Source organism: Tenrec ecaudatus, chromosome 12 (genome assembly GCF_050624435.1).
Source record: "Tenrec ecaudatus isolate mTenEca1 chromosome 12, mTenEca1.hap1, whole genome shotgun sequence".
Lineage (NCBI taxonomy): Eukaryota > Metazoa > Chordata > Mammalia > Afrosoricida > Tenrecidae > Tenrec > Tenrec ecaudatus.
In genome coordinates this window covers 75,642,348-75,893,870 of record NC_134541.1, presented here as the reverse complement: position 1 = coordinate 75,893,870, position 251,523 = coordinate 75,642,348, and the positions used below count along the sequence as shown (strand labels likewise).

Sequence of the window (251,523 nt, the reverse complement as noted above, 5' to 3'; positions counted from 1 at the left end):
CATACATATACATACATCAATTGTATAAAGCACATCCATACATTCCCTGCCCCAATCATTCTCAAGGCATTTGCTCTCCACTTAAGCCCCTTGCATCAGGTCCTCTTTTTTTCCCCTCCTCCCTCCCCATTCCCCCCTCCCTCATATGCCCTTGGTAATTTATACATCGTTATTTTGTCATATCTTGCCCTATCCAGAGTCTCCCTTCCCCCCTTCTCTGCTGTCCCTCTCCCAAGGAAGAGGTCACATGTGGATCCTTGTAATCAGTTCCCCCTTTCCAACCCACTCACCCTCCACTCTCCCAGCATCGTCCCTCACACCCTTGGTCCTGAAGGTATCATCCACCCTGGATTCCCTGTACCTCCAACCCTCATATGCACCAGTGTACAGCCTCTGTCCTATCCAGCCCTGCAAGGTAGAATTCGGATCATGGTAGTTGGGGGGAGGAAGCATCCAGGATCTGGGGGAAAGCTGTGTTGTGAAGACGAATTTTTAATACTGCATTATTTAAAAGTGACTCCAGGAATAAATTTAAAACACCATTTATATGAAGCTTCTATCAGATCTAGAAACTTCTACTTTTCCTCCAAAGACAACTCAGTTTTTTTTAATTGGGGTGTGTGTGGGGTGTGTGTGGGGTGTGGGGTGTGTGTGGGGTCAAGACAACTCAGTTTTTTGTCAAAATTTAGATACTGGTAAAATAAGTAAGTCAAGAGTTCAGATTTCTGACTTAGATGAAGATTTGTTTATTTAAAGTGCCTGTTTAAAATGTTTTCTCAGCTTGGTTTAAAATAATACAAGTTTCAAGCACCTCAAACCCAACAAGCTCTGTAAGGAAATGAAATTGGAATTGAAAAATGTTAAGATAGACCTTGTAACTGATAGAAGCTTAGGAAAAAGGGGTTGTTTCCTAAAGACCTACTAACCAACAAAGAATAGCTGGCCATACCATAAATAAAAAGGGATCCATCCTTAAATAAAAAACAAACCAGGCGCACATTAGAAGGCTATGGGAAGAACCCAATGTAAAGGACACAAAGCTTGGGTATGGGCACTAAGAGCCAGTCACGCAAAATGTCACATGCACACGTGAGTGTATCCACCAAAAATCCACTGATATACAACCATGCCCTCCAAGTAGATGTGAGAGGGGGGGGTATAAAGGAAGGCTCTCCATGCTTTCTAGAGAGTGTCCCATTTTTAGTTCATAATGCAGTCTTCTATGCTTTCTGGAGATGATCCAGTCTTTTCTGTGGGAGTGTATTATCCAAAGCTTTACTTTAATTCTTAAGTGTTTACTTTGATATGCAATTGTGCTTCTACTTAGTGAATTCATTCTATACAGAGAAGCAAGAACCAAGTAAAACCATCCCCAAACCAAAATAACTTCCAACCAGGTTGCAGCAAACACTTGAAATTAGCCAAGTCTCAGTCTTGATTTATTGACTCCCCCCAAATTAGACTTCAAGTATTTACAGAAATGTGGCCACTTCAACAGGACATGGGAATACAAGGGAAACTGTCACAAAAGCATGAATTGGTGGCTGATAGCACATTACAGTTGCAGACAGGACCATGGAAATGAAAAAGGCGGCATAGTTGGGATACCTACACTTTCTAAATAGAAAAACCTACAATATTTGTTTTTGACCCTCTGACCAAAGCAGGCAAGGGATAACTCTTAAACATGCAGTACCTAATACCTCCAAATCCATGAAGGGAATATTCAGGAAAGTCCCTAGTTGCTAGGCTGCCCTCCCTGGACTGGCTACTTTGAAATATATTTGTCTGAAGGAGAAGCTATTCATGTTGCTGGTTAATAGAAGTCAATGGAAGCTGTATTTGGAGACACAAAAATGAATTCAGGGCTTTTATGTAAACTAATTTTCTATAAACCCGATTTTCAGAATTTAAGCTCTAATACAGTGTATAAAGAATAATGTCCTAGAAATTAGTAAGCTGAAAGAGGCTGGTATTGGTAATTTTCTGTGAGAAAATCATATGATTTAGTATGCTGGTACTAACAAAAGACGAATGGCATTGCATTCATTTTCAAGAAGGACATTTCAAGATCTATGTTCTTTTTCTTTTAAAAATCATTTTATTGGGAGAGCTTGCAGGTCTTTTAACATTCCACACATCAACTGTATCAAGCACATTTGTCCATATGTTGCCATCATCATTTCCAAAACATTTTATACTTGAGCCCTTAGTATAAGCTCTTTTTCCCCCTCCCACCCGTGTGTATCCTTAATCAATTATATATTGTTATTTTGTATCTTACACTGTCCATTTACTCCCTTCACCCACATTTCTGTTATTTGGTTGAGGTGGGGGGAACCATATGTCCATTCTTGTGATGGGGTCCCCTCTCTTATACTTCCCTCTTCCTGGCCACCCCCCTACGCTCATGATATCACTACTCCTATTACAGTTCCTGAAAGGTTTCCTGAATTCCATGTGTCAAGAGCTGTTATCTACTAATGTGTGTTCTCTGGTTTAGCCAGATCTGTAAGGTAGAACTGGGTCATGGTAGTGGGGGAGAAGAACTAGAAGAATGATGTGTGATTCGTCATTGCTATACTATGTCTTGGTTGAATCATCCCTTCCTTATACCACTGCAGATGGGTCTCTACTCCAACCCTCCTCTTTCACATCGATATAGTTGTTTGTTTTGGATCTTTTGATAACTTATGCCTGATCCCTTGGATACCTCGTGGTCACACCGGCTGGTGTGCTTCTTTCATGTGGCTTATTTGCTTTCCTGCTAGATGGCCATTTGTTTGACTTCAATCCTTTAAGACCCTAGATCAGCGGTTCTGAACCTGTGGGTTGCAACTCCTCTGGGGATCGAATGACCCTTTCACAGGGGTCACTTGATTCATAACAGTAGCAAATTTACAGTTATGAAGTAGCAGCGAAAATAATTTTATGGTTGTGGGGTCATCACCACATGAGGAACTGTATTAAAGGGTTGTGGCATGAGGAAGCTTGAGAACCATTGCCCTAGATGCTATATCTTTTGATAGCTGGGCACCATCTGCTCTCTTCACCACATTTTCTTATGCACCAGTTTTTGTCTTCAGTGATCGTGTTAGGAAGGTGAGTATCAAAGAGTGCCAGATTATCAGAACAAATTGTTTTTGTGTTTGGGGAGGCTGTGAGTAAAGGCCCAAAGTCCGTCTGATATCAAGATATATCTTGAAGTACAATTCTGTCAATGATAGGATCATATCTATCTGTCTTCAAGGACAACCAGTCAATACAACTATTATTCACATTTATGTGCCAACCACTAAAGCTAATGACGGAGAAGGAATTTTTCCAAGATCTTCAGTCTAAAATTTGTCAAACATTCAAACAAGATGCATTGATAATTATTGGTGATTGGAATTCAAAAATTGGAAACAAGAAGGAACAGTAGTTCAAAAATATTGTCTTGGTGATATAAAAGACACTGGAGATATTGCATGATAGAATTTTGCTAGACAAAAAACCTGATTCATAGCAAATACCTTTTTCAACAACACAAATACCAACTATATATATGGTCTCTTCAGAGAGAATACATAGAAATTCAATTGACTACATATATGGGAAGAGATGTTGGTGAAGTTCACTATCAGCTGCTAAAATTGGCCATTTGCTGACTATGGAACAGATCATCTATGGTTATGTATAAGTTCAAGTGAAGCTGAAGAATATGAAAACGAATCCATAAAAGCCAAAATACAGTCTTAAGAATTTTTATTGTTGTTGTTAGGTGCCATAAAGTTAGTTCTAACTCACGGCTACCCTATGTACAACAGAACAAGACACTGCCCAGTCCTGTGCTATCATCATAATTGTTCTTATGTCCGTCAATGCAGTCCATCGATGAAGCAACTATGTCAATGCATCTTGTCCAAAGTCTTCCTCTTTTTCGCTGCCCTGCTACTTTATCAAGCATTAGTCCTTATCCAAGATCTGGTCTCTCTTGACAACATGCCAACCGACATGACATTGATGATATCCCAATTGAATTTTGAGAACATCTCAAGAACAAATTTGCTGCATTGTACACTGATGGCACAAGGCCTGATGAGCAGTGGGATAACATAATTCATGGAGAAAGCAAAAGGTCATTAAAAAGACAGAAAAGAAGGAAAATATCAAAGTGGATGTCATAAGAGACTTTGACTTGCTCTTAATCTTAGAGTAGCTGAGGAAAATAGAAGAAATGATGAAGTCAAAAAGCTGAATAAGAAATGCCAAAGGGCAGCTCTAGAAGACAAAATATTATAATGAAATGTACAAAAACGGAGTGTCAGAAAACCAAAAAGGAAGGATGCATTCATCATATCTTAAACTGAAAAAACTCAAGAAAAAAAATTTAAGCCCCGAGTTGCAATATAGAAAATTTCTATGGGCAAAATATTAAATGATGCAGAAATAATCCAAAAAAGATGGAAGGAGTACACAGAGTCACTGTACCCAAAAGAACTGATCCTCAATTCACCATTTCAAAAGGTAGTATATAAGCAAAAACCAATGGTGCTGACAAAGTTCAAGCTGCACTGAAAGCATTAGACAAAAACCAAGCTACAAGAATTAATGGAATACCTATAGAAATGGTGCAACAAGCTCGTGAAGCACTAGAAGCTATGACAGGAAATTTGGAAGACAACCATGTGGCCATCTGATTGGAAGAGATCCATATTTGTACATATTCCAAAGAAAGGTGACCCAACAGAATGCTCAAATTATAGAAAAATATCATTATGTGACAGACAAAACTATGTTGAAGATCATCCAAAACCTGTTGCAGAAGTACATTGACAGGGAACTGCCAGAGGTTGACGTTAAATGGATCTTTGTTGAAGGCTGAGAATACCAGAAAGATGTTTACTTGTGACTTATTGACTATGCAAAGGCATTTGCTTGTGTGGATCATAACAAATTATGTTTAGCCTTGAGAAGAATGGGGATTCCAGCAGACTTAATTTTTCTCCTGTGGCACTTGTAAATGGATGAAGAGGCAGGTGTGTGAACAGACAAAGGAATAATACATGGTATAAAATCAGGAAAGGCATGCCTCAGGAGTGTATCTTGTTACAAAACCATACTTACTCAATCTATATGTTGAGAAAATTATCAGAGAAACTAGATTATATGAAGATTTCAGTACAAGATTGAAGGAAGGCTTATTAACAACCTGAGATATGTAGATGACACAGCCTTGCTTGCTGAAAGTGTGGAGAACTTGAAGCACTTGCTTATGAAGATCAAAGATCACACCCTTTATTATGGATCACAACTCAATGTAAAGAAGACCCAAATCCTCACAACTGAGTCATGATAAATGGGAAAAAAGATATAAGTTGTCAAGTATTTCGTCTTGCTCATGAAGCAGTGTTAGAGAGATCAAGCAACCCATTGCATTGGGTATATCTGCACAAGACCTCCTTTAGAAATCAAGGGAGTTTACTTTGAGGGCTACGTAAGTGCACCTGACCAAAGTCATGCTATTTTCATTTGTTTCATATGCATGTCAAATTTTGATATTGAATAGGGAAGATTGAAGAAGAATCAATGCATAATCAACTCCCATAATCTTAAGTATTGTCTGCGATTTCCCTGTGGCTATTTCAACAGATTATGAAACTAAGCATAGAACTAGAAAGCAATAGGAGGGGTGGTTGGTGTTAAAGAGTAAGGACAAGAAAGTTGCAGGTGGGAGCATATTTGAACGCTGCCATGTGGAATTAAGGCTTGGGCTCATGTGGAGGTGAATTCTTTTCCCTTCTATAGCTGGAGGAAGATGTGGCTTCCACTCTATTTTTCCGTGAATAAATAAATATTGGCTGAATCCATGGATGTGAATTCCTTCCATCTTTCTATTAAATTCAAAACCAAATTCACTGCCATCGAGTGGATGCTGACTCATAGTGACCATAAAGGACAGAACAGAACTTCTCCTATGACTTTTCTAGACTGTAACTCTTTATGGGAGTAAAAACACCTGTGTTCTGAGGAAAGGGGGTGGTCTCAAACTGATGGACTCGTGGGCTTCTTCGACAGGAACTGGAAAATAACCTTTCTTATTTCCAGAGTGATTTATGAGTTTTATGGAAAGTCATGGAAGAAAAGCTTAGGTGAGTGCTGACATAACCATTCCTAGTTGTGCAATTGACTTAAAACTTTTCAAGACTTTCTTCATTTATCTGAAAAAAAAAAGAGTGGATTACGAAGATGAAATAATGCTTGTGCAACACTTTGAAGTGCATAAAGTACTTTATGCATGCTAACCATTTGAAGCCTTTAGCAAGAGATTTGAGATGTGGGAGCTCAAAGCCGAGAATGAAAAGGTGCTTACAACTTGAAACTATACAAGTACAGGATCAAGATCCTTGCCCCTGAACAGGAACCGAGGATAGGAATACTAACAGAAACAAAACATAATGAGGAAGATGCTAAGCACTTGGAAAAGAAGGTGGTTGTGTCATAGTGGTCCAGATTTAAGGTCCACAAGAATTACCAACAACAAGGGACTTCCAGGAAGATGGCGACGGAGTAACACATACCAGAGGGACTCCACAGAATTCAGCTCAGGAGAGTTGCTTAGAGAGAAATTCAACACTGCTGGAACGCAGGAGGAGCATCATAAAGATAAGTAGGCACAGACCCACAGGGTTTTCAGGGGCTGGGGACTTTTGGCTTACCTGAGTGGAGGTCAGCTGGGGCTTGACCTTGGCCCCGCCACTGTCTCTGCCAGAGCTGGGACCATTTGGAGCCCGTAGAGTGGCTTGGTCTCAACACAACCACAGTTTGCCAGCAACCGCCCAGGTTAGGGACTGGGCCGTTACAGCTCCACAGGCAGGGATCGGGGTTCAGCTACATTGTTGATCTTGTTTCCATCTCATCTCTGTTCTCCCCCTCCGGCTTGGAGGGCTGTGCAGGGACTTTTTCTTAATACAGTCACAGCTTGCTGCTGCCACCTTGCAGCAGGGACTAATCCCTTGCAGTTCCACTGGTGGGGATTGAACTCAGCTACATTGTTGTGTTTGTTTCCATTTCTTCACTATACTCCCCTCCCCCCGCACCCCACAGGCTCAACGGGCTTGCTTTTTAATTTATTTTCTCCTCTTTGTCTCTTTCTTGGTCTCTCACACACTACTGCTAACCTCCAGACCACTCCCCTTAGCCTAGGGTATTTATACCTGTGCCATACCCAGCTAGGTGTGATCTAACCTGTGTACCTAGCCCGAGGCTAAGGAAAGCCCTGCTGACCTCCACCAGGGAATACGCTACTCAACATCTTACAGGGGAATTCCTGCCTATGTGCCTGGGGTCCTAAGGGAGCTCGGCCAACACTTCTCAACATTCCAAACTGCTGCAGGAACCTCTAACCAACATCCACAACACCAAAGCAGGCAACCCACCAGTCTTCTGGTGCACTCTTCTGAGAGGGAAGTCACAGGAGGATAAAATGGTAGGTTAATTCCATAGTGAAATAAGCTGTAGGCAGTTCAAAGAAGCATTCCTACAAGTCTCCCAGAGAGAGCCAGTGATCTTCAACTCCCAGGAAAATGGCACCTAGCTCATCTAAAACAATGCAATGAAAACAGCCATCAGTCCCAATGACCTCAAGGAAAAAATGGGAGAAACAAAAGGCAATGGCAGAAGATGTCCTGAACATAATGACATGCATAGAAGAAGCAGGCATTGAGCTGCCACAGAAAGAAATTTTCAGAATGCTACTTGGAGTCATACAGGATATGAGGGAAACAATACAGAAAAAGGATGAAATGATAGAGGAGATAATAGCCATAGACTAAAGGGAAATACAGGAGCTTAGGGAGGAGATAACAAAAACCAGTAGCAGAAACACGGACCTCGAAAATCGACTGGAGGAATCAGAGAACCGCATCAATGACTTGGAGGACAGCCAAGTACACTTTAACAAACGTGAACAAAAATCTAATAAGATCATCGGAGAAGCTGAAGAAAACTTAAGAGCTATATCTGATACTATGAAGAGGAATACCATTAAAATTATTGGCTTACTGGAGGAAGACACAACAAAGAAGTCATCTGCAACAATAGTAAGAGAATTCTTGGAGGAAAACTTCCCCAGCTTAATGAATGAAAACCAGGTAACCATTTCAGAATGCTGAAACAACCCCAACTAGACTAGATCCCAAGAAGAAGTCACCAAGTCACATAATAGTTAAATTATACAACTTTGAGGAAAAGGAGAAAATCATGAGAGCAGCTAGGGAAAAACAATCAATCACATATAAAGGTACCCAAATAAGAATATGCTCAGACCTATTAGCAGAAACTATGAAAAAGAGGAGTGGAGTAACATATTCCAAAAATCGAAGGAAAAACAATGCAAATCCAAGAATATTCTACCCAGCCAAATTATCGATCAAGAACAATGGAGAAGTAAGAGTCTTCCCAGACAAGGAAAAATTCAAAGAATACATTAGAAGAAACCCATCCCTAAAAAAGTTCCTTGCCAACCCAGTATGGGCAGAAGAACAACACTCACCAAGCATTAATAAGAGACCACCAAATAGAACAACCTCACCCAGAGGGGAAAAAAAGAGAAAATAGAGCTCAAGATAGCATTGACTTAAAGATCGAAAGAATTCAAAGGCTGCTGAGGTAAGCTTAAAAAAAAAAGGCAAAAGGGGCATAGGGAAAACGCTATGATATACAAACATTCCTGGGGTCAGGACCAGGTAATATGGCAGGGACCAGACCAAATACAGGGATACACATGGTAGACAACTGAAAAGGAGGTGGGGAAAAGAAAAAATAATAATAAAAAAGAAAAGGGTAGCGGGGGCACAGGGCACTAACCCACCCAAGGGGAGGGTATTGTTTGTGTCTCCACAGGGAAACAGGGACCAGACTTCAACCCAGTGCTCCGAGATGTGAATGCAACATACTGGCATGGAGTAGGGAACCAGTGGAGAGGTCTGAGGTGCTGGCCCCAACCCCAACTACTAAGTGGATACCTGCCCCTCCCCACCAGAAGTATTTATTTCAAAGGACGGCACTGAATCTACAGCTCCAGTAGAGGGACATATCTGATCAGAGCACACGGGAGCAGAAGAAGGGTGGGAGGAGAGAATGGAGTACATCATGGCCCACCAGGCTGTGAGGTTGATGTTCCCAATTAGAGCAGCCAGTTGACAGAGAGAGCCACATGGCTGGCCCCACTGTGAGACATGATGCCCCCCACTGACCCATAGCCCTGTAGGGGAACCAGAGACACAGTGTGGGAATTGCACCCGATTGGATGCCACCATACCGAGGCAAAACATCAAGGGGGTGCAAGAGAACAGCAAAGGAATGGAGTGGTGAGGTCCCCAGGGAATGCTAAAGGTGGACTTTCAGACCAGGGTGTGGTGTCCCAACAGACTGGACTGGAAAACACTCCTAAAAGTCAACAAACAATCCTTGAACTAACTACAAGTTTTCTTTCTTGTGTTTTGTTTTGTTTGTTATTAGTTTGTTGTTATTGTTTTGCTGTATATTGTTGCTTGGTTTTGCTCTGTATTGTTTTTGTGCATGTTACTATCTCCGCAGGTCTGTCTAAATAAGATAGGCTGAATGAACTATTGGAAGAGAAAACAACAGGACCGACAGTTCTGCGGGGACACGGGGGAGTGGAGGGTGTGGGGGAAAAGTAGTGATGTTAATAAACCCAGGGACAAGGGAACAACAAGTTATTCAAATCAGTGGTGAGGAGGGTGTGGGAGGCCTGGTTGGGCATGATCAAGGGTAATGCAACCAGGAGGAATTGCTTAAACCCAGGTGGGGACTGAGCATGATAGTGGGACAGGAGGGAAGTCAAAGGAAATAGAGGAAAGAGCTAGGAGGCAAAGGGTATTCATAGAGGTCTAGATAAAGACATTTACATATGCAAGTATATTTATATATGAGGATGGGGACCTAGATCTATATGCATATATTTAATAGGATTAGTATTAAGGTAGCAGAAGGACATTAGGCCTCCACTCATGTACTCCCTCAATGAAAGAATACTTCTATTAAATTGGCATTCTATGATGATCACCTTTCCGACACAACCGCTGAAGACAAAGAGGGTAAACCACCAAATGTGGTGAAGAAAGCTGATGGTGCCCAGCTATCAAAAGATATAGCATCTGGGGTCTTAAAGGCTTGAAGATAAACAAATGACCATTTAGCTCAGAAGCAACAAAGCCCACGTGGAAGAAGCACACCAGCCTCTGTGATCACGAGGTGCCGAAGAGATCAGTTATCAGGCATCAAAGAACAAAAAATCATATCATTGTGTGCTCACCTCCCTGATATGACCGCTGAAGCAAATGTGGTGAAGAAAGCTGATGTGCCCGGCTATCAAAAGATACAGTGAATGGGGTCTTAAAGGCTTGAAGGTAAACAAGTGGCCATCTAGCTCAGAAGCAACGAAGCCCACATGGAAGAAGCACACCAGCCTGTGCGATCACAAGGTGTTGAAGGGATCAGGTATCAGGCATCATCAAAACAAAAAATCATATCATAGTGTATGAGGGTGTGAATGCGGAGTGGAGACCCAAAGCCTATTTGTAGGCCACTGGATATCCCCTTACAGAAGGGTCTTGGGGAGAGGAGCCAGTCTGGGTGCAATGTAGCCACGATGAAAAATACAACTTTCCTCTAGTTCCTAAATGCGTCCTCCCTTTCCCCCTTCCCCCCTTCCCCACTGTCATGATCTGAATCCTACCTTGCAAGTCTGGCTAGACCAGAGGATGTACACTGGTACAGATGGGAACTGGAAACACAGGGAATCTGGGCGGATGATGCCCTCTGGACCAGTGGTGTGAGTGGCGATACTGGGACGGATTAGGGAGGGTGGGTTGGAAAGGGGGAACCAATTACAAGGATCTACATGTGACCTCCTCCCTGGGGGACATACAACAGAAAAGTGGGGGAAGGGAGACGTGGGACAGAGCAAGATATGACAAAATAATATTTATAAATTATCGAGGGTTCATGAGGGTGGGGGAGAGTGGGGAGGGAGGGGAAAAATGAGGACATGATGCTGGGGCTTAAGTGGAGAACAAATGTATATCTTCCTTTGTTTCTGATGTCCTTTTCTCCTTCCTTCTTTCCTAACCCTTTGAACGTTGTCCTTGGGTATATGATACTTCTTTGATCAAAAGTAGTTGATTATTCTAAGATGTGCATACTAATGTAATTTAATTTTTCTCTTTATAGATCTATTGTTTGGCTGAAAATTGAGCCATTCGGATGAGTTCATTTTAACACCAGAAGGGTGACTAAGAGCTATAGGCTCAGGGCTCAAAACCATACTGTATCCGACCATTAAACTTGATATCCTTCTCAAGTGAATTTTTTGTTTTGTTTCATATTTTTCTGCCAATGTATCGAGGAACTTCTAATGTGACTGTTTCTGGAGCAGATGGTGGTTGTAGTCAGGCACCATATAATTCTCATGGTCTCCGGATCATGGAGACTGATTTTTGTGTGTTCCATTAGTCCCTGGGCTAATTATTTCTAAATGTCTTCTGTTTTAATCACTTTTACTTCCTCCAGTCAGGAAGAGACCAATATTTGCACCTTACATGGCCCCTCATGAGCTTTTAAGAGTCCATTTGCTGTTAACCAAATTTGATGTAAAATATTGTCCTGTGAACTATGTTATGCCACATGAACTTGATGTTCCTTGAGACCTTAGTTGTGATCCGTAGTCTCAGAGGTATTTGATTATGTCTAAGAAGTTTTCATAACTTTGCCATCTATATATTCCACCACATTCATGGATATGCTTCCAGCAAAGGGAAATACACACATATAAATATTCTTTGTCAAGCCTATAGATATATATTTTATATTCCCACTGTATCACACCTGTTGTACTGGGCAAGATCAATCCACAACACTAATTAATAAATACAGTCTTTATTAACAGCTGGTTTGAGAGGGGGCAATCACCCTGAAAAACACTCTTGACTCAGGAAAAAGAAAGTACAGGATTTACAGGCTGTCTTAGGAGAAGGATATTTAAGAACTTACCACTCTTATCAGGCTGGCAGGGTATGCGGAGGGCCCAGGAGAAACAGCACAGCTGCAGGTAATAGTTCAGGGTCTAATAGGATAGCTTACATCTCTTGCTCATTGGGCAGGCAGAGTCCAGAGACATCTTGAGAGAGTCAAGGTCTGTCAGGAGAGCAGGGAGGGAAAGGAGACCTAGCTGCTAGCAGGGGGTTAAAAGTCATTTAAAACAAAATGGAGTTGTTCATGCTAAGTTGGGTTACTACAACGCCCATTCAGCCTGTATATCTATCCGTACATCTATTTATGTTGTTGTTAGGTACCATTGAGTCAGTTCTGACCCATAGTAAACCTATGTACAATGGTTGTTCATATTTACAAGTTCACCAGCAGCATATGAGCATACCAATCTCCCTACATCCTCTCCAGCATTTGTTGTTCTCGTTTTTAAAATCCAGCTATTTTCGTAGTTGTAAGATAGCATCTCTTCATTTGTTGTAAGGTAGTCAAGAGGCACCAGAAACTGAATCAACTGGATTTTTTGCAAAAAGGCTTTATTAGGGAAAAAACTGCCGGTAGATTTTAAGGGTGCCAGAGGGCTTACTACTATACCGCCAAGGATATAGTTTTCCCATAACTCCTGATAGCCATCTGTCGTCCCAGGGGTCTGCAATATTGAGGCAATATGTTCTGTGTCCATTTCCTATGAACATGCCTGTCCTGTCTAGGCTGAGTTATGCATTCCAATCCACTGCTAGGTGCATTTTGCAGGAGGAGGACGGGCATCCACCATAAGTGTCCGGCCACTGATGGCAGTATTTTTCTGTTTGATCAAAAAGAAAACACAAGCCCAGCGCGAATGACCCCAAAGTTATTGATTTTAGGGTGCCCAGGGAAAAATTTAGAGAGACCTGTGACTGGCACCCTTCAATGGCACAGTACCCTTTCCCTGCTATATGTGTTTTTTCAACACTGTCATCCTGATAGGTTTCGTGGACCACAAATTTCAACACAAAAGAATTTACATGGGACTTTGAAGGGGGCTCTGAAACTGCGTCTATGGAAACCAACATCTGAATAGAAAGAAACAGGAACAAATGACGACATAGCTGAATTCCAAACAAACCTTTTCTCCTGTGTTCCAGTCGGCCAGATCGGTTGCCGCAAGACCTACTCCCAGAACACATAACAAAGAGGTGAAGGAAACGAACAAGAGAAAACATGCCGAAAGCATCTAGGGGGAGATTTTTTTTTTTAGGCGCAGTGAAGTCTGACCGATGGTGTTAGAAGTCCACGTATCCTCAGTGGACTTGGGTTCCAAAGGCGCTCGCTTGACCCGGGTAAGATGATACCACTCTGTCAGTCCTACCAGTTTAACTGCCGATGGGGTGGTATTACGGTGTATGGTCCTTCCCGCCGTGGCTGGAGTCCAGGGCCAGGCACAGGATGTGCTTTTACCAGAACCTGATCCCCCGGAGTAGGTTGAGTTGGGCATTCTGAAGAGGTGCTTGGGGAGGTGTTTTCCACTTCTGGAAGTGTTGGTCAGCGTAGGATCTAAGTAGGTTGCGAAGCAAGGATAAAGTGGGTAAGTAGGCAGAAAGCGGAGTTTCACTTTGTGGAAAGGAATAGTTTAGGATAAATGTGTGGCCGTATAGTATTTTGAAAGGACTGAGGCCCGTGGGCTCCCTGGAGGAAGCTCGAAGACGGGTTAGGGCCACAGGAAGGAGGTCTGGCCAGGAGAGGCGGACTTCCAAGGATAATTTAGTTAGCTGGGACTTTATAAGTCCGTTAGCACGCTTCACCTTTCCTGATGACTGTGGGCGGTGGGGAGTGTGTAGTCTCCAGCCCACTCCCAGGGCAACTGAGACCTGTTGAGTTACCTGTGAAATGAAGGCTGGACCATTGTCAGACTGGATAGAGTGTGGAAGGCCAAACCTTGGAATTATAGATTCCAGGAGAGTTTGAGCAACAACATCTGCTGTTTCCTGGCTGGTTGGGTACACTTCGATCCACCCTGAGAAGGTGTCTACCAGAGTTAACAAATAGTTAAGGTGTTTATGCTTAGGCATGTGTGTAAAATCGATTGTCCAATCCTCACCAGGGAGATGCTCACGGAATTGGTGGAGGGTTTTTGGAGGCTGAATGTTGCTCTGGGAGTTAGCGGTGGCACAGACTGTGCAGGTTGAGTGTACCTGGTCAATAGCCATGCAGAGGCCTACTGGGTCTATAAGAGGTTGCAAGAAATGGGACAAAGCTTTGGGACCTATATGCAGGGTGTTATGAACTTCCCTGAGGGAGGAATGTTTTGGGGCCTGTGGTAAAATAAGTCTGGTATTTAGATACATCCACTGGGCAGAGGCTTTAATAGTCCTTTTATAATGTGACTGCACTTTGGATTCCGAATACACGGCTACCATTTATTTAGTGGAGGAAGCGAGAGGCTGAGTGCCGTGGCTATGGTGACAGGCTCTGTGTGAAATATGTGTTGGTAGGCAGCGACATCTGCTCGGGTGTTACCCAGTAAGATGGGATCTTTAGCGGTTTGATGACTTTTGCAGTGGATGATGGCCACTTTAGAGGACAAGGGCAGGGCTTTTAGGAGTTGTTTAATGTGAGCACCATTTATTATTGGGGGACCACGAGTGGAAAGGAGCCCACGCTCTTCCCAAATGGCTGAGTAGGAGTGAGCTATTAAGTATGCATATTTAGAATCCGTGTATATATTAACGGTGCGCCCCTGTGTTAATTGTAGGGCTTGTGTGAGTGCCACCAGCTCGGTCTTTTGGGATGTTGTTCCGGGGGTAGAGGGGTGGCTTCAACTACCCCAGTTGAGAAGACAACAGCATAAGCTGCCCGCTTGACTCCCTGATCATCCATTCTGGAACTGCCGTCCACAAGAAGGGTTAACTGGGGATTGGGGAGAGGTTGAGACTGGATGTCCTGGACTGGGTAGAAGTAGCTGTCAATGATTTTGGAGCACCGACGCAAGGTGGATGCAGGGTAATGAAAATAGAACAAAGTGGCTGGGTGAAGGCGTGGACATGTTTGAAGAGTAATGTGAGGGTTGTCAAGAAATAGCAAATGGAACATTTATATGTGAGAAGCTCCCAACAAAGACAAGGCACTGTGACTTAATAGGTCTGATAGCTGGTGGGGAGATGAAACAACCAGGGGCTGGGAATGGGTGAGTTTAAGAGCTTGCTTGGTAAGGTCTGCTGCTGCTGCCAGTGCACGCAGGCAGGGTTGCCAGCCTCTTACCATAACATCCAGCTGTTTGGACAGGTAGGCTAGGACCCTAGGTGCTGGGCCATGCTGTTGACAGAGCACCTCCACAGCCACATCCTGCCGCTTGTCAGTAAAGAGTTGGAGGGCCATGTTAGCTGAGGGAAAGGCAAGAATAGGGGTGGAAAGTAATGGGGTATGGAGTTTGGTAAACCCCTGAAGGACGATTACAGGATTGGTTAGGGGCCCTTGAGGAGTTTCTTTGGTGCTTCATACAAGGGTTTGGCGATGAGAGTGAAATTAGGAATCCAAAGATGGAAAAACCCTGCGAAGCCTAAGAAAGTCAGAATCTGGTGTGCATTTTATGCAAGGAATAAGTCCTTTATGGCTTGAGTACGGCAGGTGGTTAAAGATCAGCCTTTGGGTGAGAGCGAAATACCCAGGTAAGTGACAGTTTGGGTAGACAGCTGAGCCTTAGAGCGGGACACCTGATACCCCTTAGCTCCTAGGAAGTTTAACAGTGCACTGGTTACTGCCTGGCAGTGAGACAGCAATGGGCTGCAAACTAACAGATCGTCTACATACTGCAGTATGGTACTCGGCTGAGGGTAAAACTGAGATGTCAGCGGCTAACGCCTGGCTGAAGAGGGTAGGTGAGTCTCAGAACCCCTGAGGGAGGACTTGCCAGGTCAGTTGTTGAGCTGTCTGCGTTTGCGAGTCAGACCAAGTGAATGCAAAAAGGAAGCAGGAATCAGGGTGTCGTGGAATAGAGAAAATAGCATCCTTCAGGTCCAAGACAGTAAAGTATGTAGTCTTTGGTGGTACATTGCTTAGTAAGGTGTAGGGGTTGGGGACCACTGGGTGGATAGGTACTACTGCAGCGTTAATAAGGTAGAGATCCTGAACGAGCCTTTATTGGCCATTGGGTTTCTGAACCGGGAGAATAGTATTGCATGGGGAATTTATAGGGACCAAAATATTGTGTGTTAACAAACGGCTGATGATAGGCTGAAGCCCAAACATGGCCTCTTTAGACAAGGGAAACTATGGGCGGGCCAGAAAACGGTCAGGTTTTTAAAGGCAGATTCTAATGGGTTATGATGGAGGGCTATTACAGGTGTAGATACATCCCATACTTGAGTGTTTACTTCGGATAGGAAAGCTGGCAGAGAGGTAGGAGCGGCTGGCTCTAAGGTGGCTATAGCAGCAAAAAGGAGATGGGCAGTGTGCGCCTGCTGACGTATTAAGGAAATGGAGGCTTTAAGGCGTTGTAAGATGCCACGCCCGAGCAACAGGACGGGATATGAGGGGATTATTAGGAATGAATGGGAGAAAGGGTATTGATTTAAGATACAAGGCAAGAGAGGGATTTATTTGGGATTGAGGAGGTACCATCAATCCCCACCACAGTGACTGTGGAAGGGAGACTACGACCGGCATATGAGGGAAGGACTGAGTAGGTAGCCCCAGTGTCCAATAAAAAAGAGGTGGACTTATGCACTACCTGGATGGTGACCCTGGGCTCAGCTAGGGTTATTGGGGTATCCGAGTGCAGGTATCTTCAGTCTTCTTCAGCAAGCCCCAGCAGTTCACCATCTTGGAAGGACTGTGCTGTGGCTCGGGCTGACTCTGGCTGTTGCGGAACTCGGGGGAAGCCTGCAAGCGGACAGTCAGACTTTCAATGCCCTGCTTGATGGCACATCGGGCACAGCTTGGTGGGGGGGTCAGAGGTTTGGCCATTGGCGGGCCCAATGTCCATCCTTACTGCACTTAAAACAAGCCCCTGGCTGGGCTGCATCCTGTTTTGTTTGAGGATCCTTAGGCCCCTCCCCTGGTGGCCTCAGAGGAGCTACCAGAGCCTGGGTCTGCAGCGCCACCTTGTGGTGTAACCTGGACTGTTGGGCTGATTCAGCCACTTCCTCCCGGGCGTTAAAGACATTAAAGGCCATTTTTACTAGATCCTACAGTGGGGTTTGTGGCCCGTCCTCCGCCTTCTTTAATTTTTTTCCTTATATCTGGGGCTGACTGAGAGATAAAATGAGAGGCTAAAACCACCGCTCCAGCAGGGGTTTGGGGGTCTAGCTTGGTATATTGGGTGAGGGCTTCCTAGGGGTGCTTTAGAAAAAGGGCAGGATTTTCATCCTTAGACTGCGTAACCTTTTTAAGCTTTTCAAAGTTGACTGCCTTATTAGATGCTGTTTCCATCCCCTGAACTAGGCACGTTATTAATAAATCCCCGCGGTTGCTACCCCCTGCTCCTGGCTGATAATTCCATCCCGGGTCCTCAGCAGGAACGGCCATTTGGCCTACCGGTACAATATTATCCATCAAGTGGGTTTGATCCCGTACTGTCTGGCCATGGGATCAACTCGTTCCCTTTCATAGGTGTTAAGGTGGAAGCCAGGATAACATATATATCGTGCCAGGTAAGATCATATGCCTGAGCCAAATAACGAAACTCCTTGATATAACTGCTAGAATTGGCAGAGAAGGAGTCCAGGTGCTTTTCAATTTGGGGCAGATCCTGGAGGGAAAAAGGCATGTGGACCCGAACCACCCATTCAGCTCCTGCCACTTCCCTAAGGGGCAAGAGGTGGGAGCGGGTATGCGCTCATACCGGAGAGGAAATGTGAGCGACAGAGGGTGGTGAGTCGGGTGGGGCCGGGGAAGAGGGTTGTGATGGCTGAGCAACCCAACCGCAGAGGGGGGTGATAGTGGCTATAGAGGAAGTGGGGGTTGGGCATAAGGCAGCAGAGATTGGGAGGAAGAAGGATTATGGTGTGAGAGAGGAAGGAGCCGAGGGGGAAGTCCAAGGGTGTGCGGTTCCTCAGTAAATGCCGAATCTGGGGAGGGCAGGGTATAGAGAGTCTGGAGAGGGTTCAGGTTTTTTTCTGCCCCACTTCTTTCGGTAGATTTAGCTAAAAGGACCTGTGAGGGAGAACACGGGTACACAAGAACGGACGAGTGTGGAGGTTTCAAAAACCCTGAATACAGAACTTCAGACCATTTTTTGGAATGGTGGCAAATGTTGTCTAAGTCTGTTAGAACACTGAAATCAAAAGTACCCTCAGAGGGCCACCTGGATTAGTTATCTAAAGGATACTGAGGCCATTCAGTGGTACAGAGGAAAACAAGCTGTTTTTTTTGTGGAGGCTCTGTGAGAAACCCAATTTGGAAAAATTTTGGAGGAGGCAACCCAAAGAGGTTTTAGGATCAGTCTTGAACTCGGTATTGCCCATGGTGCCTCGATACTTTGGAGAGTTATCTCCCAAGACAAGGCGTCCCCATGTTAGAGGAGAACTCTAGGATTAATGGAGGCAGTTCCCCTTAAGTGAGACGTCTCCCAGGTTATGACGTGTCCATCAACAGGAGCGGAAAGCCGTCCCTGGTAGGCTGCAACATAGGACAGGAAGGGCTCAGATGGATAAGTGATGGGGCAGGACTTACCTGAGTCCGACACTGATTGTGCCATACTCAATCGCTGAGGTTTGGTTGTAGAAGAGTCCCATGAGGGGAGGGGCTGGCCCCTGGCCACCGAGGGGGCTCTTTTTCCTGGGTTTTGGCACCAATGTAAGGTAGTCGAAAGGCACCAGAAAACGAATCAGCCCGATTTTTAGCAAACAGGCTTTATTAGGGAAAAAACCCTGCCTGGGCCAGGTCCCACAGTCTGCAATGTCCTGGCTGAGGGAGTCGCGCCCCGGGTTATAGGAGCAACCTTTTTATTGCCGTGAGACATGTGGCTAGGCTGGCTCTGGGCCCGTATCTAGTAAGGTGGTTAGGGAATGGAAGGTACAGGCATGTCTGGGTTCCTGGCTAGGCAGAGGTGTCTTCCAGGGATTGGTGGAGCAGGCATGCCTGAGTCCCTGGCCAGACAAAGGTGCCTGTCCAGGATTGGTGGGAGCAAGCACATCCGAGCCCCCCAAGTCAGATAAGGGAGGCTGCTGGTGATTGGTGGATGCAGGCATGTCCATGCCCCTAGTTAGGAAAGGGAGCACTTACTAATTCCTGGTAGAGTGCAAATGTGGCTGAATGCAAGGTCTGGAGAGAATTGTATCAGCCAACTCTGATCAGCTCCACATGGGGTGGGGGTTTACCAATTTGGACAGACATCATTGTTTTTATTTGCATCACGAGCACTTCATCATGAGTGTGTTAGCTGTACAAATATTATCCTTGATCAATGTCTATTCGCATCCTTTAGTCACCTTTTAATTAGATTTTTTTTTCTTATTGAGGTGTTGCAGAATTCTATAGATTTTAGTAATTAGTACCATGTGTATTATTAAGTTTTTTCTCAATTAGTGGGCATTTATTTAACTCTTTTGATCAAGTCTTTTAATGTGCAGTTTTATTTTTAATAGGTCTATTATCTATTTTTGTCTTCTACTGTGTGTGCTTCCTTTACTATATTGGGTGGTCTGTGTATGTCCTGCAATATGGCCCTGGTTTGTCTCAATTTTCTCCTTGATGATCCTGATATCTCTGAACTTTACATTTAGGTCTTAATACACTTTTTAGGTCTTGAGTACACTTTTGTCTATGGGGCAAGGTATAGGGCCTGCATAATTCTTTCGCAGATGGAGACCCAGTGTTTCCATTACCATTTGTTAAAAAGTGTCCTTTTTCCATTTAAAGAGTTTGGTCCTTGGTCAACAATCAGTTGTCTAGCTGATTGCTTTTACTTCTAGGTTTTCTATCCTGTTCCACCTATCTCTATCTGTTATCATACCAGCCCATGCTGTTCTAGCTACTGTGGTATGTAGTAGGTTTTGAGGTCAGCTAGTGCAAGACTTTCAACTTTGTTCTTCTTCTTGAGAAATTATTTGCTTATCCTAGGTTTCTTCCTTCTGCATATGAAGTTTGTAATTAATCTTTGTTTCTTTAAAGAATGATATTAGAATTTATATTGGAACTGCATTGTATTTATAGATTGTTTGATTGTTTTAGGTAGTATTGACTTTTTCCACAATATTATGTCTTCCTAATCATAAATATGGGCTATTCTTCCATTTAGGTATTATTTCTTATAATAACATTCTGTACAAATCTTTTGTTTCTTTGGCTAGGTTTCTTCCTAGGTATTTCCTCTTTTGTGTGGCTACTGTTAAGTGGTATTGTTTTCTTGATGTATTTTTCAGCCCTCTCATTGCTGGTATATAGGAATCTGCTTGTTGATTTTGTGTCCTGCTACATTACCAAATCCCTCAATTGTATCCAACAGTCTTTTTGTGTAGTCTTTGGGGTTCTCTGTATTGTGGGAAAAGAAAGATTTCTTCCAAGTTGGCTCCCCCAAAAATGTTAGACTTAGGACACTACTTGCAGCTAATGGTAAATGATTGTCAATTTACCTCCCTGAAGGCAATCAGTTGCCAGACTACTGTCTGGTCCCACCACAGGTAGGCCCTCCACCCTGCTGTTAAGGACAATGGGCTACTTCTCCCTAAAGGCTTGGGGCAATTAGTCTGGTCCCTGAGATTAGGTTTACATCCTACTGATAATGATTTCTATAGTGAGCCACAGAACAGGTCAAACTGGCTCAGTGACATCCAAAGTTAGGCTGCTATCCTGAATCTAGGATCTGCCCATCTTGTCCCATGTATACCCCCAATCCCTCCTCTTCCTATTGCATGGATACCCCTAGACCACCCCCCTCCCATTACTGTATTACCTATAGCACAACCCTTTCCTGTGACGTATGTCTTCACCTGTAATTAGGGGCTTGCACGTCCGCAGAAATATAAAGGTCTCTCTCTCTCTCTCTCCATGTGGACCACCAAGTGAGACTGAGGTGAGCATGCTACCATGAAATGTTTCATGCTACCATGAAATGTTATTTCAATCTCTCTTCTAGCTCTCATGTTCTTTATGACTACTATAATCTTTACTTATTATCACTGTACAATTGTGCCTACCGGACCCATGATGTGTTAGGAGCTGGTTCCCTCACACTGCATAAAATGATGTCATCTGTAAATGTGAGAGTTTACTTCTTTGCCCATTAATATTCCCCTGATTTCTTTGTTTTCTAATGTTCTTGGCTAGGATTTCCAGGAAAATGTTGAATAATAGTGGTTATAAGGGGAACCTTTGTCTAGTTCCTGTTTTTAGAAAAAATGTTTTCAGTTTCCCCCCACGAAGTGTGATATTTGCCATTGTTTTTCCATGGCTTTTATTATGTTGAGGAATATCCTTTCAATTCCTATCTTATTGAGTGCCCTTATTAGAAATAGGTGTTGGATATTGTCAAATGCTTTTTCTGCATCTGTTTGGTTGGCAGTTGTCTGATGACTCCTGGGATTGATAAGCAATATGACACGAGGTCAATGAACCAGAAGTGGGATCCAAATCCAGCAAAAGTGACAAGCTTTTCCATAGAATCTCCTTAAAAGGAGCAGCTGACACCCCCTAGGATCACATCAAGGCTGTGATCTAATCAAGGGGCTGCACATCCCCACAATTGCTAGCAATTGATTATGTTATGTTGGATATCATAATGGATTTGATTACAATGTATCAGACCAGCATAGAAGATCACTGCCAAATTACTGAGGGCACTGGCCCAGTCAAGTTGACAGAAAACTTAACTATCACAATCTACCACTTATCAACTTGTCAATTGTACATCTCCATAGACCTTACATAATCTCTAAACAAAGACAATAATAAAGTCATACTTGTGCTTAATATGATACAGTAACACAGCACAACTCCAAATGTGCTAATTCCATTTATATATTATATTTTATAAGAGAATTAAAATAAGAAATATGTCTATACACACAGTGAAGTAACACTCCTGATTACAATCACTGTTTCTGTAACTAGTCATGTGGCAGTAGCTGCATCTACAACTACTTTTTCCCACCACCCATTCTATATTCTTTGTCCTTAGCAAGTACCTTGGCTGGTTGTGGTTCTTTGCATGGCAGGTGACCCAAGCCTACCTTCCTGAGGAGTCTGGGCCATTAGTGGTCATATCAGGATTGAATTGCTTTAGTGTACCATGTATTTTCAGCATAGGATATTATAGTATTAAGAGATGACCCAAGAAATATCCTGGATTAAAGACATATTTTTTTTATCTCCATTATATGATACTAAACCCAATTCCCCCTGTCAATCATGATCAATCACACCAGTCAATATGGTAACACGCATCTTTTCTTATTGTTAGAAATACATAAAACCCAACAATGGCCAGGGAACATTCTTCCAATTTAATGAAGTTTTTTTGTTTTGTTTTGGTGACTGGTGGATGTTATTCTAAATTTAACCTTTTCCGCTTAGAAGAAACTAAGAAATGTCGGTTACATCTGACAGCAGGTTTTACTCTAATTAGAGGAAATCAGCTGTGGAAGAGGGGTGGGAAAGTGATAGGAATTAGCCGGCCTGCTTCTCCTCTCTAGGATGCTAGCACCTGAGGCTCAGTGTCAGATCCTTTTTGTCATATTTAATAATGGTGGGGAAGAATATATCACTGCCTAACCACAGACTTTTGAGATGCCTGCTGAAACATTGGAGGGGGAAACAGAATTATCCTTAGATAATTGTAAGCAGAAGAAAATTGTTTTCCTTTGTAATACTGCCTGGTTCCTATATTGACTCAGAGATTCTGAAGCACAGCCAGTCACTGGATCTCTGAGCTACAATGCCATCTTTCAATTAGATCTATTTGATCAAAAAGAGGACAAATGGAGTGAAGTCCCTTATGTACAAGATTTCTTGCTCCTTAGGAACATAGAGAACACTTGCTGCACAAGTCTCCGACAGTTGACTCCCCTGAGAAACACCTTTTCCCCAGATTCCCCTCCCCCTAGGAGACATAGTGCCAAAGCTGTCACCAAGGCTGTTACTAAGGAGCAGGTGGGAAACAAAGGGCCCTGGAGGAGCGAGATGAAGACATTTAGTTCCCTCTCTTTTTGTGAGCAGTATGTTTGACAGAAATAAAAATTCTAGTGAAATTCCAGCTAAGAGGAGGTTGATTAGAAATTACATGCAAACCTGTTTCATAGAAGAAATGAAACATTAAACCTGTGAACTATTCCAAATTAGCTGAAATGGTCCAAAGAGACTCCCAAAGAGTGGAGTCTAGCAGTTTTCTGAATCTGCCTAGTAGAGGCATTTCAAAAATTTACCAGTAAAGATCCAGAGACACATGGCAGTGAAGTTGTTCTAAATACCCATTTTACTGATTAGTCTACTGCAGACATTCACAGGAAACTCCAATGCAGAGCTATGGACTCCAAATGACCCAAATGAACTCCTAATGGCAGCAACCTTAGTGTACAATAACCAGGATTTAGAGGCAGAAAAGAAAGAACATCGAAAAGCTAAAATTATTGGTGCTGCTATTGAGATCAATGTCAGTTCTAAGTGTCTGCAGTGTGATTGCTCAACCCATTCCACATGGGGGTAGTCTGTTACAACTGGGAGGAGCATGGCCATATAAAATGTGAGTTTCATTAGATCCTCTTATACTCATTGTTATTAATTACCCCCCCCCCCAACATCCCCTAAAATACCCTTAAGAAACCAATAATCCAGGTCCTGTTTCTACAGATTCACCTATCCTGGATTTCATATACAGAAAGACATTTAAAACCAAACAAACACAACTAACAAGAATGACAAAGTACAACAGATAAAAACTTCAACTGACAAGAAAGCAGAAAATCTTAGAAATGAGAACAAATTTAAATGGATCACAAGGGAGATCAAATACTAGGGTACTAAATTTTAATCTAACTGTGCCTGCAACAATCCATATTTTCTAAAACACATTTTAAACCTGGAAAAAATGCAGCAAGCCTCACTAGACTATGACCAGAATGTCAAGAGAACTGAAGCGGTTAATGAGAGACCTACAGAAGCGTTATCTACCCCCACGGCAGTGAAAGTGCACAAAATTAAATTGTGAGTGCATTTATCCCAAGTAAAGTGAATTCAAACTCCGGACTATGTCAACACTAGATTGACAGGTATACTTGCTCCAGTGTAAGCCTACCTACAGTTTAACACTCTTAAAAAAGCAAAAACCTGAGCATAAAAGCTGAGTGGATTTAATCCCTGTAGCTGCAGAGGAGACATTGGCCCCCCCTCTTTCCCTTCCCAGGAGCTGTTTTAACCCTTGTGCTTTTGTGAGCCAGAGAAAGATATGAAAACAACTCCTGAGACAGCTTAACACTTGTTGATGCCTAGTTAAAAGTTATAAAAGTTTCACATGCAGTGATTGCTTAGCTTGTACTGATGAAAGAATTTAGATGAATACAGTAAGTTGTAGAAAGTCAGAGTAGGTTGCAGGTAGTAAAAACAGAAGTTGGATAGGGAGGAAATAAGTAGTACTGTCTTAAAATAGGATGTCTGGTTGTGCCAGAAGGTGAAGGAAGATAAACTTGAAGGTGTATACTAAGTTGTTCGGAGGGAAGCTGTCAAGAAAGAAGGAGTGAATGTGTTCATTTTAAGAGAATGAGTATGGTATAAGAAATATGAAGGTCTGGAGGTATTGGTCCTTACTAACTGCCCTAAATGGTCTTTTCTTGAAATTGACCAAGAGGAATTGGGCTGCTAACTGCAAGATCAGCAGTTTGAAACAGCCAGATGCACCTCAGGAGAAAAATAGGGATTTCTACTCCCATAAAGAGTATGGTCCTGGAAACTCAAGGGCCAGTTCTACCTGGTCGGAGATGATAACTACTAGTTGGCAACAAGATGATGGAAATGAGTTTTTTTCAGTTGATTCATAAAAACCTTGAAGTTGTTCTATCAGAAACAGTGAAGCCAATCCATCTGGACTCTTAAGATGAATCTGAATGCTAGTGAGTGTGGTAGCAGAAAGAATAAACATTGAGACCTTCAGGTACTCCAGTGGGCAACTCAAATCTGCTCCTATACCAAGGTGACCTCTGCCCCATGTCAGTGTCACCCTTTCTCTTTTCTATATATATTTGGCATCTTGGGATGAACTTACTAAAGTCTTTCCCTTTCACAGTTCACTGACATCTTTGTAAGGCAGTTGTATATAATAAAGTCTCTGCTCTTTAGCTTGGTGGAAACAGGCCGCATCAAGCCATACAATTCTAGTTTCATTTCCTGAGCTGACTCTTAGTCTTTTTAAGAGTCTGCTTTTGAAAATCCTGTCACTAATTTTTGGCCCATGCCTATTTAATACCCTAGTAACGTTTCTATTTTCCAGGCTACAGTGGTTCTATAAAAAGATGATTAGTAGCAAGTGTCAGCCAACTACTTTATGAAGGGTATAGCCACCTTCCACAAAGAAGACTGGTTCTTTCCCCCCCAGCGGGCGAGAGAGAACTACAAAGAACAGGGTCAGGAGAGCGGACTCGTAGGGCCATGGCGCCCTCTATCAGCTGGAAGTAGTGTTGACCTTATACCATTTCACAAGAACTGGAGTCCTGCTCTCTTCAAGGGGAAATGTTAGGGGCAGAACCCGGGCTTCTGCTCTGCCTGCTACGGGAATGAACAAAGGACCCGTGAGAACAAGTTATGAACAAAGGATCCTGTGGAAACAGGCTTGGTAAACATCTTAACCGTTAATCTCGGCCTTGGTGAGTATCCTGACACAGCACTGTACTTGTAGATAATTCTGAAACATGTTGACCCAGAGCCACGGCCCAAGATAAATGGGAAAGAAATGATGAATGAGATCCAAGGACAAAATGAGTAACTAGAAAGTTGCTTGATAAACTGCAGAGCGGCAACCTTAGTAAGGTGTCCTCACTTTGAGAGAAGCGCTCATTTCGTTTCTTCTGCTATGATCCTACGTTTTACTAAAACGGTGGCTTAACTTGTTACTGTGTGCATATGTGAAAGCGTGACTAATTCCTGGACCAGTATAGACACCACATACTGGAGCTTGCCAGTTCAGCCATGGATGACAGCCTGCCATTGAACTGTACAGTCAGAAGGCAAAAGTAAACAAAATGCTGTATATTTAGGGAAACCAAACTGTTATTATTAAACTCCAGCTACTCTTCCATTTATGCCCGTTGGGTAAGGAAGCGTTTGGTTTTCCTATTATTATTACTATTATCTTTATTCTGCGAAGGAGTCCTGGGGGCGTGGTGGTTACCTGTTGGGCTGCTAACCACAAGGTCAACGATTCTACACCACGAGCTGCTGGTCTCAGAAACCCCCCGGGGCAGTTCCACACCCTGTTCCGTAGGGTCACTCTGAGTTAACATCAACTCGATAGCAGTTTTTTTATAAATTAACGTGCGAGTTCAACAATGGCGTCATACATTCGCTTCTTGTTCCAAAATATTAATATCTGCGTCTCTGGCCAAGGCGCCCTAAAGCACAAAGCCCCACCTACGGGAGGCAGGCTCCACGGTCTCCGGCCAGAGTCCAGGAGCGGCTGCCGTCGCAACGCCCCGCCCACACGAGACCACGTGAGGCGGACGTCACGTGACGGGCAGGTCGGCCCCGCCAGCGCAGGGGTGTCAACAGCCCGGGGCGCCGAGCCGCGGCCTGCTGCGTCCTGGGGTCCGGAATGCTGGCGGCGGGCTGCGGCCGCGGAGCTGTGTGCTCGGAGCCCACCTGAGGTAACTCGGCGACTCCCGCGGGGCCGCCCCGGTCCGGGGATGCTGCGCGCGGCCGCCCACGCCGGCGGGGCTCTGGGTCCTGGGAAGGGGTGTGACGCCCGTCGCGGCCCGCGACAGGTGTGTGGCGTGGCGGCCCCTGCAGCCCCGCGCCGAGCCGGAGGGCGCCGGGGACGGGCCGTGCGTACGGTCGGCGCGCGCCTGCTCGGGCAGCGTCCGGAGCGCGGGGCTGGCCCTGCGTGCGCGCGCAGCCCGGGCCCACAGTCCGGCCCGCCGAGCGGCTGTTACATCGAACGTGCGGCGTCCTCCGCCCTCGGCCCGAGTTTCCAGATCGCTGCAATGAAGGCTTACACTGTGCGATCTGTGCGAACCTTCCGGGCCTGGCGGTCTGTCAACCCGAGAAAATCGTACGTCTTACTGGACGCTGCCAAAGGGAAAAGTATTTCAACTGCTGAGTTTTTGTTGATTTAAAATTCTGATTTCATGGGAAGCGATTTGTAGTTCTGGTAACCAGGGTGACATTTTTAGTAGGAAATTTATTAGAGAAAGCAATGGTTGCTTATATGATTCATTATTCAGTTATGATCTTTTAATGTAACGGAACCATTGTTCTTTAAGCTAAAGCTTGTTTGGAAGCCTTGAGTGTGTAAAATATAAAAGTGATAAAAGGTAAAATGAAATCGTTATCTGCCTCTCCTCGCGCCACTCCCAGAACCGCCCAGAAGATCACAGGTGAAGAAATGTTTTGCGTATTAGTGTGACAGAATAGGGAAGATTAATCTTGTGCATATGTAGAGTTTCCTGTTATTTCCCCCTTTTAATTTGTGCAATTGTATGTCATGCACAATTAATATATCCTTCACTTATACATGAAAAGGCCTCCAAGTTTCACATAAAAACTTTCTTTTTCTGTCTTTTGCTTGTCTCATAGCCCCAGGAGGAAGAATATTTGTAAAAACGCGGTCACCTCTCTTCCAGCTTCATTTCTGAAGAGGAATGAAAAAAACTCTGGAAGGCATAATTGAGGCCCTGAAACATAAAAGCTGAGAGAGAGCATGACTTAAAATCATTAGGTTCATGGACTGTTGTGATCATACTGGTTTATTAGATCTTGAAACACAAAAACAACGGTGTTTTGAATTTTAGGAGAATTATGTTTAGGAGAAAAGGAGACCCTGATATACATATAAACAAAAATGGTAATCACACCCAAACTCACTACCCTTGAATCGGTTCAGACTCAAAGCCACCCCATAAGACAGGGTAGAAGTGCTGCTGTCAGTTTATGAGACTAACTCTTTTCAGAAGTAGAAAGCCTCATCTTTCTCCCACCTTACAACTGACAAGTTATAAGGACTTTTTTTTAACTTGAAAGAAATGCATAATGACGTTTGTTGTGTGGGAAAACTAGATTTCATAAAGGATTTCTTTTCTTTTTAAATCATTTTATTGGGGGCTCATACAACTGTTATCATAGTCCATCCATCCATCCATCCATCCATCCATCCATCCATCCATCCATCCATCCATCCATCCATCCATCCATCCATTGTGTCAAATAGATTTGTATATTTGTTGCCATCATCATTCTCAAAACATTTTCTCTCTACTTGAGTCCTTGGTATCAGCCTCTCATTTTTCCCCACTCCCCTCCCCACCTTCCCTCCCTCATGAACCCTTGATAATTTATAAATTATTATTTTATTTTTAACACTGACTGATCCCTCCCTTCACCCTCATTTCTGTTGTCCATCCCCCAGGGAAAGGGTTATATGTAGATAATTGTGATCTGTTCCCCCCTCCCTTCCCCTTCTGGTCTCGCTACTCTCAGTATTGGTCCTGAGGGGTTTATCTGTCCTGGATTCCCTGTGTTTCCAGCTCTTATTTGTACCAGTGTATATCCTCTGGTCTAGCCAGATTTGTAGGGTAGAATTGGGCTCATGACAGTGGGGTGGGGGGTGGGGGAAATGGAGGAGGAAGCATTAAAGAAGAAGAGGAAAGTTGTATGTTTCATCGTTTGCTATACTGCACTCTGGCTTGTCTCTGGGCAGCAACCCTTCTGGAAGGGGATGTCCAGTTGCCTACAGATGGGCTTTGGGTCTCCACTCCGCCCTCTGCCTCATTCACAATGATAGGATGTTTTTGTTCTGGGATCTATTTCCCTAACATCATATATATATTTACATATGTACATGCCTGCATATAGACCTCTATAAATGCCCTTTGCCTCCTAGTTCTTTCCTCTATTTCCTTTGACTTTCCTCTTGTCCCACTATCATGTTCAGCTTTCATTTGGGTTTCAGTAATTCCTCTTGGTTACATTGCCCTTGACTTGATAAAGGATTTATGGGAATTTTAATTTAGTGCTAAGGGAAAATCATACACTTTTAATGTGCCCATTTGGTTGTGCTTCTATGAGATGACATTATTAGAAGTCGAAGGGACTTTGAGTGGAGCCGAAGATGACCTACTCGGCTATGTTTTCTTTTTTTAAAGCAAACTCAATTCCTTGATTTTGGCTTGTGCTTAGGTAAGTCACTTTACTTTCTTAGGTGTTTTTTTTTTTTTTAACAAAGTGAAGAAATTTGATTAATTACATGTAGGGCTTCCAGGTAAAATATAGCGTGTTCAGTTTGATTTGAATTTCAGGTAAACAATGAGTAACAGTTTGTAAAATATTGCATGGGGCATACATATATCTGAAATTCGTATTTAGTGGGGTATACTGGACCAATAGGTTAATATCAACATGGAGAAAAGATTGAAGTTGTCAAGGATTTCGTCTTGCTTGGATCCAGAATCGGTGCTCATGGAAGCAGTAGTCGAGGGATCAAAGGATGCATTGCATTGGGTAACTCTGCTGCACGAGACTTACTGTAATGTGTTTCAAAGCAAGGATGATACTTTGTGCACCTGACCTAAGCCATATATTCTCAGTCACTCATACACATGTGAAAGTTGGACATTGAATTGGGAAGACTGGAGAAGAATCGATGCATTTGAATTATGGTGTTGGTAAAGAATATTGAAAGTACCATGGGTTGCCACAAGGACAAATGAATCAGTCTCAGAAGAAGGACAGCCAGAATGCGGCGTAGAGGCAAGGATGGGATAGTGAGACCGTTGCTCATGTCCTTTGGACATGTTGTCGGCAGAGACCAGTCCCGGGAGAAGGACATCATGCATGTTAAAGTAAAGGGGCTGCTAAGAAGAAGAAAGCCCCCGACAGTTGACACTGTGCCTACAATGGGCTCAGTCTTCAGAACAGTTGTGAGGATGGTCCGGACCGGCAGTGGTAGTACGTAGGGTTGCTACTGAACATACTTGATGGCACCTGTACATCAAACAGTTTTTTTTAAAAAGCATTTTATTAGGGACTCATACAACTCTTATCACAATCCATACATACATCAATTGTGTAAAGCACATCTGTACATTCATTGCCCTCATCATTTTCAAAGCATTTGCTCTCCATTTAAGCCCTTTGCATCAGGTCCTATTTTTCTCCCCTACCTTCCCATTGCCCCCACCACATCAAACAGTTTTTATTCTTTAAATTAGCTCTAGGGGGAAAAAAAGTAGCTTAAAGCATAGTTGGGAATGAAAAACTCACCAGTTCCGAGCCTTTGAAACTGTGATAATCTTCAAGAAATAGACACTACTGATAATATGCATGTATGGACTCCTTTTCCATGCAGCAGTGTCAGCTCCGCCATAAAAGCATAATATTTACGTTTTAGACATAGAGTGTGTAAATATCTGAAAAGAAAATACTGCCAACATTTCTGTAAGTCATCTAAATTTTAATGTTGAAATGGTATATACTATTTTTTTTCTGGAAAAGAGACTTTACAGCCCTACTTGTTTCTAGTTATATCAAAACATTTTTAAATCTGAAAACTATTATAATGGTAATCTTTTCAGGAAATTTTTGTCTTCCCATTCTTCCATTGCAAATATGGAAATTAATCTCTTTGAAAACTATAAAAGCAAACTCACCACCATTGAGTTGTTTCTGATTCATAGTGAACCTATAGGAAAGCGAACTGCCCTTGTAGAATTCTGAGAGTAGATGAGCTTCATCTTTCTCCCTGGAAGCTGCTGCTGGTTTCCAACTCCTGGGATATGCACTGAAAGTGTTTTATACTTTAACTGACTACTGTCAACTTTTTGTTATGTTGAAGAGTTTCAGTGTTGAAATGCTTTTTCAAAGGACCTAATTTTTAATTGCTCAGTTTTTGCCTGTGCATTTTCTTTACACAGCTCATTCTAAATGCCTGAGTTTTCTAATTGGCTCGGTAATCAACAGCAGCTCAAAAAACTGGGTTGGTGTGTGGCGTCTGTTTTAGGTCTCCAGGTGCTTATCTCTGATACGGGGTAAGCCATGTGCAGTCCAGTGATACAGTGTGATGGAGGCCTTGAATGCCGGGGAGATTGACAGGAGGTTGAGTGGCTATTGAGTTGGTAAATAAAATGGCAAAATTTCCTGGTAGATACGGTATTTAGTCCAGGTTATGGAAATGAAGGTGGGTCATAAAGACAGAGACTTATGTAGAAATAAGTAGGAAAAAGGAGGGAATCATCTTGGTGCTGAAAAGTATATACATTTTTGGGTTAAAATATTTGGCGATGTTTAGTTTTGGGGTCATTTTTATTATTCATTTATCTGTATTGTGTGTATATATAGGAATTTTACTGCTTCATTTTCTTTGCATTAAGGAGATCCTTAAGTGTCAGTGTAGCTTTTAAAAGAAAGCTTTATGGAATATATCACACAGAAAAATGTGTAATTTGCTTATGTAAAACTCTAAAGATCGACTATTGTAGGATGGTGGTATTTTCTTCTGTTGTGCAGAGAGTTGCTGTGGGTTGGAATCAACTTGATGTCACCTAACAGCAACACCAAAGGGAGAGTATTACCAACACTACTGATTATCTCTGTGTCCCTTTCTTACGGACTTCTTTCTTTCACCCTGTCTCATTTCTTTGCCTTTTTTGTGTAATTTTACATGTATATATTACCAAGACACAATTATGTGTGTGCATATTTTGACTATTATATAAATGGCATTATACCATGTGGATATTTTTTGTGTGGCTTTCTTCATGTATAATTATGTTACTAATTTTTACCCATGTAACCTATAGCTGCAGAACACTCATTTACTGTGCTGAGTAATATTCCATTATGTAAATATATGTATATATACTTAAAAGCTTATTGCTATCTAGTTGATTCTGACTCATAGAGACTCTGTAGAACAGGGTCAAACTGCTCCTGTGGGTTTCTGGGACTATAACTTTTTTTTAAAACATTTTATTAGGGGCTCATACAACTCTTATCACAATCCATACATACATCAATTGTGTAAAGCACATCTGTACATTCATTGCCCTCATCATTTTCAAAGCATTTACTCTCCACTTAAACCCTTGGCATCAGGTCCTCTTCCCCCCCCCTCCCTCATGAGCCCTTGATAATTTATAAATTATTGTTTTGTCATATCTTGCCCTGTCCGACGTCTCCCTTCACTCCCTTTTCTGTTGGCTATCTCCCAGGGAGGAGGTCACATGTAGATCCTTGTAATCGGTTCCCTCTTTCCAACCCATTCTCCCTCTACTCTCCCAGTATCACCACTCACACTGCTGGTCCTGAAGGTATCATCCAGCCTGGATTCCCTGTGCCTCCAGCTCCTATCTGTACCAGTGTACATCCTCTGGTCTAGCCAGACTTGCAAGGCAGAATTCAGATCATGATTGGGGGTGGGAGCGGGGAGGAAGCATTTAGGAACTAGAGGAAAGCTGTGTTCTTCATCGGTGCTACATCGCACCCTGACGGACTAATCTCCCCTAGACCCCTCTGCAAGGGGATCTCCAGTGGCGGACAAATGGGCTTTGGATCTCCACTCTGCACTTCCCCCTTCATTCACTATGGTAAGATTTTTTTTTCTGATGATGCCTTATATCTGATCCCTTCAACATCTCGTGATTGCACAGGTTGGTGTGCTTCTTCCATGTGGGCTTTGTTGCTTCTGAGCTAGATGGCCGCTTGTTTATCTTCAAGCCTTTAAGACCCCAGATGCTATATCTTTTGATAGCCGGGCACCATCAGCTTTCTTCACCACAGTTGCTTATTCACCCGCTTTGTCTTCAGCGGTTGTGTCGGGAGGGTGAGCATCATAGAGTGCCAGTTTAATAGAAGAAAGTATTCTTGCATTGAGGGAGCCCTTCAGTGGAGGCTGGGACTGTAGCTCTATGGTCATAGAAAGCCTCATCTTTCTCTTGCTGACTGGCTGATGGGTTTCAAACTTGTGACTTTGTAGTTAGCAGCCCAGTGCATAACCACTACAATATATATATTTTACAAAACAGTTTTATCACCTTCATAGTACTCTCCATTACACTTAATACATTTGTCAAATCTGCAATTCCATTCTTGGAAACATTTTTAAACTCATATGTTTGAATGGCTGACAGCACCTCCCTCATTTGTTTTTTTTTGTTACCTCCTGTAAGTCCGCAAATCTTTGTCCTTTCATGTCCTTCTTCATTCAAAGAAATAAAAAGAAGTCATATCGAGTGAGATTAGGTGAATAAGTTACGCATAGGGCAAGTCAGGTATGCTGGTTTTTTATTTTTTTACCCCAAACTGGTGCACTGAGGTGGCTGCATGAACAGCTGCATTGTCATGGTGGAAAAACCAGTCCCCTGTCTGCCACAAATCAGGCCTTTTCTGTCACACACTCTTCAGAACCTCTAAATAGAAAGCTTGATTACCAGTCTGACCCGGTGGAACGACCATTAAGAAAGCATCCCAACCCAGTGCTGTCTAAGGCCATAAGTCCGACATTAACCCCTATGTCAAACACCGTTCTACAAAGTCCTCCTCAATCCCACAAAACACACGCAATGACTCTGACTGCAGGAGGAAAGCTGAATCACTGAGCCTGTAAGCATCTCAACACTGGCAGGGGTCTCCACACGGGTGCTCTAGCACCCAGGGCTGCATCAGGGCAGGTCCATGTAGCTTCTCCTCAGGGATGTCTTGCAAGAAGTGAGTTTTGCCAGCTGAGGCAGAGAACTAGCTAAGTCTAGTACACTGGTCTGACCATCAGAGAATAAGAGACAAGAAAGGCGAGGCTTGCCAAGCCGTTGATCTCTCCGCCCTTCAATTAAACTGCTCTTCAGTTAATCCCACATGTGTTCATCGGCCAGGTTGGCACAATAAACCTTAACTACCACACTCCCCCACTATATCCTCCCGGAACCCTTATTCCTTTTTTTTTTCCTTTTCCTATAATAGTTTTTTTTTTGCTATATTATACTTAATCTGATATATTCATTCACATACAATTCTGTTGTTCAATCCCATTGAGTGGAGTTATACAATCATCAATGCTATTAGCTCCCCACTCCCCCCTCCCCTCCTTGCCCCGTACCCTCAGGAACCCAATACTCCTGTTACTGTTTCTGATGGGTTATCTATCTTGACTTTCATGTACTGGACAATCTTATATATACAAATGAACATACACAAATATAATGTTATTAATGAGATATAACAAAAATAAAACCATAATAGTAAGTGGAGGAAATATTAAAGAACCAGAGGATAGTTTTGTGGTTCATCAGTGCCATATCGCACCTTGGATTTACCATCCATTCTGGATGGCCCTTTTGAGTGGGACAGTCCAGTTATCTTACCAGGTGAGTTTTGTGTCTCCACTACATCCATGCCCATTCACATTGATTTGGTTGCTTGTTTTTGAACTTCTGATACCTCTCCTTCTCAACACCTGATGATCACACAGGCTGGTGTGCTGCTTCCACGTGGGCTTTGTTGCTTCTATGCTAGATGGCTGCTTGTTTAACTACAAGAGGCTTTCAATCTTTATGGGAGGAGACAACCTCATAATTCTCCCCAGGAGCACTTGGTGGATTTGAACCAATATTATCCACCATACCTTCAGGGTTCCTTTATAAAATATTAGTCAGTCACAAAATGGAATGTAGTACTGAAACATAATTACAACACAGATGACTCTCGAAAACATTATGCTTAGTGGTAAAAGCCAGTGAGAAAGGTCACATGTTGCAGGCTATCACTTTATATGAAATGGACAAAATACATCAGACTATAAAGAAAAATGTAGATCTGTGATTTCCTAGAACTAGGGTCTCAGGAGTCCTCGTCAGAAGACTCTGGACCAATCTAACAATGTTTGTATCCCAGTCACAGTCCTGTTCCTACTTCTGTAGTCTCAACTGTAACTCATTTATTAATCTCCTACCAATCATAAATTTGACAGTTTCCTTTCTTCATGCCTTGTTTATCTGGAGTCCCAGCTTGATTTCTTGAATGCTGTTTTAGCTCTGTGCTGATGATCTCCGATGACCTCCCATATCTGAATGATGTGTCTGTCTTTTTTAAGACTTAAATATCCTCTTTAAATGTAAGGCTTCCTGGTGGCATAGTGGTTACACATTGGACCAAGAACTGCAAGATCAGCAGTTGGAAATCACCAGCCCCTCCGTGGGAGAAAAACGGGGCTTTCTACACCCAGGAAGAGTTACAGTCTTGGAAACTCACAGGCCAGTTCAGTCCTGTCATATAGGGTTGCTACAAGGCAGAATCGACTTGATGGTCATGAGAGTTTAAAAAACAAAACAAAACAAAAAGCCAAGAGCAATGGTTTTAGGGCTTCTTCCAGTCTCGGTCAGAGACTTGGGCTTGGTTATTTTTAGGATTTTGAGTTTTGTTCCAATTTTTTTTCTCCCATTCTATGAAGAACCCTTTTTTACAATCCCTTCTTGGACACTCAACAGTGGTCGTCAGGCACCATCTGGTTCTTCTGGTCTTGGTTGTGGATGTTGAGGTTCTTGTGGTTAATTAGTCCTTTAGATAGTTGTCCATGTGTGTGTTCTTTTGTCCAGAAGGGGAGACCACTGGCATCAAGCTTTTGGGACCTTAGTTGCTACTCAGCAATGTAGAAAATTGCCTTTGTGGACTATGTTAGGCTATTTGACATTGACATTGACATTGTTGACTATGGTCCTAAGTCTCCAGACCCGATGACTCATTCTTTCAAGGTTTGATTATAGCTGATAAATTTTATAAACCTTTGCCCCCTGTTTACTGTGTTATATACATGGATATTTTTAGAGCATGTACAAATATATATGAAGAAATATCATCTGCCAAACCAAAATATGGTCAAGAGTATAGTCCCTTTTGCCTACTCATCTGTTCATCTTGCCCGTGTACCTATTTTATAATGTGCTTGTAAATTATGTTTGTGCATATGTACTTATAAATTGTGTTTGTGCATATAGTCACTTGTAATTTAATATTTTATTACTGGTAAAACAGGATAGTATATGTCGTAGTGTTTTCTTTTGTTGCCTGTAACTCTTGTGCTTATGTCTATCTTCTTTCAGTAATTTTTTTCACATCACCCTTTATTTTATGTTCCTTTGCCTTCACCCAAATTAAAATGTGTCTATTACATAGTTAGTGACTTTCTCTCCTATGTCTGCTAACAGTAAAAGCATTTTAAAAATTATTTGTAAACCTTCCTGATTTTTATAATACTGGAGTATACAACATTTGCCCTTTTGGAATTGACTTATTTTATTAATCTCATGTCCACCAGGGTCATCCATGTTAAGAGATTTGCATGGATTCCTCCTTATTCTTAAATTTGCATAACATACCATTGTGTGTATGTACCAGTGTGATTATCCATTGTTATTGTGAATAATGCTGAAATGAACATGGATGTCTGTGTCCCTACTCATATTTCTTTAGGATATGTTTCTAGTAGTGGATTGCTAGATTAAATGAATTTTCTGTTTCCAATCTTAAAAGAAACTCATACCATTATCTGAGTGGTTTCACCATATAATGATCCACCAGAAAAATATGAGAGTTAGAATCATTAACATTTCTTCATGTGTTTGCTGACTGTGAGATCTCTGTACATGTTCTCTACCCATTTTTTAATTGGATTGCTTGCCTTTTTATTGTTGAGGTGCTGAATTTCTATACAGTTTTGAGATTAGTAACTTGTTGGATATGTAAATTCAAAATATATTTACTCTCAGTCTGTAGGTTACCTTTTCAGCCTTTTTGGAGCATCTTTTAATGTGCATAAGAATTTAACTTTTAGAAGGTTGCATTAGTCTGTTTTTTTTTTTTTGCAGTCTGTAGTTTGGGTTATATTTGATAGTTTATGCCATTGCATTTCACCCTGTTTTTTCTTTGATGATATTTATAGTTTTAAGTTTAAATTTAGATACTTTAATCTATCTTGAGTTAATTTTTGTATATGGTGTGAGGTATGGATTTTGCTCAACTTTTCTGTAAATAGAAATCCAGTTTTGCTAGTGCCTTTCTTCAAGAGACTATATTTCCACCCATTTGATGGATTTTGTTTTTTGTCAAAGATCAGCTGTCCGTAGGTGGATGGATCTACTGTTGAGTCATCAGTTCTTTTCCACTGATCCACGTGCATATCATTGTTCCAGCACAAAACTTGTTTTGACTGCCATAGCTGTATTTTGAAATCAGGTCATATGACCTATTTTATTATACTATTATTCTTCAGTAGTAAATTGCTTAATCAAAATATTTTTCTCTATATATAAACTTAGCAATTTGTTTTTCCATTTTCATAAAGAATATTGATAGAATTTGGATTGGGTTTACATTATAGAAAACTTTGAATCATATTGACATTTTTACAATGTTAGGTCTTCTTACCCATGAGCATGATATATACTTCATTTATATAGGTTTCTCTTAGTTTCTTGTAGTATTGTTTTTTAGTTTTCTTGTATAAATATTTTATGTTTTTAGTTAGGCTTATTCCTGAGTGTTTTAATATCCTATGCAAGTCAAATTTTCCTGAAGATAATGCAATAACAGTTGGTGCAGTATAGACAGGGAGCAGCCAGAAACTCAATGTAGATTCGGAAGAACACATAGCATGAGGGATATCATTGCTGACATCAGAAGGATCTTGGTTGAAAACAGAATGCCAGAAAGATGTTTTTATTGACTAAGCAAAAGCATTTGCCTGTGTGATCATGGCAAATTATGGACAACATTGAGAAAGATAGTAATTCATACTAACCTGTATTTGTGTGAGGCACAAGCCTCCACAATCGAATGAGTCCAGGGGGTGGTTATGCAATTGGGTAAAATTAAAGAGACATCAGATAATAAAAGGAATGCAGTTATTCACCTCTGGGATGGCCATGATCTCAGTAGCCAGGCCTGCGCAGAGAGAGCAAATATAGCTAATGACGGCTTATATACAACCAGGGGACTTGCAAGCCCCCCTGGTTACATCATAATGGGAAGGGGTTGTACTTTATCAGTTGGAGGGGGCCAGGCTAGGGGTGTACGTGCAGTCGCAAGGGGTGGCATTAAGGGTACACATGTAACAAGAGGGGTGGACCCTAGAATCAAGATGGCAGACTAACCATGGCCCTCCTTGAGTTGGCTTTACCTGGTCTCTGGGCTCTCCTTCAGGGAAACAATCCACTTTCCTTATCAGCAGGGAGTGGGCCCTGCTTACGTGGGTGGTGGCTAGGGGAGTGGGAACAGACTATAGAATCTGATTGCTCTAGATGGCTGATACCCTCAGGGAGATAACCTCTAAGCAGCTGACGTTGATCTCCAAGTGTACATTGATCTCCAAGTGTACAGTCATTTACCAAGTGTTGCAAGCAGTGTCTTAGGTTTGGTATATATTTGGGGGGACAAGCTGGGGAAAAACCCTCTGCATCCCACAAATATAGATCCTGAAGCAGGTCAAACATAAGGGGATACTGTGTGGTTTAAAATCAGGAAAGGTGTGTTAGGATTGTATCCTTTCACCACACTTATATTATTATTGTTAGGTACCATCAAGTTGGTTCTGACTTATAGTGACCTTATGCACAACAGACTGAAACTGTCCAGTACCATCCTCAGTGCCTAGGCTTGAGCCCATTGTTGCAGTCACTGTGTCAGTCCATCTCATTTAGAACCTTCCTTTTTTTTGGCTGCCCCTCTACTTTAGCAAGCGTGATGTCCTTCTCCAGGGACTAGTTTCTCTTGACTATATGACCAAAGCATTTAAGACAAAGTCTCACCATCCTTGCCTCTAAGCCAGACTTCTCCACAGCAGACCTGTTTGTCCTTTTGGCAGGCCATTGTCCTTTCAATATTCTTTACTAGCACTACAATTCAAACACATTCTTCTTTGCTCTTCTTTATTCAGGGTCCAACTTTCACATATATGTGAGGCAATTGAAAATCACATGGATTGAAAAAAAAATCACATGGATTGATTGGGTCAGGCACAACTTAAGTCTTCAAAGTAACATCTTTGCTTTTCAGCACTTTGAAGAAGTCTTGTGCAGCAAATTTACCCAGGACAGTGCATCTTTGATCTCTTGACCACTACTTCCATGAGTTTTGATTGTAGAGTCAAATAAGATGAAATCATTGACATCTTCAAACTTTTCTCCATTTATCACGATGTTACCTATTGGTCCAGTTTTGAGGATTTTGGTCTTCTCTTCATTGAGTGGCAATCCCTACCAAAGGTTGGCATCCTTGATCAGCAAGTGCTTCAAGTTCTCACTTTCAGGAAGCAAGCTTGTGTCATCCATCTGCAAGGACCAGGTTGTTAGTAACCCTTCCTCCAGTCCTGATGCTGCATGATCTTAGCTGTCCTTATGGGAATGAAATGGGATCTCATTTGGTTTTGATTTGCACCTCTCTGATGGCTAATGAGATTGAGCATTTTTTATGCTTTTGTTGGACATTTGAGTATCCTGTTTTATAAAATGTCCATTCAAATCTTGCCCATTTATGATTGATTTGTTTGTCTTTTGTTAAGTTGTCAAAAGTATATATTTATATTTGTTACTTGCATTCTTATTGGATATATGTTTTTTGAGTAATGCTATTGGCTTGTGCTTTCCCTTTTTTTGTGTGGTATTTTAATGAACAAAATTAAAAGAAAAATTTGTGGTTCATGGTTGGTTACCCTTTGAGATGCTGAGAAGTTAGCAGGTAGCTAAACTGCCCGCTTCTCTGTGAGAGAAAGATGAGGTTTTCTGCTCCTGTACAGAGTTACAGGTCAAAGGGATAAACCTGATAGTCAAATAGTTAAAACATTGTCAGTTGATCCCTCCTTTGATGCATGCTGGACCTGATCTGGTTTTCAACATTTTCTGTATTTTTGTTTTGTTTTGTTAGTTCATATTAGGGTTTATCTCAGAGGTTTTATGTCATTGGAGGTCACCCTCTTGAAGTTGTTACATGTTTTTCTGTTTTGGTGTATGAAACCCAGGATTGATGAACCTATAGGGACAGCAAGTAGAATTAGGGATTCGGGGGTGGGAGTACAGTGGTAGTGGGGGTGGGGCTGGTAAAAGGGAGATGATATCAAGGAGTCCAGGAAGGTAAAGAAATGTTTGGAAACTGATTATGGTAGCAATTGTACAATACAGCTTGATATGATATATATATATATATATAAACAAACTTCCAATTAATAAATAAAAAAATGAGTTATAGTTTTAGAAACCCACAGGGAGGGAAAGTTCTACCCTGTCTTACAGGATTGCTGTTAGTCAAACTCAACTGGCACGATGGCGATGAGAGTGATTTTTGGCATTTAGCATTATATTAGATGACCCATTGTTAAAAACTAGATGTGCAAGTCTTTCCTTTACTTGTTTTTTAAATTATGAATTTCACAGCTTTAGTTGTTAGTAGACTTTTAATTTATGTTGTTAAGCAGTGTTTCATTGCTACTTTTACACCCGGAGAACTGAATCCTTCTAGGTCCTGAAGGAAAATGAACTCATTTTTATTTAAAATGTGATTTTCTTTACCTAAACAGATTAATTATTATTCATGTATTTTCTTTTTCTGCAAAATGTGTTAAGATCTTTTATCTGCTTGAGTGCCTTCTTTTCTGTTTTGTGACTTTGTGTTTATATCTTTTAAAATTAACTTTCACTTTAAGATCATGTAATTTCTCATGTAATTTTAAGAAATAATAAAACTAGATCTTGTACCTTTCCCTCTTAATCTCTCAATGGGAACATCTTGTAAAATTATAGTATAGTATGGGTAGTAGAGTTTGGAACCCTCATAGGGCTGCGATCCAGATGGTTAGCAGTCTGAAACTACCAGCAGCCTCATGGAAGAAAGATTGGGCTCTGACCTCCTGTAAACAGTTACATTTTTGGAAACCCACAGGTGTTTCCTTTCAGCTTTGACTAGATGGCAGAGGGTTTACATTGGGTTTGTTTTTTTTATATGGGTAATATAAATAGTTAATGCTGTTGGCTGCTAACTGTGGCTGGATGTTCAAGTACAAGGTGCTATGGTAGAAAGATCTTGTGATCTGTTTCTGAAAAATAAGCCATTGAAATAGAAGCACAGAGTTCTACTTTGGCACATCTCTGCCATTTTTCTTTTTCACTACCAGTGTATTGACATTGGCAGCAGCCAAGACACAGACATGCCCCCACGTTTCCCATTTCAATTCTTACTCATTGAGTCACAGTTACTCTAAAGGACAGGGTAGAAGAACTCTGGGTTTCTGAGACTGTCTTTTATTGCTGGAGTAGAATCTCTCCTCTTTCTCCTGCAGAGAAGCTGGTGGTTTTGAACTAGTAACCTTGTGGTTAGTAGCCCAACATGTACCACTATGCCACCCCCTAAACTCCTATTCTTTCTCCCATTTATAATTTTATCTTTTTATAGATATTATATAAATGGAATCATACAGTATGAAACACTTTAGGATTGGCTTTTAAAAATTGTTTTCACTCAGCATAATTTTGTGAAGATTCATCTGGATTGTTTCTATTGGTGAGTAGCAGTCATGGTATGAATGTCTTAAATTCCCCGGTTGCCTTAAGAAAACAATGAAAAAATGAGTGGATTTAAGGAACAACAGGAAGTCCCGCTGGTGTAATGGAGTACAGTTGTGCTGTTAATTGCAAGGCCAAGCAGTTCAATCTCACCAGCTACTCCATGGGAGAAAAATGAGTATTTCTTTACCTGTAAAGATTTACAGCCCAGAAACCCGCAGAGGCAGTTCTACTCTGCTCCATAGGCATTCTAATCTGCACTCTGAATAAGCATCGACTTGATGGCAGTGAATTTGAGTTTAAGAGACATAAATGTTCTCATTTTTTGTAGGCTAGAAGTCCATATCAGGGTTAGGAAGATTAAATGCACAAGGGTGCAACAGCAGAGTGTGGTGAAGAAAGCAGATGGTGCCCGGCTATCAATTGGAACAGTGTTTGCAGTCTTCAAGGCTCGTGTTCAGAGAGCCATCTCAGTGAAGCGTCAGCTAGGTCCACACAGAAGAAGACGCCTACGTAATCCAAAGATGACAGTAATAAAATCTGAATATGATGTAGGGAGGGTATAAGAGTTTAAATTGTGAACATCCAATTTGTAGAAGGTTATGGAGGACAGTGGGAGCCCAAAATCCATCTGCAGGCTATCTAGTCAGATTAAGCCTCTGGCAGATCACCTTTAGCCACAAGCAAGGGACTCGAACAGCTTTACTGTCAGACAGAGATTATTTTAAACTTGATCATGGTGGATCAGTTGCCCTCCCTCTGGACCAATCGTGAGTTTGCACTAAGCTGAAGTATTTCTCACCTGTTCCAGGACAGACATTTCTTCTCTGCCCTTTTAAATATTGATGGTGGTCTTTTCTTTATTATGCTTTATTTGTATTTTTATCATTCTATTATTATTTTCTTCATTCCGTTTTGTTTTTGTTTCTCATTGTTTCTGATGGGTTTCCCAGTCTTTGAAGCACAGAAGGTGTGGATGCACAGACAGCTGATGCGATGGTTTAATGGAGGGGAGAGGTGGGGTAGGGAAGGTGAGTGGATTTGGGGAGCAACCAATGAATGCAGGAGGGGGAAGAGAACACAAGAACTGATTGTGATAATGTAGATGCAACTCTTTCAAAATTGATTAAACCATGGAAGTGTGTGGTATGTGAGTATTATATCAAGAACACTACTTAAAACAATAAAACCAAACTTGACCAATGGCTACCATGGGTGAAGGAGAAAGAGCTATTGTAAGAGGGCATCGAGTTTATGTTAATAGTGGTGGAATAATTTGGAAAAGGATGATAATGATTGTATAAGAAGAATATAATCAGTGGCACTGAATTATACATATAGAAGTTGTCAAATTGGAGAATGTTTTGTATATTTTTGTCACCATTAGAAAAAATAATTACATGAATAACAATGAGTACAAGGAAGAATATGTTCTAGAATAGAATGTGGTGATATTTGTACGCCTCTTGTTATGATTGAATTATTGAGTTGTTTGATATGTGGATGAAGTGCTAATAAAACTGAGGAAAAAATGACTACCTTTTTTCATTCCCACCTGGAATGAACAACATTTGACATTGCACCTATTTCAAAGTATATTTAATGCATATATGCAACATTAAAGTCAAAATACCTAAACTAATACTTGGGGGTACATGTAGCACAGTTAACGGTTGTTGATATCTGCCTTACTATTCTTTGTAATTGAGAGTGCAGTAGTTTTTAATATAACATGCCCACGTAAATAACACATATACACATATAATGTGCTTTGTGTGTACAGGAAGCTAATGTGTGAGGGAATCGCCCATTTTGAAAAAACTGTAAAATGTATTCATTATTTGTGTAATAATAGGGTACGTGTAAGCCTGTTTTTCACAAAAGTGGTTCTTTTTTTACTTGTCAAAGCAGAAAACGTTCTATTGTAAGATGTAAGAAAAGTACTATCAGTTTTATTGTTGGCACAACATTTTGCTACACAGCTTAATAAAGCTCGAGTGTGTTGGACTTGACAGTGAGTTAACTGTCACCTTAAGCTCTTAATCCTACCTGCTTGACTTCTGGGAAGTGTTTTTACTTTCTCTGCCTCATTTAACTAGCTTTTTAATTTGGATAAGATGTGAGCTACATGATTTCTAACAGTCCTTCTAATTCTGCCTTTCTGGTGTTTGGACCCTAAGTGAATAATAATTGTACAAGCTACATGGCTCAGGAGAGACTGCTTCACACACTCCAAAAAGAAAAGACTTGAGGTGGAGAGGACAGTTAATCTCATATAAACTCAATTAAGCACATCAGATTTATTTACATTTACTTGCCCTTTAATGTTATATAAATTTATCCTTACTTTGAAGTCATTGAATAGATTCTTCATCCTGCTGCAGGTGCAGCTTTTAAATTATTGAAAAGGCTTGGAGCTTATTTTGACTTACCTACAAATTTGACTTAAAGATGACATTGGACTTAACACACTTTGGAGCTAATCTCTTTGGCAACCCTTGGACTGCCTGATTACAGAGTGTGGAGCCCTGCTGGCAAAGTGGTTAAGCATTTGGCTGCTAACCAAAAGGTCAGAGGCTTGAACCCACCTGCCCTCCATAGGAGATAGGTGTGGCAGTCTGTTCTCATGAAGATTACAACTTTGGAAACTTTTTGGGGACAGTTCTACTCTGTCCTGTAGGGTGGCTATAAGTCAGAATTGACTTGACCATAATGGGCTTGAGTTTGCAGTTTATATAAAGGGCCTTCTAATACTTTGTGGAATTTTTCTTTGTCTTGTAGTTCTCTTTTTCCAATAACTTTTGGAAGTACATTCACATAGAGAATAACGATCTGTTTCACGATTCTAAGTTAGGGTAAAATTATCACTGGTTGAGGGAAGGGCAGCACTCTTGGCTCAGTGTAACAGACATATTTCTAAAAGCTCCTAAGTACTGGGTATTCATTAACCTTGAAAGGACAAAGGTCAGAGATAGACTGGATAGTTATATGCTTCAGTCAATTTGAAGTCAGCTAGGTATGGTGCTGGATGACTTCCTTAGGCTTTTGGCCTTCAAAGTTAGAAATCACGGCACAAGAAAGGTGTTAAAATAATTGAGAAAAAACATTGTGGTATGACAGTAGTCACTGATTTAACGGAATTATAATAATTTTTAATCTTTTTTCTTTTACTTCAAATTCAGTACTGTTTGCTGTCCATTTTGATTGTGTTACTCTTCTGGGGTCTTGTGCAATTTTGATGATTCATCTGGAAAAAGTATATTGTTTTCTTTGTGAGTGATCGTTGAATGCTTCCTGCTTTTAAACTAAGAACTATGAGTTTGAATTCTTAGGCTCTGTCAAGACAGTTAAATTTGAATATGTGAGTGCGTTTCCAATGTCTGGAGATGTTTACTAGCCTGGGCAATTTTGATAATATTATCTTTTTAATAATTTCTGCTGTGAAACAATCTTGGAGAAATATATGTGCGGGAGTAAGTCCTTGAAGAAAAATATACTCTTATTTAATTTGTATGGTGTTTCCAATTCTTGAGCTAGAATTTTGGTTGTTAAAGGTATAGTTCTCTCACCCAGCCTTAACATCTGGTTTTGTGCATGTGTTTACATTTCCAAAACTGCCTCAGATTTTCTTTAATTTCTGTGTATTCTGTCCTAATTGGGTTAGACTCCACTGTCCTGGTGGATAAAGCATTTTATGGCAGGTGTCTCCGCCCCAGCACTATTGACATTGGAGCCTTGTGGTGTGGAATGCAACTGAAGAAGGTTCTGTTCACTCTAAAATGTTGAGCAGGTCCCTGGTTCTGATAATCAAAAATATTTCTAGAAGTGTCCCAGGAGGCAAAATTGCACCAGATAAGAACCCAGAGGGCAATCCGCCAAAACCGTGGTTGTCTCACTTTTGTCTGGCTTCTTCAGGTTGCCTAGCCTCACTCATAGCCGCACTTCTCCAGGTTCTCTGAGTAATTAATTATACTGAGGGTTGCCAAAGGAGGTGGAATCAGTGAGGAAGACAGAAGAGCTAGACTCAGGCACGGGCCTGAGTAGTGAGTGGCTTGCTTCTATAACAGATGGGTTTGTATTGAGGGCAGCTAATTATTCAAAAGCTCTCTGGGGCTTAGTGAGTTAAACGCTGGACTGCTTATTGCAAAGTCAGTAGTCCAAACCTGTCAGCTGCTTCTCAAGAGAAAAATGAGGCTTTCTTCTGTCAACATTTACAGTGTCAGAAACCTCAAAGAGCTGTTCTACTCTGTCCTGTAGCGTCACTCTGAGTCAGAATCAACTTGATAGCAGTGAGTTTAATTGGTTGTTTTTAATAATTCAAACAAATGTTTGTGGACAGAAAGTGAGCTGATGACAGCGCTGGTTTTCCTACTGATCAAATGTATGTGTTTTCACATTGTTGTAGCCACCTTGAGATTCTGGGGTTACCCAAACTCCAGGGATGCTTTCTTTCTAATGTTTTATTTGCAAGGAGAAGAAAAAAGGACTCCCTTCATGATAGACTTTCGTTTTAGTCAATTTAGATTTTATTTTTGAGGTGACTTTAATAATTAGATGGAATCTCATGATTTTTTTAAATGCAAGAGCTGTTAGTGAGTATGAAGATGCAGATGCTTACTGAATGCAACTGGGTACAGTTCCATGGCTCAGGAAACTCCAAGAGCTGAGGAATAGAGGCAGCAAGGACACTGAATATAAAAAAGGAACTGTGTTATATAGGTGTTGTTACTGCTCATAGAGAAATGAGATTGGACCAAATGTTCACATTCTTTGTTTATATTTGCTTTCAGTCACAATTAGTTTTGTTCTGAGCTTTATGAATTTTTTAAGTGGAAAAATGAACCCACTTTTGTAAACTTTATTGATTAACATTATATAAAATTTCCATTTTTAATAACTTCTGGCTTTTACTATGGGCATATCAATTTATTTTTCTGTTGTTTCACATATAGATTATTTTCAGAACTTTGCCACTATAGGTATTCATTGAATATCTTTGAGTATACATTTTATGTACTTACTTTGGATTATTTCCATAGCATATAGTGAATTAAATAGTGTAGATATTTATAAGCCTTTTGATTCATATTGCTGAATGTTTTCTTGAGAGGTTTTAATAACGTTGAATGGCCATTTAAAAAATCATTTTATTGGGGGCTCTTACAACATTCCATATTTGTACATATTTTGCCATCATCATTTCCAAAGCATTTTCTACTTGATACTTGAGCCCTTGATATAAGCTCCTTTTTTTTCTTCTCTTTCCCCCACCCTCCCACCTTCATGAATCCTTGGTCAATTATATATTGTTACTATTTTGTATCTTAACACTGTCAATTGTCTCCCTTTACCCACATTTTTTGGCGGCTATATATCCAATTTTGTGATAGGTTCCTTCTTTCTCCCGCTTCCCCATCCCTGACCATCCCCCTACCCTCATGATAGCACTATTCCCATTACTGTTCCTGAGGAATTTATCTGCCCTGAATTCCATGTGTCCAGAGCTCTTACCTGTACCAATGTGTGTTCTCTGTCTAGCCTGATTTGTAAGGTAGACGTGGGTCCTGGTAGTGGGTGGGGTGGGTGGGTAAGCATTCAGGAACTAGAGGAATGATGTGTGATTTTTTTGTTGCTATACTACACCTTGTTGAATCATCCCTTGTTGAATATCTAATTGTCTGCAGATGGGATTTGCATCTCTACTCCAACCCCCGTTTTTTACATTGATAGAGTTGTTTGTTTTGGATCTTTTGATACCTGATGCAATGGACACCTCATGATCACACAATCTGGTGTGGTTCTTCCATGTGGGCTTATTTGCTTCCCTGCTAAATGGTCGCTTGTTTAACTTCAAGTCTCTAAGACCCCAGATGCTATATCTTTTGATAGCTAGGCACCATCTGCTCTCTTCACCACATATGCTTATGCACCCATTTGTCTTCAGCGATTTTGTCTGGAAGGTGAGTATTAAAGAATGCCAGGTAATCAGAACAAAGTGTTCTTATGTTAAGGGATGCCTTGAGTAGAGGTCCAAAGTCTCTGCTATACTTAACATATAAATATATATCCATTGACCTCTATTGCTTTCATTATAATTTAATATATTTACATATATACATGCCGATAGTAATACCTCCAAATAGCTTTTGCCTCCTATTTCTTTCCTCTATTTCCTTTCACCTTCCTCCTATCCCACTATCATGCTCACCTGCTATTGGGATCTCAGTATTTCCTCTCAATTACATTGCTCTTGATTAAACTCCACCTGGACCTTCTTGCCATCATTTTTTATTTTTAATCATTTTATTGGGGGCTCATACAGCTCTTATCACAATCCATACATATATCCATTGTGTCAAGCACATTTGTACACTCATTGCCCTGATCATTCTCAAAACATTTGCTCTCCACTCTTAAGCCCTTGGCATTAGCTCCTCATTTTTTCCCTCCCTCTCTGCTCCCCCCCTCCCTTATGAACCCTTAATAACTTATAAATTACTATTTTAGCATATCTTACACTGTCCGATGTCTCCCTTCACCCACTTTTCTGTTGTCCATTCCCAGGGAGAAGGTTAAATGTAGATCCTTGTAATTGGTTCCCCCTTTCCACCCCATCCTCCCTCCACCCTGCCGGTATCACCACTCTCACCACTGGTGCTGAGGGGATCATCTGTCCTGGATTCCCTGTGTTTCCAGTTCGTATCTGTACCAGTGTACATCCTCTGGTCTAGCGAGATTAGAATTGGGATCATGATAGTGTACCCAAGTTAGAATTGTACCCAAGTTAGAATTGGGATCATGATAGTGCAGGGAGGAAGCATTTAGAGACTAGAGGAAAGTTGTATGTTTCATCATTGCTGCACTGCACCCTGCCGGACTCATCTCCTCCCTGCGACCCTTCTGTAAGGGGATGTCCAATTGCCTACAGATGGGCTTTGAGTTCCCACCCCGCACTCCTCATTCACAATGATTTGATTTTTTGTTCTTTGACGCCTGACAACTGATCCCTTCAACACCTTGTGCTCACACAGGCTGGTGTGCTTTTTCCATGTGGGCTTTGTTGCTTCTGAGCTAAATGGCACCGCTTGCTTACCTTCAAGCCTTGAAGAACCCAGACACTATATCTTTTGATAGCCAGGCACCATCAGCTTTCTTCATCACATTTGCTATGCACCTGCTTTGTCTTCAGTGATCTTTTTGGGTAGGTGAGCATCATGGAATGCCAGTTAAATAGAACAAAGTGTTCTTGCATTGAGGGAGTGCTGAGTGGAGGCCTAATGTCCATCTGCTACCTTAATACTAAACCTATAAATATATGCATATAGATCTATTTCCCCATCATATATGAATACATTTACATATGTGCATGCCTTTATTTAGACCTTTATAAATGCCTTTTGCCTCCTAGCTCTTTCCTCTATTTCCTTTTACTTTTCTCTTGTCCCACTATCATGTTCCGCCTTCATTTGGCTTTCAGAATTCCTCTCTGTTACATTACCCTTGATCATGCCCTACCAGGCCTGCTACACCCTCCTCACTACCGATTTGGATCACTTGTTCCCTTGTCCCTGGGTTTGTTAACACCACTTCCTTTCCTCCCACCTCTCCCTCTCCCATTGCCCCCCCACCATTTATTTTCTCCTCCAGATTGTTAATCCAGCCTATTTTATTTAGACAGACCTGCGGGGGTAATAACATGCACAAAAACAAGACAGAGCAAGACAAAGCAATAAAAGAAAACAAAACAACAACAAAAAGCCAATGACAAAAATTAAAAAAAAAACAACCCAAAACCTAACTAAAAAGAAAAGCCTTTAGTTAGTTCAAGGACTGTTTGTGGGCCTTTAGGAGTGTTTTCTGGTCACGTCTGATGGGATGCCAAGTCCTGGCCCCAAGTCAATTTTTGGTATTCCCTGGGGACTACATGTGGCTTATAGATGACACAACATTGCTTCCTGAAAGTGTGGAAGACCTGAAGTACTTGCTGAAAAAGATCAAGGATTGCAACCTTCAGTGTGGATTACAACTCAATGTCAAAATCCGCACAACTGGATCAGTAAGTAGCAACATGATAAACGGAGAAAGGTTTGAAGTTGTCAAGCATTTTGTCTTGCTTACTTCACAGTCAATGCTCATGGAAGTGGCAGTCAAGAGATCAAAAGATGCTTTGCATTAGGTAAATATGCTGCACAATACCTTTTTCAAGTGTTGAAAAGAAAGGATGTTACTTTGAGGACTAAGGTGTACTGACCAAGTTATGGTATTTTCAATCACCTCATATTCAAGTGAAAGCTAGACATTGAATAAGGAAGACCAAAGAAGAATCTGGTGGCAATACTGAAAATACCATGGACTGATAAAAAGGCAGTCTGTCTTGGAAGAAATATGGCCAGAGTGTCCCTTAGGGATAAGGATGGTAAGAATTCTTCTCACGTACTTTGAACGTGTTGTCAGGAGAGACCAGACCCTGGAGGAGAACATCGTGTTTGGTAAAGGGGAGAGGCAGCGGGTAAAAAAGAGCATGTCCATCAATTAGATGGATTGCCACAATGGCTGGAACAACAGGCTCAGTCATAGAAACGATTGTGAGGATGGCACAGGACCAACCGGTGTTTCCTTCTGTAGTGTAAAAGGTCACTATGGGTCTGAATCGACTCGATGGCACGTACCAACATCATCCTTAGATGCCTTATGCACTGGTGTATATATATATATATACTTTTTTTTCTTCTTTTGAAATGTAGGTTCTTTCAGGAATTTTTTTCTGATAATAAACCAGTCTTGACTCCATTAAATATTTGGTTTGTTATTAATTTCCCTCTTCAGTAATTTTTTCAGCATTTTAGAAAAGTCGCTCACAGCTCTTGCATGCGCCCTCACTGCTTCCCCGCAGCTTGAAATGAACCAATAAATTCATCACACTCATTTTCGCTTGCTGCATCTGCAGCTCTTACAGTCAAGGCTAATTGATAAGCATATTATGCTGACTTTTATCACTTAATCAAATTCGTGACCTTTCCATTTCAATCATTAAACCACTTAAATGCTTGGTCATAATTGTAATTTTCATAAGGGCAGAGATTTTCACATGCTCCTTCATTCTCATTTTACCATTATTCCAATGATTGACTGACTGTAGTCTAGTGACTTTCCAATGACCAGTAGCATTTTGTCTGTTCTGATCACTTTACTATGACTACCTTATTTTCAAATATGATCATTTTCCTTTTCTTTGCTTCATGGCCAGCACTTACATCTGATTTACACTTTGGAGGCTTGGTTACAAGGGTAAATAAGAGGAAAATGTAGGCCAAACACAAAGTACACATTCAAAACAGTGTTAACAGCAACATGACCCAAGTTCTCCCACTTTTAGGTGATGAATTGCTAAAAGCTATGCAGTGTTTTCAAGTGTGTCACAAAGTTTCAAGTGAACTAGAACAAATATATATATACATATAGACATAATAAATTTGGTGGGGAAATGTAAATAACTGCTAAATCTTAACAGAAACAATGTGGTCATCCTATGTACTATTCCTTTATTTTTTCTGGAAATTTGAAATTATATAAAGTTACACATAAAGCAAAATACATAAAAAGAAAAGTATTTGTGACAAACATGAAACATAATTTGTCTACACTGGTGACTACCCTTAATATCTTTAAAAAGCTGTATAAGGAATTTTTTAATATTAAAAATAACACATTGATGACTAATGGGGAAGGACATATATAACCAATTCATCAAAGAAGCTAATGAAACAAAATCTAAAAAATAACAACAACAACAAAGATAAACGTAGTGATTTAAACAAGACAAAGACAACAGTGAGAAGATATGGGGATATAGCAAAGTGTGGTAAATAAATCATATGGTGCCTAGCTATCAGAAAGAACAGTGTCTGGGTTCTTTAAGGTTTATCATAAAATGAGCAGCCATATAAATGAGGTGTCAGCTAATTCCACACAAAAGAAGCACACCAAGGATTGTAAATAACAAATTCCAAAGCCAGAGGAGAACTGGATTTGAGCTGAATTTTTGAGCACCCAGTTTGCAGAAGGCAATGGATGACAATTAAAGCCCCAAATCCATTTGCAGGGTCCCCACGTGGATTAAGCCTCTGATGAATTCCCTCTGCCCATTGACCAGGGTTGTGATAGCCTTGCTATCTTATACAGTGCATTGAGAAGTAATTAAGATAGTTAGGTCAAAATTTAACATCTTATAATTTGTTCTCCTTTTTAAGCCATTTAAAGTTTGTTCTGGCTTTTCTTATTCTCTCTTTTCAATTGAGGTTTTTCTGTTGTTTTTTTTTTACTATTGTTTTGTGGTTTTTATGTGTATGGAGTTTTTTGTATGTTTTTCTTTTTTCTTTTTGTATGTTTTTCTTTAAATGAAATCAAGTATAGATAAATATATAAGAACAGTAACTGGATTAATAATTTTTTATGGTTATTACAATGGAACCCTGGTGATATAGTGGTTATATATTGGGCTGTGATCCACATGGTCAACAGTTCAAAACCACCAGCAGCTCCCAGGGAGAAAGACTGGGCCTTTCCATGCCCATAAACACAGTTAGTCTTGGACATCCACAAGGGATCATTATAAGTCAGCATTGACTCAATGCCTGTGCATTTGGTTTGGGGTTTCATGGGTATTACAAGGGAAGTTGGAGAGAAAAAGCTGATATAAAAGAATGAATGTAATGTTCTAAAATTGATTGTGGTGATGGTTGCACAACTCTGTTTAATATGTTTAAACCATTGGATTGTATGTGTAAAGTACTGTCAATAAAATTATTGATTTTAAAAAAAATAGACAACAGTGAGATATTTGCCACCTGAATCTGATCATTTTATTGGGGGCTCTTATAGCCTGTATAACAATTCATACATCAATCTTATCAAGCATATTTGTACGTATGTTGCCATCGTTATTTTCTAAACATTACTTTCTATTGAAAGTAAATAGCATCAGCTCTTTTTTCCCCTCCTTCCCCCAGGTGAACCCTTGATACATTATAAATTATTATTATTTTCATATCTTACACTGACTACTGCATCCCTTCCCCCTCAGTTTCTATTCTTCGTCCCCTTGGGGGGGGTGTGGTTATGTGTCCATCATTTCGATTGGTTCCCCCTTCCTCCTCTTCCTTCCCCACCTCCCCCCTACCCTCCTGGTATTGCTACTCCCATGCCTGTTTTGGATTCAGTGTGTCATGAGCTCTTATCTGTATCTGTGCGCATGCTCCGGTTTAGCCCTCAGTGAAAGGCAGGATTGGGGTCATGATAGTGGGGGGTGAGAAAACCTCAGGAAACATGAGGAATATTGTTTCAGCAGTGCTATACTGAGCCGTTGTTGACTCATCCCTTCCCAGTGACCCTTCTGTGAGGGAATGTCCCATTGTCTATAGCTGAGTTTTGGATCTCTGCTCCGACCCCCCTCATTCAAACAACAACAAAAAATGGTTTTATTTGTTTGTCTTGGGTCTTCTGATAAGGCTTGAATTTTGTCTGCAGTTATTTTAGTTTCAGTTTCAGACTACTTCCCGCACAAACTGCCCAGCCTTGTACGTCTTCACAGTTGTTTTCATGCTTGAGGCCGCTGTTGCAGCCACTGTGTCAATTCATCTGGTAGAGGGTCTTTCTCTTTTTTTCTGACCTTCCACTTTACCAACCATGATGTTATTTTCCAGAGACTCGTTTCTCCTGATTACATGTCAACAATAGGTGAGACACAGTCTCACCATTCTTGCTTCCATCTCACAATCCTCTGTCAGCACTTCTTCCAAAACAGATTAAGTTTTTCTGTTGGCAGTTCATGATACTTTCACAAGATGCTTCCCCAGCACCATAATTCAAATGCATCCTTTTTTCTAGTCTTCCTCCCCCATTGCTCTATTTTCCAATGCATATGTTCTCATAAAAATATGGCTTGTGAAAAAAATGAGGAGCTGATACCAACGGCTCAAGTAGAAAGCAGATATTTTGAGAATGATGATGACAGCAAATGTACAAATGTGCTTGACACAATGGATGAATGTATGGATTGCGATAAGAGTTGTATGAGCCCTCAATAAAATGATTAAATTAAAAAAATATGGTTTGTGCTAAGTGCACTGTCATTCTCTAAGTGACATCCTTGTTCTCAAATACTTTTAAGAAAGTCGTATTCAGCAGATTTGCCCAGATTTTCTTGATTGCTGCTTCCATGAGCATTGACTGTGGGTCCATGCAAGATGTAGGTTCAAGCTTTCACAATTGCCCTCTTCTCTCCATTTATGCTATCCATTGCCCAGTTGTGAGGATTTTTGTTTTCTTTAAGTTGTAATTTATAGTGAATGTTGTTTGTAGTTCTTGATCTTTATCAGCAAGTACATCAAGTCCTCTCCCCTTTCAGCGAGTAAAATTCTGTCTCCTGTATATAAGAAGTTGTTAATAAGCCATCCTCCAACCCATATGTTTTGTTTTTCATAAAGTCTTGCTTTCTGAATTACTTGCTCAGCATACAGATTGAATAAATATGGTGAAAGGATACTACTCTGACACCTTTTAAAAATTTTAGACTTAAAATTTTTTTTTAAACCTCATTGTATTCCTTGTTCTGCTCCAACAACCACCTCTTAATCCATGTGTAGGTTTTACTTGAGCATAATGAAGTATTCTAGAAATCTCATTCTTCTCAGTGTAAGCAATAATTTATTATGATCTATTCAGTCAAATGCCTTTGGTTAATAAAACACAAGTAAACACCTTTCTGGAATGCTCTGTTTTCAGTCAAGATCCATGTGACATCAGCAGGGATGCCCCTGTTCTACATCCTCTTCTGAATCCAGCCTGAATTTCTGGTAGCTCCCTGTCAATGTATTGCTGCAACCGTTGTTGAATGATCTTCTGCAAAATTTTACTTCTGTGTAACATCAATGATATTGTTCTATAATTTGCACATTGTTTTGTGTGACCTTTGTTTGGAATGGGTACAAATATGGATCTGTTCTGCCATTGGTATACTGTCAATTCCTGGAGCCTTGTTTATGGCGAATGCCTTTAGTGCAGCTTGGATTTCTTCCATCAGTAATATTGGTGTTGATCACATGCCACCTCTTGAAAAGGTTGAATATTGATGAATTATTGTAGGTAGTGTGACTCTATATTCTTTCCATCTTCTTTCGTTGCTTCCTGCATCATTCAATATTTTGCTTACAGAACCTTTCAATATTGGAACTTAAGGCTTGAACTTTTTCTTTGTGACTTTCAATTTAAGATATGCTGAGTATTGCTTCCTTTTTGGTTTTTATGCTTTTTCATGTTTCATTATAATACTTTGTTTTGTTGTTTTGAGCTGCCCTTTGAAAATTTATGTTCAATTCACTGACTTCATCATTTCTTCTATTTGCCTTAGCTACTCTATGATTAAGAACACATTTCTGAGTGTCTTCTTAAACCAACTTTGTAGTTCCTGTCTTTGTAATGACCTTGTTTTCTTCATGTTTGATGATCTTGATATAACTTATAGCTTGTCATATCTTCTGTCATTATTGTTCACTGAATCAAGTCTGTTCTCGAGATATTCTTGAAATTCAGGTGGGATAGATTCAAAGTAGTATTTTAGTTTTCTCAAACTTGTTGTAATTTTCTTTAATTTTAACCTGAACTTACATATGAGCAATTGATGGTCTGTTTCACAGTTCGTCCCTGGCTTCGTTTTGATTGCTGGTGTTGAGCTTCTGCATTGCCTCTTCCACCAGATGTAATCAAGTTTATTTTTGTGTATGTTTCATGTGATAAGGCCCATGTGTATAGTCACCTTATATCTTGTGGAAAAACAGTATTTGCAATGAAGGCATAATTGGTCTTGTGGGGATTCCATCATAAAATCTCCAGCCTTCCTTCTATCTCTAAATTGTACTTTTCAATTATTTTTTCATCCTCTTTGTTTCCAATTTTTGTATTCCAATACCCTATAATTATCAATGCATATTGATTGCATATTTGATCAATTTTGGACGAATGTAGTTGGTAGATTCTTCAAACTCTTCATCACTAGTTTAGTGGTTGGTATATAGAATTTAATCATAGTTGTGTTAACTAGGTTTTCTCGTGTATATATAGCTATTCTGTTATAGGCAGCATTGTGCTTCTAGATAGACATTGAAATACTCTTTCCCCTAATAAAACCATTTTATTGGGAGCTATTACTTATTATTCCGTAGTTCAGTCATATCAAACAGTGTTGTACAGTTGCTACTACAATCAGTTTCAAAACATTCTCATCCTTCTTGAACTTCTTGATATCAGCTCTCTTCTTCCCCAGGAACCTGTATGCTCCTTCTTGTCCCTATATGCTCATCATTCCTGGGTTTCATATACTGAAAACCAGAAAAACATATAACAAAAGTTCAAGAGGGCTAGCCCCAATGACAAAATACATCAGAGATAAATCCCACTATGAGAAACAAAACAAAAAAACAGATGTGGCCCACTGTGTATCAGAGAGGGGTTTAAGTGATAAGATTTTAACTATTCAAGTCACTTTTATCATTTGGATCTATAGTCATCTCTCCAATATGCTGTTTGGTAACTGGTTTCTTCCCATCCCTCTATTATGAGTAGAGGGAAATCACTGGAGGCTTATTACCTGTGTAAACCTCACAAATGTTTCATGGCCTTCCACTGACATCCATGGCCTTTTGTCAACCAGAATTCCATAATTTAGGCTCTGATACTTTTCCCTTCTTCGGTTTCAGATTAAATGATTTACAATCCTTTGGTCATTGATGTTGATATGGACTTAATTGACATCTCATTTAGATGGCTGCTTGTTTGGAAACAAGCCTTCAAGGCCCAGATGCTATTGTATCAGGTTGCCAGGCACCATCTAATTACTTCACTGCATGTTGCTATAGCACCTATATCTTCTGTGTTCCCTTCCTGAGGGTGAATATCAAGCAGGGCTACGATGTAAGAACGAATTGTTCTTATTTTGGAATTAGGATTTAGTGCAAACCCCAAATCCATTCCTAGACCTATAGAGACCTCATGGTTAATTTATGGTAAAGAGTTACCAATCAGCTCCCCGAAGCATAGAGGTCTTCTGTTAATATTGTCATTGATTAGCCCCTGGTACTAATTTTTAAAACACTATTCAGAGAGGGGGGTATTAGCCAATGTAGGCTAAAACATATTGCAATACCTGAATTTTTGAAATGCTTTTTTTTTCTTTTCCTTTTTTTATTAATTGGGATTTATACATATATCACATCTGAAATTATTTTCTTGACAATGAATGTGACTCCATTCCTCTTGAATTTGTCGTTTCCAGAACAGGAAATTGTATGTCTGATTCAAAATTGCCAATGCCAACCCATTTCAGTTCACTAATGCGTAGAATATTGATCTATATATGTTCCATTATATTTGGAAAACATTCCAACAGATTCATTCTTCAGACATTTCATATTATGGTTATTAATAGACATTAGGAGCATTTTTGAAAAGCAGTAATTTATATTATTTTATTAGTGTACATTTAATTAAAAGTTTTATATTTTATTTGCCAAACATACACATTAAAAGCTGTTGCACAGCTTGTTAGGCTCTCTAAATAATGGAGACTCTAAACTTTAACAACTTAGCAGAGATTAATTAAAAATAATAAAAGTTACTATAAGGTATTAGCATGATAATATTACATATAAATGTATTTTCTTCCCTCTTGAACTTTCTCTTATGACACAAGAATATTCAGACTATACAATATATGTACTTAATTTGGGATTCTTAAAATATATTTAACCTAAATTAGGTATTTTGTGAGGGTATAATATAAAAATTCACTCCCCTTTGAAAAGCATTATATTCTTTTTGGAATCATTACAGTTTATTAATTAAGAGAGCAATGTCTTATTTATTTCTTATCTTATGTCTTCTTAAGGCGCCCTGCTAGCACAGTGTTTAAAGTGCTCACCTGCCGACCAAAAGTTTGGTAGTTCAAACTCACTAATGACAGTTCCATAGGAGGAAGCTATGGCAATCTGCTTCTTTAAAGAATATAGCCTCGGAAACCCAGTAGGTCAGTTCTGCTCTGTCTTATGGAGTGTCCATTAGTTATAATTGATTTAACTGTAACCAGCCTTTTTATTTTTAATTGAATAGCACCTTCAGGTACAAAAATAGAACTGAATTTTAGTCTGTGGACCTGTAAACCTAACATTAAAGGTTGTAAATATAGCTAGTATATATGAATATAAGAAATGTCTCAAGAGTAACCTCTTTTATATTGGTTCAATGAAGTTATGGTAAGAAGTAAAAGTTTTATGATATATGGTATCTTTTAAAAAATAATTTTATTGGGGGTTCGTACAATTCTTATCACTATCCATACATACATCCATTGTGTCAAGCACATATATATATTTGTTGCCATCATTCTCAAAACATTTGCCTTCCACTTGAGCCCTTAATACCAGCTGCTCATTTTCCCCCTCCTCCCCATTCCCCCCTACCTCATGAACGCTTCATAATTCATAAATTGTTATTTTGTCATATGTTACACTATATAACGTCTCCCCCTGCCCTCTTCTCTACTGTCCCAGGGAGGAGGCTATATGTAGATTCTTGTCATCAGTTCCCCCTTTCTGTCCCACGTTCCCTCTACCCTCCAGGCATTGCTATTCTCACCACTGGTCCTGGAGGAGTCATCTGTCCTGGATTCCCTGTGTTTCCAGTTGCTATCTGTACCAATGTCCATCCTCTGGTCTAGCCAGATTTGTAAGGTAGAATTGGGATCATGATAGTGGCGGGGAGGAAGTATTTAAGAACTAGAGGAAAGATGTATGTTTCTTCGTTGCTACCCTGCACCCTGACTGGCTCATCTCTTCCCCACAACCCTTCAGTAAGGGGGTGTCTGGTTGGCTGCTGAGGGACTTTACGTCTCCACTCTGCACTCATCATTTATGATTTTTTGTTCCTTGGTACCTGGTCCCTTCAACACCTCATGATCACACAGGCTGGTTTCTTATTTTAAGTTGTGTCTCATCATCAGCGAAGGTCTCAAATTATTCCATCTATATCATTATGGTTGACTCTGCTTTGAGAAGGCAGCTCTCCCTTGGTCACATTTTGAGTGCCTTTTAACCAGAATGAATAATCTTTTAGAACTGTATCTGAGAATATTCTGCTCTTATGCTAGTTCTCAGTGGTTAATCCTCAAAGCTCTGCTGAAACATGTTCACTGTGGTTGGCCTTGCTGGTATTTGAAATACTGGTGAAATAGCTTCCAGCATGTGACAACACACATGCCAGTAAAGGATGACTACTTGACAGACAAGTGGTGAACCTCTGGATAGGCTAATGTTGCTGCTTGAGGATAGCAAATATGGGAGTACCAAGCGTCTCCTGTGTATCACTTTCTCACAGGGCACTTTATTGGATAATAAAGATATATTTTCCAATTATTTGGAAGGTAAATTGTGTTATTGCCATCCTTGAAGATTGATTTCTGAACCATTTTGTCCATCCTGTTTAACAGTATTGCTTGGCAAGAACATTTATTTTAAGGGTCTCCTTGTGCTTGACAATACATGCATACATCTTAGGACAGTGACGGAGTAGGTCCCTGGGTAGACTTCTATGTAGAGGCCCTTAGAGATGCTCTCAGCTGGTTGGGAGGCCCCTGGGTCACACTGCGAGGCTTGATCCTAGCCTTCAAGCCCAAAGGCAGCGTCTTGTGTCTGAGCACCAGGACAGCTCCGACTTCCCTCTGTGGTAACCAGACACACGAGTTGCCCCTCTTTCCTCTGGCACAGATGAGTAATATTTCCCACACTGACTTGAAGCATAGTCCATGAACTCAGTCATTGTTCGGAAGGATGAACTGAGGGTCAGGAATCTTTCTTGTCTTTGCTGGGGGAAGGCGCTGGGGTCGGATGCTAGCGGTCCCTCCGGGTCGGGCCTCATCACACTGCCTTGGGGGGGGTGCTCCACTAAGTGCTAGTTCTCCGCTTGGCACGTTCCAACACTTCTTGAGCCAGCCTGGCCGAACGGCTGCCAAGCAGTCCTCCATGACTCCAGTGACTTCACCTCGGAGACTCGTGGTGGCAGTGGGTTCGAGGCAGAGCGTGGACTTGGTCTTTCCCACATGATCCTGCTCATCCCCTGACCGTGGCGCCACCACTATGTAGCCAGAAGAACGAAGCCAAGGTGTGACTGTCAATGGTGACACGAAGGCTTTCACTCTGCTTTTAGTGCTGTCAGGGTGCAGCCTTCTGGGAGCTGGTGTCTGTCTCTCTCAGTGCCTATTTTAAACCCCTGCCCACTTTAAACTAAAGCCATAATGTCATGATGCTGTCTAAACTGGTGTTAGTGCTGGCTTTCCAAGTAGAGGCTAATTATTGATAATAACAGGAGAGATTTGGAACCGAAAAAAAAATAGTAGTAAACAAGTTATGGAAGTTGAGAAGGTAAGAATGCCACTGAAGGTGGACAGCTCAAAGTATATGATATGGAGGGAAAAAGACTATAACAGAAGGTCTCCCTCCATAGGTGAAGAACCCTTAAAATACTTAGAAATTCTGTATTGCTCATTGAATTTTATCATTATGTATAGCATCAAAGGACATAAGCTACTTTTATTGGAAAATATTGTTTTATTGTGCTGATGTAAACAAATCTTTAGGAAGGAGAAAATGAGATCTGGAAGAGGAGACTAGCTGATATCATAAAATTCCTAAATAAGGCAAACGAGGAAAGACAAAAACGTAGGTAAATCTTTAGAGTTGGCGGTCCTTTCCTCCTTTGAACTGCATAAGGGGCTAGAGAGAGTGGGCAGAATTTTAGGATTGTTGGCAGGAAATCGAGAAACTCTTAGGATTAATACTGTTTAAACAACAAAAATACCTGATCTCTTGGCCCCATCTTGGGCATGCAGGTTTCCCTCACACAAGGAAATCTGTTGATAAGAGAGAATAATCCATCCGAGTCTGGTGGAAATAAGACATTCACTGTTTTGGAACCAGAGATTTCTTTTTTAACCATTAGTAAAAGGAAAACAAAGCAAAATACAAACCTTTACCAACAGCTCATGTTCAGTATTATTTTCTGTACCAAATAATGGCTACTGCCACAGATAAGTTTCTCCCGTAGTAAAATGGGCACACACACACTGTGGACATGCAGTGCCAGTACATAGCCAGTCTTGTAAGTTCAGGGCAAATTCTAAAATATTGTCAGTGGACAAGGACTAGCCCTTCCTTATCTGCAGTGTTACAGTTCTGTGCACTTTGTTAGTGGTTCCTGTTTTGAACCTACCTTTGTGCTGGTAAGTCAACCTTTTTTTTTTTTTCAGTACAGCCACATATTATAGGAAGTATGCAAACTAGAAACAGTGGTGGTTGTTATTGTGATTCCAATCATATGGACCTATAGGACAGATCAACAGTGCTCAGTAGGATTTCCTAGACTTCATCTATACTGGGACACTTTTCCTTGTCTTTTCTCTCATGGAGGGTTTTTCTCCAAACCCTCTCACCTTTTCATTAGCTCAGCACTTAGCCATTGTGCCACTGAAAATCCCTTGGAAACAGCATGACATGAAAATATCAATAAAGCCTTTGAATGTTTAAACTGTGGAATAATGAAAGTCCTCCAAAGTCAGTAAGTTTTGAATGAAAATCGTATGTAACAAGAAAGAGTCTGGCAGGGGAGATACCATGATCACGAAGGTGGTTTTCCCAGGGCAAGGCTCACCAATTGCACCCCGGATGTGCTGACCCGTGCGATTTCCCCAAATATGGGAAACTCGACTGCATAATTTGTGGTAGTGGGGGACTGCGTTCGCGCTCTTCCCTGGGAAAAAAGAGAGAGTCCATTGCTGTACTTACTATATGGTTTTTTAAGGAAGGCTATGCTTCAAAAATACTATGGGAAATGCTGAAAAATATCAAAAGGTGTATAGAAATTAAGTTACAGTGGTGGGTGACATCTACGTGCTTCTCCATGAGAAAATCAGGGTTGACTCTTGTGAGACCTCAAAGAAAAATGGTTTTCATATCCACAGTCTGTAATTCACACACAGTGATTGAGTGGGGACTTGCAAATAACGGGAGTCTACAAGCTTGACAGTTTTGCCTGGGGGAACATACGTATTTTCAGGACAGTGGGGTCACAGAAGAAGACACTGGGAGAGGAAGTGGGAGAGAAGTAGAAAAAAAGTTATAATAGAACAGAGTACAAAACCCACAGAAAACTAAATAATGAAATAAAACCACTTCTTGGTGGGAATCTACTTTGGTAGTGTTGTTGTGTGGGGCCGGTGGGGCATATAGGTAGTGGAAGGGCCAGAAAACAAACAGGAAAGAATAAAGAATGGGGAAAAATGGCAAAAAGTGTACTTGGTTACTGATTATGTCTATACTAAGCTATCCACATGATCTGCTATCCACCAGGGCCATGAGAGGCCAGCAAGGTAAAAGGTTTGGCTAGGTTGTTTCAGGGGCTGGGAAGAATCAAGTGTGGCGGGCAGGAGGGGAGCTCATAGAAATGGCTCTGCTACTGGCCAATGGTAAAGGAGCATCTGTCATCAGGTGTTAGTTGCTGTTAGTCTCAGTTGACTAGGGAAACAAATTCATAGACACTCATATATAGTAGAGAACTTTCATCAAAGGGTAATTGTATATAAGAACACATCCCAGCCAGTCCATATCATGTCCATAAGTCCAATATTATCTCATATGTCTGATACCAATCTATAAATTCCTCTTCAGACTCATGCAACACATAGAATGATGCCGAATACAGGAAGATCACAGGTCAGTGGCTGCAAAGTCTTCTGGATCCAGTGGCAGTGGAAACATCTCAGTGCTGGCAGGGGTCTGCATGTGGCTCCTCCAGCTCCAGGGCTCTAGCTCCATCAGTGTAACTCCATGTGGCTTGTCAACAGGATTGTGTAGCAGACATCCTCAAGAGAAGACCATGCCCAAACAGAGGCCTCATTGGCTGTGACCTAATTGACAGGCTAGACCTCACTCCCATTGACTGTGACCTAATTGACAGGCTAGACTTCACTCCCATTGGCTGTGACCTAATTGACAGGCTAGACTTCACTCCCATTGGCTGTGACCTAATTGACAGGCTAGACTTCACTCCCATTGGCTGTGACCTAATTGACAGGCTAGACTTCACTCCCATTGACTGTGACCTAATTGACAGGCTAGATTTCACTCCTTCGCAAGTTGACAGGAGATTATGTAACTGCTACTGCTGCTCTCCACTTTTAGAAATTTGTGTCTAACTTTATCTGCCAGGAATTGTAGCATATTTCTCCTACTGAAACCTCTTTAGTAGTTGTTATCTAGCAGTCATATTCCCCAACTGGGCCCTGTACCAGTCTTTAAAAAGTCTATTCTGCATTTAGGTGTTTCCATCTTCTTGCTGTTGTGAGCAATGCCACATGAAACAGTGTGCATATGTCTTTTTATGTTATGACTTTTAGTACTTTAGGCTATAGGTGCAGCAGAGGGGTTGCTGGATCATACGGAATTTCTACTCCGAGTTGTTTGAGGTAGTGTCATACTGCTCTCCACAGTGGCTGTGCATATTTATAGTCCCTCCAGTAGTGTATGAGAGTTCAGTCTCTACACTTTAGCATTTATTATAATTATTATTTTACTTCACTGTTACTGTCAGTGTTCATATGTCCTCATTGTTTTGATTTACATTTCCTGGATGGCTAGTGATCGTGTATTTGTTGGCTGTATGGATATCATCTTTGGTGAACTATCAGTTCATATTGTTTACCTACTTTTAAAAATAATTTTATTGGGGGCTCGTAAAACTCTTATCACAATCCATACATACATCTCTTTTGTCAAGCACATGTGTACATTTGTTGCCATCATCATTCTCAAAGCATTTGCTTTCTACTTGAGCCTTTGGTATCAGCTCCTCATTTTTCCCCTTTCCTTCCTAACCCCCTTCCCTCGTAAACCCTTTATAACATAAATTATTATTTTGTCATGTCTTACACGCTTCACCCACTTTTCTGTTGTCCATCCCCCAGGGAAGAGGTTATATGTAGATCCTTGTAATTGATTCCCCTTTTCTACCCCACTTCCCTCCACCCTTCCGGTATTGCCACTCTCATCAGTAGTCCTGAAGGGATCATCTGTCCTGGATTCCCTGTGCTTCCAATTCCTATATGTACCAGTGAACATCCTCTGGTCTAGGCAGATCTGTGTTTACCACTTTTCAATTGGACTTTTTGTCTTATTCTTATTGAGGTGCTACAGTTTTCTATAGATTTTAGTCCCTTGTCATCTCATCATTTCTTCCTCTACTTTGTGTGATCTCTCATTCTTTTTTTTCTTTCACTCTTGATAGAAAGCTTTAAAAAATCATTTTATTGGGGGCTCTTACAGCTCTTATAGCAATCTATACATCCATTGTGTCGAGCACATTTGTACATTTGTTGCCATCATCATTTTCAAAACATTTGCTTTCTACTTGAGCCCTTGGTGTCAGCGCTTCTTTTTGCCCTATTGTGAAGGGTACTACTACCTTTTTTACATCTCTCATGGTCTCGTTTGATGTATATAGCTTTATACATTGCACTGCAATAGACTTCTGTTTGTTTATCTTGTATCCTGCCACTCTACCATATTCTTCTGTCACTTCCAGCACTACTATTGTGGAGCTTTTGGGGTCTCCATATATAAAATATCATCTGAGAATAATGATAGTTTCACCTCCTCTTTCCCCAGACCTTTGATATCTCTTCTTTGCCTTGCGTTGTTAGCTAGGACATCTAGTATGATGGTAAATAAAAGTGAGGACAAGGGATATCCTTATCTGGTTCCGTTTTCCAGTGGGATTGTTTTCGCCTTTTCTCCATTGACTACCACGTTGGATGTTGGGTTTACATGTATAGTTTTATATTATATTGAGGAATTTCCCTTCCATTCCTATCTTCCTGAGTGTCTTAAATAGGAATGGATGTTGGATGTGGTTGAATGCTTTTCTTGCTTCTATCAATATTAACATGTTTTTCTTATCCTATTTTCTGTGTGTCAATGTGGTGAATAATGTTGATGGACTTTCGTATGTCGAACCATCCCTACACCCCTGGAATGAATCCCAGTTGCTCATGGTGAATTATTCATTTTATATACTTTTGTATTCTATTAGACAAATTTTATTAAGGATTTTTGCATTGATGTTCATTAAAGATAATAATGGTTTGTAGTTCTCCATTCTTGTGGGATCCTTGCTCGATCTAGGTATCAGTGTTATGCTAGCTTCATAGAAAGGGTTCAGGACTTTTCTGTCTTTTGCTCTGCTCTGGAAGAGTTTGTGTAGAATTGGTGTCAGTTCTTCTCCGAATGCTTGGTAGAATTCTCCAGTGAAGCTGTCTGGCGTGGGGGATATTTTAGTTGGAATTCCCTTGTGTTAGTCTGAGTAGACTAGAAAAACAAATCCATAGGCACTTATATGTGTATAAGAGATAACTTTATATCAAAGAGCAATTGTACATTATGAAAATATCCCAGCCCAGTCCAGGTCAATCCATAAATTTGATATTAGCCCTTATGTCCGTTATCAGTCTATAAATTCTTCTGATTCACACAGCACATGCAGTAGGAAAGATCACAGGCCAGTGGGTAGAAAATCTTGCCGATCCAGTGGTGGTAGAGGCCTCTCAGCACTGGTGTGGGTCTCCTCGTGACTCCTCCACCTCCAGGGCTCTGGCGGCATCAGCATAGCTGCATCTGGCTTGTCAACAGGAATGTCTTGAAGGGAGTGTCTGTGTGTGTAGCTTCCAATGAGCTATTTATCTCTGTGGCGCCTCCAAATGAGGTCATCAAGCTGTGACCTGATTGACAGGCCAGGCTCCACCCCTTCCTCAAATTGACAGATTATGTGACTGCCACATCCCTTGATAAACTTTTTTATTTCTTCTATTGCTATGGTTCTTTGGAGGTTCTTGATATCTATCTGGAATGGTCTAGGGAGGGACTGTTTTTCCAAGTATTTGTTCATGTTTTCTAAATTGTTGGATTCATTTGAGTACATGCCTTCATAGCACTGTGTAATTAGCCTTTACATTTCATTACTGTCTGTTGTAATGTCCCCTGTTTCATCTCTCATCAATCAATCAATTCCTTCAGCCATCAATCCCTGGCTATTGATATTTGTTCCTTCTTTTTTTTGTTAGGCTTGGCAATGGTCAATTGAAGTGTCACAATGCAGACCATGGCTGAATGGATATGCCAGCAGGCTGCATATGCTCCAAGGGGAGAGCTGTCCCTCAGGATGGCTTAGAGGGGAGGGGATGAGGCTTGAGTTATCTAAGGGGATTGCTTGGGATGGCCTGGAGAGGTCTAAATAAGGTGTGCTGGCTGGGAAATGAATTCGTGTGGGGCAGTGACAGGAGTGGGGTGGTTGTGTAGCTCAAAGGCCTAGAAGAGCAGTATGAACATTAGTCATGAGGTGTGAGGGGGTCATGCTGAACATCAGAGCCCAGGATATATAACTTGTGCACAGGGTGCTTGGGCAGTCTGAAGGCCAGAATGTATGCAGTGTATACCAGTTTGGAAGCAAGCTGACCACACAAACTTGTGTGTTCAGTGGGTTGTGTGAGAGGAAAGTCTTGGTGTCTCATGGGCACATTTATCCTTTTACCCATATGATGCTTGCTTCCACCATCTCTAAACCTTGAAAGTCCTGGTTTACCAATATACTGAGTTGTTCTCCAAGATTGTTTTTATCTGTTTTTTTCTTGACATTTTTCTCCTGATTATTAGAGAGGGCTTCAGCCTCTGTGTGATCAGTGGCCCTGTTAAACAGGAACCTGATATATTATTTAATTTGGATCTGCTGATATCACCCCTTTCATTTTTTATTCTTGATATTTACGTCTTATTTCTTTTCCTTTGTTACATTTGCTAGTTGTTTAATTAATTTTTAAAATCTTTTCAGAGAATCAACTTCTTATTTTTTCTATTGTTTTTCTGTTTTTCAGTTCTCTTATTTCCACCTAATCTTAATGATTTCTTTTCTTCTGGTGATTAGAAATTTATTTTGTCGCCCTTGTACTAGTTGTTGAAGATGCTTGGTTTAAGGTGTTATTCATTGCTATAAATTACCTTTCAAGTACTGCTTTTGTTGTGTTTTCAAAGGTTTTATTTTTCAAAGGTTTTTTGTTTGTTTCATTTGAGTTTGTTCTTTATTTCACTTCAATACCAATAGTTTTTAAGCAGTGTGTTATTCAGTTTCCATGAATTTGCTTTTTTGCCCTTGTTCTTCCTATTGTTGATTTCTAATTTTATAGCATTATGATTTGAGAAAGTGCATTGTGAACTCTTATTTAAAATTTTATTATTATTGCTACATTTTCTAGGTCTTTTTTCAGTTCTATAAAAGTTTAATCTATTTTGAGGGGCATTCATTGGGTGCATATATGTTTTTTATGGTTACATCTTCTAGTTATTGTTGTCCATTTAATCTTTATGTGGTGCATTTCTTTGTCACATGGGTTTTGCTTTAACCTATTTAATCTGACATTAATATTGCCACCCTTGCCTTTTCTGGTTGCCATTAGCTTTAATCTTCGTGTACTTTTATCTTTGTTTCTAAGATGTGTTTCTTGCAAGCAGCATATTGATGGTTCTTGTTTGCTTGTCCAGAATGCTACTCTCTGTCCTTTGACTTCTGCATTTAATCCTGTATTGTGTTTTGTTAGATATATACATATATGGGTTTTTGCTGTTATTTTATGTTTCTTTTTAGTAGTTATTAGTTTCTTTGTTTTTATATATCTTTGCTGTTTTGAATACTGTTTTAAGTGTGTTGATTTCTATGTGGAGTTGTATATTGATCTCAGGTTTTTCTATAGTTGTTGACTATGTGTCCAGAGCACCTCACTTAGTTTTTTGGGGGTAAACTTGGTTCTGTTCTTACAAATGGCTTTAATTTCTCCTTGTATAGAAATAGTCAATATTCTTTCATATTTGAGTGATAATTTTTCTGGATATCAGATTTTTGGGTGTCAATTTTTTTCTTTCAGGTTTTTTATGTGCCATTCCTTTGTCTTCTTACCTGCTGATTTCTGCTGAGAAGTCAAACTTTGTTCTTACTGATTTTCCTTTGTAGGTGGATTCTACCCACCTCCCTCTGCCCCCTTAGCTGTTCTCAGGATTCATTCCTTGTCCTTGATATTGGAAAGTTTGACTGTGTTAACGTCCCCTGGGTCAGGCATTGGGTCTGACAGGGACAAGAGTAGCATGGACCTTGGGTAGTCCTTGACTTGGCTGAGTCTCAGGGACACATGTGTCAAATGGTTTCTGCATTGGGTGCCAAGCTGGACCTGGTTGCATTTTTAGGCTGTGTGTTGTATAGGCAGTGGGTCTGGTACTGAGCTACTTGAGCTTGGCTGGGTTTACTTTAATTCTTTAAGTTTAAAATATTCTGAGTGTGTCCTTCCTTTCTGTATTTTTTTAACTCTAGGCTTTTGCACATTCCATTATAATATTTGACTTTGTCTTCTTGAGGGGCCCTTTAAAATTTTTCTGTTCAGCTCTTTGACTTTATCGTTTCTTCTATTTACTTTAGTACTCTATGATTAAGAACAGGTTTCTGAGTCTATTCTTAAATCTACTTGATCTTTCCTGCCTTTTTAATGACCTTTTGCTTTCTTCATATATGATATTCTTGGTATCATCTTATAGCTCATGAGACCTTCTATCATTAGTGTTCAGTAACCCAGATCTGTTCTTGAGATATTATTGAAACTCAAGGTTGTATTTTAGTTTTCTTGGACTTGTTTTAATTTTCTTTAACTCTTACCTGAACTTCCATATGAGTCATTCATGATCTGTTTCATAGTCAGGCGCTTGCCTCCTTTTGATTGCCAATGTTGAGATTCTCCATTGCCTCTTCCAACAGATGTAGTCAGTTTAATTTCTGTGAATATTTAATCTGGTTAAGCCTATGGTACAGTCACCTTATATCTTGTGGAAACAGTATTTGCAATGAAGACATAATTGGTCTTGTGGGATTCCATCCTGTAATATCCAGCTTTGTTTCTATCTCTGAGGGCATACTTTCCAAATATGTATTCTTTTTTATGTCCAACTTCTGCATTCTACTCCCCAACAATTATTTCAAGGATATTACTTTGGGATCTAATGAAGGTATTTTCAATCACCTCACATGCATGTGAAGGTTGGACATTGAGAAAAGAAGACCCAAGAAGAATTGATACATTTGAATTGTTGTTGCTGTTGAAGAATATCAAAAGTACTGTAAATTGCCAAAAGAACAAACAAATCTGTCTCGGATGAAGTACAACCAGAATACTTTTTAGAAGGAAGATGGTATGCCATTGCCTCATGTAGTTTGGACGTGTTATCAGGAGAGACAAGTTCTGGAAAAGGACCTCAAGCTTGGTAAAGTGACAGTGAGAAAGAGGAAACCACCTTCTACAAGATGGATTGACACTGTGGCTACATTGATGGGCTCAGACATTAGAACAATTGTGATGATAGCACAGGTTGTTAAGTCAAAGGTACATGTACTTTTGTTCAATATAAATAATGTGGTATTAAAAAATTTTTGAGCTGTCCCACTCTCCTAGCATCACCCCCTCATGACCTGAACCTTTGAACAGGACCTTTGGTGGCACAGTGAGATAAGTGTTGGGTTACTAGCTTCAGGGTCAGAGGTTCAAGACCACAAGCCACTCTGAGGGAGAAAGATGAGGTTATCTGCTCCTGTACGTATTTACAGTCTCGGATATTTACTAGGAGTTGGAATCGACTCAACAATTAGTTTGGCTTAAGTGGTATCAAATACTTTAGCCTCTGTTTGGGGGCTCATTGTTGTAAAATTATAGAATACGAGTTTTGTCATTTTACCTTGTTTTAACAGTTGTGTTGGCACTTTATCCACATACCATGCAATTAAAGAACTCAATCACAAAAAAAAATCTTTGAGCTGACAGATTTTTTCATTTTTTCTCAAGTTGTGGTTTCTTAGGTGAGTTGGCCAAGTTTATGTCCCAATAGTTTTTTAGGTGGGTAGTCCAAGGTTATGAATACTCATTGGTCAGTGATAAATTTCACCGTATTTTTGTATAATTCTATAAAGGGAAAAATAGTTCTTTGATTTGTGCCTTTCTTTGACAATTAAAATACTAAGTGATGATGTGGTGCTATGGTTTATTTCCTATATATCTTTACCTATGAAGCGGTTGTTTCTATGCTTTGTGCAATTATCTATGGGCATCTTGTTGTTTTCTAACTCGACTTTTAGTAATTTTTTGTATAAAAATACTTTCTGCTCCATATGCTACAAATATTTCCCAATCTTTGAGTGCATATAGTCTTGCTTTTTAAATTTTTTTAAACATTTTATTAGGGACTCATACAACTCTTATCACAATCCATACATATACATACATCAATTGTATAAAGCATATCTGTACATTCTTTGCCCTAATAATTTTCAAAGCATTTGCTCTCCACTTAAGCCCTTCGCATCAAGTCCTCTTTTTTCCCGCTCCCTCATGAGCTCTTGATAATTTATAAATTATTATTTTGTCATATCTTGCCCTATCCGGCATCTCCCTTCACTCCCTTTTCTGTTGTCCGTCCCCCAGGGAGGAGGTCACATGTAGATCCTTGTAATCGGTTCTCCCTTTCTAACCCACTCACCCTCTACCCTCCCAGTATCGCCCCTCACACCCCTGGTTCTGAAGGTATCATCCACCCTGGATTCCCTGTGCCTCCAGCTCCTATCTGCACCCGTGTACAACCTCTGCTCTATCCAGGCTTGCAAGGTAGAATTCGGATCATGGTAGTGGGGGGGTGGGGTGGGGAGAAAGCATTTAGGAACTGGAGGAAAGCTGTATTCTTCATCAGTGCTACACCACACCCTGACTGACTCATCTCCTCCTCTAGACCCCTCTGTGAGGGGATCTCCAGTGGCTGACAAATGGGCTTTGGGTCTCCACTCTGCACTTCCCCCTTCATTCACTATGGTAAGATTTTTTTTTTTGATGATGATGACTTATACCTGATCCCTTTGACACCTCGTGATCGCACTGGCTGGTGTGCTTCTTCCATGTGGGCTTTGTTGCTTCTGAGCTAGATGGCCGCTTGTTCACCTTCAAGCCTTTAAGACCCCAGACACTATCTCTTTTGATAGCCAGGCACCATCAGCTTTCTTCGCCACATTTGCTTATGCACCCGTTTGTCCTCAGCGATCGTATCATGGAGGTGTGCAGTCAATGATATGATTTTTTGTTCTTTGATGTCTGATAACTGATCCCTTTGAAACCACGTGATCACACAGGCTGATGTGTTCTTCCATGTGGGCTTTGTTGCTTCTGAGCTAGATGGCTGCTTGTTTATCTTCAAGCCTTTAAGACCCCAGATGCTATCTCTTTTGATAGCCGGGCACCATCAGCTTTCTTCACCACATTCACTTGTTCACCCGCTTTGGCTTCAGCAGTTGTGTCGGGAGGGTGAGCATCATAGAATGCCAATTTAATAGAAAAAGTATTCATGCATTGAGGGAGTGCTTGAGTAGAGGCCCAACGTCCTTCTGCCACTTTAATACTAAACCTATAAATATAGGCACATAGATCTATTTCCCCATCCTCATATATATTTGCATGTACATGTCTTCGTCTAGACCTCTATAAATGCCCTTTACCTCCTAGATCTTTCCTCTATTTCCCTTGACTTTCCTTCTGCCCCACTATCAGGCTCCGTCCCCACCTAGGTTACAGCTATACCTCTTCTTTACCTTACCTTACCCTTGATTATTCCCTACCAGGCCTGTCACTCCCCCCTCACCACCAATTTGGATCCCATGTTGTTCCCTTGTCCCTGGGTTAGTTAGCACCACTTCCTTACCCCGCACCTCCGCCTATCCCAAGTCCCCCAAGAACTGTCGGTCCCGTTGTTTTTCCTCCAAATAGTTCATCCAGCCTATCTTATTTAGACAGACCTGTGGAGATAATAACATGCACAAAAACAAGACAGAGGAAAACAAAGCAACAGTATACAACAAAACAACAACAACAAACCACTGATAAAGAACAAAACAAAATACATCAAGAAAGAAAAGCTTGTAGTTAGTTCAAGGACCATTTGTTGGCCTTTAGGAGTGTTTTCCAGTCCAGTCTTTTGGGGCACCACACCCTGGCCCCAGAGTCCACTTTCCGCATTCCCTGGGGACCTTGCCGCTCCATTCCCTTGCTGTTCCGCTGCACTCCCCCAGTGCTTTGCCTCGGTGTGGTGGGATCAGATCAGGTGCAATTTGCAGACTGTGTCTCCGGTACTGTCCCCTGTAGCGCCTTTGGTCACTGAGGGGCATCATGTCTCATGGTGGGGTATAGTCTTGCTTTTAATTATAAATGGAGAATGACTTTCTAAGACTAGAATTAACGAAAAGAAAAATCCCATGTATAATTAAAAGTAAGACTATAATAAATTCATTTGCAATTCAATTTTGTTCTAATTTTCTTTATTTTTATGTTGATTATTATTTATTGAAATGAATAGGATGAGGCCTTAGCTTATTTTTTCACTTTTTACATAGTTATCTAAACATCTTTATTGAGTTTTTTGAATAATATCCCTTTCCTATAAGTCTTGCTTTCTTTTAAAGTTACTATTTTTTTGTGTGTAATTCAGTCAGCTTCTACATTACCTGTTAAGTCTTGCACTTTATACTGTTTGATATGATTATCTTATAATGTTTTAATATTTCATACTAACAAGCCCATTGTTGCTTTTCTTTTAACACATCCTTATTCTTGACATCACATTTATTTAACATGATCATTTGTCATTTTGCCATTTTATTTTGCTAAGTAAAATGTTTCTTAGACTTTAAAATTACATGAACTATTTATCTTAATTTTGGGAGACCAGATCTATCTTTACTTAGATATTTTTAAACTTTTAAATGTGAATTGGATGAACATTTACAGAGCTAATCAGTTTTGCATTAACAATTTATGCACATTATTCCACTGATTGCAGTCTCCACAATGTAATATCACTTATTAAACAACCTCCTTTTGTTTTCTGTTTCCATTCCTCCTTTCTTAGCCCTTTATAATATCACTTATCTCTAATTATTTTAGGCTTTTTGTCTTGTCACTATACATGGATGATGGTGACTTTTCAACTGATTGCAGTAGTTCTTAGAAAATTCCTTTGGACTATCTCTTTCATTACATTGGAAAAATTTTTTCTGTTTTCAAATTTTATTCTATTTATAGCACAATCTAATCCTGTACTAAATAATAGCATCAGTAATGGGCTTATTTTGTTTTTTGTTTAGTTAGAATACTAAGAGTTTCTTTTTCTACCTTAGTATAATGTTTGATTTCAGGTATTTTTATGTTAGGGATTCTATATTAATGTTTTTGGATGTTATTATTAGTTTATGGCACATAATGATACAATATACTTTTCTGTAGATTTTCCTGGGAAAATTGATTGTGCTCGTGTGTATTCAGGTGTTAGGATATGCTAATGACTTCTACATCTGCACTGTCTTTGCTTTCCCAAGGGCATAGTAAACTCATTGCAGCACTTGTAGGTATGGCTCCTTGCTTACCTTGCTCCTTCTGTGTGTTGCCATCTTATGACTGATGGAACCAGATACAAGAGGACACTTTAGATCTCTCACTTATGAAACATAATACACTTCTTGTCCAATTCTCTCCCTCCTCTCTCCATGTCCGTCGCTATGACTTAGCCTTGGTTATTTAATACTGTATATAACTTGTTCTCTTCACTCTTACATACTATGTTCCCCCTTGTCTCTTAATGGCTTTGTGCAGATTTTTATTTTTTGTATGCAATGTACTTGTGATAAAGACAGGCTTAACTAAAAACTGTTTGTTTTAACAATGCCAAGCAAGATGTTAAGATAAGACAGGTCATAATAGGGAGGGGCAGGGTATTAATGGGGCCTGGCACCCTTCAAGCGAAGGACACAGTGTAGTGTGCTAACCACTGGGCTGGGGCTGTTCTCTCTCAGGGAGGCTGTAACTGGAATCTTTGTCTGTGGCTGTCATTTTGCAGTTTGTGTTTCTCTGTGGCATTGTTGAAAATGGCAGAATGCTTCATTTATTGTGACCATTTGGAGAACACATATAACAGTTTAATTGTTAAATCACATTGGCAAAGAGAGGTCCTGTTCTTGGGGATAGCATTGCCAGTTTTGCTTCTTAGAGACAGGCTGCCTAGAAGTCCTAAGTAAAATGATTGGAGGCAGCATTCTGTAAGCTCTGTCTGTGGCTGTGGGAAACATGCACTATATGCCCTCCTATTTGATCTTCTCAATAGTGTGAACTGAATACAGATACAAAGTGTCACCTTTCTGTTTTACAGCTGAGGAAATGGGAGTTTCTGAAACTCAACAATGTTTTTGAGAGTTGTGCAAACCTCACATTAATCAACTTGCTTTTTAAAAATCTTGACAACTTCTGTTTTGGTGGCATCAGGCTTTGCTTTAGCTGGTATCCAGCAATATCTTTTTCACATTTTTCCTTCAGTTTGCTGGCAGTGTTAGTTTGGGTTGTCTAAAGAAACAAGTTCATAGACACTCATGTATATATGAAAGTACTTTATATGAAGAGTAATTGTATATTAAGAAAACATCCCAGCCTAGTCCAGATCAAGTCCATAAGTGCAATATTACCCCATATGTCTGATGCCAGTCTAAATTCCTCTTGAGACTCACACAGCACATGCAATGATGCCAAATGCAGGAAAATCACAGGCCAGAGGGTGAAAAGTCTTATGGATCTAGTGGCAGTGGAAGCATCTCTGTGCTGGCGTGGGTCTCCATGTGACTCCTCCAGCTCCAGGGCTTTGGCTCCAACTGCGTCGCTCCATATGGCTTGTCCACAGGAATGTTTCACAGGGAGAATATGTGTCCCACCTCCTGAAAGGAAGACAGGAGTTCCCAGAATCCTCAGGAGAAGGCCATGCCCACACAGAGGCCCCATTGCTATGACCTGATTGACAGGCAAGACTCCACTCCTTTGCTCAAGTAGATTATGTAACTGCCACAATGGCCTTCTTCTCATAAGGCTGCTTGGCTATTGACCATGGTAATATTTCACAAATCTCCCAGCTTCTTTGCAACATCGCTGATGATCTGGGTGCTTGCCTTTGATTTTGGGGCTATACTTAAAACAAAAGAAGAAAAAGGCTGAAGGAGGTCTCTTGGTTGCATTGGAGATATGCCTTTATGACACCAGACTATTTTATCTGATAGCTGCATACCATCTGTATTCTTCGCCACATTTTGCTCTAACACCCACATCTTCTGTGTTGCCTTTCTGAGGGCAAGTAAAGAGCGGGTCCATGATTTAAGAACTAATTGTTTTTAAGTTGGTGCTAGGATTTAGTGCAAACCCCAAACCCATTTTTGGATCTATTTTTTAAAAAATAAAATACCCCTTGTTCTATTTACTTTCCCTATAGGCTCAATGTCCCTTGGTTGAAAAACCAGAGAAATAACACAGCTTCAAGAGGATAACTCCCCATGGTGATACACCTTTGATATACACCCTAATTTGAACAAGCATAAGCAAAATATAACAGTATGACCCTCACAGGATTGCCAGAATAATACATATCTTAATACAGCATACAGGGTGTTGATGTAGCAAGACCTTATTTGACTTCCATGTGTGTCTGAGGTAGATTCCAGTTCACCCAGTGGAGCTCCTGTATGGGATTTCACTGATGCAGCCTATGGAGCATGCTCACCCCCAAATTCCAAGTGTCCCATGGCCCTGACCTGGATTCCTGTGATACCTCCAGACACCCTAGGTCAATTCTGCACACCTGTTGCATGCCACTAAAGATCCTCCCCACCTAATGTTTCCAAGAGAATCCTCATTCTCTCTTCCCTCTACCTGGAGGTCAACTCTCCTTCCCCTCCCCTCAACAGACCTGCATCTGTGTTTTCCCAAATGTGACCATCCCCTCTCCCCTCCCATCAGTAGGCTGCATCCCTCTGAAAAGGCTGCTACCTGTTCCAGGTGACCTCACCCCATATCCACATGGCTACCATTCTGCAGACAACGTTCCCCCCTGCTCCCTGCATCCATTTGATCCCATCTGTCTTGAGGTACCCTCCAACCAAGTGGCCTACACTAAATTTATCTGGAGTGGAAGATGTGTGGTTCACTGGCACTGTTCCAACTCTTTACCAGACTGTCTAGTCTCAAATCAGAAGACTGGATGCATGAGCTTGTGAGCTTCTGCTGCTTGTTCCTACTGCAGTGGACTCATATAGTATCTGTCCTTCAGTGCTTAACAAACTTTACTCAGCATAATGTCTTCTAGATACCTCCATGAATTGAGATGTTTCATGGTTTCATGCTGTTTGTTAGGGATGGTAGGATTCCATTGTATATACCAGTTTTTTGTTTTGAATCTACTCTTCTGTTGATGGGAATTTAAGCTGTTTCCAGCTTCTTGCTATTGTGAACTATGCTGCAATGAACCTGGAGGAACAAATATCTGTTCGTGGTCTGTTTCTTATTTTTTTTGGGTATATGTCCAGTTATGATATTGGTGGGTCATATGGTAGTTAAAATGCCATCTGTTTTAGGTTCCGCCATATCATGTTCCACCGAGACTATTGAAGGTACTTACAAGTGACCAACAGTGGGTAAACGTTTGTATCTCACCGTACCCTCTCCAACATTTTTTGTTATCTTTTTTTAATTGGGCTATAGTTACAGCATTAGATACGTATCTCATTGTTGTTTTGGCTTGCATTTCCTGGATGGCGATGACCGGGAGCATTTTCTCATGTGTTTATTAGCCATTCAAGTGTCCTCCTCTGTGAATCTTCTTTTGATCACCTTTACAGAGGGTTATTAGATTTATTTCTTGTTGTAAGCTTGTAAAATTATGTAGATTTTATTAGTCCTTTGTCTCATGTCATTACTAAATATCTTTTGTGGGCTCTCTTTTTACTTTTTTAATAATGTCTTTTAATGTACACAAGTGCTTTGTTTTTATTAGGTCCCATTTATATATTTTGCCTTTACTGGAGTGTGTTTCCTTTGTTAATTCTGTGATCCCATGTCGTCCATGCACTAGGGCTCCTAGCTTTGTCTCAATTTCCTGGTTGATGATCCTGATAGACTTGGGTTTTACCTCTAGGTCATCAATCCACCTTGAGTTTGTTTTTGTGCATGGGGTGAAATATGGGTCTTGTTTCATTCTTCTGCATGTGGATATCCATATTTTCCAGCATCATTTATTGAATAGGATATCTGCTTCCTATTTAATGTTTCTTGGCCTTTGTCAAAAATCAATTGCTTGCATGTGGATGTTTTTATTTCTGGGTTTCTAGCCTTATTCATTGGTCTGAGTCTCTATCACTATACAAGTCCCACGCTGTTTTGACAATGGTGGCTGTGTAGTAGGTTTTAAGGTCAGGTAGTGCAAGGCCATCTACTGTATTATTGTTCTTGAAAAGTTCTTTACCTGTTCTGGGCTTCTTCCTTTTCCATATAAAGTTGTTAATCAGTTTTTCCAATTCTTTGAAGAATGATGCTAAAATTTGGATCGGGATTGCACTGAATTTGTAGATTGCTTTAGGTAGTATTGATATCTTCATAATATTGAGTTTTCCAATCCACGAACATGTAACATTCTTCCATTTGTTTAGATCCCTATTGGTATCTTGTAGTATTCTGTAGTTTTCATCACATGGCTCTTTTTTGTTGTTGTTAGGTTTATTCCTAGGTACTTCAACATTTGTGTGGCTATTGTGAATGGTACTGATTCCTTGAGGGCTGTTTTTTTTTTTGTATTCTCATCACTGATACATGGGAGGCCAATTGGTGTTTGTTTGTTAATCTTGTATCCTGCTACTCTTCTAAACTCCTCTATTGTTTCCAACAATCCTATTATGGACCCCTTAGGAGTCTCAATATATATAATCATATTGTCTTCAAATAGTAAAAGATTCACTTCTTTTTTAAAAATTAAGTTATTTTTATCATTTCATTGGGGGCTCATACAGTTCTCATCACAATCCATACATCTGTCCATTGTGTCAAGTACTTTTGTTGCCATCATCATTCTCAAAACATGTTCTTTCTACTTGAGTCCTTGGTATCAGCTCCTCATTTTCCCCCTCCCTTCCCCATCCTCCCTCTCTCACAAACCCTTGATAATTTATAAATTATTATTTTGTCATGTCCAATGTCTCCTTTCACCCACTTTTCTATTGTCCAACCCCCATGGAGGGGGTTATATGTAGATCATTGAACTTCACTTCTTCTTTACCCAATTGTACACCCTTGATATCTTTCTGTTGTCTTATGGTATTGGCTAGGACTGTTGAATATAAGTGGGGATAAGGGGTATCCTTGTCGGGGTTCCTTTATTCAGTGGAAATATTTTCAGCTTTTCTCCATTGAGTATACTATTTGCTATTCATTTTTCATATATGGTTTTTATTGTATTGAGGATTTTTCCCTTCTAATCATATCTTCTTGAGAGTCTTTATTAGGAATGGGTATTGGATGTTATAAAATGTATTTCTGCATCACTTGATATGATTATATTGTTCTTATTGATGTGGTAGATTAAGTTATTATTATTATTACTTTTGAATGTTGAGCCATCCCTGGATTCCTGGAATGAATTCCACTTGGTTATGATTTATTAATTTTTTGAATATATTATTGGATTCTATCGGCCAACATTTTGCTGCGGATTTTTGCATCTATGTTCATGAGAGATATTGGTCTGTATTTCTCTATCCTTGTGAGGTCTTTGCCTGATTTTTGTAGAATGTGTTTGAGAGTTTGCTATTCCTTTCTATGTTCTGGAAGAGTTTATGTAGGATTGATGTTATTTTTTCTCTGAATGCTTGGTAGAATTCTGTGAAGCCATCTGGACAGGAACTTTTTTCTTTTTTAATCATTTTATGGGGGGCTCTTACAGCTCTTATCACAACCCATTCATCAATCCATTGTGTCAAGCACATTTGTACATGTGTTTCCATCATCATTTTCATTCTGTTTGAGCCATTGGTATTAGCTCATTCCTCTCCTCCCCGTGAACCCTTGATAATTTATAGTTCTGATTGTTTTCATGTCTTACACCGACTACTGTCTCCCTTCACCCACTTTTCTGTTGTTAACCCCCTTAGGAGGGGGTTATATGTACATCACCTTCCCCTTCCCCTCCTGGTATCGCTACCCTCATTATTGATCCTGAGGGGTTTATGTGTCCTGGATTCCCTGTGTTTCAAGCTCTTCTCTGTACCAGTGTAAGATTGAATTGGGGTCATGATAGTGTATGTGTGTGGTGGGGGGAGATTAAAGAACTAGAGGAATGCTGTGTATTTGCTTGGTGCTATACTGCACCTTTGCTAGCTCTTCCCTTCGTTTTGATCCTTTTGTGAGAGGATGTCCAATGGTTTACAGATGGGCTTTAGGTCTCCACTCCACCCTTCCCCCTCATTCACATCAATATAACTTTTTGTTCTGAGTACTTGATGCCTGATACCAGATCCCATCGACACCTCATGATCACACAGGCTGATGTGCTTCATCCATGTGGGCTTTGTTGCTTCTGAGCTAGATGGCTGTTTGTTTCTCTTCAAGCCTTTAAGACCCCAGGCACTATATCTTTTGATAGCCGGGCACCATCAGCTTTCTTCACCACATTTGCTTATGGACTTATTTTGTCTTCAGCGATCATGTCAGGAAGATGAGCACCACAGCATGTTGAGTTATTAGGACAAAGTGTTCTTCCGTTGAGGGAGTACTTGAGTAGAAGCTTAATGTCCGTTTGCTACCTTAGTATTTAACATATAAATATATGTATATAGATCTATTTCCCTATCATTATATATGGGAACTTTTTTGTTGGGAATTTCTTGATGACCTTGTCTATTTCTTTTGCTATGGGTTTGTTTAAGTTCTTAATGTCCATGTGCGTTAATTTGGGGGAAAGAGTGATTTTCCAGATCCACGTCCTCCAAATTATTGAATTTGTTGGAATACAGTCTTTTGTAGTACTGCATAGTTAATCTTTTTATTTCATTAGGGTTTGTTGTGACTTCCCTTGTTTCATCACTAATTCTAGATATTGATGTCTGCTCCTTCTTTGCCTCTGAGTTTGCTAGCAGTTTGTCAATTTTTGTTGATCCTTTCAAAGAACCAATTTTTTACTCAGTTATTTTTCTCATTCTTCAGGTTTTTAAAAAACTTAAATTACAATTTTTTGTTCTTCAGTTTTCCAGTTCATTTATTTCTGCACTAATTTTTATGATTTCTTTTCTCTTGCTGTTGGAAAGATTATGCTGTTGACTTAGTTCTAGCTGCTGGAGATGCTGAGCTAAGGTACTCACCATAATTCTCTCCATTTTTTTAAATGTGTGCATTTATTGCAATAAAATGACCCACAGGTTTTGGTATGTTGTATAGTTCTCACTGGTTTCTAGGAGCTTTCTAATTTCCTCCAATTTGTGATAATACCCATTCTTCTTTGAAAAGAGTGTTATTGATTCTCCAAGTAGTTGCCTTTCTGTTGTTGATTTCTAGCTTTCTGGTACTGTGGTCAGAGAAGGTGGTTTGAATTACCTCTGTGTTTGAGTTTTTTCAAGCTTGCATTGTGTCCCAGCATGTGGTCTGTTTTCAAGTATGAGCCTTGTCCTTTGGAGAATAATGCTCTGAAAATGTCTATTATGTTAAGTTGGCTAGCTCTTCAGTTTCTTTATTGAGTTTCTTACCTGTTGATATACCTTTCTTCGAGAACAGTGTATTGAAATAACCTACTATAATTGTTGATCTGGTAATTTCTCTTTGAAATCCTCTTTGAGGATTTCATTGACAAATTTTGAGGGTGTTTTGTTGGGCGCATATATGTTTATTGTATTTATGGTCTACTGATCCTGTGAGCATTATGTAATGCCCGTTCCTTTCTCATTTGTAATGCACTTTTAGGTCTATTTTGTCAGAGATTAGTATTACCACCCCTGCTCTTCTTTGATTGCCATTAGCTTGGTAAAATTTTTGCCATCCTCTGATGTTCAGTTTGTTTTTGTCTGTGAGGTTGAGATTTGTCTCTGAATTGACAGATTTTGTTTTCTAATCCAGCATGCTACTCTTTGTATTTTCATGGGTGTATTTGAACCATTAATATTCAGTGATATTAAGTCTAACTATAGATTAGTTGCTGTTATCTCGTACTTTTTGTGTTTGATATTTTCCTGTCTTCCCCTTCTATTGGTGTGTGTGTGTGTGTGTGTGTGTGTGTGTATGAGGAGTTTATTCTTGTCTTTGTTTCTCTATGGGATCTGTAATGTTTTGGGTACTTTTTTCAGTGTGATGGTTTCTCAGTGGTGTTACACCCTGTGGTGGCCTCCTGTTTGTGTACTGTAGTTATTGGTATTCTGCCCATAAAGAATTGGAAAGTGTTTTTTGTAATCCTGATTTTGTTTTTACAAATTCTCTAAATGTTTCTTTGTTTGAGAAAACTTTAATTTCTCCTTTAAATTTTTGTGTTGCCATTGTTGTCTTTCAACTTTTTGAATACATTGCTCCAATTTCTTCTTTGCTGTATGATCTCTTTAGAGGTCCGAGCTTATTCTCTTCTGTGTACCTTTATATTCTTTTTCTCTCTAGCTGCCCTCATGATTCTCTCCTTTTCCTTGAAATTGGGTAATTTGCCTACTATATGTCTTGATTTCTTTTTTTTTTGGGGGGGGGGGAGGTTGGTAATCTAATTGGTGTTCTCTCTTCTGCGTGAATGGTTATCATCTCCTCCTACATGATATTGGGGAAGTTTCTTCCAAGAATTCCCTTACTATTTTAGCTGTAGGCATATTCATTTCCTCCTGCTCAGTGACCCCCCCCAATAATTTGAATATTGTTTTGCTTCATAGAAACCCACAACACCCTCAGGCCTTCCTCAGATTCTATTGCTTTTTTGTTTGATTGTTTCTCTCATTTGCTTGGTTACCTTTGAGATTGCTGGTTATCTTTGGCTATCTTTGAGATCGCTGATGTGGTTTTCCACTTCTTCCATTGTATTGGTGAGATAGATCTTTTTCTTCATTTCTGCTACATCATTCCTTAAAGCTTGGATTTCCCTTCATCATGAGGATTCTAGTATCTCTATTTTTTCATCAGTTTTCAGGATTGATCCCCTGATTTCTTATTCAGCCCTAAACAACATTTTTATGCATTCTTTCGTGGGCAGTTCAAGGGCTGCTTTTTATTTGTAAACCATTAGGTTTGGGTCATTTCAGTAACTGACTCTTGTTTCTCTAGATTTTTTTTTTAATGGTAGCTGCTAGTGTTGGCTCTTGTTTGCCTTGCACCTTGGTTGAGCTCAAGGAGGTACATAGTCTTCTGGAATGTGTTTGGGTAAGGAGGGTCTGGCTCTTTACGTTAGGGAGAATACGATAGGTGATAGAAAACATATTGTGTGTAGATGAAGAGGGAGTTTGAGTTAGGTGAGTAGGGGGATTGGGGTATAGGTGCTCGGGAGTAGGCTTTAAGTGGTAGTATTAATCACAGGAAACCTTCCCATTAGTATCGTATTTTTTTTAAAGTCAACTATAGTACTTTTTTATTAGTTGGAGAAGAAGGTTATGGGAGATGCCATTTTACTTGATATGTTAAAGGAGAGTATGTGTTACTGAAGTTGAGGAACAGGTTTCAGAGGTTATGGTGGCTGTGGGTTAGTGAGGGGTATATTGATTGAATCTACCCAAAGTATGATGGGCATTGTTCTTGCATTGAGGGAGTACTTGAGTAGAGGCCCAATGTCCATCTGCTACCTTAATACTAGACCTATAAATGTATGCATATACATCCATTTCCCCATCATCATATGTAAATGTGTTTACATATGTAGATGCCTAGATCTATCCTGATTTTATATAAAGAAATCATACTAAAAAAATTCAAGAGGAATAACAAAGTAAAACACAGAAAAACCTCAATGCAAAAGAAAGCAGAAATAATAAAAACTAGAACTTACTTTGGGTATGTTGTCAGAAGAGACCAGGCCTTGGAGAAGGACATCATGCTTGGTAAAGTGGAAGGGCAGTGAAAAAGAGGAAGGCCCTGAACAAGATGGATTGACACAGTGACGACAACAATGGCCTCTGACATAGGAACAATTGTGAGGATGACCCAGGACTGGGCAGTGTTTTGTGCTGTTGTGGACTGACTTATTGACAACAACAACCACAGAATAAATTAGAAATGAGTCTATGTTGGATTCCTTGATTATAGATTCCGTAAGCATTGATTGTGGTTACAAGTAATATGAAAACCTTGACAAAAAGATTTTGACACTTTTGCATTGTTAAGACTTCTAGTCCATGAATATGGGATGCCCTTTTTCATACCCTGATACTTTTTCAGTCCAGTACTTCTAGATATAAATGTTCATCTTAGAGATTCTACAATTTTCAAATAAAACTTTCAGTAGAACTCAGACTCCGATTCTTGGATTATCAGACATTTTATAGAGAGTTAACTTTTAATTAAAGATAAGTTGATATCAAACAGATTATATCTCGAAATTTTGCAAATAAAGTAAATTGTGTGAGTAAATACTTCCATTTTGATTTTCATATGAACTTGCAAATAATAATTGGCATAGTTTGTTTTCTAAAATTGTAATTTTATTTTATTCTAAGTATATTTGGCGTAGGTGATTATTTTAGGCAATCATTCAGCTTTTGTCCCAGAGGTGAGGATATTTATTAGAGAGTAGTAGAAGGTAAGTTTAGATGGCTGAAGTCCTTCAAATTTTACAAATTTAATTTCACAAATCACTGATTGTTTGTTTTCCTGAATTGTTTAGTATTCTAATTAAGCATTTACATTTTGGTGTTTCAATGTGAGATTTCAACCGTATTGCTTTACTGCTTTGTTAATTGTTTGAGTTTTAGCAAAAACAATTGAAGTGTGTTGCAAATATGCCATTAACTAAGGCGCTAAGGGAAAAGTGTGGAGACAGAAATACTTTGTATTTAGGATTATATAAAGCATATTAGCAAATGTATGTTGAGTTACTTTTAATATTAATGAGTGTTGAGCTGTTCTCTTTTGTAAACTGCATTGGCAAGAAAAATGATCACTTATTGCCTTGGGTATAGGATTGGACAGACTTTAATTTTACAAGTTTACTCATGCATTTTGTAGCTAATTTGTTTGTGACCTGTCTTAAAATATCTTCTTCAGGTCTATCTAGATCAAAGAGGCTGGATAAACTATCCAGAGGAGAAAACAATTGGACCGAAGGTTTCATGGGGGAGAGGGGGAGGTTGGGGAAAGGAAGTGGTACTAACAAACCCAAAGACAAGGGAACAAGTGATCCAAAATCAGTGGGGAGGAGGATGTAAGAGCCCTGGTAGGGCTTGATCAAGGGCCATGTAACCAAGAGGAATTACTGAAACCCAAATGAAGGCTGACTATGATAGTGGGACAAGAGGAAAGTAAAAGGAAATAGAGGAAAGAGCTAGGAGGCAAAGGGCATTTATAGAGGTCTAAATACATGCATGTATATGATGGGGAAATAGATTTATGTGCATATATTTATAGGTTTAGTGTTAAGATAACAGATGGACATTGGGCCTCTACTCAAGTACTCCCTCAATGCAAGAACACTTTGTTCTATTCAGCTGGCATTCTATGATGCTCACCTTCCTGACACAATTGCTGAAGACAAAGTGAGTGCATAAGCAAATGTGGTGAAGAAAGCTGATGGTGCCTGGCTATCAAAAGATATAGTGTCTAGGGTCTTAAAGGTTTGAAGGTAAACAAGCAGCCACCAGCTCAGAAGCAACAAAGCCCACATGGAGAAGCACACCAGCCTGTGTGATCATGAGGTGTCGATAGGATCTGGTATCAGACATCAAAGAAAAAAAATCATATCACTGAGAATGAGGGACAGTGCGGAGTGGGGATGCAAAGCCCATATGTAGAAAACTGGACATCCCCTTACAGAAGGGTCATGGGGAGGAGACGAGCCAGTCAGGGTACAGGGTAGCAACGATGAAACATTACAACTTTCCTGTAGTTCTTACATGCTTCCTCCCCCACTATCATGATCCCAATTTTACCTTACAAATCTGGCTAGACCAGAGGATGTACACTGGTACAGATAGGAATTGGAAACACAGGGAATCCAGGACAGATGATCCCTTTAGGACCAATGGTGAGAGTGGTGCTACCGGAAGGGTGGAGGGAAGTTGGGATGGAAAGGGGGAAACAATTACAAGGATCTACATATAATTCCCTCTCTGGGGGACAGACAACAGAAAAGTGGATGAAGGGAGACATCAGACAGTGTAAGATATGATAAAATAATAATTTATAATTGATCCAGGTTCATGAGGCAGGGTGGTAGAAAAATGAGCTGATGCCAAGGGCTTAAGTGGAGAGCAAGTGTTTTGAGAATGATGAGGGCAACAGATGTACAATGTGCAATGTACAAATGTGCTTTACACAATTGCTGTATGTATGGTGATAAGAGCTGTACAAGCCCGTAATAACGATTAATATATATAGCTTCTTAAACCATCTCATTATTTATTCTAGACCTTGTAGCCTATTTTCTTGGCTTAACCCTGTCATTCATTGTTGTTGTTTTTCTCTAAGTCCTGAAAAAATTATTTTGATTTCATTATTAGAAAACTTTAAAATATTTAATATCTATCCATTGTCAGGAATCATATTTTTCCTTTGAATGTCCTTATTTTACTTGTGCCCAAAATTTTCACTGATGTTAAGCCCGATTTCTTGGACCTTAAAGAGCAGCTGGTGGTGTAGTGGGTTACACATTCAGCTACTAATGACAAAGCCAGGAGTTCAAGCCCATGAGTTGCTCATTGGGAGAAAATTTAGGCTGTTTGCTCCCATAAAGATTTAAAAACTCTGTAATTCCTAACTTCAGTTGTACTCTATTCTATAGGGTTACTGAGTTAGAATCAACTCAATGGCAGTGGGTTTTTTTTGTTGTTCTTGGAGCTTAACAATGCATGACCCTGCTGAGTCTCTTCTTTTCCCTCCAAATAAAACACCAAACTCACTGCAATTGAGTAAATTCCAACTCATAGTGACCATGTAGGACAAGGTAGAACTGCCCCTTTGGGTTTCTAAAACTAAATCTTCATGGGCGTCAAAAGCCTCATCTTTCTCCTGTGGAGTGGTTGATAGTTTCACATTGCTGATCTTTTAGTTAGCAGGCCACTGCACCACCAGGGCCTCTCCGTCCTTACAGGAATTAGTTATAGACTAAGGTAAAGTAGCAACAAGAAAAAGAGTAGCCAAAATTCCAGAGAGGTGGCAGTGAGGGGCGCAAGGGATGATAACTGCTAACTTAAGGTGCAGCTGATGCTGCGTGGACTTCAGCCTGGCATGTGAAGCCCCAGGCATCCAGTGTAGTGCTGTTTTCTTGTATTTGTTTTTCTCTGGCATAAATTGTCCTCTCAGGCTTGTCATGAGTATGTGCCAATGATGTAATAATGATGATTATACCAGAAGCACCAGAGGAGAGGCAGCTATTGGCATGGTGGGCCTCTGGACATGGTTAGTTTGACTAAGTCTTCCAAGAGGCCATATGGGGTTTTCAGCTTTCACAGAAGAATTTAGTGCATTAAGTAATGAAGAAAACTGGTCACCATTTACGCTTACCTAGGGAGTGTAAGGCAACTCAGTAAGTAAGTGGCGCTTGTCTTATTTAATGTGCTTGAAACAGCCATTTGTTAGGCACAGTGCCCCATCTGGTGTCAGCCGCAACAAATGCTTTACGTTGAGTACGTGCTTTGTAATATCTAGACATGAACATTTTATTTTCCTGTTGTATTATTTGATCATCCACCTGTTATAAAACTCCAAAGCACACTACCATCAAGTCAGTTCTGACTTACAGTGACCCTACGGGCAAAGTTGAACTGCCCCTGTGGGTTTCTAGGGCTGGAATTTTTTCAGGAGCAGAAAGCCTCATCTTTGCCCCATGGCGTGGCTGGTGGTTAGCAACTGCTGACTTTGTGCTTAGTAGGCCAGTGTGTAACCCGCTGGGCCACCAGAGCTCCTTGTTATAAAACTCCAATTAAAAAATGTTATTATTTTAACATTTTAAATATATTGATTCTTCCTAGTTTCTTATTCTTTTGAAAATATTTTTCTATAATTAGAAATGTGACAGAATCCATTTTTATAGCTCCTGTTGCTTAGTCAGGCTGTGAGAGGTAGGACCAGACCCCTAAACACCCCGATGCTTCTAGCCATCAGTCTCACAAACACCTCCCTTTAGTCCAGAGCAGAATGTTAGGATCTGTGGAATAAGTGGATGCTTGTCAAATGTGAACTTACTGTTTACCTTCCCTGCCTGTTTATCCCCAACACATATGATCAGTGGAAATTACCAAAGGAGAGATTACATTTTTGGATTTAAGGCTTATATCCTCTGTTATATTTAGAACAATATGAAATTCTATATAAAGCCTTGTGAATAATTTTAAGTATTTATATTTAATTGATTTTGTATACAGAATGTGATAGATTTTACTTAGAGAGGGATGAGAGAAAGACTACAAAATGAGTAATAACTAAACTTTAAAAAGAAATGTAGGAGAAAACCAGAAAAGGGGCCTGGAACCATTGAAGCAAACTAGTACAGAAGCTCATCGTTCCTGGAAAACCTCTTTGAGCTAGGGATTGAGAAACCAGCATCCATGAGGCAAATCGACTTTGTCACTTGTGTTTGTAACTAGAATTTTATTATGGCGTGCTCACCTTCATTGGTTTACATGCTCTCTGTGGCTTCCTTCAGTAGAGTGAGTAGTTGTAACATATGAGGCCAGCAGAGCCAATAATATTTACAATCTAGCCCTGTACAACATGTTTGTCAATTCTCAGGGTCTAGACTTTTCCATAGTTAAGCATGGATCATCGATATCTTGAATTTAGTTTTGACTTCTTAAACTTCTTATTGTGCTGTTTTGTGGATTCAAGGGCAGCAGTTTGAAAGAAAGGTCACTCCTTTCTCACAAATATGTCAGGATGAGTGCTCATTCAAGAAAAATGTTTAACTTCAAAGCATTCTTATAGTAAAGCATAGCACTGCTGTATATTAATCCTAAAGAGGTAATGGAAAATAAATCTTGGTTATATCAGTTCTATTAATTTCTTTCAGGTACTTCATTTTATTACATGACAAAAATGGCTGATGCTTTTTCCTGGACATTTATTCTGTCAGTTTTAAAGACCAAGCATTATATTATTTATATACAAATATGAATAGAAATAAAAGTTCATCTTGGGGATTTACTTCAGTTCTATTCTTCTTCTGTTCCTTCCTGTTTCTCAGCTTGGAGTCCATGGCCCAAAATGACTCTGCCAGTGGAGATTCTTTTTGGTGAAGAGGACGACCAGATAGGAGGCTGGGATGAGCATGCCACTGTATCAGATCTCTGCCATTCCATCTCAAGATGCCACTTTGGCTAGAGTCTGCAGAAGTAAAACCAAAGAAAAGGAGAGAGAGGAACAGGTAATAGGAGTTGCTTAGTGAATGTGGGGAGGAGCATGGGGAGTCAGGGACGACTCCATACCTTGCCAATACAATGTGATTTCTAAGTTTTTGCCATTAGTTCTCATAGTATTCTTGTTTTATAATGGAACTTAATCTTTGCTCAAGACTTTAAAGAATTATTAAGTTTAGAGTTAATTGTATTTAGATTGAAATCAGTCTAGTTGATGGGAAATATTTTAAAATTATTCTATAAAGCAGTGGTTCTCAACCTTCCTAATGCTGCGACCCTTTAGTACATTTCCTTATGTTGTGGTGATCCCCCAACCATAAAATTATTTTTGTTGCTACTTCATAATTGTAATTTTGCTACTGTTATGAATCAGATGACCCAATGGGGTCACGACCCACAAATTGAGAACCGCTGCCATAAAGTATATTTTTGAAGTACTTGGACTGACAACAATGAATGAAAGATTCCATATAAATGAAGAGATGTCAGCATATTATTAATTTGGGGTTTTCTTGTTTTGCCTGTTGCCTTATCAGCCTACATCCTTTCCGGTTTACTGAACTCTTGGAAGGGAGTAGTGGCAGGACCTGAAATAGTTGAAATGCCAACTGGAGGGTGTAATTTGTGGATACAGTGCTGTTTTAGCATTTTATTTTCTCTTCCACTTTTTTGGGTTGGGTAAATTCCTTAAAATATGTTTTCCATACTCTTTATCCCTTTTTAGCTCATCTGCATTTTAAAGTACTACTAAATAAATTGGCTCTTTCCAAATTGTCCTGTTTTTCTGACTCAGCAATGTTGAAATTTATTTCTCCTGCATCCAAGGAGGATTTTTGCTGATTGCCCATCCTAATTGCTTTTCCAAAAATTTGTTTATGCAAATTTTTATGCAACAAAACTGCTCCCATTCCACAGTGTCTGGACATAATGATCAGTGATATTGGTTAAACTCTTCACATTGTGTTCATATTCTTGATACTATACTGCTCTGGTTGTTTCGCCTTCCTTAAATAGTTCTTAACCCTTTCAGTGCACTCACAAACAGATATAAAAGCAGCCTTACACATATTTAAGTAAAGAACATTTAGGGCTGGCAATCTTTACCCTTGGTACTAAACTGTGCCTCAGAGGCAGCTGCTTCCACCTCCTACCTCAATTCCCAGGGAGACTTTCAATACTCTTGAGATTTTTTTCTCTCTTTTTCACCCTTTTGTTGCTTTTCCTTTTTTTTTTTTTAATAAGCCACCAGAGGAGAGGCACAGAATGCAATCGGAAGAATCCCTAACTTCCCATATTATCCTGGTGTTTATGAGTTCCTTGTGATAAGAGTTGTATGAGCCCCCAATAAAATTACTAAAATAAATAATAAATAGATTTTGAAGCTTCTCTTAAAAAAAGAAAATATGATTTCATGAACTCATGAGCTCATTCATGGTTTTAACATGAATTAGTTGGTAGAGGCAAGAGACATGCTCATTTGTAAAGCGTTTTCAGGCTTGAAAACTTAGTTTATTAAGGAACAAGTTAATAATAATAATAATAAGAAGAAGAATTCCTATTTCTGACTTTCACACAAGTATTATACTCTTTTGGTGCACACCATGCAAGGAATAGCACATACTGGTGGCTGTGAAAGTGAAAGCATAAAAATTATCTTTTGTATTTTTTCTTTTTGTTTCTTAGCTTGTCTATTTGCTTGTTTGTTTTTTTTTTACTATTGTACTTTCACCTTAAAAAATATCTTAAATCATTCCTTTACCACTCCACTCAATGGAGACAACTGTCGCCATACAATTCAACCAGTCACAAACCTCTACTAGTCTACTTAGTGGACCAGGACTATGATCCGCTTCAGAACCACTGATCAACAAATAAACACACACTAACAACAACAAGAACAAATTACATTTTGGAGACAACATACAATTAAAGTTAACATAAGGAAACAAGATAGAATAGAACAAACAAGTGACCAATACATGAAGGCAAAAGACCTTTCTGAAGAATGTAAGGCATTGGAACTAACGAAAAAACAAAAAGGAACTCCTTACCTTTTTGAATTTTGAACTAGTGGTTTGTACTTGAGGCTGGAAAAAAACTGGAGCCATGAAAGGAATTCTCTGCTCTAGCACTGACCTGTTAAAGGAAGCGTATGGGCAGGCTGAAATGCTTGCTAGGTAACCACCTGGATCCAGTTGTGGAGTGGAAGTGAGAGAAACACAGCAATAAAGAGATGGGGTGAGTCTGGCCACTAGCATGCATGAACCTGGTTCACAGGCACTGGAAGAAAAAACGAGAGTGGTTGACTGATCTGAAGTTCATGACCTAGCACAAGGGGGCTAGGGTTGTTGAGAATTTGTGAAGGGGCCCATGGTCTAAAGGCAGTCTGATCCTGGGGAGGATAAGTGAGGTGGCCTACATTGAGTTGACCAAAACCCGACCAGGTGAAGGGATTTTTGAGCTTGTGAACTGGTGCATATTGCTGCTGATTTTATGGATGGCCTGCCTTATTTGACTTTGCTTATGGATATAGACTTCAAAAAATTCCAACTGGAATGAAGATTCTTCACATCAAAGATTAGGATTGTCTCCTCAAATCACTGGGTTGATATAAGTAGGCAGTATAGAAATTGGATACCCAAAAGAGGAGATGAAGGCATGAAGTGGCTGATGTACAAACTTTCATCGGTGGGGTGAAATATGTTCATAGGAATGTGTTCATAGGCTTATGGTGTAAGTGTTCACATAAGTATAGGATATTTTTGTTTTGTTCACTTACAGAACATTATACTTAAATGAGCGTGGCACATTTTAAAATTATATGCATTTTAGTTTTATCCTATTAGGTATTGATAAGATTTTATTATTGTTTGCTTGAAAATTATCTATGGCTAAAGAGTTGTGCGAAAGGGGTGGTCTGTGGTAGTTACATAAAAACAGTTATTAGAGCAAAGTTCTCTTGTGTGGAGGAAGGATATGAGTAAAAGCCCAATGTTCGCCTGCTGCTTTAATATTTAACACGATATATGAACCCTATCATTATATATAAATATATTTATATATGTACATATCTGTGTTTATTCTTCTGTACATGTTTTTGCCTCCTAGTTCTTTCCTCTTCCTTTTACTTTGCTCTTGTCCCACTAACATGTTTGGCCTTCATGCAGCTTTTATTAATTCCTCTTGGCTAAACTGCTCTTGCTCAAGCCCCAACAGGCATCCTACACCCTCCTTGCCATCAATTTCAGATCACTTGTTGTTTTTGTGTCCCTAGGTTTGTTGGTTCCCGTGTTCCTTTTCCCCCCATCTCCCCCTCTCCCTTCCCCTCCCCCATCATCAGTCTTGTTTTCTCCTTGGGATTATTTATCCTGTCTATCTTATTTAGATAGATATGAAAAAACAAAAAGAAATGCCTATAAATAGTTCCAGGTCTGTCTGTTGACCATTATGAGTGTTTTCCAGTCAAGTCTTAAAGATCATCAATTTCTTTACCTCCATCATTGGCAATAAGCTTCTTGGTGGCTTCCTGGACTCTGATAGACTGTTAACCATTTTCTTCTGTCTATAAGGTCAAAAAAAAGCCATGGATTGCTCTTCAGTGACCTAGATTATTGTTCTTAAACACTGTGCCTATATAGATCAGCTAAAACTGAGAAGATGACTGATAGCCTCCCTGAAGGCAGTCAGTTTCCAGTCTACTGTCTGGTCCCACCCCAAAAGGGGCCCACTCCCTGCTGTTAAGGACAATGGGCTACTTCTCCCTAAAGGCTTGTGACCATCAGTCTGATCCCTGTAGGTGGGGTTTACACCCTACTGATAATGGTTTCTATAGTGAGCCAGAAAACAGGTCAAACTGGCTCAGTGACTTCCAAAGTTAGGTTGCCATCCTGAATGTAGGATCCACCCTTCTTGTCACATGTGTGCCCCCAATCCCTCCCCTTCCAATTGCTTGTATATCCCTAGATTGTCCCCCTGTCATTGCTGCACAACCTATAGTGCAAACCCTTCCTGTGTCTTTACCTGTAATTAGTGAGCTTGCACGTCCCCCAAAGATATATAAGCCTTGGTTAGCAATAAAGAGTTATCGTTGGCTCCCCTTTTCTCTCCCCATCCTTGCTCCCCTGTTCCTTTCCCCATGTTCTTCTTCCCCTCCCCCCTCTCCTGCACTATGGTCTCTCTCTCCATGTGGATCACCAAGTGAGGCTGAGGTGAGCATGCTATCATGAAATGTGTCTGACTCCATTATTTCTCTCTCATCTATCTATCTATCTATCTATCTATCTATCTATCTATCTATCAATCTATCTATCTACCGTACAATTGCGCCTATTGAACCCGTTTAGTTGTGGGGACTGGCCCTTTCCCGCACAGTATAGGAAAATATAGAAGGAGGTCCTCAAAGAGAGGAATAAGTTTTAAGAGTATGAGCTGCTAATTTTAGAAAACTTCAATGAATACCAAAACAATCAGAAAATTTTGTACAAGAAACTTCCTCTGACAATTTCTTAGTACCAATAGGACCTTGTCACCTGTTTTTGGACCACTACAGCTGAGCTTGGTTTTAGCAATGTATTTAATGTTCCACGAGCTTTTACCACTTACACACTGGGAACGGATTTATGCAATTACCTAGTCAGTGTTTTTTTTCTTTTCTCTAACTCATACACCATGGAATGATCCTCTATTTCTAGTCTGGTGAGAGGCTAGGTAATAGAGACCTCTTGAACATTATGAAAGGCACAGTGTTTCTGTTTTTATTCTACCCAGGACTAGGCATCTAGGGGACAGATCAGAATGCAGTCCCTTGCTATTTTGTTAACCCAAATATTGGGGTTTTGCCCAGTAGTGATGGGCCTGATTAATAATCCCTCTAAGTGGAATAGAGAAAGGGAAAGCCCTTTATTAGTTAGTAGACTAGCCAAAGAAGCATCCTTTAGCCAGACTGCTCAAACTGTTAGATAGGTGCTAGAATTCTCCCAGTTTCCAAATGAGGTGAGATTTGAACTATGGCTGTCTGCTTCAGCTATGGCTGTTCTTAAATATTACATTAATTATCTTGCTATCACACCAGGGTGAAGAAGCTGTTTAAGTAATGTCTTCCATAGGTGAAAGGAAGGATACTTCAATCTTTTAAATATACTTCTTTTGTCATGAATCTGAATCTTACCTTTTACTTCATTGCCCTCATCATGCCCACCAGTCATCCGTTAGTTTCTACCTCTAAAAGGTCTTCTTTGTCATTCCCTCTGCTCTCTTAGTGCTACTATCCAATTAAAGGCAGCAGTCTTGGTCTAGGGGTGGGAGGTATGACAATTTATGATATATGACCAAATCTCACCTGCTACTGAGTATTTCTTTTAACATTTTAAAATTGTTGGAAATAATTAAAAGAAGAGAAATATTTCATCACACATAAAGATGATTTACAACTAAAATTCCAGTGCTCCAAAATGAAGTTGTATGGGAACAAAACCATGCTCATTTGTTGGGCTTGTCTAGTTCTACTTTTGCAGTATAGTAGCAGAGTTAAATAGTTGCAATAAAGAAGCCTGAAGTTGCTCAGAAACCCTGAAATACTTACTATATAGCTCTTTTTAAAAAAGTTTGCTGATCCCTGGTCTAGAATCAAAGCTTCTTATAATGTGGATTGTTATCCCTATGGGGTCATATAATTGAATGTAGGGGTCACACAAAATTTGGCAACAGTAACAGCTTTCTGAACATGCAACAACCAAAAATCAATTCAAAATTCAATGTGTATTGAAACTCAGACATTTCTGACAGTGCGTACCCTTGTTGAAAATTTCAACGGCCAAAAAGGGTTGTGACTGGAAAAAGTTTAAGAAGTCTTGGTCTAGATGATTGTTAATGGCCTACTTATAGGCCTGCTAAACTCCCTACCCCACTCTCCCTCCTTTCCATTGTGGGAAGGTAGGTAAGCTGGCTGTAGGTGGGTATTTTATTGGAAGTATTTCACAGGAAGAAAAACTAGTATCTTCATCTCTTATGTTGTACTGATTTAATTATACCACACAATTGTTTACTTAGTTGTTTGCTTCTACTTCTGTGTACCCCGTGATGGAACATGACTTCCTTATGGACAGTGCTTATATATTGACAGAGGTCCTCTTCATATATGGAATTGTGCTTATCCACATGTTTCTGTGTTGTCTGTGTTCAAGTGAAGACATACTAAATCTTTAACAAATGATTGTTATAATTCTTTTGAATAAGAATTGAATATAAAGAACACAGCTTTCACCCAGATCCTGGATGCTTCCTCCCCCCAACTACCATGATCCGAATTCTACCTTGCAGGGCTGGATAGGACAGAGGCTGTACACTGGTACATATGAGGGTTGGAGATACAGGGAATCCAGGGCGGATGATACCTTCAGGACCAAGGGTGTGAGGGACGATGCGGGGAGAGTGGAGGGTGAGTGGGTTGGAAAGGGGGAACTGATTATAAGGATCCACATGTGACCTCTTCCTTGGGAGAGGGACAGCAGAGAAAGGGGGAAGGGAGACTCCGGATAGGGCAAGATATGACAAAATAACGATGTATAAATTACCAAGGGCATATGAGGGAGGAGGGAATGGGGAGGGAGGGGGGGGGAAAAAAAGAGGACCTGATGCAAGGGGCTTAAGTGGAGAGCAAATGCTTTGAGAATGATTGGGGCAGGGAATGTATGGATGTGCTTTATACAATTGATGTATGTATATGTATGGACTGTGGTAAGAGTTGTTTGAGTCCCTAATAAAATGTAAAAGAAGAAAAGAGAAAAAAATGATTAGGGCAAAGACTGTACAGATGTGCTTTATACAATTGATGTATGTATATGTATGAACTGTGAAAAGAATTGTATCAGCCCCAATAAATTGTTAAAAAAAAACAAACAAACAACAAAAAAAGAATTGAATATAGTCATTTTTGTTTGAAGAGTAGGTAAAAAAAGTAGAAGTCAGCTTGGTAAACTCTGGCAAAGATTTTCTTGTACAGACTACCTGCTAGCATATCTGCTATAAATTATGTAGCTATGAAATCTTTGATACCTTTTTGGGGAAAACTGCCAAGACCTAGATACTATTGATAAGTACAATACATTCTTCTGAATTCTGTATCTGATAGTTTCTTGGCCTCTCTTCAGAGTACTCTCTTGGTTTAATTAGTATATAGTTCACATTTCAAGTGTTCTCAGTATCATTATCTACAGCAATAACATGATATTGGTGGTTTTAAGAAAGCTTCTAAACACTTGCGGAGGTTCTACATAAAGCCATAACAATGTCTGAGGGTATGGTTTTCTGTTGAGTGGAGATTAGCTTGCTAGGCCAGGACTGGCAATATACAGATAATGTGGAAAGATTTGATGGATCCTACAGGTTGCCACCTTGGAAAAACTGTTAGGAGAGGAAGTCTAGTTTACTCAAAAGGAACAAACAGTCATATATTAAAAGGTCAGAGCATTGAATGTTCTGTCCAGAATCAGGCATCAGGTAAGGGAGAAGATGTGAATAAGACCACGGGTTCATCAGGTCAGGATCTGGAGAGCAGTGCCATTGGCAGGGAGAACCGTGAATGGACTATGACTGGGCAGCAGGGCTGTTGGTATTCCCCTTTTATATTTCCTGCCATGTCATGACCCTGTGTGTCATTGCAGGCATCTCAGAAATGCAAAGGCAGTGGTTGGAAGCATCAGCAATGTGGAGAGTACACATGCAGTCAATGAACAAGCTTGACATTGTAATTCATTGGGATTCTTTTTCTACATTTCATTGGGATCTTAGTATAGTACAATATTGAAGCCGAGTTTTTAGGAAAGTTGAATGGATGCTCCTACAGTCATTGCCTTACCTGTTTCAAAGCGCTTATGAAAACCTGGTCCTCAGACCTCCAAGAGGAATCTGAATTTTTTTTGTGAGACATTTGGGGTATGTTGCAAGACCCTTACATGTTGTAACAGCCTCCAGAGAGGCTACTCGTTGCAGAAATACCTTTAGCGTTACACATGTTGAGTTTAAAGTCTCCAAGAATGGGCCTGTCAATGGGAATTTCAAAGCTAGAGTACAAGGATACCTGAAAAGAAGATTAGTTAAGGATTAGATGGCAATTATGTAGACAGCAGAGAAACTAATCTCATTTTTATTTGCTTTTAAAACCATTACTTTGGAAGCCTCAGGCTAAAGGATGAGCCTGACAGTAATATGGATTTGTTTTTCTTAGACTAGAAAGCTCTCTGCAGAGATATGGTCGTAGAAGAGATGTTAATGGAGTAGTGTGAACTCTTGGCTGCAATTTATAGGAGTCAGACTCCTGGATGGGTTGCAATGGATGACTTTTACATCTCGGAGAATAACTGGTTTTCCTATGTGATTCTTAATAATTGAAATTTCACATTAATTTTAAGTATACGCACAGCATGTACAGGTGACATGTCTCAAGAATGTAGTCTAAGTGCTCTCAGGATACTTTCAACTACAAACCATAGAATAATCAACTTCACCTGTTTTAAACAAGAATAGGATTTACTTGCACATAAAAGGGTGCTCACAGATGGAGAGGGCAGGCTGCAGCTGTCAAGATGCTGTACAATCTAGATTGTCTGGTATATCCAAAAGCAGGTTTTTCTCTATTGTTAATGATTGTTAGGAGCATTCATAGCTGTACAAGGCCTTATCCACATCTGCTCCTATAAAGATTTACATCTGAAACCCTGGAAGGGGTTGTTGTTGAGTTGAAATTAAATTGATGCCAGTAGATTTGGTTTGGTTTCATTTTTTAATCATCTGAACAGAAAAAAGATGAAAATGGGCAATACCAAAACCAGTTTCTGTCAAGTTGATTCCAACCCATGACGACCCTGTGTGTGTCAAAATAGAACTTCAAGTGTTTTCTTTTTAAAAAAATCATTTTATTAGGGGCTCATACAGCTTCAAGGGTTTTCAATGGCTGCTTTTTTAGAAGTAGTTCTAAAGGCAGACCTTTCTTTTATATCACCTTTTGGCTAGCCATTTGTCCCACCCTGGAATTCCAGCAGAAATACTCATATACCAACAACAAATTCAGAACCTCTCTCCCCCGTCAGAAAAGGGTGATCCAAAAAAGGGTGATCATTGTGTGTGAGAGAGGTGTTTCCAAGAAATCAGAGGGCTTGGCATGGGCTCTGTCTTCTAATTTGGTACTATGCAGTAGCTCTAACAGGGAACAGTGGAAGTAAGAAAAATACTGAAAAATCTCTAAATGGTCTTAGGGAAGACAGTGAGTATGGGCAGTCCTGGCCGAACAGTGCCTCTAGGAGATGGGAGCTCGTCTGTGCCTACTCTCCTATGAGGAAGGAAAGCATACTAGGGATTTTGGCATGTGCAGGCTGGGAGAAAAGTAAAGAATGCAGACAAAATCGTAATAAACTCCAGCGCTGCGCATAAAGCAAGTGTTCTTTGAGAACAGGAAGTAGAATAGGGGAGCATTGTGAACCAGATGACAGGGCTCTTTCCCTCTTCACGTATGGGGAAAGGTTGCCATGCTTTGGAGGAAAAGGACTGACTACAAAGAAGACATCCTGGGTGGACACTATTTTTATAGTTGTTATAAGTATACACAGTAAAACATACACCAAGTCAACAATTTCTACAAGTATGTGATATTGATTATATTTCTCAAGTTGTGCAACCATTTTTCCTTCATTTACTGAGTTATTCTTCCCTTATTAATATGAATTCACTGCCCCCTCAGATTCCTAAGTAACCTTTCAAGCTGCTACTGTCAGTTTGAGCACTTATAGATAGTTTTTTTAAAAAGCACAATATTCAAGGCATACATTTTTCTTTTTTTACTAGATAAGCTAACGAAAACTTTATATTCTCTCTCTCTCTAAGTTTCAAATATTATTTCAGGGCAACAGTTTTGGAGGTCAATCCAGCATTAATGGGTTCAAAAATAGGAATTTGGAATTTTGATCCACAGTTACCGTCCTTTTTATCAGGACTTCTGTATAGAACCTCAATTCAGAATGTTTAGTAATGGTAGCCATATACCATCCAGTTCTGGTATCATTGCAAAAGAGACATTTGTTCATGGATATAATTAGGCCCGCATTGTATTTCTTGACTTCCTCTTCTGCTGCTGCTCCAGGCAAATAGAGACCAATTATTATTGTACCTTAGGTAACTGCTTGCAAGCTTTTAAGAACCCAGGAACAATGCAGTGAAATAGGAGGCAGAGCATGTGCACTAAAAATGTTATTGCTGGTCAGTTACCTGGGATGTCCTGTGAACCATGCCCCCAGCCCTCCAGATTAAGAAATTGAGTTGTATGAACTGTGTTCAGCTGTACATACCAGCTTCTGCAGCTGCTCTGGTGTGTGTGTGTGTGTGTGTGTGTGTGTATTAGACAAGGGCCTTTATAGAAAAAAATCCCATTATCTCTTAATTCCAGTTTCCACGACCTGTTGAAGTCCTCCTCGTGTATCATACATTTGTTAATGTAACTTTTTGGAGATGTAAAACATAGAAGCAGCAGTTACACTGATCACCTGTGGAGTTATTTGTCATAAAACTTACTGTCATCAAGTCAATTCTGACTCATAACAATGCTATAGGACAGAGTTGAACTGGCCCTGTGCGTTTCTGAGGCTATGAATCTTCATAGGAGCAGAAAGTCTTATCCTTCTGAGGAGTTGCTTATGGGCTTGAACTGCTGACCTTGTGGTTAGTAGCCCAACATGTAAAACGCAATATCACCAGTGTGCTCCATAAGCAAAAACTTCCCTTTCCCCTGGTAACCATTAAATTTTGTTTCTGTACATTTACTTATGTAGATGAAGTCATAAAATACAAGGAGTCTTCAAAAAGTTCATGGAAAAATGGTATTAGAATTTTACCATGAACTTTATGAAGCTCCCTGAATTTGCTCTTTTATAATTGGCTTTGTTCATGCAACAGAATGTCTTCAGGCTCCATCCATTTTGGAGGGATGTTTTCAGGACTTCATATCTCTTTATGGCTAAATAGTATTCCATTGTATATATATATATCACTCTTCCTTTTTTTTACTTTTTAATTGGGTAAATATTTTTGTATGTATATGTAAACATACATTTATGTATCATATGTTGTCGTTTATGTATCATGTTGTTAATCTATTCTGTTGATAGGAATTTACGTTGTTTCTATCTATTGGCTGTTGTGTGTAGAGCTGTAATGAGCATTGGTGTACATGTCTGTGTCGCTGTGTTTAAGTGGGTATATGCCTAGCAATTAGATTACTGTGTGTTATAAGGAACTTCTGTTTTTAGTTTTTGAGGAAACTCTGAGCAGACTCTGATGGAAATGAAATCTCCTAGGCTACTGATTGAATTAAAGAATGCTGTGGGGAAAAAAGAATGTACCCAACGTGGGAGGTGAGTTTGGGCTTCCAAGGAAAGCTGCTATTGTCCCAGCTCTATGATGGAAGTCCACATTCCATGTGTCTCCTTCCTCCACCCTGCAGAAAGCTGCTGTAATGCAGTGTCAGGTTATAATTCAGTTTGATGGGAAGGGAGTCTGGGGTAAATTCACCTCGCCTGTGCAGCCCCACATCCAGGAGGTCTAGTGAGAACTTTCTGCGATGAACAGGGGCAGATGGGAAATGGCATGGTGACTGCACACACAGTGCCAGAAAGGACTAAAAGGAGATTCGTTGTGTGTGTAGGAAGAATGAAAACTATTTTCTGGAAGAAGTAATTATCTCCCTTAAAAAATTTCCTGAGTACTGAGGAATAACTTATTAAGAACTTGAATTTTATAAATTAGAATATCAGAAATGATAAAATAACAAAAAGTTGAAAGGGAAAATACAGCACTTTAGACACAGAGAACCAATTGTAGAACCAACAGACAGAAGCAGTTACAAGCTGAATAGGCATGGTGGAAAATGAACCCACAAGAGTGAAGACTTGAAGTATCCACAGAAATGTAGAGGAAAAAGAAACAGAGCAAAAACTCAATAAAATTTTGCCTGTTTGTTTGAAAAATAAAAGAAACAGATCGGAGCAGTTACAAAGATGAATATGATAGGTGTAGAGAACAAGTGGAGAGCATTATCCATGTTTGGGCTTCCTCAAAGGGATAAGAACATTCAGTTTTTCAATTTATGTCTTCGGAAGTAAGTTTTTAGTTGCAGAACATGGCTTTAGATATCTACATAGGAAATGTGCAAGCATCAACAGAGCAGTCAAAACAAATGTTTATGTTTTTTCAGAGAAGGATACCAATGAGTTAAATTTATTTATAGCCTAAGAGACTTGGAAAATTCCCCTTTGAAGCAATTTGCTTCCTGGCATTGATGTTCAAAGCTGTCCCCTCCCCCATCATGTGATAGCTTTCTTCTGTTTGCAAGAAGTAACCTTGCTGCTTTCCTACAGCCAGTACCCACCACGTAGGACAGGTTTTCTACAGAGGACTAAAATGTGTGATTGCTGTTCTTCTAGCAGACATGCATGGTTGGGAGGGGGGTGATGTGTGTGTGTGTGTGTGTGTGTGTGTGTGTGTGTGTGTGTAGGGGCCACCGCTCCACTGTGTGTGTGTGTGTGTGTGTGTGTGTGTGTGTGTGTGTGTGTGTGTAGGGACCACCGCTCCACTAAGTCTGGGTGAGAATGAAAGAAGAGCAAACATCTAGTAGCATTTACTCTCAAATGGAGAACTGCACTTTGTTTCTTTCATGGCAGCAAATATGGTGCAGTATATCATAAATTACTATGGGGAAACTGGAACAGAAAGGAAATTGGATTCTGGAATGGACTTGTCATGAATTATTCATTCATAACCTCTTTCTTTGGAAATCAGCTGGAGGAAGTAGTTAGTCCAGTTTGATCACAGGAGTGCTGTGCTCGGGGCTTCGGCAAGCTCTCACAAGCCCAGCTACACTGCTTCTTCAGGCTGCTGTGGAGCCTCTGCTGCCGTGCAGCAGGGCCTAGCCCGAGTGGCTGATGAAATCATGCTGTGGGTGCGAGCTACAGCCAGGGCAGGCGGACACATTCTTCCTGGAAAATGAAGCTCCAGGTAAGAGAAGTGCCTTGCCAGCAGCAGTGACGCTCATTTAATTTAGGGGTGCCATTAGCCTTTTTTGAACTAGTGTGCCTAGAACTTGACAGATGTTGAAGAGTACCTTGCTGTTGGATTCCCAACCAGAGAAACTGGCCAGTTCAGTTTCATTGTGACGATATATTATGTTTCTGACAAAGCTGACCCTTGAGACTGTAAATAGTATTAATCACTAGCCTATAACCATTAAATATGTAAACTATCGCATGGCATTTTCCATGATACCCTCCTATCCTTGCTATCAAAAATGCCTTTTTAATTGAAATAATATTGCTGATGTAATTTTAAATCATATAATTATGACCGGAAAATCCAAAGAATGACACTTTAGTTGGTAATTTGAGCCTAGCTGTAGGCCTCAGAAGCCACCTTAATTCTTTTGTTTGGAGCGTTTTTACTTTTCATAGGATGGAAAAAATGATTTAAAAGTGGGATAGTAACAATAGTTCTCTGTTCTGTTTGCTACCATTATTTACTGTGTTCTTGTGTGTACATGCATGTGTGTGTAAAAGACTGTCATTTCATTTAGCAGGGATGTTCTTAATGCATCCTCTGATTTGTTTCCTATACATCCTGTCTCTAGACAGTGTGCTTTGCTGAGACAATGCCTTTGAGCTGTGGAGACAAAAATATTGAAGGCAGAACCAAAGAAACAAGGCGTCTGGGCTAAATTTGGTACAACCTGACAGCACACAACCCATCATATCATGCATATAACATTTTAAAAAAGCAGTTTGTTTAGCAGCAGCTTATGTCAGAAAGGTTTTTGAAACTATGAGCCCATTTATTCTTAAATTCAAGGGAAAGTTTTCAACAAGTTATGTGTGATTCTGAGGGAAATTAGCAAGAGAAAACATGCTCCCTAGACGCATAGTGTTTTAGAATTCAGAGGAACCAAAAGAATCATCTCTGCTGCCTGCTTTCCTCTACACAATCCCACTTCATACGGGACAAAGTTGGAATTCAGACTGTAGATAAATGGAGCAAGAGCAAGTGGTGAGATTTTAGGATCATGAGTTTGCTTGTGTCATTTATTTTCTAGTTACTTGTTCTTTTATTTCACCTAGTGCCATGGAGTCAGTTCCCGTGGAGTCATAGTAACCCAATAGTGTAAAATACAATTGTCTGATAGGATTTCCAAACTGTAAATCTGTAGGAAAGTAGCGTGCTACATCTTTCTCCCATGCAGTGACTTGTGGGTTTGAACCTTTTGGTTAGCAGCCTAGGCTTTAATTACTGTACCACAGAGCTGCCACCTGAAAGTAAAATAAAAACAGATAATAACTTTACTATGAATTGGGACTGAATTATTTTATTCATGTCAATTACTGATTACACTTTACATTAATTTAAATAAATACCCATTTGTAAAATTATAGTTGTGTACATTATAGGCTTCCCTTCCTTAATCTTTATGACTTCATTTTTTTTCTTGATTTAAAATTGTAATGACTAGATTTGTCATTACAAACTTCATTTGAAATTTGAGTTTCTGACAAAGATAATGCTTTGTGCCATTTTAATTTTTCCAGAAAACTACCTCTAGTTTTTTTTTATTTAAGATACATGTACATTATATATATTTTTCTGAATTATCTTTCCCACATAAAACAATATTTAAAATTGTATTTTATTATACATATTTGCATATATATTAGAAGGTTGATAATTTTGAGATTTTGGTTTTTTTAATCTAAATAAAGTGGTACTTTAAAAATAAAATTTCAAACTACTTAAAGTACCTATAAACGGAATCATTCTAGTTTCTAGTCTACTGTGTTTTATAATTTATAAATAAATTTATAGGTAAACTCTACCATGATGCCCTCCCACTTTATCTTTCCTTACCCTGCTCCTCGGGTCAGGATTCTAGAGGGTGTCCAATTTTCTCTCCTTCAATTCACTGAGGATAGGATCCAAGAACAACTATACTAGGAGAAATCGTAGGCCTGAAATTCCCCCAGCCCTGGGTTTAAATTCTACACTGTCATCTTATAACTGGAAGCTTTCCAGAAGAGGAGATCAAACCCACATTGAAATTACTACTTTACACCCACTGAGATGATTATAATAAAATATCGAGACAAGTGTTGGTGAGCGTGTGAAGAAATAGGAACCTGTATACATTGCTTATTATACTGTAAAATGGTACAGTGCCCCTAGGTAGATAGTGTTTAGACAAAAACTGGTACTTGAATGATCATCAAAGCAGTGGCTAGTAAGCCACAGTAGCTAAAAGGTGAAAATAGCACAAATGTATATCGCTTTTGGAATGGATACAAAAAATGTGGTATATTCAGGCAATAGAACATTATTTAGTCATAGAAAAAATAAAATAGTGATACACCCTGTAACATGGAATAACCTTGAAAATGTTATGCTAAATGAAAGAAGCTAGATTGAAAGGCTACGTATTACATGATTCCATTTATATGAACTGTCCAGAATAGGCAAATCCAGAGACTGAAACAAATTAATACATGCCAGAGAGTGGGAATTTGGGGGAAGCAGAGTGGCTGCTTTTGGGATATGGAATTTTCCTTTTTGGGTGATAATAATGTTATAGAACTGAATAAGAGTGATAAATGCAATAAATGTCACTTTACAGTGATTATAAAGGTAAATTGCAGCCTTGTATCTTACCACTCCACCCTGTCACTCCCCCCACCCCCCAAAAAAGCTGTTATAGTTATTAGGTTGTGTGCATCGAGTTGGCTCTGACCCATAGTGACCCCTCTGTACAACCAAACAAAACACGGCATGGTCCAGCACCCTCTTCACAATTGTTCCTATGCCTGAACCCATCGATGTGTCGATCCATCTTGACAGGGGCCTTTCTCCTTTTCACCTCCCCTCCACTTTACCAGACATGATGTCCTTCTCCAGGGACTGATCTCTTCTGACAATATGTCCAAAATATGTAACACGAAGTCTTGCCATCTTTGCCTCCAAGGAGTGCTCTGGCCTAATTTCTTCCAAGACAGCAGTCCATGGTACTTTTACTTTTCTTTCCAGCACCACCGTTCAAATGTATCAATTCTTCTGTGATCTTCCTTATTCAATGTCCAACTCTCACATCTACACCTGGGGTCATGCGCACCCTAGTCCTAAAAGTAACATCCTTGCCCTTCAGTAGTCTGAACAGATCTTAAGCAGCAAATTTACCTAATGTAGTACGTACATCTTTTGATCTCTTGACTACTGCTTCCATGAGCATTGATTGGGGATCCAAGTAAGACAAAATCCTTGACAACTTCAACCTTTTCTCTATTTATTGTGATGGTACCTTTCGGTCCGGTTGTGAGGATTTTGGTTTTCTGTACATTGAGTTGTATCCACACTGAAGGCTACAGTCTTTGATTTTCATCAGCAAGTGCTTCAAGTCCTCCCCAGTTTCAGACAGCAAGGTTGTGTCAGCTGCATACTGTAAGTTAAATTAGCTTGAAAAAGAGACAAACTAGCAAAAATGATAATTTTCAGGAAAAGATCAAATCATTACTCTCACAGATATAAAAATATTAAATAATTTTATTTACCCATGTGATAAGAGGGATTGAAGCAGAAGTTATAACTGGTTCTAAGGAATATCATAGCTTCACAAATTTGTAATGGAATTGTCTGAGGCTTGGTTCTCTAAAGCAGTGGTTCTCAACTTCCTAATGTCACAACCCTTTAATACAGGTCTTCATGTTTTGGTGACCCCCCAACCATAAAATTATTTTTGTTACTACTTCATAACTAATTTTGCTACTGTTATGAATCAGGTGACCCTGTGAAAGGGTCGTTTGACCCCCGAAGGGGTCGCCACCCCACAGGTTGAGAACTACTGCTCTAAAGGATCAAAACTAAAGAAGCATGTGTATTACCTTTTCACTTACATTGCTAGGCTCCAAAGTCCAAGTGGCTATGTGAAAATAGGACCACAAAATGGAAGATAACTACATCACTCTGCAATTGCCAACTTAGACCTTTATATTTATGAAGTAAGCCCAGACGTTGACACCTAACTTTAATCATCGCACACAGAGTTACTGCTTACCTTGCACCTCAGCATTCCTTCACTACCAAATGTATGTTGTTAATGTGCAAGATAATCAGATCGTAACTTTTTAATGTTGTAAATGCAAAATGTTGGCTAACTAGATAGTTGATAAGTAAGAAATTGTTAGGAGCTGTCAGGTTGGTTCCAATTCATATAGACTGTATGCACAACAAAATAAAAACCTCCCCAGGCTTGTGCCATCCTCAAGATTATGATGTTTAAGCCTATTGTTTCAACCACTGTGTCAATTTATCTCCTGGAGGGCCTTCCTCTTTTGTGCTGACCTCTGTGTTACCAAGCATGATGTCCTATTACAGGGTCTAGTCATTCCTGATAACATGTCCAAAGTATATGGTACAATTCATGCCATTCTCACTTCTAAGGAATATTCTGGCAGTACCTTTTCCAAGGCAGTGTGTTCTTCTGGCAATTTATTGTACTTTCAAGATTCTGCACCAAAACCATAATTCAAATGCATCAATTCTTTGGTGGCCTTCTTTATTTACTGTCAAACTTTCACATTCATGTGAAGTGTGATTGAAAGCACCATGGCTTGGGTCAGGTGCACTTTAGTTCTCAATGTGACATCTTTGCTGTTCAACACTGGGCAGATTTGCCTAATTAAACATGCTGTTTAGTTGGTTGACTGCTGCTTTTATGGGCATTGATTTTTGGATACAAGCAAAATGAAATCTTTGACAACATCAGTCTTTTCTCTTGATGTTCAGTTGTGAGGATTTAGGTTTTCTCTAAGAACTTTGAGCTGCAATCTACTCTGGAGGTTACAATCTCCCTTTTTCAGTTTTTTTCTTTCACTTTCTCAACTCATTTTTATTATTTGGAATATAATTCACGTACGATTCAGTAGTTCAGTCATATTAAGAGATGTGAAATCATCACAATTATTTTCAGAACATTTCCTTCTTTCTTATAATTATTGTTGTTAGTGCCCTATTTCCCCTAAATCTCTCCTGCCATGTATCCAGATAATTATTAGTCCAGTTATTATCTCTGTAGACTTACCTAGCCTGGATTTTAGATATAGAAAATCTTACAAAAATAAATTAAACAAAAAACAACCTAACAAGGACTCCCCCCTCCCCAAATCAAATCCCACAAAACGAGAAAAACATTAAAATTGGTCAAAACAGAGATGAGATAATAAAGTGTTACCTTTTAACATAATTTCGTCTATCATAATTGATTTTACAATGTTCTCTGTCTGCTAGCAAGGCTATTGCTATGATCAGAGTGGATTCATCAGAGGCTTAATACACATGGGGATCCTGCGAATGGCTTTAGGCTGCCACTGTCATCTGAAACTGCCTGCTCAGAATTCAAGCCCTAATACCATTCACTACTCCTGATTCAGGTTTTATTATTTATAATTCTTGGACCACAGGCTGGTGTGCTTCTTCCTTGTGGACTTAGTTGATGGCTCGCTTAGATGACCACTTGTGTAAAGACAAGCCTTTCAACCCTAAATACGATTTAAAAAAATATTTTCATTATTTTATTAGTTCTTTATTTACTTTATTTGTTTCCTGTATATTTATTTTCTGCTTTTTTTTGTTTGTTTGTTCTCATAGTGTCTATTCGTTAATCCTAAAAGCAGTAGAAAACAATACATTGTTTTATTCTGATAGGTACAGATTTGAAAACCTTCCAAGCCATGAAAAGTTTTCAACAACATAAAAAAATCATTAAAATATTTTTTTCTTGTTCTGAAATCGTATGTGAAAATTCTGCATAACACAGGAGTGAGGTACTATTTTTTTTGATAGCTGAATACTACCTGTTTTTTTCACCACACTTTGCTATAGCACCCATAGCATTAATGATTTCTTTATTAAGGTATTTAGTAAGGCCATGTCATAAGAACTAGTTGTTCTTATATTAGGTGTGCAATTAAGTGTGAGCCTAAAGCCTACTCAATATAGCTATGATTGACATATCTCCCTGGTTCATTTGAGGGATACCCTTATAATTTTATTGGAGAACATAATAAATCTTCCCTATGGGGCATAGGGTAATTCTGTTGATAGTATCATTAGGTTAGCCAATGATGTAGAATTAAAACCACAGTTGAGAAAATGAAATTATACATGTTTTTAATCACAGTTCATGAATTGTTGAATTGTACATATTAAAGTTTAAGTGACTGGGCACTAGTAATACAAATATTGAGGGTTGGGGATAGGGCAAAACTTTTTTTTTTTTTAATTTTAACAATTTATTGGGGCTCATACAATTCTTTTCACAGTTCATATATATACATACATCAATTGTATAAAGCACATCTGTACAGTCTTTGCCCTAATCATTTTTTTCTCTTTTCTTCTTTTACATTTTATTAGGGACTCATACAACTCTTACCACAATCCATACATATACATACATCAATTGTATAAAGCACATCCATACATTCCCTGCCCCAATCATTCTCAAGGCATTTGCTCTCCAAGGGCAAAACTTTTAATAACACTCACAAAAGTGAAACTGTGCCTGCTAGACTAACATATGTCAAAAAGAACTAAATGCCAAAGAATCATTGCTGCCTTCTGGCGACCCTATAGGACAGAGTAGAACTGCCCTGGTGAGTTTGAAACTAACTCTTTACTGGAGTTAGAAAGCCCTGTCTTTTTCTCAAGGAGTGACTGGTGGTTTTGAATGGCTGATCTTGCAGTTAACAACACAACACATAACCACAAAGTCACTAGGGCGCCTATAAAAGCAAGCAAAGCGAGCATTAAAATCATATGTATATAGTACTCCCCACCTAGCATACATTGGGCAACCTCAAAGGAAGAAATCCAAACCAAAATCCTTACCACTGACTCTAATATCTTAGGCTAGCAGTCATCTGCTTCTTCTCAGAGGAGGGCATTTCAGCCTTAAATTCAAGGGAGTATTTCAGTGCCTTAAATCTACTACAGATGAGTTTAAGGTAAAGGCCAGTTCGCTTAGGGGGGGCAGTTTCCAAGTTGAGGTCTTCTAGTGTGGCCTGTGAAGGCTGCTGTGCACCTTGAAAGTTTAAAGTCCCAGTTGTCTATAGGTCACTATGGTCTGGCTAGAGACTAGCTAAAAAAATGTCCAAGTAGGAGCATGATATTGGGTGTATTCTCCCCTTGGGGTCGATATAAGTAGTGTTAGGCATATTTCCCAATGGGAAGTTGCCCCCAACTGGTTTACCTGCCAACAGAAGTACATTTGCCTTCTCTAAAACAGGCATGCCCTTCCCCTCTTCAACTTGAATTTCCAGTGAGACGTGCTAATCACTCTGGAGTGTCTGTTGATTTGGGTGACAGTAGAGCAGTATTCTATGGAAGGGATTGATTAATCTTTATCTTCCCTCACCCTGAGAAACTGACCCCAGCTGAGTTGAGTCCTCTCTTCTAGTGATTTTTAAGGATATATAAATAGGGGGGTGGAATATGATTCATGGGTGTTAGGTAGACTTACTACCTTAGGAGACCAGATTAGAAGATTACATAACCTTAAAACAAAAACCTGCATTGTCTTGATGTTTATCCTTATAGCAGTGGACTCATACAATATTTGCCCTTTTGTGATTGACTAACTTCATTCAGTATAATGGTTTCATGGTCCATCCACATCACGAGATGGTTCATGGCTTCATCACTTTTGTTTTTTATAATGATACATAGTGTTCCATTGTGTATGTACCAGAATTGTGTGTATGTATCCATTCTTCTACTGATGGGTATTTGGGCTTTTTCCAGCCTCTTGCTATTGTGAACTGTGCTTTGATTAAAATAGGAGAACACACGTGTGTTCATGTTGTATCTCTCATTTCATTAGGGGAAATACAAAGCAGAAGTATACCAACTATGTCATGTGGAACAGAACAAGCAAATACTGTATGGTTTAAATCAGGAAAGGTGTACTTATTCAATCTGTATGCTGAACATATCATCTGAGAAGCTGAATTATATGACGAATGTGACATAGAGGAAGGCTTATTTACAACCTGTGATATGCAGCTGACACAACCTTGCTTGCTGAAAGTAAGGAAAACTTAAAGCACTTGCTGATGAAGATCAAGGATTGTATTATGAGTCATTGTGGATTATGACTCAATGTCAAGAAGAACAAAATTCTCATAACTGGACCGATAGATAAATCATGATAAATTGAGGAAAGGTTGAAGTTTTCAAGGATTTTGCCTTACATGGATCCACAATCAATGTTCATGGAAGCTCCAGTCAAGAGATCAAAAGATTAATTAAATCTTTTGCACATGACTTCTTTAGAGTTTTGAAAAGTAAGGATTTTACTTTGAGGATTGAAGTGCACCTGACTCAAGCCATGGTATTTTCTTTCTTTTTAACATTTTATTAGGGGCTTATACAACTCTTATCATAATCCATACATACATCAATTGTGTAAAGCACATCTATACATCCATTGCCCTCATCATTTTCAAAGCATTTGCTCTCCACTTAAGCCCTTGGCATCGGGTCCTCTTTTTTTTCCCCTCCCTCTCGCTCCCCCCTCCCTCATGAGCCCTTGATGATTTATAAATTATTATTTTGTCATATCTTGCCCAGTCTGACGTCTCCCTTCGCCCCCTTTCTGTTGTCCATCCCCCAGTGAGGAGGTCACATGTAGATCCTTGTAATCGGTTCCCTCTTTCCAACCCATTCACCCTCTACCATCCCAGTATCGCCACTCACACCCCTGGTCCTGAAGGTATCATCCGGCCTGGATTCCCTGTGCCTCCAACTCCTATCTGCACCAGTATACATCCTCTCCTCTACCCAGACTTGCAAGGTAGAATTCGGAACATGATAGTTGGCAGGGAGGAAGCATTTAGGAACTGGAGGAAAGCTGTATTTTTCATCGGTGCTACACCGCACTCTGACTGACTCATCTCCTCCTCTAGACCCCTCTGCAAGGGGATCTCCAGTGGCCGACAAATGGGCTTTGGATCTCCACTCTGCACTTCCCCCTTCATTCACTATGGCAAGATTTTACCTGATCCCTTCGACACCTCGTGATCGCACCAGCTGGTGTGCTTCTTCCATGTGGGCTTTGTTGCTTTTGAGCTAGATGGCCGCTTGATTACCTTCAAGCCTTTAAGACCCCAGACGCTATCTCTTTTGAGAGCCGGGCACCATCAGCTTTCTTCGCCACATTTCAAGCCATGGTATTTTCAATTATCTCATATACATGTGAAAGAGGGACACTGAATAAGAAGACCATAGTAGAATCGATGTGTTTGAATTTTGGTGCTGGAGAAGACTTGAAAGTACCGTGGACTAACAGCAAAAACAGATCTAGGTAGAAGTATGGCCAGTGTGTTTTTCTTAGAGGAAAGAGTTCATCTTACTTACTTTGGATATATTGTCAGGAAAGACCAGTCCTTGGAGAAAAGGATATCATGCTTGTTAAAGTGGAGGGGCATCAAAAAAAGGAAAGCTCCTGACAAGATGGACTGATACAGTGGCTGCAAAAATGGACTCAAAAATAGGAACAATTGTGGGGATAGTGCTGGACCGTACTATGTTTTGTTCTATTGTGTATAGGATCGTTATGGGTCAGAACCGGATCAATGGCACCTAACAAGAAAAGCAATGGTATTTCTATTCCCAGTTGTTTTATGTAATGCCATATAGCTTTCTACAGTGATTGTACATGTTTACAATGTGGACATGACATTTTACACGGAGTCTAATCTCTACACATCCTCACCAGCATCTGTTGTTCTTTTGTTAAAAAAATTGCTGTCATTGTGGGTATAAGGTGATGCCATTGTTTAGATTTGAATTTCCCAGATGGCTAGTGATCCTGAGCATTTTTACATGTGTTTGTTAGCCATTTGGATGTCATTTTTGGTGAACTCTCTATTCATGTCTTTTGCTCACTTTTCAACTGGGTTGTTTTTTTTTGCATATTGAGGTGTTGCAGATTTCTGTAGATTTTAATAATTTGTCTCTTGCTGTTGTGTCCTTGTTAACGACTGTTTTCCTAGTCTGTGGTGTATCATTTTACTCATTTGATGAAGTCTTTTGATGTACATAGATGTTTTATTTTTAGTAGGTCTGTTATCTATTTTGTCTTCCACTGTGTGTAATTCCTCTATTATATTTGGTGGGTGTGTGTCCTGCAGTAAGGACCGTAAGCTTGTCTCACTTTTCTCATGGAAGATCCTGATAGCACTGGAGTTCACATTTAGGTCTCTAATCCATCTTGAGTTCATTTTGTGGGCCCACAAAGGGGTTCAGTTTAATTCTTCTGCAAATGGAGATCCACTATTTCCAGCACTACTTGTTGAAGAGGATGTCTGCTTCCCATTTAATGTTTTTTTTTTTTTTTGTTGCTTTTTTTGGTCTTTTGTCAAAAATCTGGTGCTTTATAGATGGATGCATCAACTTTTGGGTTTTCTATTCTGTTCCATTGGTCTGTGTATCTACCATTGTACCAATACCACAGTCAGTTTTGAATACTGTGTAATAGATTTTGAGGTCAGTAATGCAATGCTTACTTTTTAGTTCTATTAAAGGAATTATTTGCTTATCCTGGGTCTCTTTCCTTTCCAAATGAAGTAAGTAATTAGTTTTTCCAATTCTTATAAAGCTGTTATTTGGATCAAAATTATGTTGTATTTATAAATTGCTTTAGGTAATGTTGACTTTTTCACAGTCTTAAGTCGTTTTATCCATGAATATGGGATATTCTTCTGTTTGTGTGGGCATCCTTTGGTTTCTTGTAATTATCCTCTGTAGTTTTCTTAATATAACTCTCTTGTTTCTTGTTTAGGCTTATTCCTAGTTTTTAAATTTTTGTGCAGTTATTATAAATGGTATTTTTCTCTGTTTTATTTTTTTTGGTAATCTCTTCCATCCTATACAGGAATCCAGTTAATTTCTGCTAGTTTATCTTGTGTGCTGCTACTTTACCAAATCCCTAAATTATTTCCAATAACCTTTTTGCAGACTCCTTCATGTTCTCTGTATATTAAATCATTTGTAACTAGTGATTGTTTCACTCTTTCTTTGCCCAGTTGTTTTCTCTTGATTTCTTTCTGCCATCTCTTGGTTCTAAGTCGCACAAATGTTGTTGCATAAAAGTGGTGATGGGAGCATCTTTTTGTAGTTCTCATTTTCAGGAGCAATGCTTTCAGTTATTCTCTCTTGAGCTGATGGCCATTGGATTTTCATATATGGCCTTTATTATGTTGATGAATAGCCCTTCTATTCCTATTTTTGAATGTTTTTATCAAAAATGAATGTTGAATATTGTCAAATGCCTTTTCTGCATTTTTTATATGATCATGTGATTCTTAATTCTTTGTCTTATTCATGTGGTGGATTATATTGATTATTTTTGGAAAGTTGGTCATTATGAATTATGTTTTTGAAATGTTGGATTCTATTGGACAGAATTTTGTTGTGAACTTTTAGTCTGTTCATAAGGCATACTTATCTATACTTTCCTGTCTTTGTGGGATCATTGCCTGGTTTTTGTATCAGAGTTATGCTTACTTAATAGAATGAGTGTAGGATTTTGCTCCCCCTTTCTATATTCTGGAATAGTTTATGTAGAATTGGTGACAACTTTTTCCTGAATACTTGGTAGAATTCCCCTGTGAAGCCACCGTATCCTAGGCCTTTTTTTGTTGGAAGTTCTTGGTGACATTTTCTCTTCTTTTATTGTCTGTTGATGTATTCTACACACTTGTGTAGAATACAACTTTCTCAATATTTTTTCATTTCTGCTTGATTACCCAACTGGTTGGAGTACAGTCTTTTGTAGGAATATATTATTCTTGTTTTAATTTCATGTGGATCTGTTGTAATGTCGTCCCATCATTTATAATTCTCGATTTTTATGTTTTTTTCTTTTCCTTTGATACCTTTGCCAGTGGTTTGTCAATGTTGTGGTTCTGTTGCTGTGGCAGCATCAATGTTGGTGAGTCTGTGCCATCAGGAGCTAGAGTGAAAAGCCTGGCTTAAAAAAATAAAAGGGAAAACACCTGTTTGGGGTAGGTCTGGTTTGCCCATGTCTGCCAGGGAGGCATGCATAGCTACAGGGGTGGGTGAGCGGCTGCTTTGAAAAAGAAGACTCATGAATCAAAGAGAAATAAATATTAACATAGGGCAATCATATTAAAACTGAAGAGTTAAAACAAAAACTTGTTGGGGATTTCTGCTTCTTTGTTGGGGTTGGTATTTACCTGTATCCACAGTGTGTGGGGTAGGGATATTGAAGAATGAGAAAGCAAGAGGATTTTTTTTAATAAATGACAAAAAGCATTACTTTTATATTGAAGATGTCTGTGCCAAGCTGCCCACAGTTTGCTATCCAGGGGCCAGCCGGTAAGGGGTTTGGCTGGGTGAATTGAAATGCAACCTGGCACGGATATGGCTCATGCTAACACAGTAGTGCTCTGAAGTAACTCTGGCCAATGATCAATGGTGAAGAAGAGCCAGAAACAGTCAGCTGTGTATGTATGAATTTGAACCCTAGTAGCAATAAAAATTTCTTATAAGATCTACAGGAGTGTAATATAGAAATGTAGTGTATTTGACAATAACAGTACAGAGGATTTGAGTTTGTTTTATTAACCTTGAATTAGCCCTGGTGGTGCAGTTGCTTAATTAGCCACAAGGTTGGCAATGCAAATTTACCAGCCACTCTGCTGGAAAAAGATGAAGCTGTCTGCTTTCAGAAATATATGCAGACTCAGAAACCCTAATGAAGCATTCTACTCTGCCCCATAAGGATTCCATGAGTTGGAATCAACGTAGTGATCATTAACCTTATTTACCATTTCTCTTTGTCTTCATTTGCTTCTGTTGATTTGAGTTGCCATCTGATGTCACTTCCTTATGTTAATACAACTTTTCATCTGTCCTTTTGACTGTAATGCTAACATCATCATAGAATAGGGTGGACATCAATTTTTCTCAGTACTGCCCTATAAAAAGAGTGACACATAGAAGGAGACAGAGGTGATGTGATAGTAGAAGCAGGTACATCTACAAGGTGCATCAAGGATTACTGGCAGCCGCCAGAAACTAAACGAAGACTTATGAGTCAAAAAGGAATAGAGATGAAAATTTCAGAAAGGATATAAAAACTGAAGAACCAAAAAATGAATAAATAAACCTGCAGTTTGGGTGGGGATCCCTGCTTCTTTGGTGGAGTAGTTATGTGCCCATGTCCAAACTCAATTTCTTTTCTATAAAATGAGCTCTTACTGATGCCTCTAAAAATTCAAACTGCCAGCGAGTTTTTGCCGACTCATAGGACAGGGGAGAATTGCCCTTGTGAGTTTCTGAGACTTAGCTGGAGTAGAAAACACTATCTTTCTCCCATGGAGTGGCTGGTGGTTTCAAACTACTGACCTTGCGGATCTCAGCCCAATGCTTAACCACTGCAACACCAGGGTTTGTAATGATGCCTATCTTGTAGGAATTATGGTGCTGGCGAAGAATATGGAAAGTACCTTTTGGCTAAGATCAAGTGTCGTACCATGGACTGTCAAAAGAACAAACAAATCTGTCTTGGAAGAAGTACAGCCAGAATACTCCTTAGAGGCAAGGATACATGGTGAGATTTGGTCTCGTGTACTTTGGACATGTTGTCAAGAGAGACAAGTCCCTGGTGAAGGATATCATGCTTGGTAACCTAGAGGGGAAGTAAAATAGAGGAAAGACTTCAACAAGATAGATTGGCACAGTGAATTCAAGCATAGGAACAATTATGAGGATGGCGCATGACCAGACAATGTTGTACATAGGATCTGTTGTATGTTGTACATAGGATTCTGTTGTACATAGGATCACTGTGAGTCAGTACCTAATGACAACATGAAGATTATTTTTAATTTTGTTTTTTTATTAAAAGATCATTTTATTGGGGGCTCTTACAACTCTTATTACAATCCATACATCAATTGTATCAGGCATATTTGTACATATAAATTTTTATTTTCATATCTCACACCAACCGCTATCTCCCTTCCCCCATGGTTTCTGTTGTTCTTCCCCCTGGAGGGGTGTGTGGTTACTTGTCAATCATTGTGATCAGTTCCACCTTCCTCCCCTCCTCTCCCAACCTTCTCCCTCCCCTTCTGGTATCGCTATTCCCAGTTCTGTTCCTGGATTCCATGAGGAAGATTATTTAATAGGAATATTATTCAGACTTATGCACCAACAACTACAGCCAACGATGTAGAAATGAAAGATTCTCAGTTTCTGCTGGAAATTTATCAAACATGCAATCACAATACATTAATAATTATTGGTGATCTGAATGCAAAAGGATAAGTAGCTAGAAAATGTGGCCTTGGTGTGATTCAAATGATGTGAGATTGCATGGTAGAATTTTGAAAAGCCAACGACTTTAATTACTACTAATACCCCCTTTCAACAACATAAATGATGACTATCTTTTGCCCTCGACAGATGGAACACATAGTAATAAAATCGGCTACATATGTGGAAAGTGGGGATGGAGAACCACAATATCATCAGCCAAAAGTAGGCCAGCCTCCGACAGTGGGGCAGAGCACTGATTGCTGCTCATGTGCAGCTTCAAGTTAAAGCTGAAGAAAATGAAAACAAATTCACGGAGCCAGTTTATCCCACTTGAACTTAGAAACGACATTAAGAACAGATTGGATATAGTGAACTCTAATGACGAAAACCCAGAAGAGCTGTGGGATGGTATCAAGGACATAATACACGAAGAAAGCACACACTGAAGAAGAAAGGAAAGAGAAGATCACAATGGGTGTCACAAAAGACTCTAACTTGTTCTTGAACATAGAGTAGCTAAAGCAAATGGCTAAAGCTACTTACCTGAGTAGAACAGATGATTTCACAAGGCTGCCCAGGACACAAATATTATAATGAAATGTGCAAAGACATGGAGTTAGAAACCAAAAGCTGAAATAACGAGAAAAAAATAAGAAGCTTTGAGTTGCAGTGTTGAAGGAGTCCGTGGGCAAAATGCTGAATGGTGCAGAAAGCATCAAAACAAGATGGAAGAAATACACAGGCACTGTTCCAAAATTAATTGGCCTGCATTCAACCATTTCCAGAGGATATCGCATGATCAGGAGCAGATGCTATTGAAGGAAGAAGTCCATGCTACACTGACCTTGTTTAAAACAAGACTACAGGAACTGACAGAATACCAACTGAGATATTTAATCAAATGAAACCAATTCTAGAAGTGCTCATTTATTTATACCAGCGGTTCTCAACCTGGGGTTGCAATCCCTTTGGGGGTCAAATGACCCTTTCACAGGGGTCACCCAATTCATAACAGTAGCAGTGAAAATAATTCTATGGTTAGGGGGGTCACCGCAACATGAGGAACTGTATTAAAGGGTGGCAGCTTTAGGAAGGTTGAGAACCACTGATCTATACCAAGAAATTTAGAAGACAAAGACTGGAAGAGATCCATATTTATATCCCTTCCAAAGAAAGCTGATCCTTCAGAATGTGGAAGTTATCAAAGAGAATCATTAATATTACACACAGTAATGTCATATTGAAGATAATTTTAAAATAGTTACAATCGTACATCAGTGAGGAACTGCTAAAAAATCCGAGCCAGAATCAAAAGAGGACGTCGCACAAACTTCTCATTGCTGATGTCAGATTAATCATGTCTGAAAGTACAGAATAGCAAAGATAATTAATTACCTGTGATTTGTTGACCATGCAAAAGTATTTGACTGTAAATTATAAGGAATTATGGACAACTTTCTGAAGAATAGGAATTTCAGACCACTTAATTGTGTCATGTGGAATCTGTACATAGACCAAGAGGAAGTTATTCAAACAGAACAAGGAACACTTCATAGTTCAGAATCAGAAAAGAGATGTCGGGGTTGTATCCTTTTACCATACTTGTTCAGTTTGTATCCTGAGTTTAATCCAAGAAGCTGAACTCTAAGAAGAATGCAGCATCAGGATGGGAGGAAGACTTATTGATATAGTTAAAGTTTATTGTGCCAACCTGGCCAATAAACACATGTGGGGTTAATTGAAGAGCAGAAAGATAAATGGCTCGGTGAGCCTCACCTTTCTAGTTCTTGGGTCTCTTGCTTTCTGATGGTCAGACCAGGGTGCAGCTGCCCTACCAGTTCCCTGCTCCAGCTGGCAAAGCTTACTTTCTGCAAAATGTCCCCAAGGAGAAGCCCCATGGACTTACCCTGATGCAGCCCTGGGTGCTGGAGCAGCTGTGTGGAGACCCCTGCGAATGCTGAGATGCTTACACATTCACTGATTTGGCTTTCCTCCTGCAGTTGGCATCATTGCATGTGTTTTGTGAGAAGGAGGAGGACTTTGTGGATTGGTGTTGGACATATGGGTTATTGTTGGACTTGTGGGCTTGGGCAGCACTGGGTTGGGATGTTTTCTTGATGTGTACTTAACCTTTATATAAACTTTATCCTATGCATGAGTTTCTGTGGATTTGTTTCTCTAAAATGCCCAGACTATCACAGTTATTAACCTGCGATAGATAACACAACCTGACTTGCTGAAAATGAAGAGGACTTAAATTACATATACTGGTGAAAATCAAAGAGTACAGTATAAACTTCAGTGTCACTATACCTCAACATAAAAAAAAAATACTCCAGATATGTTAGCAGGAGAGACCAGTACCTAGAGAAGGACATTGTGCTTGGCAGAGTGAGAAAAAGTGGATTGACATCATGGCTGCAGCATTGGGCTAAATCATGGCAATGATTATGAGATGTCTCAGAACTGAGTAGTATTTTGTTACCTTGAATATGGAATCACTATGAGTGAAAACCAACTCAGTATCACCAAGCACCTATGAAGCCAGTAGTTTACCTTTGTATAGCCCCATTAATATCTGTAATCAATTGCATATATTGGCTGGACTTGGTCCATGATACTGTCAAAAATTTTAATTCCTGACAAAATTTTTGAGGATCTCTGTAAATATCAGGAAATTCTTTAACAATGGATGAAAGTCCACTTTAATCTAGAGGGCATCTTCATCCCCATCCTGCACCCCATCCCTGGACACTTTGAATGACATTTTAATTATTGGTTTTGCCTCATTACTTGATCTTCCTCTCCTCATGAAAAAAAAATAGGGGATTTCTGACAAAACATTATCAAAAAGGTAAGAAATGAAGGATAAAAAGAAGCAACCTTGAAAAGAGAAATAGAGGAGTTCAGAGTGACAGGAGAAGTTTAGCACAGCAGTTTTAAATTTGCTTTCTTGCCTTAAAACAGTGCTTACATCAAAGCAAATTAGCCTAAATTTTCTGTATATACTGCACTGAAAAGTTAATTTAGTGAGTTCAAAACTTTTCTAAGGGCACTTGGAGTTGGGTTTTTCTATGATCTTTTGAGGTGACATGCCTAATTTTACCAAAGGTCTATACATTTTGGAACTTGCTGCCCCTTTAAATAAATTCAAGGAAGACGTTTGTACAGAAGTTATATTTTTTGTCTATTTTGTGGTGAGTTTATTACATGAAAATTTTCTTTTTGAAAAATAATTTTATTCGGTGCTCATACAATTCTTTTCACAATCCATACATATATCAGCTGTGTAAAGCACATTTGAACATTCGTTACCCTCATCATTCTCTGAACATTTGCTCTCCACTTAAGCCCCTGGCATCAGCTCCTCATTTCCTCCCTCCCTCCCCGCTCCCACCTCCCTCATGAACCCTTGATAATTTATAAATTATTATTTTGTCATATCTTACACTGTCTGACATCTCCCTTCACCACTTTACTGTTGTCCATCACCCAGGGAGGAGGTTATATGTAGATTCCTGTAATCAGTTCTCCCTTTTTACCCCACCCTTCCTGATATTGCCACTCTCAGCACTGGTCCAGAAGGGATCATCCCTGTGTTCCTATCTGTACCAGTGTACATCCTTTGGTCTAGCCAGATTTGTAAGGGAGAATTGGGATCATGATAGTGGGGTGGCGGGAGCATTTAGGAACTAGAGGAAAGTTGTATGTTTCATCATTGCTACACTGCACCCTGCACACGAAAAATTTTCACCAAAATATTGTTTGTGACAGACCACAAACAAAAAATAAGAGAAAACTGGAAACTTCAGTACTACCCTAAAAGAAATCCCTATAGTAAACCTCATTTTATTAAAGCAAAATAAAAGTGATTATTGAAAGCTTGATGTGCACAAATGAAAAAATAGTTTGTGTAGTGAGCTTTTTGTAATTTTGGCCGCTAGGTGGCAGATTTATCTAATCACACATTAAAATGGGTCAAGTTGGTGCTGGAAATAAAACTATGGAAAGCACTTAGAACAAATGGAAGATAATGTTTAAAAGACAGATTGAGGATCCTGACACTTTCAGGGTCTGATTAAAACCTAATGTAGAATGCTTTCATAAGGTTGGGCTGAATTAGCTTAAACCAATATGGTTTTGGTTGCATAGTCATTTATGCAAATAGCAGAGAGCTGCTTGCTCTTGTCTGGCCCGCATAAAATTAGCCTAAACACATGAGTCTTTAACTTGTGCCCCTTGATATTGCAATTTTTAAGAACTGAAAACACATCAATAGTTAGCCATTTCAACCATGGATTGGAAATAGGACTCACACGTATTCAGTCAGTAGGTCGGAACTTGATAACACCCAAACTGCAGTTAAAAAACACAAACCAATTTTTTTTCAGTGGTGAATGGAAAAGCAAAAATGGAAAATAACTCTTAACTCACAGAAGCCTACAATGCTCAGGACTCAGTCTTGGAGTACTTGCCTCCAGACAGGTTTCCAAGTGGGTCCAAGAAAGTGGAAGGGTTCAAGGGGCCCTGGTTGCTGCTGACTCTGTTTTTTCAGCTTTTTGTGGTCTACTTGGAAAGACATTTCAAAGCATACTGAGTATGCCAAATGTAATAGAGAAAAGACTAACTGTTAATGGAATATCCAGGAGAGTTGAAGTAATAGGTAGAGGGAACCCTGCAAACCTCAAGTGAAGCCGCAAATCCAAGAGAGCAGGTATATGAATCATACATATTATGTTGTGCATGGAATTACAAAATACAGCATTCTGGTTAGTTTATTGAGATCTATTAAAGGTGGGACAAATCAAAGTGTGATTTTGAGCATTGTTGATTATATTAATGTGCCTATAATAGACTGATTTGATGTTTTAGAGAATAGGATATTAAAAATTACCTTGCCCAAGACATATAGCTTCATGGAGATCTGAAACAAAGACTTTTGATAAGGTATCCTTTACAAACTCCATGCTGCATCATTTCTGTTATTAGCCTGACCACAGAGGAAAACATGTCTTTAATTATAAGATTGATTCCGAAAGAGCCGGTCTTAAATCTGTGAGGAAGTTATGCTGAGCCATCAGTGGCATCGCTCATCCATTTTGCCTGAGGTGAAATGTCTCTCTTGATTTTGTATCCATGTCAATCCTAACTTTCTTCTGATCTTACCTATGATTATTATATGTGAATTAAATTAGCACTAGATATTTTTAACAATCTAAGTAGCATCTTTTTGCCTTTTAAAATAGCTTTTAAAATTCATTTGGATCTAGAGCAAGGGTGGAAGGATCCAAGAATAGTTACTTTCATCTTTAAAAAATCAGTTGTAGAATCTCCACTTCTTTAGAAAGCAAGTAGTACCTTTATGTATCAGGGAAGTCAACTGAAAAGTTAGAAAGACCAGGTAGTAAGCTATTGGCGAATTTCAAGTGAGAAGTAAGGAACCTAAACTAAGGCATTGGCTATAGAAATGGAGAAAAAAATTTTAGATTAAAAAATTTTAGAAATTGATATAAGGCTTTGTGCTTGAATGTTGAAGGTAATAAAAGGAAGGAGACTAGGTAATTCTCAGAATTTTCTAATCTTGGAGAACAAAGCAGGTTTAAATGAGATGATGTGGGCTAGGCCATGTAACTGTTGAATACCCAAGACATAGAGAGCCAGATCGTTCCAGTGGGGTCACCTGTCCTACTTTCTTCTTTGTTCCGTGTCTTCATAATTAGGAAGATATTACCTACATAATGAACCCCCTCTAGAACACGTCTTAAGGCACAGAATGTCCTCTCGGTGTTATATTTAATTCTAAGCTCTTGCTCTTTCTTTCGTTAGGTACTAAGTCCCTATAGTGCAGGCACTCTTTTTTGTTATTTTATTCATCCTTGCCAAATTTCCAGTATTGGCAACCTGGTTCAGTACTTGGATGTGCTTAGCAAATATTGGTCGAAGGAATGACTAGTCTTTAGGATTGCTATAATTAATTACATATTCTTTGCCCATTTTTATCAAACCTTGATACTTACTACCTATGTGGTTCCCTTGCAGAATGAGAAGACTTTGGGACATTCCATGAGCCATTTGAGTAACATTTGTAAGGTATAGTGCCACTATCACATTGATTTTATAATCTGGATCTGTTCTATTGTGTGTTTTCATACTTTGTTTTAAAGATGTAAAGTGCTTGATTCATGTCGTTAATCTTCTCTTTAGAAATAACTAGGTGTGTGGCAGTTGTTTTCATATTGAGACATTAGTGTACATTAGGAAGAGTGACTTAAAGGAGAAAAATCCTTTCATTTCAGTATAAATTATATACTTTGGAGAAAAAAGAAATCTCAGTCACCTAGAGAATCTGTTACTTCAAAGAGGAATACATTTGTCTTAAAATAAACAGGAAATAGACTATTATGACTTATATAATCAAGGAATTATATGGTTCACATGAGAAGATGTTTGGAGGTAAGTGGGTCAGAACTGATAAAGTACCTCAAAAAAGTCACCAGGAGCACAGGTGACCCCCATTCTCTCTGTGCCATTATCATTCACAACCTTATCAGGAGTGATGAAGGATGGAGGGCTCTCTCAGCTGAGACTGTCCCTTTTTAGCAAGAGAGTTAAAGCTTTCCCAAAAGCTACACCCATCTGGCTGAGTTCTGTATCATTGGCCAGATTAGATCACAAGCTACCTCTGGCTGGAGGGGAGCTATGTAATGGAACATTGTGTGGCATCAGCCAGCCAACTTTCCGCATCTGCCACACTTGTGGTCACTTAGGTAGTCTACTAGGAACACAGCAACTTCTAGGGTGACCAAGGAGCCAGCAGACAACACCCCTCATGTGTGCGTCCGCTCTTCACCTAACACTGTGCTACTCAGCTCTGACTTGGACTCAACCCGGTATCTGAAAAGATTTGAACAATGTAACAAACTGGTACTGTTCATTTCTACATTTACATACTAGATAGAGAATCATTCCCTAAGGAAGAATTTATTAACTGACTGTCTTTAGAAGCTGTTTGAGGTGGACAAGGTCTAATAAAGGAGAGCTTATGGAAGGAGGCATTCAAATGAAGCCTGGGTGCAGCAGCTGCCCTAAGACAAAGTTCAGAAGGCAGGAGTGGGAGAGCATATGGGCTAAGTGATATTCTTGAAGAGTTCTCTGCTAATTCTGGGCTTCTTCCCTCTCCATATGAAATTGGTGATCAGTTTTCCAATTCTTTGAAGAAGGTTGTTGGTATTTGAATCAGAATAGCATTGAACTTGTAAAGTGTTTTGGGTAAGATTGTCATCTTTACTATGTTAAGCCTTCCCATCCATGAGCAGGGCATGTTCTTCCATTTGTGGAGGTTGCTTTTAGTTTCCTATAGTAGGGTCTTGTAGTTTACCTTGTACAGGTCTTTTTTTTTTTTGGTTAAATGTATTCCTAGATATTTCAGTTTGTTCTTAGCTAATGTGAAGGGTACTTCTTTCTTGATTTCCTCTTCCATGGTCCTGTCTGATGTGCATAGAAAACCTACCAACTTCTGTTTGTTGATCTTGTATCCTGCCACTCTTCCATATTCCTTTATCGCTGTAAGTACTCCTGTTGTGGAGCTTTTGGGGTTATCAATGTACAGGATCATGTCATCCGCAAATAGCAATAATTTCACCTCCCCCTCTCCCATTTGGATCCCTTCGATGTCCTTCCGCTGTCTTAAGTTGTTAGCTAGAACCTCCAGAATGATATTGAATAGAAGTGGGGACAAGGGACATCCTTGTCTTGTACCCTTTTTCACTGGGATTGTTTTTGTCTTTTCTCCATTAACTGTGTTGGTGGCCGTTGGCTTTTCATAGATAGGTTGTGTCAGCTTGAGGAATTTACTTTCCATTCCTATCTTTGTGAATGTCTTAATTAGGAATGTGTGTTAGATGTTGTCAAATGCTTTTTCTGCATCTATGGATATTATCGTATGTTCTATTATCCTTTTTCTTCTTGATGTGGTGTATAATATTGATGGATTTTTGGATGCTAAACCATCCCTCCATCCCTGGGATGAATCCTACTTGGTCGTGGTAGATGGTATATGTTATATACTTTCGTATTCTATTGGCCAATATTTTGTCAGGATTGTTGCATCTATGTTCATTAGATATATTGGTTTGTAATTCTCTGTACCTGTGGGGTCTTTGCCCTGTTTGGGTATCAGAGTTATGCTGACTTCCTAGAATGAGCTTGGGAGTTTGTCATCCTTTTCTATGCTATGAAATACTTTGTGGAGGATCAGGGTCAACTCTTCCCTGAATGCTCGGTAGAATTCATCTGGCCCGGGGGCTTTTTTTGTTGGTAGCTTCTTGATGACCCTCTCTATTTTTGCTTTCATTATGGGTTTGTCGAGGTTCTTGACCTCTATCTGAGATAATCTAAGGAGGGATTGTTTTTCCAAGTATTTATGCATGTCTTCCACGTTTCTGAATTCATTAGAATACAGACCTCCATAGTATTTTTTCATTATCCTTTTAATCTCATTGGGGTCTGTTGTAATTGCCGCTGTTTCATCCCTCATCCTGGCTATTGATGTTTGATCCTTCCTATCCTTGGTCAGATTCGCCAGCGGTCTATCTATTTTGTTGATCCTTTCAGAGAACCAGCTTTTAGCTGCATTTATGTTTTGCGCCGTACTCTTGTCTTCCCATGTGTTTAACTCTTCCCTGATTTTTATTATTTCTTTTCTCTTGCTATTGTAGGGGTTGTTCTGCTGACTCTGTTCTACTTGTTGGAGGTTTTTGGATAATATATCTGTCATAAGCCTCTCTTCTTTTTTCATATATGCATTTAATTATATCAAGCTACTTCTGATAACTGCCTTCACAGTATCCCATAAGTTTTGATGCATTGTATTCTTTTTCTCATTAGTTTCTAGAAACTTCCTAATGTCCTCTCTAATCTGGGCTTGTACCCATTCATGTCGCAGGAGATCGTTGTTCCTCCAACTGGTTGCCCTTGCTTTTCTGGACGTCCTTTTATTAATCTCCAGCTTTATAGCATGGTGATCTGAGAAAGAGGTGCGGATAATATCTATGTGTTTGAATTTACTCAGGCTTGACTTGTGTCCCAGCGTGTGGTCTATTCTTGAAAATGATCTATGTGTGCTTGAGAAGAATGTGGTTCTTTTGGATGGAAAGCTCTATAAATGCCTTATCAGGCCCAGTTGCCTAATTACATCTTTTAGCTCTATAGCCTCTTTGTTGAGCTTCTTTCCCAATGATCTGTTTTTCTCTGATAACGGAGTGTTAAATTCAAGTACTATGATTGTTGAATCTGTGATTTCTTTTATCATCTTTTAAAGAGTTTGACGAAATTTGCCGCACCATTGTTGGGTGCATAAATATTCAATATGCTAACTGGTTCTTGGTTTACTGAGCCTTTGAGCATTATGTAGTGTCCCTCGTCTCCCTTTATGGTTTGAACCTTGAGGTCCATTTTGTTGCATATTAAGATCGCCATCCCTGCTTTTTTTAAGTTGCCATTTCCTCCAACCTTTTATTCTTAGCTTATTTTTGTCTGTGTGCTTAAGATGTGTCTTACAGACAATAGATTGATGGATTATGCTTTCTGAGCCAGTCCGCCAGCCTTTTTCTTTTAATGTATGAATTGAGTCCATTGGAATTCAGAGTTATTATCACAATCTGTGGATTATAGTTGTCATACCCTGTCTTGTGTTTTGGGTGTTTTCCTATCTCCCTTCATATGAGTGTGCTGTGTTTGACTGAAGAGTTTCTATATTGTCTTTTTTTACCTTTGAGATCCTTGTAATTGTTGCTGGCATGTTGGCTTCTAGATGTAGATGGGTTATATGGTGGTCACCTGTTTGTTCTTAGTGGAGAATGATCCTTTGGCCATAATAAGTCAGCCAGTGTCTTCCTCAGGGTAGGGTGTTTTGCAGAATATTCTTTGAGTCTTTCCATGCCCTGGAAGATGCTTATTTCCTCATCTATCTTAATGGATAACTTGGCAAGGTAAAGGATTATGGGGGAGGGTTTTTTTTTTTTCATTCAGCTTTTGGAAGATGTTGCTCCCCTCTCTCCTCCTCTTCATGATATCTGCTGATAGGTCTGAGCATATTCTTACCTGAGCTCCTTTGTATGTGACTATCTTCGTTTCTCTTGCTGCTCGTAAAATTTTCTCTTTCTCCTTGAAGTTGGATATATTTACTATTAAATGTCTTGGCATGTTCCTCCTTGGGGTCTAGTCTAGCTGGCGTTCTTTCTGCTTCCTGTATGAGTTCCTGATTCTCACTGCCATGGTAAGTGGTGTTGATATAGGGCTCTTGAGCCAGGCTGTGTAGGGGGGAAAATGCTCGTCAGATGGAGCATGCACTCCCCAAGTCCCTGCAGGCCTGTAGTGTGTTAATTCGAAGGCAGAGGCTACACAGGCAGGAGACGCATTTCAGCAGTGAGCCTCCTGCACCCGCCAAAAAGGCTGGGGCAGCTAGGGGTGCTGTGGGTAATTTCAGCAGCAGTGCCCACCTCCTATGCTGGCAGAAAAGGGCTGGGGCAGGCAGGCTTAGAAGCTGGCGCTGGGTACCCCGCAGGACACCGCAGTGGCATGAGCCCGCCAGAGTGGACAGAGATGGCTCTGGCGGAATCGCAAAGCCATATCATTAGGCTCCTTAGCAGGCAGGAGCTCTTTTCGTTTGAGCTGCCAGTGCTGTGAACAGTGCAGGGTCCCACAGTTGTGTTGGCTGAGCCAGGAACAGACAGCAATGGTTCCGGCGGAAAACAGGGCTGTGATGGCAGCCCTCCATGCTGGCAGGAATGTACTGGGTCAGGCACATGTAGCGCTCCAGCTCCCAGCGCAGTGAACGGCGCAGGGCCTACAGTGGCACGGGCCAGCCTGAAGTGGCTCTGGTGGAACCTTAGGGCTGTGGGTAGAAGCGGGATAGACCCTGGCAACGGGTGCGTGCTCGCCGGACGTGCCCAGCACTGGCAGCTGAGAGTGCGCTGCAGTGCAGCCTCCCAGGCAGGGAGCCATAGCGAAGCTGATGGGAGCAGGCGGGAAAATAGGGATACCGGTGGTGGGTTCTCAGGCAGTAAAGGGGGTTGATCGTCCCCAGTGCAGGTCACCCAGCCAGCCACCGGTAGATTGCAGGTCAGTTACCGAGGCTCTGGGTGAATGGTGGGTGAATGGAGGGAGGGACTCGAGCCCAAGGGTGGATCGCTGCCATGTGGGGAGAGGAAACGGCGGGAAAGGGAAACTTCTCTCCTAGTCGGTCCCACAAGTGGGCAGCTGAGTCTAAGCAGAGCAGCCAAACAACTGCTGGCGTGGAGACCCGGCCTGGGGGTGGAGTGGGTCTGTCGCTGATCGTGGCAGCGGTGGCGGCGCTAGCTGGGGTCCCTCAGCCTGATGAGCTGATATGTCCCAAGAATCAGAACCTGGATAACTGAGAAATTGTTGGATCAACCTATTCACAATCTTTTCTTCCACTAACCAATTATACTTATACTATAATTAACATTTATTTGAACTGATCATCATTAAAAACTACCTGGACATAGGGCTTTAGGTCTACTTTACTTAAGGCTATGATCTATTGCTATCTTAGTGGAAAGTATTATTATTCATTGTGATTTTATGTCAACTTGAAGATGTATGAAAGTGTAAGAGTATAATCCAACCTGTTTACCTCCTAGGAGGTGTTGCCTTTTTATAACTGGGGGAAACTTGGAACCTCTCTCTCTCCTGCCCACACCTCCCCCTTCACTTTCCTGCTTGCTGGGACTCTGCTGTTAACCTTGAGAGCTGTTGGCACCCTGCCATGTTTCTACCCACCAACTTCAGACTCACTTGACTCTACATCCTCTGGTGGTGCCTATGATCATTCCGCTTCCCAGTTCACCATTCTGCATCACCAGTGTGTGGCTGCGTGAGTCTGACAGGGATTTATGGACTATCATTGGACACATTTGCACTGGGCTGGGGTACCTTCTTGAAGTCAGGTTGTTTCTTAATATAAAGCTTTTTCTTATACATAAATGAGTACCACTGATTTTCTCTAGAAAACCTGGCCTGACACATAGAGTAGTTTGTGATAGTTTACCAGCCTTTTTCTGTCATATGAATAAACTCCCAAAATTTGATTCAAGTTTTAAAAACATTTGTTTATTGTCTTCTACACTAAAAAAAATGAAGATCACTTCCTTTCAAACTTTCTGTAATTTACTGCACTCTCTCAAGTAAACCTTCACTACTTTTTGCCTTCTGGTATAATTAGACATTCTGCTTTAAGACAGACTGCTTTTTTTTTCCATACAAAAACTTTTTGGGGATTAATGTATTTACATAAGTACATAACTCTGTTAATACCTCTATCTTTAGCTTTGCTTCCTAGAACCTTCCTCTGTTTTCTTTAGCCTCCTCCTGCCCCACCATCACGTTCCCCCTTCTTCCACCTCTCAGTGCTTCCTCTCAGCTAGATTGCTGTTGCTCGAATACCTACAAGATCTCTATAACCTCTTAGTTGTTGGTTTTAATTCCCTAGTTATCCCCCTGTCTGTGGCATTGTTTGCTCACCACACCCTTCTCCCTACCACCTTCTCTCCGCAAGACCCTCCGGGATGTTGGCCCCAATGCTTTCTCCCCAGGCTTGCTTCCCATGCCTGTCTTATATAAGTAGGCAAACCAACAATGTCCTAGGAAAACAATAAAACAAATGATTGAAAAAAGAAAAGGAAAAAAGTGAGAAAAAAATAAAAACAAAAAAATACATAATTCCTGGTCTGTCTTCTGGCCTTCATGAATCTCTCCACCCTGGTCCTGGGGAAGTTCCGGGGGCTGCCCCTCCTGGCCCAAAGTCTATTTGGGGGGCTCTTTTAGGTCTTTGTGGATTGGCTTTGCTCCTATTGCTGATCTGTTATATACTCTCTTCTTGGTTTGTCCCACTTCAGGGGATTCAGACCACGCTATCTTCCCACCGTGTGTTCCCATTGTTGTCCTCAGTTGCAGTCCAGTCCAGTTAGGGTACAACATGTCTTCAGTTGTTGCCGCCAACACGGATCTGTATTGCCACCAACACCCTACAGTCCTCTCTGTGCCTTAGCAGCTCTGTGCAGGGACATCCTCCTTTGGGCTTGGTGTGCCAGTAAGGAGTCTAGGCTGACTATTCCTCTCTCTTTTTCCTTCTTGGTTTGCTTCTGTGTGGGGGTAAGTCAGCTCCTTCCGCCGCCTGAAGGTTTAGTGTTGTTCTCTGTCGCACATACTTCTAGGGAAGGGGTCAGATTGATTCTAGTTGGGGCCGGCCCTGTAATCCAATCTTTTCATGAAATGGAGATATCAGCCTATGTACATATATTTATAAGGCAATACACAGAGGCTGCGTACGGGCCTTGGGTCTCAGCTCATGCCCTCCCTAAATACAAGAACACTTTGCTCTAACAACCTGGCATTTTGTGATGCTCAACACCCCGCCCCACCCCCTGGCTCCCATGTACATGATCACTGAAGACAAGCTGGATGCATAAGCAAATGCGGTGAAGAAAGTGGATGGTGCCCAGCTATTAAAAGATACAGCATCTGGGGTCTTAAAGGCGTGAAGTTAAACAAGTGGCCATACAACAGTGAAGCAACAAGCCCACATGGAGTAAGCACACCAGCCAGTGTGATCATGAGATGTCATCGGGACTGGGTAATGGGCATCAGAAGATTCTCAAAACAAACAGCAAATAAACAAACAAAAATATGTTGTTGGGAATAAGGGGGATCAGAGTGGAGACCCAAAGCCCATCTGTAGACAATGGAACATCCCCCCACAGAGGGGTCTCAGGGAAGGGATGAGTCAATCAAGAGTGCAGTAGAGCACCTATGGATCACATAATATACCTCTGGTTCCTTGAGGCTTCCTCACCCCCCATTATCATGATCCCAGTGCTGCTTCCCACTCTGAATTGGACCGGAACATGTACATAGGTATAGACAAGAGACAAAGCTCATGACACTCAAAATCCAGGAACAGGAATGGGAATAGCGATACCAAAGGGTAGGGGCAAGAGGGGAGATGGGAAGAGGAAGGGGGAACTGATTATAATGAGTGGCACATAATCACATACTCCCTCCAGGGGGAAATCAACAGAAACTAGAGGGGAAGGGAGATCGCGATCGGTGTGAGATATGAAAATAATAACAATTTATAATCTTATCAAGGGGCCATGAAGGTGGGGGTGGGGAGGGAAGAAAAGGAGTGGATCCCAGGGGCTCAATAGAGAGTAAATATCTAGGCCCCACTATGAGACATGACACCCCTCACTGACCTTACAGAGGACAACACTGGAGACATGGTGTGGGACTTGCACCCAATCTGACCCCACCACACTGAGGCAAAACACTGAGGGCGTGCAACAGAACAGCAAGGTGAGCAGAGCAAGGAAGTCCCTAGGGAGTGCCAAAAATAGACTTTGGAACCAGGGCATGGCACCCCATCAGACTGGACGGGAAAACACTCGTAAAGGTCAATAAATACACCTTGAACTATTTGCAGGCTTTTCTTTGTTTTTCCCATTTTTTATTGTTGTTATCATTTTGTTTTCTTTTGCTTTGTTTTGCTCTGTCTTGTTTTTTCGTGTGCATATTATTATGTAGCAGGTCTGTCTAGATAGGTTGGATAAACAATCTGGAGGAAAAAACAATAGGACAGACGGTTCCAGGGGGGACATGGGAGAGGGAAAAAGGAAGTGGTGTTAAACCCAGGGAAAAGGGAAAAAGTGATCCAAAGTCAGTGGTAAGGAGGGTGTAAGAGGCCTGGTATGACTTGATCAAGGGCAATGTAACTGAGAGGAATTAGTGAAACCCAAATGAAGGTTGAGCATGATAGTGGGACAAGAAGAAAATAAAAGGAAATAGAGGAAAGAACTAGGAAGCAAAGGGCATTTATAGATGTCTAAATGCAGGTGTGTACATATGTAAATATACATATGATGGGAAATAGATCTGTGTGTATATATTTATAGTTTTAGTATTAAGGTAGCGGATGGACATTGGGCTTCTACTCAAGTACTCCCTCAATGCTAGAACACTTTGTTCTATTAAACTGGCATTCCATGATGCTCACCTTCCCGACACAATTGCTGAAGACAAATAGGTGTATAAGCAAATGTGGTGAAGAAAGCTGGTGTTACCCAGCTATCAAAAGCTATATCATCTGGGGTCTGAAAGGCTTAAAGATAAACAAATGACCATCTAACTGAGAAGCAACAAAGTCCACATGGAAGAAGCACATCAGTCTGTGTGATCACGAGGTGTCGAAGGGATCAGGTATCAGGCATCAAAGAACAAAAAATCATATTATTGTAAACGAAGGGGCTTGCAGAGTGGAGACCCAAAGCCCATCTGTAGACAACTGGACATCCTCTTACAGAAGGGTCTCTGGGAGGCGACGAGCCGGTTGGGGTGTAGTGTAGCAATGGTGAAACATACAACGTTCCTCTAGTTCTTAAATGCTTCCCTCCACGATCATGATCCCAATTCTACCTTACAAATCCAGCTAGACCAGAGGATGTACACTGGTACAGATAGGAACTGGAAACACAGGGAATTCAGGACAAATGACCCCTTCAGGACCAGTGGTGAGAGTGGTGATACCGGGAAGGTGGAGGGGAGGTGGGGTAGAAAGGGGGAACTGATTACAAGGATCTACATATTTCCCCCTCCCTGGAGGATGGACAGCAGAAAGGTGGATGATGGGAGACATCGGACAGTGTAAGACATTAAAAAGCAATAATAATTTATAAATTATCAAGGGTTCATGAGGGAGGGGGCTTGGGAGGAGTAGGGAAATGAAAAACTGATACCAAGGGCTCTAGTAGAAAGCAAATATTTTGAGAATGATGAGGGCAGCAAATGTACAAATGTGCTTGACACAATGGATGCATTATGGATTGTGATAAGAGTTGTACAAACCCCTAATAAAATGATTTTTAAAAAAGTAAATGTCTAGAAAAAACGATGGCAATATAAGTACAAATATGTGTGAAACAATTGATGTATGGGTTGTAAGAAGAGTTGTAAGAGTCCCCCATAAAAATATTTTAATTAAAAATATGTATAAATAACTTACTATATGTCATTCTATCTTCATCATTAGCTTTTCAGCCTATTTTAAAACCTTTAGTCAGTTCTTCATTTTGTAGTCTGCAGTATACTTAAGACCTTTCACATAGGTTTACCAGGACCAAGGGCTAATTTTTTTATTCTTTTGATATTTTATATAGTATCTTTTAAAATGTATTAGTATAATTACTGTGAAATTTTCATGACGACTATTCACAGTAAGAAGTAGATTTTATATCAAAATTCATTTTACTCATTCATACATATAATAAAAAAATGCCAGTCAAAGTATAGGAACCCAAATATCTTTACACCTGGACCATCATGATAATAGAGAAAAGATTGAAGTTTCAAGGATTTCATCTTATTTGGATCCACAGTCAATGCTCACAGAAGTACAGTCAATAGATTAATGGCTCATTGCATAGGCTAAACCTGCTGCACAAGACCTGCTTAAAGTGTTAAAAACAAGGAGTGGTTACTTTGGGGACTAAGATGTGCAAAACCCAAGCCATGGTATTTTCAGTTGCTTCATATACATGTGGAAGTTGGACATTGAATAAGAGGACAAAAAACTTTGCATTTGAATTATGTTGCTGGCAAAGAGTATTGAAAGTATCATTGACGACCAAGAGAAAAACAAATCTGTCTTGGAATAAGCAGAGCCACAATGCTCCTTAGAGGCAAGGATGGTGTGTTAGTCTGGGTACATATAGAGAAACAAATCCACAGAAACTCATATATATATATATATAAGAGAGTTTTATATAAAAGTGAACATCAAGGAAACATCCCAACCCAGTGCTGCCCAAGCCCACAAGTCCAACATTAACCCATTAACCCATATGCCCGACACCAGTCCACAAAGTCCTCCTCCATCTAATAAAACACACACTATGACGCTGACTACAGGAGGAAAGCCGAGTCAGTGAACACGTAAGCATCTTAACGCTAGTAGGTGTCTCCATATGGCTGCTCCAGCACCCAGGGCTGCAGCGGGGTATGTCCATGTGGCTTCTCCTTGGGGATGTCTTGCAGGAATTGAGCCTTGCCAGCTGAAGCAGAGAACTGGCTAAGGCAGCCACACCCTGGTCCAATCATCACAAAGCAAGACACCTGAGAATTAGAAAGGCGAGGCTCACTGAGGCATTTATCCCTCTGCCCTTCAATTAACCCAACATGTATTTATCGGCCAGGTTGGCTCAATGAACTACCTCAGATGGCAAGAGTTTTCATGTTCTTTGGACATGTCAGGAGAGACTAATTCCTGGAGGACACCATGCTAGGAAAAGTAGAGGAGCAGTGAAAAAGAGGGAGGTCCTTGACAAGATGGATTGTCACAGTGGCTGCAACAAGGAATCGTTTTAGATACACACTTTTCTACACATAGTTATCATGATCACATTGTTACTGATAAAGATTTTAATGTTCATATTGGGATACAATGTTAAAAATCAAATGTGACAAAAAAATTTAAGCCTCTGGTGCCTTCAGTTTCTTGTTGGTTTTGAAATAAGAAACCTTTAAAAAATTTTCATTACTTAAAATCTTTTTCCTTAAAATTTTCCTCCAACCTTGAAGTTAAACCCCAAACTATTAGGGCCATCAATGAGGGAATTGGGACCAACTTGAGAACTTTGGCGCAGGGAATATACAGGCTATCAGAAACAGTGAAGGACACAAACACAGAGGAGGCACAAATTGACAAATGGGATATACTGAAAATAAAACACTTGTGTACATCTAAAGAATTCACCAAGAGAGTAATAAGAGAGTCCACAGACTGGGAAAACATCTTTAGCAATGACACATCAGACAAAGGCCTCATTACTAAAATCTACAATACTCTTCTAGCTTCCAAAAAGAAAAAAACCAAGAGCCCACTTGAAAGGTGGGCAAAGGACTTGAACAGAAATTTCACAGGGACAGAAATCCAAATGGCCAACAAACATATGAGAAAATGTTCCCGATCTTTAGCCATAAGAGAAATGCAAATTAAAACAACAATGAGGTACCATCTGACACCCTCAAAGGTAGCCCAATTCAAAAAATTAGAAAGCAACAGGTGTTGGAGGGGTTGTGGGGAGACAGGAACTCTCATCCACTGCTGGTGGGCCTGTAAGTATGTACAGCCTCTATGGAAATCAATCTGGCGATACCTAAAACAGATGGAAATAGAGTTACCATATGACCCAGCAATCCCCCTACTGGGCATATACCCAGAAGAGGCAAGAAACAAACCAAGACCAGACATCTGTGCTCCAATGTTCATTGCGACACAGTTCACAATTGCAAGGAGTTGGAAGCAAACCAAATTTCCATCAACTGATGATTGGATTAAAAAACAGTGGTATATACATACAATGAAGTACTACGTATCACTAAAAAGCAGTGATGAACGTATGAGGCACATAGCGGCATGGGAAGAACTGGAGGAAATCATGCTAAGCGAAGTAAGTCAGGCACAAAAGGACAAGTACAACATGAGCCCGCTGAGGTAAGAATTAAAAAAAAAAAAAAAAGCAAAAGTGGCATAGGGGAAAAAGCTACTATGTACAAACATTTTTGGAGTGAAGACTGTGTAGTATGGCAGAGACCAGACCAAAACCAGCGATGCACATGGTAGACAATGGTGGAGGAGGGGGGGGGAGGAAAACAAAAGGATGAATATAAGGAAGAAAAGGGGAGTGGGGGCATGGGGCACTAATCCACTCAAGGGGAGGGTATTGTTTATATCTCCACAGGGAAAGAGGGACCAGACTTCAACCCAGTGCCGCAAGGTGTGAATGCAATATCCCGGCGTGGAGTAGGGAACCAGTGGAGAGGTCTGGAAGGCTGGCCCCAGCACCATAAATTAAGTGGATTCCTGCCCCTCCCCTGAAAAGAATTTGTTCCAAAGGACTACATTGACTCTGCAGCTCCGGGAGATGGACATATCTGATCAGAGCACACGGGAGCAGATGAAGGGGCAAAAGGAGAGAGTGGAACACAGCCTGGCCCACCAGGCCGTGAGGATGATGTTCCTGAGTAGAGCAGCCAGTCCACAGAGAGAACAACCTGGCTGGCCCCACTATGAGATGATGCCCTTCAGTGACTAAGGGCAATACAGGGGACAGCACCGGAGACACAGAGTGGGAATTGCACTTGACTTGATCCCACCACACCGAGGCAAAGCACTGGGGGAGTGCAGTGGAACAGCAAGGAAATAGAGTGGCAAGGTCCCCAGGGAATGCTGAAAGTGGACTTTGGGGCCAGGGCGTGGTGCCCCAACAGACTGGACTGGAAAACACTCCTAAGGGCCAACAAATGATCCTTGAACTAACTACAAGCCTTTTTTTGGTGAAGTGTTTTGTTTTGTTCTTTGTCAGTGATTTGTTTTTGTTGCTTTCTTGTCTGGTTGTATACTGTTGCTTTGTTTTCCTCTGTCTTGTTTTCGTACATGTTAGTGTCTCCTGTCTGAATAGGACAGGCTGGATGGACTATCTGGAGGAAAAACAATGGGACCGACAGTTCTGGGGGGGATTTGGGATGGGGGTGGGGTAAGGGGGTAAGAAAGGGGTGTCAACAAACACAAGGACAAGGGAACAACATGGGACCCAATATGGTAGAGAGGGGGGAGTGGCAGGCCTGGTGGGGAATGATCAAGGGTAAGGTTGTGTAGAGGAGAGGTATAGCCGTAGCCCAGGTGGTAACGGAGCATGGTAGTAGGGCAGGAGGAAAGTCAAGGGAGATGGAGGAAAGAGCTAGGAGTCAAAGGGCATTTATGGAGATCTAGACAAAGACATGCACATGCAAATATATATATATGAGGATGGGGAAATAGATCTATGTGTCTATATTTATAAGTTAAGTTTTAAGGTGGCGGAAGGACCTTAGTCCTCTACTCAAACACTCCCTCAATGCATGAATACTTTCTTTTATTAAATTGGAACTCTATGATGCTCACTCTCCCGACACAACTGCTGAAGCCAAAGTGAGTGAACAAGTAAATGTGGTGAAGAAAGCTGATGGTGCCCGGCTATCAAAAGATATAGTGACTGGTGTCTTAAAGGCTTGAAGATAAACAAGCGGCCATCTGGCTCAGAAGCAACAAAGCCCACATGGAAGAACACACCAGCCTGTGTGATCGAGTGGTCCCGAAGGGATCCGTTATTAGGCATCAAAGAACAAAAAATCATATCATTGACTGCACACCTCCATGATCACGATCGCTGAAGACAAATGGGTGCATAAGCAAATGTGGTGAAGAAAGCTGATGGTGCCCGGCTATCAAGAGAGATAGTGTCTGGGGTCTTAAAGGCTTGAAGGTGAACAAGCGGCCATCTAGCTCAGAAGCAAAAAAGCCTACATGGAAGAAGCACACCAGCCAGTGCGATCATGAGGTGCCAAAGGGACCAGGTGTAAGGCAGCATGCAAAAAAAAAAAGATATGTATTTGTGTGTGTGTGTGTGTGTGTGTGTGTGTATCATATTGAATGAAGGGGGAAGTGCAGAGTGGAGACCCAAGGCCCAAGTGTCGGCCACTTGAGATCCCCTCATAGAGGGGTTTAGGAGAGGTGATGGGTCAGTCAGGGTGCGAGGTAGTACCGATGAAGAACACAGCTTTCCCCTAGATCCTGGATGCTTCCTTCCCCCAACTACCATGATCCGAATTCTACCTTGCAGGACTGGATAGGGCAGAGGTTGTACACTGGTGCATATGGGGGCTGGAGGCACAGGGAATCCAGGGTGGATGATACCTTCAGGACCAAGGGTGTGAGGGGAGATGCTGGGAGAGTATAGGGTGAGTGGGTTGGAAAGGGGGAACTGATTACAAGGATTCACATGTGACCCCGTCCCTGGGAGATGGACGGCAGAGAAAGGGGGGAAGGGAGACTCTGGATAGGGCAAGATATGACAAAATAACAATGTATAAATTACCAAGGGCACATGAGGGAGGAGGGAGTGGGGCGGGAGGGGAAAAAAAAAAGGACCTGATGCAAAGGGCTTAAGTGGAGAGCAAATGCTTTGAGAATGATTGGGGCAGGGAATGTGCGGATGTGCTTTATACAATTGATGTATGTATATGTATGGATTGTGATAGTAGTTGTATGAGCCCCTAATAAAATGTTTTTTAAAAAAAGAACAAAACAAAAATTTTCCTCCAAAGATATAATCAACTGCACTAAACCAAATGTTTGGACTCTGCCAGTCTCAATGCCAGCAGGCAGACCTTTTTTGTTGCAATCAGTGCTGAACAGATAATCTCAGGCCATTTGTTTTGCTGCTCTTAAATTGCTTCGAGACTGCCAAAACAGACTCATCGGTTTAATGATTAATGAGACTCTCAAGAAATACTGGGAAAAAGAAAATTTCATATGGACAACGCTAAGCCAAAAAGTATTCTGGGGTTCCAGTTCATACATGCATACAAGTTCTATTACAAAGAAAACGTGTTTCAACCTGCTTCTGCTTTAGTGGATGGAGACAAATAGCTCATTGGAGGTGGGACACTTGCCCACTTCCTGCAAGACATTATTGACAACGAGCCTGATGACGCTATGCTGATGCAGCCAGAGCTCTGGAAATGGAGGAGCCATGTGGAGACCCACACCAGTGCTCAGAAGCTTCCACCACCACTGGATCCACAAGACTTTCTACCCACTGGCCAGTGGTCTTCCTGTATTTGGCATCATTGCATGTGCTGCATGAGTCTGAAGAAGAATTTATAGACTGGTAACGGACATAAGGGCTAATATTGGATTTATGGACTTGACCTGGATTGGGCTGGGATATTTTCTCAATATTCAATTGTTCTTGTATATAAAGCTCTTTCTTATACACATATAAGCGTCTATGAATTTGTTTCTCTGAGCAGCCCGGACTAACACAAAAGGTTTCTATGATTTTTAGCAGTGTGTCTTTATTTACCCTTGTGTATGTAGTATGTGAAATTTTCTTTCCCCTTATATTTTCTTGGTCCCACACTGCATAAAGGCATAACTGTCCAATGAGGTTAAGTGTTGCCAATTCCGTAAAGAGAGCACACCAGCCCTTTGACCTACCTGGGTTGACAGGGGTTGGACCTGGGACTGGGGTTTGAAGTTATTACCTTAATTTTTTTATTGCTGTGTTGATCCAAGCCTGTGGGTTAAATCCTCATTGGTAGATTGATTCCAAGAACCAAGTGAGCTCTCTATAATCACTGAATCTGTGCTTGATGGTTACTATAGCATATGGATCTGCACCAAGGAAGGTCTGCTCTCCTTGAGTGGTGGCAGAGGGAGCTGTGGCAGGGTTGGTGAGTGGCTATTTCCGAGTATGTCTACCCAAGGTAGGAAGCAGCCCCTGAGTCTCATAACATCACCCATGGCTGTTTGTGTTGATGTTTGTACCCAACCTACGGTCAGAAGAGGGGCTTTTAAAGGCATAAGGTCTATGAAAGAGTCTTCAGTAAGGACTACCAAATGGGCAAGGTTAAAGAAAAGAAGCACAAAACAAGAAATGTTGTTGGGTCTCTGCTTTTATATTTGTCATGGCTTCCTTACACTCTTTGAACTTTTCTCCAACTTGACTGGTTCCTGACCCCTCAGAGGCCCTACCCTATCTTGGGATGTCATGCTATATATTCTTTCAAATTGCAGTGCTCTTGCTAATGGCTTGGTTTTCAAAATTTTATTGATTGTTCTTTTATATTCAGTATCCCAATACCTTGGGAGGGAGTATCTGTGCCCAGCCCCCTTGTAGGCTTCCACTTGATCTGTAGTGGTCATAGAGTCTGTTGGTTTGCCGTCTGTGCAGAGGACTCTGTCTGGCAGGGATTTCGAGGCCTCCTGGAGCAGAGCATGGCACGGCATCTGGAAGGCTGTGAAGTGTGAAAGAAATGTTTGGTTCCTGTCAGCCTGACCAGGGTTGTCTTGGGAACTAGGTTCGACTGTGCTGAGGAAGCATAGTACTGTACAGTCCTTGCTTTTTGACTTACCTACAAATGAAGTTTTACTTGCTATAGCAATGAACCAAGTTACTGGGTGTCCTTCTATTGCAGAGTCCTTGGACAAGGTTCTTTCAGCAGTCTTTCCCCACGTCTAAGAAGAAAATAGCGGTGATTGATTTGATTTGCTTAGATTGTAAGGACCTAATAGTACTCAACAGATCTATGATACTGATGAAGTTTTAAGAAATTTGGCTCCTTCCAAAAGCTGACTGGAGCTGTGTCATTGCAGGCTGGGAGCCTCCCGCTGGCAACTTCAGCTCCGGTGACTGCCTTCTCCCGTACATCAGCTACACCATCCAATCAGGATATATGCAGGTAACCTCCGCTTCAGAGGCTGTTTTAACTGCACATCTAGAAATAAGCACTACATCAGGAGGCTTCTATTGCTTGATCAATATGTGGACATTAGTTTCATTACTTCACTTTGATGTCTGTTTCGTAACAATTGTTCTCACTTGCTGTGCTTTATCCCACTGTTGTGCATGCAGTTCCAGTGCAGTGCTTTCTGAGTATTGGCATCCCAGTCACGTGGAGTCTGCTGTTGTCTTGAAAGCTCCTTCATGCCAGAGTTCCCTAACACCAGGGCTCACAATGACAATTATCTGTAAAGACACGTCACAGGTGTCAACGAGAAACTCCCGTGGTTCAGAATGGGTCCGGGCCTTGAAGCCTGCTAAGAATACTAAAGCCAGAAGAGCACTAACGTTCTCAAAATCCCTAAATGATATGGATGAGAAGGCCCAGGACACTATGGGAAGTTTTGACTGTGTGGAAAGAACTTGTTCTGAAGGAAAGTTGGCATTCTTTCAGGAGCCCTGTCTCAGAATTAACATGTTCCATCATAAAGATAAAAGAATACCAAACCGAAAACCTCATGGCAATTCTAAACATTCGTGTGTTTCATCCCTTTATGACAATCATTCGCCTGCTTCCGAGGTAGAAGCAGGCAAACGGATCATCCAGGTCTCACTTTTGGAAGAGAAAGCAGATGCTGAGGCCTTGTCCAGGAACAGGCTGCTGTTGCGCTACCTCTTCCCACTTGGCATGAGTGCCAGCAACCTGCACAGGCTCCATGAGTTGGAGGGTTGCGCTGCCCTCCAGAGCACAGCTAAGTCCTCCAGCAAGCTGGCTGAAAGCACAGGCTTCTGCTCTGATGATATGGGCGACGATGATGTCTTTGAGGACAGTGTGTCTGCAGAGCTGAAGAGCAGGGCCCTGCAGGCACCCCTCTGCTCAGTCGAAAAGGACAGCGACCTGGACTGCTCTTCCCCCCTCTCAGAAAAGCACCTGCCCATAACTTCTGTATCCACTTCAGGGGACGCCTGCAGGTTGGTGTGCCAAGAACCACCATTCTGGCCAGCTCTGCTTTCCATCCCTCCCTAGGCTCATTTTAATATGGAACGTTTTAGGAAAGTGAAGCCGTAGATAACTTTGAGTTAATTATTTTCTCCAGGATAATGGAGTTTTAATATGCTTAGAAAATCTAATTTTTATGACATAACCCATGAAAGAGGAAGAAGCTACACATATTGGAAAGCCAAGCTGACTCTCCTCACTAAAAATAAATGGGTTTTGTATAAAGAAATTAGAAGAAAGTAGTATCTTCAGCTTCCCAGCTTGACGGTGCAGAGTCTCAGCATTTCATTCTGCCTCCCACCCCAGTCTCGTTGGGCACGCGGCCCTCCGATGGTGGGTAGGTGTCGGAGTGGGCGTTCTCCAGGAGCTCCTGCCTGCCTTTTGGTGTGAATGCATGTGCTGCTACTAAGGTGTTGGCCTCACTACCCACCTTTATTTTCTCTTGGGTATCTTTGTTGTTTTTTACAGTGTCCCAGATCTTCTGGAATTAGTTTTGTCACCGTTCTTGTGCCATTTCCATTCTGACCCAACCGCCTCAGTCAACCTCTTTCCTCAGCTGCTATCATGTCCCGTGATTGAATCAGAAACTCCTTTTTAAAAACCCCACCTGAAAGCCTAGCTAAGGCCAGCTCCTTTCCGAACTAGTGCTGTTAAGATGCCAGGAAACACTCTTGTGGTTCTCAAAAGCCTATTAAGTTCTTTACGGTTTGCTGCTTGCTACATCCTGCTGCATGCATCCTTGGAAATAACGGTTTTAAATTCATTTCCACATATTGCTATGATTAAAAAAAAGGAGATTACAGCACCTTGTAATGTGATCCATTCCATTGTTTATAGAGATGCTCTGGTTTTTCTATCTCCTGGGAAGTAACAGGTGTCTGAAAATGAGGTCAGTGATTATAGCTAAAAGCAGATTTTGTCCATTTTTAAGTAACTGTGATATTATTGGAAGGTAGGGAGCTAGGTTTGCTTTACAATGAACTTTCTACTTATTATTGTAGTATTTTATGTTCAGGGAAATGCTTCCATGTTGTCTTAAATTCATCTTTCAGCAAAGTTCTTCAGTCTTACCAAGAATGACTCCTTTGTCATTTCTTACACCATTTTTTCCTCTCCACTGCAAAATGTCATCAGGCTTCCCATGTTGGTGTGCGGTAAGCTAGAAGTGTTTAGTTTGTAGCCGTTTCCCTCTTTCGTGTTCGTTTATTTGTGCTTGTAGTTACTTATGTGGTGTTCGTTTCTGAAATTTCCCACTGGGGAGATTACCTTTCTGTGGAAATGTCATTTTCCCCATTGGTGGTGGTCTCCTCTTGATGCCTGTTTCCTCCAACGTAGGATTTGCCATTGTGAGGGTGACGACGACAGCCCCCTGATCACTCCATGCCATTGCACTGGGAGCCTGCACTTTGTGCACCAGGCCTGCCTGCAGCAGTGGATCAAGAGCTCTGACACACGATGCTGTGAACTCTGCAAGTATGAGTTCATCATGGAGACAAAGCTGAAGCCTCTGCGCAAAGTATGTGGAAAGACATTCCTTGGCAGGGCTTTCACCCTCCCTAAACTGAATGTCCGTGAAATAGTTAGCATCTGGGATTCAGGGAAGCCCTAATATTAATATTTTTTTAAGCAGGAGCTGATGTGCACATTCAACATTGTCGAGGTCATTGCTCTGTGCTATGCGGAGTTCCTTAGTCTCCCTTAAGAAGAAGCTCTTTCCAACCCATCTTGGTGTTTTCTTTTCCCTTAACACTAAGATTACAGGTTTGTGTGCCAGTAATTTGGGCCCTGATCTCAGACTATTTTGTGACATTTTAGTCAACAGTGAACATATTACCTATTCCTTGTATAATTCCTATGTGTTTGAGGTCATATATTAGAGGTCCCCAGTACTCAGCACAGTGAAACTTATTTGTACATACTTAAGAAGAGTGTTTGTTGAGCTAGAGGGTGGGATGGGCTCCAAGAAGAAACTATAGCCAATGTGAATGCAGTTCTCTTCGGGTCCCATACACATGACTCATACATGAGAACAGCTTTGTGAGTGGAACGCATCTGCTTCTAAATATCATCTCCTCAGTGACTCCCTCTGTGTGCCCAGCATGCACGGTTCTATTTGTTCCTGTCGTAAACGCTTAATGTGTAAATGGCAAAGTGGTGTGGTGATGAGGCACCATAGACATTCAGAGAAGGAACCGGTCTTTGGTAAGCTGGAGTGCCAGGAGAGTGGAGTGATGTAGCATCAAAGAATGTTTGGCTTTTGAAGCAGTTCTTGAAAAATCAAAATTTAGAGCCAAAATGAAAAGTCAGAAAGGCCAAGTTGTTTAAAGAGAAAAGCATAAGCAAAAAAAAACCCCCAAAAAACCAACAACCGAAGGGTGAGTATCTTGGAGGATGTGAAAAGATCGAACTGAATGTGTCTTAGGAAAATAGCAGATCAGGGAGTGGGGGAGACTGGTGCGTGAACCCTGCATTTTAAGTAAGAAGGCAAATGAAGATGTAAAAGTCATGGGGAGAGCACTCTGACTGCTAGAGAAGACACAAACTACTTAACAGCGATTTGCCTGTTTAATGCAAAATCGTTACCATTTATTTGGTACCTACTGTGTCCTGGCTGTGTAGTGGGTTACACGTTGGGCTGCTAATGTCAAGACCAGCATTCAAAACCACCGGCTGCTTCCAGGGAGAAAGATGAGGCTTTCTGCTTTTAAAAAGATTTGCAGTCTTGGACATCTTCGGGGGCAGTTCTCCTCTGTCCTCTGGTGTTGCTATGAGTTGGGATTGGTTTGATGGCAGTGAGTTGGAGTTACTTTGTGCTATTCTCTCAGGTGAGTTTTATGGCCTTTTGACCAGGAAAGACCATCCATGAAACTCTGTTTTCAGTTTCCCTTGCAGGGAACCCTCTGGGAAGAGACAATGACTAGGGTTAGCAAAGGAAATGCGGTGTTTACAATTTGTTCTTTCTCTCTACCTTCGTGTGTTTCTTCTGATTGGAAGCCGGTACATGAAAGACAATCTGGCTGTGTGGACCAAACTAATGAGCTCCTTAAGGAGATGAGGCTGCCAGAGGCTACTTACCGTATACCAGGCCCTTAGCGGTGACGCCGAGCTGGTGCTGCCAAAAGGCAGAGGACCAGAGTGAGCTCCTGCCGGTCACGTTCACAGTGTAGTGTGACCCATCTGCTGGTGTGCTGTGGCTTCATCACACACCTCTGCCCCTAACCCATGCCAGGTAGAGCGACTTAAAGCGCAGCAACTGGGACCAACCTTTTATATTTTCAGGACTGATATTCTGAAGTTTTTTGTCAGGCTTTTAATTTCTGCTTGCAAGGATAAGCAGACAAGGGGATTGCTGGTGATATTTCATGACTCATCTCAATCCCAGCTTCTTTTCATTGCATAGAAAGTTGGCTGCCAAAAGAATACCAGTGTCTTAAACCTTGTTGTATCAGTGCTTTGTATGTGGTTGAATCCAAGATGTTAGGTGTTTGGGGAAATTCATTTAGTCTGGAAGAAGGTAGTCTTGCCCACCTGCAGTTCTCTCACCACATAGCCTTCTCCCTGTAGGAAACCTGCGCCTCATACTTTGCTCTGTTATCTTCCCAGTGGGAGAAGCTTCAGATGACAGCCAGTGAGCGTAGGAAGATCATGTGCTCGGTCACCTTTCATGTCGTCGCCATCACCTGTGTGGTCTGGTCTTTGTATGTGCTTATCGATCGGACTGCTGATGAGATCAAGCAAGGGCAGGCAACAGGTATGTGCACTTGAATGGGGACTCATCCCAGATTATATGGGCACCTGCTGGAATGAACTTTCGTCAAGATCGTTGGCTTTGCAGGTTTCCTGAAGAGAATTTCATTAGGGAGCATCAAGTATTCCCCCCTCCTTTTTTAAAATCATTTTATTGGCTCATACAACTCTTATCAGGCATGTTTGTACATATGTTTGTACATATGTTGCCCTCATTTTCTTCTAGACATTTGCTTTCTGTTGAGCCCTGGGTACCAGCTCTTTTTGTCCCTTCCCATCTCCCACCCTCATAACCCCCTGATAGATTGTACACTGTTATTATTTTCAACTCTCACATGACTGCTGTCTCCCTTCCCCCATGTTTTCTGTTGTTCTTCCCCCTCTAGAGGGGTGTATGGTTATGTGTCGATCGTTACGTCAAGTATCCTTTTGAGCTATTTCTCTTGTGGTGGTGGTTTAAGAAACCCAGTCAGAAGATACCAACTCTTAAAGTGTAGGAGTCTCTAACATGACTTCCTGGCAGTGTGGCAGGGCAGACACTGCCTTCACCTGCTCTGATGAAGCAAGGTTTTACATGTTTATCTACTGGCCATGGGAAGTGCAGGTTATTTATACTTAAACCAAATCTGCTGATTGGCTGACCAAATTTGTTCTTTTCCAGGAATCCTCGAGTGGCCCTTTTGGACTAAGTTAGTGGTGGTGGCTATTGGCTTTACTGGAGGCCTTCTTTTTATGTATGTTCAGTGCAAAGTCTATGTACAATTATGGAAGAGACTCAAGGCGTATAATAGAGTAATCTATGTTCAGAACTGTCCAGAAACAAGCAAAAAGATTATTTTTGAAAAATCCGCACTAACAGAGCCCAACTTCGACAACAAAGAAGGACCTGGAATCTGCCATTCGGACACCAACTCCTCCTGTTGCACAGAACCTGAGGACACTGGGGCAGCCATTCTTCAGGTCTGACCATATGGAGTGGTTGTCTTTCCTGGACATCACGAAGAGCTGAAGGAACTTGTTTACTGCCAATTTTGTACCTTTTCTTATGTCCTTCAATAGCATAGACTGGGCAGGTGAATATTTTTAATGGCGTCTCTTTTTCTAAATCCCCCTTAATAACCCTTTTGGAAAGTGCTCCCATTGGCCACACACAGCCAGCTTCACCTCCGCCATGTGCTCTATGGGCAGGGAAAATGGAAGTTATGAGGTAGGAGTGGATGAGTTCCTGGTCTTGTTCTTGGGCAGATGAGAGAGTGCAAGGCCAAGATTGAGGAAGAGCAGAAGGGTGTTACCCAGGCCCTGGGAGCAGCCTCTTCAGGTGAGCGGCCAGCTTAACGTAGGCTTTTAGGACTATCTCTCCATGAAGAGAGGATTTGCACGCGCGCGCGCGCGCACACACACACACACACTAAAGAGCCCAGAAGGTGGCATGGAGACAGCCCCCCAAACACAGAACTTGTCCGCCCTGCCTTTGCTGATGTTTCTCCAGCTATTTCTCGCAAGCAGACAGGGAACCAGGCATTCTACATGTATATGGAGTGGGGTGGGAGTGGGGTGATTGAGTCACTGAGAAGATAGCACTTTATAGAAGAAAATCTTTATTTTGTAATATGTGTCTGGTTGAATTGAAACTCAAAAGAATGTTTCGTTTAGAAACATTCCCTTACAATCTCTTTTGCATTATAATCTGAAATACCTGTTTTGCCTTATAAATTATAGTAGACGTGACATCCCTCTGTTCCCATAGAAATGGTATGATTCTAAGCGGACCAGGCTTCATGGGGGGAAACGGATGCCACAGCAATTTGACCATCATTCTATGGTTCTGAGCCTGTTTTACAGAATCCTAATTGTACAAGCCTGCCCTGTTTGTTTCTTTTTCATTTGTCAGCCCTGAGAAAAGGTTTTGAGATCTAAATGGAAGCAAAGGAAGTAAATAATTACAACAAAGTTGAATATTTTAGCAATTTTTCTTCAGTCAGAGGTCTCACCCGTGTGTGCTAGATGTACAGTAACATGTAAGCACGCACAGCCTGATCTAGAGGCGTGTGTACTGCAGGTGCTCCTGTGCACCTGCCTGCCTTGACCAGCTTCTGGCATCTGCTGTGAAGTCACTGCCCAGTGCAGAAAAGTAGAAGCGCCAATTCAGGGAGAAGCCTAGCAAGTAGTCAGCCAGCCAGCTGTGCTGGTCCTTGGCAACCCCACAGCTGCCCCATTCATTATCCCTTTATTGCCTTAGCCAAACTGAAAAGAAAGGATTCTGTAGGGCAGTGGTTCTCAACCTTCCTAATGCCGCGACCCTTTAATACAGTTCCTCATGTTGTGGTGACCCCCAGCCATAAAATTATTTTCATTGCTACTTCATCACTGTAATTGTGCTACTGTTATGAATTGGGCGACCCCTGTGAAAGGGTCGTTCGACCCCCAAAGGGATCGCGACCCACAGGTTGAGAATCGCTGCTGTAGGGGCTCCGGCTCTTGTTCCTGTCCAAGTCTGCCTGGAATGCTGTTGTGGGCCCGGTTTTACCACGCAGTCAGCTGAAAGGCATCTGCGGGCAGGAGGCAGCAGGGCTTGCACCATTAGAGCCTAACCAGGCCCAGAGGCTGCGTTCCAGGCACCGTGGAGTGGAGTTCCCAGGGTCCCAGCCACCCCTGCTAAGCTTTGGGCACCTACTTCTTAACAGGTCAAGATAACTTACTTGCTTTTCGAATTTGAAACCTTAGAAGTCGTTATGAAGGCAGGAAGAGGCCAGGGGCTTCTCAGCTCCCAGAGAGGGTTTGTGCTAGGAGGGTTGAACCACTGTCCAGCCTGGGTGTCTGCATCACCCAAGCCTGCTCCACAGAATCTTTGCAACTCCAGTCGGACCCCGTAAAATAGGTCAGTCTGCTTTCTCTGTTTCCCTCATCATATCCAGCCCTTTGCCTGTGTTTGCTGTGTCTCAAGTGCAATTACCAATGTCCCTTCTCAGCCTGCTAATGGCATACACTTGTAAACTGCCCGCTCAGACGAGAGGAATCCCAAGTCTGCTCTGCCAGGCCTCTTAGGGTCCGACGAGGCACTGCCTGCTTCTGTACGTTGTCCCTGATGCACTCCAGCAGAAGGGGAGTGGTCAGGTGAAAGTCCGGGTTCAGTTTTTAGTTGTGAATCTCACCTCCTCCCCTGCTTCCCCCAAGAAACCCTTTGTGGTAAACTTGGATGGCATGGAAGCCCTCAATACAGAGGGAGGTATACTTAAGCAGGGATATTTCCTGGGCTGCTTGCCACGTGTAGCTGGCACCTACCTACCTTATGGCACAGGTACCTATGCTGTTGGTATCTGCCACCCACGCCAAACAGTCTTATGTGAAACTTTCTCATCTCTCATCTTTCCAGAAAGACTGACCACCCTCTCGCCACTGCTGGCCAGGTTCCTCAAAGTCCCTGCCTACGAAGAGTGCTTCCCCTCTGCTAACATGACGCACAGCCTGTCCCTGCCTTTCCCGTTTTTTTTCGCAGGTTGTTGTTGAGCTTTTCTGTCATCACACAACCTTAGCCCCAACTCTTGTTGTCCTCACCAGAGCGACTTCAGGCCCTGCCTGGTACATTGTGCAGTGCTACCATCAAATGGTAGCAGCAGACCTCCTGGGATTCCTTTGATCTCTCTGCCTCAACTTTTCCTTTTTGCACCTGCATCTGTGTCTTGTGAAAATTCCAAGTGGCAGTTTCTTAAACAATGGAGAAGCTGGCGTCAGCCCACATGGATGCTTGCAGGCCCATCAGTGGGAGAGTGAGCTGCCCCTTTGTGATTGACCTTTGTCCACTGATAAATTAATTACAGAGAATCTAGAGAATGTCTGGTTTCATTGTGTTAGCAGTCATTTGGTTTATTTTTTAAAGTTCATTGTAAGAAATTCCTGGTAACCCTGTAAAAGATAAGTTCTTACTGCAGGCCTTTACCCTTGTCCCTTGTTGCTGCAGTTCACTATTGTCAATCATATAAGCCTAATTTACAAACCTGCCTGTGCACCTACCTCACCACAGTTGGACAGGCCCTAAGCAGCTGAGCCAGTTCAAGAACCTCACATAATCCATAAGTTTGAGAGCTGCCTCTGCTACCTTGATGATAGGCTGTAGGAGCTAGAGACAGGACCACTAGAAAGTTGTCTGAGATGTGTCCCAAGCCCTGGTTCAAGGAGGGAAGCAACATCAATGTCATTGATGCAAATATATGTTGAATTAAGTTTGAAATATGCAGCTCCTGCCTCTAACCCAAGGACAGAGAGAAACCTAAGGAAAAACAAATAATAGATCTTCATTTTGGAAGTCGTTCAAGTTGTGCAGCTGATCACTTACTACATGCAATGTTTATAGAAAGTTGATTGTTAATAAAAAACCAAATTAACACTGACTTGTGTGGTGTGATTTCTAAAAGTTACTTCACATTTGTAATCTGAATGTCGAATTTTTTTATCATTTTGTGTCTGATCACTGTGTCTCAATATTACCACTTGAAAAATTCTTTGTATAGTCCAGTGGTTTGTGCTATACTAGGGGTGTCTACTTGCAGCAATAAAGCACTTCTGTTAAAAGGTGGTTTGCACAGGAGCGTTTTCCTGAAAGGACATTGAGTGTGCTGCTGAGCACTCCAATGGCCCCGCCTGCCTCTACAAGTTCTGCGGCCTCACGGATGGAAAGGAAATCATACAATTTCTGGAGGTATTTAATGACGCGCCTGTCCCTGTCAGGAGAATGGCTAACTCCAGGCTCCATGGTAGGGGGTCGGGAGGGAATGCTGGCCATGGGAGTGTTTGTGTCCACCACCCACGTGAGTCTTTTGCTCCCCACCCAAGAAGAGCCAAACTACAGGTTAGGATGTGCCAGACATGACTGTTGAGCAGTTGACAGCTTGGTTGGATTTACTCACAGGTATAGTTTACTGAATCATAGCCTAGCTCAGTAGAGACCAGGGAGCCAACAGGCTGTGTGTCTCCTGGTTTTTGAAAGGCAGCCCTAAGTAGTGGCAGTTTCCTGGTCCTCACATGTGTACGCTTAGCACAGGGCTGTGTGCTAGGAGGGCTCTGAGCATGGTTTGGAGCTATGACCACGTGTAGTGAAGAGCGAGGCAAGGGTGCTTAAACCACAGGGGATGCGCTGGGGAAATTGCTTGGAAATCACACTAGTAGGCTGTCAGTACATAGGGGCTAAGCTGGAGTATACATTGCCAAGTGTTCCTGCTTGGCACTTGGAAGCCAGGGTCATAATAGAGAATCGTCAGGGCCCCTCTGTACTGGAGTAGATCTCTCAAGACTTCTAGTGTCTGATGTGCCTCAGAACTCAGTGAATTAGTTGGGGAGAAGGGCAGGGCTTGAGAAAGGGCTCTTTCAGAAAGAATGAGAAGAGATGATACCTACCTAAGAGGAGCCTAAGTACCTAAGGGGCCCAGTGAGTACTGAGTTTGGTTGAAGAGGCACCCAATGGGGTCTTGCTACAGACTGCCCACAGATGATGGAGGCATCAGCGGGCCTGTCATGACCCACCTCCAATGGTAACAAAGTATTGCTCTCAAACAGCCACCGCTTGTGAATAGTTTTAGGGGCACACACCCATGTCTGTTTATTTACATTTTGTCTCTGACTTCTTTGCCTGCTCGGTCACACAGTTGACATCCATAACTTTCAGCCACTCAAGATCTGCTAGTTTGACGCCTTATCGCTGAGGAAACGTGAGTCACAGGGAGAAGAGTTACTCAGAGTCCCCCTCTGAGTCTGAAAGGCTGGGAGGAAACCTCAGAACCTCTGACTCAGTGTTCCCACCTCCACCCTTCATTTGAAGTCTTAATTGGTTTCTAGGCTGCCCGGGGAGATGCCACCAATTTTCCACCCACTTCTGCATTCAGCTGTGGTGGGACTCAGACTTTCAGTATGTGTCAGGGTCTGTAGGATTCTGGCATCATTTCTGATGGAAGAAGGAGGGCATGGAGTCCAAGAAGCAGGCCTCACCCTGAGCAGTGCCACTCGATATTAGGCTTAGTTCTGGACCAGCTTTGCAGGGCTCCATTTATGTTGCTCTGCTTCAGTTTCATCATCTGTGGAAGGAGGCTGATCTGCTAATCCTTTGAAGGTTGGCTTGAAGAAATGAGCACTGTGTCTTGTTTAGAACTGAGCTGGGTGGTGGTGCTAGTGTCATCCTGACTGGGGGCTCCCCAAGCCCATGGTCATGCCCAGATGCCCCAGTCAACAAGAAGTGCCCAGCAAAGGGCATCCGTGGAATTCCCAATGTCTGGTTTCTGCTGTGATAGGCAGTAGGGAGTAAAAGGGAGCCTGGCAGGGTTGGGGCTCTGTGGAAAGTTATGGTTGAGGTCTTTTATGGACACTCGGTAAGCAAGGGTGGGGAAGTTTTGCCTGGTGGAGTCATAGTGGGTTTTTTGTTTTGTTTTTGTAGAGGAATATGTCTATGAGTTGAGACGAACATCATGTAGGAGGAGAAGTGTTTTAAATTAACTTAGGGATCCCTGGTGTGGTGGTTAAGCATTGGGCTATGATCCACATGGCTGGCAGTTCAAAACCACCAGCAGCTCCACAGAGACAGACTGGGCTTTTTGCTCCCCAAAACAATTACAGTGTTGGAAACCCACAGAGGGTAGCTTATTGCTTCACCAACCCCGCTCCACCCCACTCCCCGATAATGACCAAAGTCTCTTTCTTTCAGTATGAAAACCTTTATCTTAACTTTTATAACAATATTTGTCCTTTTGTGGCTAACTTCACTCAGAGTATATGTCTTCCAAATTCATCCATGAATTTGTTTTAGTTTCATAATGTGTTTTAATTTCATAATTATTTGTTGGCGATGCGTAGTAATGACAACCAAAGTTGTTAATTCATTTGACAGGAATTTATTAGAACACCAGCTATATTGCAAGACAATAGACTAAGCATAAATACAACAACAACAACATTCCCGTTCCTAACAAAAAAACAAGCTATCCTGATCAGTGATCCTGATGTGTGACTACTACCTGGTGAGGATTCTGAGCAAGACACCCCACAGGTCTGCCCTGTGTAGGAAGGTTCCCTGGGGGGTCAAGACACTTAGAAACAAGTTTGAGATTCACAAAAGGTGGGGGGGAGACACAGGACCTCTGCCAATTTGACCAACCGTGAGACAGCCTATGGTGTAAAATAATTCCACTCTATAGCACAATACTTAGGACTCCTGCTGGGCCATGAGGGTTAAGCTGCACAGGAAGCCTACCTTTAAGGCTGGGTACCAAGCTCAGCCTCAAGAAACAAACACCTAGCAAGGTTTGGCGCTACTGGGCCACTCAGACGGCCACACTGTTGGGAATTCGGTCTGGAGACAAGTAGTAATAAGGCAGCTTCTTATTCTTGTTGCGCTCTGCGATCACACTGACGATGGTGTCCAGGTCCTTACGGAATCGGGCCATTGCTTCCTTCACGGGCTTCTCAATGAAATGCTCCTCTGGATACATGCCCAAGAACAGCTGAGGCCCCAGTAGGCAGAAAGACAGACGGATTAATCTGTGATATGGCCATATAGACTGACAGGCCTTAGACACATTTCCAGGGACCATGGCTTAGGGAGTGAAGGAGACAGTTTCTCTTTATCTCTTTACCCACCAAGACCAAGTGGGGTCTCATTGGTGTATGGTATATGGGAACACCCAGAAGCTTAATGGTTACGCCTATACACGGCAGAAAAGCCCATGAAAAACTTCAGTGGATAATTGAGATGTGTGCCCCTGTTTGTCATCTTTGCAGTAACTGCTAGTGCAGAGCCCTGTGTATTCTGCCTGACTGCCCTTCTGGACCCCTCCTAGTGCCTTGAACGTCAGGACTCCTTGCTCTGTCATGTAAACTTCAGGTTGAGGAATCAGCTTAAATTTGATGGCAACATAGGGGCTACACAATTTCCAGGACACCCCCTTACCTGCTTCCCTCCCCACTAAGGAAGGACATGGGCAGAGTGGCTCCACCAGGGACTCACCTCATTCTCCTGGAACTGGCTCAGCGCCCACACTGCACCCAGATGCCAGCAGGAACGGCCACGGTCTGGCAGAGTCTCCACGATCTGCTCAATGGTGACCACACCCTTAGCTGTTGGTGGTGGGGCCCGCATGGTTGGGGGTGCATTAGGGATCCAAGAGCACCAGTCATACTGTCAGGACAACCACACACACCAATGGGTACCAGCAGCAAAACCCAGATTTCTACCCTCTGTGACCACCTAAGTGGCCACCAGCTTAGCAATAGCTGCCTTTGGTTTCCCCCTGCCTGAAGGGGTCGCCTCCTCCTTTCCTATCTTACTCTCACTGTCTAGCACTTAAGAGAGGCCTGGCCTTAGCTTCTGAGTCTATGCCTGGACCAAAATCCTGTCCCTTGCATCTTCTCATGGGGCCATCTGTGACTGGTCAGGAAAACTGTGAATCCAATGTGAGAGGGTGGGGTCCCTCTGCCCCACCTCAGGAATGACTATAGGTGACTGTGATAGTTACATAATTTTATGTCAACTTGAAGATCTATGAAAGTAGGGGTGGTCAATCAAGTCACAGCCTGATGGTGCCTTTTTGGAGGTCTGGCCTTCTCATTAAAGAGGGCTCAGGAAACCTCTCTTCTCTCTCTCTCTCTGCCTTCCCCCTCTTGCTTGCTGGCCACCCTGGTGAGCTACTGGAGCCTTGCCATGCTTCCATCAACCTTGGATCCATCTGGTTTTGCACCCACCAGCCTGTGACCTTCCTGTACTCTGCATCATCGAATGTGGCTGTGTGAGTCTGGAGTATGGACTAGTACTGGACTTAAGGGTTTGAGTTGGACTGGGCTGGGATGTTTTCTTGATATATAACTACTTCTTGATATAAAGCTCTTTCATTTACATATATGAGTGTCACTGGATTTATTTCTCTCATCAGCCCAGCCTAACACAGTGGCCTTGGCAGTTTCAGTCCAGAAAGGCCACCTCCATAGAGGGTTATTGCCTTCCCTTACCTGGCCGAAGTTCACTGCTGCGTGCTGGGCTGAAGCAGTGAAGATCACCACGGTCAGGTACTCGGACAACTTCTCCCTGGTCTTGATGGACTTGGGGAATCCTGAGGCAGGAAACAGACCAGGTGGGGGCTTGAACAACACACTCTCTGGGAGTGGGCCCCTGGCACTGAGGGCTCAGAAGTGAGTGAGACATTTTGGAAGCAGACACTGATGGGAGGGGACAGAGACCTAGGCTAGTTTTCCACACTTTTGGCCTTTGATCTGGTCTTGTTCTCAGGTGCTCCTGGAGGCTGTGTACCCTGGGCAGACTCCATGAGGCCCATTGGTGGGCAGAGGGCCTCTGGAGACTCGGGCTCTATCACCAAGAATCAAGACTAACTTTGTCCAAGATGGGGCAGAAAGAAATGGAAGGGAGAAGATAACTGGATGTGGTCCTTACCTGAGGCCTTGTTGCCCCGCATGCCATACACATAAACATCCTTCACAAAGTCCTGAAGCTCCTGATCCTCCTCTACCACTTGGTCGCTCTCATAGTAGATGTCCACCACCTCAGCCGTGAACCTAGTTTAAGAGTAAGGCCCTCAGCCAGGAGTGAGTGTTTCCAAAGTTGTGTCCCCTGGGAGTCAGGGCAGGACCCATAACTAGGTCCAAAATTGGACTTCCTGCCCCATCAATACTTCCACTCCTCTATTAGTACTATGTTCACAGAGCTAGGTGCCCCTGCCGTGGTCACTGAAGCACCTGGCCTGAACTCACCCCCTTGCCCATATCAGCCCTTCTTCCAGAATCACCTCTGAGCTTATGCCAGAGTATCCTCTCTCCCTCCTCCCTGTCCCCATCCCCCACCCCCACCCCCATTCTGGCTCACACTCACTTCTTGATTGCTTCCCACACCAGCAAGCCATCATCCCGGTAGAAGTAGTTGGGAATATGCTCTGTGCTGTCCATGCCCCGGGCCTTGATGGCCTCCGGGAAGCAGAGGGAGGTGTAGGTCAGCTTCTGCATGGCCCGCTGTACCATCTGCACGTGCCCACCGCCCCCTGTGGCGTTGGCCTTGAATGGGAGAGAATGCGCCATAAGTAAGGTTATCTCCCATTTCCAATCCACTGCTGACTCCCATATCCATGAGAAAATGGAGAAATTATACAGGGTTGTGGAGTAGCTGGGACTAGTGACAGGAAAAATGGGATAGGAATGTGAGCCAGGAAGAAAGTTTAGCTTAGTGAACCATCAGGGTGATTGAGATACCAAGGCAGCTGGCGGAAGGTGTTTCAGGGAGGCATCTTTAGACCAAAGTGATGGAGAGTGTTGAGGTGGCCAGATGTGTGCAGAGGCTGGGAGGCAGTTATAGGAGAGGTAAACTCCCACTTTGAGCACTACAGGTTATGGGACTCCAGAACTGGTTAGGCCTGATTGGCAGGCATTCAGGCCTGTTTTGGTCCTGAGGCACAAGGGTGACCCACTGGACTAAAGGTGAGTACCAAGGCACGCCTCACAGACCATAAACACTGTTGAGATCCTGTGATGGTATGCTTAAGGGAGGACTGAGAAGATATAGAGGAATCTGGGCCATCCTTCAAGCAAGTTGGATCAGTTGAAGTTGTTCCTTGGTATTTTGGGTACTCCTTAAAGAGGCAGGTAGAAAAGGGTAATCTCTGTGATGAAGGCCATACCTCCAAAGCCCCATGGGGAAGCCTATACACAGCTGAGACAAATGAGGCCAGTATTTGCATGGAATCGCTTTGGTCTCAATCTCCCTACAGCTCAATCATTTCTAAATATATGAGAATTTGTACTTCCTAACTTTAGTTGCTTTGAGTTGGATTTTGTCACCTGCATGTATATATGGCTTAACTATAGTGATTATCTGGACTGGTCCACTAATTGATTTGGGAGAGGAGAGTCTCAAGGGCAAGAGCCGCTATGAGGGTCCATGCCTAGTACGGTGGCAGGCGATTCACATCAGGGTGTACTGAGGGAATTTGAAGGTGAGGAGGGATCTGATGCCCTGCTGAGCAGGGTGAGTGATAGAAGCATAGAAGGCCTAGGAATGACAGGTGGTGGAGTCTTGTGCTCAGTTTATGGGGCAAGTTTAGGACAGACTCGGGCTTGTTGCTCAGTATGTGGGGCAACTGTAGACAGTAGAGCCAAGTGGACAGGGTTCCATTCATAAGAGCTCAACAGGCCATGAGAGGAGGGAAAGGTCAGAGAATCCAGAATGAGAACCATAGCATGAACTTGGAAGAGGAGAGCTTATTTAGTGCCTGAGTCAAGGCTTAGAGATGGCCACAGAGTTGAGGACAGCCTCCATCCTCTATTCTTTCCAGACCTCCACCATAGTGGAGACTGTGCCTTGTCTCCTGATAATGAGTTCAGGCCACAAAATTTTAGGATGGAGCGTGCGCCAGCTAGACAGAGCTTTCTAGGGTGTTGACCATGGGGCACCTACCTTGTCAAAGAGACCGCACTCACAGATGAGCTGCTCACGGGCCTTGGTGTTGATGGCAATAGTAAACCGCACATGGGCCACCAGGAGCTGGTGGAAAGAAACCCCTCAGAGAGGGTCCAACTAAGGCCTCCTAATGAGAGGCCCCCGTGGAGCCTCAGAACCCACCCTATCTGGTCCACGGTGGAAGATGGGGTAAGGCAAGAAGGGCAAAGTCAGTGGAGGCCACCACTTGGGTTGAGGAGATGGTAACAATGAATTTGTGTGCCTTTTCAAAATTTGCTTGCGTTGGAGCTGTTACCTTCCTCAGGTAGTCCCAGATGAGGAGAAGGAAACTCTCAGGGGTCTCTCTCAAGTCCCCCGCCCTACCCCAGCTACCAGGATAACATCCCTTTCAGGCAGAACAGTACTTGCTGTACCTTAAAGATGGGGTGCACAGCAGGCAGCTGGCGGTACATGGCAATGCCGAAAACCTCAGATACCAGGTGTGTACGCAGAAGGTGAGTGATGGTCTGGTGGACATGGAAGTCACTGGAGCGCACCCAGATTTTGGCCAGAAGCCAGTCATATTTTGCATCCGAAGGAAGAAAAATGGGGTTTTCATCTCCTGGAACTTGGTTGAGCTGATACATTGGAGAAAGAAAACAGTGCAATATTTTACTCTACAAAAAAGGGTGCCCTGGTGGTGTAGTGGTTATGAGTTGGGCTGCTAACTGCAAGGTCAGCAGTTCAGACCACCAACCACTACTTGGGAGAAAGTTGAGACTTTCTATTCCAGTAAAGATTACTCTGAGAAACACATAGGGGCAGTTCTACACTGTCCTATGGGACAGCTTTGGGTCATCATTGACTTGAAGGCAGTGAGTATATGTTGGAGGCCTGGTGGCAGAGTTGGGCTGCTAACCACAAGATCAGAAGTTCAAAACCACCAGCTCCTCTGAAAGAGAAAGATGGAGCTTTCTATTCCTGTAAACATGTACAGTCTTGGAAACCCACAGGGTGGTTCTACTCTGACCTATAGGGTCACTAGGAGTCAGAATCGACTTGATGGCCATGAGTTTGGTTTTGGTTTCTATAGCTGTTGGAAATCTTGGACCCTCAGGAAATTTCAGAAGAATCAAAAATCTATTCAATGATAACTTTCCAATTATGAGAGGAGGGTAGAGGCAGCCAGAGGGCTGAGATATCAGCTCCCTCATTTATTATCTGTGTGACCTGGACAACCCAAGATGTGTTTATGTGATCGTCCACATTCTGAATTAATGAGGAACTCCTATCTTCTTTGCTGTCCCTTTGTCTTCTACTATGTTGCCTGCTCCCTTTTAATGTTCCTCCCACTTCTCTGGCTGCTGCTTCTTACACTCTGTTAGGGGATTGTGCCCCCCACCCCCGCCAAAAAAAAAAAGATATGTTCAAGTCCTAACTCTTGGTACCTGTGAACATGACCTTGCTTATGATTATAATCTTAGAAGATATTATTAGTACAGCATGAAATAGACACACAGAGGGCAGATTGCCATGAGAAGATGGAAGTGGTAACAAGTTTTGTGGAATGCCGAGGATTGTTACTAGAAGATAGGAAGAAGACTTGGAATACATTCTCCCTCAGAAAGAATCAGCTTGACTGACACAATGAATTGGACTCCTAGCTTCCAAAACTCACTGCCATAAAATTGATTCCAACTCATAATGACACCATAGAACAGGATAGAACTGCCCCTGTGGGTTTCCAAGACTGTAACACTTTACAGGAGTAGAATGCCTTGTCTTTCTCCCATGGATTGGCTGTTGGTTTTGAACTGCCAATGTTGTGGTTAACAGCCTAGCTCCTAACTACTATGAATAATTAAACTAAATTGAATAAGGAGGACCCAAGAAGAATCAATGCATTTGAATTGTGGTGCTGGCAAAGATTATTGAAAGTATCATGGCCTGTCAAAAGAACAAACATCTGTCTTGGAAGAAGTACAGCCAGAATGATCTTTAGAGGCAAGGGTGGTGGACATGTTATCAGGAAAGACCAGTACCCAGAGAAGAACATCATGCTTTGTAAAGCGGAGGAGCATTGAAAAAGAGGTAGGCTCTCAATGAGATTGACACAGTGGCTGCAAAAATGGGCTCAATCATAAGAGCAATTGTGAGGATCGTGCAAGACTGGGAAGTGGCGTGTTCTGTTGTACATAGGATCACTATGAGTCAGAACCAAATCAAAGGCAGCTAACAAAACAACATTTTCCAAAACTGTGAGATAATACATTTCTGTTTTCGTAAGCCACTCACTTTATGAAAGTGGCTTTGAAAGTGACTTTGGAGTTAGGTAATGGGTAGAGCTTGCAAGCATTTTGAGACAATGGGTAGGAAAACTCTCAATTTCCTTGATGACACTGCTGATAGGAGTTTGGATTGATGGGATTTCAGGTGGTTTTCGGATTCAGTTGTTTCCTCTCCACAAGTAACGCTGTGATTGCCATCCTTGTACACGTACCTTTACGTATTAGTGTCTTTATTTCTACTGATTTGGTTACTAGAGAAGAGGTTGCTGAGCTAAACAGCACGTCGATGCCAGGCTTGCACAGATAGTGCCCCACTGCTTATCACAAAGGCTCATTCTCTTGGGACACACCTGGGCAGTGGTACCAGCTGTCAGATATTTAAATGCTTCCAGATAGTGGCATCAGATCATGGCCCAGAGCCCAGAGCCCCCTCAAGTGCCCCTCCAATTGCTTTGCCCATACTAATACTGCTCCCAGGACCTAACATCAATCCATCCAGTCATCCAGAACCTTAAGAGGATGTACGTGGCATGGAATATGCTTGGAGACCTGCTCAGGTCCTGCACCTTGGTGCTAACCAGCTGGCACTAGGTCCATCCAATTAAGAACATCAAACATCTCTCCTGGCAGCAACAATTCCCAGGGGTGTTCTCCTCCAACTCCTTCCTAGATAGAAGTTGGATATTCTCACTATTTTTTTTAACCTACCGAAGGGAAAAGGAGTGACATCTCATTACTTTACATTTCTCTTTTTCCTCCGTGCCTAGTTTTTCTGAATTATTTGTCTTTTCCTTATTACCAAAGAAGTTATTTGTATATTATATCCATCCATTATCTTACTTGGGCTGCATTTATTTTTCCCAATCTGTCATTTATTTGCCTTTGACCATGGTGTATTTTATCATTCCATCATTAAACGAATTACATGATCAACTATGTCTATTTTTTCCTAAATAACTTACTGGTCTTCCTTTTTGCTTTATGAAAACCTGCCCCCAGGCTTACTGGGTGGGCCGAGGACGGTGGACCCTACCAGGTCTATGACCTCTCAGCTGTGTAACGGAACTTAGTCCCAAGTTACAGTCATCAGCCATTTAAGATCAAAAGATCACCATTTACCAAGGGCAGAAGATTAGGAAAGGAGGAGGAATAAAGCAAACAACACTGAGAAGTAGGATAAGCAATGGGGCATTGAGGATATTGAAATAGATGATGAGTTGAAACAAAATGTATATAGATTGTTAAAAGGAAAAGAGATGATCTGCCCTGTAAACCTTCACCCTAATCATCCAAACAACGCTTTTAAAATTAAAAGTCTCCTCAATTCCCTACAATTCATTGCTCTCCTAAATTCTCTTTTAATTTTTAAAAAAACATTTAAATCTTTACTTTATCTCGATTTATGGTTGCAAATGGTATGACTTTGCATATGGTATGGCATATGGATTCAATTTAATTTTCCCCTTATATATAGGAATTATGATAAAAACCAGTTGCCATCAAGTTGATGCTAATTCGGAGCAACCCCATGTATGTCAGTGCTCCATAGGGTTTTCAGTGGCCGATGTTTCGGAAGTCCATGGCCAGGTGGCTTTTCTTCCAAGGTATTTCTGCATGATTTGAACAGCAGACTTTTTTATTAGCAGCTGAAGGTGTTAACTGCACCACTCAGGGGCTCCTTATGGAGCAATTGTGATAACACCATTTAAATACCATCATTTTCCATTCAGTTGAAAACCACGTTTGTCATTTAGTAAGTTCCTGTGTGCGGGAGTCTATGTCTGGACCTTTTATGTAGTGTTGACTAATCTGTGTGTTCATATGCAGAACCATCTACATTGAACATCCTCCAAGAGCATCCTTCTTATCCAGTAGGGAAAACTGTCCTTTTGTGTTTCTTTTTCTCAAAACTTTCCCCTATCTTCAAACTTTTTTTTCCCTGTGTTACTCTTCAAATTATATTTTTTGGATTTCTTATCCCTGACAGGTTCCCGACAGGGACTTCTGCCTGCCAAGGGAATGGACACTCTACCTACTAAGAATGAATATTCTGTTTGCTAAGGATATGGGCCGTCTGCTTGTAGGAAATGAACATGGTGTTTATTAAGGGTGTAACCATTCTGCTGGCGAAAATAAACAAAGGGCCCGGAGGTACCGAGCCTGGTAAAAGTCTGAACATTGACATTTCACCCAAAATTTACTCCCTGAGATAAGATTCAAGATATCCTGGCACAAAATTGGGATAAATTAGAAAGAAATATGTAAGAGACCCAAGGACAAATTTAGTAACAAAGAAAGCATCTTCTATGGAACTGTCATGCCCCCATCTCCTTTGAAAGTGCCCTTTAAAAATAAGATGTGTTTCCCTGGCTCAGGTTCCTTCTCACCTTACAGGGCAGACCACTTCAATCTTTTGAAGCATCCCTATGATTAAATAACCTTTATCTTAACCCTTTTCTGTCATGTGCATGTGAGTGTGTGAGCTTGGCTTCTTACAAATTAAGCAGGTAGAACTTGCTAGTTCCCCCATGGATGACAACCCGGAGTTCTCTGTAGTACCTGGCATTCCCCCACAGAACTGAACATCACCATCCCTTCATTAATGAAAGAGAGACAACCTGATTGAAAAATCGGAAGTGCATTAAGTATAACAAAATTTGGTAGAACTGATATTTCTATGCTGTATAAAATTTTCTCATTTACTACTAAATGTGTCTATTGAAATCTCATTTTATATTCTTTAAATAACTTTATTTAATATATATATATAGGATATAATTGTTGATGTTTCTAGTGGTATATGTACTAGACACCTTGATCGTGTTCTCTGTTCTTTTACAAGATTTTAAAAATTTATCACATATTATTGTTATTAGGTGTTGCCAAGTCTATTTTGACTCATACTGATCTTGTGTATGGCATCCTTACAATTGTTCCTATGTTTGAGCCCATTGTTGCTGCCTTGTGTCAATCCATCTCACTGAAAAAGAAACTCACTGCCACGGGTTTCCAAGACTGCCACTGTTTATGAGAGTAGAAAGCCCAGTCTTTCTCTTGCAGAGCTGCTGAGGGTTTCAAACTGTCAACCGTACTTGGCTGCAGCCCAAAGCATAACCAAGAAGTCCTTCCCCTTTTTTCTTGCCGGCATTCTGTTTTATCAAATATGATGGCTTTCTTCAGGTACTTGTCACTCCTGATGACATGACCAAAGTTCATGAGACAAAGATGTGCCATCTTCTCTTTTGAGGAATATTCTGGCTGTACTTCCATCACATAGTTGTTCATTTTTCTGGCAGCCCACGGTATATGCTTTGCCAATACCATGCTCAAACCAAAACTAACTCTTCCATTGAGTCGATGCTGACTCATACTGAACCTAATGGACAAGGTAGACCTGCCCCATTTGAGTTTCCCAGGCTATAACTCTTTATGGGAGCAGATAATTTCTCTTGCAGAGTGCCTGGTTTTGAACTGCTGTATTTGTGGATTGCAACTCAACACATAATCACTATGCCACAAGGATTCCCAATGCCAGGCTAGTGCCCCCTAGACAGCATTCCATAGCAGCAGTTATGTCAAGATCTCTTATTTATGATTTTAATGGAAATAGCTTTATGTTTCTCCCTTTTGAATTCTGTTTCTTTATCATGCGAGTAGCTTCCTTCACATACTACATTAATCTTTATTATTTATTAGACTAAAAGTTACTGCCACCACCTGTCTGTCAGTTTGTCATACTGGGGGTTTCTGTGTTCCTGGGATGCTGGAAGCTATGCCACTGATATTTCAAATACCAGCAGGTTCACCCAAAGTGACCAGGTTTTGACTAGATCTTCCAGACTAAGAGCAGACGACGCAGGACTCTGCTCCTCACTAAGCAGAAAGAAGCACTGGAACCCTTATACACAGCTCAGATACCGAGGCCTAAAGAAGGGAAGGACATTGTCAGAGATGGGGCCAGAGGATGGGACCCTCAGGTCTAAGGGCACGCGACATGTGACTGAGGAGCTGATTTCTTGAAGAGGAGTCTAACATGGTGCTATGAATCAAAACATCATATAAGCTACTGTTCAGAGAATAACAAAATCAAAAGGAATGACCTGGCATTCATTGTCAAAAAGACATTGCAAAATCAACCATGAAGTACAGTGTTGTCTGGGACAAGATTATATCTATCCACCTTCAAGGAAATCCAACCCAAACAACTATCTGTCGAATTTATGCACCAGCTGTACAGCAGCTAAAGCAAATGGAAGAAATGGTGAAATTGAAGAGCTAGATAGAAATCTTCAAAGAGAAGCTCAAAAAGACAAAGCCAAATATTATAATGACATGTGCAAAGGCCTAGAATTAGAAAAACTAAAGGGAACAACACACTAAAGCACATCTAAAACTGAACGAACTCAAGAAAAAAACCCAAGCCTTGATTTGCAACCTTGAAAGATTCTATGGGAAAAATACTGAATGATGCAGGAAGCATCAAGACAACATGGAAATAATACACAGAGTCGTGGACCAAAAAGAACGTGTCAACTTTCCACCATTTTAGCATATGAACAAGAACAAATGGTGATAAAGGGAAAAGTTCATACTTCACTGAATCTATTAGCCAAAACAAGACTACAGGAATTGATGGAAGACCAATTGAAATGTTTCAACAATCTTATGAAGCACTGGAAGCACTCACCTGTGCCAGGAAATGTGGAAGACAGCTACTTGACCAACTGAGAAGAGATCCATATTTGTACACATTCCAAAGAAAGGTGACCTAACAGAATGCTCAGACTATAGAATGATATTATTGATAGTGCACGAAAGTAAGATTTTGCTGAAGATCACCCAACAACAGTTGAAGCAGTACATTACAGGGAACTGCCAGAGGTTCAGGCCAGATTCAGAAGAGGATGTGGGACGAAGGATATCATTGCTAATGTTTGATGGGTCTTGGCTAAGAGAAAAACAATACAAGGAATATGTTTATTGTGTTTTATTGACTATGCAAAAGCATTTGAATATGTGGATCATAACAAACTGTGGACAGCCTTGAGAAGAATCGGAATTCCAGAACCCTTCATTGTGCTCCTGCAGAATTTGCACATGGATCAAGAAGCAATTAGGTGAGTAAAACAACGGAAATCTGCATAGTTTAAAATCATTCCCTCATCATACTGTCCAATCTGTTTGCTGATCAAATCATCAGAGAAGCTGGCTTATATGAAGAAGAATGTGGTATCAGGAGTGGAGGAAGGCTTATTAACAACCTGTGATGTGCAGATGACACAAACTTGCTTGCTGAAATGGAGGAGGACTTGAGACACTTGCTGATGAAGATCAAGGATTGCAGCCTTCAGTGTGGATTACAACTCAGTGGCATGAAGACCCAAATCAACAGGTAACATCATGATATAAAGAGAAAAGGTTGAAGTTGTCAAGGATTTCGTCTTGCTTGGATCCACAATCAGTGCTCATGGAAGCAGCAGTCGAGAGATCAAAGGATGTGTTGCATTGAGGAAATCAGCTGCACCAGGCCCCTTCAGCACACTGAAAAGCTAGCCTGTTACTGTTAGGTAGCTAGATTTAGGGACGGGGGAGGGGGTTGTCCCTCCCACGCCTACAAAGGCCCCCATAGAAGAGTTTTGAAAGACATCAGGCAGCCATTGAAAACCTATGAAGATCCCCAAACTGAGCATGCTCATATTCAAACCCCCCCACCCTCCCACCCCCAGCCAGGTGGGAAGTACACCTGGGCACCTAAACTAGGCCCAGGCTCATAACATCACTCAGCCAGTGGGGTCAAGCACACCTCTCCCAGCGAGGGGTGGGTAGAATAAAGACAGAGAGCATGCTCTGACTCTCCCTTTCTTGCCCTCTTGACTTCTCACCCTTTTGCCCCTTGTTCTCTTTTACCCTGCTCCTGGTCAACAGCAGGTGGAGGGGGAGGGTCTCCCTTCCCCGTGTGGGCACACATGCACCTGCTCCTCTTGGCCCCCATGCGCTTAGTTTCTGGGCCCACATGCTCTTAGCCTCTAGAGTTCTTGGGGTTCTTGCCTCCCAGGATCCCCCCTCCCCAGTTCTGCATGTGTGGGTGCTCTTTTCCACATTGTTGTTCATGTCCAGTTGTGAATCCCAGCGCAGCTTCCACGTGGCTTGGCGCGCTTTCCAGAAATAGCGTGTACCCTTTTGAAACAGTAAAACCTGAAACTTGTCCTTCATAAAAACCCACTTGGATCACAAAATGTGCTTCGGCATGAATGTTTCAAGCATGCGAAGCAAAGAACTGAGGTACAACCCACTCCAGAAACCTAACATTACTTTGAGGACTAAGGTGTGCCTGACCCAACTAATGGTATTTTCCAATGTGAAAGTTGGATATTGAATAAGGAAGACCGTAGAATCAATGCATTTGAATCAATATTCAATATTGAAGAACATAGAAAGTAGTATGGACTGCTAAAAAGACAAACTGATCTGTCTTGGAAGGAAGCTATAGTGCTCCTTTACAGGCAAGGATAGCAAAACTTCATCTTACATATTTTGGACATGTTGTCAGAAGAGCAAGTCTCTGGAGAAAGACATCATGCTTGGTAAAGTCGAGGGGCAGAGGAAAGGAGGAAAGCCCTCAAGGAGGTGATTGACACTGTGGCTGCCACGATGGGCTCACGCATAGGAACAAGACCGTGCAGCGTTTCATGATTCTGTGCATAGGGTCTCTGTGGATCGGTACCAAGATGATGACACAATAAAAACTAAGATGATTATATTTCCTTTTAGTGTCAGCGGATACAATCAAAATCTTTCCTTATTAGTACATTATTTGTGCTGGTAGTTTTTTGGCTATTGAACAGTCTCAGTAGTTCAGGATTACTTGCTTATAACATATTAGTCATATAACATATTAGTCACTTTTGCTGATATCATTTTAGATTCTTTTCCAAAAATCATTATTTGTTAGATTAGCTTTCTGCTTTCTTTTAGGTCCTGCCAGGATCAGCTTTTGGCACTAAGTTATACTCTCTCTGCAGAATGAATTTGGGACAAAAAAAAACTTAAAAAGCACAGAAGTCATCTGCTTCCTAAAGAATGGCTACAACTCAGCTCGATGCCACATTCATATATTACCCTCCAGCTTTTCTTTTACATGAGTATTTATAGTTTCCAAAGAATTTCTATTCAAATTAGCCAATCTGTTAGGTAGCAAGAAACAGGGTCTGGTGGGTCGTCCCTCTCCATGCCCGAAGGCCCCCTACAGGAGGTTGGAAGAGAATCAAGCAAGCAGCAGTGTCTTATCCCAGGGTTGGTCTCCCATAGGGCAGCTTCCTCAGCCAGGAGTTTCTCTGTTGCATTTTGGGGAGTTGAGAGCTCATAGAGACAGCCTTAACCCCATGAAGTACAAAAAGATCAAACATGATTCCTTGCTTTTTTGCACAACTTTTAGCAACCTTCTATAGGAGATATGAGGTTGAGGTATGGACAGATCCCCATTCCACTAGAAACATGGATGGAGCCCACAGAGAAGCCAGGAAAGATCTACCTGTATTGCGATGGGTACCATCTTGTTGTCCAGATTCTTGTACAGCAAGCAGATGGGTGCTGCCAGGAACTGTAGCGTGCATGGGTCTGTTTTATTAGCATCAATGCCATCCAGCAACTCAAAGTCCACGATGAAAATGTTTCCTTGCTATGGGAGGAAAGAAATCCTTTCCTGACTGATTATTTCATCATCCAACATTTCACATTTTTGACAATAATGAAAAATGTACTATATGACTATTTTTTTCATTAACAGCATACATCTAGCAGTAATGAACACTGATGTACGAGATGAGATGGCTTTGATTATGTGTCAACTTGGCTGGGACATGATTCTTAGTGGTTTGGCAGTTTTGTGATGATGTAATTTGGCAGTTATGTAATGATAAGATTTGGTAGCCATGCAATGATGTGATCATATTCCATTTTGGATATGATTATCCTTCATTTTCATACAATGTATATTGTTGCATAATGACCTCACCTTTGGAACATAATCGTGTCAATATGTGAAGAGAAGGTGTGTGTCTACTTCTGTTTCATCCAGAGATAAACCTAAGAATCAGGCCTCAGAGAAGGCAGAACAGATTTTGGAGGTCCTATGAAGTTAAGAAGAATTCAAAGCTTACGTGCTTTGTCCTTACTCAAAGACCAAAGTTAGCAGAGTCACAGAAGAGTTTTCATGGGTTGGGATGTCCTATATGTTGATACAATAAAAACCAAACCCATTGACAATGAATTGATTCTGACCCATAGTCATATGGAAGCAGACTGTTACATCTTTCTTCTGAAGAGCACCTAATGGGTGCAAACCAGCACCTTTTCAATTAGTAACTGAGCGTTTAACCACTGCGACACCAGGGCTAGATAGTCGTGCTAATTCCTTTTGTATTGCACTTGACACCTACTTGACACTCATGAGAAGTATTGAAGGCTTACCCAAGTGTGGGAGTGTGATAAGAGGAGAGCAGATAAGAAAAGAGATGAACAAAAATCAAATACAAGTGTAGTGTTGCAGGACCCTATTTACATAAAGTTCAAAACTATGCAAACTAGTCTCAAGGTTCAGAAGGCAAGGAAAGAGTCAAGGTTGGAAGGAAGAACCTGGACGGTGATAATGGGGACCATGGAGCCTCGATGTCCTGATCTGCCATTATTTGCTTAAGTGAGTTATTTTGTGACAATGTGTCACATTTGCTGACTATTGTGGACTTGTTTATGTCTCAAAGAGATGTTTTAGGGCCATTTTCAGATGTAATTAGTTAAATGAATATGTGGCCATACAGTAACAAACAAGCAAAAAAGACCAAACCCACTTCTATCAAGTGAATTCTAAATTAGAGTGATCCTATAGCCAAGGTGGTCTCCAATGCTGTAAAACTTTACTGAAGCTGACTGTCATATGTTTATCCTGCAGAGCCGATGGTGGGTTAGAGCAGCCAACCTTTGAGTAAGGTGGGTCCAACTTCAGTAGGACTGGCATCCTTATAAGAGACCAGACTCAGAGACATAGTCACAAAGGGAAGATAGACATGTAAAGGCCGAGACTGCTTAGAATGATGTCATAGCTGCAAGGTAAGAAACACCCGGGGCTTTCAAAGACTGGAAGAAGTGAGTATGGATCTTCCCTTGTATCCATTGAAGGAGGGTGAGGCTGGTCAAAACTCTGATTTTAGACTCCAAGTCTCTAGTACGATGAGATAATAAATTTCTGATGCTGTAAGCCACCCAGTTCATGGTATTTGTTACAGCAGCCCTAGCATATGAATACACTACTCTCATGGTTTATATCTTTTCAATAGTTGTAATTTGTGGAAAGTAGAGAGTATCAGAAAGATGTTTATTTGTGCTTTATTGACTATGCTAAGACTTTCATAACAAAGGTGTGTGGACCCTAACAAACTATGGATAGCATTGATAGAATGGGAAAGTCCTAGAATTAGAAAACCATGCTCAGCATATCTTAAACTGTAAGCCTTCAAGGAAAATGATTCACGCCTTGAGTTTCAATCTTGAAAGCATCTCAGTCTATTGAATGATGCAGGAAACATCAAAAGAACATGGGAAAAATACAGAGTCACTGTACCAAAAAGAACTTGTCAACATTCTACCATTTTGGGAAGAAGCACATGACCCAGCGGTGTTTTGTTCTGTTGTACATAGGGTTGACATGAGTTGGAATTGACTTGATAGCACCTAATAACAACATAATTATATTTCATTTTTTTAAAAAAGTTAATATAACCATAACTTGGGTAACTATATCTTGAGTCCTCTAGAGGGAGCCAAATTTGCCAGTTTCCTTTAGTCAAGTTGGGTCATTGCTCGGGTCAGAACTTGAATAGTCTAGGTAAATGGCATGGGAGGAACCCTTCTTCTAAAGTTATTTTGTTTCCAGCAAGTTATGAAGAAAATGCTGAGCCCCCGCTGGGGGTCATGTCAGGACCAGCAAAGTCAGGAGAAATTGCAGAGGTAAAGTTAGGATGAAGACATTGGTGGCTCATTGGTAACATTCTTATATTCCATGTGAGATGTGGGTTTAACTCCCCAACAATACATTCCATGCACAGTGCTAACTGCCTGTCGATGGAGGTTTGTTTATTGCTATTTTAGGGTACTCTCCAGACTTAGACTAGAAAAAGAAAACTTGGCAATATATGCTTAAAATTAGTCAGTGAAACTCTATGGGCCACAATAGCCCAATCTGCAACTGATCATGGGGATATCATGGGAATAACACGGGACTGGGAATATATCATTCCCTTGTGTATGGGGTTGCCTCCAGTTAGGAGCCGACTCAGGGGTGCCAACAACTTAAGTTTGGAAAGAGAGGTCAAGAGATGTTCAAGTGAAATATATCCATTTTATGATGTTTCTTGCAGAAAGCATTCATGGGCAACTATGCATATTTCTCATTATCCCCAACAGGGTTGTCAAAGACTTGTCTCTGAAAAAAGTGATGGTGCGTCAAAGACAGGAACGCTCCTCCTAGTGTGCCTGGTAACCAGTGGTGAAATCCTAGTAGTCCGCTCAGTTGAGGCCAGGGTAAGGAAAAAACACGAAGGGAGAGTTGATTTTAGAAGAGCCCAGAGGTGGAGACCCACCAGTCCATGGATCAGCAGACTGGCTTCAGACTCTTTAACCAGCTGGAACTGGGATTTCAAAGACAACATAATCATCACCAATTCTTATGCAGCAGAAACAGCTGGCACAATTGACTGCCATGATGGGCAAGAGAGGCCTTGGACCAGCAGACCTGGGGTTTGCTCTTCTCCCAGGGCTGTTTCTCCCTGTGCTTTGGTTTCATGCGTCTTGAAAATGGGGGTGGACCCTGTGTCCCAGTCGGCCACTCTAAGTTTCTGCAGGAGACCAGTTTCCCCCCGTCTGGCATACCTGATCTCTTCTTTGGAAAATAGCAATCGTTCAGGTCAGCATATTCCTCCTTCTGCCTGTAGGGCTTAGTTTAAGGGATTTTTTTATAACTCTAGCTGGGCCTATGAAATCTAGTGCTAAGGCAATTACTGGAACTGTAGGGAAAATTAATTTCTCTTTTGGAAATAAGTGGTATTTTCTGAGTTGGTAGAAGATAAGCCTATGCTGTTGGTCATTATTTTTGTCTCACAGAAACAGGACCTGCTTATGAAAAGAGTCAATGGAGGAAAGAGAATTGAGAAACAGAAAAAAAATAATGCCAGTGGCATCATCTGAGCCCTGATCAGTTTCAGCTGATTACTGTCACTTGCAATTATACTCCTGATATAAAGTCAAAGACCTAAAACAATCTTGAAGAATTGTAAGAAAAAGTAAAAACCAGTAACAGAAGTAAAACTTCTATATTCATATTCTAAGAAATAATTGCAGATAAATAATTTTAAACCAGAAATCTTGCAGTTTTATCTTACCACAAGTAACTAAGACACTGCTAAAGAAAGTGTGCAGAAGTTACTCTAGAGATTATGAAGAATTTTACTATTATTTGTATATAAGAGATGGGGCGAGTATTTTAGAAAAAGGGTGATGAATGTGTGTAAAAGAAATGAGATAATGTGCTTGTGAGAATTTTTGTGTGTGTGCATGCAAGAAAGGAGTGATGGATGTGTAAGAAGTGATGTGTCCCCCCTGTGCGATCATGAGGTGTCGAAGGGATCAGGTATCAGGCATCAGAACAAAAATCATATCATAGTGAATGAGGGGAGGAGTGTGGAATGGAGACCAAAAGCCCATTTATAGGTCACTGGAGATCCCCTGGCAGAACGGTCTTTGGGAGGCGAGGAGCCAGTCGGTGCGATGTAGCAACGATGAAACATACACCTTTCCTCTAGTTCCTAAATGCTTCGTCCTCCCCCACTATCATGATCCCAATTCTACCTTACAAATCTGGCTAGACCAGAGGATATACACTGATGCAGATAGAAACTGGAAACACAGGGAATCCAGGCCAGATGATCCCTTCAGGACCAGGGGTGTGAGGGGTGATACTGGGAGGGTAGAGGGAGAGTGGGTTGGAAAGAGGGAACCGATTAGAAGGATCTACATGTGACCTCCTCCCTGGGGGACAGACAACAGAAAAGGAGTGAAGGGAGACATCAGACAGGGCAAAATATGACAAAATAATAATTTATAAATTATCAAGGGCTCATGAGGGAGCGGGGAGCGGGGATGGAGGGGGAAAAAAAGAGGACCTGATGCCAAGGGCTTAAGTGGAGAGTAAATGTTTTGAAAATGATGAGGGAAATGAATGTACAGATGTGCTTTACACAACTGATGTATGTATGGATTGTGAAAAGAGTTGTATGAGCCCCTAATAAAACATTAAAAAAAAAAAAGAAGTGGTGTGTATCTAAGAGTCTATCAGCAGAGGCTCTTAGATTTTGCTTCACTACTGAAACCACAACTGAATATAGAGACCATGAGGGGACACATGAGCTCAAAGCATTGAAAACCATTGTGACTAAAGTGCCTAGACCCCCCTCAGCCCAGTGAGGTACAGTGAATGCCCCAGGCAGCCTGCCTGTCTCCCCGCCCATGCGTGAGGAAGGATGCACAAAGATGGATGTTCAGTTCTTTCCAATTCTAGATTCTTTGGTTTTTAAGGTTCCATGATTCTCTGATATGAAATATGAAGCCTATAGCCATTGAATTGATGTTGCTCTATGCCAGCAATGGAATATATAGAGACCTACTACTCTATGTGTGTGGTGTGAGTTGTCATGTGACCTGGTAATGGGCTGAAACTTGAGTGGGCCTAATAGGAGAGAGCAAGCACTGCTGGAATGGAGGCAGGGACCTTCTATCAGGCAGGACTGGGAGATGTGCCCAAGGGAAGGTGGCCACACAGTCAGGTGGACAGGGAGGCTGAGAGCTTTGTCTACACATGGCAATGTCCAACCCCATTTTGGCTGGGCCTCAAGGCCGGACTGAGAAAGCAAGACCCATCAAATGGAAGCACACTAGCCTCCCCATTAGCCACCAGGGAACAGGTAGGGGTGGGCCTGTTGCCAGGAAGCCCAGTTGCTCAGGTTTTGGTGGGAAGGGACAGATTGATGGGGCCATGTCACACCAGATCCAGGCAAGAGCAGTTTAATCAATTTCTGTCTTAAGATTAGGTAGTACTGGAACTCGATTGTTGCAGGCAAGGGCTTGAAGCACAAGCCTGGGAGAGGGTAAGGCCAGTAGCAGATGTCATCGACTGTTCTATTCACGAAGTAAAACATCTTACCAATTACCCCCACCCACTCCCTTGCTTTGTAGAGCGTGACTTTTTCTCCAATTTGATACAATATGTGCTGCATAGAAAGGCAACACTGAGCAGCAGCTCTTTTAATTAACTGCTCCTATTGAGGAGCCTTGGTGACATAGTGGTTACCTGTTGGACTGCTAGCCTCAAGGTCAGCAGTTCAAAACCACTTGCTGCTCTGCACGAGAAAGATGAGTTACTGTCTCAGATGCCCATTGGGGCGGTTCTACTAAGCCCAATGCTTAGAGTCTCTATGAGTCAGAATTGATTCGATGACAGTGAGTGTTTTTTAGAGATTGTGTTCTGGGTGGTGTAAACTGTTAAACACTCCACTACTAACCAAAGGGTTTAGCTATTCAAATTTAGTTAGCCCCAGGAGACAAGCCTGGAGACCTGTTTCAGAAAGATCACAACCTTGAACACCCTATGGAACACATGTACTTTGCACACATGAGGCCACTCTGAGTCGGAATCAACTCCACAGCTTCCAATAATAGCAGCACAATGTTCCAGATCTAAGCACTATAAAGAATGTCCCCTGATTCCTACCCCAAGATCCTTAAGGACACAACCCAGGAAACTCCGTGGGTACAGACTTCAGGGAAGGAACAAGAAAGGACGACGTCATGGAGAGTAGCCAATCTCACCATCAGTCAGATGAGCTGGGAAATGAGGCCAGGGCCAGTAGAAAGTGCTTTCTGTCTTTCGAAGGTGCAAATGAGGCCATCTGACCTTGGGCCTCTGGCAGTGGCTGCTTTCCCCAGCCAACAGGGCTTACCTCTACCTCCTGCTGTAGGGTGAGCTGGCGCTCCAGGCTGCATTCCACCATCTCGGTGGTAACTGGAAGCTTCTCCGGCAACTTCATGCACTGCTGAATCAGCACAGGGTTACACCCATTCAGGAACTGGTAGCCGAACATGAGGTCTTCTTGCCAGTGATTCATGACCCGTTCTAGAGAGTGGAGAGAGCTATGAGCATAGGCAGCCTAGACCAGAGATCCCACCGCCCTACTGTGACATCTTGGCCCAGCAACAACGCCAGGGTCCATAGCTGTCTTGAGTGCTTCCGGACAGCTCGAGGCTCCTATTGAACAGCTTGCCCTGCTCATCACCACACATCATCGGTCCTGGTTACTGAGAAGGCGCCTGGAAACCCTCTTTCCAGAACTCAGACCTTCTAACTCAGTGTGAAGGACTCGACCGACAGGGAAGGGAGAGGAGGGGCGGGGAGAAGAATCACGGGGAGGAGCTTGCACAGGAAGTTCTCCGCATCGATCAATACATAGTTTTTCAACATATAATCATTGCTCCATAACTTCTATTTCCTTACCTTTCTGGTTAAGTTCTGTCCTTCTTAATGCCATCAGTGTAATTATCGTGCTAGTCCGCTAAATAAATATTTGCCCAGAGGAAACCAATGTTCCTGTGATGAGAACATTTAAAACACAAGACTTGTTCTGCCTCTACCCTGCTTAGAAGCATCATAAATGATTTATTCTTGTGAAGAAAAAAAAGTTGCTCTTTCTGACACTTTTGATGAGGTTCTGTGTGCTCAAACCTGAATGTCACAGAAGGATGGGCTACAGGGGAGGACGGTGGCCACGGTAACACATATTGTCATGGGATGTCCAGCCCTGCCTGGAATGGACAGAAGCCTGCAGCTGGCCTGCATGGCTAACTCTGCACTAGGCGGGCTGCAGCCAAGCTCAGAAAGAAGAATTGTAAACCTTCCCCTCGCACCCTGAGAAGCCCTCCAAATGTGTCCTCACCTGAAATAGTGTTGCTGATCTTGACGAAGATTTTCTCAAAGTCAGCAAAGTCACTCCAGGAGGATTGAAACATGTGCATGAAGCGGTTGATGAACAGATTCTCCATCCTGCAGATGGGAGATATGTCATTCCTGTGCCTGTGGTCAGGCCATACCTCCTCTGCAAAGTCTGTTCACTTCCAGGTCTCTCAGGGCCTGCAGACACCCTGGGACATTGGCAGCCGAGAGACTGGAAAGTTCCACGCAGGTCTTGTGGAATCACAATGGAAACCGCCCTCCATCTGCTATTCCTCCTCCTGCACCTCACCTGTAAAAGAGAACCAGGCTCTGCCCGCAGAACAGTCCATACAGCACCGGATACCACTCATGCACACTTGCATTAATTCATTCATGCATTCTTCCACCTAGTAGGTTAGCTCCTGTGTGAGCTTTCAGGAAGAGAGCTCAGTACCTCCTATGCAGCTATGCTCCCCAGTCTCCTGGAATTTGGGTGAAGTAGGGGCAGTTCAATTCAGTTTATCCTTCACTTATTTCTGCCTGATCCTGGGTGGGTTTGGTGATAAGGATATAAATTTCCACACAGAATAGCACAGAATGGCGAAACCAAAACAGAAAGCAGGAAATCACTATATTCAAAATGCTATCAGTACCACATATCATAGGAAAGGTATGAGAGTCTGACCACCCAGCCCTGCAGAATTCAAAGAACTGAGGTTTGAGTGTTAACTCCAGAATAAATTTGACTGACAGGGCAGAGTCTGGGGCTTGTGTGGGCCTTAGTCAAGTATGTGATGTCCCAGCTTGGTCACTCGGAAGCACCCTGAGCAACCCAAGGCCAGGAATCCACAGACATTCAGGAAACCCTGTCTCTCCTGGGGCCTGTCATCCTCAGGGAGGCATCCTCAGGCAGAACATCGCGATGACCTAGCGATTGTGCCCATTGGGTCCAGCACTCGGAGCTACACAATAGTGCTGGCATTGCGCCGTGATCCAGCTGCCTGTTTCCTCAATCCCAGCCCCTCACAGGGATGAAAAGAGAGCTGTTTTGCATACCTGTGTGCTGTGCCTATCCGCGTGCCTATCGTATTATCACTGCACAGCAGCAGGTCTGGGTCTGCAGGCATCCAGCCATCTTTTCCAAGTCTTCGTTGCCTCTCTTTTGCCCAACATCCTATGGCCTCCCCACCTCGCTCATTAGCTAAGGTTCTTGACCATCCTGTGACTTCTATCCTCATTGTAGAGAAGTGGAACAGAATTTGTTTCTAAGAGAAAAGAATCCTTTCCAGTCCCCAGAAGTTACTGGGTGCTTTCAAAATGACTCAGCTTCAGAAGGATGTCCCTGAAAGAGATATTTTCCTAGGGCTCCTGCCTTAGTGACCTTGTGGGGAACAGGGAATGTGTCAGCCCCCAGGGTCAATTTCCCCAAGTCTCTCAAAACATAAAATTAAAACTGAAAATAGGGTGGAATATGATAGCATTCAGAGGAAGTCAGAGATCGAGGAAGAAGGGAAGTTAGGAGGAAATATTTGTATGTCATCTAGGGGAAAATGTTTCTGCATATAAGCAGTTTATTCAGGACTTCAAAGATGTGCTAGAGCACAAAAGAGGAACCTGTGGCCTGAACAGCCCTGCCTTGCACCAGGTCACCGCAGCCTAACTACGAGTCCCGAGCTGGTCACAGCTGTGGACCATGGACTGGGGAGGTGGAAATTCTAGGACCCTCTACTTCCCTTCTAGCAGCTTCTTCATTTTCTTTGTCACAGGGTGGCTATCTGAAGGGGGTGGGAGCAAGGCTTACAGAGAAAGGCTGGCCCTGTTCCAGGCTGAGCAGATGGCTCAGAGGAAACAAGTCACCAGAGTTACCCAAAAGTGGCAAGAAACAAAGCCGTTTGGGGCCAGACCCTAACAGGGTAGGGCCCCATTGGCCACTTAAGCTATGTCTTTCATATATTCACAGGCAAGACTGGTTCGGGCACGGAAGAGTGGCACTGCCTCAACAAGCTACTTCCAACGGACCCGATCTTTTAACCCTTAGCTCCCCTGATTTCTTGGAAGCATCTGGCAACTGATCTTCCCTTCCTGTAGCTATGTAAACTGCAGAGCCTCTGTGGTTGTTACCAAGTCGTGTCAACTTGAGGCTATTAAGAGTGAGGATGAATGTGAGGGTGGAGAGGTGTATATCTTGTTTCTTGACACTGTTCCCAAGAGGGATTACGATAAATGCTGTCCTTGTTGAAACGCTTTTCAGTGTGGGGTTCTCCTAGCAGTGGGGTTTCTCCTAGCAGTGGGGTTTCTCCTAGCAGTGGGGTTTCTCCTAGCAGTGGGTTTCTCCTAGCAGTGGGTTTCTCCTAGCAGTGGGGTTTCTCCTAGCAGTGGGGTTTCTCCTAGCAGTGGGGTTTCTCCTAGCAGTGGGTTTCTCCTAGCAGTGGGGTTTCTCCTAGCAGTGGGTTTCTCCTAGCAGTGGGTTTCTCCTAGCAGTGGGTTTCTCCTAACAGTGGGGTTTCTCCTAGCAGTGGGTTTCTCCTAGCAGTGGGGTTTCTCCTAGCAGTGGGGTTTCTCCTAGCAGTGGGGTTTCTCCTAGCAGTGGGGTTTCTCCTAGCAGTGGGTTTCTCCTAGCAGTGGAGTTCTAGCAGTGGGGTTTCTCCTAGCAGTGGGTTTCTCCTAGCAGTGGGTTTCTCCTAGCAGTGGGGTTCTCCTAGCAGTGGGGTTCTCCTAGCAGTGGGGTTCTCCTAGCAGTTCACGAGGAGAAGCTGGTGTCTCACTCTTCAGAAAAAGCACAGCCCTCCTGCCAGGTTCATTCTTCTTCCTTCCCTCCTATCCTTTCATTCTTCCCTTCATCCATCCATCCATCCATCCATCCATCCATCCATCCATCCATCCATCCATCCAATCATTCCTCCTCCCTCTCTCCATTCTCTTCTCTAGCCACCCACCATTACTAAGCAAAAGTGTTATATCTCGCTATTGTAGCACCATGTTCTTCTGAGCTCACAGCTTCTCCGTCCTTATTCTCTCTGCAGACTGTCCTCTCAAAACAGCCTCTGTTCTGCTTTTCCCATCCTGCTCTATGCTCTGTCTTAAAAAAACAAGAAAAACGACGTGCCTTTTACTCAAAACAGTTAATTCCTGGGCCGAGAGTGAAACAATCCCCATGATGTTTCTAGGTAGCTATTTGTTGGGCATTGTTCCATTATGAATCCAAATGTTTGCTTTTAATTTTTCTCCCCAGTTTGATCTGGATTGTAACAGGGGAGAAAAACTGCCCAGTTTTGGAGACAAACAGACCTGGATTCAAAGCCCACGCTTGTTAACTCCTACATATTCCTTGACTTTAATCCACCTGAGTTAGAATTTTCCTCATCTGGAAGTTGTTCATAATAGTTCCTTCTCCTAGATTTCTGTTAGAAATAAAATTGATGACTCACCATAGGAAGCATAAATGAAATGATTTATTATTAGAATAGTTTAAAATAGAAGTAACAAATGAAAGTCCATTTTTATTACATACCCAAGGGGATTTCCTGCAGAGAATGGTAGAAAGGTAGTGGTGGTGGTAGTAGTAACAGTAACAGTAGTAGTATGTAGCGTTCTTTCGCCATATCCAAGGAGGGCAAGGCTTTGGTTCAGGGCTGGGGGTGTATACTGGAAACTTGCCAAACCACAGGCTCCTGTTGCTTTCCTTCGAAAACCTTGACCCAAATAAGGTGTCCTTCTCCAGGGAGGCCGCTACTCAGTTATGCAAATGTTGCCACAGGAAAATGAGCAGGCCAGTGTTTCTTAACCCAGTATTCATCCTGGACATGCTGAAGTCACCTCACCCATACAGTTCTAGTAAGTGTAAATCCTGACAAATGGTTATGAGAATCCCCTAAGGTACCAATTGCAGGTTTCCATGCCCCTCTGCCAGTCCTGGTGTGGGACTAGGGGGCCTAGATAGATCTCATGATTTAGCAAGCTCTTTTTAAAATTCTGTAACAATTAAGTGAAGTTGCATAGCATCTCTGCCATTTTCTAGAAAGGATCCTGGGCAAGGTAGTTGATCTTATTCCTCAGTCTCCTCACGTTGTAAAATGTGCAGAGTCGCTGTATCAATCCTATGGAGTAGCTGTGACAAGTAAATGAGGATCAGCAGCAGCACCTAAGCTATTACAACTGCAGAAACCTGCCTGGACAGCATTCACGCTCAAATGGGCATAGAGGGGGTCACCTGGTGGGCATCATATGAATGGAGGTGGAGAATTCTAAATACAGATCAGATCTAAAGGCTGAATATATATATCCCAAACCATTTTATTAGGAGTTAATCCAGACATCATGCCATTCCATAGTTCAATCACATCAGTATTGTACAATTGCTACCACAATCAGTTTAACTCCTTGATATCAGCATCATTTTAGTCCCACTTCCCCCCAAGAACCCTTATTTTAATTTTTGTCTCTATAGGTCTCATACACCGAAAAACAGAAAAACACATAACAAAGATTCAAGAAGGCTACCCACAATGGCAAAATATGTCCAAGATAAACCCCAATATGAAAAAAAGGAAGAAAAACCCATGGAAAATATTGAAGAGCAGATCAAGGCTAAAGTGTATCACAGGGGAGATCAAGCAACAAAGTTTTAACTGTTCAAATCAGGTTTATCGTTCTAATCTGCTCTGGTCATCTCTCCAATACTCTGTGTAATAACCAGTTTATTCTCTCAATTATGGTGAGAGGGAAATCACCACAAGCTTATTTCTCATCTAGATCCTGCAAATGTCTTTTGGGCTTCTACTGTACTCTATAGCCTTCTGTAAACCAGAATCACACAATTGAAGCTCTGATACTACTCCCTCCTTGGGCTTTGGATCATAAAATTTACAATACTTGGGTCATGGATGTTGGTGTGCTTCTTCAATGTGGACTTAGTTGACAGGCATCTCCCTCAGATGTCTGCTTTTTGGAAACAAATCTTCAAGACCACAGATACCGTCCTGTCTGACGGCTGGGCAGTGTGTAATTTGTTCACCGCACTTTGCTATAGCACCCATATCTTCTGTGTTTCCTTCATGAGGGTTTGTATTGAGCAAGCAGGGCCATGTCGTAAGTACTAATTGTCCTTAAATGGGAGCTAAGATTAAGTGTAGAGGGCTGAAAGTGTTGTTTGGCTGTTTGGATAATTTTCCTGAGATACTGACTATGCTGTGACTGTGTACTTGTATCAACAAGCCCCTCTGTGACCAACATAAAATGTAGTGTGTTTGCAGACGGTTACTTGGCAGAATTGTTCCTCCACCCAAGACTTACTTGCCACCCTGGCCTTTGCTGGAGCTTCCCGGAGCCCTTAAATGCTCATGAACTTACGCTTTGGAGTAGTTCAGAACAAAGTCCACTCCTTTCTCACTGTCAAACTGGATATCACGAGGTAAATCCTTATGGCATTTGGCATCAATACTTAATGGGAACCCAGGGTTCCACTCCATCCACCTGAACATGAAAAAAGAGGAGAAAATCAAGAGAAATGTCTGGCTTTTGCATAGCTCCCCTCAGGCGAAGGTGGCCTGTGTCACGACATTGTGATATGTGGTATTTGATGGATCTACTATTAGGTCAACATGTCACAGGGTAATCATATATATGGTACTACCAGGGGCATGAACTTTGATGTGCGTACTTTGAGTATCACAGCAGAAGGTCCGAGAATGCCTCAACCTCGGACTGGTATTTATTGTAAAGATGTAGAAATGGTAAGCATACCCTGAATAAATAAGGGAAGAAGGAAGTCTCAGATAACTACATTTGTTTGAGGTAATGTCTCCCACTGCACCACCTTGCTGACCACTGAAAGGAGAAGTGGTCATGCCTGCTCCATCACACTTGTCCCTAGGCATCCCACATTCCACTGGTTTTTTGCATGTGATGGTTGGAGGAAATGGGATAGTTTTCATGCCTTACAGTTGGGGTTCGCAAAGCAGAAATGAGTCTGAGAAAGGACAGCCTCCCTCGCCCTCCCCCTGCCCCAGCATCGACCAGTGGAGGTCTTCCCTTTTCTTAACTTGCTAGCTAGTCACAGGTTCAGAGTTTGCTATAATCATAAGAAAAAAGTTGTTGTCAAGTAAACTCTGTCTCATGGTGGTGACTCAATGTGTGTCTGAGTAGAACTGTGCTTCTAGGAGTTTTTAAAATAAATTTTTTAATTTTTTGCTTCTAGTGTTTTTAATGGCTGATTTTTTGGGAAATAGATGACCAGGTTTTCAATCCTACAATAACGCTGCTCTACAAGCACTCAGGCTGAATGACTGTCGAAGGCAGAGCGGGAATACATCCACAAGTAGACACAGGTTTGACAGAGGTTATTTTCACATGCCACAATGACATCCTTGAATGTGGTGGTGCACATGGGGGCAATGCTGAAAGCTTCATAGACATAAACAATTCCTATGAGGGAATATGTCACTGGGCCTAGAGGTACAGGACCATAGTCTCAGTGGACACCAAAGTCAATGGTCCATTGGCATAATATAGTTAACAAACACAATGTTGTACATCCTACTTTTCTGAATATCATTTGGAGTCTTAAAAGCTCATAAATGATCATCTAAGATACAATTATTGATCTCTTCCTGTCTAGAGAAGAGTGATGAAAACTGAGACAGAAGAAATAATTGTTCCAATGTACTTTGAGCTACATGGACATCAGTCTCACATACCAGGAGTCCAGACTAGATGGTGCCCAGATACCTGGAAGGTACCTAAAAGGGCTCACATTGAAAGGTCCTGAATAAAATGGAACAAAAATGTGTAGCAGAACTCAAAACCATAAAAGAGGCTAGATAACCCCCAAGTAGAACTGTGGTAGTACATCACCTGGTGTCAACTTGAGACTACTAAGAATGAAGGGGTGCAGATTAGCTTGTCTATCAGGTCGCAACTTGATGGCCTCATTTGGAGGCGCAAAGGACATAAACAGCTGGCTGGAAGTGGGACACAGAAACACTCCCTGCGAGACATTCCTGTTGACAAGCCACATGGAGACACCGAGGGAGCCAGAGCCCTGGAGCTGGAGGAGGCACATGGGAGACCTACACCAGCGCTGGGTTCTTTCCACTGTCACTGGATCTATAAGACTTTCCACCCACTGGCCTGTGATCTTCCTGCATTCAGCATTTTTGCATGGCCGTATGAATATAAAGAGGATTTATGGACTAGTATTGGACATATGGGCTAATATTTGACTTATGGACTTGATCTGGACTGGGCTGGAATGTTTCTCAATACACAATTGCTCCTTTATAGAAAGCTCCTTCTTAAACACATATGTGTGTCCTTGAATTTGTCTTCTAAGTTTACGGCCCTTGATCATCCCTCTGGTCTGAAATTGAACTCCTCCTGTGGATGCATATATGGGGGAAATTCTTATTCGATCTGTATGCTGAGCAAATAATCAGAGAAGATGGATTATATGACAAAGGGTATGGCATCAGGATTAGAGGAAGGCTTATGGACAGCCTGCGATATGCAGATCACACCATCTTGCTTGCTGAACATGAACAGAATTTGAGGCACTTGCTGATGAAGATCAAGGAATGCAGCCTTCTGTATGAATTACAACTCAAGATACTCACAACTTGCTGATGAAGATCAAGGAATGCAGCCTTCTGTATGAATTACAACTCAAGATACTCACAACTGGACTAGTAAGTCACATTATGGTAAGCAGGGAAAAGATGAAAGTTGTCAAGGATTTCAGCTTGTTTGGATCTACAATCAGTTTTCATGGTACCAGCAGGCAAAAGATAAAAGATGCATTGCATTGGGTAAATCTTTTGCACAAGACTCCTTTTAAAGTGTTGAAAAGCAAGAATGCTACTTTGAAGACTAAGGTGTACCTGATCGAAGTCATGGTATTTTCAGTCACCTCACATGCATGGTGCTGGCAAAGAATACTGGAAGTACCATGGTCTGCCAAAAGAACAAACAAATCTGCCTTGGAAGAATTATACAACCAGATGCTTCTTAAAGGCCAGGATGGTGAGACGTCATCCCCTGTTCTTTGGACAAGATATCAGAAGAGACTAGTCCCTGGAGAGAACATTATGCTTGGTAAAGTAGAAGGGCATCGAAACAAAAGGAAGGCCCTCAATGAGATGGATTGACACAGTGGCTCTATCAATGAGCTCAAACATTAGAACAATTGTGAGGATGGCACAGGACCAGGCAGCGTTTCGTTCAGTTGTATAACTGCCTCCAAGGGCACATAACAATAACATTAAAGGGGAATAATAACACCCTTTGATGTTCATACGCCCAGAATAATAAACTATTTGGGATCAAAGGGCAGCATTTACTCAAGGACAAATTTCAGAGGGGTTAAGAAGGAAGGAGAAATGGCATTTGGAAAGTGGGAGGAGGTGGGAGGTACTATTACATTGACAGGAATTCAATTAAATTAACGAGATGACGCAGAATGCGTATGACTTACTAAATGTAGACCTGAAGGTCTTTGTCAACTTTCACAAATTCACAATAACAGTTTAAAGAAAATTAAAAAATATATCCATGGTGTAAATGGAAAATGGTAGAAAAGCACCATGATTTAGAGAACATGGTTGAATATCTAGGTAATAAAAAAGCCTTGATTAAAACTATTAATACTAATAAATTCATCTACTGATACTATTAATACTAATAAATGCATCTGGTAAGTTATCAATGCAAGGTAAATATTAAAGAATAAATATTTTATTATCAATCCAATAATAACTTAGAAACAGAAAAATATCTCATTCAGAATTGCAAAAAGCTATACTATCATTTGGCATGAAGTAATTCATGTGCAGCCACCAACTCTCCATTAATGGAAAAATTTGTGTTGCTATGGTCTTGAACATCTTTCAGTGTTACTTCCAGAAATACTAAAAGAAAGGTCTTAGTTACTTCTGAATAATAGGCTATCAAAAACCTAAGTACCCCAAAATTTCAATTCACTATGGATCATGGGGACTGCACATTTTGCTTTGTTGTGCCTGGGGAGGGATCGCCATATGATGGGGGCCAACTAGATGACAGCAAAAAATCATCAGAAAGGTAGAAGACCTCCCAGAAAAAACTAACAATTCTCTTGAGGGACACTACATAGGAAGCAATGTGTGCCATGTTCTTGTATGGAGAGACATAATATCCTAAAGATGCCAATACATAACATATTAATGTAATTTAAATAAATCATCATAATAAAACTTTTTAAAAAAAACAGTTAAAAGTGGAGAGAAAATGCTTTGAAAATGATTAGGGAAAAGAATGTACAGATGTGCTTTATACAATTGATGTATGTATGGATTGTGATAAGAGTTGTATGAGTCCCTAATAAAGTGTTAAAAAACAAAACAAACAAAACAAAAAAACAGTTAAATAATAAACGGATTTTAAAACTTAGAACATTGTAATCATCTAAATTCTATGGTATTGGACTCTGGAACAGAAAAATAGACTAACACACAGGTTCAGAAACAGATTCAGTAAAGCATGCATTTTATGTGCCAAACACGATTCTAAGTGTTTGCATGGTTTAACTCATTTAATTCTCTCAAAAACATGCAAGAAAACTAAGGCACAGATTAAACAAATTCCAAAGAACTTAGAGTAAGTGGAATTGTCCTGTGTTAATGGCCATGACCACTATGGTGCTCTGGATGATATGAGGCTGTCATTCTTCAGGGGAAGAATGCAGTATGTAACAAATGATGCTGGGAAAGTAAGTATTTCCTTAGTCTTGTGTATAAAAATAAAATAACAACTGAAGCAAAGTTTTAATTTTTCAGAGAAAAACTATAAAAATGTTGCACAGACATTTAGGAGAATTTTTGTATAAAAGTAGGGTAGGATGGTTCAAGCAAAGCCAAAGGTCAAAAGGAAAAGCAATGTATACGTTAAATAAATAGAGAATTAAAACCTTCTTTGTTGAAAAAAAAGAACCAACAGACAATAAATTCTATATGCCATCATCATCAGTCACCAGATTGGAACCATATAATGTGAAGTAGAAGGAGGGATTCGTGCCAGGGCCTGAATTGTGAGAATGAGGACGACACAGGAAATGAGCCTCTGAAGAACCCCCCCGTCCAAAACTGATGGAGGGAAAGTGGTCCCTACAGAGAGCTGGGGAGAGAGGCGGACAGAAAGGCAAAGGCAGAAATCTGACCTGGACAGTTACAACCTTGTCAGTAGCCCCCGCCCTATGATGCAGGTTGGACCAGATCCGGTTTCCAAAATTTTCTGTATTTTTGGTTTGTATTGTTTTGTTCAGTTTTAGTACATTTATTCTGGGGTGTATCTCAGAGGTGTTATGTCATTGGAGGACACTCTCTTGAAGTTGTGTGATATGTTTTCCCATTTTGGGGGTATATGAAACCAAGGATTGATGAACCTGTAGGGGCAGCAAGTAGAAAAAGGATTTTGGGGGGAGAGGGGTATAGTGGTGGTGGGGTAAAGAGACTGTGTCAAGGAGTCCATGTAGAAAAAGAATATTTGGAATTTGTGGTAGCAATTGTATAATTCTGCTTGACATGATTGAAATATGGAATGATGTGATATATACATTTAAAACCAATTAATAACAAATTTAAAATAAATAGTATATGCAATAAATATAACAAAGGCCTACAACTCTAATTTACAAAGAGTTTATTTAAATTAATAATAAAAGACACCCCTACAACAAGACAGCACCAACATATACACACACTCATGCATGGGAAACAAAACCTTCACTTAAAAATAAAGCAACTGTTCTTAAATCATATAATTGTGAATGAGGGTGAGTGCAGAATGGAGACCCAAAGCCCATCTGTAGGCAACTGGACACTCCCTTACTGAAGGGTTGCGGGGAGGAGATGAGGCAGTCAGGGTAAAGGGTATCATTGATGAAACATATAACTCCCCTCTAATTATTAAATTCTTCCTCCCCCACTATCATGATCCCAATTCTACCTTACAAATCTGGCTAGACCAGAGGATGTATATTGGTACAGATAGGAACTGGAAACACAGGGAATCCAGGAGAGATGACCCCTTCAGGACCAGTGGTGAGAGTGGCGATACCTGGAGGGTGGAGGGAAGGTGAAGTAGAAAAGGGGAACCGATTACATATAACCCCCCTCCCTGGGGGACGGACAATAGAAAAGTGGGTGAAGGGAGATGTCGGACAGTGGAAGATATGACAAAATAATAATAATTTATGAATTATGAAGGGTTCATGAGGGAGGGGTGGTTGGGGAGGGGGGAAATGAGGAGCTGATTCAAGGGCTCAAGTAGAAAGCAAATGTTTTGAGAATGATGATGGCAACAAATGTACAAATGTGCTTGACACAATGGATGGATGTGTGGATTGTGATAAGAGTTGTATGAGACCCCAGTAAAATAATTTTTTTTAATTAAAAATATATAAAAAATAAAGCAACTGTATAAGTAATGCAAAGAAGTAACAGTACAAGTAGATAATCACCTAATGAAAAGCTACTCAACTTGCCTGTGGTCAAGGGAGTTCTGGTTAAAACAGCAGTAGGGTCTCCCTTAGGAATTATTGGACTGTCGTACTGATTATAGACCAATACTATTAAGTAGAAAGGGTTAAAAGTGTACTTTCATATACAATTAGTAGGACTGAAAATTACTGTAACATTTTATGGATATATGTTTTTCAATGTCTCTCAAAATGAAAAATTTTGACTTGACTCAGCCATCAGGTTTGGGGTAAATTTGACGGTGATTAAAGTATCGTTACATAAAGCTGTTTGCCCAAGAGTACTTCTTGCAATTGGTTTCAAAACCAGGAACACACGCGCAGACAGAGGAAACAAGCGGAGTGTCTGTCAATAGCACATTCAAATAAGTCAAGAATTGAGTAGCAAGTTGAGAGCTCAGAAAACAGTGAGGTACTATTTTGCTCACATCGGCTGGAGAGGAATCAGAATGTCTGACGGTATGAAGTACATTGGCCATGTGGGGAGATAGCAACTCTCAAGAGGCTGCTAGATATAAGTCGGCAGAAGTGTTCCCCCAACCAATCGGCCCCACCTGGTGAACTTAAACCTGCGTGTGACCTGCATCTCTGCACGGCTCCTGTTAGGGATACTTACAGGACAAGGCTTCAGTAAAGGTACGAGGAGACATAAAAGGAAGTTCATTGAAGTTCTGTTTCTAATAGATAAAGGTTAAAGACAGCCCAAGAGTCTGTCAATCGGATAAGTAAGTAATTTGTTCACACAGCGGTACCCTAGATAGCGGTTAAAATGAACAGACCACATCTATTTGTATCAACTCCATGCTTTAAATATCCAATGCTCAGTAAAAGTCAGTCATATAACGATTCGAGTACATGGTGGCAATGAAACCCTGCTGGAACCCACACTATGTTTCCGTGCACACGAGCAGTGAGAGGCCTGGGTTGTGAAGTTCTCACCTATATGGGTCACTCCATCTTGCATGCATGCTTGCATGAGGCGGGTCGGCGATGGATAGGCTTTCTGCCATTTCTTAATTGCTGCTTTTCTTCAGAATTTTAATCTGAAAGCCTGAGCATTCATGTGAAAGAGGAAGCTACAGAATTGTGCAAAAAGATCAAAGTTCAGTGTTTCCTGAACCAAGAGCTGAAGAGGAAGCAGAAGGGGCCGAAAAGGACAGATGAGAGGAAGGAAGAACAGAAAATGACAGGCCCAAAGTATCTCATCAGGAAACCCCTCTGCCTATCTCTCTTGGCCCTTCGCTGGCTTCAATAATGGAAGTGGAAAGATAAAATGATCATGATTTGGATAGAATCGGATGACTAGTAACTAAAACACTCAATGAAGAAACTCACACACGAAAACCACCTCTCTTTGTGTAAGGAGCGTGCTTCCCAGAGGGAGTGCTGGAGAATCTTTAGTTTGCAGGAACTGATGTCAACTGTCCTCGAAGAAAATTAGTAAAAAAATATTGACCATGGTTCTTTACACATGAATTAAGCAATCAATGCTTGTATTATTGCTTGTATTGTGAATCTTCATGAAAGGAATATTATCAGCAATTTTCCAAACTTATTTTACCTCAGGACATTTTTTTAATAGAGGGGAAAGTTTGACATTAAAATTCTAGGGAACACTTTGAGAAATGCTTTTAGTCACAAAATATCTGTAAAATTAATGACAAAACCAAAATGTGATGAGGGAAAATGTTTCAGAGTTTAAATTGTGATCACCTAATTTGTAGAAGACTAGGGAAGCCAGTGGGAGCCCCAAGTCCCCCTGCAGAGCACCTCATTGGATTTAGTCTTTGGCAGATTCCTCACAGTCAAGGGATGTGAACAGTTTTGCTATTAGACAGAGATGATTGTAAACTTGATTAAAGTAGATGAAACTACAGTATAATATGATACCTGGTTAGTTGACCTCCCTTTCGACCCAGTCTAAATTTGCTCTAGGTTTAACAATTACTTACTTGTTCCATGAAAGAAAATTCTTCTCTGGCTTATTTAATATTGCTTGGTTGTTTTTTCTTTCTTACTCTTTATTTTTATCTTTATATTATTATTCCATTCTGTTTGCTTTCTTATTATTCCTGTTGGGTTTCCCAGTGTATGAAGCACAGGAGTGCATGCCTAGAGCAATACCTGATGCAATGGTTCGTTGGAGATGGGGAAGGAAGGGTGAAGGGAATTGAGAAGCAAATAATGAACGCAGGAGGTGGGAGGAAGCACTAAGACTGATTGTGATGATGCATATACAACCCTATAAAAATGACTTAACCATGGAGGCGTCTGATATGTGATTTTTCCATCAGAACTATTTTAAAATAGTCTGTAAAATTAATTTACTTTGTCATCAGCTATTAGTACTTAGTTTGATAAGGGGAGCTGTTATAAGATTTGTTGTTTACTAACAAATACAGGACACAAAATAGCCTAATAGTTTAGGAACTTCTTAACATCGGCCCTATTGAGGACACGTTTCCTCTAGAATGCTGGAAGCTTGCCAACCACTTGCTGTGGGGTTTGTGACACAGGTCGCGGAGGCCGACAGGAGAGCAGAGGAAGGACTGAAAAATAGCAACCTTTGGGACAGAAAGGTAGAGTCCTCAGATAATGTTGGTGATCTTTTCAAAAGGATGCCTGAGGTGAGACACTTGCACACAAATATTCTTAATCAAATTGTGAATTTATATATCTTTAACATTACCCATAGCATAAAATCAAATTATTTCCCAATATTTGATGCCAAAGCAATGAAAATTTAATTCTAAAAATTTAATTTAATTCCAAAATAGTATATGTCTGTATACTCTAATGTGTGTCTCCTATCTGTCTATGAGTTTGCCTCGTGGAGTGGCTTCCCCATTGCTGTGATGCTGGGTGCCAGCAAGGTCATCATGGTAGACACGTTTCAGACTAAGACAGACAAGAAAAAAGGGCTTTAAAACCAACCCAGGGAAACTTTATGGATCATAACAGATTATTACCTAGGACAGTGCTTGAAGATGAGTCCTCTAGGTTGGAAGGCTACAACAATGGAACAAAAACACCAGGAAGATAGCAAAGGGCTGGGGAACATTCTGAGATGTTGTACATATGGTTGTCATGAGTCAAAGTTGGTTTGAACATAACTATAATTATAAGCAATAATTATAAGTCGGTGTATGCATATATAGAAAAATGCACAAAATGACAGAAAAGGCACTAGCCAGGTCAACAATAAAAACACCAATACCCTGTAATGATTTCCACGCCCCCCCCCCCAGATACATTTCTCTTTATAACGTTTTCCTAACCCATGTACCAAGAGTAATCTCCATCCTGGGTTTTATGATAACAATTTTCTCAGTTTTTGCTTTTTAAAATGGATCTACTACTGCATGCTTCCCTAAACAATATAGTTTGGAAATTGTAATAAACTGAACAGACACTTTTGTCCTGTTTCTTTTCCTTCAGCATTATATTTGTGAAGTTTGTCCATGCCATGTGTTGAAATGTGTTTATTGATTTTCATTGTTGGATTACCATAACCAACAGCCTACTGTTGATGGTACTGGGCTATTTCTTCTTTGGGGAGATCACAGATAATGCTGCTGTAAATATCCATGGGATATCTTCAAAGACTATGTCGAACAATGTGTATATCTAGGAATGGAATTTCAGAGTCAGGGATTATCATGTAGCATCAATTTTACTAGATATTTCCAAATTGCTTTCCAACAGAGGTGTGTCAGTTTATACTGAGAACTGCAGTATGTATGTGAGTGGTCTTTTTCCTCTACATACACTTGACTATTGCCATAATTTTTGTCTATCTGGGTGTCTGTGTGTCTAATAATTGTTCATTATATACCCTTTACTTTAAATTTTTGTAGTAATGAAATTGAGCAGCTTTTTGTATAGTAGCTTCTCATTTTTTGTGCAATACCTGCTAAAAATTTATTGTCCACTTTCCTACTGAACTTCTTACTGATTTGTAGGGGTTCTATCTATGATGGACAACAAGCCATGTAAATTACATCATGAATTGTCTTTTCACTCTTTCTGGTGCCTTTTAAAGAATTGTGGTTCTTTATTTCAAGGTAGCTGAACTTACCAATGTTTTTCTTTTCTGGTTAATGCACCCTGAGTCTTGTTTGAAATATCTTTTACCTGGTGGCTATGAAGAATAATCTATATTCTAGATGTTTTAGAGTTTTGCCTTAACATTTAAGTATAATAGATCTCAGAGTTTTCTTTATTCTTTTAAAAAAATAGTTTTGCTCTGTAAAAAATATCTTAGTGTCAATTAGGTGAATGTTTAAAAAGCAGATAATCAGTTTTACATCCAACAATTCATATACAACTGCTGAATCTTATTCATCACAACCCTCTAAATACACCACCACTCATCCCATTCCTTTCTGTGCTTTCTGTCAGTTCTCTGCCTTCTCCCGTAACCCTTCTAAACTTTCTCCTTGAACAAATTCTGCCCCCTTGATCTCAAATGACTGCTGGTTCTGTGTGGTTTTATTGTTCCTCATATACCCCAAACTCGCTGCCATTGGGTCCCTTCTGGCTCATAGTAACCCTATGGACAGGACAGTGCTGCTTTGACAGTTCCTGAGGCTATAAATCTTTACTGGAGCAGAGAACTTCATCTTTCTCCCGAGGAGTGGCTAGTGAGTTTGATCTTGTGATCAGCAGCCCAAAACATAACCCACTACATAACCAGGACTCATTGTTCTTTTTCTAGACCTGTTTATTGTAAAATGAGTTTTCTATATGAAATGAGGTAGGGTTCGATTTCTTTTTACTTTTATCTTGGACTTTTTCTTCCTCACTCTCCCTGCTTTGCATGAATGGCCAACAGCTCCAGCCCAATTTTAGAAACACTTGTTCTTTCTTCATTCGTTAATATGCCCTCTGTAATGGAGGTATGTTTATGTGTGTGTGTGTTTAATCATATATAATCAATATATGTTTGAGTGGGCTTTTGACTTTTTCTGTTTCATGAAATGTAAGTTTGTGATGGAAAGGGAAATAAGTTGGCAGTAATTTTGAGTGTGAGGGAATTTCTCAATGGTTCCTGAGCTGCAATGGGAAAGATAAGACACTAAGACATGAAAGATGCCTTGTTAAGCTGTTGTTAGGTGTTGTTGAGTGGACTGCAATTCATGGCAATCCTGTGTGTTACAGAGTGAAATTGCTCCACTGGATTTTCTCGGTGTCTTTATAGGAACAGGTCAGTAGGCCTTTATTCCATGGTGTCACTGAGTTAAATCAAGGGGGCAGCATTAGGTTTGGCAGCCGATCACAAACTACTTCTACACCCAGGCTCCTTTTTAAAAATAAATTACAAATTAGCAAAGATGTTTGATAACATAAATTTCCACAGGCTACTGGTAATACTGGGTTCACATTTTGAGAGAAATTTCTCAGTTTAAGAAGTTATACTATTTGATTTAGTTATTTCATTTATGGTCACCTGTCCTGATGGTATAGTGGTTACAAGTTGGGCTACTCACTGCAAGGGCAGCAGTTTGAAACCACCAGCCATCTCATGGTAAAAAGACAGGGCTTTCTGCTCTTTTTAAGATTTCCAGTTCTCAGAAACTCACAGGTGCAGTTCTATTTCATACTCTAGGGTCACTTTAAGTCTGCATGGACTTGATTGTAGTGAGTTTGGTTTTGGGTTATTCTAATACTAGGCTAGGTTCTCTAGAGAAGCAAACTAGGGAAAAGATAAAGATAGAATTAGGTAGATATGTAAATCCCATTGATTTAAACATGACTCATCGATATTCTATAAGGCAAAATAAAACTGTTTCATAGGGATTTGGAGTCTATAAATGTATATAGAAGCAGACTGCCTCATCTTTCTCCTGAAAAGTGGCTGGTGGGTTTGAACCACTGACTTTTCCGTTTGTAGCCAAATGCTTACTCCACTGTACCATCAGGGCACACATGCATGTTCTGTCTATCTATCTATCTATCTATCTATCTATCTATCTATCTATCTATCCATCCATCCATCCATCTATCTATCTATCTATCTAGATATAGATATATCTCACACACACAAGCATATATACTTAAAACATGTACACATCAGGGGCTTCAAAATTTGTGGGAAAATTCCATTATCTTTCAATATAGTACTAAGAAAATGACTATTTTTCTATTTCTTTGCTTTACTAAGGAGGCCTGATGGTATACTGGGGTACACATTGGGCTGCTAACCACAAAGTTTCAGCAGTTCTAAACTACCAGTCATGCCAGAGGAGAAAAATGAGGCTTTCTACTCCTGTAAAGGGTCACAGACTTGGAAACTCACAGCGGGTGTTCTATTCTGTTCTATATGGTTTCAGTGAGTTGCCATCAATTTGATGGCAAAGATTTTGGGGTTTTTTGGTTTGTTTTGCTGAATTAAAAATAAGACTATTAACCTACTACATGTTTCTTCCAGTATGTTGAATTATAGAGGGGTGTGGAGAAAAGTGGAATAATCACACCAGGATTATATGTGAGTTCCAATGTTTCCATATCCTCATATATTTATTATATGTCGTTCTTATTATAGCTATTCTAGTAGGTGTGAAGTCGGACCTCATTGTGGTTTGCCCTGGTGGTGCTATGAGTTAGGCACTGAGCTGCCAAGAGCAAAGCTGACAGCTGAAACCCACTAGCTACGGTGAGTGATAACAATGAGCCTGTTTGTTCTCATAAAGGTTTCCAGTCTCAGAAACCCTGTACAGGGCCACTAGAAGTTGTGATCACCTCAAGGCCAGTGGGTTTGGCTTTGGATTTTTAATGACTAATAATGATACCAAGGATCTTTCATTTGCTTATTGGCCATTGGTACATCTTCTGTGTAGAAGTATCTATTAAAACCCCTTGCTAATTTTTAAATGAAGTTATTTGTATTTTAATTTTAATGTATCAGAACTTTTTATATGTTTGGGCTATAAATTCATCATATGATTTACAAAACTTTTTACTATTTGGTGTCTTTTCTCTGGTAATATTTTAAACATACAATTTAAAATATATTTCATAATTTTCTTTCTCTTATTACTCATGTTTTTGGTGTTATACTAAGAAATTATTATTTAGTCCACAGTTATGAAGACCTACTCCTAGCTTTTCTTCTATAATTTTTAATATTAGGTATTAAAATTTTAGATCATATTTAGATAGATAATTAATTGTGTTATTTTTACCATTTTGTGTGAGGTGGGGGGTCTATAATAGTTAGGTTTTGTGTCAATTTGTCTGGGTCAGCATTCTCCATGGTTTGGCAGTTAACACCTAGTAATCCTCCATGATGTGACCTAAGACAAAATAATTGGGGCCAATTAGTTGTGTGTGTGTGTATAAAGATATATATTTATAGTATACATAATCATGTAGAGAGAGAGAGAGCTTATAGTGTATGTGTGTATAGAGGCTTATAATGGCATATATATATATATATAGAGAGAGAGAGAGAAATAGCTCTATCTATAGATATGTATATCACTGGTTTTGCTTGTCACTAGAGAAATCCAAGACCCAGACAGGATGCAATTTCATTCTTTTGTATATGGATATGCAGTTGTCCCAGTTTATGTTAAAACACTATTCTTTTCCTGCTGAATTAATTGTCTTGGAGCCTTAATAAAAATAATTAGCTGACCACAAATATAAACTTTTATTTGGGGGTTCTCAGTTGTATATTATTGATCTATATCCTTATGCCAGTATCACAATGTCTTGATTAAATCTGCTGAGTAGTACATTTTTATACAGGGAAATGTGAGCTCTCTATTAAGTTTTTGGATTAATAAATCTAGAATGTATTTAAGTTTATTAGATGTTTAATTTATTTCTACATGTTTTGTAATTATTAGTATACAGTCTTGGGCTCTTTTAAAATTTATTTATAAAATTTTATTTCCTTGTAGTTCTTGGTAATATCATGTTTTAGAAGTTTTAATTTTCAGATTGTTTATTGCTAGCATTTAGAAAAATAATTGATTTTATTATAATTTTATATACTTTACTATATATGTATTTATTAATCCTAATTTTATTTTATTAATTTCCTCAGTATGTTCATTATTAAATATGATATTCTCTTTAAATGGATATAGTTTTACTTGTTTTTCTTCAATTTGAATGTTCTGTAATTCCTTTTGTTGTGTAATTTCCCTTACAAGCCTCCATTACAAGTTTACATACATGTGCTAAGGGTAAGCATTCTTGCTTTTATTAGGTTAAGAAAGTATTTTTAAGTGTTTTCTTGAGTGAAGACATAACAAATGATGGGTGTGTTTATCCAGGACAGTTCCCCTCTTCTACATGTTAAAAAGAATGGAATTAAATTAGAATTTATTTTCTCAGCCTTGATTTAAGTCTTTTAAATATTCATTCAATCATTAGAGAACTCAAGATTATTTAGAAAACACAAAAATGAGAAAAAAACAAAGTCAAGATAAAAACATAGGTTTACATTTGACCCAAGAAGGAAAATAAAAAACAACCCAAGAAGCCCCTTGGAATGTAATGAAAAGTCATCTGCATCTTGAAATTTAAAATAAGAAAAATAAATGAGGTAGATTTTCTTGAACAAATGTTGCTTGATCACACTGCTCTAAAAGAAGCAAATATAGAGAACCCTAATTTTACAGTGCTGACTCGGGGCAGGAAGAGGGAAGGGGCAGCTTTGTTTGGAGGGTCCCAAGTTTCTTTGAATGATGGTAGACTGATTCGGAAGTGGGTGCTGATGACAGCTGCACCACTTGGTGATAGAACCCGTGCCAATGAATTGTGCATGTGAAAAATGGTGAATTGGAAAATGTCTTCCTACAGTTATTTTTGGCACAATAAAATGTTTCTGAAATAGTGAAGGGTTTTTGAAACCCTTCGAAGGGAAATGAGAGGATAATAAGATACGCTCAGGTTTTGTTGCCTCATTCCTTTAAATACCCCGTGGTTGATTTCAAAATCCCATCACCCGCCACCACCTCTGCTTGGCCAAGTAGATAAAGTGGAGCTTGCGGATGTAAGGAGTCACCACACGAAGCTAGTGTTGTGCTGACTTGCCAGCAGTGAGTGATGGGCCAAGAGCTATATGCAGACCATGTACCTGAGACAGAAAGAAAGCCGCATCTCAAGACCACCGCCGGAGAACATAACTCACCGATACAATTTCTGCCGTGTTTCCAGTTCTTTACGTCTGTGCTGCTTGAGAATGTGAATTTGGTCATCTCTGGCCAATTTTGCTGTGAAGAAAGGGAAGTATAAGAACCAAAGAAAAAACAACGATGCCAATATTCATGGTCCCTTCTGCATATTGACTTCTCCATGTTGACTTTAGACGCGTTATCTTATGTCAGCCCCAGAACACTCTCCAGAATTCTATGGCGAGGAACCTGGGTTGGGAGGTTGAATAGCTTTTTCTTTGAATTCCATGATTTCGGTCACTTGCATTACAAAAGACAAATCTATTCCATCATCCGCCTGGCAACTCACTTGGAGAGCTTTGTGATTCCTGTACCTCAGAGATCCCTGAGTAAGGTCCAGGCTCAAAAACACGCATATCTGCCCATCTGTGACCTGCCTATGCATTTCCCCCGAGGGCTTCGGACAGCCTTCATTCTGCAAGGAAGCATGGAGCCCAGGGACAGCGCTCCCTTTTACTGCAGAGCAAAGGCATTGAAAGGTCCTGGGTGGATTTTGAAAAAGTATTTTTGGAGCAGTTCATTGGTGTCCCCTGTGGAGTTCTTATGCTTTTTAATTCTACAACTAGTATTAAATGGATTTCTGTGTTGCCTTGAGGGAGTGGCAAGAACTCACAGCTCTCATGTTCTGGACTGCTTATTTGAAATCCTGTGACACAAGGTCCAGTATACCGACTCTAACACTGTCCAGTTTCCTTTGGATAAAAAGCTCTATTCTAAAACAACATAATGACAGAGAGGGTGGGTTTTAGAAAAGATACAACTGGATTGGACTTGGGTTCAGTCACTTAAAACTATGTGACCTTGAGCCAGCCGCCTTAGTTTCCTCATATGGATAATGGGGACAATAGTCACATATATATCAGAGGCATGGTAGGAGTTTAATGAAATAATACATCAGAGCATGACACAGTGCTGAGCACACATAAGTTCCTAATAAGTGGGGAAATGTTTATTACCAGAATTCTTATCATTGTACTAAGCTTAGCCTGGGAACTGCTGAAACCTGCCCACCACTGAAACACGCTAGCATCTTAACTAGGGCCCACAGATGAAGAAGACACTCCTGAACTTCTCTTGGGCATGCCAAGTCAGCTACTAAGGGAGGTTTGAGGCTAATGAAACCCAAAGGAGTATCAACCGTGATAACGACAGCTGCTGTTGTCTGGAGGGCACTGCTTTAGCCACTCTCCATCCATTATGTCTTGTCTACCTCAAGGAACTGGGTATTGTTCTGAACACCTTGGCTCTGAAGACTTCTACTTCTCTATCCTCCCTAATAGAAATCAGAAGACATAGATCACAGCAGGTCATGCTTCAGTAGATGAATGGCTATAGAGGGTTGGGAAACTCCTCGTGACTGACTGATGTAACTTCCAGGAACATGGCAGGATAGCAACACTTAAATTGAGTAGAAGAGAAAGAAGATTCCAAATGATTGAAAAAAGAATGCTATGGAGTGTCTTCCTGAAGCTGCACCTAAAGCTAGCCCTCACATAGATGCTCTGGATGTCCGGGACCACAGACTTTTATGTAATGCAAGTGAATTTGAGATTTAAAGCTTTATTTTAATTTAGCAATCAAATCACCCATGAGCTGGATCCTCTCATTTCCAAGTTTTCCAAAGGACTAGTTATTGGACCATTTGGTGGACTGAAGATGGCCACATGTTTACGACCATCTGTCAAAGGTGGGATCTGTGCCCCCTCCCGTGAAGCTGGGTGGGCTCTGTCACTACTTTTTTTTTTTTACAGGTTCAAACTTTTAAATTAAAAGATCATTTTATTGGGAGCTTTTACAGCTATTATAAAAATCCATACATAAATTGTATCAAGCATATTTATACATATGTTGCCATCATTATTTTCTAAACATATACTTTCTATTTTTCCAATCATTTTATTGGGGGCTCTTACAACTCTTGTTACAAACCATACATCAATTGTATCTGACATATTCGTACATATATTCCATTGTTTTTTTCTAGACATTTACTTTCCATTGAGCCCTTGGGATCTGCTCTTTTTTTTTCTCACCCTCTTCCCTGCCCCCAACCCTCGTGGCCCCTGATATATTGTAGATCATTAATTATTTTCAAATCTCACTCCGACTGCTGTTTCCTTTCTCCTCTGGTTTCTGCTGTTCTTCCCCCTAGCTGGCAGTGTGTGGTTATGTGCCATTCATTTTGGGTGCCCCCCACCCTCCCCACCTCTCGCCCCTTTTCCCCCTACCCTTTTGGTATATGTATTCCCATTCCTGTTCCTGGGTTCCATGTGTTGTGAGTTTTATCTCTTGCCTATGCCTATGTATATGCTCCCATCTAGTCTAGATTGGAAGGCAGCACTGAGGTCATGATAGCGGGGTGGTGAGGAGATCTCCAGGGAACAGAGGTATAGTGTGTGACCCATTAGTGCTCTACTGCACCCTGATTGACTCCCTCCCTCCCTGCAACCCCTCTGTGGGGGGATGTTCCATTGTCTATAGATGGGCTTTGGGTATCCACTTCCACCCCTCTCCGTTCTCACCAATGTTCTATTGTTTGTTTGTTTACTGTTTGTTGTGAATCTTCTGATGCCTGTTGCCCAGTCTTGGTGACAATTCATAATTTCACCAGCTGTTGTGCTTCTTCCATGTGGGCTTGTTGCTTTACTGTTGGATGGCCGCTTGTTTAACTTAAAGCCTTTAAGACCCCAGACACTATATCTTTTAGTAGCTGGGCACCATCCTCTGTCTTCACCACACCTGCTTATGCACCCATTTTGTCTTCAGTGATCGTGTAGGATGGGGGTTGGGGGGTGAGCATCACAGAATGCCAGTTTGTTAGAACAAAGTGTTCTTGTCTTGAGGGAAGGTATGAGCTGAGGCCCAGGGCCTGTCTGCAGCTTCAGTGTATTGCCTTATAAATATATGTATATAGGCCAATATCACTCTTGTTATGGATTAATGTATTTGCATAATTGCACAGTTCTGTTAATTTCCCTATCTATGCCTTTCCTTCCTAGAGCTTGCCTCTGTTTCCTTTTGTCTCCTCCTGCCCCACCATCACTTTCCCCCTTCTTCCTCCTCTTAGTGCTTCCTCTCCACTAGCTTGGTGTTGCTCTAATCTTCACAGGATCTCTACCCTCTCCTACATGCTGGTTCTGCTTTCCTAGTTGGTCCCCTGTCATGACGCCATCCATGCACCACACCCTTCTCCCCACTTCCTTCTTCCCCCTCTACCTTCTTGGGTCATTGGCCCCATTGCCTTCTCCCTGGGCTTCCCTCCAATGGTCCAACCCATATAATTAGGCAAACCATCCATGCCCTAGTCCAAACAATAAGAAAATATATGGTTGAAGAAAGAAACGGGAAGAGAAAAGGATGGGAGAAAAGAAAAAATACAAAACCCTACATAGGTCCAGGTCTGTTTGCTGCCCTCCATGAGACCCTCGCCCTAGTCCAGAGGGAGATCCGGGGGCTTCCCCGCCTTGCCTGAAGTCCATTCTTGGGGCTCCTCAGGCTGCCAACAGAATAGAGAGAAGCTATACTGTGCCTGTACCAGACCGAGTTCTTAGGAGATCAGAAGTCAGCCACCATGTGAATAGTGAAAGTACCCTGCAGTGCCCTCTGTGCAGCAGCTCAAGACATGTGGAGAAGAAACCTTCAAGAATGAGATGTCGTGGGGCAAAGAAAAAGGCAAGGAACATGGAAATAAGTGCTCAATTTATGAAAGAAGAGGTCTTAGAAGTGAAATCCAGAAGCCCTACTGACTCAGCTGATGCCACATAAATAAATCATAGATGGTCTGTTTTTCCTAACCCACAAAGTCACGGCCTGGTAAAATATAATAGTTGGTTAAAGTCACTACGAGAGTTACACAGCAATAGATATAGGGAACAACATGGATAACTTCTATTTATCCCCCCAAAGCCACCCTCTGTACCCTGTTGCCCCCAATGGCAACTGAAATGGATTGCATCAATGGGTTTCTCATTAGGTTCATCCAATGGGTACCTTGACTAGAGCTTGAAGGGCACAGGGCAAGTGAGGTTAGCTCTTCTACCAATGTTCCTTAGACTATGTGCATCTCCCTGAGGCAACAGTCCTGTCCCAGAAGCTCGCTCTCCAGAGGCCTCTCTGATTCTGGCAATCCCATTCCTCTGGGTCTTCCCCTCTCTCACCAGGACTAGTAGTGCTAAGAGCCTGTGTGTGCTCTACGTGGTGGCCTGCACCTTTCAAAATAACCCCTTTCTCGTGTCATTCTTCAATTATTCTAATTAAATTGTGCCATCAGCATCTAATTAGTGTGTGTATTCTTCATGACTATGAAGAGCTAGCTACAAGAGTCTAAAGTCTCTGATGGCAGATGTAGTTAGGCTAAAATGAAACACCTTATCATTTACTCTCCTTTTTGACCCAGTTAAATTTCTGTTTTTAATATTTTCTGCCTATTTTTTGATTGAGGTTTCCCCTGTTTTGTTTTGCATCTGTGTGTTTGTGTGTGTGTTTGTGTGTGTGTTTGTGTGTGTGTGTTTGTGTGTGTTTGTGTGTGTGTGTGTGAGTGTGTGTGTGCGTGTGTGTGAGTGTGTGTGTTTGTGTGTGTGTGTTTGTGTGTGTGTTTGCGTGTGTGAGTGTGTGTGTTTGTGTGTGTGTGTTTGCGTGTGTGAGTGCGTGTGTGCGTGTGTGTGAGTGTGTGTGTGTGTTTGTGTGTGTGTGCGCATGTGTGTGAGTGTGTGTTTGTGTGTGTGTTTGTGTGTGTTTGTGTGTGTGTGTGCATGTGTGTGAGTGTGTTTGTGTGTGTGTTTGTGTGTGTCTGTGTGTTTGTGTGTGTGTGCGTGCGCGCGCGCGTGCTCCCTGGTTGCACTGTGTATGGTTTTCTGTATATGAAGCGCAGGATTAGCACACCTATCCAGACAATAACTGGATTGGCAATTACCTATGGGCAGGTCAGGGGAGGCTGGAGGGAAACAGGGGGCTAACAATGAGTTCGAGAAGAAAATGTCTTGAAATGGATGGTGGTGATGACTGTACAACTCTTCTTAATAAGATTGAATGACTAAATTGTATTATATGCACAAAATTTGCCAATATATTTATTTTTTTTTAAAGTCTACAGAACTCGTTCCCTGTCCCCACCGAGCTGTGCGGAGGCGGAGGCTCCAGTGTGTTCAATATTAGGTCCCACCCGTAACCTACCGCCATGGCTGCTGGAGGTGTAATGGACGTTAACACTGCATTACAAGAGGTGCTGAAGACCGCCCTCCTCCACGATGGCCTAGCACGTGGAAGCCGTGAAGCTGCCAAAGCCTTAGACAAGGCCAAGCTCATCTCTGTGTGCTTGCATCCAACTGTGATGAGCCTGTGTGTGTCAAGTTAGTGGAGGCCCTGTGTGCTGCACACCAGGTCAGCCTCGTTAAGGTGGTGACAACCAGACACTAGGAGAGTGGGCGGGCCTCTGCAACATGGATAGAAAGGAAAACCCCGGAAAGTGGTTGGTTGCAGTTGTGTGGTTGTTAAGGACTATGGCAAAGAATCTCAAGCCAAGGATGTTATTGAAGAATGCTTTAAATGCAAAAAATGAGCAAATAAAACTTTTTTAAAAGTCTACAGAAAGAAGAGGTATACACTTGAGTCTTATTAGTTGATAATTTAAGAACACCATTTTTCATTTGCCCCATTTTCTTAGCTATAAAACCACACTTTCTTTTTCCTTAGGTTACTACCTCACCGAACTCTTGTGAAGAACAATTGAGTTACTGATAGGGAATGTCTGGGCAAACAGGAAAGGTTCTATGTAAATACTGGTAGACGTCACTGTCTTCCCTCTTATTCTAGTGGCTTCTTGGTATTTGAAGAGTTGTCATCCCGGATGTCGGCTGAGAGGAAACTGCAGAGCTGTGATGAAAAGTCTGGCGTCCTTTGGCTGGGGCATGGACTTTATTCACTCCCCTATGAAGGAGACCCTCACACAAGAGAGAGGTTCCATGAAAGGGGAGCCTTAGCTGACCTCTCACAGCTGCACCTCTCTCTGGTACTTCTTAGCAGGGAATCTGTGGGCTTCTCTATGAAGACTGTCCTCCTGATGACATGCTAGCTTTGGGTCTGCACATTTGGAGATCATTATTAAAGGAAGATCTACTTCTTTCAGTGATTAATGGGATATTGCTCTGCTTTGTGTCCCCTCTGAGATGGCACTCAGGCACTCCTGACCAGCCTCTTCATTTCCTAAGTCTGAGGGAGGCACCCTGGAATTCTACCCCTACTATGACCTTACAGACGGCAGTGTGGACATGGACATCTGTGAATCTGGAAAAGGCAGCTCCAGCGACAGTGATGCACCCCTTGGACAACTGTAGAATGGCTCTACATGTATATCCCATGCATGTTTGCTACTGAGGAGCCTAGTTAGCATCTAAGGCCATATATCCTATAGGATTGTAGCAGATATCCTATAAGATTGGAGAATAGAAGGGGACATAGTTGGCGATGCAATGGAGATCACTTACTCAACATCTGAAATGGGCCGTATATCCTATAGGATTGTAGCAGATATCCAATAGGATTGGAGAATAGAAGGGGACATGGTTGGCGATGCAATGGAGGTCAGTTACTCAACATCTGAGATGGAGGCCTCGCAATAAGCAGAGGAAGGCCACACCTCCTCTTCAAATGATTGAATCACAGCTGTGGGGCCCTTTGTTTCCATTAATAATAGTTCTTTCAGAAAGAGGGCCATCAAATCCAAGCAGTTTCCAGGATACAGAGGAAAAAGGGGCCAAAGGTGCTCACCTCGGCCATCCCGAAGGATGATTTCCCCCTCGCCTGTGATCCAGCGGTAGCAGGGGAACTCAATGTAGTCACCATAGGGCGTCTTCAGTGTGATGTACTTCAGGTACCAGTCATCATGGAGCCAGTACTTGCGCTTCTCAATTTTGACCAGCTGGATCTCACCCAGCTCTTCATCCACTGTCACATCGTAAGAATCAACCTGCAGAAGAGAAGAGACAATTGTGGTGGTACAGTGTCCCCTGAGCCTCCTATCACCCCTTGTCCATTTAGTCCAGACATTCCCTGCATTCTTGCTATGACAAGGCTTGGTCCAGGTCCTAGGCTTCAGAGATGGACACATGTTTGTTCCGAGCTCTAGGAGGTAAGATCGAGTGAGGACTCTCTCCTATCTGTGCGTGACTTGTGCTGGAGGAGTGAGCATCCCTGTCGCAACCTCGAGGCTCTGTTTGGTGACGGTCCTTGTCAGTTGCCCAACCTCACAACGAGGGCAACAGAGGCTACTGGCTTTATTACCTAGGTAGGCTGCAGGGACACACTTGTTCTTACTCCTGCATATCCCTTTACCACTCGCAAAAGTCATACTGACAATTACTATAGATACCCACCGCAACTTTGTGTGGGGGTTCACTTATGCTATAATGTACAGATGAAGATACCAAGTCTCAGAAAGCCACACTCCAGCTGCTGAGTGAGCTAGAGCCCACACCTAGGCTTATCAACTATAGCTATGTCAACTCTCTAGTGCTCAGTAGGTTGGTAGCTAAGTGGAAATGGAAAGGTTCAAATACAAATGAAGTAACACAGATTCAAGTTCTTTGAATTGAAGCTCTTCAGTAGCATTTTCAGGAGCGCTGAGGTCAGCAGTTCAAAACCATCATCTGTTCCTTGGAAGAGAGGTGAGGCGTTCTACTCCCATAAAGAAACTACCACAAGGGCAGTTCTACCCTGCCCTATAGGGTAGCTATGAGTCAGAATTGACTTGATGGCAGTGGGTTTGGTTTGGTTTGGGTAGCATTTGCAAGGAGCCCTGGTGCATTTTTGGGTAGGCTTTAGACTACTGACCACAAGGTAGGAGATCCAAACCCATCCGCAACTCCATGAGAGAGAGGTCAGGATGTCTTCTCCCATAAAAACTACAGTTATAATGACTTAGAATCAACTCAGTGGTGCAGAGATTGGTTTGGGTTTGGTAGTGTTTGCCATTTCCAAAACCATCGCAGTAAGATCACGAATAATCAGACTGCAGTTCCCACTACATCTTGTGGCTCTGGCAGTGGGTAGAGGCTATGCAGCCCTGTCTCTCCGGCCTCTGGAACTGAGCTGCTTCTGTCCTCAAGATATGAGCAGTGTGGCATCTCTGGACAATCCCTGCATGGCTTCTAGATCACCTGTGTTTTATAGCTCTCCACAGCAGAGGTGAAAGAAAGGGGCTCAAGCATCGCATTGGGAAATTCAATGACAGGCAGCTGTGCAAAGGCCTGGTCTCCAGGGTCATTTCTAAGCAACATTTCACCAATACCTGAAACATTTTCTTGTTATTGTTGTAGCAAAACCCAGAGTTCTGAATGTGAAATAAATGGGACAGACCAGCAGTACCTTTCCTGCATATGGTCCCTCAAACCCTTTTCCTATGTCCACCCTTCCCCCTCTGGTTAGCTAGAGCCCTCTGAGAAGAAAGGGAAGTTGGATATTTTCAGCAAATCCTTGACCCCAAACATAACGAACACCTTGCATGTTGTGGGTTCCAGTGCTAGACATTTGTGGTCAGAAAGTGGAAGCTTCACGTCAGGGCCTAAGCTCAGAGCAGATTTCAAGAAGAGTGAGCCAGACTTTGGAGCTGGGATGATGACAGTCTGGTGCTGACCACATGCATACAAAGATCTTTTCACTTAACATAACCATATTCATCCCAAGCTCTATCTCTCTTCCTCAACTCTACTGTTCCCAGAAGGATGAGCAGGGGCTGTCAGGAGGCCTTTTGGATAGCAATAAGCCCTGGATCCTGGGTTCTGCACCTATGAATGTGCCACAGAGGGAGCCTGGGGAAACCCCAAGAAGATGCCAGCAGTCTCAGAGTTGTGATGCAGAGCTGAGGAAAGAAAGGCTGCTGAAGAGAGGACCCCCCATGAACTGGAGAAGGAGGCCAATGACCATAGAAATTGTCAGGAGGGAAAAATGGTCGGACAGACCTCTCATGAGTAGTAGGAGATGGGAAACCTCCTGGTCAAGTTGTCACTGGGCCAAGGGCAGAGTAGCAGGTTCTAATGGAACAGGCAACCCAGCAGTCCTTGCCCAGGGGTTCAGACCTATCTAGGACAGAGTGCCGACAAACATGGTGGTGTAGGATTTTCTGGGTCCTGACAATTGAACCTGTAAAAGCCTCAGTTCTCTCTTATGCCAAGATAGTAATCCCACTAAAATGGGGCAGATAAAGGAGGAGGAGAGCTCAGCCAGGCAGCTAACAAATCTGCATACGGAGAGACTGGCTGTGTGGCATCAGCAACCTGTTTTGGTCTCAGGCTCTCCTGCTTTCTTTACCCAGAGGAGATCGCACCTAACCTGCAGGACCATTGAGAAATTCGAGTGAAGTAATGGGTCTCATGAATGAAAGAACATCACCAGACTCCTTTCTCCAAAGTCCAATTTACTGACCGACTGCAGTGTTGTAGTAGGTTACAAGTTGGGCTGCTAACCACAAGGTCGGCAGTTCAAAATCATCATCCACTACATGGGAGAAAGAGCTGACTTTCTACTCCCATAAACAGTTCCAGTCTTGTAAACCCACAGGGGCAGTGCTGTAGTTCTGTCCTGTTCCTATAGGATTACTAATGAGCCAGAGTCAACTTGATGGCAATGAGGTTTTGTTTTTCTTTTTTCTCACATTTACTGGAATTCCTACCTACATCCCTTATTTAGCACGAGTCTCAGGGAAGCAGTCTGGCTGGATGTTCACAGTTTATTCACAGCTCCATACACAGATTAAACAGACAGGCGCAGGAGGACAACACTTAATGTTGGCTCAACAGAGGTAGAGCCAGAAGCACTTGGGTTGTGGTGTGCACACCTGGAACAAGGAGAAGTTAGAGTGTGGAGTCTCTAAGCTGGCTTGGTGACTGCTCTGGAAGTAGGTGTGACTCCGAGGGGTCTTGATGCCAGGAAAGTTTGTGCCAAGGAGGAGAGGTTGACCATTCTATAGTCTCAACTGTTGTGAGAAGCTGAGGCAGACATTACTAGGGTGTGGAGAAGCACCTGGAATGAAATGAAGGGATGGTGCTAAAGGAAGCTCTACAGGGCTGGGACAATTCTCAAGGGGAACCCACATGCCCAGCTGAGGGTGGTGACCCTTTGGAGGCAGGAGAAGTTTCTCTGAGGAAGAGGACAGCAAGAACAACTTTTGGCACACCTGTGGTAAAGTTAATGGAAACATGGGCTTCCTAGTTGGCCTTGCTTCTGCTTACCCATATGCAGAAACTAATAGAGGTCATAGAGGCTCAACGGGGGTGAGCTCAATATACAGACATACAATATACCAGCTAACAAGGTCTTCTATGGCCACGCCAGTCTGGCCTTGTCTGAGTAAGCCCACCAACAACTGAGAAACTGCAGCGTTCATCCTGTCCTGCATTTAGAATGTCTTCAAAGCACTCTCATGGCGATCACTGAAGAAGCCCACTCTGAGAAGAGTCAGAGAGGACAGAGAAAAGCCTTAATGGAGACAGCAGGTTCACATGGCAAAATACAGAATTAGGCAGGTTCATGGAGCTGCAAGGTATGATAACCTCCCTCTTCTTTATGTGTTAGGTTGGCTGTCCTGCTCTTAGCTTTCTATTCGCTATGACTGGTTGAACTTTCATGACCATTCTACAATGGGGACACTAGATGCAGTGAATGGCCTATAACAGGACCTCACCAAATTACCTGAGTGGATTATAACCCCATTGTTCAGGGCCATCTGAGGCTCAGTGAGGTAAAATAACTACAGGGCTAATAATCAAGGGTGGCTGCTGTCAGACTACCAATGATGTGGGGAAAATGCTCGACTGGACCAGAAAACTGACGTAGGAAGGGGCATCATGGAATTAGGGGAAGGGACATGACCAAGATTCATGAAACAGTGGCATTTGAGGCAGCTATTGGGAGTTGGTAGCATTGTCTTGGTACAGGATAGTGCATTTTGGATGTGGTAAGCTAAGAAATAAAATCACTGAGGTCAGACATTTGCCTTGGAGGAAGGAAGTTGAGAAAGGAGTTTCTTGGAGTGGTGCTGGTAGATGCAGTGGTCCTTCTACTGAAGAGGGACATGGAATGAGGGAAGCAGGCTCATTCACTGAAGGGTTGCTATGCTAATTTATTTCTTGCTTTCAACTTCCTGTTGGATATGTCATTTTAAAGCTTTTGAATATTTCAAAAATATCTTGTGATAAATTTTCATTAAAATCTTTATATCAAAATTTTAAGAAAGCTTCCATCTATCTGCCCCAAATCCTTATTGATGCTGGGTCAAGGAGAAGGGGCTCTGTAGGAGTGATAATAAAGCAGAGAGGGTAGTGAGGGACTGTGGGGAAAAGGAGAAAAAAAGTCAAGTCTGAGCAGAAAGGTGGGGAAGGTTAGGGAACAGAAAAGGAGACACTGGGATGCAGAGAATGGGATACTGAATGGCAGGCCAGGGGAGATAAAGGGGATTGAGGGGTAGAAATAGCAGTAGTAAGGTAGTAGGATGCAGACAGAAGAGGGAAATGTGAACCAGAATTCACATTTCTGAGAACTGGGGATTGAGGAAAGAAGAAGAGGGAGAGATTAGAAGATAGAATAGAAGGGAAAACAGCAGAAAAGACGGGAGTGATCGGTGTAATAGTATAAATAGTATAAATGAGATACTCTAAGGCAGAGTGATAAAGGAAAAAAGGAAGGAGAAAGAAAGGGCAGAAGGTAAGGAAGGAATGAGACAGAGAAGCAAAAAGTAGGGAACAGAATGAAATATTTATTCTTCATTAATATATTCTTATTCCTAAGGAGAGGTTCTCCAAAGTATTTGTAATGAATACATTCATCAATCAATGTATTCACTTATTAATACATTCATAAATATTATAATTTAGAAAGAATATATAGTTGTGACTTGGTGTTTACTGAACACATTCAAGGATAACATATTACATAAGCAGCTCCCTCTTGCCTTTAGCTTTCTTAATAGTGCCATCATGAAATGAATATGGGCCAAGGAAAATTTCCCAGAAATCTGTTACTTCAAATTTACAAAGATAAAGGAACACATCGACGGTTAGATTTGCCTAACTTGGGGTAACCTTCAGGCATGTGGCCACTGCCCCTCTAGTCTGGGCTTCCCCCAATACCTAGTGGGGCTTAGGAAAGTTTGACTGTTTTCATGAGAGTCTCACTTATAAGGACTCCAACTTCCATCTTGTCGTGAATCATGTGACTGAATTGTGCATTGTGGTGGGGTGGAAGGTATGTTGACATACCAATCCATCACAGTGGTGGGATTGATTTGTTATGATTACTGGCATTGACAGTAACAATTGTTCCACACTTCTGAGTTAAATAGGATGGTCTTTCTTCTTAGCAAACATTTCTTCTAAAGTTTAGCTTTCACCTTGACTCAGATGAATAGCCCTTCTAGAGACACTGCCTGGAGAATGAGGAAGTGACTCTGGACAATGCAATAACAAATGTGAGGTAATTTTGCATCAACAGGAACTTTCTCAAAAGCTAACTTTTTCAAAGAGCCAATTGATTCTTTTGCCCTACCCCAGCCCTCGCGACTTACAGGTCTTTTACTGGAATAGAAAGACTATATGCAAATATCTCCTAAAATTTGTTTCTGGAACACACATTGTAGTGCTTAATCAGCAGTACCATTTGAATGAATTATCAGGGTGGAGAAAACAGACACAGAGAGGGAAATCACCAAGCAGCACAGATCCTTCTATAGTCATCTGTGTCTCCTCCACAAAGAGACTGCTGTATCCAGGTACAGCTGATGGTAATCAGGGTGGCACACCTGTGGCTTCTGCTGTCCAGAGTCTGTCATGTGAGAACCAGGCTCACTTCAGTCCACCTATAATAAGGAAGGAGTTTGTACCCTCTCCTCCTAAATGTGATGGGGGAAGATCCCATGAAATGGGGAAAAAATGAAGGTGCTTTTGAAGATGTCTGAGGGCATCATAATTCCAAACTAATTCCTTATTAATCTTCCCGCATTAGTCTCTTTGACTGGGAAAAAGTGTCTGCGAAGTGCCAGTTCTCACACTCACCCTACAAGTCTTGAATACAGCTCGACAGGTTGATACCACAGAGAATGTGGCTCCATAGCAAATGGTTCAATACGGCACGGTTCTGAGGGGTTTGAGTTTGGGATACAGAAAAGGAGTGGACTCTTATTAACTTAGCATTGGCAGACCTCATACAAACTTCAGGAATTTTACACAAGATGTATTTGGTTGAACTATTTGAAACTGTAAATTTCTAATTGTAAAAATAGTCAAAGATGAGCCATGTCACATAGTTCAACCTCACAATACGAAGTGGTGAGAGCTTTGTAAAGTCATAAGGTCAGAAGCATTCTCTTTCGTTCAAGACTTGGGCGGGGCTTGGTGCGCATCCTGGCTGCTAACTGGAAGATGAGGTGTCTGAGCCACTATTGAAGAAGGACCTGGTGGTCTTCTGGAAAATCAGCCACTGAGACCCTGACAGCTCACTTCTACTCTGCAGACACAGGGACACCATTAGTCTGGGTCAGCCAGCTACCGTTTTCTTTCCATGCGCTATACAAAAAACAAAGGTTCTCCTATGCCAAAAAGCTACCAGACTAGAGTTCAAATGCAAGTCAGAGTCAGGAGCCACTCCTTAAGTGAGGCTATGAGCTCACAGAGCCCTGGCACCGCCAAGTAAATGTTCAAGAAAACTTGGCACCCTTCATTTCACCAAATTTCCAAACTCTCCTAGGTCTCCAGTAAGGTGATTGGGGATGGATGCTCTCTTTCCTTTCTTCTTACACTAGGTCCTCACACCTGTGATGGAAGGATTTCCAGGTATAGCTTTTGCTAGGGGGCAAGAAAGAATCCCCAAGTTTCCAAAAGGCCTACACTTGTCTGGGGTTTCTTCTAAAAACCTGTGGGGCTTTTTGTCCGGAGTCTAAGAGAATGTTCAACAGGGCCACCAGCTGGGCTGGGCCTCACCAGAACTCCTGGAGCAGCAAAAAGTCTCACAATCCTCTAATATACAAAGGAACCAAACTTGCTACCAAGGAATAGACTGGGGGCAGTGAATTACACTTTGGGCTGCTAACCTCAGGTTCAACAGTTCCAAACCACCAGCTGCTCCACTGGAGAAAGACGAAGCTTTCTCCTCTCATAAAGACTTACAGTCTCAGAAACCCACAAAGGGCAGGTTTACTCTGTACTATAGGGTCGCTATGAGCTTTATGTACAACTGGGGAAGACGGATGCGAAGAAGTGACAGAGAGACTTAGTGGTCAAGCCCAGTTGGAAGTCAGGCCTCTTGGCCCTAGACCCCCGGCTCTGCACACCCCACGCACAGCTCACAGGGCAGCTCTAGCTGTGCTTCCTAAGCAGGCCGAAACCATTATGTGCTCCCCAAGAGTGACCTACTCCTTCCTCTAAGTGCAGCTCGCACGTAGAAGGGGCTGTGTGCGACACAAGAAATGTGGCCCGCAGTACAACAGGGTCAGGAAGGTCCCTATCTGTGGAAGTCCGAACCCGCGTCCCTGCCTCAATATGATTCTGGGTCTCCCTCGGCTCACCTGTCCCCATTCCAAGCCACCCATCCCAGCTTCCCGCCTTACCGCGCCACGCTCGAAGTCATTGTAGAAGGGCTTATCCAACAGGTGCTTTTCGCTGCAGCCCGTGGAGCCCACCAGGCTGAGGTAGATGTAGTCGTCTGTGCCAGCAAACCACTGGCTGCCAGTGGCCACGGTGACCGTATAGGAGGGCATGGGGTGGCAGTGGCCGCTACAGATAGAGCACGCAGCGAGCACAGCCGGTCAGCGTCTCTGCACTTGGACAGGAACCAGGCACTGCTTGCTGCTTCCTCCGGCCAGGACTGCAGGCCGGCCCCGCCCCGCTCCTGCCAGGCCCCGCCCCGCCAGGCCCCGCCCCCGCCCGCCCCCAGCTCCGGCTCCTTTACCCCTGCCCTCTAGGTTCACTCTCCAGCCAGGCTATGACCTGCCCTCCCATCATGGCAGGGAGCATGCATTTGGGTGTCTCACTTGCTGTCTGTCTGATCACTCGGGACATGGAGCAACTTCCGCTTCCCTTCTCCCTCCAGTCTTCACCTCCAGACGAAGCTGTTTGTTCCCCTGACAATGCAAAGTCATGGACGCCCTGCTCTGTCCTCCAGCGTAGGCAGAAGCGGAATCAAATGGATGGCAATGGAGATGGTTAGGTGTCCAGTTAACCACTGAGCTCAAAGTCATATTTTCCAGTTTTTCTACGCTCGGCAAAGGACAATCACACACTCGGCCTTGTCCCATCATAGACCGATTTCCATCAGTGAAAACAAAGCAGACTGAAAGTGACATGATGTTATGATTCCAGAAGATGGACATTTTAGGATACTTGAAAGACTTCCTGACTGTACTGACATAGCCAAAGCTATCGGCTCGGTATGTTTCTTGCTAACACCTATTTCCCCTTAATTCTCAAGTTCTGCCAAATATCAGCTTCATGATATTCATGAATCACCCCTCTAAATTTGCATATTTAAAACATATTGGATAAGATATTGTTGAATGTAGAATTATCAGAATATATTTCACACTCTGATATCTATATTCTAAATTAACAACTAATTTTTATTGTCCTTACCCGTAATCAAAATTGTTTGATTAAATATTTGTTACAAAGTCATATTACTAGCCTTTTTGAATCAGGTGTCTTATTTTTTTGTTTTGCTTGTATGCCAATATTTTAATTTTTTTTAATTCAGGTAAAATAGAGAAGAAATATTTATCTAAAAGCAACTGAAGAATATATATGCATATTCTGTGGAAACAGAACAAAAACAATGACAACATTGTTCTTTCATACGTTTTAGAGTTCTCAAAGGGAATTATTATTTATAATAGCATTATTAATTATCATGACTGATTTTCATTTAAAAATATCAGTAAGACCCAATGAGGAAGACAACTCCAAAGAAATTTTTATATAGTGCTATAATATGTTAATTAAAATATTAACAAGCTTGAGTTGTATTTTTGAGTTGATATTATGGTAAAGTTGGATGTCAGACATTTGGGCATGGGCAAAATTTCTTTGCTTGCCATGGACATCTACTTTTGCCTTCCTGCCTTGACTATCCTCAGTAGCAGGATCCTGCTAAGGTGTAATTGTTAGGTCTGTGGACTCCTAGAAAATGAGACCTAGTCCTTGCCTCTAAAGCAACAATGGAATAGATCTGAATTTTTGGTGGGAGTGGGACAACTCTGAGCGGGACAATTCCCCATGTTGTGGTGACTTGGAGCAAGATGCTCTGGGCATATTGAGGGAAAAGAAAGCTCCTTGTGGGAATCAGAAGGTTTCTTAGAGGAGGGCAGGCACACTCAAGCTTCCACCGAAGATGGACTGGGAAGCACAAAGCTCCAGCAGCATTGCTTCTTTCTCGGAAGCAATCCCCTCAAGGCTGGCGAGGCAGGTGCAGACAGCGCTAAGGTGAATCAGGTGTGAGCTGTGCCCACGACAGGAGACTTGTATACAAGAAGAGACAGGGTGACTCCAGAGCACCGAGGCCAAGAAGATAAATCCCAGCTGCTGACCTGAGGTTTTGTCAGGAGGGAGGAGGCCAGCTCAGTTGCTAAGAGGGAGAAAGAAGGCATGGTGGTGGGGTGGGCGCAGGGGACATCAGGGGATTGCTACAGGGCTACAGACTTAAGCTTCCCCAACCTGGGCAATGGGAAACTGGAAGTGTGGCGAGGAGTCCAACTTGTTTGGAGATGGCTCACTTGAGCGGACCCATGGTTGAAAATCATAGAGAAAAAAAGGTGGACTCCACAGAAATAATGCTTCAAGAATTAGAGCCCAGTGCCTGGAGGATGGGCTACTCTGTGGGGGTATGGGTTGGCTTTAGAACCTATAATGGACACTGTTTTTTGTGAGCTAGACAGAAGCTTCCCACAGGTTGTAAGCTTCCCGATGGTTGTGACAATACTCAAGTTTGTTTGTTTTTTATCCCAGAATATCACCACCAAGGAACCCTGGTGGCACCATGGGCTAAGCATTGGGCTATTAATTGAAAGGCCAAAAGTTCAAACCGGGGAGAAAGATCAGTTCTCTGCTTCTGTAAAGATTTACAGTGACAAAAATCCTAAAGGGGTTCTGTCAATCACAATGATCGATGTATAACAACTCCCCCCTCAATAAAAGGGAGAACACCAGAAACATGGGTGACGGGACGCTGTGGTCTCTGTAAGATATGAAAATGATAATAATAATAATTTATAATTTATCGAGGGTTCACGGGGGGTGCAAAGAGGAGCTAATACCAAGGGCTCAAACAGAAAGAAATGTTTAGAAAATGATGATAGCAACATATGTACAAATGTGCTTGATACAATTGATGTATGGATTACTTTAAGATCTGTAAGAGTCCCCAGTAAAGTGATGCAAACCATCCTAAGGAACAGTTCTCCTCTGTCCTGTAGGAAACTAGGAGTTAGAGTCATCTCTGTGACAGGTTTAGTTTGGAGATGCCATCAGGAAAAGAGCCCTGGTGGGACAATGGATCTATGCTCAGCTTTTAACCGAATAGCTGGAAGTTTGAGCCCATTAGTGACTAGAGATTTTGATGGAAAAAGATGTGGCAATCTGCTTCCATAGAGCTTACAGCCTTGAAAACCCAATGAAGTAATTCTATTCTGCTCTAGAAGTTTTCTAAGACTTGGAACTGTCAACAGCACCAGCCAGGGGCTCAAACTGGTTCAGTTGTGCTCAATAACGCAACAATGGGATAGATCTGAATTTTAAAAATTTGTGTGAAGCAGAATGATAACAGGAATGGGACCTTGTACAAGTTGAGGCCCTGGAATGGAAGCCTCAGAAGAGGTGTAGTGAGGTCTTTTTAAGAGCCTGGGAAGGAGATTGAATTGTTGACCTGACTGTGGATAGCAAAACATTAGAGTGACATGGGTATCACCATTTTTGCTTGAGGCACCGCTGTTCTGACTCTGTCATACATGAGATTTGGTTGCTCAGCAAAGAGAAAACGGCTTTTATTTTCTAAGAGGAAGATCAACTTTCTAGGAAGGTATTAACTCAAGGCCAAAGATAGGCTCCTACGGTATCAAGCCCTGCTTCCCCATCAGCATGACAGGACCACTCTTTAGTGCATAAAGGTGGGACTTGCCTTTCTACCTGTATAGGCTACAGACGAAGCTGCTCTTGTGGGGCCAATGGTTAAATGCTAGGCTGCTAATAGCAAGGTTGATATTTTGAACTCACCCAGAGGCTCCATTGGAAAAAGACATCCCATTAAGATCACTGTCATGTGGGACATTATATTAGATTAGTCTATAAGTGGTTCAACAACACCTAACAACAACAATAACAGAGAAGAGATAAGGCGAGAATTTGGTCAGAAGTCCCTCTAAGGCATTAAAAACAGGTAGCTAAGAGGTGAGTTGAGTTCTCTAAGAAGCAAATTGTGGGAGAGAAAGAATTCTGGACACAGAGAGATGGGATGAGAGACAATATGTATGTAGTAAATACACACACACACACACACATTTATGGCTGTAGGTTTGTTTGCATTCCCACCCTGTGAACACTTGTAGATTTTTGTTATTGCAGGATAGGGTCATTGCTGTTGTTGCTGTTAAGTACTGTCAAGACGGTTGTGACTCATAGCAACCCTGTGTACAACAGAACGAAGCACTCCCCAGTCCTGCCCCATCCTCACAATCATTCCTTTGTTTGAGCCCCTTGTTGCAGCCACTGTGTCAATCCATTTTGTCCAAGGTTTTCCTCTGTGTTGCTGGCTTTCTACTTTACCAATCGTGGTGTTCCTCCCCGGGGACTGCACTCACCTGACAACATGTCCAAAGTACGCAAGATGAAGTCTCACTTTCCTTACCTCTAAGAACATTCTGGCTCTACTTCTTCCAAGACTGTTGGTTCTTTTGGCAGGCCATGATATTTTCAGTATTCTTCACCAGAACTGTAATTCAAATGGAGGAGTAGATATATAATAGTGTTTACATTTTTTGTCTTTAAGGAGACGGTGGGTATTTAAAATGGAATTATTTATGTTTTTATTGTGATTTGTTGAAATTTACTGGAGATTTTATTATGATTGCTAAATTTTCCCCCAGTTCTGTGTATATTTTCCATTCTTTTGGGAAAGTCTTTTACTACCTATACCTTTGAATTTTCAGAAGGGCTCAGTCATTTCATTTTTCTTCTGTTGTTTGTAAATTTTAAATTATATTTTAGTATATTTATGCCATGTATTAGGGGCCCTACGTGTGTCCTTATATTTCTATTTAATATAAGTTTTGCATTTAGATATTTGATCCATCTTCAGTTAGATATTTTTTAATATGAATCCTGTTTCATTTTTCTGTAAATGGGTATTTCGTTTTGCTAGCATTATTTGCTAAAGACACTTTATTCCCTCATTTGATGAGGTTTGCCACTTTGTTGAAGATCAATTATGCAAAAGTGCGTGGTTTTACATCTGATTTCTCACTTCTGCTTCATTGGTTTCTGTGTCTGTCATGTCAATCAATACCAGACTGTTTTTATTCCCATGGATATATAATAGGTTTGGAGAATGGAAGTGTGAGGCCTTTCCTTTTTATATAAAATTGGTGATTAATTTTTCTCTATCTTTAATAATGATGATGAAATCTGGATTTGGATAATATTTATAGGTCCACTACTTCTGCTTCATTTTGACATACTATGGTGACTTATGTGCTACTATTCTGCCGAAAGCACATGTCACCAGTATTTCAAATACCAGCAGGATCAGCCATGGTAAACACATTTCAGCAGAGCTTCCAGAGTAAGAAGAGACTACACAGAAGAAATAGGCTGCTCTCTTCCCAGGGATTCACCACTGAAAGCCTTATGGAAAGCAATGGAACAGCAGCAGATATAGTGCTAGCAGATGAGCTCCTCGGGTTAGAAAGCACTCAAAATACGACTATGGAAGTAATTCCTCCTCAAAACAGCATCAACCTCAGTAATGTGGATGGAGAAAAGCTGCCGAACCATTAATTTGCCAAGGGGGCATGACTCAAAATTAAGGAAAAAAACAACAAAAATAGCTGCAAACATTCATTGTGCAAAGTATAAATACAGGAAAATTGGAGGTCATTTAAAATGAAATGAAATCTATAAAGATAGATATACTAGGTATTAGTAAGCAGAAATTGGTCAATATTGGCCATTTTAAGACCCATAATTATATGGTTTATTCTGCTAAGAGTGACAAATTCAAGAAGAATGAAATGGGATTCACTGCCCCTCCCCCAAAAAATATTTTTCAAGATCTATCTCGAAGTACAATATTGACTGTGGTAGTAGATGTATTATTGATTATTAGTGATTGGAATGTGAAATTTGGAAACAAAGAGGAAGAAACAGTAGCTTGAAATGAAGCCGGAGATTGCACGATAGAATTTTGCAAGACCAAAACTTCTTCATTGCAAATACCAGACCTCACTAGATGAAATACACAGTAATCAAGTTGACTACATCTGTGGGAAGAAAAGATGGAAAAATTCAATACCAGTAGACATAACCAGCCCAAGGACTGACTTGTAACAGATCAATCACGCATGTGTACATTCGGGTTGAAATTGAAGAAAATTGTGCCGGTCCATTTAGAGGTAAAATACAACCTTGAGTATACATTGTGGGTTCAAATAAATGACAGTCACTACAATGTCTTGATACTTTGGAACAGTCTTTATTCGGTTACAACCAGACTGCTAGAATCTAAAAGCAATTCTTTGATTGCAGTCCTGAGTGGACATTTCAGTCCATCTTTAAAAGCAAAAAACTCCTTTGTCATTTGTCTAGGACTTAAGCAAGCATGGACAGAAGCAGAAAGCAAAATTAATGTTACTATTCTTTAGAGTTAGTGAGTGTTACAGGGTACAGCATTGATGATAACAACTGGGTTAATAACATAAAAATAGTAATATCCTGGTTACAACATCAAAAAGAACAATCTTATATATTACAATGTTCTGATCTTAAGAACATGAGAGTACATTCTAAAATCAATCACTAGTGGGACTTTCAAGATGGGAGGGGAAAGGAGGCAGGTCATTCCGCAGTCAACAAGATGGCGTTACAGTGGCGAGTGTTAGTCTGTCTCATTCCCTGCTGTTTTTCTTTGAGAATCAAATCATTGATTCATCAGAAACTTTTTCTGGATTTAGGGTTTTATATTGAGTTTTTAATGTTATTCAATTACCAGCCCCTATAGGATTTTGCATGAACTATCCTAATGCATTAATGATGCATGATCCAATTAAAAGTTTCAGTATTTATAATAATGGGGACCAGGAAGACCAGGAATTAAGGCAGTGACCCAATAAGACCAATTAAACAATTTTTAACTAAAATGAGACTTTCTCATACAAGGGCTTACCTTGTTTAAGGAATAACAAATTCAGACCTTGTCTATTCTACAAGGATACTTCAGCTAAGGACTTAATTTGTTCTGGAAAATTTTAAATGGTGGCTTTCAATCCAGAAACTAATGTATGAGAGAGTTTTATATATAGGTTAAATGTGCATCAAGAAAACATCATAACCCAGTGCTGCCCAGCCCACAAGTCCAACATTAACCCATTAACCCATATGTCCAACACCAGTCCACAAAGTTCTCCATCTCACAAAATAGACATAATGATGCTGACGACAGGAGGAAAGTGAGTCAGTGAATGTGTAAGCATCTTAGCGCTGGCAGGGGTCTCCACACAAGTGCTCCAGCATGCAGGGCTGCTTCAGGGTAGGTCCATGTGGTGACTCCTTGGGGATGCCTTGCAGGAAGTCAGCCTTGCAAGCTGAATCAGGGAACTGCTAAGGCAGCTGCACCCTGGTGCAACCATCACATAGCAAGAGAACCCAGAACTAGAACTAGAAAGGCGAGGCTCACCGAGCCATTTATCACTCTGCCCTTCAATTAACCCCACTTGTGTTTATTGGCCAGGTTGGCACAATAAACTAACTCAACTGGATAGGCCTTTGAATCCATGACTTTGGGTGATGAGTGCTGAGATATCTGTGGCTGCAGAACCTACAATACCTAGTTGCTAAACATGCACGGTAAGTAGACAAGCAGGTGGTAAGTCCAAAAGAGCAAGAAACCACGTTTCTGGGACAGCCCTAAAATACACTTGTGACTTACTGTAACACTGTAATAGTTTGATTACAATTTGCAGAAATCCTAGACTGTGATAACAATATTAAGAAACCTGAGATGGTCTTAGTTTAAGGGGTCTTTTGCAGAAGAAAGAACTTTTCATTACACATCAGGCAGGACAGTCTTATGATGCTAGCAGTGAGCTCAGGTAACAAGTCCGTTTCACCTTGACTGTGGTCGGAGTTGTGAGCATGATGGCAAAGGGTCTTTATCAACGTGATGCAAGTCCAGTGGACATGAGTTCTCTGTGAGGACACAGTCACCGGGTTGGAAATGGGTGCATAGGTCGGCTGCTTGCTGGTGGCTGGGGTACTGTCTTCCTTAAGAATTTGTGGAGTTGGTGCTAGCCAAACTGTAAGGTTTGCAGGGACTCAAGCAAATTATGATTATGGATCTTTGTCTGCAGGTGTCCTTGGGTTGGTGTCAGATTAACATGACACCTTTACACAACTTTTTAGCCACATACAATTTTCAAAACAAGGACAATAGTTCTAACAAGATAAAACTAAAACACATACAGTTTGAAATGTACCAGCCTTATTTAAACATAACATTTTATAAGTGAGCAAAACAAAAATGTTTTATATTTTAATCTATGAAAGTTTATAAGCCAGTTATGTTTTTATCCCCCCAATTTTGGGCATTGAATTTTTATACTGCTTACTATAACCTAGTGCTTTGACGAGGCAAGTATGTTCTTTGATGTGAAGAATCTTCAATTTGATTGGAACCTTGCGAGTCTGCATCCATAAGCAAAGTGAAATCAGGACAGGCCACCCATAAAGTCAGCAGCAATATGCACCAATTTACAGGCTCCAATATCTTCCCTTTATCTGGTCAGGTTAACTCAATATGGGCCACCTCACTTTGCCGCACCAGAGTGCCCATTGGTCATCTTGCCTTTTGACCATGGGCCAGTCACAATTTTTTAAAAACAAGTTTAACCTTCTTGGTCTAGGCCATGAGCTTTAGCCACCTTGCTCTCATCTTCTTTAATTCCTGTGAACCAGATTCATGGTGTTAGTGACCAGACTCAACCTGCTTTCTTATTGCTGAATTTCTTTCCATTTTCACAACAAAAAGTGGACCCACGTGGTCACTGAGCCAACATTTCAGGGTGCTTACAGGCTCCATTTAACATTCAGTCCTAGAGAGAGAGTTGAGGTTCTTTGTGGCTTAAAAAAAATTTTTTTCAGCCTTAGGCACAAACCAACAGTTTAAAGTTTAAAAAGCCAAAAGGGTTCCTTTTTTCTTCTGCCAACAGCAATCTTCACCAGTGTCTGCAAATGTCCAGAACACTCAAATCACTGGATGTGGCTTACTGTTTCAGAGCCTTCTTTGCAGGCATGTCCTATACCCATTTTAAAGATTTAAATTGATGACTGAAAGCAGGTAGGCTCACAAACTTTCTATTTTTTACATTTCAATGATAATTTTTATCAATTATTGTATTAATAACAATAAAGGAAAATAGTATAGACCTAGTAAAGCCAGATTTTAAACTCATTTTTAAAGCAAAATTATTTTTTATTTATTTTATTTTAACTTTTACTATCACATTTATTTATTTAGCCATCTTAGGCAGGATTTACCAAGATAACTTCTAGGAATTACAACTTTAACTTTCCGTATTCTTTCCAGAAAACAATTGAGTAACAATGTGACCTTATCTGACCTCTGCCGGTGTAGTTACAAGCAATTTTTATGAGTCACACTGTTCAGGAAACGAAAAGATGGAGTGTTAGCCCAATAGAAAGAGTCTGTATGGAGGAGGGTCAAGATGGTGACCAGGGAAAGAGGGACCACACTGAAGAGGGACTAGCAACTCGGTGTTCCAAGGTGAGATTATATCACCCTGGCATGAAGTGGGAAACCAATAGAGAGGCCTGAGGGACCAACCCCAATCTCAACTAAGTGGAGAGTCTCTCCTCCCTCCAGAAGAATTCACTTCAGAGGACAGCACTGAAGCTACAGCTCAGGGAGAGGGACATGTCTGATCAAAGCACATGGGAGCAAATGAAGGGGAGGGAAAGATAGTGAAGCCCATCTTGGCCCACCAATCCCTGAGGACGATATTCCTGCTTAGAGCAGTCATTGCACCGAGAGGACCATAGAGCCAGCCCCACCATGAGACACAATGTCCCTCACTGACCCATAGCACTACAGGATCAACACTGGAGACACACTGGGGGATATGCCTGATTTGACCCCACCACACCGAGGCAAAACAGAAGAGCATGCAACAGAACAGCAAGGGGAGCAGAGCAATGAAGTCCCCAGGGAACATAAAAAATAGGCTGTGGGTCCAGGGTGTGGCACCCCATCAGACTCAAGTAGAAAACATTTATAAAGGTCAACAAACAGACCTTGAACTATTTATAGGATTTTCTTTCTTTTTCTAGTTCTTAAAAAAATTATTTTATTAGGGGCTCATACAGCTCTTATCACAATCCATGCATACATCAATTTTCTAAAGCACATTTGTACATTCACTGTCCTCATAATTCTAAAAACATTTGCCCTCCACTTAAGCACCTGGCATCAGCTCTTCATTTTCCCCTCCCTCCCCGCCCGCTCCCCCCTCCATCATGAATGCTTGATAATCTATAAATTATTATTTTGTCATGTCTTGCACAGTCCGACATCTCCCTTCACCTATTTTTCTGTTGTCCATCCCCCAGGGAGGAGGTCACATGTAGATCCTTATAATCAGTTCCCCTTTTCCAACCCACCCTCCCTCCACTCTCCAGGTAGATTTTCTTTTTTTTGTCATTGGCTTTTTTGTTGTTATTGTTGTTTTATTATTCTTTTGTTGCTTTGTTTTGCATTTGTGCATATTATTATTGCTGCATGTCTATCTAGAGAAGATAGACTGGATAAACAAGCCAGAGGAGAAAACAATGGGACTGTTTCATGGGGACATGGGAGAAGGGGAGGCAGGGAAAGGAAGTGGGTGTTAATAAACCAAAGGAACAGGCTAGTGTGCTTCTTCCATGTGGGCTTTGTTGCTTCTCAGCTAGATGGCCACTTGTTTATCTTCAAGCCTTTAAGACCCCAGATGCTATATCTTTTGATAGCTGGACACCATCAGCTTTCTTCACCACATTTGCTCATGCACCCTTTTTGTCTTCAGCAATTTTGTTGGGAAGGTGAGCATCTCAGAATGTCGAATTATTAGAACAAAGTGTTCTTGTGTTGAGGGAGTACTTGAGTAGAGGCTCAATGTCCATCTTCTACCTTAATATCAAACCTATAAATATATGTACATAGATCTATTTCCCAACCATCATATATAAATATATTTACGTATGTACATGCCTGTATTTAGATCTCTATAAATGCCCCTTGCCTCCTAGTTCTTTCCTTTATTTCCTTTTACTTCCCTCTTGTCCCAATATCATGTTCTGCCTTCCTTTGAGTTTCAGTAATACCACTTGGTTACAATGCCCTTGATCAAGCCCTACCAGGCCTCCTACACCCTCCTCACTGTTGATTTTTGGTTACTTGTTGTTCTTTTGCCACTGGGTTTGTTAACACCCACTTCCTTTCCCCGCCTCCCCCTCTCCCATGACCCTAATTCTATCTTACAAATCTGGCTAGACCAGAGCATGTACACAGGTACACATAACAGCTGGAAACACAGGGAATCCAGGATAGATCATGCCCTCAGGACCAATATTGAGAGGAGCCATACCTGGAGGGGAAGGGAAGGTGGGGGGAGGTAGGAGAACCAATCACAATGATCTATCTATAACCCTCTCCCAGGGGATGGATAACAGAAAAATTGGTAAAGGGAGACATCAGTCAGTGCAAGACATGTAAAAATAATGATTTATAAATTATCAAGGATTCATGAGGGGGAAGGGTAGAGAAAGGAGGGAAAAAATGAGGAGCTGATACCAAGGGCTCAAGTAGAAAGAAAATGTTTTGAAAATTATCATGGCAACAAATGTACAAATATGCTCGACACAATGGATGAATGTATGGGTTGTGATAAGAGTTGTATGAGACCCCAATACAATGATTTATTAAAAAAACAGAAAAAGATTGTATATAATTCCACATAGAATTGTTTACATAATTGCAAATAGTTGTACTTATACCTTTAGGAAAATTTTTATGGGGACCCCAATTAACAATAGTGACAGAAGTATTAACTATATAGATTTTAATGTGGCCTTTGACAATGTAATTAACATCACTCCTTTTGTATAATTTTATGATAAATGAAAGCTTTACAACATTTATTATTTTCTTTGCCAAACTGTGCAGTATTATTCTTTTATTTAACTAAAGTTAATAAAGACATAAAGCAGGTTATATCTCCTGTTAAAGAAAAAAATCTGTAATTAGTCCAATTAACAAATAACGAAGACATTTACACTCACATTTTAGCTTTAAAACAACTGTAAGTTCTCTCTCTCTGGGCTAAATTCCAACCTCAGTCCTTGGCTCCACACGAGAAAGATTTCACTCGGAAGCCGGGCTCATGAGCCAAGTGAATTTAATGAGAGTTAAAAGAAGCTTCAGGTTTTACGCGGCACCCATAGGATTCCTTTGACCATGCGACCTGGCAGAGACTGCTCAGGGTCACCCAAAGATCTCTCTCCCAGTTTCCTCCCATGAAGAAGACCAGACCAGCCCCAAACCCCTCTCCCTTCCAGTCCCTGCCTTTTCAAAGGTTCCCGGGGGAGGTGTGGTGAACGACCCCAGGTCGATCCCATTGGCTGGATTGCAATCACCTGGCCCAGGTGGGCTGCTCCAGGTGTAACGCTCATCCGAGCCCATGGCGGGAAAATCCAGCCTTGTCCTATGCTGGCTCTCCTGGGCATGCGTAAATGGACCTTCCCATCCCTGATGCTAGCTACCTAAACACAACCTTTTGCAGATTTCCCACATAATGGGTAAGAGTTATAACCCAAATAAAGTTCACGGCATGTCCTTTCTTGATGACAAAGAGACTTTTCCCATCTTCCCAAACTTGTGGAGTTCATTGAGTGTCATTCATGGAAATCACAAGTCCTGGCAAATGCTATTTAACAATTTGTATGAGGAATGTAAACCCAATAAGAGTGATCTCTACTTGCTTTAAACGAAATGACAAACACATCCAGCTTGGCCAGAAACATGCATTTAGAAGTTTTAGGAGAAATTATTAGGTCTCAGACTGAGACTGCCCTTGTAGGAATCTCTGGAGAAAACCTGCAACTTCAAAAAGAAATTTATGCATTTTTATCTGTTGAAATATAGACACTTTCCCTTGATTGAGCAAAGATTTTAACATTTTGTCTTTATTATTATTTTTAAAGCTTTTCTTCTTCATAATCGGTGCATTGGTTCCTTCCTAAGGGTTGCCTGTTCAGAATCTGAACTCTGTGCTAAGCTTCTGAGAAGTCTGGCCTGCTTCCTTTAAGGCTGCGACTACAGTTTGGAATACAACTCTTTTGCTCGTTTCTCCAGGTATTATAAAACTTCTGAGAAATTTCTATTAATTTTCATTAAAAAAATTAAATTCATTTCTATTTGCTTTCAAGTCCCACCCCTGCTGACACTCTGTAGGAGGCATCAGGCTGATCAAGGTGTTTACTAATGTGTGACTATTTAGTCCCCTGTGCCTCTGTGTCTTTGCAGACAAAAGCATTGCAAAATGACTGTTATTTGTGACTTTGCTGCTAAAAACATTGAGAGATAACTCAGTTATTTACGATCTCTTTGAGGCTCTCTTGAATCTTTCATATCCCTGTGATTGTCTTTGAACTTAGTGCTTTTATTATTCTAAGGTTAAGAAATTGGGGCTAGTTAAGTAACATTTGCATAGATAAGAGTTTAAGAATGTTTTTTTAAGTTCTTTGATGTTTGCTTTGTAACCAATCCCATGTAAGAAGAGTATAAAAACCAAGCTTCGAATATACTTGGGACTTCAGTCCATCAGACTGTCGTCCTCCCAATTCCATGCTTTGTACATATCTCTTTCTTTTCCTTTCATCCGCACACCTCATTTCGAACCCAGCTTGATGCGGGATAGCTGGTCTAATCCCCCACAACACTCAACACAGCTTTTTGCATCTGTGGTGAATACAGTTTTGCTCCTTTCATGTGAAAACCACAACCGTTATTTGCTGGCAGTTTTTCAGATGGGGCGATAAGTTTAGGGGGAAATGCAGGAATTTTACCAGAGTTCTGCAGAGCAAGGAGCCAGCGTCTAGTGACTCTTTTTACTATGTACAGGTGAGAGCAGGCAGTTCGCGTCTTGCTCTCCACACTTGCTCTCCGTGGATGAGAGAAGGAAGAGTGGCCACTGCCTGCGGGGAACCAGGGACAGAGGCCACAGCAGGCAGATTCAGGCAAGGTAGGGGGGTTTTGCCCAAGAAGCCACAGTAGACAGGCAGGACTTGGAGCCACCAGAGAATTTTTCATTTTACAGAGATTCTGGAGTACAGATGGAACCAGGGGTGTTACAGAGAACACCCTGAGTTGCTAACCGTGGAGAGAGCTCTTTGAAGTGGCTGAAAGCTCTTGTACAGAAAGTCAGAAACACTGAGCAGCCAAAAAGATAACCCAAGAATTACCCATAGATGAATGAGACTGCATTCCCTGGGGAAGGAGGAGACAGACACTTTCAAGGGTAGTTATTTGAGCTGAGTTTTAGCCCTCTCAGTACGATGCAGACAAAGAGTGTAAGGTTTATTTGGGCGCAAAACAGAACCAGAGAGCCAATTAACAAAGTTTTAGAAGCAGGCTTTATTGAGAAGCTTGCAGGCGGGATCAGCAACTCAGGGCATTGAGTTATTGAAGCCGCCCGCAAGCTTCTCAATAAAGCTTGCTTCTAAAACTTTGTTAATTGGATCTCTGGTTCTGTTTCGCGCCCAAATAAACCTTTCGTTATGGTGCTGAGAACCCGGGATAGGTGTGTGGCTCCCCCCTCCTTTGGGGGTCCCCTGAGAGCACCCTATCTCCCCAAAATCTCCAGAACCTTCAGCGCTTGGACGCGTTCAAAACCAACCTGTAGCTGCCCTGGTGAGTTTCCTTTTTTCTTTCCACTTCTCTCTATTCATCCAAGCTTGGTTTCGGTTTTTGAGCTCCGCCGGAGTCTTCTTGTCCGAGATGCGGCCGTGCCGGGAATTCTCCTTCCGTTGGCCCAGGGGCCTTGGGGAATGATTGTTCTTGAGACGTCTTGGCAATCCCTTCCCCACGTCTTTCACTGCTGTCCCAGCCAGGACTTACTTGGGGACGCCTGAGTGACTCCTGCCTGGTCCTGCTCACCAGGAAAACCGAAACCTTGTTTTTGCTCACTCCCTCTCCCTCTTTCCATGTGGCCTTTTACCTAATGCGCTGGCATTCACTTTCTAACGGTCCCACCACTGACAGGACTGTTGGCAATAGGCCTCGCGGCAGCTGCCCCATCCAGACTGGACTAACTCAGAGGGTTAGCCTAGAGGTTTTTGACCTGGCTGTGTGTTTCCTCTTCACACCTCTGCAGTGTCTTTAAGCTGAATCTCTTTATCTTACTCTCACCATGGGCACCGGGTAATCCAAAATTGACCCATTGACTCCATTGGGCTGTCTCTTAAAAAACTTCTCCAGCCTGGGGTACACCCAGACCTTGCGAAAGAAAAACTTGTTTTTCTTTCCCAAGTTGCCTGACCCAAGTATCAGCTTGATAACCAGTCGCGTTGGCCTCCGACTGGCACTTTCAATTTCAACGTTTTACAGGACCTGGACAATTTCTGCAGGAGGACTGGTAAGGATTCTGAAGTCCCCTTTGTGCAGGCTTTTTGGGACTTGCGTTCCCCCCTCCCACCCCAGCTCTGTAGCCACTGTTCCTTCCACCCGTCAAATACTGTTAGCGCAATCCCCTCAGCAGAAGGAACCTGACATTCAAACCCCTGAAGATCCAGCTGAGCTCCTCAGTACGCTGCTCCCGCCACCCTATCAGTCTCCCCTGCCCACTGTGCCATTCGGTCATCCGTCCAATAGTTCTCCCCTGTCCTCACCGGTCACCTCTCCATCCGATAATTCTCCCCTGTCCTCACCAGTCGCCTCTCCGTCCGATAGTTCTCCCCTGTCCTCACCGGTCGCCTCTCATACCCGTTCTCGCAACCCTCCCGCTGCCCTTTGCCCACTAAGAGAGATTGCGGGAACAGAGGGAGTCATCCAAGTCCATGTCCCTTTTTCCTTACAGGACCTGTCACAGATAAAGACCCACCTGGGCTCTTTCTCAGCAGACCTCTCTCAATTTATTAAAAAATTTACTTACCTTACCCAAATGTATAATTTAACCTGGCATAACATCCAAGTAATCCTTGCTTCTACCCTTACCACCAAAAAGAGCGTGAACAAGTCTCTGATGCAGGCCGCCAGCTAGCAAACAAAGACCACGCTATCAACCCAAATGTCCCCTTGTGTAGGCACATTTCTCCCCCTCCCCCTGTGCCTGCCAGCCAGGGGAGTATAAGAACACAGCTCAAACTTCTCTCTGCGCGGCTTCAATAACTCAATGCCCTGAGTTGCTGATCCCGCCCGCAAGCTTCTCAATAAAGCCTGCTTCTAAAACTTTGTTAATTGGCTCTCTGGTTCTGTTTTGCGCCCAAATAAACCTTACAAAGAGGAGGGGAGTTCCACTTAAAGTGAAACCATTCAGGTTCTCACCTGACCTGCAGGTTAGAACTTTAATTAGATGCAAACACACACCTACATATTTTTTTAATTAAAAACCATTAATTCCCTTCTGAAGAAGAGATAATATAAACAGTCACCAGGAAAAAATAATAAAGAAAAACTCCTTTTACGGGCTGAACTTACAAAGTGTTTCTTGGAAGCAAAAATTAGTCATGCTTTAAAAACATATTCCTGTTCCCAAATCTCTAGATGAAACTACTCAAAGTCCTACAACAAAGACACAGAGCTTGGCAGGTCATCTATTTTAAACAATACTGCAAAACAGATAGAACAAAAATTTAAAAAGGCAAAAGATCTTTGGAGGCAACATGAACTGTACAGTACAAAAAAATTAAGCCAGGAGAATTGAAAACCAAGCCAGACCTTATCTGTATAAGTTGCTTAAAATAGTTATTTATTTTTACAATAAAAGCAAATGCACAAACACAAAGAAATCTACCTCCCAAGGCTTAAACTTTTGCCAAGTACACTGGCAGGTGAGATTAATATTCATTCAGTCCATCCAAATCCTAGATTTATGGATAAAAACCACTCAACGTTCTTTAAAAAGTACCGCACGAAGGTTTTAAATCTATAAAATTAAAAAAAAGTTTTGTCCTGATTAAAACTAATTTACCTTTAGCCAACAATGTAAATCTGCCAATAGAAAGCACAAAAATAACAATGAAAAGTTTTTGTTGTTTGTCCAGATGTCCAGTCAGCCAGGTCTGTGACTACGAGGCTAATAACCAGCAACCCAGTTACCAAGAGGAAGGACAGGAAGAAAAATAAAATGACAGAAGAGTTGGGGAAAATATAAGGACACCCCCCCCCCCAAAATAATCAGACTGGCCAAGTTACACAGAAGACAAATGGCCATGCCTAACCAAACCAAGTTACCAAACTTGGCAAGTGGTGGTCTGAAAAGACAAGGCACCAACTTAACAAGCCACTAAACTTGTTGCCAATCCAACAAGCCACCAAACATGTTAAGTGACAGTCTGAAAAGACAAGCTGCCAACTCAACAAGACACCAAACTTCTCAGCCAGTGTCCTGGTGAGAAAAGGCTGGGAAGAGTTCAGACTGCGTCCAGTCCCCTTCCCTAGTCAAACCAAAGGACCGGTCCCACCACGAAATTTACCTGTGGAAGAACAGGGGACTCAGGCTGAATTCCAAAATCAGCATCCGCCGGCAGCTGCATGACTGGGAAGGTCATAGTATTCCTAGTAGTTCAGGGGCCCTGGGGAAACCAGGGAGCACCTCCTTTAGAGGTCCCACACTTCCAGATGCAGCTGCAAAGTGAAAGCATCAAGAAACAGGGACTTCCGGCCAAAGCACCAGAAGTTGCAGGTTCAAGTGAATGACAGTCACTACAATGTCTTCATAATTTAGCAGTCTTTATTCAGTTACAACCAGATGGCTAGAATCTAAAAGCGATTCTTTGATTGCAGTCCCATGTGACATTTCAGTCCATCTTTCAAGGCAAAAAGCTCCTCTGTCATTTATCTAGGACTTAAGCAAGCATGGACAGAAGCAGAAAGCAAAATTAATGTACTATTCTTTAGAGTTAGTGAGCATTACAGGGTACCGCATTGATTATAACAAACTGGTTAATAAAATAAAAGTAGTGACATCCTGGCTACATCAAAAAGAATAATATTAATTATAATGTTCTGACCTTGAGAACATGAGAGTACATTCTAAAATCAGTCACTAGTAGAGGAAGAGGCAGGTAAGTCAGCAGTCAACAAGATCGCATTACAGTGGCTAGTGTTAGTCTGTCTCATAGATCCACCTTGGTTTTGAGAGAATCTGAAGAATAGATTTCAGGCATTGAACATTAATGACAGAAAATGTGTTCAGCTGTGGGATGGCACCAAGAAGAGCATGAAGGAAACAAAACTCAAATCACTGCCATCAAGCATATTCTGACTCATAGAGACCCCATCTCATTGCCATTGAGTGGATGCCAATTCATAGTGAGCCCATAGGATAGAGTAAAACTGCCCCTGTGGGTTTCTGAGGCTGTAAATCTTCACATAAGCAGAAAGCAGAATCTTTCTCCCTACGAGCAGCTGGTAGCTTTTGAACTATTGACCTTGCAGTTAGCAGCTCCAACCTCTAACTCATCATGCTACCAGGGGTCCTGTAGAAAGTAAAAGGTCATAAAAAAAGAAAAGAAAGAGATCAGAATGGATAGCAGAGGCTCTGAAATTTTCTCTTGAACATAATTAAAACAAATGGAAGATATGATGATGTAAAAGAGTTGAACGGAAATTTTCAAAAAGGACAGCCTCAAACAGAGTGTTATGGTATATTAAATATGCAAAGACCTGGAGTTAGAACATCAAAAAGGAAGAACATGTTCAGCTTATCTCAAGCGGAAATAAATGAAGAAAAAGCCCAAGCCCCAAGTTGAAGATTTGATGGATTCTATGGGAAAATATTTAATGATGCAAAAAGCATCAAAAGATGATGAAATGAATGAATATGCAGAGTCACTGTACCTAAAAGAACTGGTTGACATGCTACCATTTCAAGAGGTCGCATAAGATTAAGAACTGAAGGTATTAAAGGAAGAAGTTCAAAGTGCACCGAAGACATTAGCCAAAAGCAAGGCTCTGGGAATTGCTGGTCCCATCAATTGCAATGTTTCAGCAAGCTGATACAGCACTGGAAGCATTCACTCATGTAAGCCAAGAAATTTGTAAATAGGTACTGAGACAACCAAATTAAAGAGATGCGTATGTTCTTTTTTTTTACTTTTAAAATCATTTTACTGGGGACTCATACAACTCTTATCACAATCCATCCATCCATCCATTGTATGTCAAACACATTTGTACATTTGTTGCCCTCATCATTCTCAAAACATTTCTTTCTACTTGAGCCCTTGATATCAGCTCCTCATTTGTACCCTCCTTCCCTGTTTTCCCCTCCCTCATGAACCCTTGATCATTTATAAATTATTATTTTGTCATGTCTTACACTGCCCAACATCTCCCTTTACCCACTTTTCTGTTGTCTATCCCCCAGTGAGGAAGTTATATGTAGGTCCTTGTAATCAGTTCTTCCTTTCTACCCCACCCTCCCTCCACCCTCCTGACATCGCCACTCTCACTACTGATCCTGAAGGGAACATCTGTCCTGGATTCCCTGTGTTTCCAGTTCCTATCTGTACCAGTGTACATGTGCTGGTCTAGCCAGATTTGGAAGGTAGAATTGGGATCATGATAGTGGGGGAGGGAGGAGCAATTAAGAACTAGAGGAAAGTTGTATGTTTCATCATTGCTGAGGTAATTAGTTTATTGTGCCAACCTGGCTGATAAACACATGTAGGATTAATTGAAGGGCTGAGAGATAAATGGATTGGTGAGTCTTGCCTTCCTTGTCTCTTGCTCTTTGATCACTGGACCAGTGTGCGGCCGTCTTGCTTGTTCTTTGCTTCAATTTGAAAGCTACACTAACTGTGGGACACCAAACTTATGGACTGTGTCGCTATAATTTGAGATTCCTGCAAGATCTGCTTCGCCACACTATTGGAATTTCCATCTCTTGAGCTGGAGACTTTCAGACCGTCATCTGCCTGACTGTGGCTGTTTGCTGCCTGTGCCCGGATAGCCTGAACTTCTCTACAGAGGCTACCTTGCGGCCCTCAAGACTTGAAGGACTGCCAGTGCCTCACAACTGTCTCACGGGAGTGAGTTGCACTGAGCCATTTGTACTGCTTTATAATTTAATTAACTGTTTATTATGTTATATATCTATCTGTATAAATATATATAAAATTATTAGCAATCTGGTTTTATCTCTCTAGAGAACCCTAACACATTTGCTACCAGGAGTGTTTCTAGAGAAATAAAATCATAAATATGGGCTTCTTAAATTGGCTTTCCAGCCTAATTAGTCTTAACAGCACTAATAATGCTACTTCAGTGCCCCAAAGCATGGATAAGTCTGCTACTCTTACTAGTCCATGGTGTGAAATAGCAAAGCTAGTACCTACAGTAGCACCATCGATAGATGAGGTGCTGGTTAAAGGACAGGCTCTGAGTGATTATATCTTTGATATTTTCCAGGAGTTTTTTCAGGATGACAAGTATAGGGAAGCTGGTTGGCTGGTCCTTTTTACAATGGAAAGTGTGATTAAGGAGAGGCGCGGTCTCAGAGCCTCAGAAGTGTGACTCAGGTGCAGACTAACAGATTTGAAAGCTTCCATCTGTGCTCCAAAGGAGAACCTTCTCTCCTCTAGTAATTGAGCTGACATTGCTGAGAACCAGGTCCAGGGTCAGGTTCAGCGAGTGGCTGAATTACAATAGCAGCTGAATTGCAGATCTAGAGCAGTGTCTGATACCAAAGTGAGGGCACTGATCTGGAAAAGTTGGGACCCTGAACCATGGGATGGGAACATATGGGGTGATGAACCAGAAGAGGAGGATATTGAGCCCCTAGAAACAATTGACCCACCCCAGTCAATAGATCCACCCCTCCCAGCTGAAAGTATTATTTCACTATCAATAAAATAATCCACACCTGAGCAGAGTAGCCAAACTTTTCAAGCCGAAATGTCAGGTGGGGCTGCATTGGCAGCATTGCCTGAGGGAGATGCCTTACAAGATATTGCTGAGAGCACCCAGGAAACACCTGCCCCACCCATTATTTCCGCTAGACCTGTCACTAAAATGAAGTCTCAGAAAGCAACTAAAGGTGAGGTTGAGATGACTACCCAAGAAGAAGCATGCTACACACATAAAGACCTGCTTGAGTTTTCAGATATGTACAAACAGAAGCCTGGGGAATATCCCTGGGAATGGTTACTTAGGGTGTGGGATACTGGTGCACGAAATGTAATATTAGACTGGTCTGAGTTTCTGGATATGGGACCCCTAAGCACAGACTCTTCTTTCAATGCGTCTGCGAGACAGGCTAAGAGAGGAACTAATTCTTTACTTGGTTGGTTCAATGAAGCATGGACTGCCAGATGGCCTAGATTAGACCAACTTGACATACCTGACCTACCTTGGTACACTGTAGAGGAAGGCATCCAAAAGCTTAGAGAAATTGGTATGTTAGAATGGATCTATCAGGATATTCCCATAGACCCAAAAAGGGGATGTCCTGAGAACATACCCTTTACCATAACCATAAGGAACAAGTTTGTGAAGTGGGCCCCAGCATCTCTTAGACTCCTGTAATTGCTATTTTATGTGCACCAGGATTAACAGTGAGAACTGCCCTAAGTAAACTTAGGTCACTGTGGTAGTAGAAGGCAGGTGTCAGCACTGAATCAACAGACAGGGTGGGCGTGGCAGACCAGGTGCAAGATCAGATGGCAGAATGGTAGATCAGGCAAACAGCAGAATAGACAGTCACGATCGCTCAATCAATTCCCAGACCTAAGCCAGTTTACAGACCCACAACCCCTTGAATGAAGGGAAGGTCAGGCCTGCTACATCACTGCAGGTGTATACTGTTAGTCTTTCTTCTAGCCTTCCCCAAAGGGACCTTCAGTCTCACAAGAGTGTTCATTGGGGGAAAGGAAATAAACTTTTCAGGGATTACTGGACACTGGCTCAGAACTGACACTAATTCCAGGAGACCCAAAGTGTTTCAAAGGCCCACCAGTCAGAGTGGGGGCTTATGGAGGTCAAGTTACCAATGGAATTTTAGCTCAGGTACGCCTCACTGTGGGTCCAGTGGGCCCCGGGACCCATCCTGTGATTATTTCCCCAGTTCCAGAATGCATCATTGGAGTAGACATACTTAGTAACTCGCAGAACCCCCATATTGGATCCCTGAAATGTGGAATAAGGGCTATCATGGTAGAAAAGGCCAAGTGGACACCATTAGAACTGCCATTGCCTAGGAAAACAGTAAACCAAAAGCAGTACTGCGTTTCTGGAGGGATTGAAGAGATCAGTGCCACCATCAAAGACCACATCCCCATTTAACTCACCTATTTGGCCTGTAAAGAAGACAGATGGATCCTGGAGAATGACAGTGGATTATCGTAAACTTAACCAGGTGGTGACTCCAATTGCAGCTGCCATTCCAGATGTGATTTTATTGCCTGAACAAATTAATACTCCTGATACTTGGTATGCAGATATTTATCTGCCCAACGTTGTCTTCTCAATACCAGTCTCAAAGGACCACCAGAAGCAGGTTGCCTTCAGCTAACAGGGGCAACAATATACTTTCACAACTCTCCCCGAGGGGTACATCAACTCTTCTACTCTATTCCATAATTTAGTCTGAGGGGACCTTGTTTTCCTTTCTATTCCACAAAATGTTATGCTGGTCCATTATATTGATGACATTATGCTGATTGGACCCACTAAGGAGGATGTATAAAAGATTCTAGATTCCTTGGTAAAATATCTGCATACAAGGGGTTGGGAAATTAACCCAATGAAGATTCAGGTACATTCCACATCAGTAAAATTTCTAGAGGTCCAGTGGTGTGGGGCATGTTGAGGTATTCCTACTAAAGTGAAGAGTAAGCTATTGTATTTGGCGCCCCCAACAACTATAAAGGAGGCTCAAAGCCTAGTGGGCCTCTTCGGATTTTGGAGGCAACTTATCCCTCTCTTGGTTGTTCTATTTCGATCTATTTATCAAGTGACACGAAAAGCCTCCAATTTTGAGTGGGGGCCCAAAACAAACAAACAAAAAAAGGCTCTTCAACAGGTTCAGGCTGCCATGCAAGCTGCTTTGCCACTGGAACCATATGATCCAGCTGACCCAATGGTGCTAGAGGTGTCAGTTGTAGATAAAGATGCAGACCCCTATTAGTGAATCACAGCGTAGACCATTGAGATTTTGGAGTAAAGCCCTGCCATCCTCTGCAGACAACTACTTCCCCTTTGAAAAACAGCTGTTGGCCTGTTACTGGGCCTTGGTGGAGACTGAGGACCATGGCACCAAGTCACCATGAGGCCTGAACTACCCATCATGAACTGGGTATTGTCTGACCCACGTAATCATAAAGTTGGACGTGCGCAGCATCACTCCATTGTTAAATGGAAGTGGTATATACGAGATCGGGCCAAAGCAGGACCTGAAGGAACAAGTAAGCTGCATGAAGAAGTGGCCCAAATGCCAACAGTCTCCACTCCTGTCATATTGCCTCCTTTCTCCCAGTCTGCACCTATGGCCTCCTGGGGAATTCCTTACCATACTTTAAGTGAAGTCCAAAAAAGTCATGCTTGGTTTACAGATGGCTCTGCACGATATGCAGTTGCCACTTGTAAGTGGACAGCAGCAACACTACAGCCCCTTTCTAGGATCTCCCTAAAGGATAGTGGTGAAGGGAAATCTTCCCAATGGGCAGAACTTTGAGCAGTGCACCTGGCTGTTCAGTTTGCATATAAGGAAAAATGGCCAGATGTGAGACTATATACTGATTCATGGGCTGTGGCTAATGGCTTGGCTGGATGGTCAGGGAATTGGAAGGACCATGATTGGAAAATTGATGATAGGGAGGTGTGGGGAAGAGGTATGTGGATAGACCTCTATGAATGAGCCAAGAAAGTAAAGTTAATTGTATCTCATGTGAACGCTCACAAAAGGATTACCTCTGAAGAGGAGGACTTTAATAATCAAGTGGATAAGATGACATGTGCTGTGGAGACTGGTCTTCCTCTTTCCTCTGCCACTCCTGTTATTGCCCAATGGGCACATGAACAAAGTGGACATGATGGCAGGGATGGAGGTTATGTATGTGCTCAGCAACATGGACTTCCACTCACCAAGGCTGACTTGGCCACTGCCACTGCTGAGTGCCCCATTTGCCAGCAGCAGAAACCAACATTAAGTCCAAGATATGGGACCATTCCTCGGGGAGATCAAGCAGCAACTTGGTGGCAGGTTGATTACATAGGAACACTTCCATCATGGAGGGGGCAGCGTTTTGTTCTTACTGGAATAGACACTTACTCTGGATATGGATTTGCCTTCCCTGCTTGCAATGCTTCTGCCAAAACTACCATTCGTGGACTTACAGAATGGTAAGACATCATCCACCAGCATGGCATCACACATAGCATTGCTTCCGATCAAGGAACTAACTTCACAGCAAATGCAGTGTGGCAATGGGCCCATTCCCATGGAATCCACTGGTCGTATCATGTTCCTCATCATCCTGAAGCTGCTGGCTTGCTAGTATGATGGAATGGGCTCCTAAAGACACAATTATGCCATCAACTAGGTGGCAACAACTTGCGGGGCTGGGGCAATGTTCTCCAAGAAACTGTATACGCCCTAAACCAGCGGCCAGTATATGGTACTGTGTTTCCAACAGCCAGAATTCATGGGTCCAGGAACCAAGGGGTGGAAGCTGGAGTGGCACCACTCACTATTACTCCTAGTGATCCCCTTGCAGCATTTTTGCTTCCTGTCCCAGCAACTCTGTGTTCCTCAGGCCTGGAGGTTCTGGTCCCGAAGAAAGGAACTCTCCCACCTGGAAACACAGCACAGATTCCGCTGAAGTGGTAGTTGAGAATGCCCCCTGGCCACTTTGGGCTTCTCATGCCTTTGAATGAACAGGTCAGGAAGTGTGTCACTGTACTGAGTGGTGTGATCGATCCTGATTATCAAGGAGAAATTGGACGGGTGTTACATAACAGAGGTAAAGAAGAATATACCTGGAATCCAGAAGATCCCATAGGCCAACTCTTAGTGCTACCATGCCCTGTAATGAAAGTAAATAGTAAGTTGCAGCAACCCAATCCTGATGGGATTTATAATGACCCAGACCCCTCAGGAATGAAGGTCTGGTTCACCCCACCAGGCAAAAAACCACAGTCAGCTGAGGTGCTTGCTGAGGGCAAAGGTAATACAGAATGGGTAGTAGAAGAAGGTAGTACCTATCACTTACAACCACGTGATCAATTGCAAAAGCAAGGTTTGTAATTGTCAGTGTATTTTCTTTTTATGTACTTATTACGTATCTTTCCTTTGTTCATGTATGATATATCAGATACAATTGGACTCTGTGTTTTCATTTATATGCATGGTAGATGATTGATAATAAGTATGTGTGATTTCATAAATTTCAGGAAATTATATAATTATATATGGCTAAAAAATTGTGTACACGTGCCAAGTTGGCAAGGGGTGGATTGAGGTAGTTAGTTTATTGTGCCAGCCTGGCTGGTAAACACATGTGGGATTAATTGAAGGGCTGAGAGATAAATGGCTTGGCGAGCCTGGTCTTTCTTGTCTCTTGCTCTTTGATCATTGGACCAGTGTGCAGCTGCCTTGCTTGTTCTATGCCTCAATTTGCAAGCTACACTACCTGTGGGACACCAAACTCATGGACTGTGTCTCTGTCATTTGAGGTGCCTTCAAGACCTTCTTCACCACACTATTGGAATTTACATCTCTTGAGCTGGGGACTTTCAGACTCTCTCATCTGGCTGACTGTTGGTGACCTGTCTTGCTGTTTGCTACCTGTGCCCAGATAGCCTGGATTGCTCTACAGAGGACTATCTTGCGGCCCTCAAGACTTGAAGGGCTACCAGTACCTCACAACTGTCTCACAGGAGTGAGTTGCACTGAACCATTTGTACTGCTTTATAATTTAATTAACTATTTATTATGTTATATATCTATCTGTATAAATATATATAAAATTATTAGCAATCTGGTTTTTTCTCTCAAGAGAACCCTATCTAACACAGCTGCTACACTGCACACTGACTGGCTGGCTCCCAGTGACCTTTCTGTAGGGGAATGTCCAGTTGCCTACAGATGGGCTTTGGGTCATCACTCTGCACTCCCCCTCATTCACAATGATATGAATTTTTGTTCTTTGATGCCTGATAACTGCTCCCTTTGACACCTCATGATCACACAGACTGGTGTGCTTCTTCCATGTGGGCTTTGTTGCTTCTCAGCTAGATGGCCGCTTGTTTACCTTCAACTCTCTAAGACCCCAGATGCTATATCTTTTAATAGCTGGGCACCGTCAGCATTCTTCACCACATTTGCTTATGCACACATTTGTCTTCAGAGATTGTGTCGGGAAGGTGAACATCATAGAATGTCAATTTAATAGAACAGAGTGTTCTTGCATAGAGAGAGTACTTGAGTAGAGGCCCAATGTCCATATCCTACCTAAATATTAAACTTATAAATATATGCACATAGACCTATTTCCCCACCATCATATATTTATATATGTAAATGCCTATATTTAGACCTCTATAATGCCCTTTGCCTCTTGGTTCTTTCCTCCATTTCCTTTTACTTTCCTCTTGTCCCACTATCATGTTCAGCCCTCATTTGGGCTTCAGCAATTCCTCTCAGGTACATTGCCCTTGATCAATCCCTACCAGGCCTCTTAAACCCTCCTTGCCACTGATTTTGTATCACTTGTTGTTACCTTGTCCCTGGGTTGGTTAACACCACTTCCTTTCCCCCACCTCCCCCTCTCCCATGTCACCCTGAAATGATTGGTTCTCTTGTTTTCTCCTCCAGATTTTTTATAAACCCTATTGTATCTAGATAGACCTGCAGGGATAATAATATGCACAAAAAACCAAGACAGAGCAAAACAAAGCAACCAAAGAAAACAAAATAATGACAAAAAAAGAGCCTGTGAATCGCTCCAGTTCTGTGTGTTGACTTGTACAAGTGTTTTCTGCTTGAGTCTAATGGTGTGCCACACCCGGGCCCCAAAGTATATTTGTGGTATTCCCTTGGGACTTACTTGCTTTGCTCCTCTTGTGGTCCTGTTGCACACCCTTAGTGTTTTGACTTAGTGTAGTGAGGTCATATCTGACATAATTCTGATACTATGTCTCTAATGTTGTCCCCTGTAGGGCTATACATCAGTGAGGGATGTCATGTGTTTTAATGGGGCTAGCCATATGGTCCTCTGTGTGCATTGGCTGCTCTGAGCAGTGATATCGTCCTCAAGGCTTGGTGGGGCCAGGTTGTGCTCCACATTCTCTTCCTCCCCCTTAACATGCCTGAGGTGAGGTCCAGGTAGTATGGCAGTGGCCAGACCAAATCCAGCAGTACATATGCTATCCAACTAAAAATGGGAGGGAGAGAAGAAAATAAAAGAGAGAAATGGGTAGCGGGGAAACAGGGCAATAACCCATCCAAGGGGAGGGTATTGTTTATATCTCCACCGGGAAAGAGGGACCAGACTTCAGCCTGGTGCTCCAAGATGTGAATGCAACTTGCTGACATGGAGCAGGGAAACACTGGAGAGGTCTTCACTGCTTTCTGAGATGCGTCGTACTCCATTGTATGTATGTACCATAATTTTTTACCCATTCATGAGTTGATGGAAATTTGGGTTGTTTCCAAGTCCTTGCAATTGTGAACTGTGCCGCAATGAACATTGGAGCACAGATGTCTAGCCATGGTTTGTTTCTTGCCTCTTCTGGGTATATGCCCAGTAGGGGGATTGCTGGGTCATATGGTAGCTTGATTTCCATCTGTTTTAGATATCGCCAGATCAATTTCCATAGTGACTGTATATACCTACAGGTCCGCCATCACTGGAGGAGAGTTCCTGTTACTTTCTGATTTTTTGAATTGGGCTATCTTTGAGGGTGTTAGGTGGTATGTCAGGGTACCTGCCCTAACACGTCATCGTGGGTCTGGTAGGCACAATTGTACAGTGATAATAAGTAAATATTACAGTAAATTCATAAAGAGCATGAGATATTAAAATAATGGAGTCAGACACAATTCATAGTAGCAATGCTCACCTCAGCCTCACTTAGTGGTCCACGGGGGAGGGAGGGGAGAGAGAGAGAGATCGATTGATCTAATGCTAACCAAGGCTTTTATATTCTCTGGGGACATGTAAGTCTCCTAATTACAGGTGAAGACATATGTCACAGGAAAGGGTTGTGCTATAAGTAATACAGTAATGGGAGGAGGGTGATCTATGCGTATACATGCAATAGGAAGAGGAGGGATTGGGGGTGTCGTGTGGCAAGATGGGCGAATCCTAGATTCAGGATGGCATTAACTTGGATGTCACTGAGCTGGTTTGACCTGTTCCCTGGCTCAATTGATAGAGACCATTATCAGCAGGGTGTGAACTCCACCTACAGGAACCAAATCAACGACTGCAAACCTTTAGAGAGAAGTAACCCATTGTCCTTAACAGTAGGGAGCTGGGCCTACTGTAGTCATAGTCTGGCAACTGACTATCTTCAGGGAGGGTTTCTGTAAGCATCTGACCTCCCCCCATATGCTGGCAAAAAGTCCCTGTTTGGCATGTCTTTGGGAGAGACAACTCTGGGGTAAAGTCTCTTTTTAATCCTACAGTGGTATCTCCTTTTAATTTGCATTTTTCTTATAGCTAAAGATCAGGAACATTTTCTCATATGTTTATTGGCCATTCAGGTTTCTGCCCTTGCGAAACTTCTGTTCATGTCTTTTGCCCACCTGCTCAGTGGATAATTAGTTTTTTCTTTTTGAAAGCTAGCAAGAGTATTGTAGATTTTTGTTTTAAGGCCTTTGATGTGTCATTGCTAAAGATGTTTTTCCAGTCCGTGGATTCTCTTATTACTTCCTTAGTGAATTTTTTCAATATACCCAGGTGAATTATCTTCAGTATATCACACTTGTCAATTTGTGCCCATTCTGTATTTGTGTCATTCCCTATTTCTGATAGTTTATGTAGTCCCTGTGCCCAAGTTTTCAAGTTGGTCCCAATTCCCTCATTGATGGCCCTAATAGTTTGGGGTTTTATTTCTAAGTTTATGATCTACCTTGAGTTTATTCTTGTGATGGAGTGAGATAAGGGACTTGCTTCATTTCTCTGCAGGTAGAAATTCATTTTTTCCAGCACCACTTGTTGAAGAGTGCATCTGCTTCCCATTGGATATTTATTTTTGGCCCTTATCAAAAATCAGTTGTCTGTATGCTGATGATTTTATTTCTGGGTTTTCAGTTCTTTTCTTTTGGTCTGAATATCTGTCATTATACCAATACCATGCAGTTTTGATAACTGTGGCTATATAATATGTGCTAAAGTCAGGTAAAGCAAGCCCTCCGACTGTGTCCTACTTCTTGAGGAGTCTCCGCTAATTCTGGCCTTCTTCCCTCTCCATATGAAGTTGGTAATCAGTCTTTCCATTTCTTTGAAGAAAGATGTGGGTAATTTTATCAGGATTGCATTAAACTTACATAGTACCTTGGGCAGAATTGACACCTTTACTACATTCAGTCTTCCAATCCATGGGCATGGGATATTTTTCATTTTGTTGAGGTCACTCTTGGTTATTGTAATAGTGTTCTGTAGTTTTCCTCATATAGATCTTTCTTTTTTTTTTTAGTCAGATATATCCCTAGATATTTAAATTTGTGCTTGCCTATTGTGAAGGGTACCACCTTTTGGATCTCCTCTTCTGTGGTTTTATCCGATGTGTATAGCAGTCCAATGGACTTCTGTTTGTTGATCTTGTATCCTGCCACTCTGCCAAATTCCTCTATTGGCTTCTGGTACTCCCCTTGTGGGAGTATGTAAAATCATATAATCTGCAAACAATGAAAGTTTCACCCCCTCCATCCCCAGGATAATACCTCTGATATCTTTTATTTGCCTTATACTGATAGCTAAGACATCCAGTATGATGTTAAATAAGAGTGGGGACATGGGACATCCTTGTCTGGCCCCTCCCCTTTTTCAGTCGGATTGTGTTAGTCTTTTCTCTGTTGCATACCACGTTGGCTGTTGGTTTTTCATATATAGCTTGCATTTTCTTGAGGAATTTTCCTTCCAATCCTATCTTCTTGAATATCTTAAATAGGAATTGGTGTTGGATATTGTTGAATGCTTTTCCACATTTATTGATATTATCACGTGGTTCTTATAATTTTCAAGTCAATGTGGCCAGTAATGCGAATATTCTTTCATATGTTGAACCATCCCTGCATCCCTAGTATGAATCCCACTTGGTCATGGTGAATTATTTATTTTATATACGTTTATATTCTATTGGCCAGTATTTTGTTAAAGATTTTTGCATCAATGTTCATTAGGGATATCGGTCTGTAGTTCTCGATTCTTGTAGGATCCTTGCCTGGTTTGGGTATCAGAGTTATACTAGCTTCATAGAAGGAGTTCGCGAGTTTGCCATCTTTTTCTATTTCTGGAAGAGTTTATGTAGGGTTGGTGTTAGTTCTTCCATAAATGCAGGTAGAATTCTCCTGTGAATCCATCTGGTCCATGGAATATTTTGTTGCTAATCCTTTGATAATCTTGTCTATTTCTTCTATTGTGGTGGGTCTGTTGAGATTCTTGACATCCTTTGGGGATTGTCTAGGGAAAGATTGTTTTTACAAGAATTTTCCCCTGTTGTCCAAGTTTTTGAATTTATTGGAGTACAATCTTTCATAGTACCGTGTAATTATCCTTTTCATTTCATTAGGGTCAGTTGTAATGTCACCTCTTTCATCCCTCATTCTTGCTATTGAAATTTATTCCCTCCTTTCTTTGGTTCTGTTTCTTGATGAAATCTTTTGATGTGCATAAATGATGTAACTTCAACATGTCCCAGTCATCTTTCTTGTCCTCTGTTGTGTGCTCCTCCTTCATTATACTTAGTAATCTATGTGTGCTCTGAAACAGGGCCCTTAAGTGTACTTCCATTTTTTTCACTGATGATTTTGATAGCTCTGAGGCTAACATTCATACCTTTAATTCATCTTGAGTTATTTTTTATGTACGAGGAGAGATATACATTTTTTCATCATTCTGAATATGGACAAAATCCAGTTTGTCCAACATAATTTGCTGAGAAGGCTGTCTTTGTTCCATTGACTATTTCTAGGTTCTTTGTCAAAGATTAGTTGCCTGTAGGCTGATGCATTAACATTGGGATTTTCTTTTCTGATTCATTGCTCGATATATCTCTTGTACCAATACCAAGCTGTTTTGACTACTGTGGCTATGTAGTAGGTTTTTAGGTCAGGTAGAGTGAGGCCTCCTATTTGGTTCTTTTTAAAAAAAAAAAGTTCTTTACTTATCCTGTGTCTTTTGCCCACCAATATGATATTGGTAATTATTTTTCCATTTCTTTCAAAAATTGTGTTGTTATCTGGACAGGACCAGATAACCCTAAAGGAAATGGGGAATAGACTGATGGCTTATAACATGTCATTCCACTATTTAACAGAAAGCCAGTCATCTGATCAATGTCAGGATCCCTGTTAGACTTATAACGATCTGTATGTTTATTTTTGGGGTGGTGGTGGTGCACAGTTTGTCTATACAAGATAGGCAGGATGAGTAGTCTTAGAGACTGGACTGACAGTTCCTGGGGGTCATGGAAGGGAAGGGGCCAGAGAGGTGTGCAATGAGTCAATAATGATGGGTACAGAGGAATAGTAAGTGTTCTAAAATTGATGGTGAGGAGGGTGTAGCTTTTCTGGTAGTGCTTGATCAATCAAATTGTATCAGAGAGGAATTAGTGGAAGGTGAGTGATGGGTAAATGTGATAGTGGGGCAGGAGAAAAACAAAGAAAAAAAGAAGGAAAATAAATATATATGCATAAATATGTGTGTGCATATATGAAAATATATGACTATTTGTGTATTTGTTTATTTATGTATATATGAGCATATGCATCCAGGAAGGAGATGGACTTTGGGCCTCTACTTAAATCTTATCTAAATACGAGAACGATTTGTCCTAATAATGCAGAATTGTATGAAACCACACTGACACAATCTCTGAAACCAAAATAGGTGTATAAGCAAATGTGGTGAAGAAAGCTGATGGCACCTGGCTATTAAGAGATACAGCATCTGGGGTCTTAAAGGCTTGTAGTTAAACAAGCAGCCATCTAGCAGGGAAACAACAAAGCCCACATGAAAGAAGCACACTAGCCTGTGTGATCAAACCTCAATGGGAAGAGATCTCAAAAGTTCAAAAGCAAGCAATCAAATCGATGTGAAGTGGACATGGATGTAGTAGACACCCAAAATCACCTATCAGGTAATTGGACAGTACCTCTCAGAAGGGCCACATGGAAGGGATAATAAATCCAGGGGGCAGTTTAGTACTGATGAACTATATAATTATAATCTAGTTCAGCGGATCTCAACCTGTGGGTTGCGACCCCTTTAGGGGTAGAACGACCCTTTCACTGGGCTTGTCTGATTCACCACAGTAGCAAAATTACAGTTATGAAGTATCAATGGAAGAATTTTATGGTTGGGGTCACCACAACATGAGGAACTGTATTAAAGGGTCATAGCATTAGGAAGGTTGAGAACCACTGCTCTAATCTTTAATATTTCCTCCCCTTACTATTATGGTTTTTATTTGTTTTACCTCATTAATCATATTAGATTTACATATGTTCATTGGTATATTTATGATCATTCAATATCTGAAAGCCTCAGAAACAGTAACAAGAGTAATGGTTCCCTTTGGGTATGGGAAGAGACGGGTAGGAAAGGGGCAATGACTGAAAAACCCCACTCGATGGGATTGAACAAAAGAATTGTATGTGAATGAATATATTGACTTGTGTAAGGTATGGCCCCCAAAATAAAAACTATTATAAAAATAAAATGTTTCAGAGTTTGGGGGGGTAGGGTGTTAGAGGGAGGGGATAAAGGGGAGCTGATATCAAGGAATTCAAGAAGAAAGAAAATATTTTGAAACTGCTTGTGGTAGCAATTGTACAATACTGCTTGATGGGATTGAACTATGGAATATTATGATATTTGTAAAAGCTTCCAATAAAATGATAAATACAAAATGTATTTTGGGGGATTTGGTTTTGGATTGCATTGTATTTGTAGTTTGTTTCAGGTAGTATTGACTTTTTCACAATATTAAGTCTGCCATTTCATAAACAGAATATTCTTCCATTTATGTAGGTCTTTTTTTGTTTCTTGTAGTTTTCTGCAGTTTTTTCTATATAGGTCTTCTTTCTTTAGTTAGGTATATTTTAAGTATTTTATCTTTTGTGTAGCTCTTGTAAAAGGTACTGTTTTCTTAATGTTTTTTTCTTAGCTCTCTTCACTGGCATACAGGAATACAATTAATTTCAGGTTGTTAATTTTGTATTCTGCTACCTTGCCAAATATCTTGATTGTTTCCAGTAGACTTTTGGGTTTTCTATATATAGGATTATATAATCTGTAAATAGCAAGGGTTTGACTTCCTCTTTGCTTATTTGTATTCCCTTAGGTCTTTTGTTGTGTGATGGATGGCTCTAGCTAAGTCTTCCAGTAGGTGACATGCTTGTCTAGTCCCTGTTTCAGTGGAAATGTTTCTAGGTTTTTTAAATACATTTTATTAGGGGCTCATACAGCTCATCACAATCCATACATATACATACATCAATTGTATAAAGCACATCCGTACATTCTTTGCCCTAATCATTTTCAAAGCATTTGCTCTCCACTTAAGCCCTTTGCATCAGGTCCTCTTTTCTTTTCCCTCCCTCTCCGCTCCCCTCTCCCTCATGAGCCCTTGATCATTTATAGATTGTTATTTCGTCATATCTTGCTCTATCCGGAGTCTCCCTTCCCCCCATTCTCTGCTGTCCATCTCCCAGGGAGGAGGTCACATGTGTATCCTTGTAATCAGTTCCCCCTTTCCAGCCCACTCACCCTCTACTCTCCCAGTATCGCCCCTCACACCCCTGGTCCTGAAGGTATCATCCACCTTGGATTCCCTGTGCCTCCAGCTCCCATATGCACCAGTGTACAACCTCTGCCCTATCCAGTCCTGCAAGGTAGAATTCGGATCATGGTAGTTGGGGGAAGGAAGCATCCAGGATCTGGGGGAAAGCTGTGTTCTTCATCAGTACTACATCACACCCTGACTGACCCATCTCTTCTCTTAAACCCCTCTGTGAGGGGATCTCCAGTGGCCGACACTTGGGCCTTGGGTCTCCACTCTGCACTTCCCCTTTCATTCACTATGGTATATATATGTGATATATATATATGTATATATATTTGGGGATTTTTTTGCAGGCTGCCTTATACCTGGTCCCTTTGGCACCTCGTGATCGCACAAGCTGGTGTGCTTCTTCCATGTGGGCTTTATTGCTTCTGAGCTAGATGGCCGCTTGTTCACCTTCAAGCCTTTAAGACCCCAGACACTATCTCTTTCGATAGCCGGGCACCATCAGCTTTCTTCGCCACATTTGCTTATGCACCCGTTTGTCTTCGGCGATCGTATCATGGAGGTGTGCAGCAATTATATGATTTTTTGTTCTTTGATCCCTGATAGGAAATGTTTCTAGTTTTGCCCATTGAGCATGATGTTGGTTATTCCTATATTACTTCTATTATGTTGAGGAATTTCCCTTCAGCTTCTATTTTGTTGAATGTTTTGATACAAAAATGGACGTTGAACGTTGTCAAATGCCTTTTCTGCATCTATTGATGTCACCATGTGGTTTTTATTCCTTGCCTTATTTGTGCAACGGACTACATTGATTTTCAAATGTTGAAGCATCCCTGCCTTGTTGAAATAAATCCCACTTGGTAATGGTGAAGTATTTTTATGACATGATGTTGAATTCTTTTGGCCAGAATTTTATCATCTATGATCACAAGTGATATTGGGCTATAATTTTCTCTATTTTTGGGGTCTTTCCGTGGTTGTCAGAATCAGTGTTAGCTTGGCATCATAGAATGAGTTTTGAAGGTTTTTGTCTTTTTCTATGTTGTGGAATAATTTGTATAGTATTGATGTCAGATCATCTCTGAATATTTGGTAGTATTCTCCTCTGAAACCATCTGGTGCTGGGCTTTTCTTGGTTGTGCATTTCTTAATGGCCTGCTCTATTTCTTCTTTTATCATGGGTCTGTTGAATTTTCAATATATGTTTGCATTAATTTGAATGATGATGTTTTTCTAGGTATCTGTTCATTTTCTCTAGATGGTTTAATTTGTTTGAATAGTAATTTGTTGTTCTTTCTATTTATTTGGATCTGTGGTAATGTCACCCTTTTCTTTTCTGATTCTATGTATTTGCATATTTCCTTTCTTTTCCATTGTTACATTTACCAGGGGTCTATTTTATTAATTCTTTAAAGAATCAGTTTTTTGTTTCATTGATTTATTCATTGTTTTGTTTTCCATAAACTTTATTTCTGTTCTTATCCTTAGGATTTCTTTCCTTCTATTGGAGGGTTTATGTTGTTGTCCCTGTTCCAGATCTTGAAGGAATGGTGTTAAGGTACTGATTTTGGATTTCTTCTCTCTTTTGATGTATGTGTTGATTGTTATAAATTGCACTCTGATTACTGCCTTGGTGTATCCTAACAGTTTTGATATGTTATATTATCTTTCTCATTTGTCTCAAGGAAATTTTTTGTTTCCTCCTTATTTGCTTTATTACCCCTTCATTTTATGTTGCTCTATTTCCATGAGTTTATCTTCATATATACGTTTATTTTATTGTTGATTTTTCGTTTCACAACACTGAGGTCTTAGAAGATACATTATGGATCTCCATTTTTTTTTTTAAGTTTGGTGAGTCCTACTTTATGACCTACTTTGTAGTCTATTCTTGATAAAGTTTCATGTGTGTTGGAGACTAATATGTACTGTGGTTTTGTCAGATGAAGCATTCCATATATGTCTTTTAGGTCAGTTTTGTTGATTGTGTTGTTGAGATTTTCTGTGTCTATTAAAATTTTAAAATTGATATTCTGTTTTTCCTTGAGAGTGACATATTGAAGTCTCCTGTTATTATTGTCTAGGTGTCTATATCCTTTTTCAATTCTGTAAGGATGTGATTGATAAAGTTTATTATAGTTACATCTTCTTGAGCTATTTTCCCCTTGATCGTTAAGTAGTGTCCATCATTGTCTCTTATTAAATTATTTGCCTTGAAGTCTATTTTCTTTCTTTTATTTAAATAATTTTATTGGGGGCTTGTACAACTCTTATCACAATCCACACATACATCCATTGTATGTCAAGCACATTAGTAATTTGTTGCTTGAACTCTGTTTTCTCAGAGATTAATATTGATGTCCCTGCTTTCTTTTGGTTGATGTTTATATAGCATGCTTTTGTTCAACCTCTGATTTTTTGTCTGTTCAGGTCTCTGTTTCTGAGGTGTGTTTTTTGAAGGCAGCATATTGATGAATTTTTTCTTATTCAATCTGCTACCCTCTGTCCCTTTACTGGTTTATTTAGTCCATTAATATTTAGTGAAATTGTTATGTATGCATTTTTATTGTCATTTTGCTTTACATTTATGCATATTTGGGGTTATTCTAATTATAGAACCTTTGCATGTAATTGTTCTTTTTGCTCAGCCTGCTCTTAGAATTTTTTCTTTTTCTTGCTGTTACACATCTTGACCACAATACACCACAGAGTTTTCCTTTTGGGATCTCTCCTAATTGGGGTTATTTCAGCTTCCTGGTTAATTACTTTGCATCCTTTAAGCATTGAGAAAAATTTTCTTGTAGGAGTTCTTGGACTATTCTCTCTGTGGATTTTGTTGTTGTTTCTTCCTCTTCTGGAATCACAATAAGACATAGGTTGTTCCTTTTGATTGTGCTCTACATTGTTTTCCAGGTTTTCTCATTCTACTATTGTTATTATTTGTTCTTTTAGATTGTAATCTATGATTTGTCTTCAATCTTGCTAATTAGGGTTTTCATGTATTCAATTCTGCCTCTCTGTTATTTTATAGAAATGTGAAATTCTGTTATTGTAGTGTTTGACTTACGTGTTTCTGTTTGGAGTTTTTCTTGAAAAACCTCTTGTGGAATACAAAAGGGTTTTTCCACAGGTTGTTTCCCCCAAATATATATCAAATCTAAGACGCTACTTGCTACACATGATAAATGACTGTACACTTGGACGTCAAAGCAAGATGTTTAGAGGTTAATCTCCCCATGGGTTATCACCCATCTAGAGCAATCAAAGTGTATAGTCCGTCCCACCCTAACTAGGGTACACTCCTTACTAATAAAGGTAGTGGATTACCTTCCTGAAGGAGAGCCCAGAGACAAGGTCAAGCCCACTCAATGATGATCAAGGTTAGGCTGCCATCTTGAGTCTAGGGTCCACCAATGTTGTCACATGTGTCCTCTTAATCCCTCCTCTTCCTTTTATGTGTATACCCCTAGCTCATCCCCTTCCTGTGACACATATGCCTATTGTAAGCCCCTTCCTGTGATGTATGGGGTTGCTTGTAATGAGGGGCATCTGCATGACCCCAAATATATATAGGCCTTAGACAGAAATAAAGATCATACTCTCTCTCCTCCCTCCACCTCCTGCTCTCTGTGAGGACCTGGCTTCTGAGATCATGGCAGTCCTGGAGTCAAAAGAGGTGTTTGACTCCTTTATTTCAACTTCTCTTCTATCTCTCCTATCTTCTACGACTCTACTATGATCTTTATATATTATAACCATACAATTGCTCCTATGGATCCCATGGATATTAGAGGCTGGTTTACTTTAAGCATCTAGTAAGTTTTCTAGCATTTCTATGTATTTTACTTTTCATCTCACATTGTTCATCTGTTCTATGAGTGCAATCATCTTTCCATTGAGTTCCTTCTCTTGTATTCCATAGCCTTTTAGTTTCATCCATATCATTAAGTCTGATTAGTATTCCGTTATTTTTGTCAGTTTTCTTTGTGTGTGCGTGTGTTTGTGTGAGAAAGAGAACCAATAGCTTCTGTATCTTGTTGTTGCTATTAGTGATGTTAGGGAGGTGGGGAAATGTGGTTATTCTTAACCCTCTTAGGTTATGTACAGTAGAGGGGTGGTAGACAGTTTATATTACATATCTTGAGGTGAGTGGTATATTAAGTGTTAGGGGAGAGCAAAGTGTGGAAAGGGAAATGTTAGAGGTGGGAGAAAAAAGGATAACAGAAACAATAAAAAGGAGAGATGCAGTAGTGTTAATTGTTATGTTAAAGAAAGGAAATTAGATGAATAAAATTGCCTGACTTTGCAATGACAGAGGAATGATTCATAATATTTGAGAGAGAAAGAAGAAAATAATGTAGAGTGGTGTCAGCTTTTGGTTTTATGAGGATGAGAAGGAAAAGAAGGATCAATAAAAAAAGTAAGAGAAAAAATACAGGTAAATACAGGTAAAATAAAAAATAAAAGTTTGGATATTAATATTAAATAAGGAAAGCAAAATATGATATTATTAAAAATAAAAATAGAAAAAATTCTACTGGAGTAAGACACTGAAGAACTGCTAATGTATGTTTATTTGGCCTCTAAGTTCAACTCAGGAGCTTTTTCTCTGATGTGGGTGCTAACCTGTGAATTTTTGATGTGTTAAGGGAGGGACTGTAAAACCAAAAACATAAATTGAAAGCAAAAAAGTAAGAATAATCATGTTTTTTGTCATTACATAGATCAACAGATGGAGAAATACTGATTAAGGATGAATTAAAGGAATAGTACACTACTTTGTTCTAAAGAGGAGGGAGTATAATAATGAAAACACACAGCAATAACAAAAGAACAGGTCTAGACCTTGTCCTGGAGGAATATCAGAACTGTGTGGAGCAGAGAGTTTGAGCTGTTGGGGACTCTGGTAATATGCTATGTTACTACCTTGTGGTCTTTTAGAATGGTATAATAAGGTTGAGATTAAAGCTAGGGGAATGATTTGGTGTCTGACAGGCTTGAGAGTCCTTTAGTCTTATGATTTAAGTTAATTAGCTTAAAGGAATAGACCTCTGGTGGATCAGGTATGAGGGGACATGGTTTAATCTTTTCAGATGATGAAAGTAACCAAGTGGGGGTCGGTGAGTAGAGTCTATTACTGCCACCTTTCTAGGTGGTCTAGGAGAGATGGAAGAAACAATAGCCTACTCTGAGGACAGGTTGCTTATCTGAGCAGCATGGAGTGCTAACCAGGGGCTGGTGTCATGGGATAGCTGGTGGATTGTTCAGTCTATTCAGTCCTTCAGCCAAGAGGGGTCTTTGGACTCTGAGGCTTATTATAACCCTTGTCTCATGCACAAACATCCTACCTGTGCTTTTAAAAACTGCTAGTGCAGTTTCTGCTTTTATTGTTATGCTAATACCTTGTCAATGGGCCGGGTGTATGTTGTCTGCTAATAAACAAAAAAGAAAAAAGAAAAGCCCACAAATGGCCGTACTTTACAGGTGCCATAAAATGGGCCCTTGAAGAGCTCTACCTTAGGAATGGGGGATTGGTTTCTCCAAGTAGGGCTGGGGCTCCCCTGGCTTGCATGGAGTTAGCTTATTCACTGTTTACCCTCTCCAGGCTGCTCATAGAGTTATCCTCAATTGGCTCAATAACCTGTGTTATCTCTTCTATTGGGGAGGTAGGACTATGAGAGGGTCAAAACAAAGCTCCCTTGGCTTGGATTGAGAGACAAGCCAGGCTGGTCATGCAGAGCTCTGTTCCTGCTGCTCACTTGTTTAGCCACTCTTACTAGTTCTGGGACTGGGTAAAATCATTTGGGTGTATTGGGGAGCTGTACTCCTCAGGCTTGTGCTGAGGGCCATTGATGAAGGGAAATCTACTTGTCGCCATTACTACTCTTTTATTTTTTTAATTTGTGGCTATTCATATTTGTGCTGGGAACCATGCTGTCTGGAAATGTAGGATATCATTCTCTGTGACCCCTATGAGCTGGTCTCTGCAGAGTTCCTCCTGTGAGTGTTACTTGTTTGCCACCCAGTCACACACCCCGAAATTTTCTTTTCAGCTCTTAAAAATAAATGGGGCTACAATTAGCATATCATACAATTCAACAGTTCAATCATCTCAAGAAGGGTTGTAAGGTCATCACCATAGTCAACTTCAGAATTTTTAAAATTTCATCCTTCTTCTATCCATTGGTACTCCATTTTCCCCCACCTCCCCTCCATGCCCTTAGCCAATCATCAAGCACCTACTGTCTTTTTAATTCAACCTATAAAAATAAACAAGCAAAACAAGGGCAAACAAGAAACCAGGTCCCAGCTACAATGACCATATAGAATAGGTAAAGATTATTAGATGGTATTCTCAATCTAAGAGAAAACTGAGAACATTGAAATTTTAGAATAAATTCACACTGGGTCCAGAGGGAGATCAAATTACAAGGTATTACATTCAAGTGTAAGTACAGCTGCTAAAATTCACTTTACAAGCGCTTTTTGTCTGATATTAGGGCTATTAATGCTCCTCCCCCATGTGCATTAGGAATTCACTGGGGACTCAATCCACATGGGGACCCAAGAAATGGATTTTGGGCTACCACTATCATCCATAGCTTTCCACAAAACAGGTATTTAGAATTTAGACACTGGTTATCATTCCCTTTTCCACATTTGCATTTTAACATTTACAAACCATGGACCATACTGTAGTAACCCAGCTTAGCATGAAGGACTCCATTTGTTTTAAAGTGCCTTCAAATCCCTGCTAGCAGCTAGCCCCCTTTCCTCCTCCTTTTCTTCCCTACTCTTCTGACAGATCTTGACTCTCTCAAGATGTCTCCAGACTCTGCCTTCCCAATTAGCAAGAAATGTAAGCTATCCCGTTAGACCTTGAATTATTACCTGCAGCTGTGCTGCTCCCACCTACCCTGCTAGGTTGATAAGAATATAACTTCTTGAATGTCCCTCCTCTCAAGCCAGCCCACTACTATAAATTATAAAAATCTTATACTTTCTTTTTCCTGGCTCAATAGTGTTCTCACTATCAAACCAGCTGTAAATAAAGTATTTAATTATTACTGAAAGATATGAGTTGATTTCATCCAATACAACAATACAGGATGATGTGCTTCTTTTGTGTGGAGTTAGTTGACTCCTCACTTAGATGGCTACTGGTTTTAAGACAAACCTTTAAGACCCCAGATTTTTTTAATATATTGGATATTGGACTTGGTTTTTGGTATTTTTATCCCATCTTTTCCTATTTGTTTTTTTTTTAATCATCGTACAACTCATCACAATCCATCATTCATCTATTGTGTCAAGCACATTTGCACAAATGTTGCCATCATCATTTTCTTTTTTATCGTAATAAATCTTTTATTTATTAAAAGGTCATTTTATTGGGGCTGTTACAACTCTTATAACAATCCATATATCAATTATATCAAGCATATTTGTGAATATGTTGCCAGCACTTTTTTCTAGGAATTTAACCCTGGAAACATCTTTCTTTTTTTTCCTTAAAAAAATCATTTTCTTAGGGGCTCATACAACTCTTATCACAATCCACACATATATCAATTGTGTAAAGCACATTTGTGCCTTCGTTGCCTGCATCATTCTCAAAACATTTTCTCTCCACTTAAGCCCCTGGCATCAGCTCCTCATTTCCCCCCTCCCTCCCTACCCCTTCTCCTTCATGAACCCTTGATAATTTCTAAATTATTATGTTTTCATATCTTACACTGTCTGACATCTCCTTTCACCCACTTTTCTGTTGTCTGTCCCCCAGGGAGGAGGTTATATGTAGATCCCTGTAATCTGTTCCTCCTATCCACCACACCCTCCCTCCACCCTCCTGGTATCGCCACTCTAAGAACTCGCCCTAAAAGGATCATCCGCCCTGGATTCCCTGTGTTTCTAGTTCCTATCTGTACCAGTGTACATCCTCTGGTCTAGCCAGATTAGTAAGGTAGAATTGGGATCATGATTGTGTGTGTGTGTGTGTGTGTGTGTGTGTGTGTGTGTGTGTGTGTATGAGAAGCATTTAGGAACTAAAGGAAAGTTGTATGTTTCATCATTGCTACACTGCACCCTGACTGGCTCCTCTCCTCCCCATGACCCTTCTGTAAGGGGATGTGCAGTTGCCTACACATGGGCTTTGGGTTCCCACTCTGCACTCCCCCTAATTCACAATGATAAGATTTTTGTTGGGCCCCCACTCTGCATTCCCCCTCATTCACAATGATTGATTTTTCATTCTTTGAAGCCTGATCCTGATCCCTTTGACACCTCATGATCACATAGGCTGGTGTGCTCCTTCCATGTGGGCTTTTTTGCTTCTGAGCTAGATGGCCGCTTGTTTACCTTCAAGCCTTTAAGACCCCAGATGCTATATCTTTTGGTAGGTGGGCACCATCAGCTTTCTTCACCACTCTTGCTTATGTACCCATTTGTCTTCAGCGATCATATCAGGGAGGTGAGCACACAATGATATGAGTTTCTGTTTTTTGATGCCTGATAACCGATCCCTTTGGCACCTCGTGATTACACAGGCTGGTGTGCTTGTTCCATATAGGCTTTGTTGCTTCTGAGCTAGATGGCTGCTTGTTTACTTTGAAGCCTTTAAGACCCTGGACACTATGTCTTTTGATAGCCGGGATCCATCAGCTTTCTTCACCACCTTTCCTTATGCACCCACTTTCTCTTCAGTGATCGTGTTGGGAAGGTGAGCATCATGGAATGCCAGTTTAATAGACCAAAGTATTCTTGCATTGAGGGAGTACTTGAGTGGATGCCCAATGTCCATCTGCTACCTTAATACTAAACCTATAAATATCTGCACATAGATCTATTTTCCCATCCTCATATATAAATATATTTACATATGTCCATGTTTTTATTTAGACCTCTATAAATGACCTTTTCCTCTCAAGGGACACTGGTTGGGTGGTTCTGAACCCTTGAGGATGGTGCTTCCCTGGATGATCTCACAAGAAGCCCTGGTAGTGTGGTCCACAGCAGCTTGCGGCCCTTTAGAGAGTGTGCAGGGTGCCTGCTGCAACAGGAGTGCCACAGAAGGCTGGTGGGTGTCCCCACTTTTGTGTAGAGCACCATAGATGGTGGGCAGAATTTCCCTGGTCAGCTAAAGCACCACGGAGATTGGTGATGTTTCTGCAGCAGTGTGGAGCACGGGATCATGTTAGTGGAGTTGCCTTAGACCATGTGGGGCACTACAGCAGATGGGAGGACGTTCCTTTAGTCACATGGGACCACAGAGGAAGGGCAGGAGGTCCCTAAGACACATGGGCAGGAATTCTCCTGGAAGAAGTTGTGTGTGCTTTCCTCAGTTGTGTGTTATGCTGCAGATGGTCGGCAGGTGGGTGGGATTTCCTCTGGAGGGAGGTGGGCAGGATTTCCCCTAGAGAAAGTTGGGCGGTCGTGTTATGCTGCGGAGGGTGGAGATCCCCCTGCTGGATGGAGGGTAGGCACAAATGCCCTAGGGTAAGGGGAGTTCCCTGGGGGGTTGGAAGTGGTGTGTGAGAGAAAAGGGAAGAGAAAAAAAATCCAAAAATGGAGCCCGCTGAGATTGTGTGGGGAAAGAGAAAAAAGAGAGAAACAAAAGTAATTAGCTGAGCCCTGATAGCCTGACTGTGGGCCTGGAAGGCATTAACCCTGCCCCAAGGTGGGCCAGTGTTGGATATGTTAAGATAAAGTCCTTGGGCTAGTTGAAGTAGCTGGGCTGGGGCCGAGACTGGTAAGGTTCAGGTTAAGCCTTAGCCAGCCTCCAAA

The 251,523-nt window shown here is 41.3% G+C and overlaps 2 protein-coding genes and 1 non-coding gene across 11 annotated transcripts; 2 read left to right on the top strand and 1 right to left on the bottom strand.

The window, feature by feature from the left end:
• The first annotated feature begins 26,666 nt into the window (after positions 1-26,666).
• On the top strand, positions 26,667-148,409 carry MARCHF8 (membrane associated ring-CH-type finger 8). Of its 6 annotated transcripts, none has more exons than XM_075564157.1 (8): positions 26,667-26,819; positions 88,112-88,291; positions 121,734-121,784; positions 138,967-139,052; positions 139,226-140,065; positions 141,429-141,609; positions 143,697-143,844; positions 144,502-148,409. In XM_075564157.1, the coding sequence occupies exons 2-8, from the start codon at positions 88,190-88,192 to the stop codon at positions 144,804-144,806; spliced, it is 1,713 nt and encodes a 570-aa protein (XP_075420272.1). In that variant the 5' UTR covers positions 26,667-26,819; positions 88,112-88,189; the 3' UTR covers positions 144,807-148,409. The 6 variants fall into 6 exon arrangements, with proteins under 6 accessions (XP_075420272.1, XP_075420274.1, XP_075420277.1 ...); XM_075564158.1 differs by lacking the exon at positions 26,667-26,819 and adding an exon at positions 27,097-27,223; XM_075564161.1 differs by lacking the exon at positions 26,667-26,819 and adding an exon at positions 114,847-114,984 and having other exon boundaries at positions 88,140-88,291.
• LOC142423739 (U1 spliceosomal RNA) lies at positions 61,396-61,556 on the top strand. Its single transcript, XR_012779337.1, has one exon. It is a non-coding gene; the product is annotated as a U1 spliceosomal RNA (small nuclear RNA).
• A 2,735-nt stretch (positions 148,410-151,144) lies between the features above and the next one.
• Positions 151,145-208,060, bottom strand: ALOX5 (arachidonate 5-lipoxygenase). 4 transcript variants are annotated; one of them, XM_075527912.1, is made up of 14 exons: positions 207,860-208,060; positions 200,035-200,233; positions 193,227-193,308; positions 177,925-178,047; positions 172,580-172,686; positions 171,590-171,762; positions 165,076-165,222; positions 155,691-155,894; positions 155,275-155,361; positions 153,700-153,878; positions 153,265-153,386; positions 152,826-152,926; positions 151,828-151,998; positions 151,145-151,324 (listed from the first exon to the last, which is right to left on the bottom strand). In XM_075527912.1, the coding sequence occupies exons 1-14, from the start codon at positions 208,007-208,009 to the stop codon at positions 151,145-151,147; spliced, it is 2,025 nt and encodes a 674-aa protein (XP_075384027.1). In that variant the 5' UTR covers positions 208,010-208,060. The 4 variants fall into 4 exon arrangements, with proteins under 4 accessions (XP_075384027.1, XP_075384028.1, XP_075384029.1 ...); XM_075527913.1 differs by having other exon boundaries at positions 153,700-153,791; XM_075527914.1 differs by having other exon boundaries at positions 153,700-153,782.
• Positions 208,061-251,523: the final 43,463 nt, after the last annotated feature.

Bases quoted from the DNA above. Each gene is read 5' to 3' on its own strand.
- MARCHF8 (XM_075564157.1), top strand. From the start codon at position 88,190: ATGAGCATGCCACTGTATCAGATCTCTGCCATTCCATCTCAAGATGCC. The intron at 139,053-139,225 runs GTAACCTCCGCT...TTGTGCATGCAG, and splicing joins TCCAATCAGGATATATGCAG to TTCCAGTGCAGTGCTTTCTG. The intron at 143,845-144,501 runs GTATGTGCACTT...GTTCTTTTCCAG, and splicing joins CAAGCAAGGGCAGGCAACAG to GAATCCTCGAGTGGCCCTTT.
- ALOX5 (XM_075527912.1), bottom strand. From the start codon at position 208,009: ATGCCCTCCTATACGGTCACCGTGGCCACTGGCAGCCAGTGGTTTGCT. The intron at 171,763-172,579 runs GTGAGGACACAT...TCCACTCTCTAG, and splicing joins GATCAGCAACACTATTTCAG to AACGGGTCATGAATCACTGG. The intron at 151,325-151,827 runs GTGAGTCCCTGG...CTGGGGCCTCAG, and splicing joins GCCAGTTCCAGGAGAATGAG to CTGTTCTTGGGCATGTATCC.